The 288358-nt window shown below is 35.8% G+C and overlaps 2 pseudogenes; both read left to right on the top strand.

The window, feature by feature from the left end:
* The first annotated feature begins 2627 nt into the window (after positions 1-2627).
* Positions 2628-2779, top strand: LOC123927746 (annotated as a pseudogene).
* Positions 2780-154666: 151887 nt separating this feature from the next.
* On the top strand, positions 154667-287789 carry LOC123954939 (annotated as a pseudogene).
* The last annotated feature ends 569 nt before the right edge of the window (positions 287790-288358 follow it).

Genomic DNA, 288358 nt, shown 5'->3' with positions numbered 1-288358 from the left:
TATATGGTTTCACTTCTATGTGGAACAGAAGAAATAGCATGGAGAACATTAGGAGAAGGAAGGGAAAAATGAAAGGGGGGGGATCAGTGTGGGAGAGGAACCATGAGAGATAAAGCACCATAGGAAACAAACTGAGGGTTTCAGAGGGGAGGGGGGTTGGGGCTGGGTGAGCCCGGTTATGGGTATTAAGGAGGGCACATATTGCATGGAGCACTGGGTGTTATACTCAAAGAATAAATCATGGAACACTACATCAAAAACTAACAATGTACTGTATGGTGACTAACATAACATACATACATACATACACACATACATATATACATAAATGAATGAAACAGGGCCATATTGGCAGAATATGTCATTTCAGCTCACAAGAATGAAGGTCAGTAAAAGTTATAATAACCACATCACCCGACAACAGGTGATCTTGAGAGCTGAAAGTCAAGGGTTGTAATGTGTTTCATAGCAGGAGACGTTGAATGCTAGTTATAACTTTTGCACTAATACTTGAACCACCCTAAGTAAAGTTGGGAAAGATACAAATATTCGAACCTGCTCTTTACAGAGAGTACCAGAATCAACATGCATCATTCAGGTTCAAATTATATAACAGCATATTATTGCTATAAATTCCACAGCAGATGCTGCTTCATTGCAAATAGTTTCTGTAATATATATATATATTCATACTATGTGCAATAACAAATTGTGTAGAAGGCACTTTATACACATTACTCAATTAACACTCAAAACAGCTCTATTGCAGTTAGTATGGTACAACCATTGAAAGAAATAAATAATGAAAATGAGTCTTAGAGAGTTTATTAAAATGCCAAAGTTTACACACTGGGGAAGTCACCAAGCCATGATTCCAACTTCATTCATTTTGCTCCAAAGTCCATAAACTTTTTTTGCTATGATGAACTGTCTCTTTATTTATGTCTGTTTATTTATCCTCAAAAGTGGGTAATGTCAAAACTTTGGGGAAGGATTTGATTTACATCACTGAAACCTAAGCATTCCTCTCATTGAAAACTAATAAAAGATGGGGAATAGATTTTCCAGGGTTTTCTTCAAAGGGATTATAGACGGCAGCAATAGTGTCATTCCATATGCATCAAATCACTGATGTGTAGAAATGTTCTTTTTCTTTTCTTTTTAAATCAAAAAGAAAAGTTTGAATATCTAAACTAAATAAGAAGACTTTGACCCAGTCATCATAGCTGACTGGTTTTACCAATCATAGTAATAATAAAAACCAGTGGCATTCTAAACACAGAGGACTGAAAAGAAGAATTAAATAAATAGAGTTTGAGGAAAGTAATTCTGAGTTTATGAAAATAAAATCAATCAGTTGAAGAAGAAATTTGCAGTGAAAGAATCAGCACTTCTAGTCTAATAGATAAAGTGTGAAAGTCTCTTACTGCTGAGGAAGGGCAAGTTGATATACTTCACACTGCAGAACTTCATAAAACTGCTGAACTTCAAAGAGACTAGCTGTAGACAACTATGAAAACTCAGGAATGCAGTGGTTATCCTAGGGTCATCACAGAGCCTGAAATAGACAAAGGATTTTATGCTTACCAGTTTGGCTCAGATATAGCTTCAAAATAGGCTTAAAAATCCACTTCACTTGCTCATTCATTCATTCATTTTTATCATGCCTACATACAGTTATTCCTACTCTGCATAGCATGTACTGAGATAAACACTGGGATACAATGGTGAGTAAGACATGCCTGGTTTCTGCTTTCATAGAACATAGAAAGCAGAAAAGGAAGACAAGTGAACAAGCATTTGTGATACAGTGAAACAGATCGAGTGTGTTATATGAGCCATGGGGGAAGGGATTAGTTCAGGGAAGGGTTTGACCTTTGAAACTTAAGAGTTAAGGGAAAGGTTATCAGGGAAGTGTTCCTGATGGAAATCACACATGGTAAACCTGAATAAAGAGTGGTAGTTGGCCCAGTTAAGAAGTCTTGGGAAGCTTATTTAAGAAAAGAAAATGGTTTGTGTCAAGACTTAATAGTGAGAAAGAGCAATGTTGATAGGAGGAACAGAATGAATTATAACCTGATGGAGACCAGAGTATAAAGGTGAAAGTGACTAGAAGTAATGGGAGATCATTGGGCCAGAGCAGTTTTGTGAGTCTTGTGAGCCTTGTTCAGGCAGTGGAAAAGAGTTTGCAAGATGAGAAGCATTGAGGGTAAGAGAAATGGTCAGATTATTTCTGGCTATTGTTTAGAAAATCAATTAGAGTTAGCAAGACAAGATGTAATGAGACAAGTGTCGTAGTGACTGCATTAGAGAATCCACAACAGGTTTTGATGATTGGCTGTAGGAGCTGAGGATGTGAATGAATCAAGAAGTCCTTTTAAATCATTGAATGGGCCAAGGTTATGGATGGTGGTTGGAAATCTAGGAGGAAGAGCAAATATTTGCATGGATTAAAGAAGGGGTGATGTAACGAGTTTAGTTTGGGTCAGGAAGAGGTTTATATTGTTTACTGAGAACCACTTTAGTGAAAGTACAGTATGCTTTATTGCTTCTTTTGAATTTTAGTTAGCTTTTTAAAAAAAGATTCAAAAGTTTTAAGTGTTTCCTTTTTTAAAATGTTACCAATGAGCTTTGCGCAGTGGCAGTATCGTAGCCAATGAGGTTTATCCGAGGCGCGATTATTGCTAATTGAAAAATGTTACCAACATTACTGTAACTTCTATTTCTACTACTACTGTTACTATGACCATAACCTCCAGTTATTGAACAGCTTTAAAGTGTCAGCCTGTGTACTAATGAATAATATTATTCACATATTTATAGCCATCCTGCAGGGTAGGCATTATGAGAAAAATGAAGCTCAGTGAGGTTATATAACTTAAGGTCACATAGATAGTTTGTAGTGGAGAAAGGACTTGAATCCTGTCTTACTAAAAACCCTGTGTTCCTAACTAGGGTGTTACATTGAAACAATAGCTAACTCTGTAGCTAGAAGAACAATCCATTCAGAAAAAGAGAAAAAGAGAGAGAGAGAGATGGTAGAGTCTCTGTTAAGTTTCAAATGCCATTTCTACAGAGATAAACACAACATTAAGCCCACCTTGAAAAGCACCTTAGTGCAAGAGGTAGAAAAGCAAACGAACTATTGCATACAGCCCATGAAAATCGCTTTGAGGGTAGTAAGTTGGTGGCACTGAGGAAAAAAATATACAAGAGGCTTACAACAAAATGAAGTCATAGAAAGCGTCTAAAAAAGTAATAGAAGTCATGAAGGCAATACAGAGCATAGGACACTGAATGATCCAACAGAATTCCAGGATGACTGCATCATAGCGTGATGTGGGAATGCTGAAGAATACAACTGAAAATAATCAAAAGTCAGATAATTAAAGGATTGAATGCCAGGGTAAGGGGTTTTGAGTTTAGTCTAGAGTTAAATCATTGGAAAACTTTTAAGTAGAGGACTGAAATCATTTGTTTTTTCATTTCTAGGCAGATAATTCAGCAGCCAACTAGAAGAATTGTGAAGTACATGGTGTGGACACCATGCACACAGTTTATAAAGCCACAGAAGCAGTTAGCCTCAGTGATGCAAAGCAAAATGTTCAAACAACAACAACAACAACAACAACAGCAACAACAACAAAAAACCCTTGAATGTGAGTGCTTTAAAAAGGGGTAAAAATTCTCTGGTTCCTTATAGTTTTCACTATTCCTGATGTAGTTTTTAAAAAGATTTACGTATTTATTATAGAGAGAGAAAGCATGCAAACAGAGGAGGGATAGAGGGAGAGAGAGAAACTCAAGAAGATTTCATGCTGGACACAGAGCCCAATAACATAGGGCTCATTCTCAGGACCCTGGGGTCATGGCCTGAGCCGAAATCAAGAGATGGACACTTCACCAGCTGAGCCACCTAGGCACCCCAATTCCAGATATTCTTATAGCTCTCTGCTTCACTTATTTATGTTACCATCCTAATTCCTTAATGAACATTTATAATAGTAAGAAATGAAATGATGAATACCTAAACTAAGAATGACTTCAGCATTAATGTAAACTAAAGGGATTACAGATAGATTAAAAAAACAGAATACAGAAATTGAAGTCCATGGAATTACAGACAGAGAATATAATTTGTGAATCACCATGAATGGTGATTGTAAGATAACTTTAAGGTAGATTAATTCACCCTCTGAGGCTTTGCAACCTGGCAAAAGAAGCAGAACAAGGGCGGAAGTGTGCTAAACACTGGACATTAAAGGGTAGATTTAAGAAGGTTGAGAAACCAGGTGGTGGGTAATAGGGAGGGCACGTACTGCATGGAGCACTGGGTGTGATGCCAAGACAATGAACACTGTTATGCTGTAAATAAACAAATAAAAAAAAAATTTAAAAAAAGATGAAAAAAAAAAAAAAAGAAGGGGAGTTCATTAAAGGGACCTTGAAGGTGAGCCATGTGCAATCTCTGCTTACCTCTGTCCTTCTCAAGCCTGAGCCATTTGACTGTGAATAATGACTAAGAGAAAGAAGAAAAAATAAAATAAAAACGTAATAACAATGCTCATAGATTCATAGCATTGTTGTCAGCTCCTTTCAACCACTTTTTCAAACATCAATAGGAAAGGCAGTAAACCCAGACTGATGCATGTTAGTACCTCCAGTAGGCTAAAAATGTGGCTCTGTCACATAAATAGATAAAATCTTTTAAAAAACAAACAGACAAAGCAAAACAAAACAAAACAACATTTTAGTACAGTTGCAATATATCCCATATTGATCAGAGAGAGTTGACCCTCATTTTATCTTAAGAAAAGGGGGGGGGGCTGTCTCTGGAAAGAAACATCACTGGAGCCTCTACATTTCTATTATGCATAACGCCTGCCATATTTTTTTTTCAATTTACTAGCCATGTAAAGAGACAGAAAGCATCTGACATAGAAGTGAAGGAAAAAAAATACAGTAGAAGTAGACTCCCAGATGACCCAGGTATTGGGATTAGCATAAAAGGAATTTAATATAGCTGTGATTAATATGTGAAGAAAACAGAATGATTAGACCAAGTGGATAAAAGATGGCAGTTTTCAATAGAGAACCAATATCCATAAAGAATTAAATGAACATTTTAGAACTGAAAAAAACAATTAGAAAATAAAACTCAATGGCTAGGTTCAATAGAAAATATAATACTGGATATGTAAAGTTGAAGTGAGGTTAACATAAAATTAAAAAAAAAATTATATAGACCCCAGATTTATAAAAACATTCCCAGCCATTGCACCTTAGGATACTATTTTATTACTTGCATATAAATCCTTCCTAAACCCTTCTATAGCACTATTTCTCTTTTCAGATAATTTCACTGACATCCCATTTGCAAATGATAAAGTAAAGTGCAAGTGCCTTGGTGGGTATCAAAGCTCCTTGTTTTGAAACAGGGACTTTGGGCACTGAATCCTTATAGGTTCTTCTGGTTCACTATGCTGGAGTCGATTTTGTGGTGGAACAGAGTGCAGAGCTAAGCAATCTGCTCATTGTAGTTGAAGCTGAATGATAGGTATCTTTTGTGTACTCCTGGTACACTGGGAATTTACCATAATAAGAAGTTTGTTTTTTTTTAAATTATACTCTTAGTGTACAGTGCTTCCCAAACTTCAGGTTCTGTGGTACACCTTCACAGTTTTGGCCATCAGATCATAGTTGTAATATCATATATAATATTTTTCTTTATATTTACTTTAAACTGATCTACAGTTTTAACAAAACTTGCATTAATAAAAATATTCATGAAATCCTAGGTTTAATGATGTCATTTTCTAATATACATTAAAATCGATATATATCAAAATAAAAGTATTTCTACATATGCCATCAACATCACTCATACCAACAGTGGTATACAAATCCGACTGTGGGAAATACCAAGAGGAGAAAAGTTTTAGCCTTGGCCCTCCCTTATCAAGAACATCAAGAACATCTGGTTGGTTTGATTGGTAGAGCATGTGACTCTTGATCTTGGGGTTGTATGTTTGAGCCCCAAGTTGGGTGTAGAGATTACTTAAAAATAAAGTCTTTAAAAAAAAAAAAGAAGTCTGGATAGGAGTACCTTTGTGTGTATGGAGGCTTTAGCCCCTGGACAGTCTAACAGTGTGATTTGTGATGGGGACTTTGGACTACAACATACAACTTCCAGAGAAACTGATGACTAAGGGTATTAATCCATCTTCCAAGAAGGTCTGGAGACTAAAATTGAGCCATGTCAGTCAGCAGTATGTGATTGAGCCCCCAATAAAAACTCTTGATACCAAAGACCAGCTTCCCTGGTTGGCAATACTCTCTATATATTGCCAACAACATGATCATGCTCTTTGTGACTTTATGAAGAAAAGACACCTGGAAGCTCCATGTTTAGATTGCCTACCCCTATTTGTCTCTTCTTTTGGCTGATTTTAATCTGTATCCTTTCCCTGCAATAATTAATTATGTGAGTATAATAGCTTTCAGTAAGTTCTGTTATTCCTTTTTGCTAATTATCAAAACTAAGGGTGGTTTTGGAAATCCCATGATTTTGCAACTGGTATCAGAAGTAAAGATGGTTCTGTGTGGGAATTCTGTCCTCAAACCTCATAATTTAGATAGCTTTGGCTTCACATAGATATGGATCTGCTTGATACCTGGATGGTTAAGACATAAAAGGTTTTATTTTTTTCTCTTTTCCAAAAAGTTCTTCTCTGTCTTTATGAATTTTTCCTTTCTTTTTGAATTGAAGAATTACCTTGTCAGAGTCACCTGAGAATTCAGTTAGTACATATTTGGGATAGCATTGAATTTACAGATTAACATGAGGATATTTACATATTTGTAATATTTAGTTCTTCCATTCATGAATTTTCTATGTCTATTTACTTAAGTCTTCATTTATGTCCATTAGTAAAGATTTACCTGCTTATATAGGTAGTGAATATATTAGATATATGCCTAAACATTTTATATTTTTTGATGCTAATTTAAGTAATATTTTTTCTTTGCTTTTTCTTACTTTAATTTCTGTTGTATAAGGTGTTGATTTTTCATATATTGAATTTTTTATCCAGCAATATTACTAAGGACAATTTTTAATTTTAAGAAATTTTTATATTAATTCTTCCTGATTTTCTTGATAGAGAATTATATCATCCATGACTTATGACAGTTTAGGCTTTTCCAAATATGTGTACTTTTTATTTATTTTTTTGGACTACTGCATTGTCTGGAATCTCCTGTAAAATTAAGATATTTGCTTAATGGTAGCAATAGTTGGTATCTGTAATTTGTTCCTGAGCTTATTATAATTTTAAAACTACTTCCTCTTATGTATGTTTTGCTGGGAAGTTCTGTTATACAGATGTAACCAAATAAAAGAAGTTTCCTTCTATTTTGACCTTGCCAAATTTTTTTTAAACAAAAACTTTTCAGATGATTTTTATATCTATCAGTTCGATAAGAATTGTTTTCCATTAATCAACTAATATAGCAAATTATAATATATAATTTTCCTAATGCTAAACCCTTCTTGTATTTCTTGGAAAGAACTCCTTTTTGATCAGAATATATTATTTCTTGTCCAGTTCTGTTGTTAGGCCTTACGTTTACTTTGTGGGATTACCTGGGAAAGTTTCCATCATTATATATATTCTAAAAACTTAATAATGTTACAAGTATTGGTACTCTGCCTCCCTTTTGAATATAATAGCTATGGAGCATTGAAATTATTTCTTTGTCATTTATCTCTATCGACAAATTGTGTATGTGTATTGCCTCTGCCCTGCCCAACTCTCTCTGTATATAGTAGAGGTCGGAGGATAAAGACAATTGATACTAATTGCATGCTGGAAATGTAAGTAATTTTCCAAGAACTGAAATGACTTTCAGAAATGACTGATTAGTCTCTGCATACATATAAAATAGTCTAATAATAAATGACTTTCACAATAATTTACAAAATCTGTGATTAGTCAAAACCCAAAGTTAGTCAATACCACATCAACTTATCTCTGCTTAAGTATAGCTCCTCCTGTGTTCTCTCCAGGGACCAGGGCACAGGACTGGGAATAAAAATACTACCACTACTAGCAACAACAGCAACAACAACAACAACAGCAATAATAATAAGCCATTGCTGCTACATTGACTCTGACTTCTTACTCAAGAAGGCTATGCATTACAAATGAAGTGGCTAAAAAATAGCCCTAGTAAAATGTGGTTTGGTGTTATTGATTTGGAGCCTTCAGGTGTCATACTCCTGGACCTCAGGGCCTATGCCATATCTGTACCTATATTTTAGTATCTCCTCTCTCTCACAAACACCACCCCTTACTTGTTTCCTAAGTAAATGACATTCAGCAAGATATCAGCTGAACTGGGAATAACCCTTGTACAACTACTTTTCCTTCATCCCCACTTTGCAATGATCTCAATTTCTGTACTTCTATCTCCTTAATCTCTTGGAAACCCTTTATTCTGCATTAATCCTTCAGTCGCTCTTTGTTTAGATCTATATCATTTAATTTCTTACTATCACAGAGGCTGTTAATTAAGGGACCAGATACAAGTCAGACACAGTTAAAAACTGCAGCACAGGAACAATCAGATCCTAAAAGTTTGCAAGGAATTGCTTGTACTATTTTAGGAGCCTAATAATTTTATAGGCAGAAGTATGACTACATTTTCTTTTGCCATGGTTATTCAATTCAGTTTTTTGAAGTATTCTTGAGTTACTTTTTTTTAATTATACATTATATTTCTAGGCTTTTTATGATTACCTTTGATGTGAAGCTGATATTTAGACTGATATTTTCTCTAACAATGTCTGAAGTTAATATTTACGTTCTCTTCCTGATGTTCTTCAACAAAAATGTTGGCTAAGTATAAAATTATAGTTTCAAAGGTGTTTTCCAGTTTTTTTCTGCAGAAGATTTAAGATAGTACTCCATTCATTCTAGAATATAGGCTGTATGCAGAAATCTCATCAAAATCTTTCTCTTGTCCTCTATGAGTAATTTGATAATTTGAAAGAAGATTTTAGCATTAGTTGTTTTTTTTTTAATTCTTAGAGTTCTTAGGTAAATCAGGATATGTCTTTGTTTTTTTCTTTTTAAATTCATGCTGTTTGTCATTCACTGGACAGTTTTAATCTTACATTTTATGTCTCTCTTTAGGTCACTGGAAAGGTCTTCTATTCTTTTCATCAATTATTTCTTTTGTTTGATTTGAAACTCCTTTTAGATGGATATTAGATAACTTAAATTGATCTTTCTGAGTCTTAATTTGTCTGACTTTTAATTTCTTTGTCTTTTGCTTTATATTTTTGTGTATTCTTGGACTTTATTTTATATACCATTAGTTTGTCCTTTAGTCATTTCTTTTCTCTATTTCAACCTTCTTCTGTTTTCTCTAATTTTAGCTACTTTTTAAAAATTTTAGTAATTCTTTTTATAGTATAGATTTTTTATCTTTGTTGTTGCAATAGCTACTCTATTTTTTTCCCGAGAATGTAAATTATTTTTAGATTTCTATTTATTTCTGAATTTCCTTATCTTTTTCCAGTCAACTCTTCCTTGTTTGTAAAGTTATGAGATGATTATTGCATGTAAAGATTCTCTCATTTTATTTATTTTTTATTTTTTTAATTTTTTTAAGATTTTATTTATTTATTTGACAGAGAGAGATCACAGGTAGGCAGAGAGGCAGCCAGAGAGAGAGGAAGGGAAGCAGGCTCCCCGCAGAGCAGAGAGCCAGATGCTGGGGCTCAATCCCAGGACCCCGGGATCATGACCTGAGCCGAAAGCAGAGGCTTTAACCCACTGAGCCACCTAGGTGCCCCAAGATTCTCTCATTTTAAACATGAAATAAAAGTATTCACTTCTTATTAACTGCCATTTACAGAGACTAGATGAAGAATGAATATAGCATAATCATCAATTCTACTTTCTGCACCAAATCCTTTAAGAATAGAGAAAAACATGTTTAAAATATAATAAAAGAATATTATCTTGTTTATCTTGTTCATTATTTTTCAGTTTACCTCCTTTCTCCAAAAGTGTGTGGACACTTGGCTTGCCAAATGAGGTATAGATGAAAGACTAGGTAGTTTAGTAAGACTATTAAGAAACAACTTCTTGGGGCGCCTGGGTGGCTCAGCGGGTTAAAGCCTCTGCCTTCAGCTCAGGTCATGATCCCAGGGTCCTGGGATCGAGCCCCGCATCGGGCTCTCTGCTTAGCTGGGAGCCTGCTTCCTCCCCTCTCTCTCTCTCTGCCTGCCTCTCTGCCTACTTGTGATCTCTATCTGTCAAATAAATAAATCTTTAAAAAAAAAAAAAAAAAAAAAAAAAAAAAAAAAAAAAGAAACAACTTCTTTCAGGATACATAGTTCTGTATCACCAATAGCCATCTTCTGACTGGCTGGACTGGCTGTGAGGTCTGTATTTGTGTGGGGAGTGCAAGAAGTAAGCTTTACTTTAGGGTGTATTGAGGAAAATACCAACAGAAGAACTGAAGATCTTGCCCTATGCTTCCACCAATTATCAGAATAAAGAGTTCGGCCTTATCTCTGAAGCACTGTGGATCATTTTCTTTCTCTTAGGACCCATTTTTCTTTGTTTTCCAATCTTCCCTGACTCTTCCTCCACTACCTCAGCTTATGTTGCAAACTGAAAATGGCTCACACTTTACTCTCCTCTTCTCTTAAACTCCCGTGCTCTACTAGTAGACTCATAAGCATCCCTGATGTTTCCATTTCAGTCTGATCAAAGGAAGAGAAAGTGTTCCGTTCTTCAAAATATGTAGTACTCTTTAGATAATTTCTTCAGAGTCTTTTTTGATTTTGTGCACTTTGAACCCTGAGAATCATTAAAAGTGTTTGAACTTACATTCCTGATTTTCCTCATATTTTGGGGCTTTGCCTTTCTTTACTTTTGTTTCTGGTCAATCGATTATGTCTGCAATTCACCTTTCAGATAGTCTGCAAAATTTCTATTTGGCTGGTGACACCCTATCTTGTTTTCCATTATATTCAACACTTATATTTTAAACATATTTTTCTATAATTTTTTAAAGATTTGGTGCAAAAGACAGAATTGATGATTGTGCTGTATCTTCATTCTTCATCTAGACTGTCAATTAAAAACAAATGGATACTTTTACTTCATCTTTAAAATAAGATTTTTTATATGTATTAATCATTTCATAATTTAATAACATTTGTAACTATCTTCCATTTCATACCTTTCTGTCATGTATAGATAATGTTAGTCATTGTATTGGTCAGGTTCTCCAGAGAAACAAAACCAATAGTATATGAAAGATAGAGATAGAAATAGAGTTAGAGACATAAACACACACACACACACACACACACACAGAGATTTATTTTAAGGAATTAGCTCATACAGTTGTAGGGGCTGACAAGTCTAAAATCTGCAGGCCAAGCTAGCAGGCTAGAGACCCGGGGAAGAGTTAATTTGCCGCTTAAGCCCAAAGGCAGTCTAAAGGTAAAATTCCCCTCTTTTTGGGAGAACTTCAGCCTTTTTCTCTTAAGACCTTTGATTGAATGAGGCTCACCCACATTATGGAGGGTAATTTGCTCTACTTAAAGTCTACTAATTTAAATGTCAGTCTCATCCAGAAAAAATACCTTCAGAGAAACCGCCAGACTGGTGTTTGACATAATTTCCGAGTACTGTGATCTAATCAGGATTGCACATACAATTAATCATCACCGTCATACATATTCGCTAATATATAAATTATGCTTATATGTGTATCATTACAAAGCCTTGTTCAAATATATATATATTAAGTATATATATATACTATACATATATGTGTATATATAGTATATATGTGTGTATAATATAACATATATATATAAAAGATTTTATTTATTTATTTATTTATTTGAGAGAGAAAGCATAAGCAAGCAGGGGAGGAGCAAAGGAAGAGGGAGAGAGAAAATCTTTAGCATACTCCCCACTGAGCACACAGCCCCAGGCCAGGCTTGATCTCATGACCTGAGATCATGACCTGCACCAAAACCAAGAGCTGGACACTAAAGTAAATAAGCCACCCAGGTGCCCCTCAAAATATATTTTAAAATTTCAAAAATACATGTATTTAAAATTAGCTTTTTAAAAAAATAAAACTGGCTTTTTAAAAAAGATTATTAATTCTTAGCAGAGAGTCCCATGTCACCCATTAGTCAATTTCAGAATTTCAACTGATTACGACTGAGTTTAAGCAATCCTTGATGGACCAGTCTCAAGATTGATATAAAATTCCCAACAGAGGTAATTAGTACTGTAGAGGAGTTTGCTGCTGTTTATTGTTATTGCTTTTAAATTTCTATTCAAAAACAAGTTATCCTTGGGGAATAAGTTAGATTGTATTTTTGTCTCAAAGCTTTTATATCCTCCTTAAAATAGGACTTGGTGTCCACATACTGTCATGTGACTTTCAAGAAGGTAGGTCAAGAATATATGTCCTCATTGACATTGAGTTTGTCTCTGTGCCTTGTTTTGAGTAATAAAATGTGCACAGATAGCAAGTAGAAGCTATAGTTGCATTGCTTGGTTTACACTCCTGTGCTTCTACTGTTTGACATAAGGAAAGAATTCACTGTCTCAGACTGAGAAACATGTGGAGCAGACCTAAACTGGACATGCAGTTGGAAGTAGAGCCATAGCAATTGTCCCACAGATCTGTGATTGAGGAAATATATTTCCTAAGCCACTGAAGTTCTGGGGGTTGTTTCTTTTTTCTCTTTCTTTCTTTTCTTCCTTCCTCCCTCCCTCCCCCTCTCTCTTTCTTTCTTTCTTCCTTTCTTTCATTTTACTTACCTATTAGAGAGAGAGAGAGGGAAATCACAAGCAGGGGTCCAGGACAGAGGGAGAGGGAGAAGCAGACTCTCCATTGAGCAGGGAGCCTGACTTGGGGCTATAATCCAGGACCCTGAGATCATGACCTGAGTCAAAGGAAGACACTTAACTGACTGAGCTACCCAGGCACCCTTCTACATTTATTTTACACTGAGAACTAATAGTGTAGAAAAAGGACCAATTTACATGCCACTTTTACTTGACTGAATTGTTATCATATTTTACCCATTCATCCCACAAATATTTAGTGAGTGACTACTACATGCCTGGGATTATGTGGGCAGCACTAGTACTTTCCAAATGCCAGTGATATTTCCCTTTTTTTATGCAGGGCACAGAAAACCTGCCTTGCTGACTTTCTATTTAATTTGGATCCCAATGGAGTGGATATTGAATAAAATAAACCTTTGTATTATTTTTTATAAAACAATCAGCATCAGTCACTATGCAGCCCGAAGGAAGAAAGTAAGACACTGAATATGATACTTTCTGATTAACAGAGTAATAATAAAATTTTAAGCATCTTATTTACAAATGAAGTTACAGATGATGGATGGAACACTGAATAAAAGCAGGTCAGGAGAGACTGTAGTAACAAATGACTCTAAGATCTTAGTGGTCTGCAGCAGCAAAGATTTATTGATCACTAATACTAGGTATTGATCATCAGTTGACTCTTTATGTTGTCTTCTCTCTAGGACTCTGGAATACCCAATATATAAAACATTGTTGAACTCATAACAAAGGAGAAGTATGTTCTAACTCCTAAAATTTCTGCTTGAAATAGAATTCAGTCATTTCTATTTTCATTAAATTGGCTGATTCTGTCATCAATGGGACATGAAATTATAATCTTCATCCAGGGAGGGGCAGCAAACAATTGTGAATCATTAGGTAGCTTTTATATGCCATTATCTAGAATATATAGCTACAGAATTACTTGTATTTTATAGGAGAGAACTTTAAACTTGTGAAGTCCATAGCCTTAAGGGAATTTTTCAAAATAGCCCAAGCATTTTATGATAAGGAGATACAACACAGGTATAAATCAGCACAAATCTTACTCTAACAAGAAATAGAATGTGTATTTGTAATAACTCTAGGTCAAATATCTTGCAAACATTCAAAAATTTTATCTTTACCAGTGAGCAATAAATAACTTTAGAGTTCAGAACTTTTGCTTCCTAGAATGTACTGGAATCTATAAACTTCTATCCTCCCCCAAATTTTTACTAACATTTGTCAATGCGATCCCTTAGAGTCTCTGGTATAAGCATGATTTTTATTAGATAGGACTAAATTTAAAAATTTGAAGCTTATAGGTTTTCTATTTTGACATTAAAGATTATGGGACTTATATTTTTCTTTCTTCTTGATATAACAACTAGCAAATTCTCTGGCATAGAGAATCCTCCTCCTCTTCCTACAAATATACTTCCAACTGCCTTTAAGGATTGTTTAACCTTTATAAAACCTAAAAGTAATGCTTTACCATATATAAAGCTCTTTTCAAAAATGCAATTAATTCTCATTACAATCCTATGAAATATGTATTACTACATTTCCTTCTTTATGGATGAATATATTGAGACTACAGGAAGTTAAATAACTTTTGGGAAAATATCAAATACTTTGCAAGTATTTGCTAAAGGGACCTTTGCGCAACATCCTATACTTTTTCTAGCACACTTGTTATAATGTTCATAATTTACTTTAAAACACTTCAGTATAGTTAATGTGATACCATGTGTGGGCCAGTTACTTGAATTTTAGTTCTAAGGGTGATTAAACGGCACCATGCTAACAGAACTTTAGAGTTTAGAGGCGGTTATCTAGCAATATGATACAGGACTACATTTCAGTGATAGCAGATTGTGCCAAGAAAGACTTCACTGAAAATCAAAGAAAACAGGCAATTACTTAGGCAATTAAGAATTGCAGTTTGGATGATGTGCCTGGGTGGCACAGTCGGTTGAGGTTCATCTCATGTTACAATCCCATGGGTCGTGGCATGGAACCCTGCAATCAGTGGGGAGTCTACTTGAGGAATCTCTCCTGCTCTCTAACCCTCTACTCCCCCACCCCCACCCCGGACTCCTGCACGGGTGCATGCTCTCTTTCTGTCTCTCAAATAAATTAATACATCTTAAAAAAAAAATTGCAGTTTGGGAGACACAGACTCAGGTAGAAACTTTTATTGTGTTCTGAGGAAGACAAAGAGGGGCCAGAGTTATAAAGAAAACAGGCCACAAATGCAGTTCTCCTTTAGGTCCTCTTTGCAAAAGAGGGATTGAAATTAGGTTAACTAGGATTGGCGGGGTCAATATGCAAATGAGAGACTGAAGCTTGTTAAACTGGACTGGCTATTTTAGAAGAGAAGAATGGGGATGATCTAGTTGCCATGGTGAAGAGGAAGTTAAGTCAGGGCTAAGGGCTTGTGGCTAGCTTAAAAGTTTAAAAAGTTCATAGTTCCTCCAATAAGGCTATGTATAAATTCCTCCTCCCTTTTATCCTTCTGACCCTATTTTAAAAGAGATTCTCTTAGCAAGGCCAGTTTGCTTGATGTTGAAGTCTTGTTTTCCATAGAGAAACACATCCTTCTGGGGTGCCTGTGTGGCTCAGTGGTTTAAGTCTCTGCCTTCGGCTCAGGTCATGATCTCAGGGTCATGGTCATGACATGACCATGCGGATCGAGCCCCGCATGGGGCTCTCTGCTCAGTGGGGAGCCTGTTTCTCCTTCTCTCTCTGCCTGCCTCTCTGCCTACTTGTGACCTCTCTCTCTGTCAAATAAATAAATAAATAAATAAATAAAATACTAAAAAAAAAAGAAACACATCCTTCTGCTGTTTATACCTAATCAACAACTGATATTTTACTAAGTGGACAATAGGTGTTAAAAATGGGATTTTAGGGGCACCTGGGTGGCTTGGTGGATTAAGCCTCTGCCTTCGGCTCAGGTCATGATCCGGGGTCCTGGGATGGAGCCCCGCATAGGGTGCTCTGCCCGGCAGGGAGCCTGCTTCCTCCTCTCTCTCTCTCTCCCTGCCTCTCTGTCTGTTTCTCTGCCTACTTGTGCTCTCTGTCTGTCAAATACATAAATAAAATCTTTAAAAAAAATACAACCCCCCCAAAATGGGATTTTATTGTGAAGTTAATGTTATTATCATCACTAATTTTTAAAAGGAAACTTGTTTGAGAAATTGAAAATATTCAAGATATATAGTTGGACTAAACCATCCTTGGTTTATACTCTGCACTTTTCAGAGCTTCTGTGTTCTTGATTCCCTAATTAGTTCAGTGCCCATTTATTGGTTTTGGGAGTATGTCTGGATTGCACGATGCCATTTAGATGGATTCCTTGTCTCAGGAATTTTGCCATGTCCTCATCAAAACCACTTTAAGTGTTTGGGACACCTAAAGGACATAGAGCTGAGGATTCTTCAAGTTTAGAAAACAGGTTGTATGAACTCGTTTTGTACCAGCTTTCCTAATAAATAGGAATCTAATAAATGTCCATGTAGGAGATAAAATTGAGGAATAATCTGTGACTTGTTTTCTTTGTAACCTGACAACTAGGTTATGGAAAGTAACAAACAGCAGCCACCTCTGAAGTTACCAGCAGCTACTTTTATCTATGACCAAATTGGTTTAAGTCAGTTCCCAATCACATTGTGTATCTTCTGATGAACACTGTTAGCATTCTTTCTTGAATGGTGATCTTTGCAACCTGAGCTCATCTGTGTGCTAATGCTGAGGACAGTGACTTAGTGACTGGAACATGATATTCTCAGGACCTTGAAATGCTTTGGATATGTATCTGACCTCTTCAAATTGTTGCATAAGTTAGAAATCAACTCCTTAAGAATGTTCCTTTAGGTGCTATGGAACCCCCTGATTCTTTCTATACAGCTATGTAGAATGAGAGATTCTACTGCAATTTTAAAAATGAATGCTCTTTATATACAACAAACACTCAGAGAAAAAATTGATACTTGGTAGTAAAAAAGTGCTTAGCAAATATACAAAGCCCATCTTTAGTTAGCTTTACAAATACCAACTAATTAAATTTTACTAAAGACAATTAATTTATAGTATAAACATATGGTGGAAATAAGAAAAACAAAGGCTAGACATAGAAAATAATACCCAAATTGAATGTACATTGTTTGAAATTATTTTTCCTCCTTATAAGGGACATGAGCTTACTCTCTTCAATATTTTTTATTATTGTCTCAAGAAAGATGCATAAATTTATTTTGAATATCACACTTCTACCAGGTCTTTGAGATTGCCTTTAATTATCATAGCCATCATCTCAAGGGAAAAGAATTCTTAAACTGTTACAGGAAAATCCATTTTGAATAAAAAATTAAGTTGCATTGTTATTAAAATCAGTCATAAAAAAGTAATTTTTCTTTGGTTTCCCACCTTAGATACTTTGATGATTCGATTACCAATTTTTGTCTTTCTTGTTCTGCTTTCCAAACTGGAACTATTATTTTGATGATGAGCCTTTTTTGATAGTACAAAACACTCAATTTTGTAGTCCCCATCAGTTTTTAAAATTTTTATATAGCTTTGTTTGTTTGAAATCAAGTCTGTAAGAAGGGACCTAGAAACTGATTTGGTCTTGTAAGCCTAATTGCTATTTCTGCATCAGAAAGTCCCCACAATTGGGGGTGACTGGGTAGCTCAGTTGGTTGAGCCTCCCGCTCTAGGTTTCAGCTCAGATCATGATCACAGGGTAGTGAGATTGAGTCCCATGCTGGGCTCCATGCTCAGCACAGAGTTTGCTTGAGATTCTCCCTCTTCCTCTGCTGCCCCTCCCCTTGCTTGCTGGTGCAATCATGTACTCTCACTCTCTCTCTCCCACATATAAATAAAAACAAACAAACAAACAAAAAGAAAGCAAAGAAATTCCCTGGAATTGTATGGAAGGGAGTAGTTGGCTCTGTTATATTTTTGGCATTTTATGATGTATTAAAATAAAATTTTAATTGTTTTTCCCTTTTTGTAGACTTTATGACTTCCTAAAATCATTATCCTTTTTAAAAACATGTTGGAGCTGACTTGCCCATATATATTAGAAGAGGCAAATTTACCACTGACACCTCATTACCTAATAGGACAAACTACTTAGCATGATAGAGAAGACTTCTATAATCTTCATTTACTGATACTTATTACTTTTCAGCATAATCTCTTACAATTGGATCTGGATTGGACTGGAACTCTAGTTATAGAGATGTAGAGCTATATCTCTATATCTATATCTCTATGTATAGATATAGATATAAATAACTATCTAGTTATCCAGATTGGATCTAGAACTCTAGTTATACAAGGAATTTTTTTTAAAGATTTTATTTATTTATTTGACAGAGATCACAAGTAAGCAGAGAGGCAGGCAGAGAGAGAGAGAGAGAGAGAGGGAAGCGGCTCCCTGCCTGAGCAGAGAAAATCCAGATGGGAGCTCAATTCCAGGACCCTGAGATCATGACCTGAGTCGAAGGCAGAGGCTTTAACCCACTGAGCCACCCAGGCACCCCTACAAGGAATTTTTATGCTATTTCATATCTTTATTCTTTTGTATAGTTTCCTCTTCTGCCTAAGGTGAGTTTTCTTATACCTAATAAATTCTTGATCTTTTAAGGTGGTTTTGAGGATCTCCTTTAAATTACCTCCCCTGAGAGATTTCTGTGAATCCTCCCAGGTGGAGTTCAAGATTCTCTCCTCTGGATCCCCTATCATCTTGAATAAACTTCCATTATACTTCTATTTGTCTGGATTACCTGTCTGATTTCTCGACTTGTCATTGAGTTCCTTGACAACAAAGGCTACCTTTTATCTATTTATTTATTTATTTTTTTATTTTTTTTATTTATTTTTTTTTTTGCTTCCCTCATTATTTCTAGCAACTGTCGTAGGTCTTTAGAGGAAAAGAAGGAATCTGGCCTTTTTCCCAGTTCCAAGCATGGTTTCTTCATTATCCTGACTCCTATCTCATTAATCTTGAAGGGAGAGTATCATTAATCTGATTGGTCAGATACAGCTTAATGATTGGCCTCATTAGCTGGTGAGCATGATCATGTATGTTCTCTTTTCTGCTTCTTTCTGTCATGTAGCTGAAACAGAATGTGAGCCAGAGTTCTTCCTTTCCAGATAAGCTTGTTTACTTTTCTCTCTTTCTGATCATCTTTTCCACAGTTTCAATTAAATGGAGGACAATGAAATGTGGCTTTTGGGTAAAGATAAGAGATTTATTAATCTTACAGTTTAGAAGGGCCTGAAAGAGCTCGTTTTGTTGACCATTCAGAGTAGCATCAGTCCAGGCTATCTTTTGCACAGTGCTAGCTTATAGGGCTAGAAAATGTCTTGTGTCTCATAATTTATGGGCCTATCACTAGTTAGAGAATTTCAGAAGCCAAAATTTGTCTCTAATAAGCTGACAAAGAAAAACCATAACATATTAAAGGGGATTCTATAGTTGCAGAGAGAAGACAAACCAAAGATCAGATGGTTGACAAAATATAGCTGCTGGAGAAGAAAAATGTCAACTCGAATAGAAAAGTAATATGAGCAATTAGCATTCAAAATTAAATGGAGCAATAACTTTTTGGAAATAAAAATTTCACCAATAAAACATGATTTCCAACTAAACAATTTGATAAGTAAATAGAAAAAAGTGTGGCCATTGTTGAGACCTGAATTAGTAACCTAGAAGATTAAATAGAAGAAATAAAGAGAAGCTCAGAGCAAATACTTTTAAATGGATGAAGAAGAGATTCTGAGGATATCCAGGATTCAATATGCCAATAATAGAATTTCAAGAAAAAGAGAAAGGAACAGATGTAAGTAGGGGTATATTAATTTAACCACTATTCAACCCAAGTATCTGTGAGCTAAATAAAGATCAGATTTATATCATTTTAAAGGATGTATTTAGTTCCTGTTTTGAATGATAAAAAAGGACATGTACCTGAGCATAAAAATTTCTAAATTCAATGATAAGAAACCTCTTAAAGTTTCAGACAGAAAGATCAAAGTCCCTACAAAAGTAAAATAAGCTAAAAGATGGTGGAATAGGACATTTAAGTGAGTGAGATCTAAAAGTTAAAACCCCAGAAACCTATATTTGGCCAAGGTATTAACACGTAAAAGCAAGATAGATAGATAGATAGATAGATACAGATACTCAAGAACGCAGAGTGTATGTCCTCTTAGGTAGTGTGATATATAATTCATCATTCTGATTGAGAGTGAAAGGTGCCACTATTAATAATTATTCTACAACAACAGGTATAAACTAGGACTTGCTAGGAAAACTGCACTGGCATAAAATTTATCATTATGGAAGTCAGAGCTGGAATACAGATGAGGTTCAGTGGGGTGAGTCTGGAGCCGACGACCAGGAAATAATTCTTGAGACATCTTTGGTATATTTTTAAACCTCTTCGATATCAGCCACAGTAACTTCTTTCAATATATGTCTCCAAAGGCAAAGGAAACAAAAGTGAAAATGAACTTTTGGGACTTCATCAAGATCAAAAGCTTCTGCACAGCAAAGGAAACAGTCAACAAAACAAAGAGGCAACCCACAAAATGGGAGAAGATATTTGCAAATGACAGTACAGACAAAAGGTTGATATCCAGGATCTATAAAGAACTTCTCAAACTCAGCACACACAAAACTGATAATCATATCAAAAAAATGGGCAGAAGATATGAACAGACACTTTTCCAATGAAGACGTACAAATGGCTATCAGACACATGAAAAAATGTTCATCATCACTAGCCTTTAGGGAGATTCAAATTAAAACCACATTGAGATACCACCTTACACCAGTTAGAATGGCCAAAATTAACAAGACAGGAAACAACGTGTGTTAGAGAGGATGTGGAGAAAGGGGAACCCTCTCACGCTGTTGGTGGGAATGCAAGTTGGTGCAGCCACTTTGGAGAACAGTGTGGAGATTCCTCAAGAAATTAAAAATAGAGCTTCCATTTGACCCTGCAATTGCACTACTGGGTATTTACCCCAAAGATACAGATGTAGTGAAAAGAAGGGCCATCTGTACCCCAATGTTCATAGCAGCAATGGCCATGGTCGCCAAACTGTGGAAAGAACCAAGATGCCCTTCAACGGACGAATGGATAAGGAAGATGTGGTCCATATACACAATGGAGTATTATGCCTCCATCAGAAAGGATGAATACCCAACTTTTGTAGCAACATGGACAGGACTGGAAGAGATTACGCTGAGTGAGATAAGTCAAGCAGAGAGAACCAATTATCATATGGTTTCACTTATTTGTGGAGCATAACAAATAATATGGAGGACATGGGGAGATGGAGAGGAGAAGGGAGTTGAGGGAAATTCAAAGGGGAGGTGAACCATGAGAGATTATGGACTCTAAAAAACAACCTGAGGGTTTTGAAGGGGTGGGGGGTGGGAGGTTGGTTGAACCAGGTGGTGGGTATTGGGGAGGGCACGTATTGCATAGAGCACTGGGTGTGGAGCAAAAACAATGAATACTGTTATGCTAGAAAGAAATAAAAAATTTTTGGTATTTTTAAATTTTGTATATTATTAAAGTGTGGGGACAAGACCAGTGGGCAGACAGAGTTGCTGCACTAGGGTCTTGAAGAGTGGTTGATTATATACTCGGGAATTGGGGAGGTGAGGATAAAGAGGGTGTTCAGAAGGGCTGTCATATAGTAAAGAAGACTCTCAAGATAATGGAAACCTAGTCATTGTCAAGCCAAGCTGTTTTAAGGAAATAACCAACAAGAAGACAATTGGGAGTTTCCTGGAGGAATGTCACACTCTTCCTATCGCAGGTCCTTGTCAATGAGTTGTAGGTTTAGAAGAAATTCAATTTTATTTGCATTTCCTTCCACCTCAACCTTCTTCAAATTTATGGAGGGGAGGTTGATGTTAGGGCTTCAGGAGCTGAATGATGGGTCTAGAAGTTAGGCTATTGACAAGAAAGTTTCTTCCTCCTTGTAAACCTATTCCTTGTAAATTCCTTGTAAATCACTAGGACATTTGTAAACTGAGGGAGACTCCTATCCTACAGGACTGTGATCGCTATCAGTTAACCATTTGTTTTCCTTTTGGGCTGCTTAGAGTGCCTGAGGAATGTCACAACAGTATCACATGGAAAGGGGGAAAATGGTTGCCAGCTTCTGCTTTGTCCTCAGCCAGCTTTTTGCTCCCTCATTGGCACTCTGAATACTTACCAAAACAAGTAGGACTTCCTAGGAAAATGAGGATGAATGGTTATTATTTATATACCACATTTGAGGAAAATTCTAAAGTGCTTAAACCATTAAAAAAATGAATAAAAGATTCAGGAGAAAGATCTAAACACTCAGGAGGGGAAAACATGAATTGGGAGGAAATAAGTGGTGAGCAATAAAACTTTAAATAAATAGAGACTAATCATTTGATAATAGAAATACAACGTTACATAGGGCTTCCTGAAATAAAGGAAACATATTCAAGATAAATTCCAATAATAGCCCAGAAATAAAAGTAATGAATTATGTCAACAAGAGTTGGGGTAAGAATAGGAAAAAGAGAATGTAAAGCATTTTTATCATTCATCAAAATGTAAAGCATTTTATCATTCAAGAAGGACTATTACAGAAAGAGTAGTAGAAGAATTCTTATATTCTTAGTGTGTTAAGGTGAGTAGGGGAGGAGTACAATAGAATACCCAGAATTAGCCAAATTCAATTTGAAGATACAGTCCTTAAATCACAGGGACTTCTGATACAAGCCACAAGTTCAAGGATAGCAAAGGTTATCATCACTTTAAAACAGTTTGTTATAGATTTGGGAATCTCACAGACTTCCTCAGATTCAATAATTTGCTAGAAGAACTCACAGAACTCAGGAAAGCACTATACATAATTATGAATGCAGTTTTATTATAGCAAAGTATACAAATCTGAAACAGCCAGAGAAAGAGATACAGAGGGCAAACTGGAGAATTGGAAAGATTCCAAACACAAAGATTCCATATCCTCAGGATGTGTTACTATTCTTGCACTGACATGTGGCAATGCATGCACATGGTATTGGCAACCTAGGAAGCTCATCTTAGCTTGGTGTCCAGAGTTTTAATGGAGTCTTCATCATATAGGCATGATTGATTGAGCAATTGCCCACATAATTGAAATCAATCCCCATTACTATCACCCTTCCCTGAAAGTCAGGCTGATATTATATTGCTTAAAATCCCAGCTCTCTAATCACATGGTTAGTCTTTTTGATGTGGCCAGACCCTATTCTGCATCATCTAATTAACATAAGTGGTCAAGTGTCAGAAGGACCAACCATAATACTAACTCTAATTATTTGAGAAATTTCTAGAGTTTAGAGGTTAACCCAAAGGAAGTGGAGACAAAGTTCACAGCTTTCTTTGGGCTAAAGCCAAATTCTTTATTATGCAAAATTATCTTTGCAGAGGAATTATTTGGTAAATTTTTCAGTTTATATTATGGAGGTTATGTATCCAAGAAAGAATGTACAATATATAGTACAACTTATAAATTATACAGGGGGAAAATGAATGAATTATTGAACTAAATCAACACAAATAAGGAAAAGATAAAAGATGAAATAATGGTCAATGGCTAAAAACAGAAGTGACTTTTACAACTTTCAAATAATTCCCTTGAAAAGGAAGGTCCTGTCCACCCATTTGTTCCTTTCTCCATCCAGTTAGCTGGATGTGTGGATGGAATGTGGATATTATAGAAGAAAATATATTTATTTTAGAGTACAAGATGGAATCTGTGAACTGAGAAGATAGAAGGTCTGGACTTAACACCATTGAGTCACAAATTCAGCTGTGGGTCACTTATCTTGATATTTGTGAAATGAGAATAACTATATATGTATTTTTAGAAGAGCCTGACCCATATCATAACTAGTACAACTTGGCAAAGGGATACTAAGAACTTGCTATAAGTAGATAACCATAATAATAGACAAGATAGCATTCAATGTTAAAAGCACAAAAAATAGCTAAAATAGGTCATCATGTAATAGGAGACAGAATTCAATATGATGGCATAATAGTCATAAGCTTCTATACTCCAAACAATCTGGCACCTAACTACATGGGCATAACTATTAAAAAATAGAAGAAGATAATGACACAAAGATGGAATTGTTAACTTATAGCAGAAAACTTTAAAAACACTTCTCCAGAACTAAAAAGATTTAGCAGACAAAATTTTAAAAATAGAGATCATACTTTAATGATGTAATCAATACACTTGATTTAATCAACACATTTAAGATATTAGAACTGTTATGTAAAATATCTAGAATTTTATTTAATGTATCATAAGATTTTTTAAATTCAAGATTTTTTCAGAGTATTCTCTCTAATTATGATCCAATCAAATTAGAATAAGTAATTTAAGGGTGTTAAAAATCCTAGCAATTTGAAAGACACTTAGATTTAGAAAAAGTCCAAAGTGAAATTAAGAATTATCATAGAAAAAAGAGAATTTGGGGACGCCTGGGTGGCTCAGTGGGTTAAGCCGCTGCCTTCGGCTCGGGTCATGATCCCAGGGTCCTGGGATCGAGTCCCGCATGGTCTCCTTGCTCGGCGGGGAGCCTGCTTCTCTCTCCACCTCTGCCTGCCTGTGTTCTCTCTCTCTCTCCTTCTCTCTGACAAATAAAAAAAAAAAAAATTTAAAAAAAAGAGAATTTGGAGAATATTTTATGTCAAAATGTGTATAGGCTATAGAAAAACCAATATACATGGAAAAATGTATAGCTTTGAATGCCTTAAATTTTTTTTGAATGCCTTAATTTTTAAGATATGATGAAAAAGAAGGAATTTGACATTTATAAGGAATCATTAACAGTAAACAAAAAATGAGCTGTAAGGGTAAAACTAACCTAAAACATTGACATTAATATAATGGAAAAAAAGAAAGGAAAGGATTTTCTTAAATTGAAAAGCTGATACTCTGAATTTTTTAATTTGTAAGTATTGGATGAGTTTGGAAACTTTACAGTAGAATAAATCCTAGATTAATATGGTTCAGAAGCAGTTGATTATTTCTGTGGCAGAATGTTTTCAATTTTATTTGACATTCTCTGAGTTTTTGTTGTGATAATTTTTTTTTTTTTTAAATTAACAATGTGGGACACCTGGGTGGCTTAGTGGGTTGGGCCTCTGCCTTTGGCTCAGGTCATGATCTCAGGGTTCTGGGATCAAGCCCCACATCCAGCTCTCTGCTCAGCAGGGAGCCTGCTTCCCCCTCTCTCTCTGCCTGCCTCTCTGACTACTTGTGATTTCTCTCTCTGTCAAATGAATAAATAAATTCTTTAAAAAAAATTAACAATGTAGGTGAACATTGTGATAGATAAAAGCTGTATTCAGGCTATATGTCACCAACTGGCACATTTTGTTGTATAGTATTCCTTGATGTGGCAGTCCCTATTTTTAGCATGCTGTCTGCCAATCTGTCAAGTATGTTAGGTAAAATGTACAGAACATTGTCATATAAAAATAATCAGTCTCTCTGAGCCGCGTATGTTTTCTAAGTTAATTCCATTAATATTAGTTGGAGCGCAGTATTCCTTTTTTTTTTTAAACTTCTTGGAGAGTGGCATGAATTCAAAAGTGAGAGATATGAAACAAAATTATTCTTTAAAAAGATTGTGGTAACATAATCATGAAAGTGAAGAACAAGGACAATTTTACTTCATACCCTAATTATACTTTTCAGCCACTTTGTGGGTTTTGCAAGCCTTTGTCTACTCTGTACCTATCATGAGATGTTCAATAGTTTGATTCAACTATCCTTTTCCTCTTCAACCAAAAGTCATCAGATAAAACCAGAAATTAGTGTTCTGGTTTATTTCAGCCAGGTAGGATGGAGTGAAGGTTTACTTTACCTGGCTTTCAAGACAGCGACATCTTCCTTTTGAATTTAAGATAAAAATCAGAATTGCCATGAATTACTCCATAGTCAATTATTTAGGATTGTGGATTAGTCCCACAAATCTTCTTGAATCAGTTCTGAAAAGATGATAAATGGCTAAAATTGTGGTGCCAGAAGGGAAGAAAAGGACAACGTGCAATCTGTGAAAAAAAATGCAGGCCATTTGGCTTTAACTGTAACTGTGTCCCAGTGCTTTGCCAAAGGAAAGGAAGGGCTTGGAAGGTAAATAATGAGTCCAGATATTCAAGCCCCATCTGTTCAGACAGGCTGAAACTCACTGTGATGACAGTGTTTACTCTGGGCATTGATTGATGTCATCTCAATTGGCTCTTGACATGAGAGATAGTTGAGAATGTCTGAATTAGAATTTGGTCTCGGAATCTTAACATGAGCCAAGACCAGTGGTTGTGAAAACATTATAGTAAAAAAAAAGGCTAGTGTCCTCTTTCCACTGTCTACTTCCAAAAAAGAAGAGAAAAAAGGAGGAAAGAAAGGAAGACAAAGGAAGGAAAAAGTAAGAGAATGTAGAATGCTACACAAGACTAGAAAATAGAAAAAATAGTTGCCTATTTATAAATAATGATTTTTGGCATACTTTTGACCCACTCGTTCCATTCTGCCACATTTACCTTTATTTTTACTGTTCTTAAGTGTTAGTTTTCTCTTATGTTATAAAAATGAATTTATACTCAATATGGGCAGTTTCTGATAACAATTTATTAAATTAATAATTTATTGTCTTGTTTTTAATTATGTGACAGACACCATAGTGTCCTTTTGTGACAGATCTTCCTAGATTTATGAAGAATTACATACTGATAAACTCATTGTAAGTTGAAAATACCATTAAGTTGAAAATACACTTAATACATATAACCTATGAACATCATAACTTAGCCTAGCCTATGTTAAACATGCTCAGAACACTTACACTAACCTATAGTTGGGCAAAATCTTCTAACACAAAACCTGTTTTATAACCGAGTATTGAATATCTTATGTAATTTATTGAATACTAAAAGTGAAAAACAGAATGGTTATAAGTGTATCCATTGTTTACCCTTGTAGTCACATGGTTCATTGGGAGCTGCAGCTTTTTGCTGCTGTCCAGCATTATGAAAGAATATTGTACTGCATCCCCCTATTTTGGGAAAAGATAAAAATTCAAAATTCGAAGTATGGTTTCTGCTGAATGCATATCACTTTTATACAATAGTAAAGTCCAAAAATCACAAGTTGAACCATTTTGTATTATATTATATATCTGTCTGTATTATAGCATATATTTACTCATTTTTTTGACATTTGTTTCTCTTACTAAGTAAGTAGGGTCTCTGAGGAAATAGATCTTATCACTTGCTCTCACTCCTACATCCCCAAAGCCTAGAACAGTGCCTGGCACATTGGGCTCACTCTGGAAAAGACTTGCTGAATGAGTGAACTTATATTCATTAAAAATTGTTAGAATTTTTAACATTTTTGCATGAGTTATTTCCTTAAATTCTTATAGTGTCCCTATGAGATAAATACTATTATTCTTACCCTACAGATAAGAAACCTGAATTTTCCAGTTATTTGCCTAATAGTACACAGCTTTTGGAAATGACACCAAGCCAAAGCTAAAGCCCAACACTTTTTTTTTTAATTGTTGTAGCTTCAAGTTTTTATTTAAATTCCAGTTAGCTAACATACAGTGTAATATTAATTCCAGGTATAGAATTTAGTGATTCATCACTTGTATACAACACTTGATGGTCATCATAAGTGCCCTCCTTAATACCCATCACCCATGTAACCCATCCCCCGCTCAGCCTCCCCTCCAGCAACCTTCCGTTTGTCCTCTATAGTTAAGAATCTGTTTTATGGCTTCTTTCTTTTTCTTCCCCCCTGTATGTCCATCTGTTTTCTTTCTCTAAAGCCCAATTCTTAATGACTACTCACTAGTTGCATTGCTGATACATCCATTATTTTATGGTTATTTAAGTTATCTTTTGGAGAAATTACCTGGATTAGACTCATTTGCAAAGAACCAAAAGAGGAAAAAAGGAAGACTAGCATACATGAAGAAAATCTCCTAACTCTGATTTGTCTTTCAAAAGATTTTTATGGCAGACAAGTTTTTTAAGACAGCAATAGAAAAAAATAGTCCATGAATCAGTCATCTGTGGTGGATGGTTTTCTTCATTCAGGTGAAGGTTTTCTTTCTATATTCATACTTTAGCATTTGGGATCATAGAATCAGAGTTGTTAGAGATTAAAGAGTCTTTAAAAGTCTGGTTCATTTACAGTCATGTATTTTTTATTTTGTTTTACAATCCCTCCATTTAGAGGTAAAATGGTTCTCTCTGAATTATTGAAACAGCCCCATGGCCTTTACTTGCCTAGGAAGCATCACCTGAAATTCAAGGGCTGAGGCCCCAAAATATGATTTACTTAATAATGATAAAGAAGTGAAGTAACAAAGTATGAAATGATTTATTTCAGGATAGAAATGTTAACTCAAAAAATACAAATTTCCCAGGGAAAGCTACCTTTCTTTGGTTCCTTCACCAGATCACAAAGCATTTCAGTCATATTTAAATGGATTGAACTGAGGAGTGACTAGAAGCTAGAGACAAATTACTGAGAGGCTGCCTTATTTATGGCACATGGTTATATATGTTAGAGATTTTACTGAAACCCTCACAAGGCCGGCATGTTGAATTGGTTTTGAGAAGTGATTTTTTAATTGCCTAAATGACCTGTTGTGAAAATGCAACCCATCCCACAGAAACGGCTTGTAGGTGCTAGTTGCTAGGATACTGGTTGGCAAAATAGTCCTAAAAGTAATCAGATTTCCCAGAGAAGCTAGACTTCTTCCTCTTAGAGCAAGTGTACGTTTTGCCTCCCTCCCAGATGTGGAGCCTTAGTTCTCAAAAAGGAAATATATCTTTCTCCAAAGCATTCAGTTTCTGAATTGGTCACACACGTCTTTTAGTAGAACTTACTGGTTTCAAGTGAGATAAACCCATTCAAATTTGCTTAAGCAAAACAAGAGAATTTATGATGAGATTCTAGGGGTAGTTTACAGAAACTGAGAGCATGCAGTCTAGGGGATCTTAGTAGGTTCAAGTTGGAATGCAACTACTGGTGTAAACTGTTCAAGACAAGTGTACATTACTGAACTTCCTGAGTTCTGCAGTTCTTTCAGCTGGCTGCCACTCACCATAATGCGAGCTTCATGCTGCAATTGTTTTTCTGGCAGCCTAACACCTTTGTTTTCCCTTAGTACAGCGTTTGAAGCTTCCTTGAAAGAAAAGTAACAAGGAGACTCATCTTCTTTCTGTTCTACTGGTTAATAAGAGTCTTTCCTCTCTGTCCTATAAGGTTCCAGAAAGCATGGCATTTGCTTTCTTCAAATTATGGGTGGTTACTAGTTAACCCTCTCCTTACTGTCTCTTAGGTTGGGAGGGAAAAGCAGCTTCAGCCTGGAAGATGGTTCTCTGGGAGCAGAAAAGCACTTCAGCAGAGAAGGCTTATGACCTGACCTAGTCCCAGCAATTATTCATTGTCTGTCACTTACAGTGACTTGTTGTCTGCTGTACTGTAATTATTCCAGATTCATATTTTATGTATGTTGAAGAAGATTAAGGAAAAAAATAAATATGCCAGGCATTCACATCTTGTGTAAGAATGACATATGTAAACAACAAGTTAATGCCAATAACTTAAAAAGCTGTTGAAAAATTTGTGACATTGGAGTAATACACTGATGATCGATACCAGTTGTTGACACTTTAATATGAAGCTGTTGAGAAACAAATATCAGTGCCTCTTATTGCTGAGTTGGCTGGAAATATTTATTGCTTTAATCAGTGGCTAACTGAAAATCAGTTAAATTCTTCTATGCTTAATTCCAATCAAAGTCTCAATGGTAGACGGTCCCTCATAAAAGAATCCCCAAAAGTTATCTGCAAGAGGAAATGGTATCAACTATAAGCTAAAGATTTGAATTCACTAGGGTGTTTTAGCTCTATTTTTGATATTTTAAATAGAGGAGCATAGGCTTTGGAATTAGACATGGAAAAGTTTGAATCTTTGTCATATTTTAGTTGTATGACATTTGATACATTTTTAATTATCTGTATACTTCATTTGTAAAGTGGAGGAAATAATACATTATAGAATTAATATGGGGGAAAATGGAGTATTATACATACACAGTGAGTAGAGTGACACATGCCAGACTCAGTAAATAGAAGCTATTATGATACTATTATATAAGGAAATACTATAGCATGTAACAGCTCTATACTATAAATAAGGTAAGAATTATGTTCAACATGTAGAGTCCTGGAGGAACTGGAAGCCCAGATTTCTAATAATATCAATACACTTACTTATTTTACTTTCCTACAATATACACAAAATAATTTCAAAATTACAACACATTATTATCAAGAACAAAATTATTAAATAGAAAGCCTAAGAGAATAAAAATCAAATATATAAATACTAAAAAAAATAAGGTTTAGAGTTATAAAATACACATGTAAAAAGTCATTCCTTTCATCCTACATTATTCAGAAAATTATATTTTGTGAACTCAATTCAGAAAATATAATTGGAAAGTTTCTACCTTGGATAAAGATGATCTTCTCACCTGACGTATGGTCCATGAATGTGGTAGTTCTAGCAGCTGAGACAAGTCTTTATGGAAGGGCTACCCAGGTGGTGCATTACAGCATCCATCTCACAGAATATGTTTTTTGGTCTCTGTGGGAAGAATAAAGCAACATCCTTCTTTGGTGTCCAGGTTCTGAACAAATTGAAAAATAGGATGAAAAGCTCTTCAGAATGAAGGCTAAGCATACCATCTTGATTACAAAAATAAATAAATAAAATGAGAAAACCCTGCTATTGAAGAAAATGGCAGGTGGGCTTTCTAATACACCAAAATTAGAGTTCCCCATTAGTCTTCAGGATTGTTGGGCTGGGACAGATTTCCTGCTGGGTGCCCATTTTAGTAAGACTCACCACATGGAGGAGCTGAACTGAAAGTGTGCTCCTTTGTAGGCAACTCATCCCAAGAGAATGAAAAGAAGAAGGGGTTGACAACTCACCAGTTTCCACTTCCAAACTCACCAATCTGATTTCTCCTCCTTTGAGAAAGAATGAAAGTGTATAGAGAGAAAATGGACCAGAGTGACTGACTTACTCTACACTAATTAGATTCCCTCACAATGTAGAAAATATCAATAATTCATAAATAGCATTTATTTAATAATGGTATGTGGGAAAAAAGAGTATAGGCAAACATGCCGTGTTATATCTGGGTTGTGCTATTGGGGCAATACTGATGCTTTTTTTTTTTTTTTTTTAAGATTTTATTTATTTATTTGACAGAGAGAGATCATAAGTAGGCAGAGAGGTAGTCAGAGAGAGTGAGAGGGAAGCAGGCTCCCTGCTGAGCAGAGAGCCCGATGTGAGACTCGATCCCAGGACCCTGAGATCATGACCTGAGCCGAAGGCAGCGGCTTAAAACACTGAGCCACCCAGGCGCCCCAATACTGATGCTTTTTAAAAAAATTTTTTTGGGGAGCGCCTGGGTGGCTCAGTTGGTTAAGCAGCTGCCTTCGGCTCAAGTCATGATCCTGGAGTCTTGGGATCAAGCCCCACATCAGGCTCCCTGCTCAGCGGGGAGTCTGCTTCTCCCTTTGACCTTTCCCTTCTCATGCCCGCTCTCTCTTTCTCATTCTCTCTCTCTCTCAAAAAAAAAAAAAAATTGGGGGGAGAGGGAGAGATTTTAAGTATCTTATATTGATGTTTTGCTTTCATGATCTAAAAGGAATGTTGTAAAAAACAATTAAAGCCACTTTATTCATAATAAAATAGGTTGTATGCAGAGCACAGGGATAGTGAGGTAGGAGACTATGAACTAAATAAATGGGGAAAAGAAGAAATAATAGGACAATAAAAATAGCAGATGCAGATGGTTGAGAGATGAGTTGAAAAGAGAGTGGGCAGGACACTTGTTACAACAGAATGAAAGAGAGACATGCAGACCCCATCCATACCAGCTACAACAACTAGTGGGTTATGTTAGAAAATTAACTTCTTTAGGGGCACCTGTATGGCTTAGCTGGTTAAGTGTCTGCCTTTGGCTCAGATCATGATCCTAGGATCTGAGGATGCAGCCCAAATCAGGCTCTCTGCTCAGCGGGGAACCTGCTTGTTCTTCGCCCTCTGCCCCTCCTCCTCCCCATGTTCTTGCTCTCTCAAATAAATAAAATCTTTTTTTTAAAGATTTTATTCATTTATTTGACAGAGAGAGATCACAAGCAGACAGAGAGGCAGGCAGAGAGAGAGAGAGGGAAGTAGGCTCCCTGCCAAGCAGAGAGCCCGATGCGGGACTCGGTCCCAGGACCCCGAGATCATGACCCGAGCCAAAGGCAGCGGCCCAACCCACTGAGCCACCCAGGCGCCCTCAAATAAATAAAATCTTAAAAAAAAAATTGGCTTCTTTAACTTATCCTTTGAGAACAGAGTGCTTCCTAGCATGGCTGGCTGCCTTGAAGTTGAATAACAAAATTCATAAATGGCCCTTGGATCAATTAGAGTTGAGCCAGAGTTGAGATTAAAAATGCTCTGGACACCTAATTATTTTATTTCTCCCCACCCTATGATGTAAACATCATTGATAGGACTTGATTTGCTATATATGGTGCTATTTCCCCAGCTCTTTTAACAGAATTTATAATAGACCATCAGACAATCATTTTTAAATGATTGGAAGTGAGCTACATGTGACTGTTTACCAACTTGTGACAAAGAATCTAAACTTAATCCGCCACTTTAAAATTATAATAGTTAAATGGAGGGAGGAGTCAAGATGGCGGAGAAGTAGCAGGCTGAGACTACATCAGATAGCAGGAGATCAGCTAGATAGCTTATCTAAACATTGCAAACACCTACAAATCCAATAGGAGATCGAAGAGAAGAAGAACAGCAATTCTAGAAACAGAAAATCAACCACTTTCTGAAAGGTAGGACTGGCGGAGAAGTGAATCCAAAGCAATGGGATGATAGACTGCAGGGGGAGTGATTGGGCACTGTTCTCTGGGGGCGCACTGAGGAGTGGAGCCCCAGGCTCTTGGCTCCTCTGGGCCAGAGACTGGGAGGCTGCCATTTTCATTCCCCTCCTCTGGAAATCTACAGAAAGTGTTCAGGGAACAAAAGCTCCCCAAAGTGAATCCGAGTGGATTACTTAGCCCAGCCCCTGGTAAGGGCGGTACAATTCCACCTCGGGCAAAGACACTTGAGAATCACTACAACAGGCCCTTCCCCCAGAAGATCAACAAGAAATCCAACCAGGACCAAGTTCATCTACCAAGGAGAGCAGGTTCAATACCAAAGACAGCAGCAGAATTCCAGAGGAAGAGAAAGCAAAGCACAGAACTCATGGCTTTCTCCCCATGATTCTTTAGTCTTGCAGTTAATTTAATTTTTTTTCAATTTTTCTTCTTCTTCTGCTAAATTTTTTTTAACTTTTACCCTTTTCTTTTTTAACATTTTAAACTAGTTTAACTACTACATATATATATATATTCTTTTTTATATTTTTTATTTATTTGTTTTCTTTTTTTAATATTTTCTTTTTTTTGCTGAACCTCTTTTTATCCCCTTCCCCCCCCCAATTTAGGGTCTCTTCTGATTTGATTAAAGCGCATTTTCCTGGGGTCTTTGCCACCCTTTTAGTATTTTACTTGCTCCTTCATATACTCTTATCTGGACAAAATGACAAGGTAGAAAAATTCACCACACACACACAAAAAAAAGAACAAGAGGCAGTACCGAAGGCTAGGGACCTAATCAATAAATATATTGGAAATATGTCAGTTCTAGAGTTCAGAATGACGATTCTCAAGCTTCCAGCCGGGCTCCAAAAAGGCATGGGAGATATTAGAGAAACCCTCTCTGGAGATATAAAAGCCCTTTCTGGAGAAATAAAAGAACTAAAATCGAACCAAGTTGAAATTAAAAAAGCTATTAATGAAGTGCAATAAAAAATAGAGGCTCTCACTGCTAGGATAAATGAGGCAGAAGAAAGAATTAGTGATATAGAAGACCAAATGTCAGAGAATAAAGAAACCGAGCAAAAGAGGGACAAACAGCTACTGGACCACGAGGGGAGAATTCGAGAGATAAGTGACACCATAAGACGAAACAACATTAGAATCATTGAGATTACAGAAGAAGAAGAAAGAGAGAGGGGACAGAAGGTATATTGGAGAGAATTATTGGAGAGAATACCCATAATATGGCAAAGGGAACAAGCATCAAAATCCAGGAGGTGCAGAGAACCCCCCTCAAAATCGACAAGAATAGGTCCACACCCCATTACCTAAAAGTAAAATTTACAAGTCTTAGTGAGAAAGAGAAAGTCCTGAAAGCAGCCCGAGAAAAGAAGTCTGTAACATACAATGGTAAAAATATTAGATTGGCAGCAGACTTATCCACAGAGACCTGGCAGGCCAGAAAGAGCTGGCATGATATATTCAGAGCACTAAATGAGAAAAACATGCAGCCAAGAATACTATACCCAGCTAGGTTATCATTGAAAATAGAAGGAGAAATAAAAAGCTTTCAGGACAAACAAAAACTGAAAGAATTTGCAAACACCAAACCAGCTCTACAGGAAATATTGAAAGGGGTCCTCTAAGCAAAGAGAGAGCCTAAAAGTAATAGATCAGAAAGGAACAGAGACAATATACAGTAACAGTCACCTTACAGGCAATACAATGGCACTAAATTCATATCTCTCAACAGTTACCCTGAATGTTAATGGGCTAAAGGCTCCAATCAAAAGACACAGGGTATCAGAATGGATAAAAAAAAAAAAATAAAACCCATCTATATGTTCCTACAAGAAACTCATTTTAGACCTGAAGACACCTCCAGATTTAAAGTGAGGGGATGGAAAACAATTTACCATGCTAATGGGCAACAGAAGAAAGCTGGGGTGGCAATCCTTATATCAGATCAATTAGATTTTAAGCCAAAGACTATAATAAGAGATGAGGAAGGACACTCTATCATGCTCAAAGGGTCTGTCCAACAAGAAGATCTAACAATTTTAAATATCTATGCCCCTAACATGGGAGCAGCCAACTATATAAACCAATTAATAACAAAATCAAAGAAACACATCAATAATAATACAATAATAGTAGGGGACTTTAACACTTCCCTTGCTGAAATGGACAGATTATCCAAGCAAAAGATCAACAAGAAAATAAAGACCTTCAATGACACACTGGAACAGATGGACATCACAGATATATTCAGAACATTTCATCCCAATGCAACAGAATACACATTCTTCTCTAGTGCACATGGAACATTCTCCAGAATAGATCACTTCCTGGGTCCTAAATCAGGTCTCAACTGGTATCAAAGGATTAGAATCATTCCCTGCACACTTTCAGACCACAATGCTCTGAAGCTAGAACTCAATCACAAGAGGAAATTTGGAAAGAATCCAAATACATGGAGGCTAAAGAACATCCTACTAAAGAATGAATGGGTCAACCAGAAAATTAAAGAAGAATTGAAAAATTCATGGAAACAAATGATAATGAAAACACAATGGTTCAAAATCTGTGGGATGCTGCAAAGGCAGTCCTGAGGAAAATATATAGCAGTACAAGCCTTTCTCAAGAAACAAGAAAGGTCTCAAGTACACAACCTAACCCTACACGTAAAGGAGCTGGAGAAAGACCAAGAAAGAAACCATAAACCCAGCAGGAGAAGAGAAGTCATAAAGATCAGAGCAGAAATCAATGAAACAGAAACCAAAAAAACAATAGAACAAATCAACGAAACTAGGAGTTTGTTCTTTGAAAGAATTAATAATATTGAAAAACCCCTGGCGAGACTTATCAAAAAGAAAAGAAAAAGGACCCAAATAAATAAAATCAGGAATGAAAGAGGAGATATCATAACTAACATCAAAGAAATACAGACAATTATAAAAACATACTATGAGCAACTCTATGCCAACAAATTTGCCAATCTGGATGAAATGGATGCATTCCTAAGAGATATAAACTACCATAACTGAATCAGGAAGAAATAGAAAACCTGAACAGACCCATAACCAGTAAGGAGATTGAAACAGTCATCAAAAATCTCCAAACAAACAAAAGCCCAGGGCCAGACGACTTCCCAGGGGAATTCTACTAAACATTTAAAGAAGAACTAATTCCTATTCTCCTGAAACTGTTCCAAAAAATAGAAATGGAAGGAAAACTTCCAAACTCATTTTATGAGGCCAGCATTACCTTGATCCCAAAACCAGACAAGGATCCCACCAAAAAAGAGAACTACAGACCAATATCCTTGATGAACACAAATGCAAAAATTCTCGCCAAAATACTAGCCAATAGGATTCAACAGTACATTAAAAGGATTATTCACCACGACCAAGTGGGATTTATTCCAGGGCTGCAAGGTTGGTTCAACATCCACAAATCAATCCATGTGATACAACACATTAATAAAAGAAAGAACAAGAACCATATGATACTCTCAATAGATGCTGAAAAATCATTTGACAAAGTACAGCATCCCTTCCTGATCAAAACTCTTCAAAGTGTAGGGATAGAGGGCACATACCTCAATATTATCAAAGCCATCTATGAAAAACCCACCACAAATATCATTCTCAATGGAGAAAAACTGAAAGCTTTTCCACTAAGATCATTATCCATTATCACCATTATCAGGGATGTCCATTATCACCACTGCTATTCAACATAGTACCAGAAGTCTTAGCGTCAGCAATCAGACAACAAAAGGAAATTAAAGACATCCAAATCAGCAAAGAAGCAAAGTCACTCTTTGCAGACAATATGATACTATATGTGGAAAACCCAAAAGACTCCACTCCAAAACTGCTAGACCTTGTACAGGAATTCAGTAAAGTGTCAGGATATAAAATCAATGCACAGAAATCAGTTGCATTTCTGTATACCAACAAGACAGAAGAAAGAGAAATTAAGGAGTCAATTCCATTTACAATTGCACCCAACACTCTAAGATAACTAGGAATAAACCTAACCAAAGAGGCTAAGAATCTATATGCAGAAAACTATAAAGTACTCATGAAAGAAATTGAGGAAGACACAAAGATATGGAAAAATGTTCCATGCTCCTGGATTGGAAGAACAAATATTTTGCAAATGTCTATGCTACCTAAAGCAATCTACACATTTAATGCAATCCCTATCAAAATACCATCCATTTTTTTCAAAGAAATGGAACAAATAATCCTAAAATTTATATGGAACCAGAAAAGACCTCGAATAGCCAAAGGAATATTGAAAAAGAAAGCCAAAGTTGGTGGCATCATAATTCCAGACTTCAAGCTCTATTCCAAAGCTGTCATCATCAAGACAGCATGGTACTGGCACAAAAACAGACACATAGATCAATGGAACAGAATAGAGAGCCCAGAAATAGACCCTCAACTCTATGGTCAACTAATCTTCGACAAAGCAGGAAAGAATGTCCAATGGAAAAAAGACAGCCTCTTCAATAAATGGTTCTGGGAAAATTGGACAGCCACATGCAGAAAAATGAAATTGGACCACTTCCTTACCAGACACGAAAATAGACTCAAAATGGATGAAGGACCTCAATGTGAGAAAGGAATCCATCAAAATCCTTGAGGAGAACTCAGGCAGCAACCTCTTCGACCTCAGCCACAGCAACATCTTCCTAGGAACATCGGCAAAGGCAAGGGAAGCAAGGGCAAAAATGAACTATTGGGACTTCATCAAGATCAAAAGGTTTTACGCAGCAAAGGAAACAGTTAACAAAACCAAAAGACAACTGACAGAATGGGAGAGGATATTTGCAAATGACATATCAGATAAAGGGCTAGTATCCAAAATTTATAAGGAACTTAGCAAACTCAACACCCAAAGAACAAATAATCCAATTAAGAAATGGGTAGAAGACATGAACAGACATTTCTGCAAAGAAAACATCAGATGGACAACAGACACATGAAAAAGTGCTCCACATCACTCAGCATCAGGAAATACAAATCAAAACCATAATGAGATACACCACATCTCATCATAATGAGATACACCTCACACCAGTCAGAATGGCTAAAATTAACAAGTCAGGAAATGACAGATGCTGGTGAGGATGCGGAGAAAGGGGAACCCTCCTACACTGTTGGTGGGAATGCAAGCTGGTGCAACCACTCTGGAAACCAGCATCGTGGTTCCTCAAAATGTTGAAAATAGAACTACCCTATGACCCAGCAATTGCACTACTGGGTATTTATCCTAAAGATACAAACATAGTGATCCGTAGGGTCATGTGCACCTGAATGTTTATAGCAGCAATGTCTACAATAGCCAAACTATGGAAAGAACCTAGATGTCCATCAACAGACGAATGGATAAAGAAGAGGTGGTATATATACACAATGGCATACTATGCAGCCATCAAAAGAAATGAAATCTTGCCATTTGCGATGACATGGATGGAAGTAGAGGGTATCATTCTTAGTGAAATAAGTCAATCGGAGAAAGACAACTATCATATGATCTCCCTGATATGAGGACATGGAGACGCAACATGGGGGGTTAGTGGGGTAGGAGAAGAATAAATGAAACAAGGTGGGATTGGGAGGGAGACAAACCATAAGTGACTCCTAATCTCACAAAACAAACTGAGGGTTGCTGGGGGGAAGGGAGGTTGGGAGAGGGGGAGTGGGGTTATGGACATTGGGGAGGGTATGTGCTATCGTGAGTGCTGTGAAGTGTGTAAACCTGGCGATTCACAGACCTGTACTCCTGGGGATAAAAATACATTATATGTTTATAAAAAATAAAAAATAAATTAAAAAATTATAATAGTTAAATAAACTCCTATTTTTAGAAAGACTTCACAAAAAGGATTTTAGGGTAAAATGCCCATTTTACATCAAAATGTTTTTATTAACATATAAGATAGCCTAGAAATGGGTTTTTGATAAGGAACACATAGACTTTTCTATAGCAATGAAGCAAGTTCATTTGAAGGTTTATGATTTCAAATAAAAAAGGGCAAACATCATTGTCATTTTTCTATGTGATAATCAGCATCAAATACATAGGTGTATAAACAAATATCCACAAGTAAAGCATTTATAACATATTAACCAGATGAAACAGGCTTCTGCCGATGCCCTTGCCATTAATCATAATGGCCATTGTCTTTTACTTTATTGCTTAAATTTTATAGCCTTCTTATGAGGGAAGAATTTTATGATTTGCACTGCTCTTTGGGTGTTCAGCTTATGTGCACAGTGACAAGACCAACATAAATCTACCTGATGCTTTGAAGCATCAGGTAGATTGTAGTTTGAAGATGTAGGTTTAAAGAATCTGTATATTTTTAACTTAGCATTCTTCTTCAATACAGTCTCTGTGAAATATAGATGATATAGAAAAGTGATTTTTGTTGTACACATAGATTCTCACGTCTTTCTGTTATAATACTAATAACCTACCTTAAGTCCTTACTATATGCTGAGAACTCTTACAAGCATGTTTTATATATTTTATTTATATTAAATTTTTGTGATGACATTATGGAAAAATGTCATGATACTTTCCTCCTTTTTATGATTTTTATTGAGGTATGATTAATAAGCAATGCTATATTAGTTTCAGGTATCCAACAAATTGATTCAACAATGCTATACATTACTCAACACTGTCCATGACAAGTGTAGTCACCATCTATTACCATACAATGTTATTAGTATTATTGACTGTATTCCCTTTACTATACTCTTCATCTCTGAAACATTTATTTTATAACTGGAAATCCATACCTCTTAATCCCCTTTATCTATTTCATTCATCTTCCTACTGGCAACCATCAGTTCACTTAATTAAGAGTTTGTTTGGTTTTTCTTTGTTTATTTGTTTTGTTTTAAATTCCTTGTATAAGTGAAATCAAATGGTCTACATCTTTTTGACTTATTTTATTTAATGTAATATCTTGTAGGTCCCTGCTGTCGCAAATGGGATGATCTCATTCTTTTTTAATATTCTTTTGTATATGTGTGTATGCACTACATCTTCTTTATCCATTTATCTATTGATGGACATTTGGGTTGCTTCCTTATCTTGGCTGTTGTAAATAATGTTGAAATGAACCTATGGGTGCAGATAGCTTTTTAAATTAGTATTTTCATTTTTTTGGATAAATACCCAGTAGTGAATTACTGGATGATATATTATTTCTATTTTTTATTTTTTGAGGAATCTTCATACATTTTTCCCACAGTGGTTACACCAATTTACATTCCCACCAACAGTGCACAATAGTTCCCTTTTCTACACATCCTAGCCAACACTTTTTATTTCTTGTCTTTTTTGATACTAGCCATCCTGACTGGTGTGGAATGAAATCTCATTGTGATTTTTATTTGCATTTACCTGATAATTAGTGAGCTTGAGCATGTCTCCATGTACCTTTCAGTCATCTGTATGTCTTCTTTAGAAAAATGTCTATTCAGATCCTCTACCCATTTTTAAATTTGATTGTTTTTCCCCCCATATATAGATATAGATATAGAAACTGAAGAAGAAATGTTAATTAAGTTGCAAATGATTTGCACTCTTCATCATTTATTTAGTCACTTAACAGATGTTATTAAATGCTCTTTTATAATAAGCATTATTCTGGGGATTAGGAGTGAAGCTGTGAATAAGCAGACACATTTCTTGCTTTGGAATGTTTAAATTCCTGTAAGAGAAATGGGAAATAAATAAAAATAAACATGATAAATAAGAAAATTTTTGTATAAAAAATGTATAGAATATATGTTATGAAAAAATTCAATAATGCCAAATATAGTGGTGATGGTCACAGAACGTGATTTTAGATAGAAGAAGAGCCAAAGAAAGTTTGAAAAAGTAGAAGTTGAGCTGAAGGTCAGTGTTGAGAACCAGGCATAAGAAGATCTACAGAAGGGGAGTTTCACCAGGGTGGAGTATGTAGTAAGAGAAAGAAGTTCAGTGTACTTGGGTATAGTACTCAAAAGATAAAAAATGAATTGATGTGGTAAACCCAGGTCTCCTGACTCTAGAACCTGCATTCTTATGTAATAGCTAACATTTAGGATCCTTTCAGACTTAGAGTTTTCCTAGCTCAGGAGTGGACCACAAGAGTTCTGAGACTTAGAGTAAGGTAGTTGTTACTGTGAAGTGTGAAATGTTTTGGGATCTTTCAGATGTTCTAAAATTTGCATAAATTTCACATTCTATTCCAAATATATCTCTCTTTGTTTTGTCATGAGAATATACTCTCATGTCCTTAAAGATTTGAATTTCTGGGAGGATGAGCCATATTTTTTCTGAGACTCTGCGTGGAACCTCCTTGGAGCACGTTGTAGCAACCTGGTGTATATATACCATTTTCTGAGAAACACGATTAACATAGCTCATGGTAGGCACTGAATAAATGCTTAATGAACAGATAAGTGAACTTACTCAGTTTGTTCCTCTCCTCTGAGCACATGGGGATTTCACAGCATAACCTTAAAGGTCTTATTGAAAGGTGGCAAAGCATAATGTTAGTTATACCTATAAGTTGTGTATTGAGGTTTATTTAGGTTTGAAATTTTGACTCTAGTATTTGCTAGCATGTGACCTAGGGCAGGTCATTTTAAGCTTTGTGACTAAGCTTCCTCGCCTATAATAATTGGTATAATAAATTACTATGGTACTTTTAAAGAATGAGGATTAGCTATGATAATGTCTTTAAGAAACTTAGCATGGCACTTAGGATATTGAGAGTCCAAGTTAGGTACTACATAGAGGCATGGAAACTCCACTCTTTTCCAGTGACTAAAAAGGAGCTGCTTTCAGGACATGTGGTTGAGTATCTTGACACTGAGAACAGTCAATAAAATTTAGAATATACTAATATCTAGAAGTGGTATCTGGAGACAGTATTCAACTGTTGTATCATGGTTCATTAGTATCTGCTGCTTAGTAGACTCTTGAACAATTACTGGATAAGTATATCAGTAAGTGAAGGAATGATCAGTAGGGTAGTAGGATACATGTAATTGGCCAGTAAAATAGTTGAAAATGTAATTTTAATGAATTCACTTTTTCTTGTGGCTTATAAGGGATCCAATTTTATCCTTCCATGGCATTGCTGCCAGAAGTATTTCATGATCAGATATCTTAATGATATCATGGGTATTATCCTTTTAAAATCTCTTGGAACCTCTGTGATAATGAAATTATCATTTAGCGGTATGCTAATAAACTACTCTCTGGAAAAAAATTCTCTAATTAAAAGTGTTTGTAGATTTCCATTATGTCAATAGTTTCACTATGGCCTATTTCAGAACATCATGTGACATCACTAGATGAAGAGATGGAGACAAGAGGAATTAGCTCTTGTGAACTGGTATGAACCAGCTTCAGCAGAGTATCATAACATACTGATATTGTGCTTTATCATAATATCAGTATTTTCTAAACTTATATAGCTTCCCTTGACTTTTAACAGCACACCTATTAGTAAAGTAAATATTTTATGGAACACCTCTTTGTGAAAGTCTGCCCCAGATTATAATGTTCTCTTACTTTTATTTCCATACACTTTCTTGAGTGGGCAACAACAGAGGAAATATGATAGCTAGTGCATATTTCCTGGGGATGGTACTGACATCCAATAGACTTTCACTTCAATCTAAGCTTTGATACTTAACTACTAGGACAGAGTTGGACCAGTTTCTTAATCTCCCTATGCCTCATTTTCTTTTTCATCTATAAAACTAGGATCATAATACCCACTCAGTGGGATTGCTGTAAGATTTAAAATGTTTAGTCAATGTCTGGTATATAGTAAAATGTCAATAAATGGTGTCACCACTATTATCTTTATTATTAATAAAATAAAATGGATTAAGAAGGTTTTGGAATAATTAAATAATCTGTTGAGTGTCTGGTTTGGTTTCTAGTTTCTTAGTTTCTGCAGAAAAGTAGCAAGTACTGTAGTTGTGTCCTAAGTTAAACACATAACATGAACAGCATTTTGGTGAAATAGATGCTATTAAGTCTTTCTCATCTGTGGAAGATTGATTATTTTAATGTACCCTTTTCTTCACCCTTTTTCATGGGACTTCAGAACTTTCCTATCAAGAAGCAGAGTATATTTTCTATATATATTGCTATGACCAGTGAAGTATTAATAGAAACGTGCTAGCAGAGGGCTTATAAAAGCAACAGCACACTTACTCTAGTCCTCTGAAACACCTTTGCTATTGTCATTAGAAGGGCATGTCTGAGGCAGCCTCTGGCAGTTTGAGAGACACATGGAGCAGAGCCAAATTGCTCCAGTCACCTCAGCTGACAGTCAGGCAACCTCCAGACCTGTGAGGAAACCCAACCAAGATCAGGAGAGCTGATTCCAGATGCATAAACTGTCAACTTTCTGTTGCATATCATGGAGGTCTATGGTTGTTTCTTACTCAACATTAGCTAGCTGATACATTATCAGACAATGAAACAGATAAAATATCAAGCTTCATCAGGTAAAAAAGAAAAAGCAATCCTTACAAGGTCATTGTGAGGATTAAAACACACAAGGTATACAAACCATCTACCATTAAAGAGGCATTTAATGAGGGTTGGTTTCTGAGAATGAAAAATTCAACTTCCAGTAAATGTCTTTAAACTTTTCACAATGCAAAATATTTTACAGTTTGTGATTACTATTTATTAGACTCAACAAAGAAAGAAAATATAAACGTTACATTAAAATCTTTGATACCAGATTTCTGTATGTTTAAACAGCAAAATAGACTTCCTTTTTGAATTTGTATGTATTGCATTTGAAAGGCTGATTTTATATGACAGTCATGAAAATAAGTCTCTCTTTAAACAATGAACTGCTCAAGTTAAGCCTTTATTTTTCCATTCCCCTCCCATTAATACAATGGCCTTGTTTTCCATTTACGTAATGGACTCAAGCAGTCAATGATTGGTTAAATTGCTCATTCTGCCTCTTGCCTGCAAGGCTTTTGCTGTGAGCAAGCATCAAGCACAAAATCTGACTGCCATGGAACATTAAACAGGTATTCTCCTTTTTAAACTTCGTGATCTCAATTTCCTGGAGTTATCCAATAGAAAACAGATGCAAATTAAGAGCTCAATTCACGAAAATAATAGGTAGCCTTTATACTGGCTTCCTATGGATATGGCTCAGAAAAAGTGTGGAAGGCACAGCTAGGATTTCCAAATGAAATGTGTGTTCCCACAGTTTCATAAATATCCTTCTTGTTCTATTCCAAATATTGACCTTTCTGTACTGAATGCAAAGGTAAGCACAGGCACAAATAGGCACAAACAGGTAGAATCATAACAGAAAGCATTTTCTCCTCCTTTAGAACATGCTTTGATGGGTTTTACTGTATCTTTTTTAGACATACTGGAGAAAGGGGAACAGATTTATGTGTTCTGACTTATGCCTGCTGAATAGTGTATTAAAGGGCCAGGAAACTGAGAGGTTTCTGGCCTGCTTTCAACATCACTGGCAGAAGATCTCTAGCACTCTGGAGAAAATCATTAAGGAGGAAGTTCTGGTTTTTTGTTTGTGGGGTGTGTGTGTGTGTGTGTGTGTGTGGTGTGTGTGTATGGATGTGTGTTCTATTTCTTCATTTCCTTTAGAAGAGAAAGAAAAAAAAAACCTGGGAGAGATAAATGGTTCTTCTATATGTTGATGAATTTACAGAAGTCCTTAAAAGAATTTAGACCATGTTTCATCTACATTAATTAGTGAAACTCTTCACACAGACTTTGTTGTGTTGTTGTTATTGTTTATTTACTTATTTTTTTAGCAAGTTTGTAACCTTAGGTGACAATAACAGAAAAGGACATAGAAAAGTGAATCTAAAATGTTGCTTGAATTTAGGGAATGGAAAAGCAATGTGAAGATGGAAATTTCACACTGAATTAAACTCTGTTATTGATGATCATATGGTCTGAACAGTTTGTAGAATCACATTGAGTTTATTGAAGATTTTTATCAAGGAAATCTATGTCATGTGTTTAACATTACAGGATGCTCAATATGTACTTACTGAAATGAAGTGAATCTAGGCTAGGCAGATACTAAGGCAAATAATTGGTCCCTTGCATAGTAGGACCACTGGGTGATAAATACTTGAGTTATCAGAAATATCCAGGTATTTGACATATGATAGATAGAAAAGCCACTGATAGTTCATCTTCCCTGTGATTTTTTTGCAAGATAAAGTCCTGAATAACGAGATCTTTGCTATAAGGAATGTGTCAACTTCTACCCCAGCTCTTACATCTGAGTTGTCTGCAGGCAGCTGATGCCAAATGAATTCATTTTTAAATGGGAGAAGTAGACACCGATTTCTAGTCTGACAAATTGCCCAAGACCATTCTCTATTTTTATTCAATCCTCCATCCCTGCACTTATCTCCATAGCTCTCATATCCCAGGATCAGAATTTTGCTATTACTCAGAACTGGTCTCTGCCAAATTGCCCATGTATAATTATTGGATTATTTGTGGTAGATTATGGTAGTTGCTATAGTTAGATGGAGATAAGCCCAGATATTCCCTAATAATGTCAATATTTGGATATCAGTTTATAATAAAAGTAAGTGTCATAGCAAATTCAGTCACATTTGGAAATATTTCTTGGAAATGATATTCATTTAAAAAGCCATAGCAAGGGGTGCCTGGGTGGCTCAGTGGTTAAGCCTCTGCCTTCGGCTCAGGTCACGATCTCAGGGTCCTGGGATCGAGTCCCGCATTGGGCTCTCTGCTCCATGGGGAGCCTGCTTCCTCCTCTCTCTCTGCCTGCCTCTCTGCCTACTTGTGATCTCTGTCTGTCAAATAAATAAATAAAATCTTTTTTAAAAAAAAGCCATAACAATAAGAGCTCAATAGCCTATTCTATACATTCAAATATTTATTAGTTCTCTGCTCATTAGGTGCTCTGAATATAATATGCCATCTCTAGTTTTACTAGAAGTGATGTAAAATATGGGAGAAGGATTCCATTAAATTTATGATCATCATCAGGCAAAGAAAATCCTCTGACTTCTCCCTCTTCTTCTTCTTCTTCTTCTTTTGCTCAAGCCATTACTTTATTTTTCAAAATTTTATTTTATTTTTTCAGTGTTCTGAGATTCATTGTTTATGTACCACACCCAGTGCTCCATGCAATACATACCCTCCTTATTACCCACTACCAGGTTCACCCATCCCCCCATTCCCCTCCCCAAAACCCTCAGTTTGTTTCTCAGAGTTCACAGTCTCTCCTCATTCATCTCCCCCTCTGATTTCCCCCAATTCACTTTTCCTTTCCTTCTCCTAATGTCCTCTATGTTATTCCTTATGCTCTACAAGTAAGTGAAACCATATGATAATTGACTTTCTCTGCTTGACTTATTTCACTCAGCATAATCTCCTCTAGTACCATCCATGTTGATAACAAAATTTGGGTATTCATCCTTTCTGATGGCTGAGTAATATTCCATTGTATATATGACCACATCTTCTTTATCTGTTTGTCTGTTGAAGGGCATCTTGGCTCTTTCCACAGTTTGATGATTTTGGCCATTGCTGCTATGAACATTGGGGTACAGGTGGCCCTTCTTTTCACCACATCTGTGTCTTTGGGATAAATACCCAGTAGTGCAATTGTCAGGTTGTAGGGTAGCTCCATTTTTAATTTTTTGAGGAATCTCGACACTGCTTTTTCCAAAGTGGCTGCATCAACTTCCATTCTCACCAACAGTGTAAGAGGATTCCCCTTTCTCCAAATCCTCTCCAACATTTGTTGTTTCCTGTTTTGTTAAACTTTGCCATTCTACCTAGTGTAAGGTGGTATCTCAATGTGGTTTTGATTTGAATTTCCCTGATGGCTAATGATGATGAACATTTTCTCTTGTGTCTGCTAGCCAATCCTCTGACTTCTAGCTGAATACAGAGCCATTCCAAAATCTAGCCTCAATGTAATCTTGAAGAATGGGTGGGGGAGGTCTCGTTGGATTTCCTATTCATGATACAAAGTGAGGAGTGTTTCCAGAATATCATAGATCTTTAACACTAGTAATTTGCCACCATTGGAAACCCATTCCTAATATATGTTGCATTAATTAGCAACACCTCTAGTATTGACTGGAAATATACCTCACCTGTATAACAACCACCCCTGGAGCAGGGTCTTTCTGGTCCAGAACTTCTATGAACAATGATTTCCTGAAATAGCTACCTCTAGATAATTAATTCAAACACACACACACACACACACACTCACACACACACATACACACACACACTCGTGTGTGTGTGTGTGCTTATACCATATTGCCTGCAAATTTATAAAGCAAAATGTATATGTATAACAGTTGTCAAAACCTTCATCTGGCCCTCTCAACTTTTTGAATCCTCACAACTTTTTGAAAATTTGTTTTGGTTATTGAATTTTGGTTTTCTATTTGGGATGTCTTATGTTTTACAATTTGATTTCAGCACCCATTCCCCCTCTTTTGTCCTTTCCCTATGTTTTATTCCATCTCTAGTCACCTAAAACCCTATAGGCTATGCCAGTCTTCAGTTCTTTTAGAGGAGGGAGGTTAAAGAGAATTACAGTTCTAATTACTTCCAGAATGTTGAAGAGGAAGGTATGTGTGACTAGTAGCAGAAGAAATGGTGCTGAATGAAAAAGAATATATTTCTGGTAGAATACAGTATAAAAAACATGTGTAAGTTTGGGGTTCAGTTCTCTTTGTATTTGATATCTGACTTCACCATTTACATCCTGTGTAACCTGTGTACATTGCTTGACTTCTTTGAATCTAGGTTTCCTCATCTGTAAAATGGGGATAAATTTTGCTTACTAAATATTATAACATATATAAAATACAGTGTCTGACATATCTTACTTTAATAAATGAGATCAGTGGCAATGGTAGTAATAGTTTTTATTGTTGTTCTTGTTGATATGGTTTATCCAACAGACTAGATGTGAAATTGTGGGAAATTATTGAGACCTATAAAGTGAAAAAAAAAAAGGCTTTAATGAGCACATGGAAAGAACAGCTGTGTGAATTAACTTTCTATAGACAGCAGACTCTACTAGCAATAATGTGGTATAAATTAAGACTTCTGTATGCACATATTACTTACCATCTATTGGTCTTTAATACTATATCTGTATGTGGTAATTGTCTTCAGTAGTGATATCTTCATTCATGAAAGGCAACAAATACAGATTTGTATGTGCATATATAGTATATGTCCTCAAAAAGAGGAAGGCCAATGTGGGTCTTAGTAGGACTCTGGATTATAATCTTTAAAGGAAACAATTCATCACTTTCAGAATAGGCATTCTAGTACAGTGATTAAGAGCTATAAGCTTTGCATAGAATAAAACTGGATTGTAGTCTCGGATCTACTTCTTACAAGCTGTGAAACCTCAGTTATAACATCAATAAAATCGGAAGAAAAACAGTTGTGAAGACAAAATGAAATAATGTATAGAAAGCATTTATCACAGTACTTGGCACATAGTAAATGTTAATTATATCCATTTGACAGCCAAGGAGAAAAACAGAAAATCTCTTAGATGTTCCAATGATATATGTACATGTATAATATTTTAAAAATTACATTATATGTTTTAATTGCTATAAAGTATATTTGGTTCTATCAACAAGATTCTAAATATTTTAACCATCAGGAGAATGTTTGAATGTGGACACATACTTTTATCAGGCACAATGAAGGTCGGTGCTTAATCTCAGGCCACTGTGCAAGAGACACACAGTGCCAAGGTCTAAAGATGATCCCAATGGGGACTGAGCTAAAGGCCATCTGACCCTGCATAAACACACCCTCCACTCTAGATTCTCAAGTTACCATGAACACAAAGCTTAATTTCTCTTCTCAGGCAGATCCTGCCAACTGACTGTGAAAGGGTAATGAGAATCTAGGATACCTGCTGACACACTGCGGGGGGAACACAGTGTCAATGGGGCACTGAGCTTGAGCCAAACCCAAAGCCTCTACTGCATGGATGCTCTACAATACCTAGAGCCAGGAATTTGTCACCTTTGGAGCCCTTACACCTTGTAGATATTCAAGGTGTATATATTGTATACTGGAGAAACCATGGAAGTCACTTATGAAAATAATAAGTACAGTGATAAAAGCAAGCATGCATTTGCTTTTCCATATTTGTTCCAGGCTCTTGGCTAAACACTCTTATAATCTCCACAATTACCAAATGAAATGGGTACTATTATTGCCCTCATTTTTACAGATGCAGAACTGGGACTTAAATGAAATAACTACTCAACGTCTCACAGCTCACTGAGATTTGATTCAGGCTATCTGGCTCCAGAAAGTAAATTTTTAACCTCCAAAGTATAGCACCTCTTCTTTGTAAGAAACAGTCTACAAGCACCATCAAGTCCTGCAGACAACTATTATTCAAGCCCTGAACAAATGTGTCATAAAGCCAAAGCTACTTTACTCATTATAGTCTAGGCATCTCATTGTCCCAGCCCCAAATAGTGAGGACAACCCTCCACCACTTTTAAAATCGACAGAAAGCCCTTCACAATCTTGCTCCCATTTAACTTTCTGGTCCCATCTCTCTCCACAAGCCCCTTACACCTTTTCTCCCACTCTAAGCGCCAATCATACTAAATTGCTTTAATTTTCCAAAATCAGCCTGCCTTCACTCCTGTCAGGATTCTGCACAGTCCTTTGCACTGGCCAGACACACTCCCCACACTTTTCTCTCATCAGCGCCCAGGTGTTCTGCCCAGGTATTAGCTTACCTTGTGCCCTGTACCCATGTACTAGTGGCTGGCATATAGATCAGTGATTTTCTCCCATAACCAAACTTTAATGTTTGATCCTGACACTAGAGATGTATTTCTTCTCAATGGCATTTCCCAATATTTCCCACATCATTTTGAAATAGTACATGAATTAAGGCAGTAAGAGCAGGAAGTGATTGATGCCTGCACATATACTAGAATTCCTAAATTTAAAAGCGCTAAACTAAGACTCAGAGTCCTTCTGCAGATCACAAGGTTTAGCACCAGACTGTTATCTAGCATCTGAGTCCTGGCTATATAACCTCAGATATGCATCTGTCAAGTCAGTATTGAAGATACTAAAGCCAGAGAATGTGGCAAATGATAACACTCGAGGCTTATTTCCAGATCCTCATTGTGTGTATGTGTGTTTGAACATATAAAATTAAGAATGACTTTAGTATTTCATGGAGGGAAATGAGCCATAAATGCAAAACATAGAAGTATCTTTTAATATGAGCTTTTAAAATTTAATATATTGAATGATTTATTTATCATCTAGAAAAATTTCAAGTCAATAAGTCAAGCAGAGAGAGTCAAGTATCATATGGTCTCACTTATTTGTGGAGCATAACAAATAACATGGAGGACATGGGGAGATGGAGAGGAGAGGGAGTTGAGGGAAACTGGAAGGGGAGATGAACCATGAGAGACTATGGATTCTGAAAAACAACCAGAGGGTTTTGAAGGGGCAGCGGGGTGGGAGGTTGAGGAACAAGGTGGTGGGTAATAAGGAGGGCACGTACTGCATGGAGCACTGGGTGTGATGCCAAAACAATGAACACTGTTATGCTGTAAATAAACAAACAAACAAAAAATTTCCTGAGGGGCTATTTAAGAATATATAATTGTTTTACAATTTTCAAAGTGTTTCCACCTCTCTTTTTTTAATTCTCTCACAGCCTGTGGCTGACAGGGCAGTTTTGATAACCATTACTTTACAAGTTGGGGGAGAAAGGGGACAGGAAGATTGAATGATTTAGAACATTGAACTTTTAAAACTTGTCATCTTCTAATTTTTTTGACATTCTCCACATGTCTGTCTGTGCTCTCTCATATATCATTAGACATCAGAACTTGAACCTCAAAAATCTGGTCTTTATTAGGAAAAAAATATGCCCTTGCCAACGAGACTTACAATTGTGAAAAATCAGTCTCTTTTAGTCAGATTTATTTTGCCAATTCTCTTCCATCCTTCTCTCTTCTTAAACTTTTGTTCACAATTGCAATCACCCTTTTTTTTATAAAAAAGATACAAAGCTTCAGAAACCAGGGTGTGTAAAGGATGAAAATATTCCTGCTGGGTCTTGGCCTGTTTCCAACCCCAAGAAGGGTATCAGTTTCAGTGTCATGCTTCCAATTTCCCTGGAAAGTTCTCACCTCTTCCCCTACATCCCAGGCCTCTCTAATCTTGCAACCTTGTATCTGCATTGCCTCTGCTTGTCTCTGCCTTTCAAAAAAACCTAGGTGCTTATCTCAGATATACCATTACAAGCTCCTCGGCTTTTCTACATTTGTCACTGATATCAACCTCTACTGTCAGGGTTGGTTATCAAGATTGTAATCTTTTTTATATATACCCTTCTGCTCTCTGAATGAAATAAAGTTTGTATGCTGGCCTTGAAGGATGTTTTATTATGATCCCTTTTTGCCATCTTTGCTTCCTTTTAGGAACATAGAGGCAGCATGTTGTTGTTTACTGTATATGCTGTAATCCCAACAAGACTTCCTTTAGAGAATGAATTTCACTGACCTCAATTTAGACCTCACTCCCTTACCTTGTACCTGTATTATGACAATTGCCCCCTAACTGGGCTTCCTGTCTCTTTTCAAAGTGTGTTTCTCAATGTTGACAAATCGAATTATCTTTTTGAAATGCAAATCTTTTCATGCTCTTCTCTGGTTTATAACCTTTCAGAATCTCCCAACAGCTCTTAGGACCAGAGTCCACATGCTGCAGACTCATCTCTTAAGCCTTCTGCCATGTATGTGGTCTTCATTGACCTCTTCAGTGTTGCTCTCCTAGCCATCTTTCTTTCCTTATACTTCTTGCAATTTTCTCAATATGCTAGCCTCTCTTTCTTGATTTTAGGAGTTTGTGCATGTCATCTCACAGTTTAGGACCCCCTCTTTTTTCTGCCTACTGCCTACTCACTGTTTTATTATGCTGCAAGACTTACCTGGCAGCATAATCCTTGACCACACAAACACCATGGGTCTGGGAGAGTTCCTTACTTGGGCTCTAGCAACACCACATTTACCTGAGACTTCTTTTTAGTTTGGAGGCAGGGACTCTATATTATTTATTTCTGTGCCTCAATGCCTGGCACAAAGTAAGCACTCAGCGATGATTAATAAATGAATTATTTCTGTTCTATGCTCAGTGTATTGAGTATCACAATACACTTTCTATAATCTCACCTGGTCGGAGATTGGATTTTTTGGCCTACTTGTGTTCATGTAGGATATTACCAAACTGGGAGTCAAGAGGTTCAGGTCTGGTTCCTATTAACTCTCCATGCTATCATCTGAACCCTCTATTTCATTCATCTATTTTAAAAAATATATATTCACTGACTCTCTGGAAGGGCCGACACAGTTCTAGGTGCTGAGGATGCAGTGGTATACAAGATAGGGAGAGTCCTTTTCTCATGGAATTCAGTGTGTTTGAGCAGACAAAAGCAAATGGATAGACATATAGTATGTATTGAACTTTTGCAAGAGTTATAAAAAATTGAAACAGGATAAACTGATTAAAGAATCAAGGGTGTACAATTTTAAATAGAATGGGCAGAGGATAAGGTGATATTTGAGCAGCGAATGAAAGGAAATAAAGGAATAAGCACGCACATTTTTGGAGAGAGAGGATTCTGAGTAGAGGGAACAGCAAGGTCAAGAAGCCTGAGAGTTTGTGCTTAGTGAGGCTGCCATTGTTTGAGCACAATAAAGGAGGCAGAAGTGGTAAAAGACCAGGTTCAAGAGTTAACATGACCGAGTCACGCAGGGTCTGTAGCTCAAAGTGAAGTGCATCCTTTTTACTCTGAGTTAGAGGGGAATCCACTGCAAGATGTTGAGCAGATTTGTGGCATGATCTGACTACACTTTCAAGGTAGCACTCTGACTCTTCTATGGAGTAGATACAGCAGGAAGGGCAACTTGGAGAAGCAAGGAGATCAGTTAGGAACCATGGCTGATGACTTGAGCTAAGATGATAGCAGAGAAAGCAGTGAGAAATAGGTTCTGGATAGATTTTGAAGATAGATTTCATAGCATGGAATTTTTGCTGATGAATTGCATGTGAAATGAGTAAGAAACAGAATAATCAGTGATGACCCTAAAACTTCAGGCCAGTTTCTAAGGTTAAGAAGACTGAGAAGAACAGATTCTTGTTGAGTGGAGAAGACTGAAAGGATCAATTAGATGTCAGGAGATATAAATTCAGTTGTAGGTATAGGTATAGTTAACATGTTGGTGTAGCTGTAAGATATATACAATTGAACAGTCAACTAAGATAAATGATTCTGGAGAAGAGGTAAGATTAAACTCTGAAAATTACCTAATATGGATAGATTTCTGACCGTAGGATTGGAAATTGTCACCAAGAGAATGAATGGAAGCAGAGAAGATAAGGGGCATGAGTGCAGCTTTAGAAGGCAGGGGAAAACCATCAGAAGAGACTAAGAAAGAAGGACCCATGGAATAAGAATAAAACCAAGAGAAAATGTTGTTTTGGAAACCAAGCAAAGTAGTTTCAAAGAAAGAGTTTCAAAAGCTGCTAATAGGTTAAATACAATGAAAACTGTGAATTTGCCCTAGAATCTAGTAATGTGCAGGTTACTATATCTCTGACAAATGCAGTGTGGGGCAATGGTAGGAACAAACTTGATAGAAGCAAGTACCTGAATGATTAAAAAATAAGTATATATTGGGAATATAAACAATTTATAAAATAAGACTATTGTACTAGGTAATTTTTTCTAATTTCTGTGCTTTTAAAAATCATGTCCATGTTATATACCTCAGTACTTTCTTGGGTTGCCAATGCAGAACATTTTAGTTCAGCCCAGTATCCTGAGTATCAAATTACTTTGAATGCACTTTATTTTTCCTTTGAGAGTTCAGAAGGCACTTTTGCTTTTTCAGAGCCTCAGGGCCACTTTTCCCTGCATCAGTTATCACTGCACTATAGAACTTGTGAAGTGTCAGGTAATAGACTGCTAGGTAACAGAAAACTTCTTGCATTTATAGTCACCTCATCTTTTTGTTTCATTCTTCCCTCTGTTCCGCATATCTTATCATTGACACATCCATCCATCTATCCACACATTCACTTATTCATCAAATATTGGAAGTATCAAGATCTCTGAGCATTCTCTCTTCTTTATCTGGGGAGACAACTATGGAATATCTGCTGACCCATAGGAGAGTGTACTGGTACAGATTAAACTGAGGAGGTTCAAGAGAAAAGCATGTCCAAAGTTAGAAAAGAAGGGGAAAGATATAAAGAGATGCTGAAGCATTACGGCTGGAAGACTATTTTGTTTATTTATTTTTCTAAATATTCCATTTATTTATTTAACACAGAGAGAGACAGCAAGAGAGGGAACACAAATAGGGAGAGTGGGAGAGGGAGAAGCGGCTTCCCGCCAAGCAGGGAGCCCAATGCGGGGGCTTGATCCCAGGACCCTGGGATCATGACCTGAGCCAAAGGCAGACACTTAATGACTGAGCCACATAGGTGCCCCCAGAAGACTATTTTAACCATGATCTCAGAGTGAACCTTACATTAAAGCTATAAATATTGTGCCTAGCATCAGATCCAAAAGTGAGCATTTGGAGAAAGTTAGGTATGGTGTACAACCTGAGAAAAGCAGTGTAGGGTGAAGTCCTTATGAGAGGAGCTGGAAGTCTACTTTACATTATGAAGATTTATGGAACAGGGGCAGTGTTGATAATAAAAGGAGATGTATGGTACCAGAATAAAACATGATAATAGTAATGAAGATCTTGGGGCACATGGGTGGCTCAGTTTGTTAAGTGTCTGCCTTCGAGTCATATCATGATCCCAGGGTTCTGGGATTGAGTCCTAGGTGGGCCTGCTTAGAGCGGCCTGCTTCTCCCTCTATCTCTGCCTGTTGCTCCCCATGTTCGTGTGTGCTCTCTCTCTCAGATAAATAAATGAAATCTTTAAAAAAAATTTAAAAAGTAATGCTCTTAATGTGCTCAGTTTTTCATTTTTTTATTTCTTTTCCTATTCATCTTCCCTTTCTTTTTTTCTCTTACACAGCATAAAGAAAAAAATTGATAAAAACCATGATGACAAAGTTCAAAATAAAGCCTTTCTTTTTTTAAAGCACACAATTGAGCTTTAATAAAATTGAGCCACTTCTTTTAATTTAATTTCACTTCTAAGTTCTATATCTAACTGCTTTCTTCAGAGGAAACATATATTTTCCTGAAGTAACATTCTTGACACTTTCTCAATGGACAGAAAACATTGCATTATACAAGATTTTAAGTGCAACCTTCAGCCCAGTGAGGTGCATATGCAAGATGAATACAAGATAGAACATGAGAAAAACGGTTCTTTTTTTTTTTTCTAAACTCTTGACTACTTCAGCAGAACAAGGAAGATAATGGTTTGGGCTTATGTGCAGGGGTTCCGAATTACAGCTAATGAAGCAGAAAGAAGTCAGGCTATCAGTAGAGAGGTACATGGCTACTACCCAAATAAACTTTCCCTACCAGAGAAAGAAGATCCTGATACTCATACCTGCCTCTGTGAGACACTTGAGACAGTTGGAGAAGTGCAACAGATGTGCCTAGAGATATTAAATAGATAGACTTGATAGGGAGAACACAGAGCAAGATGGTTTCAAGTTCTTAAGGGAAATAAGTTGCTACAGTCAATAGAACCTAGAAGGTTCATTATGTGGGTTGCTTCTTACAGGATATGGATCTTCCTAGGGGAATTCTTTGCTAGAGCCATGAGGACTTTTACCCTACTCAGGCAGATTTGAGTCTTGAAATTGATTTCTCATTCTGGAATAGGTTAAGCTTTCACTCTTATCTTGAACAAGAAGTTTCCTGTGTTTATGATAAACAAAGAAAGATAGTTTCAACCCCAGAACCTATTTCTGAATTAAAGAGGGAGTAGCCATGCTTTATTGATGGATCCTAAGACTAGTACTAAAGGGTGAGACCCACTAAATTCTAGAGTTCTTTTACTTTTCCCTGTGGATTGCAACCCAATAATGTGGATATGCTAACTGAAGGACTGGAATACCAATAGCTTTGAAAGAAAAGAAGGTGTTCCGTGGTACACAGGGCTCTGTTAGGAGGCCATGAAAAACCCTCCTGTCTGGCATGATCCTGCCAGGTGATGATATCCTTGAGCCCCATGTTCATCTCAGAATTTTGGAAAAGTGTTTCTGAGCTCTGTTGTTCTCATCTAAAAAACTCTGATAATGCGACTTAGTTTACAGTTTGTTGACCAGACTAAATAACACCTGCCTGACTATAGTTAAACTGTAAATTGCTTTAGAGTTTATTAATCTGAGTAAGGGACAAGTGGGGGCTAGGTAGGAAGAGGTTGGTAGGGGGCTATGTGGTCAGACTCACAAAAATCCCAAAAATGCAGAGGTGTGAGGAAACCAGAGATAAGGGAACATGGGAACAAACCAGACCACCCTGCCCTAGGTATCATGGGGTGGTGGTGGTGGTGGTGTGTGTGTCTTTTTAATGACAGTCACCTGTGACCAAGAAAGAATAACTGGACCCTAAAAAGAGATGTTAGAGATCTAGATCTAGTAACTAGAGATGTTATCACCAGTCCTTACTCAACCCAAGATATCACAAGAATGTTAAGGCCACAGGCTCTAAATAAAAGATTGTCAGTGGAGGCCTGCATTGGCAACCTGGTCAAGACCCCCTTACTCCTGAGAGCTTTTTCTGTATTCTTGCTTAATAAAACTCTCTGGCTTTACTCACTCTCCTTTGTCCACGAGATTCGTTCGACACTCTGAGACAAGAACCTAGTTCTCCTGCTTCAACTCCAGGTTGGCCACTAAGTTACTCAAGGACTTTTATCACTGAATCCCAGCACCTGGCACATTTTTAGTATCAAATAAGTGCTTCTTAAAATGAAATATGAGAAATTATTATTACTATTATTTTTTTTTCTCCTGGATTGGTTTTGTGCTCTTAAACACCCTGTGGTAACTTATACCTTCTGTACTATTATATTTGATCTGCAACAAGCTAGCCCGAAACCCTGCATACATCTTGGTGCTGTGCAATATGGTAGTCATTAGCCATTATACCCAAAGAGCACTTGAAATGTGGCTAATGCAACTAGGAAGTAGAATTTTTATTTCAGTTAACTTAAGTTTAAAAATAGACATTAAATTCAGTTATGGGAAAACTTTAAGTATATATAGGACAACTTAGATTGTGAATCTACCTTTTCTCCAAACTTTATGAAAATTAAATATAGATCAACTACTTCTGATGAAAATTCAGTTTCCAAATTGAGATGTGCTAATGTTTAAAACACATACCAGATTTTGAAGACCTATTTTTAAAAGGATGTTTCAGTGTTATTAATGATTTTGCTTATGATCACATGTTGAAATGATAATAACTGGGACACATTAGAGTAACCAAAATACATTATTGAAATAAATATCACCTGTTCCTTTTTTTTTGCATTCTTAAATATTGGCTGCTAGAAAAATTGCATTATGTGTCTTACATTAAATTTCTATTGGACTATGTTGTTCAAAACAATCCCCCGTGATGACCAGTTACGCTCCAATTTTGATTAATACTCTGAATTTAAAGCTAAATTTGAGTCCATTTCAGGTGGTGATGACAATGATGGCTATAACAACAAAGATAATATCTTAATATTATTACTTACATGGAATTTTAGAGTTTACAAAACATTCTTACCTAGAATATTATGTTAAACTCTATAAATCACTGCAATGTGCTATAAAATGCATGAAAGCTTCAAGAAGCAAATAACTTACTCAGAGTTATTCTGTCTATTATTGGGAGGGCTGAGAGCAGAACCCATGTGATCTGATTCCAAAAAGCCTTTTCCACCCACTTCACTGACCTTATTTTTGTTGCATTGTCTGTGATTTCTTCTAAAATACATCATTTTAATTGTAGTAACATATTAATCATAGTTACATACATTTATGAAGTCTGTGGCTTAGTACTTACATCATGCAGAAGAGTAACCAAGGATTAGGATTGTTTTTTCATTGTTAGACCATTTTTCTCACGATTTTTTTTCCCCACAAGACTACAATAGTAATGTTAGAATCCTGCACTGGAATTTTTCATAACCCATTAGAGTGAATCCTTAACTCAGGTACTATTAGAGCACCCAAAATGGTGAGAGACCTGAGACTTCTTTCAGCTTACCACACATTACATAACCAGCAGAATGCCTGTCTGCTGGTAAATGACTGTCTATGTTACAGAATTTAGTTTGAGTTTATATGATTTATTAATGTGTGGACTTGCTTGAGAGGGGCTTTAAGGGGGAATAGTTTCCTTGAGAGCCTTTCTACATCATCTCAATCAGTAATTTAAGGACCAGAGTCTGTAGCAGTCACTCATAAACTGGTGAGAATTAAAAGGAGAAGAATTGTATACAGCAGGGTAACATGATCAAAACAGATTCCTTTAATTTATGTCTAGTACCTTCTCTGTGTGGGGAACTTTCATTATGTAATTTCATTTAAATATAAAATAACCTCATGAGAAAGATATCATTACCATTTTATAAGTAGAGGCCCATAATTCAAGTGGAAATTGGATTCAATCCCGAGTCTATGGCTATAACTTGATCTCTTTAATTTTCCTTTTGTATAAAAAGTGGCAATTGTAGTTCAATGAATAAACACTAGGCTTCAGATCAGAACCAGATCCAAATTGCAAGCGTAACACTTAAGATTACATAATACTTGAGATTTAAAAATATTCATAATGTTCAAGATTTGAATTACAGACACAATATTAAATCTCTACCTAACATCATTGTACATTTATTCATTCATTCATTTATTTTTTTTATTTTTTTTTATTTATTTTTTTTCCCATTTTATTTATTTTTTCAGCGTAACAGTATTCATTCTTTTTGCACAACACCCAGTGCTCCACGCAAAACGTGCCCTCCCCATTACCCACCACGTGTTCCCCCAACCTCCCACCCTTGACCCTTCAAAACCCTCAGGTTGCCCAAACCTCCCACCCCTGACCCTTCAAAACCCTCAGGTTGTTTTTCAGAGTCCATAAGGAACTTAGCAAACTCAACACCCAAAGAACAAACAATCCAATCAAGAAATGGGCAGAGGACATGAACAGACATTTCTGCAAAGAAGACATCCAGATGGCCAACAGACACATGAAAAAGTGCTCCACGTCACTCGGCATCAGGGAAATACAAATCAAAACCACAATGAGATATCACCTCACACCAGTCAGAATGGCTAAAATTAACAAGTCAGGAAATGACAGATGCTGGAGAGGATGTGGAGAAAGGGGAACCCTCCTCCACTGTTGGTGGGAATGCAAGCTGGTGCAACCACTCTGGAAAACAGCATGGAGGTTCCTCAAAATGTTGAAAATAGAACTACCCTATGACCCAGCAATTGCACTACTGGGTATTTACCCTAAAGATCATTCATTTATTTATTCATTAATTCATTCAACAAGTAATGCTGATTGTCAAGCCCTGTGTTAAATGCTGGGATGTTGTGAAGATTATTAAGATGTATCTATAAAACAACAAATGTTTAGGAGTGCCTGGGTGGCTCAGTGGGTTACAGCAGCTGTCTTCGGCTCAGGTCATGATCCCAGGGTCCTGGGATCGAACCCCGCATCGGGCTCTCTGCTCAGCAGGAAGCCTGCTTCCCTCTCTCTCTGCCTGCCTCTCTGCTTACTTGTGATCTCTGTCTGTCAAATAAATAAATAAAATCTTTAAAAACAACAACAACAAAAACAAATGTTTAAAGTATTTTCTATTTAAATTAGTAATGATACAATAGCCTGTGATGATGTGTAGAAATACTGATACCTATACCCAGCTACAAAGATTGAAGTAATAGACACCTTCATCATCTACTCGGTTATCCAGGCCAGAATTCACAGTATCAACATAAGAAATTCTCCTCTCCTCATTTCCATGTTATATTTACAGCCTTAACTTTCAGACGTCTGGCCATGCCTCTCCATCTCCATTGCTATTGTTTAGTTTAGGCATCATCTTTATTTTTTCTTTCAATAATCTTTATTTTTTTTATTTAAAAAAATTTTTATTAACATATAATGTATTATTAGCCCCAGCGATACAGGTCGGTGAATCATCATGCTTACACACTTCACAGCACTCACCATAGCACATACCCTCCCCAATGTCCATAACCCAACCACCCTCTCCCTACCCGCCCCCTGGCAACCCAGGGGGTTTGTTTTGTGAGATTTGTTTGTTTTGTGAGATTAAGAATTAAACTTTATTTTTAGAGCAGTCTTTAGTTCATAGAATTTAGTAGAAGATACAGAAACTTCCCATATACCTTCTACATAAACATAGCCTCCCCCATTATCAACATTCCCCACCAGAGTGATGTATTTATTACAATTGAAAAACCTACATTGGCACATTATCAACTGAAGCCCATAGTTTACATTATAGTTCACTCATGGTGTTGTACATTCTATGAGTTTGGACAAAGATATAATGATGTGAACCCACCATTGTAGTACCATACAGAGTAGTTTCATTGTCCTAAAAATCTTCTTTGCTCTTCCTATTTATCCCCCAACCCCTAATGTCATGTAGTAGAATTATACAATATATAGCCTTTTCATATTGGATCCTTTCACATAGTAATATGTATATAAGTTTCTTGCATGTCTTTTCATGGCTGGATAGCTCCTTTCTTTTTAGTGCTGAATCATATTCCATTATTTGGATTTATCCATTTATCCATTATTTGAATTTATCCATTCACCTATTAAAGGGAATTTTGGTTTCTTCCAAGTTTTGGCAATTATGAATAAAGCTGCTATAAACATCCATATATAGATTTTTTAAAAAATATTTTATTTATTTGACAGAGAGAAATCACAACTAGGCAGAGAGGCAGGCAGAGAGAGAAGGGGAAGCAGGCTCGCCGCGGAGCAGAGAGCCCGACGCGGGGCTCAATCCCAGGACTCTGGGATCATGACCTGAGCCGAAGGCAGAGGCTGTAACCCACTGAGCCACCCAGGCGTCCCCATATACAGATTTTTATACTGACGTGCTTTCAACTTACCAAGCAGTGTGATTGTTGGACTGTATGTTAAGAGTGTGTTTAGTTTTGTAAGAAACTGCCAAACAGGGGCGCCTGGGTGGCTCAGTGGGTTAAGCCGCTGCCTTCGGCTCAGGTCATGATCCCAGAGTCCTGGGATCGAGTCCCACATCGGGCTCTCTGCTCAGCAGCGAGCCTGCTTCCCTCTCTCTCTCTGCCTGCCTCTCTGTCTACTTGTGATCTCTCTCTGTCAAATAAATAAATAAAATCTTTAAAAAAAAAAAAAAACTGCCAAACAATCTTCCAAAGTGGCTATACCATTTTGCGTCCCCACCATCAATGAATGAGAGTTACTTTTGCTCCCCATCCTTGTGAGCATTTGGTGTTGTCAGTATTTTGGATTTTGTCCATTCTGTTATGTGTGTGGTGGCATCTTGTTTTAATCTGCATTTTCCTGATGACATAAGATGTGGAACATCTTTTCATATGTTTTTTTGTCATCCATAGATCTTCTTTTGTGAGGTTTCTGTTGAAATCTTTGGACCGTTTTTTTAAAAATTGAGCTGTTTGCACTGGGTGGGTTATGCTGAAAAGAAATAAAAAAAATTGGGCTGTTTGTTTTCTTATTGTTGAATTTTAAGAGTTTTTAAAATTATATTTTATATAACAGTCCTTTATCAAATGTGTCTTTTGTAATTATTTTCTCCTTGACCCATGCTGAACAGGCAGTTATGATTATCTCTTAACTACCTCATTGATTCCCAACCTTAACCCATACTCCACTCTGCTATTAGACTCAGAACCCCATAGTGTGGACTCTAAGATGGCTATTTGCACCTCTAGTTGCTTCACACCTCACTTCCTCACCCCTGCATGCCAGATACACTAAACTACTTATAGTTTCCCAAACAAGCCAGGCCAGTTGAAGTTTCCATGCCCCTGATCATGTTTTCACCTGTACTCAGAATGTTTTTCTCTGCTTCTTCACCTAATGAGCTTTCACTGATCTTTTTAAAAATCATCTCATAAGTCTTTTCTTTTAGTTTCTATTTCTTAAACCTTTTACCTTAAACATCTACATTAAATTTACCAGTCCCTCAGACCTCTTTGTTCTCCTTAAATAAATATAAAATCTAATGCCACTACAGCACTAGCAATACCTAGCTGCACTTATTTACTTACATAAGAGTCTTCCTCTACTAAACTGTACCCACCTTGTGATCAAGGGCAGTTTTATTCATGCTCAGTGCCTGGCACAGAGCAGGCATTTGGTATGTATTTACAAATAATCTGAGTAAATATTTATCATTGCTTAAAAATCTTTTAACAGATACCCTTTACCTACAAAATAAAGTGTGAACTCATTTCAAGGTTATACCACTAAGCAATGGCTCCTCAAAAGGCCTTTGCTTAATCTATAGTCTTTTGCTATGTCCTTACATTTATTTGTGATCCCATTATAGTAAAATACAAGCATTTCTTCTAATGAGTGTTAGGGTTGCAGGCTTCAAGGCCATGACTCATCCAAATTCACAGTTGAACTATTTAAGGGTCTAGTCAATCAGGCCATTCCTGCACTAAAGACCAGATGAGAAAGGGCTTGTAGGAGCTCTTTGTTACCTTTGGATCTAAGGAGAGTGGGTGTGCTAAAATGTAGGCCAACCTTTAAGCAAAAGCTAAAAAATGTTCCCAACCCCTTTTATATATCTAAACTTTGCCAATTCTGTCTCTCTCCAGCTGACATTCCTAAAAGCTTCCCTGCCCATCACTCTTATATACTCCTAAGTGTTCTGGTCTTTTTTGTGGAATGTTAAGTTGCAAATAACTTCCACTTTCATCACTCATCTTAACTACCATCCTATCTTCATAACTTCATGACTGCCTGGTGGAAGCAGTGCAAAGAGGCTACCTCATTCCCCATGAAATATGTAAGTGCACAGAAATGAGAAACTGTGCTTTCCAAGAGAAAAGACTGTGAGTGAGCTGTCTGCAAATTCCTTACACTTAGTGAGTTAGCTTGACATTCCCCAACGTACGTGGGCTGGAGCTGGCACACAGCAATGCCAGCATTTCCTCTGCTGCTAGCATGTAATTAAATGCTTTGCGAAGCATTTGGGGACATTCAGTTATGTGAAAAACATCACAGAAATGAAGGTTCACTTTGCCTTTGTTCTTTAATCTAAGGTGTCCTATTTCTCACATTCATTCAGTTATTCTTTCTTCAGGTACTTACTGGTCCCCATAATGTTTGAATTAGACATTTGCATAGGAAGATTTTGTTTTACATATCAGAAACTCTCAAATAATTTTGAAATATTAGCTTGAAGGACACACCTTTAATTTTATCAGCAGAATGATGGTTATTCCTTCTCTTGTCTCTCAGCATTATCTGGTAGGTCACTAAGAAGCTATTGTTTTGGGTCAACCTGATTTCTAGCCAAATCTGCCTTTCTTTTCTGTTTACTTCTTTCCCTGAGCCAATTATGGCAAAGTCAGAGGCCATATGAGAAGCTCTGTCGCTATCATGTGAGGGAATTTGGCTTTGATTTTACAATCAATGGACCCAGTATTTAGTGTAACATAGATAAGTTCTTGGTTGAGTCCAACTAGCTTCTAAGTCACAGCTTTCTCTGCTTCTCAACCTCTACACCATGTTGATTCTTTTATTTCTGGTCAAGGCAGATCCCTGTTTTCTTTACCTCTTGCATTGGCCTGATAACCTGAACTGCTCTGAAATCATAGTAGCTGATTGTTTCCTCTCTAGTTTTCCTTCAATTTCCTGTCCAAGGCTTTGAGATTCTTTGCATCATCCTGCGAGCACCCCCTGCTGGATGATATTTGTCTTCCAACACCTGCCCAACACCTGCCTCACAACCCATGCCCTGTACCATAGGCCAGGTTTGACATTTTCCTTCTTCCTCATTCCCCAGGGACAGAATAGTAAGTTCTGCCCGAACTGTGCCAGGGCATAAATGCTGACCAGACTCAGTCTCACAGAGCCAGATTCTGTCTTCTTTAATTCCATTTTCTTCCCTCTCTTCACTGTTCTTGTTTCCAAGAGTTAAGTATGCCATATAGTGTGGCCACTCCAGTTTTGACAAGTCCCAACTTAGAATTGTCATCTATGTATCTTCATGCGAAAAAAATGTCATTTTTATCTTTGACATTAAAAATGCAAACTGAATGATCTTCAAATTTGCAGACTTGGGCATATTTATAACTTATATTTATACATTTTCAGTTCTATTCATTATTTATCATAATGTTGCTTTTTGTTGAAAAGAATACTGTAAGTGGGTACACTTACAAACCAAACACATATGGTAAATATATATATTTATTTATATATGCAGCATATAAATATAATATATTTGTATACATATATATATGCATCTATGAATCTTCATTTAAAAATTTATAGAGGCAGAGCAGAAAAGCATTAATACTTCACTCTTGAAAAATACAGCAATATTCTTTTATAAAAGCAATTTTAGGGGCGCCTGGGTGGCTCAGTGGGTTCGGCTCAGGTCATGATCTCGGGGTCCTGGGATCGAGTCCCGCATCGGGCTCTCTGCTCAGCAGGGAGCCTGCTTCCCCCCCCCCCCCCGCCTGCCTCTCTATCTACTTGTGATCTCTCTCTGTCAAATAAATAAATAAAAATCTTTAAAAAAAACTTTAAAAAAGCAATTTTAAATATTTCTTCAATTGAAGGACTACAGTATTAAGAGCCTGAGTACATCACAGTATATATGAAATGTTAACTATAGCCAACAATGTTTCAGTAACTCAAAGGAAAAAGAAGCAAAAAGACCAACCTCTGCTTGACCATCAGAGACACAGATGAAATTTCTAACAATGCTTAATTATGCTCTTTGCATCAACTTAGCCTAGATTGCATAATTATACTGATGATCCCAACAGACTATTTCATCCAGAAATAATATTCTGTTCTACTGTTCTACCACCTGTGAGGTACAATAGCTATCTGCTTATATAGGAAGGCAAAAATGACTCTTCCATTTGCCAGTAATCATATATATGCCCAGTACATTCTGAAAAATCAGATTGGAAATTTTCAAAGTACACCTTGGGTTGCAGTTGTTATGCTAGATAGTATATTATGTGTCATTCGATTTGGCAAAGAGATAACATTGTTCTATAAACATACCTGAGTTGCCATTAGCAAGGCATATGTCAAAGTCACTACTTAATAACATGCTCCCTAACAACATGATTATAATTTCTTTGTATATTCTACACATACACACTTTTCTTGAAGTGTAATTGTCTGTTTTTAGGATATAATATTAGAGATACAGACGTTTAACTTCTCTGAATCTCAGTTTCTATAATACAATAATAGTGTCCACTTACACATATGACTATTGTGCAGACTGAATGAGATAATGTATATGAAACACCTAATAAGAATGTGACAAGTAATAATCATTTTAATAAATGCTATCTACTATCCCATTTTCATTCATGAAATTTGAGGAGATCTTGACAGTAGTTATCTCAACTAGTGTTGTGCTCCAAAAAAAAAATCTACCTTGGGTGGACATATCACTATATCAATTTAGTCATTTGAATTGATCTTCCATTGTGAATTGGTTTAAAACAATATTATCTGCTTTCACATGAGGTAATATGCAATATCATACTACAGTGATAATGATGGTTCCCATTTATTGATAACTATGCTCTGTGCATTAATCCTACACCTAAAATCTCTGAAAAGTGAAAATTTACCCCCCTCATTTTACAAATGAAAAAAGTTCAGGCACCATTAGATTAGGAGATATACCTAAGGTTCTACAGCTAGCAAGTGCCAAAGCTGGTAGCTCAGTCATTGTGCTGGCTCTCCAGCTTCTGCATTTCCCCCATATGGCATGAACACCCTTTCGTTTTCTCATGTATTTACCTTAACAGTCTATGAGACACGGCCTTTGTTACATTCATGCTGTTATCTTTACTGCATGGTACAGTTCAAGGCATAGGGTAGATCCCAAGTGATTTCATGAAAGAAGAAAGGACTCTTGAGCACAATTAATAAATAGCTCTAAAGGTTTACCCAGTAGGCCTATAAAATTCTGGTTGTAGGAAAATCACAGTCCTAAATAAGAACCATTGTTGTAGTTGCAGTTTCCTAAAATCAGTCTGGGTTTTATTCCCTAGGGAACTTGCAGTGTAGTAGGGGACTCCATATATGTAATGCTAATATCCCACAAGACTCAGTGTAATGAGCTAAGAGTGATGCAATGTGTGTGGGTATACACTTGGATTCTGCTTCAGGTGGTCAGAAAAGTGTCAACGCAGGGTGTGGGATGGTGATATCTGACTTGGACTTTGAAAGATGAGCAAAATTTCAATTCGTGACAACAGAGAAACTGACATTTTGAGCAGAGGGAGAAGTATTAAGAAAATAGAAAGTGTAGTTTGTTAAAAAGTAGCTTGCATAAATGTTGTACTTAAAGATAATCTAGATAGAATCGAGGATCTTCTACAATTCCAGAAGTGACATGCTTGTTTAATTTGAACTCAAAGTAACCACAGAAACTGAGCGTTTATACTTCATCTTCAGGAGTGAGAAACAATGACCAACTTTTATCAAAAAGTTTACCTTTATCTCTGCCCTTGCAAGGCATGACAAGGAAAAGTCAGCTATTATGTTTGACTCGTATAGAAGTAGCTGAATGTGAATTAAATGGTAGGAGCAGTAAAAAATGAGCCCAAGGAGAAGGAAAAGAGTAAGATCAAAGAAATCCTTGAAGTGTTAATTGCAATCACTGAAAAAGAGGTAACATGAAGCTGAAAGTAAGATGATCTGCTATAAATAGAATTTGAATGCAGAATATTAGAAGGTCAGCAGATGGGGCTCTAAGAGGTGAAAATTACATATAAATTCAGACTAAGAAATAAAGCTATGTGATAAATTCAGAAAAAGATGAGATGAGTCCAAAACTAAGAGATAAATTTTCACTTTGTGGGTTAAACCAGTTAAATACAAAGAGTACAGATAAAACCAGCTCTTTGCAGAAGTAATTAGAGGATAAAATGACTCCCAAAATAAAGCAGAGAGCAGAGAGTTTGTGAAAATAGAATCCACAGACCAGCATGTGGTCTTAGGAAGACAGGGCATATGAAGGAAAATGTAGAAACTCTTGGCAAAAAAAGTATTGAAGTTTGCATACTGTCTATAGTTCTTACTGATTGCATGACCTTGGACAAGTCACTTACCTTCATTGATCCTCAGTTTCCACATCTGTATAATTTCTCTATTATACCCTTGGAGGCAGTATAGGAGTGGGACTGCAGAATCAGACTGTCTGGGTTCAAATCTTAGCTCTACAACTTACCATCTGTGAACATAGAGTAAGACAATTTTCTTGCCTCATTTTTTTTTTCATCTGTAAGATGTTAATGCTATCTATGTTACAACATTTATAAAAAATTACTTCGAGGAGATGAAGGCAAAACTATCAAAATTTTAATTTTTTAAAAAGATTTTATTTATTTATTTGACAGAAAGAGATATCACAAGTCGGCAGAGAAGCAGGCAGAGAGAAGGGGAAGCAGGCTCCCTGCTGAGCAGAAAGCCAGATCCAGGGCTAGATCCGAAGACCCTAAGATCATGACCCAAGCCAAAGGCAGTGGCTTAACCCACTGAGCCACCCAGGAGCCCCTCGAAACTTTTAAAAGCAATATAAAATAATTTTATTATTATCTCAGGAATGGGAAGGCTTTTTTTCAACAAGACACAATAATTATAAAGAGAGAGATTGATAAACTTGTATACATTAAAATTAAAAGACAGTAAGGAGAGCAAAAGGAAAATCATAAACTGAGAGAAGATACTAGGAACTCACACAAAATGTTAAATATCAATATTCAGGATATAGTAACAAAAATGGAAACCTTAAAATCAGTAAGATAAAAGAGTCCCAATAAACCAAAAGAGAAGAAAGGGTATTATTATCAGTACACTCAAAATTCTGGTTCATTGAGTTGGAGAGGGAAGCTCAGTGACAGATACTTAGGTATTCATTTTATCATTATTCACATTTTATATACTTTTTAAAGTAATATGTAGTTCTCTATACGTTTTTTAAAATGGAGATTGCAGTATGTACTTACTTCATAAGGTTGCTATGCAGAGAAACAAGTTATTTAGAACAGTGCCTGAAATATAGTAAATACTTAACAAGTGTTTATTATTATTATCTTAAAACATTAGAAACATTGTAGGCAGTTAACAAAAGGTATACATTATTTTTAAACTATCATCTAGAGAAAGAATATGTGAATATAGAGAATATGGTCTTCATGGAACCTAGAAGAAATCATCCAGGGGAAGGTCTGAACCTCTGCTTGTCAAGATGGTCCTATAAGTAGAGATGGTTCATCACAATATTGTAGGTCTTTTATACCAGCCTTTATGATCGCCTGGCTGTCATATCAAGTGCATATAATAAATAAAACTACAGTTTCTCATACAACTGTTCTCAGAGGAATATAATATGTAAATCAGGCAGTATAAATATTCTGCTCTTTTCATTAGCTTTATTACATTTTTTTCCCATTAATAGAGAAACTTCTTATTTTTGTCTCAATCTCTTCTGAGTTTATTTAGTGGAAGTTTTAGCCTTTCAAATTCAGAGAGCATCGACAAAATTATGTTTCTAGATCAGTGAAGCAGAAGACTGGTTCCTGGATCATGATCCAGCCTCAGCAACAGAGCCTGGACTGAACAGCCCAGCAGACCCCTCTCTGATCAGTCCCTAACTAAAAAAGATTGAAGAAAAAATTGAAAAATGTTTTGGTAAGAGACTGTTTTGATTAAGGCTTTACTTCTCCTTTTTAATATTTTATTTATTTATTTTTGATAGAGTGAGAGAGAGAGAAAGTTTGACAGAGCATGAGAAGGGAGAAAGTCAGAGGGAGAACTAGATTCCCCATGAAGTTGGGACCCCGATGTAGGACTCGATCCCAGGACTCTGGGATCATGACCTGAGTGGAAGGCAGTCGCTGAGCCACCAACTGAGCCACCCAGGCGCCCTTGATTAGGATTCTTGACAATGTTACTGAGTAGCAAATATATGTTATTTCTTGAAATCATTTAAATACACTGGAATGGCCACCTGGTATACTGTTTTGAGTTAAAATCTGAAGTATTGTCCACAGAGTATAAGAGGCTAAGCATGGAGAAAAGGAAGACATATAATAGCAAGTGTGCTATGAATTAATAGACAAGTACAGATCATCAAACCAAAGAGGGGAGTGGTATTTTATGTGCATGTGTGTGTGTGTTTTGTGTGTGTGTGTGTGTGTATGTTTTAAAGATATAGAGTGTCAAAACAAAAATTACACTTATTTTAAGAAAGGATGTAGGGGTGCCTGGGTGGCTCAGTGGGTTAAAGCCTCTGCCTTCCGCTCAGGTCATGATCCCAGGGTCCTGGGATCGAGCTCTGCATCCCTCTCTCTGCTCAGCAGGGAGCCTGCTTCCCCCTCTGTCTCTCTGCCTGCCTCTCTGCCTACTTGTGATCTCTGTCTGTCAAATAAATAAATGAAATTTTAAAAAAAAGAAAGGATATGGACCAGGCTTGGGAATAGTTGCTCCTTATAAATGCAAAAGAGAGGTTTCCTAGGGATTTTAGCACTTGTTCTGTGTACAATTTATAGCATTAAAAGTGTAATAAATTCTACTTCTGATGTCTACTTTTAGAAATAAAAATGATTGGCAAAGCCACACATTTAGGTATTATTTGTATGTGTATGTAATTACAGAATCAGGATTTGAGTATCTGTACTCATAGGTTGATCAGTACTATCAAAATGTGAGGTAATCACCAAGAGAATTGATAGAGTTTATATAAATAGAGATTGTAATAAAATGAGACATTGTGTTTTCTGACCATAATATAATAGTAGTTGAAATTAATTTCTCAAAAGCTAGAAAATTTGACATAGATAAATAGAAGAAGGTCAAATTCCCATTAGAGCAGATGAATTGTTCTTAATGGCAAGCAGGTTGATAAATAGGAGAAAAGGAGCTCTCTCTTTTCAAAGTATCCAAGAGTAGTGTTAAAGAAAAATTATTCTGACACTTGTTAAAATGGAAAAGCAGAATATTCAGGACTATCTTAATAGGTATAGAGACTACTGCAGTGGGGTTTTGCAATATGGGAGAGAGACTGTGCTCACCTTCAAATACAACAAGAAGTGGGGATTTATAGCCCAGTTGCAGAGTAGGGATCTGTGAATGGAAAATTACTAAGAAGAAACATCAGGAGGGATTTTGGCCGAACTGGCTAGGCAGGATTCCTTGTAAAGGCAGATCAGGGTGATCAGGTATCATCTGCGAGAGTAGTAGAAGATGAGGAATTTGATCAGATATTGAGGGTGGGAGATTCTGCCTAAACGGACTTAACAGGATTCTTGCTGACATTGAGGTCTTGAAGACATGCTCAAGGATGGGGCCTAGTCAGGCTGAGAGGAACCTGCCTGAGGAACCTGGTCAAGGAGAGAGTCTTTGTCTAATTAATACTCGGTAATAAATGATACAAAGAAAACTCTCAGGAGAGGGAAAAATGGAGCTAGAATGTATAATGCTAAGTGACATAAACCAGTCAGAGGAAGACAAATGCAATATGATTTCACTCATATGTGAATTTTAAGAAATAAAACAAACAAGAAAAGGGAAAAAGAGAGAGACAAACCAAGAAACAGACTCTTAACTATAGAGAACAAACTGATGGTTACCAAGAGGAGCTCAGTGGAGGATGGTTGAACTAGGTGAAGGTGGTTAGGGAGTGCACTTGTGATGAATGTTGGGTGATGTATGGAATTGTTGAATCAGTACATTGTACAACTGAATCTAATGTAGCACTCTTTATTAACTAACTGGAATTAAAATAAAGAAAAAAAAAAAACCTCTCAGAAGAAGGAATAAAGCCCCAAACTCTAAGCCTACTTGTAGAAATTATGGTGGTGGGGGGGAGCTTGCATAGAATTTTTAAAGCTAAAGAAATTGGAGGGAAATGTACACACCACCAATAGTAAGGAGTTAAGTATGACAATTCGAAGTTGATAGGAAAGAGAGAAGGAGATATGTAGGTGGGTAGGTAGATAGATACAGAGATAGGTATATAGATGGTAACATAGCCTTTTTAGGCCATGCAGGAGAAAAAACATATGAAGAACACGTTAAAAGAGAAAGGATGGATAAGAGAGCAGTTCATGGCGCGCCTGGGTGGTTCAGTGGGTTAAGCCTCTGCCTTTGACTTAGGTCATGATCTCAGAGTCCTGGGATCAAGCCCCCCATTGGGCTCTCTGCTGAGCAGGGAGCCTGCTTCCCCCACCTCTCTTCCTGACTCTCTGCCTACTTGTGATCTTTGCCTACTTGTGATCTCTGTCTGTCAAATAAATAAATAAATAAATAAAATCTTAAAAAAAAAAAGAGAGAGCAGTTCATTTTGGAATTGTTTCAGGAATAAGATGAAGCACACAGGAGGAATCATTCATTCATTCATTCTTATGGTCATCCTGCAGGAGCAGGATGCTTCCCCACTCAAAATTTGATTTGGGTGTCAAGACTGACACACACACACACACACACACACACACACGCACACACACACACATTCCAGATGAGTATGAAAAAGTTTATTCCTTCTATAATGAGGCTTTTTGGAAGAATAGCCTTCACAAGGTGTTCCAAAAATCACTTGACAGGCAAGGAAAAGAGATTGGCTCAAAATTTTTATTGCGGATTGGACTGGGAGTGAGGCAAAATTCCCACGTAAGCAAGATAGTGTGTAGTTTGAATCTTCCACCTACACCAAACGAGTGTGTAGCCAGGCCTTCCAATAAGTACACAGATGTGGGGTAGAGGGTGAAGGGCCCCAGATGTGAGCCATGAAAGGTAGGTAAGATTTTTTTCTGACATAATAGGAAGGTTTTGAAAGATTTTGTGCAAGGGAATTACATGCTTTACATGCAATCACACGATTTACATGTTTGAAAGATTGATTCCTTTGCTTCTCTATTGAGAAAGGAGTGTAGGGAACAAGAGCAATTGAAGGGGATTAGTATGAAGGATTAAGTAGCAATGCAGGTCATTTTTACTTGATAAGTAGCAGTGAAGCTGGTAGGAATAGATTTGATTTGGGATATATTTTGACAGTACAACCAACAGTATATAGGGACAGATTGCATTTAAAGTGTGAGAAAAAGAGAGGAGTGTAAGAAGATTCCTAAGTGTAAGGGCTGGTTACCTGGTTAAATAGTGGTTCCATTTAATTAAATGGATAAGACAACTGTGGGGGCAGCATATGGAGTTTTGTTTGGACATATTAAATTTCAGATATTGGTGAGACATCTAAGTAGAAATATCAACTAGGCATTTGGATGTACTAGAGGCAGTACACTAAGAAAAGGCTCACACATTTCAAAATTATTATTGAATGAAGACCAATCAAAAATTAATAATGATTCAGTAACACATATAAAAAGCCCAGTAATTCAGTATAATTTATTTTAGCAACATTAGTCAACAAACACCATGAATTTGTTCAAAAGAAAAAAATCCTTAAGGTGAAGCTAAAATCTCTGTTCAGGTCCACTAGCCAGGAAGTGGGGGAAGCCCTTTGTGATGCTGCCAAACCTGTCTGAGATCCCTGTTGAGTCCTCTAAGACATCTGAGCATGGCTTCCAGCCAACCTTTGGCTGCACTTTTAATGGCATATGGGTTGAAGGTATAATGACCAGCACGAAATAAAACAAGAGACGTTAATAATGCTATTTAAACAAAACTGAGAGAGATTTTATAAAGTGGAGGCAACAAGCCATACTTACAGACTACATGCTTTTTTGGCTAGAAACTAGTTTAGGGTCTGGAAAATAAAAAGATAAGGAGATAAAGCTAAACAGAGAGCCATAAACTTCAGTTAAAATATGAAAACTATTGGGTGCCTGGGTGGCTCAGTGGGTTAAAGCCTCTGCCTTCAGCTCAGGTCATGATCCCAGGGTCCTGGGATCGAGCCCCGAATGGGGCTCTCTGCTCAGCAGGGAACCTGCCTCCCCCACTCTCTCTGTTTGCCTTTCTGCCTACTTGTGATCTCTGTCTGTCAAATAAATAAATAAAATCTTTAAAAAATATATGGAAAATAGTAAAGTTCTGGGAAGAACTTAGAATCTATCGTATGTAGAACAATAAATGAACTTGGGAAGGAACATCATGTTCAGGCTGCCCTTGAAAACTTGACTGGTAACCCCTCATAGGAAAAGTTGTCCACCTGCTTGCTTTCCTATTTACATGCCACGCTTCACATGCTTCCAGAACTGTCTTCCAGGAGCATAACTCATATTTTATTTCTCTTATTTCTCAAAAACTTAGTTAAGGTTCTCCATTATCTGATATCAAACTGGTTTTCACACCACGCATTCCACTCACTGTATCTCATTGTGTATTTTTCTCTCTTGTCATTCTCTTATGTTCTGCTTTAACCTTTGAAAAACATTTTCCTACAGAATTTTTCTCATCCTTTAAGATCCAGGTTAAAAGCCTTCTCTTCTGAGAAGCTTTCCTTGATCATCTAAGCATAGGGAGGTTTTGCTTCCTCTGTTTTCTTTTTAGTTAAGTTTGGCTTCCTGAGCAAGTACTACAGTTGTTACAAAGTTGTTAATTTTCCCAGTGAGACTGTGAACACCATGAGGCCAAACACCATGTTTCATTCCTTATGTTGGTATTTCTTCAGCCTTTAGCAAGTGCCATGGTCACTATCTTCAAGACAGATTTGAAATCACGGATTTTAAAATGTTTTACCGGTGCCTGAGAGGATTTAATTAATCTTAGCTCTTGATATTGATATTAGTAATTTTAACATAATTAAAAACCATAGGCACTGAGTTTTTTTTTTCCTTAATTCCAATTTTTTTCCATTTATCTACCTATGGATTGAAGTGGAATCCAGAAGTTTGGGATAAGGTTTAATCATAGGTCTTTTCCATTATGTAGCATACTAAACATGAACAGAGTATAGGTATGTAGCTATGGTCCTGGGAATTTTTAAAGAAGCTTTTATTTCTTTCTCTTTGTTCTGCAGTCAGGTTGCAAGATCTGAAAGTTTTGAATATGGGGTAATTTTCAAGGTGCAGTGCACCAGATAACCTAACTAATGACCATTTATGAAGTTCTTGATGGAATTCTGTGGAAAGATGCTGTGAAAGAACAGATGATTTTTTTTATGGCTTCATTTAATTTCATTTAATTTATAGTTATTCATTTCAAAGTTAACAGGCTTTATCTTTATTGTTACCCTCTGTGTTCAGCGTTATTAAAACAAGCTATTCTCCAGGAAGAAATTATCGTAGATTTTAGAATCCCATGTCACATAGAAATATAACAAAATAAATCCTTGGTAAAATAAAATCTTTAGTTTTTACAAAAATAAATTATTTTTATTTGTATTTCTGAAATGATTAACCACTTTGGAACATTTGAACTTGCTGGAATTTAATATATTCATCAAGAAACTAGATGGTAGATGGTGTTTTTAAGACAGACTTGGCAATTTTTCATTCTGTTTCTGTATATCATTGACATCATAAACTACTGGCTACAGGTTTACCCCTTATTGTGAAGGCAGCTTAGCTCCTAAAAAAGCTGTCTAAGAAGAATATTTTTGTTCAGTGAAAAAAGGAAGAAGAAAATTACAGAAGAATTAATTACATTGCAAAATCTCCAGTTATTACTATGGAGAACATTGATTGTCACAGGCTAAATTGTGTCCCCCCCAAATCATTCATGTTGAAGTCCTAGCTCCCACTATCTCAGTGTGTGACTGAATTTGAAGATAGGGCCTTTTAAGAGGTGTTTAAATCAAAATGATTCAATCTGACTGATATAATTATAGAAGGATCTTGGACACACAAGGAGACACCAGATAAACAAGATGAGGGAGGGCTCCTTTTTTCTAGAGCTCCCCTTGACTGGATGTTTACATTTGTCTAATTCTGGGGTGCAGCTTTAATAATCTCAGTCAACCCCAACAAAAGCCAGCTAATTAAGCTGACTTTTGGTTTCTAACTGATTTATTGCTTTGTTTATTCACTTTGATTCTATTTCAGGTGAATTGGAAAGGGATATAATTCATTTACATCTTTAAAACTCAACATATAGGAAGTTAAACATCAAGTTAGCATAATCACAGATTCTGGATCTGTGCATGATAAATATTTTCTTATAGAATAATTGATTATGGTCCATCCAAAAGCTAGGTAAACCAGTGACTAGACTACTGATAGACACATTTTGACTCTATAATTGCAGATTACTTGTTGGTTGATAGGTTTTGTTTAACTTGCTACCTACGAATCACATTTCTAGTTTGTGCATAGTCTTAGTATTTTCATTTCCTACTATCCTCAGGCTTTTGGACATTCTATTAATTATAATCCATTTTTCAAGAAGGTGAACAACAAGCTCAGAGGGAAATAAAAGGAAGAGCTAAATTATACAATGTTTGATTTTAGTAAAAAGGGAAGTCCAGGTTTAGCAGTGTTTTCAAGTGATCCAAGTTATAAAACTGATACTTATAATTAAAATTTATTGGGTATATATTCATACCATGTACATGTTATAGCAAAAATCCCTGTACTGCACATGCATTAACTCATTTAATCCTTATGCCAACTTTAAGATGAAAAGAAAGTGTAATGTGGTTAATAGTACCTTGCCCAGGGTCACCCATCTGGCAGGAAGTGGAGCTAAGAATTCAACTTTGGCTTTCTGATTCCAAAGCTAATGTGTTCACCACAACAACTTGCTACTTGCCCTATTCTCTTGGCATTGAGAGCCACACAGAAGCTTTCAATAATGGGAAGACACAGAACCAGTTTGGGAGGTCATTGTTCAATTGGAGAAGATTAATTTTTGAACCAGTGACTTATTTCAATTTACACAGAAAATAATTGGAAGAGTTTGACACATAATTCAAACAGAACTTCTCTCGTCTTTCTCCCCAACAAGTCCACCAAAAATCCTTTTGGGTGAAATAAAATTGCAATTCAGCCATTGCTATAGTTGCTTTAAACAAATTGGTGATTTCTTTATCACATTTTTTATAGTTTGGGGGGAAAAAGAGTCTAACTAATTTTGCCAACAATGTAACCTTTTAGTGTTTTAAGATTCTTAAGTAAAAAAAAAAAAAAAAAAGATTCTTAAGTAAACTGACCTCAAAAATAAACTCTAAAAGTATTCTATTTAGCAAAACTGTACCTATATATAAGAGCTAACCTAAAAGTTGCCTAGCATAAGTAATTATCAAAGGGTCTGTTTTTATTAATCTATGTTTATAGAATAAAATTTCCCATTTGGTTCTTCTTTATTATAAATAAACTCCCTAAATATTAGCAGATTTCTTTAATTGCCACTGAAAACATGTTCTACTCTATTAAAATCTAAATCTGGATCATATGAAAATAACAGTGTAAGTAAAGCGAATCTTATTTCATGTGCTAGATGAGCTAAATATAGTTCTACAAAATATATATCTCTGCTGAGTTGATCACACACACACAAAAAATGACCTCAAATGAAACATAAAGATCTCCAAAAGCACATGCACAGAAATTTAATGAGTATTAATGATATTCTGAAAGAGATGCTAGACTTGTTAGTGGTGAGCAAGAATGCCTAGATCATGCTAATGTTAAAGCCTAACAGATTCCCTAAATGCCTTTCTTGTTGATGCGAGATTCCTGTTTCCATGGCAACCTGCAGTGAGTTAAGAAGAGTACTGTTAAACTGTACTGCAATTTTGCTTAGTCTCTCTGAAAGAAAAATGTCAGAAGAAACCATTTCTTTATCCATGGTTGTAATCAGACATCTTCTACCTCCACCCACAAGCTTCTGTTTTTTGCTCCTCAAGATGAAAATAAAGACAGTAAATCCGCAATCTATTTAATGATCTACTGTGTTCTAGATGAGCTACAGACCCTTTACTGGATCCAAGAATCACATTTGCAGCACATTAGCCCTGGAAAATCTGTAGGAAGGGATCAAAACAGATAATGGTGCTAAATAATGAACAGCGAAAATAATGAGGAAAGCATCCATACCCTGATTTCTAGAGGCTGGTTTTAATTTTGTTAAAATAATTTCCTCTAGGGTAGTGCATTTCTGCCCTGGTTTTGAAGCTCTGGCATTCTTTGTATTTTGAAAAGAATGAAAATACAATGAATATTTCTGTTGTTCTGTAAGGAATCTAAATTAAAACTCTGACAAGGGATGTCTATCTACATATTTGCTTCAGCTTTCCTAATTCATTCATTATCCTACTCAAAGCTCAAAACCAAAAGATTTGCCTTGAATGACAGAGACAGCATGTCCATTGGCAAGTATCCCAGATCATTCAAGGGGAAAAATGTAACAGAAAATCAACGATCCTCATACAGGGCATCTTTTATATGAAATGGTATGATAGGAACATACAGTTAATTTTTAAAATCACGTTTCTTTTGATATATCATAGAACATTTGTAGCTAACATTTATTGCACACCAACTGTGTTCTAAGCATTATGCTTTCATACATCATCTTATTGATTGTCATAAAAGTTCAAAAGACAAGAACTATGAATATTATCCTCAGTTTTATAAAATGAGAAAATTACCTAGTAAATTACCTAAGGTCACACTTACCCTAACAAAAATTTTAAGGTAATTGAGGTAGACTTTGAGGCTGTCTACATCCCTTTTGAGCAGTCTTCTACTATTAAAAGTATAATAATAATAATAACAATAATAACAATATTTGTCTATCCTAATCTAGATCCAGATTGATAGATCAATAAATACATCAATACTCATGTCTACAATAGTTATGCCAACAATATAACTGAGTAAAGCAAACTGGTTGGAGTGGAGAGAATAGAGACTGGAGAATAGAGATTGTAACCTGTTGGGAGCTTAGGTACCTCTAACAGAGGCAACTGTTGCTCAGCTCCCACTAGTGTTTGTCCCATGGAAATAGAGGCTTCGTGTGGCCAGACTGTCTTACTTTTCAAGACAACCTACTCATTCCAATTTTCATGTGAAGTCTATGCATTTTTAAATGTGGGTACAAGTTAGAAGTGTGAGAACCAAGAAATAAAGATCTGCCCCAGGCTTTCTTATTTTGCTTCTCTCTTTTAGGAATTAATCATTCTTTTCTCCAAAAACTGAAATAATTTTTAAAAAGAACCGCATCTCCCTCCAAAAGCAATACCAAGGACAAAATATAACAAAGAAATAGGAGTGGTAGAATTTTGGGTCAGATGTGAGTGGTAGGATTTCTGATAAATTAAGTGGAAAGAACAGTCGTATAGATAGCCTTTGAACATAATACCCAGTTCTTATCTTAAGTTTACATACTGAACTTCTTATAAAAATTTAAAGCTTTCTTTTTTTCCTTAATATTGTATTTTTTATACCAAAGTAGAACGGAATTTTATTTACTCCTTAATTCAGTAAAATAGCATTTTAAAAAAGCATATAATTTTCTTCTGTGTGATGGTACAAAGTGACAAGTTTAATTTCACTCATCTGACTGATGGTAATAAACACCCAACAGAAATGAGTAATTTAGATTTTGAAAGCTACTGCTATTGTAGTCACCCAAGGTATCAAGAATAAGGAAATCTTTAAGACATACACCTCCCAGAGCAATGGACCCTTTCAGACAGCAAGAATGAAGCTGAAGGTTACACTGGAAAATTTTTGATATTGATTGCCTTAATACACTTACTTTTGATGACAGAAAGTCAAATTACATGACTATATATAGAATTACATTTTTATATACAGAAAAAAAGAATCTCTTTGTTTCAACTTAACTGTCTCATTAAAGGAACAATAAAATTTGGATATGTTTGCTCAAAAAGTCCTAGTGATTTTTCTCAGGCAGTGTTAATATCATATTAAGTATCAATAAATCATTTTGTTGGAATAGTGATATTAGACCATTTCCTCATAATTTACCACAGTCATTAATAGTGATATTAGACCATTTCCTCATAATTTACCACAGTCATTAACTGACCAAATAAAAGACCCAAATTTACAGGAAAGTGAGCATGATCATAAAAATAAATGTGAGTGCTCACAGTGGTCCAGCAACACAGGTAATAATTTATGAATATGGCCCCTACAATGATATTTCAGGGATTTTATTTCTCATTTTACAAAGCTGTGAGAACAATAAAGCAACCAAGCTCAACCGGCATTCTGGCATTAACAGCAGCCAATCAGATCTAATGAATTTTTAAATGGAAGTGCATATGGATGGAAGTAAAAATTTGTTTTTTGGGAATCTGAATTTTAGTCCAGGCAGGGAATCAGAGCAAATACTTAAATTTCCATTTTCCTTCAATTTCACACTGTATTTCCCATTATCCACTATTTCTCAATAATGATATTGTTATTAGGCAATAATATACTTAGTTTTTACTATATACCAGGCATGATGTTGTTTAAATATATTTCTCATTTAATGCATACAACAACTCTGAGATAGGGGCTGTTATCTTTATTTTACAGAGTAGAAGATTGAGCCAAAGAGGTTAAGTAACTCATCTAATCATAACTGGTAAAGACCAGAGCAAAGATATGAAAGCATCTTTTCTCATACTAATGCCCTCACAACTCCGATGCTATAATACTGCTGTTTCACTACTATTAATGGTACTGTGAATCCAGGACACAAGTGAATTTCTCTGGGTGACAAAATGCAGAGAGCTGACTAAGCTGAGCAAGCCACTTGGGGTATTTGTAAAATAAGAATAATGCCTTTGCACTATCAACTCCATGGGATTATTATGAAGAGGAAATGAGGAAATGTATGTGAGAATAATTTGAGCAATAGTGACTGCTGTAAAATATAAAGTAATGTTAATATGATACCATTGGTGAATCCAGTCAATTAAATGTAGGAATATTTATTTTTTACAGGGCAATCAATAACATTTATTTTCTGGGGCACTTGTGTGGCTCAGTTGATTAAGTGTCTGACTCTTGATTTGGGCTCAGGTCATTATCTCAGGGTCATGAGATCAAGCCCTGTGTGGTGACTCTGTGCCCAGTAGTGAGTCTACTTGAGATTCTCTCTCTACCTCTTGTTCTGCCCCTTCCTTCTCACACTCACTCTCTGTCTGAAATAAATAAATCTTTAAAAAAATTTTATTTTTTCTTATTTCTGATTTGACCCAATCCAGAGAATAACTAAACAGCTAGGCAGATAGAAATAAAAATAGGAACATGAGATGATGATGGCTTGGAGGATATAGCATTGGCATGTGGTAACAATGGAATTTCTAATCTTTCTACACCCTACTCTAGACCTTTGAATAGACAAACAGAGAAACTAGAGTTATCAGAAAATTCCCTTACTGTTCACCAGCAACTTCCTGGCCTGGAAAGAGAGTATGAAGAGAGGGGATCCACCATGTTTAGGATTTTTGATTAGGTGAGCTCTACTAGGCATATGCTCTTTCCTACCAACTTCTTGGTTTGATTAGGTAAGTTCCACCAGATAAATGCTCTTTCCTACCAACTTCTGCTGGGAAAAATAAGGGAGAGGGCTAAAACCTGCAAGATTTAGTGATATGCTCTCCTAATGCAAATCAGGGAAGTAAGTGAGAACCATCTTCAAATAGTGACATAAATGTTAATTGCTACAATTGTTGCGGGATCATAGACCACTATTTCAAGCTAAATAAAAATAAGCAATAGACACTAAGTCTGACTAAAGCAAATTATGAGATCATTATGTTTAGAACTGTAAAAATATTCTGCTTAACACAAAATGTTCAGGCTGTATTACATTGTTCAGTTTTCCCTAATGTCTTTATCAACTATAAATGTTGGAATTTATTGTGTATCTTTAGTGTACATTCCTTTTAATATTTTTTCCTTCTCCCTAAATGAAATTAAAGAGTATGTGACAAGTTAGAAAAAATGGAAGCATAACTTTGTTGATGAAGGATAGCAGAATATGCTACCTCAAAATAAGCCAATTCAGCATAAGGATTATTTTGAGCTAAAATCAACTGAAAGAAGCAGATGCAAGGAAATTTCTTTGCCCCCCTCCTATTTGCCTAAAGGTAGGGCAGAAATTATAGAGAAGTCCCCTTCCCCCCCTCATCCCCTTACCAAAAGGGACAAAAGTTAATCATTGGAAACAACTCTAAACCCTTATCAGCCCAGAGAAGGCACCAAAGGGATTAGTTAGCATAACTAATTTTGGTAAAAATAGCTTTTATCTACCACTGGTTTCCCCATATGTTTGTTTTTCTGTCTTTGCTGCCCTTGGAAGCTACAAGTCCTCCTTTGTCTTGTCACTTCTCTAAAATTTATTATCATTTAGTTAAGATGTTATATAAAGCTTAAGTTCTAACCACCTCTGTGAGTTACTCATCTCAGTGCTCCCATGTGTATGTATGTAATACACATGCTAACAAACTTCTGGGTTTTCTTTTTCTCTTTACAATAGGTCTTTTTTAAGTCTAATTTATAGGACCCCAACCAATGAACCTAAGATGAGTAGAAGGGGAAAATATTTTTTCCCTTCCCTACACTGAGAACCACTTAGAAATTTTTGACTGAAAATATCCCAGAACTGTGGCCACTCTGAAGTTGGTTCCATCCTTTCTTTATAGTCTCACTGCCTCAAACTGCTTTCCCACATGCATACACTAACACACAATTTATGCCCCAAACACATTACACTTCCTACTCATGCAAGAATCAAGCTCTTTTTTGCATCTAAACTTTTGTATTTCTATTTTCCACTGCCCAACAGCATGTAATGTTTCTTTGTTGAACAACAAAAGTCTACTCATTTTTCAATATTGAGCCTAAGTGTCCCTGCTTAAACAAAGATTTCCAGAACTTCTAGGCACAGTGATACCCTGTGCTCCTTAATTACTTTGTTCCTGTCTCTATTATGGCATTTTCTATGTCCTGTGTGTAGCAGGATTTCCTGTGAGTCCAAATGAAGTTAGGCTGTCCACATTATTAGTGGTCTGGTGGTGACAATTTACACAAGTATTTTGCATAATATTTTTTATATTTTTTGGTTAAAGGACAGGAAAGATTTTGTTTTGTTTGTGTTTTATCTGTTTGTTTCAAAATCGTGAAAGATAGAAATAAAAATAGGAAAACAACAGAGCATATGTCCCTGCCTAATCCTTTGAACAAGTTGTTGGCTTTTTTAGAAAGAGGAGAATTACACCTGAGACTCTGTGAGAACTTGTATACCCCTGGGCTCTACTACAGAATACACTATTAACTAAATAAAACTCAAAATTAGATCAAGGGCAGTATTCTTACACTGTGATATAGGGAAGAGGAATGGCTTGGGCCACCATCAACAATGACCATACTGAAGTTCCCATAAGCCATTTTATGAGAACAGGACATTGTCTTTTCTCCCCTCCTGGGGATCTTCTAATCAGTGTGTCTACTATAAAGTTTCTGAGCTGATGGGTCAGTTCATATACCAGAGGAAGCACCTACTGGGTATTTCTAGAAATCCTTGGGGATATTTTGCAAGAGTCAGGATGGTCCTGAGTAAACAGGTAGGAGAAAGAGTAAGACTGAGAGTCTTTGGGACACTGAGTTACATATTCTCCATTAAAAGACCTAGAATGCAACTGGGTACTTTTACTGTCAATACAATTGCCATTCTAATTGTTTCTTTGGAAGCCTATATAATCCTGTAGGCTGTGCTTCTGATTAGGAATGATGTCTCAGTAATCAAATTGAATGCACCTCACTTAATGAGAAAATGAATGGATATAAATTAAATCAAAGAACACATCTAATTGTTGCTTTGATTTAATTCACAAGTTTAATTCATAACCACATATTTTTCTTTCTGTATCAAAATTCTTGTAAAGTTACCTAGAATCAAGGAACAGAAAAGGGAAACAGAAAACTGTTAGATTTTAACATCTTTCCAAGGGAAAACAACCTAATGTAACTACATTTATGTTTTGTAGGCCATATAAGTGTTTTCCATTATTAAAGGTGCTCTATCCCTACAATAAGAGTATTATAGTGGTTAAAAGTACAGCTTTAGAGTCCGATAGCCTACATTGAATCTTTGGTCTGTCTCTCTGAGGTTGTAATTTGGCTTATAATTTGTGATTTCTGTTTCAATTCTATCATTTATTTCATGGTAAAGATAATAATACCTACCTTGTCAGATTGTAGTGAATATTAAATAGATATCATTAAAGTATTGATAATGATTCCTGGCACATGGTAAGCATTCATCAAATGTTAACCAGAGTTTATATTTATTTACTGAGCTCTATGTCACTTAGGATGGTCTTGGCTTGGCCAAAAAAGGTATTACTTCCAGCCACTTATTCAGGCTTGAATTTCTTTTTTTTTTTAATTTGTTTATTTACAGCATAACAGTGTTCATTGTTTTGGCATCACACCCAGTGCTCCATGCAGTACGTGCCCTCCCTATTACCCACCACCTGGTTCCTCAACCTCCCACCCCCCCCGCCCCTTCAAAACCCTCTGGTTGTTTTTCAGAGTCCATAGTCTCTCATGGTTCATCTCCCCTTCCAGTTTCCCTCAACTCCCTCTCCTCTCCATCTCCCCATGTCCTCCATGTTCTTTGTTATGCTCCACAAATAAGTGAGACCATATGATACTTGACTCTCTCTGCTTGACTTATTTCGCTCAGCATAATCTCTTCCAGTCCCATCCATGTTGCTACAAAAGATGGGTATTCATCCTTTCTGATGGAGGCATAATACTCCATTGTGTATATGGACCACATCTTCCTTATCCATTCGTCCATTGAAGGGCATCTTGGTTCTTTCCACAGTTTGGTGACCGTAGCCATTGCTGCAATAAACATTGGGGTACAGATGGCCCTTCTTTTCACTACATCTGTGTCTTTGGTGTAAATACCCAGAAGGGAAATTGCAGGGTCATAGGGAAGCTCTATTCTTAATTTCTTCATGAATCTCCACACTGTTCTCCAAAGTGGCTGCACTAACTTGCATTCCCACCAACAGTGTAAGAGGGTTCCCCTTTCTCCACATCCTCTCCAACACACGTTGTTTCCTGTCTTGCTAATTTTGGCCATTCTAACTGGTGTCAGGTGGTATCTCAATGTGGTTTTAATTTGAATCTCCCTGATGGCTAGTGATGATGAACATTTTTTCATGTGTCTGATAGCCATTTGTATGTCTTCGTTGGAGAAGTGTCTGTTCATATCTTCTGCCCATTTTTTATATGATTATCTGTTTTGTGTGTGTTGAGTTTGAGAAGTTCTTTATAGATCCTGGATATCAACCTTTTGTCTGTACTGTCATTTGCAAATATCTTCTCCCATTCTGTGGGTTGCCTTTTTGTTTTGTTGACTGTTTCCTTTGTTGTGCAGAAGCTTTTGATCTTGATGAAGTCCCAAAAGTTCATTTTTGCTTTTGTTTCCTTGGCCTTTGGAGACATATCTTGAAAGAAGTTGCTGTGGCTGATATCGAAGAGGTTACTGCCTATGTTCTCCTCTAGGATTCTGATAGATTCCTGTCTCACATTGAGGTCTTTTATCCATTTCGAGTTTATCTTTGTGTACGGTGTAAGAGAATGGTCGAGTTTCATTCTTCTACATATCGCTGTCCAGTTTTCCCAGCACCATTTATTGAAGAGACTGTCTTTTTTCCATTGAATATTTTTTCCTGTTTTGTCGAAGATTATTTGACCATAGAGTTGAGGGTCCATATCTGGGCTCTCCACTCTGTTCCACAGGTCTATGTTTCTGTTTTATGTGTCTGTTTTTATGCCAGTATCATGCTGACTTGGTGATCACAGCTTTGTAGTAAAGCTTGAAATCAGGTAATGTGATGCCGCCAGTTTTGTTTTTGTTTTTCAACATTTCCTTAGCAATTCGGGGTCTCTTCTGATTCCATACAAATTTTAGGATTATTTGCCCCAGCTCTTTGAAAAATATCGGTGGAATTTTGATTGGAATGGCATTAAAAGTATAGATTGCTCTAGGCAGTATAGACATTTTAACAATGTTTATTCCTCCAATCCAAGAGCATGGAACAGTCTTCCATCTTTTTGTGTCTTCTTCAATTTCTTTCATGAGTGTTCTGTAGTTCCTCGAGTACAGGTCCTTTACCTCTTTGGTTAGGTTTATTCCCAGGTATCTTATGGTTCTTGGTGCTATAGTAAATGGAATCAATTCTCTAATTTCCCTTTCTGTATTTTCATTGTTAGTGTATAAGAAAGCCACTGATTTCTGTACATTGACTTTGTATCCTGCCACGTTACTGAATTGCTGTATGAGTTCTAGTAGTTTGGGGGTGGAGTCTTTGGGGTTTTCCATATAAAGAATCATGTCATCTGCGAAGACAGAGAGTTTGACTACTTCATTGCCAATTTGGATACCTTTTATTTCTCTTTGTTGTCTGATTACCGTTGCTAGAACTTCTAATACTATGTTGAACAAGAGTGGTGAGAGTGGGCATCCTTGTCATGTTCCTGATCTCAACGGGAAGGCTGCAAGCTTTTTCCCATTGAGGATGATATTTGCTGTGGTTCTTTCATAGATAGATTTTATGAAGTTCAGAAATGTTCCCTCTATCCCTATACTTTGAAGCGTTTTCATCAGGAATGGATGCTGGATTTTGTCAAATGCTTTTTCTGCATCAATTGAGAGGACCATGTGGGTCTTCTCTCTTCTCTTATTGATTTGTTCTATCACATTGATTGATTTGCGAATGTTGAACCAAGCTTGCAACCCAGGGATGAATCCCACCTGGTCATGGTGGATAATCTTTTTAATGTGCTGCTGGATCCTGTTTGCTAGGATCTTGTTGAGAATCTTTGCATCCATATTCATCAGTGATATTGGTCTGAAATTCTCCTTTTTGGTAGGGTCTTTGCCTGGTTTGGGGATCAGGGTAATGCTGGCTTCATTAAAAGAGTCTGGAAGTTTTCCTTCTGCTTCAATTTTTTGGAACAGCTTCAGGAGAATTGGTGTTATTTCTTCTTTGAAAGTTTGGTAGAATTCCCCAGGGAATCTGTCAGGTCCTTGGCTCTTGTTTTTGGGAGGTTTTTGATCACTGCTTCAATCTTGTTACTAGATATCGGTCTATTCAGGTTGTCAATTTCTTCCTGGTTCAATTTTGGGAGTTTGTAGCTTTCCAGGAATGCATCCATTTCATCTAGGTTGCTTAGCTTATTGGCATATAACTGTTGGTAATAATTTCTGATGATTGTTTCTATTTCCTTGTTGTTAGTTGTGATCTCTCCCTTTTCATTCATAATGTTATTAATTTGGGCTTTCTCTCTTTTCTTTTGGATTAGTGTGGCCAATGGTTTACCGATCTTATTGATTCTTTCAAAAAACCAGCTTCTAGTTTCATTGATACGTTCTACTGTATCTCTTGTTTCTACCCCATTGATCTCTGCTCTAAACTTGATTATTTCCTTTCTTTCATGTGGAGTTGGTTTGATTTGTTGTTGATTCTCCAGTTCTTTAAGGTGTAGAGACAGCTGGTGTATTCTGGATTTTTCAATGTTTTTGAGGGAGGCTTGGATGGCTATGTATTTCCCCCTTAGAACCGCCTTTGCTGTATCCCATAGGTTTTGGACCGAAGTGTCTTCATTCTCATTGGTTTCCATGAATTGTTTAAGTTCTTCTTTGATCTCCTGGTTGATCCAAGCATTCTTAAGCAAGGTGTTCTTTAGCTTCCAGGTGTTTGAGTTCCTTCTGAACTTTTCCTTGTGATTGAGTTCCAGTTTCAAAGCATTGAGATCTGAGAATATGCAGGGAATAATGTCAGTCTTTTGGTATTGGTTGAGTCCTGCTTTGTGACCCAGTATGTGGTCTATTCTGGAGAAGGTTCCATGTGCGCTTGAGAAGAATGAGTATTCTGTTGTTTTAGGGTGGAATGTTCTGTATATGTCTATGAGGTCCATCTGGTCCAATGTTTCATTCAATGCTCTTATTTCTTTATTAATTTTCTGCTTCAATGATCTGTCTATTTCTGAGAGAGGTGTATTAAGATCTCTTACTATTATTGTATTCATATCAATATGACTCTTTATCTTGATTAATAGTTTTCTCATGTAATTGGGTGCTCCCATATTGGGGGCATAGATATTCACAATTGTTAGATCATCTTGGCGGATAGTCCCTTTAAGAATTATGTAGTGTTCAGGCTTGAATTTCTTATACTTTAGTTCATTTTTGTAATACTGAGACTAAGACTGTATGGACATACTGAATATCAGCAATAGCATGTGTTAAATTTTTTGTTAGGATGATGTCTCAGAATATCTACTGTGTATTACATCTGCATTCCTTGCCTTGTAAAAAAAATATATATATATATATATATATATATATATATATATATATATATGCCAAATACTTTCTCAAACTTTATCTTCGGTCTTTTCTTTTCCCTTCCATTTTAACACTACTCCTACTGCTTATGGTTACCGACCTCCTATGGAGATTCTGGTTTCCTGGTGATGCATGTACTCACACAGTTGCAAGCTCATAAATTGACCGATCAGTAGGTGAGAACAACTCATTCCAATCTGACCATTACTCTGTTCCAGGGAGTTGCAATTAGAACTCTAACAATGGCTATATGAGAGAACTCCTAGGGAAGAGGTTACAAAGCAGATATTTAGGAAACACATGAAGTCAAAATTAAAAATGAGAATTTGTGCTTTAGAAAATGGATATTAAATTGGGAGAATAGTTTCTGCTAACTGGCAATATGCCCATTTTTTCTGCAGGTAGCATGAATGCTATTATTTCTCTAATGGATCATGTTTTAGTAATTGCAGTGTCAGTCCATTTAAAACACCTCACTATGAATCAGACTGAGATGGCCATGAACTCAGCAGAAGTTATTGCATTCTGAAAATGTCAGGCACAATAATCACATGCTTTGTAGAGGATTAGGGAGTTGTGAAATCTAGATTTAAATGGAAGCAAAATGAGTGAGCTTAGTTTTGCAAGTGAAATTGCTGTGTTTATTGGTCACTTTTGTGTTCTGCTTTTTCTCCTCAGAGCATGAATGCTAAGAGTAGAAGCCAAATTTCTTATTTTGGCAGAAGTCATACTCATTTGCCATATTACTGAGACTGTAATTTATCTTCATCAGGCTGTATTTACAATTATTATCAGTCACAGGATATAGCAGATTCTCATAATTATTGGTTTTATGGTGAGACCATGTTGAAAGAGGCCCTAAAGAAGGTTGAGAACATTTATTTGGAAAGAGATTTTTGCCTTTTGCTGCATGACTGGTTTTCTTTATGTATGATTTCTGATCATATCAATTCAATGTTTTCAAGGCTATAGTGGTTTGTTATTTCCCTTAGAATAGAGTTGTAAGATAAAATATAGAACATTTAGTGAAATTGGAATTTCAGATAAATAATGAATAATTTTTAGTCAAAGCATACCCCATATATTGCAAATAAAACATGGGACACATTTGTACTAAAAATTATTTGCTTTTTTAAATCTGAAATTTAAAGTAAACTGGAGTCTTATATTTTTATTTGCTTAATCTGGCAAACCTATCTTAGGACAAATATCTCAACTCCATATTCAAGCTCTAAACAAGCTCTCCTATATACAGATCTGTTCATCTTCTACTTTTTTTTTTTTTTTTTGCTCCAGTCATATTGGGTTTAAATATATTATTTGTTAAATCAGTAAATATATGATTTGCTTTCTCAGTGCCATGCCTTTGCACAGTTATTCCCTTTGGCCTAAAAAACCTGTGTTCCCACCACCTTCAATATTATTTCTTTGCCTATCCCAGCAACTTATATTTGTCCAAATCTTTGAAAGGTTCACCTGGAAAGCCAATATGCACAGTCTTACTCTTGCTAGGATTATGGTGGAGGCAATAAATATAAACCATGCCTTGGGGGTGCCTGGGTGGCTCAGTGGATTAAGCCGCTGCCTTTGGCTCAGGTCATGATCTCAGGGTCCTGGGATCAAGCCCCGCATTGGGTTCTCTGCTCCGCAGGGAGCCTGCTTCCTCCTCTCTCTCTGCCTGCCTCTCTGCCTACTTGTGATCTCTCTCTCTGTCAAATAAATAAATAAAATCTTAAAAAAAATGCCTTGATCTCTTGAGTTAGTAGCCAATGAGAAATAAGATGTAGGAAAAAAATTGAGAGAAAGAAAAATTGACTTAAGAATATGATTATAAATTTATAGCCAGGTGGACTTGTACAACTCTCTCTGAATTGGACTTAGTCCTCCAAGTTGTAGGCATTATGAAGAGCAGGCTAACGTGTCACTCCCAAAGGACAGAGAAACAGAAATGAGCTGAGTTCCTTCTCCAAAACTGATGAGTCAAACTAGTGGCTGAGGGAAAGAGGAAAGTTTTGGGAAATCTGGATTTTAGAGTTTTCCTATTTTTTTAGAGGATGCCTATTTTTATAACTTTTTATTTATATTCCAGTTAATTAAGATACAGTGTAATATTAGCTTCAATTGTGCAATATAGTGATTCAACACTTCCATACCACACCTGGGGCTCATCACAAGTATACTCCTTTTTTAAAATCTTTTAAAATTTTTTTTTATGTTTCAAATTTTTACTTAAATTCTAGTTAGTTAACATACAGTGTAATATTAGTTTCAGGAGTAGAATTTAGTGATTCATCACTTACATATAACACCCAGTGCTCATTGCAACAAGTGCCCTCCTTAATATCCATTACCTATTTAACCCAATCCCTTCTCCCACTTCCCCTCGAGTGACCCTGTTTGTTCTGTGTAGTTAATAGTCTGTTTCTTGGTTTGCCCCCTCTCTCTCTCACTTTTTATTTCCCTTTGCTTGTTTTGTTTTTTAAATTCCACATATGAGTGAAATTATATGGTATTTGTCTTTCTCTGATGACATTTCTCTTAGCATAATATTCTCTAGCTCCATCCATATCATCACAAATGGCAAGATTTCATTCTTTTTTGTGGCTGAGTAATATTCCATTGTATGTATATACAACATCTTCTTTATCTGTTCATCAGTCAATGAACATTTGGACTCTTCTCATAATTTGGCTACTGTAGGTAATGCAGTAACAAACATCAGCCTGCATATTTCCCTTTGAATTAGTATTTTTGTGTTCTTTGAGTAAATACCCAGCGATGCAATTGCTGGATTATAGGGTAGTTCTATTTTTAACTTTTTGAGGAAAATCCTGGTTTGCATTCCTACCAACAGCACAAGAGGGTTTTCCTTACTCCACATCCTTACCAATGCCTATTCTTTCTTGTGCTGTTGATTTTGGCCATTCTGGTAGGTGTGAGATAGTGTCTCATTGTAGATTTGATTTGTATTTACCTAATGATCAGTGATGTTGAACATCTTTTCATATGTCTATTGGCCATCAGTATGTCTTCTTTGGAAAAATGTCTATTCATGTCTTCTGTCCATTTTTTAATTGGATTATTCATTTTTGGGGTGTTGAGTTATAGAAGTTCTTTATACATTTTGGATATAAACATTTACCAGATATGCCATTTACAAAACCTTCTCTTGTTTTATAGGTTGCCTTTTAGCTTTGTTGATTGTTTCCTTTGCTGAGCAGAAGCTTTTCATCTTGATAAAGTTCCAATGGTTTATATTTTGCTTTTGTTTCTCTTGCCTCAGGAGACAAATCTAGTAAGAAGTTGCTATGGCTATGCCAAAGAGGTTACTGCCTATGTTCTCCTCTAGGATTTTTATGGTTTCAGGTTTCACATTTAGGTCTTTAATCCATTTTTAGTATAATTTAGTGTATGGTGTAAGAAAGTGATCCAGTTTCAGGCATTTACATGTTGCTGTCCAGTTTTCTGAACACCATTTGTTGAAGAGACTATCTTTTTCCCATTGGATATTCTTTTTTTTAAATTAATTAATTTATTTATTTGACAGAGATAAATTACAAGTAGAGAGAGAGGCAGGCAGAGAGAGAGGAGGAAGCAGGCTCCCTGCTAAGCAGAGAGCCCGACGTGGGACTCGATCCCAGGACCCTGAGATCATGACTTGGGCCGAAGGCAGAGGCTTTAACCCACTGAGCCACCCAGGTGCCCCACCCATTGGATATTCTTTTATGCTTTGTCAAAGATTAACTGACCATATAGTTGTGGGTTCATTTCTGGGTTGTCTATTATATAGAAATCAGAATAACATGCCTGTTAATTTGTATCAATTATCTGAAGGCTGCAGCTTGTGCAATTAAATTTTTATGAGAAAACTCCCATAAACTTATTTGTAGCATCATGTTTGCCATTTGTAGGGAGGAAGGACCCACCTATGTACTATCTCAGCTCTTCAAGAACAGTATTTGAGACATCCCTGCCCATTTCAAAGACATTAGAGTTAAGCACAAGTGGCAGATTCAGTCACCAGATTTTATTAGACATACCTTTCTTCCCCAACTGGCATGTGCAACACCTCTTACTTTTGCTTCTCCCTTCAGAATTCCTGGTGTCCAGGGCTGTGTTGTCTGTTTTGTTTAGGGACATACACCCCACCCTTTTCTTGTGAGTAAGCACTTTAGTCTTATGTAATACTGGTTACTTCCACTGCTTCTTTTGATAAAAGTTTTTTGACACTTTAAACCTCCATATTCTCCATATTTATTTATGCTGGAAAGTCACAATGCTGTCTCCTGCATTGTAAATGCTATCACTGTTCCCAAAGCCTGAACCATGTGGGTCTAGTGAGCACTGAGATACCTGCCATCTGCTCCTTAATACTCTGCATTTTCCTGGCTCTCAGAGAAGGAACCCCAGAAGTAAAAATGCAGCTCTCTTTTTCCATTCTTTGTATTTTATCATCCTTGTCGACTCAGGAATAATACAACTATCATGTTCTTTAATTCATTTTGACCTTTTCAAATTTTAATTTTCCATTATTATTATGCATAGTCCCTGGTTATTATAATAGTTCATGTCACCATCCTCAATAATCAAAGACAAAGACTCCAAATATCTAAGCTTACTAAAGCACTGCTAATTTTCAGTGCTTCTTCAGTTTAAGCCAAAATCCTTCCTCTCGCTAACCAATGGAAATTTGGTTCTTAAATGACAGCTTTTTTGTATCTACTTCTAAGATATTTGGCAAAGGCACCAAGATAGTGGAGTATAAGTTACACTGATAAATAACATATTTATTTTTTCTTCTGAGTTTAGATTATTTTATATATAAACTAAGCTCTTTGACAGATGGATGAATGTCAAAATACCAGCTCAGTTATAGTTCCATAAAGGTGACTGGAGAATGTGGTTTAGCTCTGATGCTGAAGCTTGAGTTAAACCAACTCTTCACCATTCCTTGATTTGCTGCTCCAAGTCAGGGTCCCTCTACTCAACAAGCTTCTTGAGGGAACTGAAGATTATGGTACACAATCCCTCAAAGCTCTTCATTTAAAAGAGAAACCAGAAAGATTGAATATCCTGTTTCCTCCTTGCAGCTCAACATTCACTTAGACATTCCATCATTGGGAGATGAGTGAGTGAGGGTGCAGAAAAAAGAAAATGAGAGGGGTGATGAATTAATGTCCCAATCTCAACTCTCCTCTCTAAGTCAGTGCTTCCCTTAATGAGTTTATAGCAACTTTCCTTTTCATTTTCCTGTCTTCTGATAGATAACATCCTTGAGGGCAGGGATTCTCTTTGCCTTGCTTGTCAATATATCCTTGGTAGCTGGCACAATGTTGGCAATCAATAGATATTTGCTGAATAAATAAATGTTTGTTTGGGCTTACTAGTGTGGAATTCTGAGGCAGCACATTGCTTGATAACCCTGATTGCAGCAACTAGCAATGGTATGACTTGGCAATCCAAATAGAGGCATTCCTTCTGCTCTCTTTCCATAGCACAGGAATAAATAGCACATCTCAGTTATTCACCATGTCACTGTCCCTTGTGTGTCCTATTTCTGGCAGGGCAGAGTATCATTGAATAGCCCCAGGGAACCATCAGTCATTTTTTTTTTCTTCTTCTCCTATGCAGTGGCAGTAGGATAATATTCTAGGTATCTCTCCCCTGAGAGTACTGAGTTGTTTCCAGAAACATCATCTCCTCATAGAATGCAAGGTTAACTAGGTATCCTCCATTAAGGACTTTGTGCAAAACATTTATTTCATTTTATTTTTCCCCAAACCCTATTTTTTAATTATATTTTTTATTTATTTATTTTCAGCGTAACAGTATTCATTGTTTTTGCACCACATCCAGTGCTCCATGCAGTATGTGCCCTCCCTATTACCCACCACCTGGTTCCTCAACCTCCCACCCCCCCCGCCCCTTCAAAACCCTCTGGTTGTTTTTCAGAGTCCATAGTCTCTCATGGTTCATCTCCCCTTCCAGTTTCCCTCAACTCCCTCTCCTCTCCATCTCCCCATGTCCTCCATGTTCTTTGTTATGCTCCACAAATAAGTGAGACCATATGATACTTGACTCTCTCTGCTTGACTTATTTCTCTCAGCATAATCTTCCAGTCCCGTCCATGTTGCTACAAAAGATGGGTATTCATCCTTTCTGATGGAGGCATAATACTCCATTGTGTATATGGACCACATCTTCCTTATCCATTCGTCCGTTGAAGGGCATCTTGGTTCTTTCCACAGTTTGGTGACTGTGGCCATTGCTGCTATAAACATTGGGGTACAGATGGCTCTTCTTTTTACTACATCTGTATCTTTGTGGTAAATACCCAGTAGTGCAATTGCAGGGTCATAGGGAAGCTCTATTCTTAATTTCTTCATAAATCTCCACACTGTTCTCCGAAGTGGCTGCACCAACTTGCACTCCCACCAACAGTGTAAGAGAGTTCCCCTTTCTCCACATCCTCTCCAACACACGTTGTTTCCTGTCTTGCTAATTTTGGCCATTCTAACTGGTGTAAGGTGGTATCTCAATGTAGTTTTTTTTTTAATATTTTATTTATTTATTTGACAGAGAGAGAGTTAACAAGTAGGCAGAGAAGCAGGCAGAGAGAGGAGGAAGCAGGCTCCCTGCTAAGCAGAGTCTGATGTGGGGCTCGATCCCTGGATTCTGAGATATTGACCTGAGCTGAAGGCAGAGGCTTAACCCACTGAGCCACTCAGGTGTCCCCTCAATGTAGTTTTAATTTGAATCTCCCTGATGGTTAGTGATGATGAACATTTTTTCGTGTGTCTGATAGCCATTTGTATGTCTTCATTGGAGAAGTGTCTGTTCATATCTTCTGCCCATTTTTTAAAATGATTATCTGTTTTGTGTGTGTTGAGTTTGAGGAGTTCTTTATAGATCCTGGATATCAACCTTTTGTCTGTACTGTCATTTGCAAATATCTTCTCCCATTCTGTGGGTTGCCTTTTTGTTTTGTTGACTGTTTCCTTTGCTGTGCAGAAGCTTTTGATCCCAAGCCCTATTTTTAATGTAAAGTTGTAACTCAAAAGCTTTCACAATAGTGACCACATGAGCTAAAAACAAGTTTTCCAATAGGCATAAACATTTTTAAGGGACATAGTATTGACCACAAAGTCCAACTCTGTTCACATTTCATGTGTATGTGTTGGCATCAAAGAGATATGAGAAGAAAATTGAATAATGAGGCTGCAATAGTATAGAACTCCCTATATCCTTTCAAATGACTCTTTAGTAGAAAAATTAAATAGAGAACACATAAAATAGATGGAGACCATTCACTTTATCCTGTCTAGCAGTTGGTATGATATGATTAAAGTTAAGTGAGGAATGGACTATCTTGGATAAAATTACTGTCACTTATACAAGAATTACCAGGTATACCAGAGATCATGCTTTATGTATACTACACATGATTTTAATTATGCATATAACCTGCGAAGCAGGTACTATTATTCATATCGTCCAGATGAGGAAACTGAGGTTTAATGTGCCCAAGGTTACAAATTTGGTATTATGTATCAGGATTAGAATACAGGTCTGTCTATTTCTGGAGGCATGTTTATTACCAATAAGCAGTGACGCTTATTCAATGTGCACCAAAGGGGGGAAAAGTATAGACCGTGTGAGCTGGCTTTGGTTTAGGGTTTAGGTAAAGGGTCAAAAGAAGTGTTCCTAAAAGTTTGTATGTTATGTTGGCCAGCTCACCTGGGAGGGATAATTTCCACCAGAAATAATGAGTATGCAGCAGCTTAAAGTTTTCTCTGCCAAAGGAACAAGCATAGAGACAGAAAGCTGTGCAAATATGTGAAGTAGAGTCTAATACTAAAGGGACTTTTCAGGACTGGATGAAATGAGAGCCAAAAGTTCGAGGTGGAAATAATCCCAATGAAGGTCTCATCTCATAGCAGATGGGCAGTTCTGGGGGCTCCTGCTTAGAGGCACAGCCTGATCCTGTGTGCCTTCCTTGGTGATCAAATGGCTCTCTGACACCAGGGAGTATTGAACAGGGTCAGCTGATTTGAGAAGCTGTTGAGTTTAAAATATAAACAATGTCTTTGAGGTCACACCATAAGTCTTCTGCTAATGGTATCATATACATACTACCTAACAACAGCACTAATTTCAACAGAATAAAATCTTTCCTTTTTTATTTTTTTCTTTTTTGATATTTCTTAGCTCTTGGGGAAGTTTGAAGCACACAAATCCATGCCTGTGGTTTTTAAATAATTTTGCTGAGTTTCTCTTTTAAGCCTGAGTTACAATTTAGTTACTTACATAGCTGTAAAAGGCAGATTGAATTCAGATAAATGCCTTTGACAATGACATTACATAAGACTATAAACCAACCAGTGGGGCACCTGGGTGGCTCAGCTGGTTAAGTGTCTATCTCTGGCTGAAGTCATGATCTCAGGGTCCTGGGATAGAGCCTCACTTTGGGTTTCTTGCTCAGCAGGAAATCTGCTTGTCTCCCTCTCTGTCTTCCACTCCCCCTGTATGTGCACTCTCTGTCTGTCAAATAAATAAATAAAATATTTAAATTAAAAAAAATACTCTAAATCAACCAGGGATTTATCCAAAGGAGACATAATGCTGGCAAAAGTTTGGATTTCTTTTATTTGATGAATGGCTTCTGAGAGGATTGCTCTGTGTGTGTGTGTATGTGATCTTAATAGCATCAGAGTTAAGAAAGGCATTAGTAGAGCCTTTGACCAAATTTAGAAATATTTTGTACAGTGTCTTGGAAAATGGTCATGTACCTTTTTAAATAATGAAAGCCTTGTTGGATGAGGAGATAACCAATTTCTCTAACAGCTATTTTGTTTTGAGCTTGGTCTAATCAATATGAAAGTCTTCATGCTAATTAAAAATATGCCCATTATATGGGCAGAAGATATGAACAGACACTTCCCCAATGAAGACATACATATGGCTATCAGACACATGAAAAAATGTTCATCATCTCTAACCATTAGGGAGATTCAAATTAAAATCACATTGAGATACCACCTTACACCATTTAGAATGGCCAAAATTAGTAAGACAGGAAACAACGTGTGTTGGAGAGGATGTGGAGAAAGGGGAACCCTCTTACACTGTTGGTGGGAATGCAAGTTGGTGCAGCCACTCTGGAGAACAGTGTGGAGATTCCTCAAGAAATTAAAAATAGAGCTTCCCTATGACCCTGCAATTGCACTACTGGGTATTTACACCAAAGACACAGATGGAGTGAAAAGAAGGGCCATCTGTACCCCAATGTTTATAGCAGCAATGGCCATGGTCGCCAAACTGTGGAAAGAGCCAAGATGCCCTTCAACGGACGAATGGATAAGGAAGATGTGGTCCATATACACAATGGAGTATTATGCCTCCATCAGAAAGGATGAATACCCATCTTTTGTAGCAACATGGATGGGACTGGAAGAGATTATGCTGAGCGAAATAAGTCAAGCAGAGAGAGTCAAGTATCATATGGTCTCACTTATTTGTGGAGCATAACAAAGAACATGGAGGACATGGGGAGATGGAGAGGAGAGGGAGTTGAGGGAAACTGGAAGGGGAGATGAACCATGAGAGACTATGGACTCTGAAAAACAACCAGAGGGTTTTGAAGGGGCGGGGGGGTGGGAGGTTGAGGAACCAGGTGGTGGGTAATAGGGAGGGCACGTACTGCATGGAGCACTGGGTGTGATGCCAAAACAATGAACACTGTTATGCTGTAAATAAACAAACGAATAAAAAAAAAAAAAAAGAAAGGATGAATACCCAACTTTTGTAGCAACATGGACGCGACTGGAAGAGATTATGCTGAGTGAAATAAGTCAAGCAGAGGACTCAATTATCATATGTTTTCACTTATTTGTGGAGCATAACAAAGAACATGGAGGACATGGGGAGATGGAGAGGAGAAGGGAGTTGAGGGAAATTGGAAGGGGAGATGAACCATGAGAGACTATGGACTCTGAAAAACAACCTGAGGGTTTTGAAGGGGCAGGGAGTGGGAAGTTGGGGGAACCAAGTGGTAGGTATTTGGGAGGGCATGTATTGCATGGAGTACTGGGTGTGGTGCAAAAACAATGAATACTGTTATGCTGAAAAGAAATTTTTAAAAAATATGCCCATTATAATTTAGAGTAATGGAACTGAAAAAGACTTTAAAATCCATGTGGCAGAAACCCTCTTTTTGTAATAAGTTCATTGATTCACTCTCCAAAAAAATATTGACCATGTGCCTGATATTGTTTCTGATACTGGGGATATAATAATGAATCCCTAACATATGGAGTACACTCCTTTCAAACTGAGTTTCTCAAAGTCATACAATATTGAAGAGAAATGAAAGAAGACTTCCATTACCCTATACTATTGTATGTTACCCCCTTTAGATTACACTCTTTTACTTCATTCTTCAGCTATATTCTACTAGCTATTAAAACATTGTTTAAGGTCATCCATATTTTTCAAAAAAGTCTCCTGTAAGTCCCCAGGATTGTTTTTTTAAATAGTTTTTATATTGTATGTTTTATGCTATATCTATTTACAAATTTATCTTTTTCAGTAGACTATGAAGTCCTCAGATACCACAATTCATTCATGTTGAGAACTTCATATCTTTATGAATGTTTGAATTGAATGAATTAGTGAATTACTGAATATTATTTTTTTCACATTCATTTTATAAGTACCTATTAAGTATTTATTATTTGCCAGTCATTATACTAGCTTCTGGAGATCAGTAGCAAAAAAGACACAAAGCTTATATTCTGAAAATATAATCTGATGAAAATGAGACAGTGAACAATAAATGTAGAAAGTAAATTAAACTTTAAATGGGAAAGTCATAAATCCATGCAAAAAAATCAATAAAGGTTTTCGGAATGTTGGGATAGAGAAGGCAATTTTAATTTTAATGAAATGCAGTCAAGCATGTCTCAGTGGAAAAATGACATTTGAGGAAGGACTTGAGGGAGATGCGGATATGAGCTATGCAGATACTGAGGGAATAGCATTCTAGCAGAGGGAACAGTCACTGCAAAGATCCTCAGGAAAGACTACGCCTAGTGAGTTCCAAGAGCAGTGAGGTTTTCAGTATGACTGGAGTAGTGGTAGACGATAAAGGCAGAGAGGAAAGTGGGAACATGGAGATTACCAGAGCTTTGTGATAATTATAAGGATATCAGTTCTTACTCTGAGAAACTGGGGAGCCATAGAATCATTTTGAGAAGTGCATGATGAGCTTTGACTTAGAGTTTAACAGTTTTTTTTCTGAATATTTTATTGAGAACAGTCTGCAGGATGACATAGGGTGAGGGAAAAGAGACCAATTAAGAGGCTGTTGTAATAATCTGGTACAAAAAAAATTGATGGTGTGAGATAGAAGAGAAGGACCTATGAAGTGCTTGAATTTGTGATACATTGAAGGCAAAGTCAATAGTGTATGCTATATGGGAGGGCATGTGATCGACATCAAGAGTGATTTTAGGATTTGGGGCCTAGATGACTGAAAGAATGGCATTGCCAGTTGCCTCCAACTACAATTTGGAATGTGATCAATGGAGCAGATATTGCAGGAGGATGAGGAAGCAACAATTTTAGACATAAGACTGAGATATTGATGGCATCCAAGTGGAGATATCATGTGGGCAATAGGATATAGAGGGAACAACTTGATGGAAAGAGTGGTAAGGGAGAGATGATCCTAGTTGTTTGTGTTTGTGTGTGTGTGTATGCATGTGTATGTATAGTATCAACATGTAGGTAACATTAAAAGCCATGGGACTAGATGAAATTACCAAGGGGCACAATCCAAGCTGGAAATAAAAGAGGGAATGAAGAAGAAAGTTTTGTGTTGTTGTATTAGAGGAAGAGAAGAAAGTGTGAAATAATTATTTAGGAGAATGAGGACAGTGAATAGAGAAAGGAAATACAGTATGATTTCCAAGAAGCATTAAGGGCACCTCTGAAGTTCATGGTCATAAATGTAAAGTAAGACCAGTCAGTATGGTTTATGTTTCCCTCCAGCCATGTTCAGTTGTATGGATACAGGTAAAGTACAAATGGAAAGTTGGGTTTAACATTTTAGACAAAGTTAAATATACCTCGCGTGAACTATAGCTATTTGGGAAAATATATTGATAACATCAGACTTTATTTAAGGAGAAAAATCTGTATGTGTCAGGAATATTGGTTAGTCTTTTGGATGTACTTGGCTAGTCCAAGTATATAGGTCAAAAGGATATAATTAAATATACATAGAAAAAAGTACTCTGTGTAAAAAAATTTACAGTTTTTCTAATGGATAAAGCAGGGAATGAAGAGGGTGCTGTTAAAAGAACAGATCAGCAACATGGCAGGGATCCAAAGTCTGAGGAAGCACATCACTAAGAAGAAATTTCTGATGGCCAAGAGCTTTATGGACAAAAGTGACTAGTTTTTAATTATAACTTATTTTCAATATGTTAGGATAATAAAATCCAGTCACTCTAAATGCTCAATAGAGACTGCCATGCACACAAAATCTGAGTGAATGTGGGGCAAATCAGGCATAAGAGAAGACAAAGTGAGGCCAGAATCAGAACTCAAGAGAAGAAAAAACTTGAGGTAAAAACTATTAAAGAAGACCTAAACCCACAGGGATGTACAGAAAATCAGAAGGACATTAGACATGACATAGAATTTACGAGTTCAGGTCAATTTTTTAAATTAAATTTTCAACAATAGTAATATATCAACTGATATTTCAGTTAAATAGTTATAACAGTTACCATTTTTTGAATGACTACTATGTGCCATACATACCTACAGATGTGCCTTCTGTGAATAAAATGGGAAGAAATGTATTATTAAATTTTATAATACAAAACATCTGTTTGTAATTTTTATAGTTGATGTGTGTGATGCATTTGATATTATCTATCAATTATATGATAGTTATTAAATTGTTGCCATGTCTTATGTTTGATATTATCTTAAAATTAAATGTGACAATGCTGTCTTTATATAAGAGGTGAAACTAAAATTCAGAAAGATTAATTAACTTCCCTAATTTTCCATTGGTGACTGAGCCAAGGATTCAAAATCTATGTCTCTAGGACTCCAAACCTCTAATACCTCATGCAAATTCTAGTTTATTTTCCCACTGCTTGAGAAACAGTCCTTATTCAGCCTCTCAAGCTTCATTCCATTTGCATACCCAGGAATACATGTTCATGTCACAAAAGCAAAACATTTTCCCATAGCAACAGCTCATCAAACTAAAAAAAAAAAAAAAAAAAAAAATCTTGTCAGTGGGGAAACAAAAAGCATCTTTGTAGAAGAGACAAAAACAAGTAATATAACTATCTGATTTATCAAAGAAAGCAGATGGGTCACGAAGAATAAGACAAATTCTGAAGGATAGAAAGAAATCTTGTTTTCTTAGTTAAGTAGAGAAATGGAAAAAAGAAATCAGCCAGAAGTCAGGCTGAATTTGAAATGCAAAAGTGAAACAATCAGTTGTGAAAAACAAAAGATTCAACCAAAGCAACTATTTCATGTGGTAGAACAAGTCTTTATAAAACCATCAGTCTACTATCACGTCATTCATCAGGTAACCCCAGCATACCTTTCAAGAAGATATCCTTGTATGGATCGAAGCTATTTCAGCCAGCCTGTGAGTGTTATGTTTTCTCAAAATGCACTACGTATTTTGGGTCCTAGGCTGAAGAACTCATGGCCCAAGTCTGAAGTTGTGACTGAAGAGGCCAGGAATCGACTAAAACTGGTATTAGGTGTTGGGTGGGAGATGAAGAAGGTAGGAAAAATAGTAAGTCACAAGATAGGGGGAATTCTGAATAGATATATGTATGTATACAGATGTGTTTGTGTGTGTGTGTGTGCTTGTGTGTGTAATAAATTCTAGCAGTCAGTCAGGGAAGGAAGTACCAAGTAATACAATTAGAGCCACTGGGGAAGAGTGTATTGGAAATATTATGCCCAGGGAATAAGCAAAATTGTTAGTGAGATAAGGTCCTAAAATACAAAATTATAACAGTCATGAAATAAAGAGATTCATGTCAGAACAATGGCAAATGATGCATAAAGTTAACCGAGTTTTTTTTAAGTTATTTGCATACTGCTTTTTTTTTGCTTCTACAAGGTTTCTCTGTTATAGTGATCAATTACAGAAACCATTGAGTACCTCTATGACTCTATGTCTTAGATGCTCTACTGTTAAAATTTCGATCTGTTAAATTCCTATCTGTATTTCAGCAATTTTTGTCTAAAACGACTCAACACTTAAACGGCTTCCTCACAAATCACTGATGAGACTATCTGGACTTCTTACATTGGAATGCAATCAGTAGACTCTTGATTTTACAGCTTTTCTCCAGCCTTTCAGCTTTTACCTTCTATTCATATCCTTATCTATGTATCTAATGGGTTGTCTTTTACTTACTGATTTGTAGATTTTCTTTATAGGTACTGAATACTAATCTTTTATTGTTACATGCATTGCAAATAATCTTCTCCCAGTATATGTTTTTTTTTTTAACTTTGTTTATAGGATCAATTTACTAATACTTTCATTTGCAGTTTGTCACTTTTCTTTTGACCTCCTCTAAGAAATCCTTTTCAGGGTGCCTGGGTGGCTGAGTTAAGTATCTGCCTTAGGAGTGACCCTGAGCTCCTGGCATCAAACCCTGAGTTGGGACTCCCTGCTCAGCAGGGAGTTTGCTTCTTCCTCTCATTCTCCTGCTCTCTCTCACATGCTCTCTCTCTCTCATAAATAAGTAAAATCTTAAAAAAAAAGAAAAGAAAAAACCCTTTCCCATTAGTATATAATTATAGTCTCCTGCATTCTCTTTCAGAAGTTTTGCTTATCATGTCATTTTCTTTAATAGATCTGGAATGTTTGTATATAGTGTGGGATAAGATAACAATAATATTTTTTCTATATACAAGCCAATTGTTCAGTACAATTTAGTTATATTTTACCATTTAACCAATTCTCACTGATTTCCAATGCTACTTATTATATTTACAAAGTCCCATATAGTGAATCTATTTTGCCTTCTGTATTATGATTAACTCTTTTTCCTGACTTTCAAAACCCTATATAATCAAATCATATAGACCTCAAGTGTATACCCTAAAGACAACAAAAGCACTAAAGCCACATTATCAGAAAATCTTAGAGCTTGAAAGTAATATATGCCTTAAATAATCTGATATATAATTTTATAGATAAGAAAAACACAAGCCCAGAGAAGCTAAATGAGTTGCCTAGGGTGATTCAACCTGTTTAATGTTAAAGCCTGTTCTAGAAATATGTTTACTCCATATCTACTGCCGTGCATTGTTCACAGAACCAGTGCTCAGTACATAGTAGCTGGATTTACTGCTTGAATCAAATGATAGCATCAAATTAAATCAAATGGGGGAATGTGACTTGCTCAGTGCCTACCATGTGTTGGACACTATGCTAATAGTCCCCTAAAACCAGAGCAAGTTGTCTTTGAACTTTGGCCCATGAGTTCCAGTTTGTGTGCTCTTTTCTCTGCCTCAGTACCATGGTTGATAATTGTGAGAATACTTGTAGTATGATAAGAAGGTACTATTCAAACTTGATTCCTACGTTGCTGTATGCAATTTTCTCCAAAATGCAGAAGACAGCATTTTGGAAAACCCCTGAATTATATGTATATGTATATTATACAAGAACTAGGAAGATAGAAACTCTATCTTTCCTTTGAAAGTTATAGAAAAGTAGTAAAAAAAAAGATGAGAAATGATCACTCTACCTCGTAGAGTCCAGGAAGCCCTCAAGAGTGGGAGTATATAGCTGAATTCAAAGTACAGGAAAGGAAACAAGTATTGTACATAGATATAAATGTTGATAGAGAACATTATAACACAAAATTTTATTAAAGAATGTTGAAATTTTGTGTTAATTGGTAATGTGTCAAACTTTTCTTCCCAAGATCTCACATTGTGATCAATATTGCTTAATATTTGTTAAGCAGTTATTTTCCATAGACGCTATGAGGGCCTTGGGAATGCAGATACAGACAATATAGATTTGATTACTGCTTTCAGAGGTAGGGATCCACATAATTTAACTTTCATATTGCAAAGAAATACTATTAATAATTACAGTGTGGCAACAGACATAAATCAGGATTGCCCTGAGCTAACTAGAATTTGTCACCATATACAAAGAAAAATATCAGTGTACAGTGGGACTACACAATAGGGTTCCTAACCCTTTTTAATGTGTCATAGAAAGCTGTGTAAATGAAGTATCTCCATAGAATCAGGGCAGATTTTATCAGGATGCAACCTGAGCAGTTACCAGGGCCCTATACCTAGATGGTCTCCCCATCTGGTTTAAGTCTCTACTGTTGCTTTCCTGAAATTAAGGATATTTTCTAAACAAAAGGCCTCACATATTCATTTTGTACTGGGCCCAGCAAATTATGTATACAATACTATATAGAAAACACATAATCTGATTTAGCAGAATGACAATCAAAATGCCAGAGGATTCATGAACCATATAGTATGAAACTGGTTGAAGGACCTGGAAATACTTACCCTGATAAAAAATATCTTTAAGATGAATTAATAGCTGCCTTATAATTGAAAGTTCAGAGGGGTCAAAGGAGAAGTAGATTTTTCCAGTTTAGTTCTGGAAGAGGGAAGAAGAATTCTTGGGAGTTATGGGAAAACTGAGAAAAGGCAGAATTTTACTATAATGGAAGGCAAGACATCATTACATGTAAACTCCCCAGTATCAGGTATTAAATCTGAGGCTTGGTGGCCATCAAATCATGATTGCTAAAAACAAATATTTCCATTCATTCATAAAAGAATGAGAGGACTACAATGGTCCAAACCAATCCTAGGATTTCATATTTATGAAACTTTCTTGTCAAAATGACTCATCTTTCAGAATTCTTGGGAGTAAAGGGAACAAGAAACAATCTTTCAATTATCTTTTACTTGAAGCAGGGAAAATGAAAAGAAAGTAGAGAAGACTAATAGTATGCTCACTTAAATTGTCTCATTAATAAGCACACAAATCATGCTGACCTTAGTTGTAGTTATGAGTCCCAAGACATGGCTTTAAAGTTAGCACATGGTAATAATAGCTCTTTATTCAACAAATGAATCTAATTTAGTTGTTTAAGCTCTGCAAAGAACTTGTGAGTTAAGCTTGATATATCATTTTATAGATGAAGAAACTGAAGCTCAGAGTTGACTTTTTTAGTCACATAACAGAAGATTAGTTAATTGGTTTCTTTACTCATGAAGTAACTATTTATTAAGTACCTAGTATGTTCAGGTTCTGTGCTATGTGCTAAGAATGCAAATATGAGCAAGACAGAGTAAGGTTTATACGGCAAAAAGTTAGCCAGGATAGAGTAAACTTTTTTGCTTTATTCTGTTCAAAAGGAAACACTCAGACAACTTTTCTTTTTGGCAAACAATTGTTATTTGGGATAATTCTGATTTGCATGAACCATGTTTTAGCCTTGCATAATTCTGATTTGCATGAACCATGATTTAGCCTTTATTTCAAGCCTAAATGAATCTGGCACTATAATATCAGGAAGTATGCCCCTTGTCTTTTGAGAGGTATAAAAGAGAACTATATAAACAACTGACTATAAGTACAAAACAGAATGAAATAAGTAGTAAGTAAATTTGGAAATATTATAAAATGGGAGAGCAGAAAGAGAGGGAGAGTTAAATGTGACTAGGCTATCAAGAAACGTTTTATGGAGAAGGTGAACTGAGAAACATGACAAGGAGATAAAAGTTCAAATTATGAGAATAAATTCTAAAAGAGGAAATACTATGATGTATCAAGCCATATACCCACAGCACATAGCATAGTAACTAGCATATGTCCAGCTAATTAGCAATAAGTATTTCTTAAATTCATTAACATAAGCATTTATTTACTGGTGTGTGTTTAAAATTGATCAAGGAGAAAAAGCAAAATTACATTGTTATGAATATCCATGGAACATGTGGGTAGTGGGCAGGCTGATAAACATGAATGGTAAGTGATTGACAGAGTTTATAGACACCGTTTATGGAAGAAAGAAGGACTGATGCTTGAAAGGCAAGTAGGAATCAAATTGTGGAAAGCCTTATTTTTAGATGAAGCTTGAAGTGAACTCATAGCAAATGACAAGCCAGCAACTTTTAGGACCTAGCCCCTATTAGAGTGTCTTTAAAAAAAAAAAAGAATTTATTTATTTGTTTGAGAGAGAGAGAGTGAGTGAGGGAGAGAGAGAGAAAGAGAGCAAGCAGAGGGAGAAGCAGGCTCCCTGCTGAGCAAGAAGCCTGATGTGGGACTCAATCCCACCCCGAGATAATGACCTAAGCCAAAGGCAGACGCTTAACTGACTGAGCCACCCAGTGCCCCATTTTTTAAAAAGATTTTATTTATTTATTTGAGAGAGAGAGTAGTAGAGCGTCTTAAACAATAGTATACTGTATAAGTTTGCTGAATGAATAACTAAAAATGTAAAATAATAAATGAGGGAAGGAATGACATCTATCAGTTTATTCAATAAACTTTTATTTTATTTTTTTATTTATTTGACAGACGTAGATCACAAGTAGGCAGAGAGGCAGGCAGAGAGAGAGGAGGAAGCAGGCTTCCCACTGAAGCAGAGAGCCTGATGTGGGCCCAATCCCAGGACCCTGGGATCACAACCTGAGCCGAAGGCAGAGGCTTCAACCCACTGAGCCACCCAGGTGCCCTCAATAAGAGTTTATTGAGCACAGTTCTAAGTACTGTGAAACAAGAGCAATGATTTCTGTCCTCATTCACTTCCTCAGCTAATGCGGTATATACATACCCACGTGTCAGCGAACAATGACAGTGTTATGTGAGATGAGTATGAGGGGGAGAAAGAAAGCCCTTTGGAAGACATCAGGAAGATTTCCTAATCCAGCTTCTGTGGATCTTCAGATTTATTTTATTTTGGATTTTTCAGGAGAGAGTGGTTAGTGAAGGACAATTAACAGGAAAAAAGTGACATCTACATTAAGGCATGAAATCATGCAAGAGTTGGGGAGAAGTAAGAACAAAGTGTACAGAGGCCTGGAAGATAGAAAGGTTAACTAAAAATATTCAAAGGAGGCAATAGGAAGAGCTAAGGCTACAGAAGTAGAAAGGAAAGTGATGAAAGATAAAATTGGAAAAGTGAGAACCCGAATGCCAGCATAACAGTAGGGTGACTACAGCAATAGCTCACAGGAAAGGCAACTAAGGCCATGACAGTGACAATGGAAAAGGAGAATGTCTTTCTGACTTCCACATACTCCATGTTCAATAAATACAGCAGGATTTGGGAACTGATGGCTTATGTGGGGTCAAGACAGAGAAGAGAAAATTGACTCTGAGGTTTCTAGTTTGAGTGATTAAATTGATGTTGTCTATATATAATTCTCTTAAATAACAGAAATTCAATTTATTTCATTTGTTATTATTTGAGATAGGAAATATAGTTGATGAGCAGATTTTGAGGTTAAATTAGTCTATTTAGTTTGGGACATAACTTGTTTAAGAAATCTGCCTACCATATTTTTGGTATTCCCTAGCAGAGTAGAAATATATCTGGAACTCAAGCATCATGGTTAAAAGCAACCCTTAGGAAAATCTTCTCCATCATACCACCAGGTAGCAGCTTTTTCTTTTTCATGGAAAGTGAATGAAATTAACAAATGGTGGCTATTTTCTATTTTTCTTAAGAGATTGCCAATATGTGCTTGCCCTTTCCAAAAAGGTAGACTGCTTCTCTACAGTAAGTGATTACACAACATCTGCAAATCTATTTAAAACCATTTTACTTAGAAATCATGCTTGTTTATCTTTTTATGTTTATGTCTAAATAAATAACTTGAAGGAAAATATGTCCCTTTGAATACTGAATAAAGGAAAACAAAATTATGCTTGGATGTTTCTTAATTTCTGCAGAAAGAGGATAATTAAAGGAATCTGAATAACCCCTTCTTGATGAAAGTGTTACCCATAGGGACTTGTCCTTAGTCTACTAGAATGATCCTTTCATACCCACTCTTTTCACTAGCTATGCTAGCCCTGCCAGGACCTCTTAGAACATTGACACATCTCACCTTTGACAAAGACCTGAATGCAGTATTTCTTGGCATTTATTTTATGAGGTATTGAGGGAAATAAGAATGTTTCACTGGATTTTGTCTGTTGATGCCCTGAAATGCTGTCCTGATTGCAGCCAGAGAAATCAAAGTATAGTTTAGCCCAAAGAGGGAGCCATCCTTTAAGTCCATTAGACTTTCATAAAGACAGATATGGCATTTGAGTCAGAGCATCATCTAGGCAAATATAGCATTTGAGTCCATGGGAAAGAATAGAAGAAGAGAGACAGAGGCAGAGAGAGGGAAAGTGGGGAGAGAAGGCAAGAGCAAGGGAAGGAAGAAGAGGGAAGAGGAGTGGTGGGGGAGAGGGAAGAGGGGAAAGGCCGAGATGAACAAACTGAACTGAATATTCTAAAGAAACAAAAATTTTAGGATTGAAAAAGAGAAGAGTGAAAGAAATTCAAGGGAAGGTGATGAGGAATGGTGAAAAGAGTGAAGACAGGTGAAACCGTGTATCTGACCATCAGAAGTTCTTTGGTAATTCTGGGTGAACCACTTATACACACATTCCAACTTGGATGCAATGGGAAAAAAACACTAAGTTTAGAGATGATACGTATGGGAGTAGTGATAACTATGTGATGAGACATGGGTATATGTGAAATATTTTAGACTTTTAAGAGAAAATCTGACTTACATCACAGCAGATTCCTCTTAGCTCCATTTCTATACTTAGCCTCAATTGTTGTGATAAGTTCTGGTGGGATGACAATATTAGACTCTTATAAAGAGTCTATTTCTCATTGACCCCATCCCTCAGTATTTTGAGTAGAGAACAAAATCAAATACACAAATTCAGTGCATTTCAGTCGTTCAGGTTAATTCTTTTAATACAGCTATATTGACCAGATAGATGACACTTATGTTCAATCATTTTTCAATTCCAGTTAGTTCTTAATCCTAATTATGCTTGACCTGATTTAAAGTGAACAGAAATTCATTTCCAACTAAGTAAATAGGAACCATAGAGCTTTTGTTATCTGTTAGAACAAGCCTTGTTAAATAGCAAGCTTTCCATTCCAATTATTGTTTGTAGGTTTTAAGGGTCTAGGTTAAGTAGAGTTGTCAGATTTCACTTTGATGGATAATGAAGTCAGAAAATGAATTAATAACAAGAGTTCAAATCTGTCCCATTTTACAGTTTGCTAGTTCATCCATTAGCTCATTAGATTATGATATTGCTGGGAGGAAGTATGTCTGGCTCTTCATCTGTATAATGGGGATACAAATCCTATCCTCCTCATAAGGTTGTGGTGAGGATTAAATGATTTAATAAATGCAGGGAGCTTAAAATTGTGCTGGGTACACAACGAATATTCAATAAATATTAGCTATTTTTTGTTGATCCTATGATTATGGTTATTAAGTTCATTGTGCTTTGTAAAACTGTATCATGCTGAGAGAAGAGGGATAAAAAAAAGAGATGAGATGGGGAGGAAGAGGGAGAGAGGCAGGGAGTTGAATGAAAAGAAGAAGGGATTAATATCAGACTTATAGTTGAAAGGATCTAAACCTTGCCTATTTGAAAAGGCTATTTGGGGTAGTGCCATGTCATTAAGTAAAGTAGATTGAAGCAGATACATTAAGCTGGTATTGATTAGCTTTGTGAATATCCATTCTTTTGCAGTCAGTAATGGGAGATTTTTTTAGATTAGAAGTAATGTGAGAAGACAAGGTGTTCCATGGTTTAAACTGAAGGATTAGGAACCACTGACCATTTGTATGACCCTGTGCATTTATAAGTAATATGCCAGGGCCAGAGCCACTTTCTCCCAATGTGGACTGGAATAATGGTTTCTTATATTTATCTTGTGGTGAGACTACTAAAGTAAAGTCAGAGAGGCATTTGGAGGCTTTCACATAGGCTGAAAATAATAATAAAGAGTTTCAACAGATTGTACTCTTTAGTCATTTTTATTCATTGTTTCTTTTATTCTATGTAACGTGAGTTCAAGTCCTCATCATGCCTCATCTGAATGCTTGTATAACTTCTCACTTTTCAGTTCTTCCTTCCTTCAATCTATGCACCAGGATAACACCAAACACAAGTCTGATCAGAGTAATCCTATTGTCCAATGAATAATCAAGTCTATCACTATAATATGAATTTCACAACCTGAGACTAGAAACTTCATTAAACCTTACTCATTATGTCTTCATCTTTATAGGACACTATTCATTATACCCTTGTGTTTATAGGAGTCATCCAGGCTAATTTGCCATTGCTGTTTTACCATCATTTGCTGTGTAAACTTGGAAAAATTGCTTGACCTCACTCAGACTCATTTTCCTGATTCTAGCAGTGATTCTCAGTCTGGGGTGATCATGCATCCCAGGGACATTTGTCAATGTCTAGAGACATTTTTTATTTTTACAGCTGGTGGGGAGTTGTGTTATTGACATCTAGTGGATAAAGGCCAGGGATCCTGTTAAGCATCCTACGACACACAGGACAGCCCCCTACTATAAAGAATTATTCATTCTCAAATGTCAAAAGTGTCAAGGTTGAGAAGTTCTGCATTATGGAGATCATAAACCTACTGACTCATGTGATTGTAATAGTTAAAATTAAGTGCCATGCAGTACTTGGCATTTATAAGCACTCAACAAATGTTCATTTTAATCGCCTGTCCAATCTTATGTCTTGCTTTTCCTGATTCCTGATTTTTATTTATTTAACAGAGTCTTCTTTAGTGCTTCCTATGTGTCTAACACTTGAAAAATTTTAATCCTCAAACTGGCCCTTGAACTTACCTTAAGTTCAAGCCCATTTTACAGATGAGGAAACAAAGAAAGGTTGACTATCTTGGCTAAAATGACATAATTTATAAGTTACAGATGTAACATTTGACCACTGGCAGTCTGACTCCACAATCTGTGTTCTAACTACTGTGCTGAGCTGTTTTTCTATACCCTGCTGTCCTACATACCAGTCATGTCAGACTTCTGTTTAGTTTCATGATATTTCAAGCATTTCCAAACCACTGAACAAGAAACGATAAGCTTTTTAAAAAGACAGGAGTACCTTGTTTTTTCTCTTGGAATCCCCTATAAGTAGCACAGTGTTAACATGAACTAGACAGTATGTGAATAAATGAACCAAACTATCAGCTAGAGTTCTTTGGTATGGTTTTTCTTCTAGTCACCAGGATAGGATCAGAAGGAGAGTCCTTGGGCCTAAAGCAGATTAAACCCACTGATCTACCAAGGGGCTTTGTCATTGTCCTTCACCATTGCTTCCACAACCTGAGCTCCAACTATCCAAACTAATCAAAACTAACCCTAAATGATTTCATGTGTACTGATCCTCCCAGGGGCTCTCCATTAGGCTTGAGGAAAATGATTTTACCAAAATAGATGCACTTGTATTTCCATCATTTGGCAATGAAGCAGACACTAACAGGAACATATTTTGGTTCTTCAGCATCAAAGATAAACACTTATATTATCTTTTGAGTAAATAGGTGGGACAATTACTGAAGCCTTTCCATCTGTTATTATTTTGTGACACAACTCTAACACATTAAATAAGTTGAAGTTTCTTCTTATATGTATAATGTTCCAATATAAACATTGTTCTTAAGGTCCAGAATCTGGATTTAGAAGCCTTAGGTTTAAGCCCTAGCTCTGTTATTTCCAAACTGTGTGACCATGGCCTTGCCAATTAATCTCTCTGTGTTTCTGTCTCTTCAATCTGAGAGAAAGTACATTAATGCATAAACACACACACACACACACACACACACACACACACACACACACCCCATTCATGACTATTTCAAGGATCAAATAAGATAAAGTATATAAAAAAAACCTAGAAAACTTTAATTTAAAAACCCTGTGAATTTAGTTAATATTAGAGAATTCATGACCGTTTTTGTGAATCTTCAGAAAGAAACAAGTTAAAAGAATGATTCAGGGGGCACCTGGTTGGCTCGGTCAGTTAAGCATCTGCCTTTGACTCAGGTCATGATCCTAGGGTCCTGAGATAGGGCCCAGAGTCAGGCTCCCTGTTTAGTGGGGAGACTGCTTCTCCCTCTCCCACTGCCTGCTGCTCTCCCTACTTGGGCTCTCTCTCTGTCAAATAGATAAATAAAATCTTTTTAAAAATTTTTAAAAAGGAGTAATTCAGAAGTGGTAACATAAAACACATCGATAGTAGCTTTAAAAATGGACCAAAATGGGGAACCTGTGTAGTTAAGCATCTGCTCAGTTGGTTAAGCATCTACTTTAGGCTTAGGTCATGATCCCAGGTTTCTCGGATCAAACCCTGCTAAGGCTCTTTGCTCAGCAGGGAGCCTGCTTCTCCCTCTGCCGGCCACTTGCCCTGCTTGTACTCTCTCTCCCTTTATCAAATAAATAAATACAATCTTTAAAAAATGGACCAAAAATCAGGACTAATGGTACCTGACAGGATGCTTAAAGTCTCATACTTGAGAGCACAGTTTCAGTTTTCACTCAACCTTTTCATCTTTATCAAGATTTTTGGTTTATGGAGCTCCATGTTAGGAGTGACTCATCCATACACTTGGTCATGGATTCCTCCTCCAAGTTGCCCTCACTTCTACCTTCATGATAGACAGTGGGCATCACATATAAAGGACACTTCACCAATGAGTCTACATCCATGCAGTCTTGTCCTCAACTACTCCTCACCTCTGAGTCTATGATGTTCCTGAATGCAGACTTGGGTTTTGCAGAATGTTTTGTCGTTGTCTTTGCATGCTTCTAAACTGCTCTTAACAAAGACTTTCCTTAACTGCACTTTAGTCAGGCTCATCTGAGCCCTTTTTGATGAGGCCCTGTCCTGGCCCTTCTCCATAAAACCAAGAATCCCGCTAAGCCAGTTTAGCAAGAAATCTCCCACTCAATATATCTGATCATCCATGATACATTTTCATATTCTTCATTTTCCACTCTCCCCCAGGTGATATCTGACCCCCACTCGGGCCTGTCTTTAGCAAGAATCCTGTCCAATCTGTTTTAACCACAATCCACCCCTTACTTCTGAAATTCTTTTTTAGTAATTTTCCATTTACTGACCCCTACCATGTCCCTTAACTATAAATTACTATTTTTCCTTGTATTTGGAGTTGAAGCCAATCTCTCTCCTCTACTGCAGAATCCCATTTTAGTAACCACTTGAATGAAATCCTCTAAACTAAACTAAACCTTTAGTCTTTAACAAGTACAGACTTTTTTATTTAACACTTTGAATTTGATCCTCTGAATCAGCTCTTTTAAGATTTTATTTATTTATTTGAAAGAGCACAAGCAGGGGGAGGGACAGATGGAGAAGGAGAGAGAGAAGCAGGTAGTCCAATATAAGGCTCAATCCCAGGACTGATCCCAGGACTCTGGGATCATGACCCAAACTAAAGGCAGATGCTTAAATGACTGAACCAGCCACACTCCCCCAAATCAACTCTTGTAAATAGTAATTCTGTTTCACAGTCATGGTTATGCTGCCTCATTCCATCCTTGAAGAAATGCCCACTTCTAGCTAGGTTCAAGTCAGCTCTTCGATCTTTTAGGCTTATGTCAGCCTCCAGACTAGGCACCAACACATTTCACTCTACCTAGAATTGTAATTCTAAGTGTACAAGCTTCATTATTGCCAGTAAGAAAAAGTTAAATGCCAAGCTTGGTCATACATGTGGTATTCTCTATGTATGTATTCTCATTTAGGAAAAGTCATGTACTCACATGAGAACCTTCAGATCATACAAGAAAATTCCCTCACTGAGATATCCTTCATGACTCTTGTTTCTACCCAACAAGAATTTTAAAATAAAATAAGAACTAGTTGAAGCCATAGCAGTGCATGTGGCAGGTGCTTCTGAAATACAGTGTTTCCAATCTGAATTTTATAAAGACCATTACCCTCCTTTGACATAAATTGCTAATATACTTCACCAATAATATCTGCAGGTTGCTGCACAAATTTAAGCTGCAACTCAATCCTCAGTCTCAGCTATCTGGGTATAGATGTTGGAAAAGTAAAGCAGTCAAGCTAATCAGATGGAGCCATTAGGACCCCCAATGGGCAGGATCACAAATGAGATGATTTTACCTCTGAAGCTTTCTTGGCTAATTGACTTGTACCTTTAAAAGTCATCCTAATTCAAATTCAGTTCCGGAGTTCTCATTCCTTAAGTTCTCCTAATTTGTAGCAAAATGAGCCAAGAGAGGTTTCATCAAAGGTCAATTTTCAGACTCAAAGTGGGTGAGCAATATCAAAGAGATCTATATAGACACAGAGTAAGACTTTACTACTCCCAACTAATCAAAGAAAGGAGAGCAAAAGTGTGAATTTAGGCATTTTTAAAAGAAATTAAATATATTCTGAAGAGTACAGTAATTTGAACTTTATGTTGTTGGTTTATTTTCCGATGAAGATTCCTGTTCTCACAAACAAGTTTGATTTAAAAACAGGAGCAGCAATCTGCATACTGTCTTTGTAGATTACTCTTTTAGCAGATTAAAAGTTTCCCCTTTTAATCATATTAACCTGATATAACTTAAGGTAAACTATGTGGCTAGAAATGAAACCAAAGAAAATCTCAGGATTTCAAACTTGAAAAATGCACATGATTCAGTTTACTTATATAATCTTACATAGTATAGTTCAAAGAGAAATGGACTAGAATTTAGAAGACCTGAGTTCTCTTCTCAACTCCAAACATTATTTTCAAGTCAATTGTTTCATTAATTTATTTATTAACCAGTTATTTATATTGTTAACTCTGTGCTGTGTGCTATTTCAGACATTAGAGATAAAGAGATGACAAAAAGAGCACACAACATTATGGATCTTAGTTGCATTTGGACAAGACAGGACAATAAAAACAGTAAACATACATATATATAATTTCACATGATGGCCAGTTACACATTTTTTAAGATAGTACTGCAAGGGGATAGAATGTGAGGTATGAAGTTATGGGAAACCAGGATTTAACTTAATACAAGGTGATTAGGAAAACTGTCTAAATATTTGAGCTGAGCCTTGAATATGAAGAAAATCCTATCAGCCTCATCTCCTTATCTGAAAAATGAGGATAATGATAGTACACATTCCATAACTTTGTTTAAAGTTTTAATGTCTTGTGCTAAAAATACTAACCAGTTGAATGATGGCACATTATAAATACTCAATGATAATGTTTACTAATATTATTGTTAGGCATTCCAATGATGATAAGTTTGAATATATTTAATATAACACAAATAATAAATGTTCTCTAGAGAAGATGGAGGCACGTGGCATCATTGTTGAAAATAATTAAAAAACTAAGTAGAATGATTACAAAATAGTAAGGAAAAAAACTAAAAAATCAAAAGCTGTATCATCACCTGTCACAGTTCTATTACCACTCATTATCATATTAGATTGAAAATAGTGCTGCTTGTTTATATAACACCTTTTATCTGAACACCTTGGATCATATCTGGGTAGAACAAACTATTAATCTCTGTTGGAGTTTGATCAAAATAAGCTTTGTCAGTTATACTACTACAAGATGGAATCAGAATTACAGGTTAGCAAGAGTCTTGTATTTTATACAGAACATGATTTTCTAACCTTTTAGAGCTCTAGCTGTTGCAAGATGAAGAGTGTGCATTTGTTTGAGAGACAAAGATCTCTGAGTAACAATCATTCCTTGCCACTTACTAGCTGTGTAACTTTTAAGAACATAGATATTTAACATCTTGAAGGCTTAGTTTTCCTATCTGTAAAAGGAAAACTGCAGTTTCTAATCACAGGTTGCTTTTGATGTCTAAGTGATATAATAAGTACAAAACCAACTAGCACAAAGTTGGTGATAGAAGAGTAAGTGGAAAAGATGTGGTCACTCTCTCATGAAATTTAACCTCATTGGAAAGAAAAACCCACTCATCAATATGATTACAATTGGGCAAAATATCATGAGAAATAAAATAACATAAAAATTATGAAATACTAATAAAAATACTGTGAAGAATGCGATGGACTATTTTTTTTTCTGTAGCATTGCCTGTTTTTGAAATAAATTCAAAGAGGACATAACAAAAATGCCATACTTAAAAAATTGATTTGATAAAGGCAATTGATTATGGCAGTTTCATAGTATAAACTGGTAAAGGAACTATAGCATTAGGAAAATAAGAAGATTACTAAGACAGAGTGTCTGCTCCATGCTTCGATGAATCTAAAATCTCGAGGGAGATAGAAAGGAAGACATACCTTGGACCAAAAAACAGAGCTCCTCTATCTGAAAAGATCACCCTCTTACACAGCCTCTAGAAGAAAGAACAAAGACAAATAGATGTGAGGGAGAAAGAGAAAACCCTCCTTGCCAGCAGATCAGCCCAGGCAGATTTGTCAACCAAGGAGGATACTATTTTACCAGAACCACATCCTACCCAGTGGCCACAGGAACAAGGCAGAATGCCACAACTGAATCAAGGAGGCACAAGTGTTGGCTTTGTCTCAAAAGGAAATGAAAAAAAGAAATGCATGCTGACCCTCTGAATTGGGGGGAATTCTTGTTTCAGAACTTCATAACCGTTGTAAATAATTCATGAGGTACTCCAAGTGACTTGACAAGTATAGACACAACTGAATGAACTTTCATAATTGCCAAGTAAGTCTTACGAGAGAGGTTTTCTACTGTTAAGTACCCTTCTCTGTTATTTTTCCCTTAGATATTTACCCACTTAAAGACCCCAGACCAAAAGTAAAATAGTAAGTCCTTCTCCTATTAAGAAAGAGTCAAATATTTTGTTTACATTACTTCAATAAATGCATAACAAGACTAAAAGAGACCATAGGGCCCCAGAAATTGTCCATTTTTCTTACACATGGTAGGGGCTTAAGGGACACTATTGAAAAATTGACCCTATTTTATGAGACTGATTGTCCAAAGAATATGTTTATACACTTTCTGGTAGCTTGCTTAATATACTGTCACCACAATTGTGAAAACCAAAAAGAAGTGACAGCTAGGAACGGGAATTTTTCTGTGCATTTTTTTTTAACACTACTGCTTTCACACATACACATAAATTGCATTTTCTACAAGCAAATTTACTAGTTTCTGCCACTCAAATGACTGTTCTCATTTCCTCAGAAAACTCAAACTACCTGTCTTAATGGAAGCAGTAGTTTTCTTGCAACATAATATAAAACATTTTGCCGAAGTGCAACCTTAGAAATAAAAAAAAAAATTAATGGATATGACAAATGCTTCATTAACCTTCTTTTCTTATCCTTATGATAAAATGCTATGTAAAAAGACTTTTGTATCTTTTTTTTTAAATAAAGTAAGAAGTCAAGCAGATACCTGAAATAGAAATCCTGAGATTCTTTTAAATGTTGATTCCATTCACAGAGTATTCAGTGATGTCCTTTCGATTTTTTGAGGATGAATGAGATTGAAAGAAGTGGATTAAAGGAGAAAAGTCACTGAAGCTGGTAATAACAATAGCAACATTTTTATTAGGGCCTAAAGAAAAGTTCTCAGTCTCAGAAAATTGTTTTGAAAATCTTAAAGGTACGTAAGAACATAAGGCATATAAATATCTTAAAGAAAGCAAGGCAGATGGGATAGCATTTGCAGTATCTGTGACTTCACTTACAACTCATAGGGCAGAGAAGAGGGGCTTCCCAATGTTGGCATGTTTCTGTTCCCTGCACTTTCTCTGGCAGAAGAATGCCATCAGCCTTCATCTCTGGATATCATTCGTCCTGAAGTAGATACATTTTGGCAATTGTGGACGACTATCCCACAGCCTCAAAGATACCTAGAGAATCTAGCAGAAGTTCCTGAAATAAATATTTAGGCTTTTAAATTATAGGCTGCAAAGGCTGTAAAATTATGGTGATAATATCAAAAGAATTAGCCTCCCTTCAGATCACAGCATGGTGGGATTTGAATAAAGAATATTTCAAAGTAGAAACGTTCTCTGGTTTGCCATAATTTACATGAAGTAAGTGTAAGCAACCTACATTTTTATCCAGATCAGAAATTGTGTGTATCGTATTAATTATTATAAAAAGTTAATAACTTTAAAAAAAAGACAATGTCTATGAGGTTTTTTTTTTTTTTCATTTTCTAGTCCTTTGTTATCAGGAAGATTTTTCCTGTTAAAATACATAAGTTTCCAAAAACAGATGCATTTGGAAATATGGAACATCTTGTTGTGCAGGCAGCGAAGTATAGTGATTGAGTGTTAGACTTTGCAGACAAGTCAGCTTGATTTTTACTTTAAGCTGAATGAATACTAACTCCATATTATGTCACACTCATTTATTTTCTGTGTATTCAGTTTATACTCCACATCTATTCCCACCTCTTCTAGCATGCCTCCCTTTGCGGTACAGGTTTGAAGACTTAAAACTACATTTCCCAGATTCCCTTGCGATAGGGTCTTGTGACAAATTAAGATTACACATTAGATTGCACTCACAGAAGTTTTGAAAGGTAAAGGAGAGATTCTGTAGACCATATTTTCCTTGTACTTAGTTATTTGTTTTGTTTTGTTTTGTTGCTGGTTAAAAATATAGAAATGACAACAGCGCACACTAGTATCTAGCTTTGTAAGTTTAAAGAAGGGATCACGATGGTTTCAAAACCTTCCTGGTCCTTCTTTCCACTTCCAGCTATAACTTTATGTTCTTTTAATCAATAGCGCAGGAGAAATCTCCTGATCCCCCACATTTCCCCTGGGAGATTGCCCTGTCCTGTTCTGTTTGTTGAACATTGCTCCCAGAGACCCCACCCAAAGCCCACTCCTCCCACTTCTCAGTGATTTTTATAAGCACCTAAATCCATGTATTAAATGTATTTCTACTTAAACTCTCTTAAGAGTTTAGCTCTCTCATCTATAAATTGGGGCAGATTAGGTGTTTACTTAATAAAAGTGTTTCAAAAATAAAGTAAGATGACTTAAGTAAACCTTTAACCCAGTTCCAGACACACAGTAAGCACCCACTGTATATTAGACCTTATTATTTAAGTATAACTTTAATGCTACTCTGCCTACTAATGTATTCTTTCTAAACCTCAGGCATTGATTCAATAATGGTAATAGGAACAACTGAGAAAGAAATTGAATAGAACACTTGAGATAAGAGAAAACATTTCTAGGATCTCCTGATCATATTAAGAAGAAGGCCGTAAAACAGAGATATGGATGATATGGGTGGAATAATTATCTGGAAAAAGAAGCTCTAGGAAAAAGAGGAAATGTGTACCTGGCCACAAAAGAAAACATTACAAAGACATAAGAACAGGGAGCAACTGCAAAAGAATGAAGTAAAGGGATTTTTTAGGCCAACACTATCACATTGAAACAATTAATGGTGGAAATTTAATAAAAATGCCCCAGGTACCAGGACTACAAACCCAAAGTAACACTTTTGACCCTAGACTGCCAGACATCTTAGAGTAAGGTATTTTTTCTTCTGCTTCTAGTAACCTGAAATGCCTAGAATTGTTCATTGCCCCTTGTTCATTGCCCCTTGACCTAGAATTATTTTACTGGTATTTAATTCCTGACCTAAGGGAAAATGCATGAGAGAGTTCATTTTAAGAACCAGCAGAAATGAGGGGGTTAATTTTAAGAACCAGCAAAAATCAGGATTATGAGAGTATTTATAGCATAGTTCTTAATCATTTTCACCATCTTTTGGATGTGCTTTAAATTAAGCAATTGCTCTCCCACCTTTGTCAGGTTCAGTCAATCAATCCTTCCTGTAAGTTTAAGCAGTATCTCTCTTATGCAAATTGGAGGTCACATCATAGGAGATAAAATTAGAAGAGTCTCTACAAAGAGGCATTAATGGGAGCTATTGATCTGCTCATTACTTGGCCTTCAGTTTTTAGACATCATTAGCAGGAAAGAACTTAACTGAAAAGCCTCATTAGTGTAGGGAAGGTGGACCGGCATGAGAAATGTATGAAGGTAAAATCAGGTATCAGAACTCTTTAGACATGTATGAAGTATTCCCTGGCTTCTGAAAGAACAGAGGAAATGCCTTCCTAAAAGCAGCTTTCCTTTTGCATCCTCGTTCCCCCAGCAAAGATATTGTTATAAAATCAGATGTAGATACAATTCCAAAATGCAACCCATCTCTTTCTGTTCACCCCTTCAAACCTTAGAAATTACAAAATGAATATATAGAATTTATAACACAATTAGAAGGAGAGCTCAGATTTTCTGCAGTCCCGCTCAAGGAAGTTTTCTACCATATCATGCTCTTACTTCCAATTCATATAACATATGCCCTGAAGTGATTTGTTTCTTAATGAGTTATCTAGTAAGGCTGAGTATACACTCTAAATTAGTTGTTTTATTCTTAACATTACAGTTTCATTATATACTGGGTAGGTCTAGTTTCTGAGAGATTCATAAATCTTCATATAAATGTCATTCTCAACATTTCACTTTATTGTACAAAAGGTAAATCAAGTTTTACAGAAATTCATAAATCTTCATATGAATATGATAGTCACTATGGAGACTAGGATTTGAGAAATACAATTTACAAGTTCAAATGAGAGGTCTTGACTCCACTCAGCTCATAGACCTACTTGTAAGCTCTGAGAAGAAAAAATTCTCATGAAACAAAACTATGAAGAAGGTGGAAAGACAGAGTAGTATTTTTCTTATGCAGTCAGAAAAAATGCCTTTGTTTTTAGGGAGAATCAATAAGAACTTCAATGTGATGGAGAGTGTGAATTATTTGCATCTAAGCAACCTATACCAAACTTATTAGGAAAGATTCTCAAGGAAATTTGGTTCTTCTGATCTATTCAAAAATCCTGTTTAGTGATATCTGACATAATCATTTCATCACTCAGGGCTTTAGTGTTGTCAGTGAAATGAAAACATGGCTCTTGTTTTCAAACTGGATTCTATAGAGTCCCAGACCTCTGACTGAAGGTCTGAGTACAAGAGGGAGCTGCATATGTGGGATTTCCAGAAAAGACCTTTTGTCTCTTTCATGAGTTTCACCAGTGGTTTTGTTTAAAGCTAAGTGTTCACTACTTAAAAAAAACAAAAAACAACAACAACAAAAAAAACCAGCTTGGTTATTTGAGCTCATTGCTTGATCTGAAATTCTAAGATTTCAAATAGCTCACTTAATTGTCAGATCTAGCTTTTAGTAATTGGATCAAGACAAGAGAGAATAGGAAAATAATTTTTCCTCTACCCTGCTAACTTTTCAGCTGGGATCCTTGTAACAAAAGAGATCAACAAGAGAAAAACATACAAATTTACTTGATATAAGGTTTAAGAGGCACACAGAGACTTCATAAAGAAATGAAGGCTTTAAAATGATTAAATTTGAGTGTTTTTATGCTAGGTTTGATGAAAAGTGGAAAGTTACAGAAAGACACAATAGGACAAAGTGAACTAAGTGTAGTAAACTAGGGGTAGGTGTAGTAAACACCCCAGCTTACCTTGCTCTTCTCATGGTCTGTTCGAATGTCTCTTCATCTTCAAAGATAAGAACGTTCCTTATTCTTTGATATAGGGAGAGCAAACTCTCACATGAGGGTTTTATGACCTGCTTCAGGGGAAGGTCAGAAAGTCTTTTCTGTGCATGCCATTTCTCAAATTCCTCCAGGCTGACGTATTCAGTAGGCCAAGTTGCTGTTTTTTGGGGTAGCATATCCTGAACCCCATCAACATGCCAGGAGAATTTGCCTGAGAGGTAGAAATAAAGGGATGTCACAAATCAAACTACAAGAGTAGGTACACATTTTTTTCCTTTGAAAAAATGTCTAGTTGGATCTTACATTAGGCCCCTAGTATCTTGAACTCACTCCAGTGTGGGTATAAACCCTGCTAGAGTTAGCAAACAGCAGATACTGCACAAGTCCTCTGCAGGCAGTTATATTTTAAGTCAACAAATACTTCCTGGGGTCTTACCAGCAATTCTTATAATTCTAGGCATCAGGAATCAAGAGATATGTAGTCATGTTCATTGGCTTCTTGAAGCTTCCAGTATCATGGGAGGTCACCTACACTAATGCCCCAAAAGACACAGGAGAACCAAAACAGCAAAGGACAATAGAAAATGTACCATTACTTGTTTTCTTACCTGCCCCCCCTTCAAAGCAGATATTACATATAGATACTCAGGATTAGTGGTGCTGGGAGACAGCATCAGAAAAAAAAAAAATGACAAAATAAAAAACCTGCAAAACTCTACCTGGGACATAAACAGAATTCTTGTACTACTTGATGGCTACTATTAAAAATATAGTGTATCTTGAAGGAGTTCTTGAAGAAGTAGCTAACTTGAGCAAAAGAAAAGAAAAGATCACAAGTCAATTTTGGTACCTGAGATATTGTTTGAGAGATTACATCTCTTTTGGATGGGGTGGGGGTGGGGGGTTGGGTGAGTCTGGTGGTGGGTATTAAGGAGGGCACGTACTGCATGGAGCACTGGGTGTGGTACATAAACAGTGAATTTTGGAACACTGAAAAAAATTAAATTAAATTAAATTTTTAAAAACCCTTTACTTTCCCTTTTTGTATTTATTAAGCAGAGTTGTTGTACAAGACAGGAATTATGACATGCAGCATCACAGGATCTCAGACTGATACAGTTGGAGTATATAAATGAGGAAAGTAATCAAGGCAAGTAGATGGGGGCAGGGGCAGGCAATAGGCTGGAGTTAGCAGTGAAGAGCCACTTGGAATGAAAAGAGTTAAAAGGATGGAGTTAGGCTGAGTTTACATCCTAGCTTAAATCTGGAGAGCTCAGTTCATGGAACAGAAGAGAAACTGGCAGATACAAATGTCTGGGCTTAGAATCTTCCCTCAGTAGGATGTGAAACTACAAACCCCCTGTGAGTTTACAAGCACTATGCCAAAATATGAAATACAAAATGCAGGAAAACCAATATTTTAAATAAAATAATTTAAAAAGACAACTGCATTGGAGATTAAAGTGAAAGGGGATTGATTAGTTAATTGAAACTCTACTCCCAGCAGAAAAATAGATGAAATAAGCAGATAAAAGTGCTTTCTAAGCTCCCATACCCTTCCTTGTTTTGTATGCTTTAACTTTCTTCCCACAGCTCTCAATCCTGTGCCCTATTTCAAAGCCTTTTTTCTACTCATCTTGGGAACCTCAGGACACTGAGGAAATTTGATGTTCAGAAATTTTATTTTTAGGATATCGTATTATGTAATATCTTAGGCTGGTGTCATTCATTCCAAAAACTGCTGTTTTGAACAAGAACTGAGAAAAATGTACTCAGTAGATATAAACCTTTTACATTCAAACCATCTTGAAAACACCTTGTAAAAACTCAGCAATCCTTCCTGAAAACATTTTTCTTCTTTTATCATTAACAAATACATATGTGACTCCAGATTCATTTTCAAAGTCTGATGCCTGCAACTCTATTTCTGGCAGTGTTTCTCAATTAATTAACATTCCTGGGAGCACAGTTATGCACAATACTGGGGGAAAAAAAAAGAAAACGTTTATTTATTTGGTTTCCCTGCTGAGTAAAGAATGTTACAACTCCTGTATACTTTATCCTTTAAAAAATATCCTCTAGTTCTCCCATCAAGGATACCTAGGAAAGCAAGATATTGAGAAAGGAAAGGAGAACAGGTACAAAGTTAAAGAATGAAGAATGTTGTATACGTACTGAGGCTCAAATATCAATAGGGCTGTGCTACATAAAGGACCAACAGTGTGTCTGCTCACCATGCAAAGTACTCTTTTTTATCTCAAAGGAAAACTTTTTGTGCAGTGTCATTGACAGTAAGATCAATGTCAATTTTTAAATTCTGCATGGAAAACATTAGTGAGCTTCTGACCAACAATTAACATAAAATCAAAACATTTTATAGATTTTTTGCTGAATTAGTAGAATTGTTTTGGTATGGTATTTATTTGAAAGGCTTTTCATCAGCTCCAATGAGTATTTGATTAGTGCATCCTGCTATAAAGTAACTGGTCTGATGTTTAAACAAAATTCTGCAGTAGTAAAGAGGGGCAGCAATCCTAGAATGCGGCTGAATTGCCCATGGATAAGCCAGCCTAGTCATTAGCTTTATTGCTAACAAAGAGGAAATCGTGCATATAATTATACGGATTGCAAAGCCAGCAACAAGAGTTGGCACCAGGGAATATTTTCCTGCGACCATTACTTCATGAGGATCAGAAGTTGCCTGTATGTCTTCAAAGAAATGCAGGATTGGAAACAATGTAAATGTGTTCACTTTTTGCTGTAGAGGGTTTCTTCACCCCTAAGCAAACCACTCTCTGGCAATTGACACTTAAAACTATTTTTAGAAGTCAATGAACCCAATGAGTCAGTGTGACTCTAGACTTTTTATGATTATCCTAATGTCATACAATATTATTAGTAAAAGTAACAATGTTTCTGAGATTATGAGATCATGCAAACTAAAGTTCAGAGAAGTCCAACTTATTCAGAGTTACAAGACTAGTAGTATGTGTATGTTTTGATGCATTGCATGTGAGTGTGTAGGGGAACTAGAACTAGAACCTACGTCTTCTTACCACACTAGTGTCTTCTACATGTAACTCTTGTTCATTGTTATCATTACAGTAAGAGACATACCAAAATTTAAAGGTTCAGTCACAGCAAGCCTCTAAGTGTCATGAACAGACGTGAACACGGGACCAGATGGACCTACTACTTGGACCTACTTTGGAAATTTTTTTTTAAGATTTTATTTATTTTAGAGAGAGAGCACAAAGGAGGGGGTGGTTAGAGGGAGAGGGAGAAGCAGGCTCCCCTTTGAGCAGGGACCCCAGAGCGGGGCTTTTTCCCAGGACTCTATGAGTCAAAGGCAGATGCTTAACTGACTGAGCCACCCAGACACACCCGGAATTCTTATATTCCTATTTTGTAAGGCCCCTTTGGACATCAGCTTCTTAGTCATCCTTGTAGCTCTCTTAATTCTCTGATGAAATTAATTGGGATAAATGTATAAATCACCAACACATTCCTGAAACAAAGCAGATTTTCCTCCTTCTCTATTCTTGTTTTCTTTTGCAGTAGAAGAGCCCTCACTTTGGGATCCAAAGGACTCTTATTAGCAGTAATCCGTAGCCATTCAGATTCCTCCCCCAAACATTCATAATACATATGAAATTGTTTTGTTTATAATTGATGAGCTGATTACTTGAGAGTTCTACATAATTTTCATGAAACAACACTGCTTGAAGCTATTGGGATTTCTTTCCTGTAGGAAATCCCACTTTGTCATTATCCTTGATTTTCTTTGGCAAATTTTATCTATTAATTACAAACATTCTTTTCAATATGCCCCATGCTCAGAGATATATAAGCAAAGAAAAAAAAATGGTCCCTCTAAGCTTTGTAAACATGAGGATATTGGTGAGGTGAAATGTTATCATGCACCACGAAGATAAATGACAGTTCCAAATGGCGTTACCGTTGAAGGCCTCCTAGTGACCCAGCTTGGCTCACAGATGCAGCTGCGGCAAATAATAGCCAGAGAGTGATCATCATTGTGATTTCAGTCCATTATTACCAGAAGCCTGATATGCATAAAATGTAGGTCAAAGCATTCTGTTTAATGCCATATTTATCTTCAGAATATGAAGCATGAGAATGTTGTTCTAGCACTAAAGAAACAGAGGTGATAAATTAGTAGTCTCCAAAGCGCTATTTAAATGACTACATTCAATTTTTATCTCCCCATTGAAATATTAATTCTACAATGGGGAAGACCATGTTTATTTTGTTTCTACTATCTCTCAGAGCTTAGCACAGTGCCTGCCTCATGTAGGCCTGTAATCAATGCATGTAAAGGATTGGACTATTTAATTGAGACCTACATTTTTACACTTATTTATTTACAACTGTTTTCATATATTTAAACTAACCCTCTATCATATCCAACTGTACTTATCTTCTATCTAGATAGGTGCTTATTCAGTGAACGAGTGGTTGTTAGAAGGATGCTGTACAAGAAGTTGCTGCCAGGTATTGGTTTTTCCTCTGGGCCTTAAGCATTATGTATGAAGAGAAGATAAGATCCCTAATGCAACAGTTGTTTCCAGGCTGAGGCCAGCAAGAACTGATCAGTGAAATAAGACAGAAATTATTATAGAGAGAAAAAGTATGGGAAAGATGAGAAAATTAATGGGATGTTCTGGGTATAAATTAATTGGCACGGAATACTGAAGGTAACTCTGAAACAAGTAGAGGACAAAAAGGAATGGAGGGAATTCATGTAGTCAAAGAAGTTAATGGAGAGTGGTAAATACAGCATATTGCTTTTTAAATATCAGAGCACAAAGAAAAATTTAGAGTTAAGTTATGGGTTTCAACTGTAAGAATTTAAAAGAAAAAGCATGGAGACAATTGTTGGAGGGTTAGTGATGTGTTTAGATGTAATTATGTGAGGAATATGGCAGTTTTGATTGTGAAAAGCTGTGGTTAGGAATATAGAGAACTGTTTTTTAAGCTAAGTAAGTAAATTCAGATTGTTGGAGATAATCCAGCAGCTGCTGTGCATGGAATTTAGTGTTTACATCTTGGAGACTAACACATTATATTTGGCCTTTACCTAAAAATGATTTAACCAATGCTTCTTGAGACAGGTTATATAAAATTTATCTCACCATATTTTCTACAAATTCTATCGAACCATTTGAAATTCTAAGGGAAAATTCAGGAAATTTTATATATACTTTCCTTAAATATCTCAGTCTTTCATATAAAGATGGATTTGAATAGATTATGTGTTACCAGAAAATGCTTCCTACAACTTAAGAAGGTGAGAGTTTTAACAGTGAAAAAAAGTTGAGCAATATTATATGTTCCTTAAAATGATAGATTTGTTGAGATCAATGAGTTTGATTAAATTCATGTTCAGTCTTAATTTAAAAGAAAACCTCTCCTGGTGTGTATATACACTCTCTGTCACTTGCAGATACAGAGATATCAGGAGATGCCATGAGATGGCCATTGTTTAAACATATGGTCAATGTGGAAAACAAATTAATTCTAAGAATCCTAATACATACAAGAGCTATAGTTTTTTTTTAAATGTGATTTTTTTTATTTCTTATTTTTTTATAAACATATAATGTATTTTTATCCCCAGGGGCACAGGTCTGTGAATTGCCAGGTTTACACACTTCACAGCACTCACGATAGCACATACCCTCCCCAATGTCCATAACCCCCCTCCCCCAGCAACCCCCAGTTTGTTTTGTGAGATTAAGAGTCACTTATGGTTTGTCTCCCTCCCAATCCCATCTTGTTTCATTTATTCTTCTCTTATCTCCCTAACCCCCCTTGTTGCATCTCCACGTCGTCATATCAGGGAGATCATATGACAGTTGTCTTTCTCCGATTGACTTATTTCACTAAGCATGATACCCTCTAGTTCCATCCATGTTGTCGCAAATGGCAAGATTTCCTTTCTTTTGATGGCTGCATAGTATTCCATTGTGTATATATACCACATCTTCTTTATCCATTCATCTGTTGATGGACATATAGGTTCTTTCCATAGTTTGGCTATTGTAGACATTGCTGCTATAAACATTTGGGTGCACATACCCCTTCAGATCACCACGTTTGTATCTTTAGGGTAAATACCCAGTAGTGCAATTGCTGGATCAAGAGCTATAGTTTTTTTAAAGGCGAGACCAACTGACGGACTTGCACTGATGTATCTTAGGACTGCTATCTTTCTTCTAAGTAATTGCCCCCTCTTGAAACCACACTATTAAAATTCAGTCTTTATGAAGAGATACACCTCTCTTCCATTTGTCTATTAAAAAAAACAAACTTAATTATTCAAAAATGAGTCTATGGAATATTTGTATCCCATAGAGTCAGTAAATATTTTAAAAATCTCTATAAATGTTCATTTATGTGTAAGTAAATAATTTGCATTTAGATCTTTTATTTTCTTTCATGGGAAATATATGTGTTAAACTGGGAGTTAAAAGAACTAAGAAGTTGTCCCAAGTTTGCCATTATGGTCAAGTCATTTAGCCACTTCGGTCTCAGTACTTAGAGTGAAGAGTTTGTGTTAAATGTCATTTAAGCATATTAACTAAATTGACTTCTATGGCAACATTACTGAAAAGAGTTATTTGATATAATTTGAATTGGTAAAATTAAGAATAATATAATCAACTGTTGTGGACTGACTGATAATGTTTAAAGCCAATAATACTTTGGAAAATAATGAGATATATCAAGTGGCTTGTGATTATTGTTATACTACTGTCAACATATGCAGTTGCAGTAACCCCATTTTAGTTAAGTGAAAGATATATTAATGGGTTTATATGCAGATTAAACTCACAGAATTTAATGAACTAGCAAATGCATTTTAATGTGCATTCATGATAGGTATGAGTTCTATTTTTAAATAATATCCTGGCCAATTTTGATAGAAGTCTGGAATATCTACACTGCTATCACCTGAGTTGATACTCTCAATTTTACTAACAGTTCAAATGTGTATAAACATCTTTTTGTTAACTAGTTATCAAGACATTCTTATATTTGGGAACATTTATCACCTAGTTAATGTTAAAGTTAGGATAATATTGACCTTGATTTAGGTCTGACAATTGTAGTAGCCATGATGAAGTTCAGATCATTGTATTTGATGGGCTCTGGTGCATAATTAGAGTCAAAAAACAGAGGTAAAATCAATTATTTTATAGGTACAATTAATATATTTGTAAATAGTTTCAAATTTTAACTGCCTTATAAGGCCATAAATAAAATGATTTTTTTTTCCTTTTTTAAACTCTGGGGCACTTTTCTAATGATGGCAGAGATAAGTGTGAATTTGCACTGCTTAACTTTTATTTGAAGTGTATAATTATTGTGGCACAAAATAAGCATAATTTGTATTTCATTTTATGTACTTACTTATGTGCAATGATGAAATAAAAATATTTTAAAGAAAAGAATTCGTCCTATGAACAAATTTTCAGACAACTCTCAAAATAGATGTTTATCAATATCTCCTGTGATCTTTAAGGTGAGTCAGTCTTTATAGAACTGGTAGCATAAAATACTTGTGTGTTAGGACCTTGTCAGTAACAAAACAAATTTGAGCTCACTGTAACTTAGTATTTTCCCAGTGTTCATTTGTGGTATGTAATACATAGGAAGAATTACGTGCAAGGTAAACAGACCATTCATCTTCCCATATATTTGAAAATAGCAAGCCAGATCAGTGGCATGGTAAACATACAGACCATATTATAAAGGATATGTCTAGGGGCACTTGGCTGGCTCAGTTGGTAGAGCATGTGACTCTTAATCTCAAGGTTATGAGTTTGAGACCCACACTGGGTACAGAGATTCCTTTAAAAAAATGATCATAAAGGGTGTATCTTATTCTAAAAGGCAATGATACCTACAGGTTTTTAAGTTAAATACTACCTTTTAAATAGATAGTCCCTTCTCAATATGTCATAAATATCTTCCTATCTTTACATGTTATTGGCACATTTTAGTAGTTATATAACATATAACAACTTACTCTCCAGTCATACTATAATTTATTCATCTAATAATTTTCTTTTTCAGACATCTATATATTTCTTCCAAATTTTACCCTCATACACAATTTAAAATTTCTTTTGAGGAATATTTTATCAATCCATACTTCTACTTTGGTATTGTTTTCTTTAGTTACTGTCTAAAATATCACACCTTCACATGAAATTTTCAAAATTTGGAATCTTTGCCAAGCTGTGATATAAAAAATCATATTATAAATTGAGATGAGATTAGAATACTAAGAGCTAGCAATTGGACGAGATACTTGGGAATTTCTGAAACTCCCTTATTAAGTATTTGTCTTTTCCCATGGGCTTTTTTTTTTAAATGTCTAATGTATTATTTGCCCCAGGGGTACAGGTTTGTGAATCGTTAGGCTTACACACTTCAAATCATTCACCATAGCACATACCCTCCACAATGTCCATAAACCAACCACCCTCTCCATACTACCCCCAACTCACAATCCTCAGTTTGTTTTCTGAGATTAAGAGTCTTTTAAGGTTTGTCTCCCTCCCGATCCCATCTTGTTTCATTTTTTTCCTTCCCTACCCCTCAAACCCCTCATTCTATCTCTCAAATTCCTCATATCAGGGAGATCATATGATAATTTTCTTTCTCTGATTGACTTATTTCGCTCAGCATAATACCCTCCAGCTCCATCCATGTCATTGCAAATGGCAAGATTTCATTTCTTTTGATGGTCGCATAGTATTTCATTGTGTGTGTGTGTGTGTGTGTGTGTGTGTATACCAGGATGTTCTGTGTGCACTAGAGAAGAATGTGTCTTCTGTTGCTTTGCAATGGGATGTTCTGATACATCTGTGATGTCCATCTTGTCCAGTGTGTCATTTAAAGCCTTTATTTCCTTGTTGATCTTTTGTTTGGATGATCTGTCCATTTCAGTGAGGGGGGTATTAAAGTCCCCTACTATTGTATTATTGTTGATGTATTTCTTTGATTTTGTTATTAATTGGTTTATATAATTGGCTGCTCCCATGTTAGGGTCATAGATATGTAAAATTGTTAGATCTTCTTGTTGGACAGACCCTTTGAGTATGATATAATTTCCTTCCTCATCTCTGATTATAGTCTTTGGCTTAAAATCTAATTTATCTGATATAAGAATTGCCACCCCAGCTTTCTTTTGATGTCCATTAGCATGATAAATTGTTTTTCACACCCTCTCTTTAAATCTGGAGGTGTCTTTGGGTCTAAAATGAGTTTCTTTTTACAGCATATTGATGGGTTTTGGTTTTTTTTTTTAATCCATTCTGATATCCTGTGTCTTTTGATTGGGGCATTTAGTCCATTTACATTCAGGGTTACTATTGGAAAATATGAATTTTATGCCATTGTATTGCCTCTAGGGTGACTGTTACTGTATATTGTCTCTGTTCCTTTCTGGTCTACTACTTTTAGGCTCTCTCTTTGCTTAGAGGACACCTTTCAATATTTCCTACAGAGCTGCTTTGGCATTTACAAATTCTTTTAATTTTTGTTTGCCCTAGAAGTTTTTTCTCTCTCCTTCTATTTTAAATGATAGCCTAGCTGGATATAGTATTCTTGGCTGCATGTTTTTCTCATTTAGTGTTCTGAATATATCATGCCAGTCCTTTCTGGCCTGTCAGGTCTCTGTGGATAAGTCCACTGCCAATCTAATATTTTTAACCAGTGTATGTTACAGACTTCTTGCCCCAGACTGCTTTCAGAATTTTCTCTTTGTCACTAAGACTTGTACGTTTTACTATTAGATGATGGGGTGTGGACTTATTCTTATTGATTTTGAGAGGAATTCTCTGCGGCTCCTGGATTTTGATACTTGTTCCCTTTGCCATATTAGGGAAATTCTCTACAATAATTTGCTCCAAAATACCTTCTGCCCCCCTCCCTCTTTCTTCTTCTTCTGGAATCTCAATTATTCTAATATTGTTTTGTCTTATGGAATCAGTTATTTCTCAAATTCTCCCCTTGTGGTCCAGTAGTTGTTTATCTCTCTTTTGCTCAGCTTCTTTCCTCTCCATCATTTGGTCTTCTATATCACTAATTCTCTCTTTTGTCTCATTTATCCTAGTAGTAAGAGCCTCCATTTTGTATTGTATCTCACTAATAGCTTTTTTGATTTCACTTGGTTAGACTTTAGGTCTTTTATTTCTTTAGAAAGGGCTTTTATTTCTCCAGACAGGGTTTTTCTAATATCTTCCATGCCTTTTTCAAGCCCAGCTAGTGCCTTGAGAATGGTCATTCTGAACTCTAGATCTGACATATCACCAACCTCCATATTGATTATGTCCTAACTTGCAGTACTGCTTCTTGTTCTTTTTTTTGTGTTGAGTTTTATGCCTTGTTGTTTTATCCAGAGAAGACTATATATGAAGGAGAGAATAAAATACTAAAAGGGTGGTAAAGACCCCAGAAAAATGTACACTAACCAAATCAGAAGTCCCTAAATTGGGGGGAGAAGAAAGGGGATAAAAATAAATTCTAAAAAATTTAAATATATATATATGTATATATATATATACATGACTGGTGAGTAGAACAGAGCCACCCACTTGATTTTGGGTGTATTTTGGTCTCTTAGAAGAAACTACATCCCAAAATTTTAGAGAAAGAAAAAACATATATATACAAAAATAAGGGTAAACAGGATGAAGGGATGAAATATGACTGTAAAGATGAAAATTTTTTAAAAAATCCTAAAAAAGGATTTGATAAGTTGGCTGGGAAAAGAAAAAAAAAAAACAACAACTGGAGAGCATTTGCTTAGGCTGGAGACTAGAACAAAGTCCTGTGGTACATTTAGGGTATATTTTGACCTATTAGAAGACATTGTATCCCAAAAATTAAAAAAAACAAAAACAAAAACAAAAACCTATATGTATACAGAAAATAAAGTTAGATGCTATGAAGGATAAAATATTATTATAATAATGAAGGTTTAAACAGTTTTTTTAAGAAATGTTAAGATAAACTAGTTAAAAAACGTTAAAAGAGTAAAGAGGAAAAGTTTAAAAAATTAGAGTAAGAAAAAAAATAAAATTTTAAAAATTTAATTAATTTTGCAAGACTAAAGAATCAGGGGGAGAAAGCCATGAATTCTATGCTTTGCTTTCCCCTACCCCTGGAATTCCACTGTTCTCCTTGATCAGCGAGCTTCGTCTTGGCTGGATGTTCTTGCTGATCTTCTTGGGGAAAGACCTGTTGTAGTGATTCTCAAATGTGTTTGCCCAGGCAGAATTGCATCGCCCTTGCCAGGGGCCAGGCTAAGTCATCTGCTCGGGTTTACTCTCAGGAACTTTTGTTTCCTGAATGCTTTCTGTAGAGCTCTGGAGGACAGGAATGAATATGGTGGCCTCCCAATATCTGGCCTGGAGGAGCCGAGAGCTTAGGGCCCCACTCCTCAGTGCACCCTTGGAGAAAAGCGCCCAATCACTCCCATCTCCCTGGTTCTCGGCTGCGCTCTGAGCTCATCCAGCCTGTGACTGAGCATTTCTGTCTCTGGCGCATGGCCCCATTTGGAGTCTCCAAACCCAGCAGATTCCTGCTGTGCTGCTCTTCTGGTTGAGGAAGGTGGGTCTCCCCAGATTTGCCACTTTTGGTGTCCCTGCTCAAAGATCAGAGGCCTGATTGTGCCGTAGATCACAGTTTAAGGTAACCCCAAGCTGAGAGCTCACTCCTTAGCTCCATCTTTGTAGTCGGCTTCCCTGCTCTGATACCTGTGAGCTCTGCTACACTCAGACACACCTGATCCTTCTGTGACTCCGTGGGACCTGAGACCACACTATCCCCCTGAGGGCTTCACCCCTGCTTAGCCTCTGGAGCAATGTCCCTCAGTGTAGCAGACTTCTAAAAGTTTGGGTTTTGTGCTCTGTTGCTCCACTGCTTGCCGGGAACTTGCCCCTCCCGCAATGTACTTCGTACATCCTACCTTTCAGAAAGTGGTCGATTTTCTGTTTCTAGAATTGGTGCTGCTCTTCTCTTTGATCTCCTGTTAGGTTTATCTCTTATAGGCATTTCATAGCTTTATCTATGATATATATTTTCAACCTACTTTATTTAAATTTTATTTCATATCTGAAGATGTTTAAATTGTTTCTATAATATATTTAAATTTGTAAGAATTTTTCCTTTGTGTTTACACCTTTGGTTATCTTCCTGGGGAAGTAATTGATCATACCAAGTTCTATAAAACACACACACACACACACACACGTTCTTTTTGTTTTGATGTTCCCTGCTCTTAATTTATTTTCTCTTACTTTATTTTACATTTCCCTTATACATTGCTTTAAATCACTTCTGAAATAAGACAGTATATAAAAACATAATATATTTCTTATCCAAACAAACAACAAAATATGAACACCAACTAACATATAATAAGGAAGACCAATGAGGATATTTGAAATTAGAATTTTCTTTATAATTATATGTCTATATGAACTTAGTAGTTTATAACTCAAGTGCTAGAATCATAAGTTTCACTGAGTTAAGTGTTCATATTGTACATGCAGGGTATATAATGTGTGAATGTAATTTTGAAGTTGAAAACATATTTTCACTTAGACATTAATTAATGACCTTCATCAAGAGAGTAACAACATTTTGGGACGCCTGGGTGGCTCAGTTGGTTAAGCAGCTGCCTTAGGCTCAGGTCATGATCCCAGCGTCCTGGGATCGAGTCCCACATCGGGCTCCTTGCTCAGCAGGGAGCCTGCTTCTCCCTCTGACTCTGCCTGCCACTCTGTCTGCCTGTGATCCCTCTCTCTTTCTCTCTCTCTGACAAATAAAAAATAAAATCTTTAAAAAAAAAAAGAGAGTAACAACATTTTACTTAAGCCAAAAAAATCATAATCTTCTTAGCAAAGTTGGTGTTCACAAATGTGTGCATTGCTACCCCTTACTATAGACATGTCAGTATTCAGCATTGTGCTGTGATGTACATTAAAAAAATAGGAAAACACAAAAAGAAAAGCAATAAAAGAATGGCAGATGGAGACAATCTTTTCATTGTAGTTACCAGGTAATTGTGGAACTTTGTCTGTCTTATTTGGAGTGGGATTTTGGTTTCTTGGGAGGATACATAAGCGCACAATGGCCAAGCCAAAAATTCTGCTTCTTCCCAATCAGTAGTTTTTAGATATACCCGAACTGAACCAAATGGATTAAACACTTACATTTAAATGTCTCCAATTGTTTAATGTCTACATTTATAATTTTTTGGTGCTATAAGTTGAGCTATTTGGTTTTATCAAACCTAAGTTCAGTCATTAGAAATTTGGTAAAGAGAAAAAAATATGAAATTTAGAGTTAGAGAGAGCTCAGTACACTCTCAACAGGGTAGCTTGCTAAATCTATAGCTTTGAAAAAATGACTCAAGCTTTATGACACAAATTTTAATCTATAAAAGAGTAAAAATCACCTTATCGGGCTTTCTCTAATGATTAAATTAAATAAGTAATTGTATAAGAATTTAAAGCACTAAGCCCCAAGCCCAGAGTATAGTAGGTGCTCAGTTGTGCTTTTTTCCTCTATTAGTATCAGTTTTTATATATGAGAAAGAGAAGTAAACTTCAGTTTAGTACTAATATTATAAGAATCTCTAGGCAAATTTGTTGACAGTGGTTTAAATATGTCTAGTTCAAAGTGATAGAGTAAAACTAGCATCATCTCACATTTTCTTCTCAGATACCATAAAAAATCAGCAAGAAAAATAAAAACTGGAAACATAAACATGCTTTGTTATAAAACTATGAGGGGTCTTATAATCCATAAAATATGTGGAAGCATTGCCACAAGCAATGAGCATCAACAAAGGTGAAGGAAGATTAAAAGGAGAATTCAATCCAACAATTCCACTCCTAGTCTGAAAGAATTAAAATTAGAGACTCAGATACTTGTACACCAATATTCATAGAAACATATTCATAATTGCCCAAAGATGGAAACAATCCAAGTGTCTCTCAATGCTTGAATGAGTAAAGACAATGTGTTGTATACATACAATGGGACATTCAACCATAAGAAGGAATGAAATTCTGATAGATGCTGTGACATGGATGAACCTTGAGAACATTATGCCAAGTGAAATAAGCCAGACATAAAAATAAAAATATGTATGATTCCACTTATATTAGGTATCTAAAATAGGCAAATTTATAGAAAAAGAAAGAGAATAGATGTTACCAGTGACCATGAGGAGGAGAGATTATGGAGTTATTATTTTATGAGTACAGAATGTCTGGGATAGTAAAAAAGTTCAAAAAAATAGATAGTGGTGATGGTTTCACAGCATTATGAATATACTTCATGCCACTGATTGTACACTTAATAATGGTTAAAATGGTAAATTTCAGGTTTTGCATAGTTTATCACAGTGAGAGAGAGAAAGAGAAAATACAGTTGCTACAGATCTCAGGAAAACTTCACAGTAAACACATCACAGGGAAGGAGACATTCTTTTTTTTTTTAAGATTCTATTTATTTATTTGAGAGTCAGAGAGAGAGCATGAGAGGGGAGGGGTCAGAGGGAAAAGCAGACTTCCCACTGAGCAGGAAGCCCAATGTGATGTGAGACTCAATTCAGGGACTCCAGGATCATGACCTAAGCAGAATGGAAGTTGCTTAACTAACTGAGCCACCCAGGTGCTCGAGAAGGAAACACTCTTAAATACAAAACCAAAGTCTCATATTCACAATGAAGGGAATAGGATCCATAGGCTTAACAATGGATTCTCTGTATGGTTTGGTTCTAAGTACCAGAGTGGGAAGAAAAGTCTGCATTATGAGCAAGCTTACACCTACCTTCATCTATCAGCAAGAAGTTAAAACTAAAAGAATTCACAAAATCTCAAGAAAAATTCCTTCAGGTACAAAATATAGCTATGGCATCTGACCAACATGAATTTTCTGCAAATAATTAGTTGAGGGGGGAAACACCCAATGTCTTTTTGTTCAAATAAGAAGAATCCAAAAGGAATGGGCACATTATTGTTATAAGAAAAAGTGAAGGAAGGAACAAGAATAATGAATCGCAGATAAATATCACCTACCTTAAAAATGTTTTTATGGAGCAAATCAAAATTGTACTCAAATATGTTTATATATATTTTTAATTAGTGATTCAATAATTTTTGTGAAAAAAAGAATACAAGGCAGAGATGCAAGAGTTCAGGAAAGAACTGGTAAGAGGAAAGAGATGGTAAAGATAGTAAGAGAAATGAGCTGAAAATACAGTAAAGAACATAGAAGACAGGACTGATAAAATTGAAAAAAAAACGGGTATAATAAATATTTGATCAAAATTATGGAGAAAATGATAGATATAGGAGATATAAATCATAGGAGTCCACAAAAAAGAAAAGCAAAATAATGGAACAGAGGAAATATTCAAGAAATAAAAAAGGTTTAAAAGGACCTACCTAGCAATATTTGGTACCAAACTGTGAATACTGTTAAACATCAAGTGTAAAGAAATAAATCTCTTAAAAGACGTGTAAGATGCAAAAATGGAGGAAAACATTCAATACTCTACCTCCGCAATTGCTCACTTCTCATTTTCTTTTAAACGCACTCTAATGAGGCTTCTTCTCTACTGCTCCTCCAAGGTCAGACTGCTCTTGTCAATGTCACCAGTGACCTCTGCATTGCCAAGCCCTATGGTGGATCCTTGGCAGTTAGGCACAACTGATGATTTAAAATCTTAAATCATATTTAAGATTTTTCTCCCGACTTAAGATTTTTCTCCCTCTCTCTGAGGGAGATCTTAGTCTCCCTCACAAAAGAATTGAATTAAATGGAGAAATACAGATGTGAGCATAAAGAAGGGAGGTACAAGGTGGGAGGGCAGGGTTCTACAGTTTTCAAGGAATGAAGTGTGACCTAAGAATTTTGTACTCAACTATAATCATTCAATATTTGTGAAGGCACAGATATTTTCAACATGAAAGACAAAGTCAGAGATAATGCTCTCATAACTCTTTTATAAAAAAGAGGTTCTTAGGAAACAAATTGAGGGTTGCTGGAAGGATGGAAGGTGGGGAGATGGGGTACCTGAGTGTTGGACATTGGGGAGGGTATGTGTTGTAATGAGCACTGGGTATTATATAAGACTGAAGAATCACAGACCCATACTCCTGAAACAAGCAATACATTATATGTTAATAAAAAAGGGCAGTATAGAATATATTTTCATAACCAAGGATGGCTAGAATATTATAGCAGATAAACTGGTAATGAATGCTGCATCTATTTGGGATTGGATCTAATATTAAGTAAATGAAAGTATATGCTTATAAAGTGGAATATAAATTGAGACAGTACAGAAATTAATCATTTGAAAGGGGAAACTGAGAGTGGAAGGAAGATAGATGATGGGAAGGAATATAAACCTGCTGACTTTCTCATGTTTACTAACAAAAGGTAAAGGAATACTATGTGAATTTGATAATCAATAAATAGAAGTAAAAATGATGTATCAGTCAGGGTCCCAGCATGACATAGATGATATACTTGAATTGGATAATTGAGAAGGTTAACAAACTGAAGACACTGCTCTCAGATTACATTCTGGCAGCAGAAAACAATAAATATAATAAATCTGTAAATTATGTAGTATATTGGAAGATGATAATTTTATGTAAGCAAAAGAGCAGAATAATCTCTATGTGGAGTGCTAGAATTAGCAATAAGCATGGTCAGATGAGTTTCATGGAGAAGATGCCATTTAAACAAAATTTTAAGGTATTGAGGAAGTTAGCCGTAAGAATATCTTAAGGATATTTTAAGAATATTATAAGGAAGAACCAGTATAAATGTCTGAAGACAAGAACATGCTTATAATATATGAAAAATACAAGATCAGTTGAGTTGGAGAAAATTGGTGAGAAGGAGAGTAGCTAGTTATCAAGTCTAAGAAGGAATGGGGGCCAGATCATGTATAAAATTGTAGGTCTGAGTAAAATGAGCATTGAAGAGTTTATGCAAATAAGTGACATGATACAACTCACTCTTTAACAAGAGCACTCTGTTATGTTGAGGTTAGACTATAGGAGAGCAGGAAAGAAAGCAGGTTGAGTCAAGAGGGCTTTCCTATTATCCAAGTAAGAAATATCAGTGACTCTGTTCAGAGTAGTAGTAGCAGAAGTGGTAAGAAGTGGTTCTATTATTTCTATGTATTGAAGGTAGAGCAACAGAATTAAGAAAAATAAATATCAATAGTGCTAATACATTAGAAACCCATCCCATTCATATTAAGGGAAATTCAAATTAAAATATCACTATGATGCTCCCACCAGAATACGAAAAGTTGAAGAAATAATCTGAAGTGTTAGTGAGGATATGGAACTACGCAAATTCAGGTATGCTGGTGGTAGGAGTGTAAATTGGTAAGACTACTTTGGAAAACTGCAGCAGAAATTATAAAAAAGCTGAATATATATATACTTTATGACCCAGAAATTTTACTCCTAAATCTGTAAAAGAGATCCAGCTATAGGCCCACTAAAAGACATATATGAAATTTTCATTGAATTGCTATTTCTAAAAGCCCCAAACTGGAAAGTTCTCAGATTATACCTAAGCTAGAATATAAACTGTGGAATAATCATAAAATGGAATACAATATAGCAATGAAAGTGAGAAAGCTACATTAACATAATAAAGTATGAATAAATTCCACATACACACAGAATGTTGATTCAAAGACTTAGGTATAAAACTTACTGATTCAGTTTACAGAAAGGTCAAAAACAAGTAAAGCTAATCTGTAGTGTTAGAAGTCAGATGGAGAGTACCATTGGGTGGGCATTGGTGTTTGTTCCCAGGGACTCGAGGGGGGATTCTGAGATTCTGGTAATGCTCTGTTTTTCTTGATCTAGGTGCAGGTTACATGGAATTGTTCAGCTTATGAAACACAATTTGTGATTTTGGACATTTTTCTGTACATATGCCATGTTTCATTTTTAAAAGTGAAGACAGTGCTTTTCACCTATGAGAGTGGCAGAAGTATTAGGAAGTATTTTGGCTGGGGAATAAAAAAGCAAAATATTCTCTTACAGTGATGGTATGAATGTAAATTAGTGCAACATCTATGGAAGGCAATTTTTATCATATCAAATATCAAAACTAAAAATGCACATATTCTTTTTCCCAGCAAATCTACTCCAAAGAATACATTCTTTCAGATACTCTAACATGAACAAAATGATGTGTGTTCGAAGTTATTCATTTCAGCATTGTTTGTATTAGTAAGAAATTGAAACAACCTCAAAGGCCATCAATAAACACCTCTTTAAATAAGTTATGGCAACAGTGATTCAATAGAAAATTATGGAGTTATAAAAAATGCACAAGGCTTTATGCACTGATATGGAGCAAATCCCAAGATATGTATTTTAGTGAAGTATAGGAGGCCTGAATGGCCTGTTTCCATTTATTTTAAAAGAATAACTGCTTGTGTACACATAAGAAAGGATGAATAAGAAATTTATAACATTTAATGCTTCTAGGAAGGAGAATCAATAATGAACAACTAGTAGTAGAAAGACTTTCTACAGTATACCCTTGTGGTTTTTTTGAATAGGTAAATACATTACTTTTTTCAAAAAAATACAACATACATGGAAATGGAAATCAATTCATTAGGGAGGAAAATATGCATATGCTACCACAGAATAATTATAAATACAGAGGGAAGTGAATTTTCTTACCTGGATTCTGTACCCATGTAGTATTCTAAAGTCATACCTTATATCATTAAGTGTGAGATTTAATAAATCATTGAAGACATTCAGAGAAAGGCAGTTTTATAGTTCCTGTCTAATAGGATATAGAATACTCTTGTGAGCTTATTTATTGGACCATGTCATTGTCAATTTAAGATCATGTCTACTTCTTTATTCATTGAATTGAGAAGAAAATAGATTATCTATCAGTCAATTTACACTTTCCTTTGTGTTTTCCTTTTTTTTTCATAATTTAAAAGAAATACTACAGAGACATGTTCTTCGAGAGTACCTGTGTTTATAAAGTATTTTATATCTGGATGAAAAGTCAAAAATGCTTTAGTTCTAACTCTTTGTTTATATTCTTAGGGTGAACAGTCTTTTGTGATGTCGGAAAAATATAGATAGTACTAATATCTTTGCAACCTTAAAGATTTTCTAAGAATCAGTTGTTTTATTCCTAATTATAATAATAGAAAGACTAGGAACTTTATTTCAATGATTTATTAATGTGAATTTTTTTCTCTGTCATAGTTTGGCAATATGGTATGATTTATATCCAGATTCAAATGGTTAGTCAGGAAAATTTTATTTTGTAATAGTATACCAAAAATGAATATATTTTTAATGTATTTTTTAAATAGAGAGGTAAATATTAGCTCTTATTCAGTATTTTAAAATAGTAACATATTTAGTCTTTACATAAATTTTGTAACTACATCAAGAAACTGAATGAAGAATTATATGAGTTTGACAAAATCATTCCATTAAATGCCACCAATATTTATTGAGGATGTAATCTGTCTGCTAGAAACCACAGGATATAGAGAAGAACTATGGAGTCATAAAAATTCTTTGAGTGGTTTCTGAAGATGCAGAACAATCAGATACAATCTCTACCTAGAAGAGGCTTCTTTTATTTTGGATATTTATATGTAAATATATTGAAAGATACATACAAAAAAGAAATTATGTGTGAGTTGTGCTGACAACAAATATTGCACGAGAAAGCTTGAGATATAACAGCCTATCAGTCCGGAAGGAAGTTGGAAAGCAGACAGAATTACACAGAATCCTGAGAAAATCTAGATTATTAAGCAACTTGTTCTGAATTCCACTTTATTGTGAGTCCATTATGTGTTTTATTACAGAGAATTCACATAGTTGCAAATAATAAACATTTGTTGAATAAATAACTGAATTTTTCTGCTTGTAAGGAACTCATAAATCACCATGGACACATTTTCATAATTAATAAAACACAGAAAGAATACATAACACATTAATATATGGACAATAAAGAACTTATATGGTACTTAGCAAATAATAAGGAATGAAGTTTTTATTATTTATTTTATTCCACTTATTCTATTACTCATATTTTATTTTTTGTTGGTTACTGAGGTATAAATATTTGTTAGTGAGGTATAATTACCTAGAGATAGTGTTATCTTGGAGTCAGCTCCATAACTGCGTATTAATCATATGGTCTTAAAATACATCATAGAAATCAAGCAAAGCCCACAAATCAGAATTATCCCCTACTTCCAGAACCAGTTGTTCTACTTGTTTAACAAAGTAAAGAGTTTAATACAGCATCTCACTCTGTAGGGGCTAGGTAAAAGTGCATTTCCTTGGACAAAATTTGTAGTCTAGCTGACATTCACTGAACATAACTGCCATCCTAAAATTGGATATACTCCCAGCCATTTTGCCTGGCTCTGTGTCACTGAGTCAGTGGTTTATAAAGAAAATTACATTATCTAATTTGTACTAATAAGGTTCCTCATAATTTCTTTATGGAGTACACATGTGTCAGAATATAATGTGTTGTTCCCTAGGGGCAGTATCCAAATGACTGGAAAAGAATGTGTGCTATGAAATGTGTAAGCCTGACAATTCATAGCTTGTACTCCTGAGGCAAATAATACATTATATGTCAATAAAAATAATAAATAGATAGATAGATTAGATAGGTAGATAGAATGGGTGAGCAAAAGATAGAAAAGGGAAGGAGTTGGAATTGGAGAAATAATACTAAAAAAAAAAAAAATACCATTCAACACACATTCATTTCAAATGTAGTTATTGAATACAAAACTGGGTACCAGGTACTGTTTTACTTAATGTGGTGGTGAACTGAAATAAACACACTTTGTTTTCATGGAGCTATTGGCTTTCCAAAGTGGAAAGGGAGCTGGAAAATGTTAGTGGTTTACAAATACCTTAGGTCTTTGTACCTTATGAAAGGGACATATTTTAACAGAGTGATGCAGTAGTTTCTACTCGTATTTTAAGCAAAGAGAATGGTTTTCTATCATGAGATAAAGTATCTTTTGACCATCAGTTTGTTGCTGAAACCAGAGTCCTTATTATTTCTTATAATTCTTCTTTTCCTCTTGTCGTTGTCATCTTTGTCATCATTGTCATCGTTTTTGTCTTCATCTCTTCATTGTCTTCTTCTTGTTCTTTATGAGCATTTAATTAATTATTTTTTTAAAAGATTTTTTTATTTATTTGACAGAGAGACACACAGTGAGAGCAGGAACACAAACGGGGGAGTGGAAGAGGGAGAAGCAGGCTTCCTGCTGAGCAACGAGCCTGATGCACGGCTTGATCCCAGGACCTGGGGTCATGGTCCAAGTGGAAGGCAGACGCTTAATGACTGAGCCACCCAGGCACCCCATGTGAACATTTAACTGACAAATTGTGAGAAGCTTCTCTGGGGATTACTGTATAGATGAACTGGCATTTATTTGATATACTCTGCAATCCTAAAATATCCAATTTTAGTATGGCAAAATGTATCCAAAATTGGATAATCTCTAACTAGGAGTCATCCTTTTTTTTTTTTTAAAGTAGTGCTTTATTTCATAAGATGTTTATACCTTGAATTGCAATATTCATTCATTCAACCAGTTTCTACTGAATTCAGTCCTAGCTTTAAATGTTATTTTTGCCAGAGAACACTTACCAGTTGCTAGGAAAATGTACCTCACTTGACCATTGCTTCTATTTTTTATTGACATGACTGGGTTTTCTTCATCTTGCTTAAATTAAACATCAATTTTTTTCCCAGAAATCTGATTCTGCATCAACATGAACCCCAACCCCACTGTCTAAGGCAGAGACATTTTGGACTCATAACAGGTCCTGGAGCCATGAGGAAAATGGCTTTTGCCAAGATTAGTGTAATGACATCTTTTATTTCCCCTCATGTCAAACTTGTCCTTCTGGGAAGATTGATAATATCTCCTAAGATTGTTTCTGGTCATATGTCCCACTGAACAATTAGAGGTGCCTCAAATTCCACTGACTTGGGCAGTGAATTAAACCAGAGAATTTCTTTGCTTTGGATGGTAAAAGCAGATAATATATTGGCTTGCAATTTCTCTCACACAAACATTCTAGAGCACATAATGGGAATGTGGGAGGTCTACTAAAATGTTGTTCTACTGGCCCCATCAGTAAAATAAGATTTCTTTTGGACAAACTATAAGAGACTCTTAATCTTACAAAACAAACTGAGGGTTGCCGAAGGGAGGCAGGTAGGGAGGGGGTGGTAGGGTTATGGACATTGGGGAAGGTATGTGCTACAGTGAGTGCTGTGAAGTGTGTAAACCTGGCGATTCACAGACTTGTACCCCTGGGCTAATAATACATTATATGTTAATAAGAAATAAAAATTATAAGTAAAAAAATAAGAATTCTTTCAATTTTTAAAGTAGCTTTTTCCTTTGAAAGAAGGTTTTCTTGTATTGTCCTCAAAACCTAAAATGAGGGCGCCTGGGTGGCTCAGTGGGTTAAGCCGCTGCCTTCGGCTCAGGTCATGATCCCAGGGTGCTGGGATCGAGTCCCGCATCAGGCTCTCTGCTCAGCAGGGAACCTGCTTCCCTCTCTCTCTCTCTCTCTCTCTGTCTGCCTCTCTGCCTACTTGTGATCTCTCTCTCTGTCAAATAAATAAAATCTTTAAAAAAAAAAAAAAAAACCTAAAATGAATACTTACCAAATTTGTAATTAGCAGTAATTAAATAGGAAAACTAGAGACCAAAAATTAAATATCATTTAGGAAAATTAATATATTCATGGTACATTTAGTATAACTATATAATTAATTTTATACTATAGCCATCAAAAATCAATCCAATTTCCTTTATATATCCTTTTATAATTAAGAACTTCTTATAATGCAATTGGCAGGTTGTCCATTTTTAAATACCAGACATTATTTGCTTAAGTAATTTAATGCTTACATGTGAAATTTCTTTCCAAATAAAGTATATGAATATATAACATATTATGATTTTTAAAAATGCTGTACTCAATCTTTTTATATATGGTATAATACCAAAATTTTGTTCTGAATGGTCATTATCTCCATAGCACAACTTCTTTAATGTCAAGATAAATGTATTGATTGTTTAAGTCATTCATTAAAAGATATTTGCCAAGGGGCTTCTGGGTGGCCCAGTGGGTTAAATCCTCTGCCTTTGGCTCAGGTCATGATTGCAGGGTCCTGGGATCCAGCCCCGCATTGGTCTCTTTGCTCAGTGGGGAGTCTGCTTCCCCTCCTCTCTCTCTGCCTTCCTCTCTGCCTACTTGTGATCTCTGTCTGTCAAATAAATAAATAAAGTCTTTAAAAATATATATTTGTGGGACAGCTATATGGCAGGTGTTATGATAAGGGTACAGATGTCTTAAGGCTGCCACCCTCAAAGATTTTTTAGTTCAATGGGAAAAAAAACTATATAATCTAGTTATAATCAGTGTAAAGGTATTCATAAAAAAAATGGGTGGGGGCTCCAGGAGTAGTGGAAAGAGCATTAATTTTCATTTTGGTCATGGATAAAGCCTTCATAATGTAAGTGATATTTATATTCAACCTTGAAAGTCAAGAAAGAATCCCACACTAGGAGAAAAGTGTGTTTCACAGAAGGAGTGGGGAGGGAGTGGATTCTGCACAGAAGGAAGTACATGTCTGCAGTAGGCTTAGGTGGAAGAGTATGATATGTTTCAGAAGCTTCCAAGTCCTGTCCTCAGTGTGACTTTGGTACAGAATGCATGTGAACAGAGAAATGAGCCAGGAGAGCTGGGCAAGAGGGTCTTAAATGCAGTTCTAAAGAGTTTTAGCTCACATCTGTAGTACAGGATGGGAAGACACTGAAAAGTATATAATCTATGAAGGAAACTACACTTCCTAGTTTGGTAACAAAGAGGAGGACAGACTGAAAACTTTGATGAAATGCAATGTAGGAGGCCAGGTACACTGCTATTATGAGAATGTTGGTGGAAGGCTCTGGGGACCTAAACTAAAGCAATTGTGGTGAATAAGGTAGGAGTAAAGGTTTGAGAAGTGTTTAAGAGGCAAATTTAAGATGAGTTCTAATTAGAATTAGATGGATGCTCACATATTCATGTGTATATGCACCTTCATTCAGTCACTTCACAATTGTCTACTGATAACTCTTTATAAAAATTACCATGAAGAATCAGTCACAGCTCCTAGTCTTAGCCAAATCACAGCCTAGAAATGGAAGAATGGTATATTTAAATAAGTGGAATGAAAGATAAATAATGGCTAATGTCTCACTAATGAGAAACTTGATAAATAATGTACAAAAATAAAACTTGGATGCTGTTGTATCTATTACTAGCTCATTATTATCATTTTTTAGTAACATATAATATATTGTTTGCCCCAGGGATACATACCATGAATCATCATGCTTACACATTTCACAGCACTCACCATAGCACATACTCTCCCCAGTGACCATAACCCAGGCACCCTATCCTTACCCCACACCCCCAGCAACCCTCAGTTAGTTTTGTGAGATTAAGAGTCTCTTATGGTTTGTCTCCTGCCCGATCCCATCTTGTTTCATTTTTTCCTTTCATACCCCACAAACCCCCCACTCTGTCTCTCAAATTCCTCATATCAGAGAGATCATATGACAATTGTCTTTCTCTGATTGACTTATTTCACTCAGCATAATACCCTCTAGCTCCAGCCACGTCATTGCAAATGGCAAGATCTCATTTCTTTTGATGGCTGCATAGTATTCCCTTGTATACATACAACACATCTTCTTTATCTATTCATCTGTGGTTGTACTTCCAGGTTCTTTCCATAGTTTGGCTATCGTGGACATTGCTGCTATAAACATTCGGGTGCACATGCCCCTTCGGATCACTACATTTGTATCTTTCGAGTAAATACCCAGTAGTGCAATTGCTGGGTCATAGGGTAGCTCTATTTTCTACTTTTCAAGGAGTTTCCATGCTGTTTTCCAGAGTGGCTGCAATAGCTTGCATTCCCACCAATAGTGTATCCTCTGCATCCTCGCCAACATCTATCATTTCCTGACTTGTTAATTTTAGCCATTCTAACTGGTATGAGATGGTATCTCATTGTGGTTTTGATTTGTATTTCCCTGATGCCGAGTGATGTGGAGCACTTTTTCATGTGTCGGTTGGCTATCTGGATGTCTTCTTTGCAGAAATGTCTGTTCATGTCCTCTGCCCATTTCTTGATTGGATTATTTGTTCTTTGGGTATTGAGTTTGATAAGTTCTTTATAGATGTTGGATATTAGCCCTTTATCTGATATGTCATTTGTGAATATCTTCTCCCATTCTGTCAGTTGTCTTTTGGTTTTTTTGACTGTTTCCTTTGCTGTGCAAAAGTTTTTGATCTTGATGAAGTCCCAATAGTTCATTTTTGCCCTTGCCTCACTTGCCTTTGGTGATGTTTCTAGGAGGAAGTTGATGTGGCTGAGGTGGAAGAGGTTGCTGCCTGTGTTCTTCTCAAGGATTTTGATGGATTCCTTTCTCACATTAAGGTCTTTCAACCTTTTGAAGTCTATTTTTGTGTGTGGTGTAAGGAAATGGTCCAGTTTCATTTTTCTGTATGTGGCTGTCCAATTTTCCCAACACCATTTGTTGAAGATTGTCTCCATTTGTTGAAACATTGTCTTGTTTTCCATTGGACATTCTTTCCTGCTTTGTCAAAGATTAGTTATCCATAGAGTTGAGGGTCTATTTCTGGGCTCTCTATTATGTTCCATTGATCTATATGTCTGTTTTTGTACCAGTACCATACTGTCTTGATGATAACAGCTTTGTAGTAGCTCTTGAAGTCTGGAATTGTGACACCACCAACTTTGGCTTTCTTTTGCAACATTCCTCTTGCTATGCAAGGTCTTTTCTGGTTCCATATAAATTGTAGGAATATTTGTTCCATTTCTTTGAAAAAAATTGATGATATTTTGATAGGCATTGCATTAAATGTGTAGATTGTTTAGGTAGCATAGACATTTTCACAATATTTATTCTTCTAATCCATGAGCACGGAACATTTTTCCATTTATTTGTGTTTTCCTCAATTTCTTTCATGAGTACTTTATAGCTTTTCTGAGTAGATTCTTTACCTCCTTGGTTAAGTTTATTCCTAGGTATGTTATGGTTTTGGGTACAATTGTAAGTGGGATCGACTCCTTAATTTCTCTTTCTTCTGTATTTTTGTTGGTATACGGAAATAAAACTGATTTCTGTGCATTGATTTTATATCCTGACACTTTGCTGAAATCCTGTATGAGTTCTAGTGTTATGCAGTGGAGTCTTTTGGGTTTTCCACAAAAAGTAACATATCATCTGCAAAGAGTGAGAGTTTGACTTCCTCTTTGCCAATTTGGATGTCTTTAATTTCTTTTTGTTGTCTGATTGCTGAGGCTAGGAATTCTAGTACTATGTTGAATAGCAGTGGTGATACTTGACATCCCTTCCTTGTTCCTGACCTTAGTGGAAAAGCTCTCAGCTTTTTCCACTGAGAATAATATTCACTGTGGGTTTTTCAATAGATGGCTTTGATGATATTGAGGTATGTACCCTCTATCCCTACACTTTGAAGAATTTTGATCAAGAAAGGATGGTGTACTTTGTCAAAAGCTTTTTTCAGCATCTCTTAAGAGTATCATATGGTTCTTGTTCTTTCTTTTATTAATGTATTGTATCACAATGATTGATTTGCAGATGTGGAACCAGCCTTGCAGCCCTGGAATAAATCACATTTGGTTGCAGTGAATAATAATCCTTTTAATATACTGTTGGATCCTATTGGCTAGTATTTTGGTGAGAATTTTTGCACCTGTGTGCATCAAGGCTATTGGTGTGTAACTCTCCTTTTTCCTGGAGTCTTTGGTTTTGGGATCAAGGTAATAGTGGCCTCATAAAATGAGTTTTTAAGTTTCCTTCCTTTTCTGTTTTTTGGAACAGTTTCAGGAGAATAGGTATTAATTCTTCTTTAAATGGTTGGTAGAATTCCCCTGGGAAGCCATCTGGCTCTTGTTTGTTGGGAGATTTTTGAGGACTCCTTCAATCTCCTTACTGGTTATGGGTCTGTTTAGGTTTTCTATTTCTTCCTGGTTGAGTTTTGGTAGTTTATATGTCTCTAGGAATGCATCCATTTCAACCAGATTGGTAAATTTTCTGGCATATAGTTGCTCATAATATGTTCTTATAATTGTTTGTATTTCTATGGGGTTGGTTGTGATCTCTCCTCTTTCATTCATGATTTTTTTTATTTGGGTCCTTTCCCTTTTCTTTTTAATAAGTCTGGCCAGGGGTTTATCAATCTTACTAATTCTTTCAAAGAACCAGCTCCTAGTTTCGTTGATTTGTTCTACTGGTTTTTTTTTCTTCTATTTTATTAATTTCTGCTCTGATCTGTATTATTTCTCTTCTCCTGCTGGGTTTAGGCTTTCTTTGCTGTTCTTTCTCCAGCTCCTTTAGGTGCAGGATTAGGTTGTGTACTTGAGACCTTTCTTATTTCTTGAGAAATGCTTGTATTGCTATGTACTTCCCTCTCAGGACTGCCTTTGCTATGTCCCAAAGATTTTGAACAGCTGTGTTTTCATTGTCATTTGTGTCCACGAATTTTTAAATTTTTCTTTAATTTCCTGGTTGATCCATTCCATGGTTGATCCATGCTCTTTAGCCTCCATGTATTTGAGTTCTTTCCAACTTTCTTCTTGTGATTGAATTCTAGCTTCAGAGTATTGTGGTCTGAAAATATGCAGGGAATGATCCCAATTTGTTGGTACCAGTTGAGATCCGATTTGTGACTCAGGATGTGATCTATTCTGGAGAATGTTCCATGTGCACTAGAGAAGAATGTGTATTCTTTTGCTTTGTGATGGAATGTTCTTAATATATCTATGATGTCCATCTGGTCCAGTGTGTCATTTAAAGCCTTTATTTCCTTGTTGATATTTTGCTTAGATGATCTGTCCATAACAGTGAGGGAGGTGTTGAAGTACCCTATGATTATTGTATTATTGTCAATGTGTCAAACAGATTGTCAATGTATTTCTTTGATTTTGTTATTGATTGGTTTATATAATTGGCTGCTCCCATGTTAGGGTCATAGATATTTAAAATTGTTAGATCTTCTTGTTGGACAGACCCTTTGAGTATGATATAATGTCCTTCCTTATCTCTGATTATAGTCTTTGGCTTAAAATCTAATTTATCTGATATAAGAATTGCCACCCCAGCTTTCTTTTGATGTCCATTAGCATGGTAAATTGTTTTCCAGCCCCTCACATTATGGCTGGGGGTGTCTTTGGGTCTAAAATGAGTTTCTTGTAGACAGCATATCGATAGGTCTTATTGTTTTTATCCATTTTGATACACTGCATCTATTGATTGGGGCATTTAGTCTATTTACATTCAGGGTAACTATTGAAAGATATGAATTTCATGCCATTGTATTGCCTGTAAGGTGACTGTTACTTTATATTTTCTCTGTTTCTTTCTGGTCTATTACTTTTAGGCTCTCTCTTTGCTTAGAGGACCTGCATAAAGTAACATATGGAAACTGTAGGGCTGGTTTGGTATTTGCAAATTCTTTTAATTTTTGTTTGTCCTCAAAGCTTTTTCTCTCTCCTTTTTTTCAGTGATATCCTAGCCGGATATAGTATTCGTGGCTGCATATTTTTTTTCATTTAGTGCTCTGAATAGATCATGCCAGTCCTTTTGGCCTGCCAGGTCTCTGTGGATAAGTTTGCTGCCAATCTACTATTTCTACCATTGTATGTTACATACATCTTGTCCTGAGCTGCTTTCAGGATTTTCTCTTTGTCAGTAAGACTTGTACATTTTACTATTAGATGATGAGTTATGAACCTATTTTTATTCATTTTGAGAGGGGGTTCTCCTTGCCTCCTGGATTTTGATGCTTGTTTCCTTTGTCATATTTGGGGAATTCTCTACTATAATTCACTCCAATATACCTTCTACCCCCCTCTCTCTTCTTCTTCTGGGATCCCAATTGTTTTAATATTGTTTTGTCCTATAGTATCAGTTATCTCTCAAATTCTCCCCTTGTGGTCCAGTATTTATTTGATTCTCTTTTGATCATCTTTTTTATTCTCCATCATTTGGGCTTATATTTCACTAATTCTCTCTTTTGTTTCATTTATCCTAGTGGTAAGAGTTTCCATTTTTTATTGCATCTCATTAATAGCTTTTTTAATTTCAACTTGGTTAGATTTTAGTTCTTTTATTTCTCCAGAAAGGGATTCTCTCATATCTTCTATGATTTTTTTTTTGAGCCCTGCTATCAGCTTGGTAATCATCATTCTGTACTCTTGTTCCGACATAATACTAATGTCTGTATTGAATAGGTCCCTAGCTGTTGGTACTGCCTCTTGTTCTTTTGTTTGTTTGTTTTTTTGTGGTGAGTTTTTCTGCCTTGTCATTTTATCTAGATAAGAATAGATGAATGAAAGAAGAAAATACTAAAAGGGTGGCACAGACCCCAGAAAAATATATGCTAACCAAATCAGAAGAGACCCAAAACTAGGGGGGAGGAATAGATGATATAGATATAGATATAGATATAGATATAGATATAGATATAGATATGACAGGTGAATAGAACAGAGCCATCCACTTGACTTTGGGTGTATTCTGGTCTCTTAGAAGAAACTGCCTCCCAAAATTTTAAAGAAAGAAAAATTTATATATATACAAAATAAAGGTAAACATGGTGAAGGGATGGAATATGACTGTAAAAGTAAAAATTAAAAACGGTTCTAAAAAAGGAATTGATAATTTGTTTTTTGTTTTTTTTTTAAAAGAGGAGAGAATGTGATCAGGCTGGAGACTCAAACAAAACCATGCACTAGATATAGGGTATATTTTGATCTAGTAGAAGAAATTGTATCCCAAAATTTTAAACAAACAAACAAACAAAAAACCGAAAAAAAAACCCTATATTTATCCAAAAAATAAGGTTAAATACAAAGAAGGGATAAAATATGACTATAACAATGAAAATTTTAAGAGTTTTTTTTAAAGGTATTGATAAGATAAAAGAGTTAAAAACCATTAAAAGAGGAAAGAAAAAGTTAAGAAAAATAGAATAAGAAAAAATAAAATAAAAATTATTTAACTTTAAAAAACTAGAGGATCATCAGAAAAAAGCCATGAGTTGTATGCATTGCTTTCCATTGGCTCTCAAGTTCCGGAGTTCAGATTGATCAGTAAACTTGGTCTTGGCTGGATGGTTCTTGCTGATCTTCTAGGGGAGGGGCCTATTGCAGTGATTCTCAAATGTTTTTGCTGGAGATGGAATTGCATTGCCCATGCCAGGGGCCAGACTAAGTAATCTGCTTGAATTCACTCTTGGTAGCTTTTGTTCCCTGAACAAGTTCCATAGACCTTTGGAGGATGGGAATGAAAATGGTGGCCTCCCAATCTCTGGCCAGAGGAGCTGAGAGCTCAGGGCCCTACTCTTCAGTGTACCCTCAGAGAAAAGCTGTCAATCCCTCCTGTCTCTCTGGTCTCTGGCCTCACTCCATGCTCACCCTAGCCTGTAACTGAGTGTTTCTATCTCTGGTGCACAGCCCACTTGGAGTCTCCAAACCTAGCAGAGTCCTGCTGCACGCTCCCACGCCACTCCTCCCGGAAGAGGAAGTGGCCGGATGTGCCCCTTGTGGGGTCCCTGCTCGAAGAGAAGTGGCTCCACTGTGTCTCGGATCACTGATTAAGGTAACCCTGAGCTGAGACTACACTCCTCGCTCCACCTCTGTAGGTGGCTTCCACACTCTGATACCTGGCAGCTCTGCCACATTCAGATACCCCCAGTCTTTCTGTGACCCTACAGGTCCTGGGATCACACTGTCCCTGGGAGAGCTCCACATCTGCTTAGCCTCTGCAGTGATGTCCCTCCATGGACCAGACTTCTAAAAGTTCTGATTTTGTGCTCCACTGCTCTACTGCTTGCCAGGAGACAGCCCCTCCCCTCCATGGTCTATCTTCCCATCACTTCGGATTAACTTCTCCACAAGTCCTACCTTCCAGAAAGTGGTCAATTTTCTATTCCTAGAATTGCTGCTCTTCTCTTCAATCTCCTGTTGAATTGGTAGGTGTTCAGAATGGTTTGATAACCATCTAGCTGAACTCCTGGGACCAATGATATTTCAGTCTCCTACTCCTTTGCCACCTTGCTTCCTCCCCCTTACTAGCTCATTATTATGTGAATTGGGACATTGGTGTAAGATGTCAAATATTAGGGTTTGACCCATAAGCTAATTCATTCTAGGAAGACTAGGTACAGACTAAATTCAGGTATAGTTTAGAACTTAAGTGAATATTTTCTACCTTTTAGGAGATGGTGTTATTAAACTTAAAAAGTATTTATTAAAATTTTCCTACCTTTAGAGTTTGGAGTGACATATAAGAAATGAAAGGTATTCCAGATCGTGGAAGCAATTTGAGCAAATGAAAATGTGAAAATGAGACGGTCTGTATGACCAGAATTAAAAGTGAATTTTAGGGAGGAATATTCTCAGGAAACATAGATCTTATTGTTATGTTAGGCAGCTTATTATAAAACATAAGGTCTTAACACAGACAAAAGAAAAGGTAAGAATAAAGCAAATATTTATTAGTATATAGAAACTAGTTGTTAAAGGAAACAAAATGTGTTTTATTTTAAAAGCACGGATTATACCACTTACTAGATATTTGACCTTGGGTGAGGTGCTTAAGTTTTCTGCACCTAAATTTTATCTGTAGAGATCATAATAATACCTATATTTTAAGTACTCAGAACAGAGATCGAGAGGTATTGGTTATATGGCATACAATTTAATAGGCAGTTTTGCATAGTTGAAAGCTCATAACCCATTGCATGTGGTAAGTTCTCAAGAAATATTTAAAGGAACAAAATGAAGTAATGTTGAAAAAATAAAAATGTGAACTTTAATTCCTGTTTCATTATTTACTTTTTGTGTGACCCTCGACATTTACTAGATAAACACTTGTTGAATATCTTACTCTCTGTCAGACACAAAAGCAAATGAGACAGACTCGTTCTTTGTTTTTGCAGAATTTCCCTTTAGAAGGAAAGACAAATAAACATGTAAACATGGACATAAAAATAATAATTTCAATTGTGATAAGCACCTCAATCCCCTCATCTGCAAATGGAATATAACAATGCTTACTTTTAAAGGCACTGCAGTGATTTATAAACACATGTATAAAAGCACTTACATAGTGCCTAGTGTAGACTGTAGAGAGGTACTGAATGACTTTTTAGTAGCAGTTTTAGCAGTGTTCAAACAACAATAGCATGGTTTGAGTATTTCAGAAACTGATAGTCTAATGCAGTGGTCGGCAAACTACAATGCTTGGGCTGGTCAATTGTTTGGTTTTTTGGATTTTTTTGTGTGTGTGGTTTTTTTTTTGGTGTGTACATAAAGTATTATTTGAAAGTGTCATGACCATTTTTGCATATTTCTTATAGCTGCTTTCTCACTAAGAAGACAGAGTTGAGTAGTTGTGAGAAAGATTACGTGGTCCTTAAACCATATTTACTTAAGTGTTTACTATCTGGCCTTTCAGGAAGTTTTCTGACTCTGGTATAGTATAGTAGTTAGGTCATGTTTACCAATAATTGGATACACATATGACGCACTTGATGATGGATATAAATCTCTAGTGTTGTAAAAAGGGAGGGATCGCTTCTAATTGGAGTTAGCAGAGAAATCTTCCAAGGGGAGAAAGCATTTTAACTAGACCTTGAAGGATAAGTAAGAATTTAGGAGGTGGAAATTGCTAGGGAGAGAGCATTCTAGGCAACTTTCTGTATGAAGAAAGACCTCAAAAAAGCATAATATTTAATGAGCACCATGTTTCATAAAATGATTGGATACAAGGATGAGAATCATCAAATTGAGAAACATTTTGAAAACCAGACCAATGTATTTGAACTTAAGGCAATAGAAAGTCACTGATCTGAGTATGAGAATGACATAATCAGTATTTTAAAGATATTCATTTGTCAGTTGGTATGCAAAATTAACTGAAGCAGAGATAATGAAAAAGAGTAAGCTGTCAATAAGTGAATAAAAAAATGCACAGGCATAAGATAATGAGGGTTGGCACCAGGATGATAGATGGAAAAGGAAAATATAACTACATATATTGCTGTAGTTACTCGGACAGATTATGAAGTGTGGAATCAGGGGAAAGAATGAAAGCTGATAATGCCATCAGTGTCAATGGTGATGAGAATTGATGAAAATGATGAACAATGTCAAAGTCGGGAGAGAAAACAAGATCATGTGGACTGAGAAAAGATCGATGGATTTTGTTATTTAGGAAGTCAACTGCCTCTGGAATCATCGTGGCAGATGTAAGATTTTGACTTAAAGAGATGGTGTACTTGAAAAAAGAAGGAAGAGCAAGTAATAAGGTGGTGATAATAAAACCTGTCTCACCATCATTGACGGTTTATGATGTGCCGGGTAACATTTTTAAGCACTTCAGGACACCATTTTATTTAATTTATATAATGACTCCATGAGGTGTCACTGTTATTATCATGCTATTTTACAGATAAGGAAATTAAAGCTTAGCATGATTAAATTGCCCCAGGCTTTCACAGTTAATAATGGAGTTTGAACTCAAGTTATATGACCTCAAAGCCTTTTGCTTAACCATACAACAACAATGCATCTCTCATAAATAATAAATAAATAAATAAAATGATGAATCAAAGCCATGGTGCTTTTTAATTTTTTTCTTTGGTGATTCAAATATTTTGTTCCCTTTTGTTAAGGGTTACATGACTACTATTTAGAATGAAATCTTCATGGTTACAGAAGAGGGGATATTTAATTTAGAATGCAACAATTACTTACCAAAAACACAGTATAATGTTACTTTAATTAGTTAGGGTTTTTGTTGTTGTTGTTGTTGTTGTTTTTGTAAGTGTTGAGAGGCAAGTAACTACCTGGGCCAGGCCAGGTTGTGTCAGAATGGCAAGATCCTGCAGCTTACTACTGTAATGATGGCTTCCAGTCCCTCAGCTTCCTGGCTGCAGCAAAGGTAGCAGCTATTTGTGGACCAGTTCTGCAATGCTGTTCTGTGAGTCTTTCCTAGAAATTCAGCCTAAAGCCTGCCAGACTCAACTTTAGCCCTCCCAGTGATTATGTAAGCACCAAATTCCCTCTGTTATATCCCTTTCTATTTAACTTAGCAGGAGTGATTTCTGTTGTATGAACTCTAATCTGTTCTATATATTATTGAAGCAGTAAGATTAGTAAATATGAGATTGATAACACTGAGGTTCCAGAAATTTCCCCAACACTACTTTTTTTAAGCTTTCCCTGCCAAACAAAAGGAGTGCAACATTAGTGGCAATTTTCCAAACTGACAAATGGGTTGAGAAAAAGATGAGTAGCCAGAAGATAAAATTTCTCAGGCTAAGATCTTTGTCTCTGTATACAGTTTCCTCATTCTTATGGAATTGACCAGAGTCAAAAATCTTGATGCCTTTTAGGATCTTAAGCAAACTGTGTTGCCAAAAACTTGGTCAGTAACAGCTATTCCACCTAAAGAAATCCCTGGACTCCTGAATCCTACCAACAGGAGCAAGGTGTGGATGTGGTTTCTGTATAGTGTCCCAGAAGGGTAGCCTCAGTTGAATATATTATCATCTGATAATGTAGTCTATGCTATTTCAAATTTGAAATTAAATGACTTTTTCTTTGAATTCCATATGTAGACCATCTTTACAAATATTCCATAGATGAGTTCTTTTTTGTACTACATATGTTTATAGATCTATACCCATTTAACTTATCAATACCTTTGTTAAAATCCCTTCTATCTTTTTTTTTAAGATTTTATTTATTTATTTGACAGGCAGAGATTACAAGTAGGCAGAAAGGCAGACAGAGAGAGAGAGGAGGAAGCAGGCTCCTCTCTGAGGATGCGAGGCTGAGAGAGAGCTCGATGCGTGGCTCGATCCCAGGACCCTGGGATCATGACCTGAGCCGAAGGCAGAGGCTTTAACCCACTGAGCCACCCAGGCGCCCCCCCCTCTATCTTTTATAGATACTTTTATCTACTTTTATTTTTGTCTAGACAATCTAACATGAGGTAAAAAGAGACACATCCCCATTTCTGTATCTATTATTATTTATCTGCTCATGCACTTGAAGATTTGTCTATAAGTATTTTGATGCTATGATATTTTAATATTTATGACAACTATGTTCTCATTGTGGACTTGTGAATTATAAAGCGGTACTTTCTGTATCATTCAGTTTGCTTTGAATTCAATTTTGTCTCATACAAATTTTTTAAAGCTTTAAGTAGATACTCAGTTTGTCTGATTGAAGAATCATGAACTTTAACAGAGAGTTGATGGACAAGAGACCCCCCCCCCCACACACACACTTACATCTGAAGTGAGGGCTCAGTAATGGGGAGAGTTGATGTCTGCCAATGGAAAAGAATGAATCTAATGAGAAAATGAACTTAACTTTTCATCCTTCATAAAGTACACTAAAAAATACAAGGACTAGGAAAAAAACTGAAATTCATTACAAAAAAGAATCCCTCACCCCCGAAATAGTGTCCTGGTAATTCTGTTTAATCTGAGGTTTCTAGGTAGGAATATGGTAATAGCATGTAGGGGTCATAAGTTATTTTTATTGGTTTATATATTTTTGTCATTTATATGGTATAATTTGGGGAATTAAATTTCACTAAGTGTATTTTAATTCTCCATATTTAATTCCTTCAGAACCCTACCTAAAATTTCATTAAGTCATTATCCTTCCATTTAGTTAACATAATAGATTCAAGCACTTTATTAGGGCTTTTATGCAGTAAAAGTGTTATTTTCTAACACACTTAAGATCCAAAAAACAGACTTGTCATAACTTTACTGAATGTTTCCCTCAATCTCAATGGAAATTTTAAAAATCTAATACCATTCACCATCAACGTTGACTTAACAGTTTTTAAAGGTCTTAAGTAACCACTGTGAAGTGAAAATACCTTGGAGGGCAGGTATTCACAATCTTAAATGATAGGTGTGATTGGGCTTATTTAACTGCAATGCATGTAGCTATCATTTAGATCAAATCTTAGAATATCCTTTTTTGAAATGTTTTATTGGACTTGATCTTCCTTTACATTAATTATGACATACTTAGCAATTAGAGGATTTTTTTTGGAATTTGAAAAAAGTTCCTATTTCTGATGGGCATCCCACTGCAAGCATAATAAATACACTTAATAGAAGCAAAGAGATGTACAAAACTAAAAAAAAAATTCCTATTTTACACTTTTCTGGTTTTCTATTGTCTCTTGTATATTTTATTTTAAATTTGGCAAGTTTATTGCTTTTTATAGTTGCTATTTGTTTTAGAGAGGTTTCTTTGTTAGTTGTTTTGTAACAATTTTCCTATTCAGTCTAGTAAAGTCCTAACAATTTTCAAAACCTGAAGATGCATCCACTGTGATGAGCCCATTCTCAAATATTTTAGCCCAGATGGTCTCTCTTTTCCTAGAACTCCTGTAGTATCAGTTATTATTTATCTATCCATGTACGTGAAGGTTTGTCTTTAAGTATTTTGATGCCATCCCCATTTTGGTGACATCATCATTTGTCTTATCTTTCAAATGGCTCATTCAAATCCTACCAATTGGTTTCACCCTATCTGTATTTCTTCTCCTGTCCTTTCAACATCATGTCACACAACCTATCTCTATTACTGACCCATTCCTGTGACCTGCTTGACTTCTTTCCCCTCTAGGTACATTCCAGGCTTGACGAACAAATATTTGTTTTGTTTTTTTTTTTCTCTGTGAATTCTGATTATCCTCATGGGGTTGGCTGAAAAGAATCTAGAGTGATCCTGGCTATAGTAGTTAATCAGGCTTCCTCAGGATTTTTCAAAGTCTGCTGTTTAATATGCAAAAATCCTGATTTCATGCACACTATTCTATGTTACTTTTTGAACTTTTTCTTTCGTTTTTTGAGCATTTACACTTGGTACTCTGAATAACCTGCTAAACTCAGTTTCCCTACATGATAGCAATCCAGCTGCAATAAACATTGCTTCTTTCTTGATGTTCTTCACATCTGCTTCTCAAGGCTCTACATTCCCACTGGAGAATTATTAGGCCATATAGTACTTTGAAGGGATCTCCTCTAGATCATAGGTCACAGGTCAGGGATGTCAGGGCTCAGATATTCCTTCAAGTTGAGTTGGCTCTCCTAGTTCTGACCTTACCCAGACTGAATTTTACCTTCTAAAAGAAAAACAGAAAGTTTCGTTTTTTTCTCACACATACACTTAAAAACACAATTGTACACAGGAACTATTTCTTAGAAAAGACTAAGGATTAATAAACTACTTCTAAGACAGTAAATATTGCTTCATATAAGTGAATGTTTAATTTTTTTGTTTATTTTTAATGTTCTAATAACAAAAGCATTTTTTAAATTACACTATAATTAACATACAGTATTATATTGGCTTCATATGTACAATATAGTGATCCAACAATTCCATATATTAGTACTCATTATGATAAATGTACATGTTTCCCTCTGTACCACTTTCCCTATTCCCCATCTACCTCCCCTGTAGGAACCATCAATTTCTTCTATACAGTTAAAGGTCTGTTTTTTGTTTGGCTCTTTTTTTCCTCATTTATTTATTTTGTTTCTTAAATTCCACAGATGACTGAAATAATATGATATTTGTCTTCTCTAGCTGAATTATTTCACTTCAAAGTATACTCTCTAGATCCATCCATATTGTTACAAAGGGCAAGATTTCATTCTTTTTTATGGCTGGGGGATGGTCCATTACATACATATTCCACTTCTTTATCTATTCAACTATCGATAGAGACTAGGACTGCTTCCATAATTTGTCTATTGTAAATAATGCCACGGTAAACACAGGGATGCATATATCTTTTCAAATTAGTGTTTTTATATTCTTTGGGTAAATACCCAGTAGAGGAATTACTGAATCATATGGTAAGTCTATATTTTTAATTTCTGAAGAATGTAGATACTGTTTTCCACAGTGGCTACAACATTTTGCATTCCCACCAACAGTGCATTGGGTAATATCTTCTCTGCGTCCTCACCAACATTTTTTCTTGTGTTGTTGATTGTAGCCATTCTGACAGGTGTGAGGTGATATTTCACTTGGTTTCAATTTGCATTTCCCTGATGATGAATGACATTGAATACCATTTCATGTGTCTGTGGCCATATGTATGTCTTCTTTGGAGAAATATCTGTTCATGTCTTCTCACCATTTTTTGATTTGATTATTTGTTTTTTGGGGGGCTGGGTTGTACAAGTTCTTTATATTGAGTTGTATAAGTTCTTTATATATTTTGGATATAACCCAGATATGTCATTTGCAAATATCTTGTCCAATCCAGTAGGCTGTCTTTTAGTTTTGTTGATTGCTTCCTCCACCAAAAGAAGCTCCTTCTTTTGATGTAGTCCTAATAGTTTATTTTTGGTTTTGTTTTTCTTGCCTCAGGACACATATCTAGAAAAGTGTAGCTATGGCCAATGTCAGAGAAATTACTGCCTGTACTCTCTTTGAGGATTTTCATGTTTTAGATCTTATATTTAGGTCCTTAATCCATTTTGAGTTTATTTTTGTACAGTGTAAGAAAGTGATCCAGTTTCATTCCTTTGCATGTACCTGTCCAGCATTCCCAGAACCACTTGCTCAGGACTATTTTTTCCCCACTGCATATTCTTGCTTCCTTTTTTTTTTTTCCTCCCTTGCCACTTTTGTAGAAGATTAATTGATCATATAATCATGGGCTATTTCTGGGCTCTCTATTCTCTTCCATTGATCTATGTGTCTATTTTTGTGCCAGTACCATGCTGTTTTGGTTACTACAGTTTTGTACTATATCTTGAAATCTGGGCTTGTCATACCTCCAGTTTTGTTCTTTTTCAAGATTGCTTTGACTATTTGGGTCTTTTGAGGTTCCATACAAATTTTAGGATTATTTGGTCTAATTCTGTGAAAAATGCTGTTGGTATTTTAATAGGGATTGCACAAAATCAGTTTGGGTAAAAACATTGGTTTGGGTAATGTGGACATTTTAACAATATTTGTTCTTCAAATCCATGAGCATGAAATATCTTTCCATTTGTGTTGCTTCAATTTCATTCATCGGTATTTTAGAGTTTTCAGAGCACTGGTCTTTCACCTCCTTGGTTAAGTTTATTCCTAGGTATTTTATTCTTTTTCATGCAGTTGTATATGAGATTGCTTTAAAATTTCTCTTTCTAATGAATACTGTTATGCTGAAAAATAAATAAATTAAACTGTAAAAAAAAATTTCTCTTTCTGCTACTTAATTGTTAGTGCATAGAAATGCAATGGATTTCTGTATATCAACTTGTATCCTGCAAACTTACTGAATTCATTTCAGTTCAATTCAGTTCAATTCAGTTCTAGTAGTTTTTTGTTTGAGTCTTTTAGGGCTTTAGGGCATGATATAATATCATGCCATCTGCAAAAAGTCAGTTTTACTTCTTCCTTACCAATTTGGATGCCATTTATTTCTTTGTGTTTTCTGATTGCTGTGGATAAGACTTCCAGTACTATATTGAATAAAAGCAGTGAGAGAGGACATACTTGTGTTGTTTCTCACCTTAGGTGAAAGCTTACAGTTTTCCACCACTGAGAATAATGCTAGCTATGGGTTTTTCATATACGGCCTTTATTATGTTGAGGTATGTTCCCTCCATAAACCTACTTTGTTGAGGATTTTTATCATGAAGAGTATTGTACTTTGTCAAATGCTTTTTCTGTATCCTTTGAAATGATTACATGTTTTTTAATACTTTTTCTTGTTGGTGTGATTGACAATACATTTTGAAAATTGAAAATTCACTTTTACATAACAATATGTAAAATTCGAATTCACTGATTATCTTTAGAGACAGAAGAAGTATTGTCTTGATTTGCATATTTGTTAAACACAGGCCTTGAAATTTTCTGCTTACCAATTGGCTGCTGAATGTCAACTTTATAAAGACAAAAATCATGTCTGTTTTTTTGTTTTCAACAACATAAGAACAAGGTTTACTGGATGATTTTGTTTATTTTTGTTTTTCAAGTAAGATTTAAATCATTATGCCTATTCTCATGTTTAATCCCAGGGAGATTCAAAGATGAAATTGACAACTTCTTGAGAAAATCTGTAATTTTTTTTAAGATTTTATTTATTTATTTGACAGAGAGAGCACAACCAGGGAAAGTGGCAAGCAGACTGAAAGGGAAAAGCAGGTTACCCACTGAGCAGGGAGTCTAATGCAGGGCTCCATCTCAGGACCCTGAGATCATTACTCGGGCCTAAGGCACCTGCTTAAACTGACTGAGCCACCCAGTCTCCCTTTGAGAAAATCTTTAAATTAATCAGCCACACAAAACATCATTGTCAGTCAGTGTCTGGATATAATTGGTCCCTGGATTCTTCTTTGCACTAGCTATGGCCACATAGGACCTAAAGTACAGTTAGAGAATGTAGAGACTGTTCAAACTAAAGGAACACAGGAAATTTTGTTTGTTATTAGAAGTCATAATATTCAATCCAAATCTAGCTTAGAGAAAGATTTCACTAAGTTCTTGGGTTTCAGAGTTACATTCTTCTCCAGTGTCTCTCGAATTTTTGTTCCTCCTATTACAGTCACTAGACCAGGAGGAAAAAAAAATAATGTTTATATTCTTTATCTTTTATCTGAAATTACATGGTCCACTTTTTATATCCTAGCACCAAGTTCATCCATATGCCTTCGAAGATTTCAAATATTACAAAATGAGAAAACTTTGTCCTCAAAGAATTATAAAATATTTTAGGCCAAAAACATGTGATAAATAGGAGCAGTCTTTTAAAACTATTAGTTAACACAACAGGAAAAATGAGGCGACTAATCATTTATGGTTATTACACATTGAAGATATAATGGCACTTCTTGGTTTAAACATGATTATTTCTTGCCTATCTGCTTCGTACTGTTGGGAAAAGACTCCCAAAACCTATAAGTAAGGCAAAAGAATACATATCTTTTCAATATCTTAAAGAAACATTGCTTAACATAATAATCTAACAGTTAACTATTTAAGAGAATGTATGATTATTTGCCATTGTTATTTATTATTTATTAAGAGTTTAGACAGTGAAGATACATGTGAACTTGGAGGTTTTTATATTGTAGACACATGAGTAATTTCTTTTGTAAAAACATCAACCCTAGAGGTGAATTGTATAATATTTACCAATTTTTTAAAAATCTAATTTAGTAATCTTTTCTAAAATTTCTTTATCAAAATGCCCTATAAATATCCAATTCCTAAAATATCTTTTGAGCTACTATTACTGCCATACTGGTTCTTAATCAATTACTGAGTGAAATAAATTTTGGAAACAATTTCATTCTATTAAGGTCATGATTGTACCATTTGGAAATTATTATTTGTTAGTATATCTCAAATCTTCCTGGATTCTAGATCAGTTTTGCAAATAATCTTAAGCCTCCATGGTAGGTGCTTCTAAAAATGGAACTCATTAATTTTCTATAGTTGGTGCAATGGAAAGGATTCCCTTTATGTGGGTGTACTTTGTTTTAATTTAGTTAGACACTAATTTGTCTGATTTTCTGAGCTTCTCAGCAGAGTGACCATCAACTCAGAACAGGATGGAGGTATTCAATATTCTATGCTTCAAGATTCTTCCATGTAGTCTAAGAAATAAATTGACATGAAATGAATTAACAGGAGGAAAAAAAATTATGTGTGCACAAATGCTCAATAATGCAAATGAGACCTAAAGTAATAATCAAGGCAGACAGTTTTTATACTTTTTAGACAAAGACACAATAAATCTATGAAGAATTAATAGAACAAAGAAAACTTGACTTTGGGAGTTTTGATTAGTAAGTAATTTTAAATAGAATTTGGGTTAGGGTAATAAATTTGTAAAAAGTAACAAGCCTTCTTGGCTATGAATTCCCTTCTCTGGTGATAAGGATGTCTCATTACTTCCTGGTATAGAGAAGATACATTTCATATGGTAGATTTATTTCCTGCTTCCTGAAGACAAAGTGGGGGTGGGGAGTCAGAGTGTTTCTTTTGCACTGGCTATTTCTTAAGTATCTTTTGATTCAAAATAATCAATATTTCCAAAGTAACATTCTTGTGGTGGCCTACCCTTGGCCCCTTTAGGGTAAGTAGCTGACACAACCCTCACAGGTTCAAACTGGATGATAATGTGGTTTCTAGGCTGTCTCTGTCATCTTCCTGCCGGACTGATCCTAAACACCGTGTGGAATACTGTTTTGTTAACATTTCTTGCCTAAGCAGGTCCTTTGATTTTACTTTCTGGGCCCTTAGCTCTCACTGCACAAATACCTTGCTGTTGCTGCTAGCCAGTTAACTGGGGTGCTAAAAGAAACCCAAAAGATCATAACACAGTTGTTAGATTCTATTGCATTTTATAAATAGAAAATATTCAATAGAAACAAAACCATTCAAGTAAATAAACAGCAGGTGAATACAGGCTTCTTGTGTGAAAATGGTTTTAGAAATAAGCAGGTGTCTTTATTTTCTATTTTCAAGATCAAAAAATTTGAGAGTAGACATCAAAGGGCCAACATCATCATTGCAAAGGTTCCCATGGGTCAGAGAAAACAGACTGCAAACATAATGCTGTGGGTACTTGATGTGGCCACTATGTGGACTTCAAAGAGCAGAGGGTCTGATGGAAGCTAAAGTTGTTCTGTTTGTAAGTTCTAAAAATTGTTTCTCAACCTGCATATTAAAAGCTGTGACAAACTGCAAAATCCAGAGGAATAATATAAAAGGAATAGAAATACATCCTTTCCTGTGTGATCCAGATTGTTTTTATCTTTGCTTCACAAAATAGAAGCAGTTAATTGTAGGCATTTCTTGGAATTTTTCTTTTCCAGGAAAAATTTTTATTATTCTTATTTTTTATTCCAATACTGTGCTATAACCATTTACCTTAACACGTAGCTAGCTTGACACAAAATGCCTGAATAAAACATTTGACTTACTGGGCTAGTTAATTCCATAAAATCATCTGCAATTCTGGTGAAGCAAGTAGCTGAGTTTTGGAAGAAAGATTGTAAGACACTTTTACTTTTTGTCCGTTTAAAAAAAATATAGAATCACTGTGATTTAAGGACCAAAGATATTAACTGTATGTGATACCCAAACAACAAATTGAAATTATTATATTTCATTTTAATCAATCAAACCAATATTTTATAGACCAAAGAATTGCTTGGCTTCATTGAACATTGTTTTTCCAGAATGGAATCAAATCATTTTATGTGTAGTATATAATCTAAAAAATATCATGGAATTCCTGAGCTTATTCAAGAAATCTGACTTTATGCATGCAGACATCTCTGAGGGAACTCAGCAGGAAATCCAGCATCTGCTACAGCGACTAGAGAAATCCCTTGGTTCCCAAACTGCCTCTGTCTTAATTTCCTGTCCTCCTTTTTGCTAGCTTATTTAACCTGCAATTTTATAATTAAAGTACAATGTTTTCAGCTCACTGAAAATAACCTTATTCAACCTCTTTTCTCCTCACGTGGGTCCCGGAACCCTGGTGAATTTGCAACATGTTATAGGAATGTATATCTCTCTTTTTTCATCCAGGTTCTTCATTCCTCCCAGAGTTTTACAAATCCAATGCCTCACTTTACAAGCACGAAAGTGAAAAGGATGTGACTGCTGGTATGATGTTTGCATCAAATGGCCTGAGACTGATTCCTTGGATATAAAAAGAGAACACCAGTGAAAGTGTTTTGTGTGGCATTCTTATTATCCCTATACAATGCCAAACCCGACAAAGAGGAAGCCATAGACTTTTTTTTTTTAATTTATAAAATATAAACAGTATGAAGTCCAAATTCTAGCTTTAGTGTGACTTTACACGTCTTAATTCTTACTCATTAAGTGTTGAGCTGTATTATACAAGATTCTTTCAGATACAAATAATAGAAATCCAATTCAAAGTAACTTGAGCAAAAAGAAAAAGGAAAGGAAATGTATCATTTCTGATGATATGCAGTCTACTTTTTTTAATCCCTGGGATCCTTATATAATAATATTTCCTTTTTCCTTTAGGTAGAAGTGGGTATCAGAAACTGCACAGATCATCGAGATGTTGGTTCCTAACTCTGCTTCTTTCACAGGTAGGCTCTGTTTTTGTGGTAGCTCACAACAGTTCCAAATTTATATCATCCCAACTTAGCAACGGCAGTGACAGAGTGCTGCTTTTGTCTTTTTTTTTTTTTTTAACAGTTCTAGCAAGGGTCCTGTACCTGACTGTCAGGGTCAAAGTGTGGATTCTGTGTCCAGCTTTTGTATCAATCATCATGGTTGGAAAGTTTTCTGCTTTGCTTGGACCTATGTCCACCTTAGAGTTGGTAGGTAGTATTAGAACTAGCTATACCATTATCACTTGAATTGAGAGAATGGGGGAAAGATGTATTCAAACCAAATTTTGTATTCAATTAATAGAAGGAAGCACAAGAAGACTGGCTGCAAAAGCAACAAACAAAGAACATGAAGTCAAGCTTGTGGGTGACACATGCACAGGTACACATACACAAAAATCTTGTCTCAAACCTACAATTTAAATAATGCTCTAAGTAGTATAATGTGTCTCCTTTTTTTTTTTTTTTATTTATTTGACAGAGAGAGATCAGAAGTAGGCAGAGAGGCAGGCAGAGAGAGAGGAGGAAGCAGGCTCCCTGCGGAGCAGAAAGCCCGATGTGGGGCTCGATCCCAGGACCCTGAGATCATGACCTGAGCAGAAGGCAGCGGCTTAATCCACTGAGCCACCCAGGCACCCCAATGTGTCTCCTTCTTTAACCAAAACGGCCTCCCTCTCTCCATAAGGAGATAACCAAAGTCCCATGCAGTTATTGCATCTGATTGCCAGTTCATCACCCCTGAATGATGTACCTTACTCCTATCAGGTTCTCGTGCTGGGTCTTATATTCCAGAACTCCATGACTAATGGATAAATGAAGTTAAGCAACCATTAACATAATCTATAAACAATATCTGCCATAAAAGATGGCTATTTGAAAAGAAGGAAAAAAGTTATTCAGAGTGATATTCAAGGATGTACCCGTTTAGCTGCCCAGGACTGGTTTGTAAGCATTTGAGAGTCAGAGACTTGTCTTACCAGTCAAATGATTGAAGGTCTCTGTTTTTGTTTTTTGTTTTATTTTTTAATTTTAATTACAGTATAGTTAACGTGCAATGTTAGTTTCATGTGTACAACATAGTAATTCAACAATTGTATACACTGCTCAGTGCTCATCAAGATAAGTGTACTTTTAATCCCCTTTCCCTATTTCACCCATCCCCCACCCACCTCCTCACTGGTAACCATCTATGTATTCTCTTTGTTAAGAGTCTGGTTTTGGGTTTGTCTCTCTTTTTCCCCCCTTTGTTCATTTGTTTTGTTTCTTGAATTCCACAGATAAGTGAACTCATGTGGTATTCATCTTTCTCTGACTGATTTATTTTACTTAGCATTATCACACTCTCTAGCTCTATCCATGTCATTGTGAATGGCAAGATTTCTTTTTTTTTTTTTTTTTTAGTGGCTCAACAGTATTCCATTGATGGTCTATATTTTCTGTGTTGGAGGAGGAAAAATCTCCCTTTGAAGTTAGGTGGAAGAGCAGGTCTTCAGTCCACAATGGTGAACTAATTTGCCTTGCACTGAAATGATCTTCCTATTTAGAAGAGTTGGGGTCACTGAAAAAAATATTTTAAAAGAAAATCTATTTTTAGTTATCAGAGGGCCACCAAGACACAAGTCTTGGGAGATTGAGATCTCAGAGGAAAAGAAAGTCCAGAGGGTGATCCCAACAGTCCGAAAAAGCTGGTGCTTTTCCCCAGCAGACATTGGCTGATTCCTTGTCAGTTGCTGAGAGTCAAAGAAAGTAGAACTGTGAAGATGAGCAGGGATTTCAGCAGACTCACCTGCTGGAGGAATAAACACTGATGAGAACTTTTGTTTCCTAGAGAATTAAGAAACTTGAAGGATGGATCCTTATAATTGCCTTTAGTAATTAAACGTGTTGCAAAACTATTGATATCATTTTGCAATGATTTTCTTTTTCATTTACAACACTTACATTGTATTGACTTTAAGTTTTTTCTCTCTTGCTTTTGAAATTAGATTTTGTGGATTATAAATTGCTTATCATTGTTGAGGTCTCTAAAAGACAGGACTAAGAACTGCAGCATTTTTAGTGTGTATTACGAATGTGTGTGTGTGTGTGTGTGCGTGTGTGTGTGTGTGTACATGACTCTTAAAAGATTTTGCGACATAATATTTGAAATATTTGAAAAAATTTCCAATTGCTCCATTCTGTATTTCCTGATAGTAAAACAAAGGGGTTAATAGTAAGATATAGAGAAAATACCATGGTGGGATCCCCTTTACTTAATGTTAAGAACAGCATTTAGCAGCTGATGAGAACTACATAAATGCTTGTTTTCACCTTCATCATCATCATCTTCTCCTTAAATCTAGGGCCTTCTTTGAAGAAGCCAGAAAACAGATTTTTTTTTTAATTTGAAGTTAGCCACTTTATTTCATGCTCTTATAAATTCCTTTCCCAGGAGTTTTTTTGGTGTGTTTTTTAATATGCTTGCCAATTAGTTTTGGCCATAGTCCTTTTAGATAGTAGACATGGGAAATTGATTATGATGTGAGAAGCAGACCATAGTGAAAGATTTGTCTATCAAAATTACTGTGCATTATTTTTCATTGAGGCATTTTGTCCATTAGCGATCAAGAATTCTTGATTCTCTTTTTTCAACTTCCACAACACTTGGAGTTTGTCATAACTGTATTCAAGGTAGTAGAACTGCTTCTGAGATGTGAGCTGTTCTGGCTACAACTTTCAGGGATACTAATCAGCTCAGGTCCATCCAACAGACTGGCAGAGACCCAGAAAGGTTTAAATAGTGTACTCAGCAGATAACAGCTTATGAATTCTTCTGAAATATGAAGGTAACACAATTCTGAAATAGGTAGACAGCTATGCTGGCTGATGCAAAGCTAATATTTTGATGTTACCACATGATTTTGGGATTTTTTTAACTCACTAATTTTGAGTGTCATTAAAGTCAAAACCACTTCTATATTTGTGATGATTCAGTGAATTTTTTTTTCCTTATTTGAATCACAAAATCTCTTTCCAACTGAAAATGATGACTGATTGATTGTGTACTCTTATCCCATGGAATGTCAATGACATAAAAATCCAAATATACTCTCATCCTTTTATACTTTACAACATTTAATCCTGATTATGTCAAGCTCCTAGACATCTACATGCGAAGTGAAGAGCTAGAAAAAATTTAAAACCAGTAGGTTATAGACAAGAATTATTCCTTCATTTCAGTTTAGAATTTCAGGTGTCATTCTCTTAATCAATTTAGAAGTACTTTTCCATATCCATAAGTGACTAATAACTATTGAAGTAGGTTAATGCTGATTTTGGTGAATTGCAATGATAAAGGACAGAATATTTGACTCTCAAATTTTAAAAATCACTGTATCATACATTTCATAAATATATCTATTTGGATGTGGTTATTGAGTGAGTTGAATCAAATTTCTCAGTACTAATGATGCAGGCTGCTAAAATGAGTGAATGCAGTATAGCAAAAATCATTTCATTTTAGGTGTTGACACAGACACAACATATTGTATTATAACTACATACAACTACATACCACCTGTTATTTATAATACACACACAATGCAATGTGTACTGCAGCATATTACATATACTTGTCTTTATAGCAGGGACCATGTAATTCATTTTGCTCTTTCAATTACCTGGTTTAGGGCCTTAATAATTTAGAAAGTATTTGGTAAATGATTTTGAGAAAACATGAATCAATAAGTATAAAGGACTTCTACAATATTCACATTTTTAATAGATGAAGTTTCAGGTAATGAAATGAACATTGGTATTTTCAGCACACAAATAATCCACATAATAATTTGCATAAAGTTGTGTTATCCTTTATTATGAATAATAAGATCACATGAATTTAAAAATAAATTCATAAAGTGGCTAACGTCCAATCATATTCATCCATTTCAAAGTTTAGGCTTATGATGCTTTTCAAATGAATTATTTACTTTAAAATTTCTGTCATCTTTGGAACTGTTAAACCATCTGGATTATGTTTGTTGAAATTGTCAAGGGGAAAACATGTTTATATTTACTTTTATTTTCATTTTGGATATTACATTTTCCAAATTAATATCCTTATTGTTTTTAAAGTATGTTATTGAAGGATAATCAACATATTAGAATTTTTAGGAACATGATACAGTGATGTGACAATTCAGGACATTATGCAGAGCTCACCATGATAAGTATATATGCCATCTATCACCATATAATGGTCTTACAATATTATTGACTATATTCTCTATGCTGTACATTTCATCTCTTTTTTTTTATAAATAGGAGGTTAAGTAACATGTCCATGGTCACACAGCCAGTAAGAGACAGAAATGGTTCACAAAGCTAAATGCATTTTCTCCTGAGCCCATGTCAATAACCACTATGTTACACTGCCTCTAAAACACCCATCATGGTATGAATAACTAGTTTATCTGATGATTGTTATAGACACTTGGTATTCCTCAGCATATATTCAAATTATATCAAGAACCTTTCTCCAATTTTTGTAAAGTTCTTGCAGAATTTTTTTAGGTTAAATAAAATATTTTCGAGTGGAAGTAATAGCCACCTGTGGCCCTTACTAGGAACATAGACAGGTTTCACACACAGTGTTTAAAATATGGAAAACTGCACATCTCTCTTCTGGTAGAATGGAGTATTAAATATCATATTTGAAGAATGGAAAAATATGGTCTGACTGAGAGCTCAGCAAAGGAATTGCTATTCTTCCTGTTAAACGTGATTAAATATTTAATTCCTGGTGCCAAGCAGAGTCTGTTAGAGGTATCTCATATGAAATCTCTGGGTTTACAAAGGGCAGAGAAAGCTTAAAAATTATTTCTGGAAAGTAAATTAGCTGTTCTGTACTATTTTACATATTAGCCTAAACTGTAAAAGAAGTGAGATTGCTCTATTCTTTCCTACTACCTGAGACTTTGACTTATTATCTTTATTCTTTTAAATAATCTATTTTTTGCTTTCTAGAAGTCTCAGCCCATAAATTAAACAGTGCAATATCATGGACTTTGAAATTGTAAGTCCTGACACCATCAATTAAGAACAATCCAAGGAATAAGAATAATAATACTATTGTACATTGATTATTTCATAGTCAGTCTTTGAGGTAGATGGCTTTATTATCCCCATTTTACAGATAAGGAAATGAGGGCATGGAGATAATATGCAAACTACTTCAGAACACACAGTTGGTAGGTGGCAAATTATAAACTTGATTCCAAAGCCCTTGCTCATAATCACTATTACCTGATTATATAGCTTGCAGGTAATAATCACAATCTGTACAGAGTTTCTGTAAAAATTAATAGAAAGTAGCACAATGTCGGGAACATGATGTACAATTAACAAATGATTGCATTGCTGATGATGTTATAGTTGTTATCGTCCCATTAAAAATATATCTTCTATTTGTGTGAAATATTAAATATATCTAAGTAATATATGTATTTTAATAACAAAATAAACACCTGCCTACCACCTATTTTAAGAAATAAAACATGACCACTGCCTTTGACAACACTACCCAATTATGTCCCTCTCCCTGTCACTGCCCAAGAATTATCTTACTGTGAATTTTTGGTTTATTTCTCTCTCTCTCTGTCTCTCTCTCCCTCTTTTTCTCTCGTTGCATTTGAAAAACTGTTTTCATTTATTCAGTATCTGAGTTTTTGTCACAGAATATCCTCTCAGTTATCTAATAGTAATGATTTGTGAATAAAAACTCCCTTATTCTCTTTAAAAAAATTTTTTTATTTAAATTCAATTTCATTAACATATACTCTATTATGAATTTCAGAGGTAGAATTTAGTGATTCATCAGTTGCATACTACACCCAGTGCTCATTACCTGAAATGTCCTCCTTAATGCCCATCATCCAATTACCCCATCCACTCACCCACCTCTCCTCCAGCCATCCTTAGTTTGTTTCCTAATGTTAAGAGTCTCTTATGGTTTGCCTCCCTTTCTTTTTTTGTCTTATTTTTCCTTCCTTTCTGCTATGTTCATCTGGTTTTTTTAAATTAAATTCCACTGTCTTATTTCACTTAGCATAATACTCTCTAGTTTCATCCATGTCTTTGCAAATGGTAAGATTTCATTCTTTTGGATGGCTGAGTAATATTCCATTGTATATGTATACCACATCTTCTTTATCCATACATCTGTCAATAAACATCTGGTCTCTTTCCATAATTTGGCTATTGTGGACATTGCTGCTATAAACATTTGGGGTACAGGTACCCCTTCAGATCACAACGTTTGTATCTTTTGGGGTAAATACCTAGTAGTGCAATTGCTAGGTTGTAAGGTAGCTCTATTTTTAATTTTTTGAGGAAACTCCATACTGTTTTTCAGAGTGGCTGCACCAGTTTTTATTCTCAACAATAGTGTAAAGGGGTTCCTCTTTCTGTGCATCCTTGCCAACATCTGCTGTTTCCTGAATTGTAAATTTTAGCCATTCTGACAGGTATGAAGTGATATCTCATTGTGGTTTTGATTTGTATTTCCCTGATGCCAAGTGATTTGGAACATTTTTTTCATGGGTCTGTTGACCATTTGTATGTCTTTTTTGGAGAATTGCCTGTTTGTGTCTTCTGACCATTTCTTGGATTTTTTGCTTTTTAGGTGTTGAGTTGGGTAGTTGACTGTTTCCCTTGCTGGGCAAAAGCTCTTTATCTTGATGAAATCCCAATAGTTCATTTTTGCTTTCGTTTCTCTTGCCTTTGGAAATATATCTAGTAGTAAATTTCTGTGGCCTAGGTCAAGGAGGTTACTGCCGGTGTTCTCCTCTAGCATTTTGATGGATTCCTGTCTCACGTCGAGGTCTTTGACCCATTTTGAGTTTATTTTTGTGTATGGTTTAACAAAGTGATCCAGTTTCATTCTTCTACATGTGGCTATCCAATTTTCCCAAAACCATTTGTTAATGTACTATCCTTTTTCCATTGGATATTCTTTCCTGCTTTGTCAAAAGTTAGTTGACCATAGAACTGAGGGTCCATTTCTGGATTCTATTCTTTCTGCTTTTGTGTGTCTGTTTTTGTGCCAGTACCATACTCTCTTGATGATTACAACTTTGTAATACAGTTTGAAGTCTGGAATTGTGATGCCTCCAGCTTTGATTTTCTTTTTCAACATTCCTTTGGCTATTTGGGGTCTTTTCTGATTCCATACAACATGATACTCTACATAGAAAATCCAAAAGACTCAACACAAAAATTTCTAGAACTGATAGGAATTCAGCAAAAGTGCATGATATGAAATCGAAGCACAGAAGTCAGTGGCATATTGATATACTAACAATGAGGCGAAAGAAAGAAAAGTCAAGAAATCAATCTCATTTACAATTGCACCAAAAACCATAAGATACCTAAGAATAAGACTACCAAAGTGATAAAGGGTCTGTACTCTGAATACTATCAGCATTTTTCATAGGACTGGGACAAACAATCCTAAAATTTGTATGGGTCCCTTTTTGGGCTTTTTTTTTTTTTTTTTTTTTTTGAGAGAGAGAGAGAAAGCAAGAGATAAACAGTGCAGGAGCAGGGGTCTGTGGGGGATGGGGTGGTGGGCAGGACAGAGGGAGAGGGAGAGAGAATCTTAAACAGTTTCCACCACCAGTACTGAGCAAGGCAGGACTGAATCCCGAGATCATGATCTGAGCTGAAATTGAGTCAGATGCTTAACTGACTAAGCCACCCAGGCATTCCCCCTTATTCCCTTTTTACCTCCAAATTTCTTGAATGTTTATTCTCTATCATTAGTTCTTTATCTTTAGCTGATTTCATTCATCAATGAATGGTCCCAATTTTTGCTGGAGCATGAGGGCTGTTAGAGAAAAACAAGATGCAAAAATCCTGGGTGTAATGCTGACATTAAAATATAGTGTCCACAAGGGCATTTGCTACTGGAGCTGAAAAACTACTAATGTTACCTGATGATGTGGCCTTGTCAGAGTTTCAGAGATGCCTTTAGGTAGTAGTGATATTTGAACCCAAGCCCATAGGATACCACAAGGTCCTTTCGGTGAGAACCAGGATTCTAATCAGGCACTGGAGTTTTTGGAAATAGTTTGATTTCAGAAGCTGAGCACTCACAGGAGCTTAGGTAAGCATGGAAAGGAAGAGTTTCTGTCTCTACATGATGTGGAGACCAGTAGCACATCTGTGGATCCATTGAAGACTGCAAAGATAATATGAAGAATTCCAAGTGCATATGCCAATGGAAATGTGGACTCTATAATATTACCAGATTTTTTATTTCTAAATGGTCTAGATTTTCTTAGCATTTGCCTGCCCTAAACTAAGCTCAAATGTTACCAGATTCTGATGCCAAGTAGAACTGATGAAGAAAGCAATGCATCTTTTTGTTTGCAAGTCTTCACTTTTTGTTCCTCAATCCTTTGCAAATATGCTTTTAGCTGTATCACACTACCAAATTCTGCCCAACTATCTAAGTTCTTAGGTCATTCTCCCTCACTTCTTTTGAGTATTTGAGAACTCCAGTCACTATTTTTTCTAAATCTTTTTGTTTTTCTTCCTTAACATGTATATGTCCAACTTCTGTTATCCCTCTGTATCTTCTTTGTCTCATTTGCTGTTTGCCATTCAACTATCTTTCCATTGAATGTAATTTATGATAGCTCTGTCTTCATATTTCTCTCCTTCTAGTTTCTACATCTTCCCCCTTTGACCAGCTACCATTCCTATAGTTTCAAACTATTGTCTAATCTCTTAAATTTTTGTTCTACATTTTCACCTTGTCATAGGTAGCCCTACATGAATATACTATATTAATTCCATCTCAGTATATCTAAAACTAGTCCTATTATCTGCCCCTCCAAAACTTGTTCTTTCTTACATGTTTCCTGTCTTCATTAATGGCATCTACATAATCCCCAATACCTATACTCAAAATATTAGTGTAGCAGTTCTCAAAAGGAGAGGAACTCTCTGGAGGGGGACATTTGGGATATTTGTGGAGACTTTTGGTTTGTGGTTGATATAAGGATTGAAGTTTGCTAGTACTACTTAGTGTGTAGGGGCTAGAGATGCTAGATAGCCTGCATGTTAGGCTATCATGTTCCAAAAATTGTCTGACATCTTGAGTGAATTCTTAATGTCCTACCAGAAATTCAGATAAGTAAAAAACTTAAAAAAAATTCTTACAGCTTAGAATTCAACTCTGTTTTACATTAAACTGGAAGAATTTTTGGCAGTTTTAAAATATATTGAATTTGCAGAAATTCATACACTATGTAAATTGTCCTTTTTCCTAAACACTGCCAAAAGTTTTTCACCATTATGGAAAATTATGTCACTGTTAGCAACACAGCTCAGAGTGTTTGAGTCACCAATACACAACCATCCCATATATCTTCACTTATAGCATAGCAGTTGAAGTGATTATTCATATGGATGTGAACATCTGAAGTGTCACTGCATTTATTCATTCATTCATTACAAATACATTCAATTACAGCTTCATTATACCTTCCCAAGGTAATTGTGCTGTGGTTTACATATTGAAGTACATTTGTTAAAATTATTATTCTTTAATCTCTCTTTTATATGTTATAACTAAATCATTATACTGGTTTTGTTTAATGAATGGGTGCACATCGTTTTTAAGTCTCTAGGAATTTTGTTTCATCATAAACAAGGGGGAATTACTAGTAATATTTTTATATATGGGGAGCTTGGGGTCTGAGAATCGAGAACTGTTGACATAAAATCTCTAAATTCTTCCTCTTCTTCATCTACCAACATGCAAATATTTGCCAAATTCTATAAATTTTACTTTCATGATTATTCTATCATGTTTTTCAATTACTACTGCCTGTATCTCAATTTCCATGTTCTTGATCTGAATGCTCAATGACTTCCTTATTAATCTTTCCTTGAAAGGTGAGGTTCTTTAAAATACAGGCATTGGTATTATGGAAGGCACACATTGCATGGAGCACTGGGTGGTGCATAAACAATAAATTCTGGAACACTGAAAAGAAATGAAATAAAATAAAATGAAAAAAAATACTGGCATTGGAATTAGATTGACTTAGATTCATATCATATCTTTTTACTTATTTGTTCTATCTTTTTCCTAAAAGATTGTATTTATATATTTGACAGAGAGAGAGAGAGAGAGAGAGTGCACAAGCAGGGGAGCAGCAGGCAGGGAGAGAGAGTGAGAAGCAGGCTTCCTATGGAGGAAGGAGCCTGATGCGGGGCTCAATCCCAGGACTCTGGGATCATGATCTGAGCCAAAGGCAGACACTTAGCTGACTGAATCACCCAGGCATCCCTATTTGTTGTATCTTAAAGTTTTATATTTAAGAAAGACTAATAATTCTTACCTAGGAATAACACTATTGTTAGAAATCAATATATAATATGCCTAATGCATAATAGTATCCACTTATGTTAGTTTACACTTTCAGTTCAATTACATATTTATAAACAAACACACACACACAAACATAAAATTACTTATGGTCATAACATTATTCTATAAAATAATCTTGATTGCAGTACTGAATATTGTTATCAAACCATGTGACATGATGTTAAGCTTAGAAAAGATGATTCACACAATTACAATGTTTCTTTTGGTATATGTACTAAAGGCCCTGGTGTGTGTGCGCCCACAGAAGAAGTAATTGAAACTTCTTTAGTAACGGGTATTATATGACCTCAGGAAATAAATTCTCATTACTTCCTCAAACATATTACAGATACATTTAATGCTGGGTATGAACAAAATTTTCTTCTTTCATCTAAGCTGCCATTTCTACTGAATGTCAGGAACTTACTTATTTTCAGCTTACATTTTTTATGAATTGTATTTCCATTCAATTTCTCTTCACTTGAACTGGAAATTTGAAGTACTTATCAGAAAGTAGGACTTTTCTTGCCTCTTTATAAAGGAAATATTTCTGAAAATTAATGTGTACCTAAGTTAACAGCAGTAATTTCAATGCCTGCATGGATGCTACACAAAGGAATAGGGGACGAAAGTCATTTTTATTATTATCATTATTTGTAAAGCCCATTTCAGAAGATTGCTTATCTCCTCCAGTTTGGACTTATTTATCTTAATATTCATCTGTAAAATAAGTTTCAGAAGGTTAATTTAAAACTGCAGCTCTGGCCAGTTTTCTGAGATGACGTTCTTAAACATTCTGGAATTAATTTATTTATGTCAGGAATATTCCCAAAAAGAGATCATAAAGAACTACAGAAAAAGGTGAGTGGTTAAATTTGGGGGCATTAAGGACAGTGGGAAAACTTGCTTTCCACTAATTTTAAAGAACTGGATGTACCTACAGAAAATACAGACAGTAAGCCCACAGTATTTTGAGCCATAAATGTGTGAGGTGGCGGGGTACAATTTGTAATCAGACAGGGGAATGTCATTCTAGAGAAACAGATTTTACATACAATTTTGGAAAATAGAAATAAAATTATTGGGTGGATTTAAAAGCAAGATGTGGGAAGAGGATAGGAGCATGCAGATATAGAAAGGAACAATATTAGGTTGAGATAGATTTTGAAAAATAAAAAGAAGGAAGGCAGTTTTAGTGAAGAATAAATGAATCAAAGTATAGATGTTTTGATGGAAACACTGTAAGATAAGACATAATCAAAACCCAGGATGGATATGCCAAATTTAAGAAAACTGACTGGCTTATTTAGTGTAATTAACAAACAGAACTTGTAGTCTATGTATAACTTCATGTTTGAGCCATCTGTTTTATAAAATATGAATCCATGGTCACATGTTTAGCAATTAAATTTTTTTCTTCTATTGTTAATAACAAAAAGTAATCAAATTTGAAATCATTTGGATTTTCCAATTATCTGTTATTTTAGAAGATAGGATATCATTCTTTGAGTATACTGTTACCCTTGACTTTCAGTGAATCAATTTAAAATGCCAATGTTTAGGTAAGTAAAATATAAATGATCATGGAAATTTTGCTTCTAGCTAGAACAGGAAATTTTTGAGTAAGTAGACTGAAATTGCCATCTTGATGTAAACAACTATAACACTGAAAAAAATATGTGAGGCAATTGATTTCAGGCAGTGTAAAACAGGCAGTACAGGACTGGGTTCTTAAAGTAAGAAAAAACTTGAGGTAAGGGAGCCCTCTGTTCACCAAAACTCTCTACTTGGGGGCATTCTCCTGAGAGTGGGCCCTGGAGATGGGCCCAAAGTAAAGCACAGGGGGAGGCAGAGACCTGACCTTGAGGCTCCTGAAACACTTCTAACATGCATGGCAGAGAACCAAACAAAGGTAGCTGTGGAGGGAAGAAGCCCCAGAAGTTGGAAGAGAATGTCATGCCATTTATTGACAAGGATCATAATGCAAGATTTCCAATGCCTGGCAGAGAGTAAGTGCTGTGGGTCCAAGAGTTGAGGGTTGAATGAGATACCTGAAGTAGTACATTGCTGGGAGACACTGCAGTTTGAGACTAGACAGCGATGGGAGGCACCTCAGATATTCAGTAAGTAGGGAGGAGTAAGAACCCAACGCTAGCATAATGGCTGATGTCATAGGACTAAAATAAGTTATCCTCTTAAAAAAAAAAAAAAAACAGTAAACCTAAGCTCAATGGGATCAGAAGTATCTGCCAACAATTTAATTATCTGCCAGAACAAAACTCCCTACCCATTAAAGAATGATATGATAATTTAGACTCTCTTCAACATATTATCCACCAAATCATCCCCCAGAAGAATTCTGTATGGAGTGAAAATATTCCTAAAATAAGAGTAATATAAAGACATTTTCAGATAAACAAAAGCCGAGGGACCCAGCTTGCAGTGTTGGACTCAGCAAACTAACACTACACAAAACACCAAATGACATTTTTTTCAGGCTAGCGAAAATGATACTATAGACTGTCCCCAACTTATGATGGTTTCATTTGTGATGATGCAAAAGTAATAACACATTGAAAATAAACTGTACTTTGAATTTTGAAGTTTGATCTTTTCCCAGTCAAGCAATATGCAGTATGATACACTCTTATGATGCTGGGCAGTAGCAGCGAGATGCGGCTAACAGTCCAGCACATAATCACAAGGGTAAACAACAGATTTACTTGCACACATCTGTTTTTCATGTTCAGTATAGTATTCAAAAAATAACATGAGATATTCAACATTTTATTATGAAATAGGCTTTGTGTTAGATGATTTTGTCAACTGTAGGCTAATGTACGTGTTCTGAGCATGTTTTGGTAGGCTAGGCTAAGCTATGATGTTTGGTAGGTTAGTTGTATTAAATGTATTTGACTTAAGGGTTTATTAGGGTATTCCCCATCATAAGTTGAGGACAATCTCTAGATGGAAACTTGGATCTAAGAGCAGAGTATTAGTCGATAGGGCTACTGTAACAAAGTACCACGAACTGAGTGGCTTAAGAAAGAGAAATTAATTGCTTCATGGATCTGAACCCTAGAAATCCAAGACCAAGGTGTCAGCCCATTGAGCCCTTCTAAAGACTCTGAGAGAAGATCTGTTTCATGATTTCTCCTAGCTTCTGGTGGTTTTCTGGCAATCAGTGGCATTTCCTGATGTGCAGACCATCATCCTGATCTCTGATTGCATCTTCCCATGGTAGTTTCCTTGTGTGTGTGTGTGTCCAAATTTCCCCTTTTTATAGGACACCAATCATGTTAAAATGGGGCCCATTCTAATACTTCATCTTAACTAATTACATCTGCAACAGCCCTATTTCTAAATAAGGTCATATTCTGAAGTACTGGGAGTTAGGAATCCAACATATGAAATTTGATGAGACACTATTCAAATTATAACCAGCAGGATTAAAGAACACTAAGAGATATAAACGTCTGGGTCAATATAATGGACTACCATATTTTTTTCATTTCTTTGGAATAAATGACTGTTTAAAAAACAACATTGCCTTGTGAAGTTAATATTTACAAAAGTAAGATATATGATGACAACAAAGCAATGAATGGGATGGAAAATGGAGTTTTATTGTTATAGTTTTAGGGCTTTTTTTATAACTTATTGTGAAGGATAAAATATTAACTCTAGGAATACTTGATAAGTCAAAGATGCATAATGGAGTACAATATGTAAGCATACAGAGAACAGTAATGAAAATCAAAATTTCATTAAGAGAATTAAAATAGAATACTCAATATTATTCATTCATTGAACAGAATATAAAAAAGGAGAAACAAAGGAGGAAAAAACACAGAACAAAAAATGCATTTGGCTAGACGTTAGAATTAAACAGTATAAAAATTACATTAAATATATCTTCATTTAATTTATTAATTAAGCCTTTTAATTAAAAACCAGAGATTATCAAACTGAATAAAATTGTGTAACCCAACTATATGCTGTCTGTAAGAGATATACTTTAAACATGGTCACAGATAGGTAAATGAATAGAAAATATACACCATACAAAGAAAACAGGTACACACACACACACACACAACTTCTTGTCTCTCTTATATTATATATCTATACACATACATATGTATATAATAATATTATATGTAATATAACATTGTAATATATAATATAACATGGAATATGTTATGTAACATTATGTAATATGTAGGTATTGTTACAATATGTTACAATATGTAACATTATGCAATATGTAATGTAATATGTAATATATGTAATATGCAATATAACATTATTATATACATATGTTATATGTAATAACATACTTCAAAATACATCAAGCAAAATAAGAGACAGAAATAGAGAAAAAATATACAATCATGGTTGGATATTTTAATGCCACTCTCTCAGTAATTGACAGAACAATTATACTAAAATTAAGCAACTAAATCTAATTAGTGTAGAATACCTCCCCCAACAACTACATGATACACATTCTTTTTAAGTGCACATGAAACATTTACCAAGATAAATTACCTGCTAGGCCATAATATCTCTCATTAATTTAAAAACACTAATTCTTGCAGAGGAGTTTTTTTGACCATAAGAGAATTAAATTAACTTGGTAATTAATCAATAAAGGTATCTGGAATATCTGCAAAATCTTCATTTATTTGAAAAGGAAACAACACACATCTACATGAGCCAAGGGTCAAAAAAGAAATGACAAGAGAAATTAGAATATGTACCAAGCTGAATGATAATGAAAATACAACATATAAAAATTGCTGGTAGACAACTAAGGCAGTGGTTAGAGGGAAATTTATAGCTCTGATTGCTTATATTAGTGAAGAAGAAGGTTTAAATTCAGTATTATAGTTTTCCAGCATAAGAGGCTAGAAAAATCCATGAAAATTTAAGTCAAAGTAAGTGGAAAGTGAAAAGGAAACTAAGAACAAAAGAATCAGTAATATATAGAACAGACATAATTAAGGAAAATAACAAAGGCAAAAGTTGATCCTTTGGTAAAAATCAATACAATATATAAAACCCTAGCTAGATCAATAAATAGCAAAATAGTGGAAAATATAAATTACCAATGTCTAGAATAAAAGATGGATCATCTCTACAGATCCTGCAGCTACTAAAAGAATAATAAGAAAATATTATGGTTGCTGGGGGGAGGTGGGATTGGGAGAGGGGGAGCGGGCTATGGACATTGGGGAGGGGAGGCGAACCATAAGAGACTATGGACTCTGAAAAACAACCTGAGGGTTTTGAAGGGTCAGGGGTGGGAGGTTGGGGGAACAGATGGTGGGTAATGGGGAGGGCACGTTTTGCATGGAGCACTGGGTGTTGTGCAAAAAGAATGAATATTGTTACGCTGAAAAAAAAAATAAAATGGAAAAAAAATAATAAAAAAAAAGAAAATATTATGAACATAAAGCCAATTAATTTGATGATTTGATGAAATGAGCAAATTTCTTGAAGCACAGAATTAAAAAAACTTATACAAGATGTTGAAATAGAAAATACAAATAACAAATATATGTGAAAAGAATTCATTATCCAAGCCTTCCCTAAATAATACTTCAGTCCCAGAAGATTTTCTTATGAAATTCTATTTAATGTTTAAGGAAGAAAAAAATCACAATCTTCGTAATCTATTTTAGAAAATAGAAGACCAGGGAATATTTCCCAGTTTACTTATGAGACCAGCATATCTTCAATACTAAAACCTAGCAAAACATCATAAGGAAAGAAAAATACAAACCAGTATCCTTCATGAACACGGCTATAAACTTTCTTAGCACATATTAGCCATCCAAATCCAGAAATAATTTAAAAATACATCATGGAAAACCGATTTCATTACAGTTATGTAACTTTGGTTTAACATTTAAATATCGATAAATCCATTTTACCATGTTAATGAGATATACCCCCCCAAAAGGACTATCTCAATAGTTGCCTGAAAAATGGGAAAACCCAACAATAACTTGATAGGATTATAGAAAGGAATAAATGCTTATATATACATTTATATTGTCTCTTGTATAATACAGAGTCTGAACATAGAAGTGCTTATTTAATGTCAGCATTTGTTACTAAACATTCTGAAGCAGTTTCTTTTTCTTTTTTTTAAAGCTAAGTATAATTAACATACAGTGTTATATTCATTTCAGGTGTACAATGATTCAACAATTCTATACATTACTCAGTGCTCATCACAATAAGTGTACTCTTAATCCCTTTATTTCACCTTATTATTCTTATTTTATTATGACTTTCAGAACAAAATCTTATATTTCATTAAGGACCAAGTTTCATAAGAACTGATGAGAAAATGAGTAGCAATTTATTTATTTTTTTAATTTTTTAAGAATTTTTTTAAGATATTATTTATTTACTTGACAGACAGAGATCACAAGTAGGCAGAGAGGCAGGCAGAGAGAGAGAGGAGGAAGCAGGCTCCCTGCTGAACAGAGAGCCAGATGCAGGGCTCTATCCCAGGACCTTGGGATCATGACCTGAACCGAAGGCAGAGGCTTTAACCCACTGAGCCACCCACGTGCCCCTGTAGTTTTTTTAAAGATTTTATTTAATTATTTGAGAGAGAGAGAGAGATCATGAAAGGAGAGAGGTCAGCGGGAGAAGCAGACTCCCTGCCAAGCAGGGAGCCTGATGTGGGACTCTATCCTGGGACTCCAGGATCATGACCTGAGCCAAAGTCAGTCGCTTAACCAACTTAGCCACCCAGGTACCCCAGAAAATGAGTAGCAATTTAATTCTGAGAGATATTTAAGGTAACTACTCTGATTCATCCATGATACCATGGATAGTGATCACCAGCTCATGGGTGACCAGAAGAATCTGCAGTTCAATATCATCCTCACAGCAACCAATATTTTTACACTGGTTATTATATGCTGAGCCGGAAAGCATAAAGAATGTGCTTAGCTAGTGCCTGGCAAATGATGTTAGCTGAATCTGAATTTGCCTCTAGAACCTATAAGTGACTAACTACTTAAGTAGTTATATATAAATGACTAACTACTTAACTATCATTAAGTAACAATAGGGGAAAAAAATAGTGAAGTAAAAAAGTCAAGTGGAATAGACTAATAAGGATTTGGCAAAGACCCCAGAAAAATGCGCTGTAACCAAATCAGAAGAGACCCCAAATTGTGGGGGGGGGGGGGAGAAAGGGGATAAAAAGAGGTTCAGAAAAAAAAAAGAAAAAAATTTAAAAAATAAAACAAATAAAGAAAAAATATATATTTTAGATAAAACAAACTGGGGGTTGCTGGGGGAGGTGGGGTTTGGAGAGGGGGAGGGGGTTGTGGACATTGGGGAGGGTATATGCTATCGTGAGTGCTGTGAAGTGTGTAAACCTGGTGATTCACAGACCTGTACCCCTGGGGATAAAAATACATTATATGTTTATAAAAAAAAAAAAAAGAAAGAAAGGATGATACCCAACTTTTGTAGCAACATGGACGGGACTGGAAGTGATTATGCTGAGTGAAATAAGTCAAGCAGAGAGAGTCAAGTATCATGTGGTTTCACTTATTTGTGGAGCATAACAAATGACATGGAGGACATTGGGAGATGGAGAGGAGAAGGAAGTTGAGGGATATTGGAAGGGGAGGTGAACCATAAGAGACTGGAAGGGGAGGCGAACCATAAGAGACTATGGACTCTGAAAAACAACCTGAGGGTTTTGAAGGGCCGGGGGTGGGAGGTTGGGGGAACCAGGTGGTGGGTAATAGGGAGGGCACGTATTGCATGGAGCACTGGGTGTTGTGCAAAAACAATGAATACTGTTACGCTGAAAAAAATAAATAAATAAATTAGAAGCTAAAAAAAAAAAAGAATTTGGAAAAATGCATGATGAATATTTTATCTGTCTTCTATTGTACACTTAACAAGGCACTTTCATAAACATTATCTCAGATCTCTATTTGTTAATACTAAACTGATTTTAAGCAGAATTTTTGAAAGCCTTCAATATGCTAATAGGCATTGCAAATCTCCAAAAGATGACATAAAATTAATCATTTCCCATACCATTCCATCAAAACATAATTCACCTCCTATAGGATGAGAATGCTACAGTATACAGTTTAGAAAGTGTGGCACTGAAACATTGTGAGGTCATTGGGAGTATGATCTATGTTCCAATCAATTCTATATCTCTAGAACCACGCACAGAATCTGGCATTCTATAAACATTTCTTTAATTTTTTCCATTTATTATTATTCTTGCTTTACAAAATGAGAAGTAGATGCTCACAGACATGATTTGCCTATGTCAAGTATTCAGTAACAGAGATGGGATTTAATTCTTACTTGTAGTCTTCTGCTGTGTGCACTCAAGTGGTCAGACTTCTTGCTTGAAATAGACTGGAAAATTCATGGGGCAAAAATGATATCAAATTGGTAGTTGGAAAATATATGATCTGGTGGTTCTACTCCTCTCCAGCACGGTAATTTAGAGCAAATTATGTAATCTTTCCAGGCTTTATATACTTCCTTTGCTATTAAGTAAAGGAGCAATTAGATAATGACTTCTAAAATGCCCAATAACTCTAACTTGATCTGAATTTGAATGAATAACAGAATATAAATGGGTGGAAAAGGTAAGAAATACAGTTTCAGGTATCTGGGGAGCAACTTGCCCTTCAAAATTGGTATCTATTGGCAGGCTCACCCTAAACCTGAGCACCATCACTGGTTATTTTATTTTACTAATATTGCTTTTCTTTTTCATCTGTTTATTTCCATTATTAATGCTATTAATAAAAATAATAACTGCTTGAGGTAGAAGAGGGTTTCCCTTTTTAAAAACTGTCTCCTCACTTATTTTCTCATCTATCCTTTGCTCATTATGAAGTAGAAAGTGATGGCAGATATATCTACTGTATCCAGTCCCTTTGGGCAAATGGAGATTTGGCATAAATTCCCCCAGAAGGCAAAGTGCTGATTCAAGGTCTTACTGAATTCCACCCTTATGTTCCTTTTTCAAATTGCTTTTTCTATTTTCTCATTAATATTTTAAAATATTTTTCTTAGCATACGGACCTCTTCCAGATTTAGATTTCTAACCTTTTATTTTGCCTAGGATGATCACTACAGGCCTGTATCACTTTATCACACTTTATTTTATCATGCTTCAGAAACATTTTGCTTCTCACAAATTGAAGATTTGTGGTATCTGTGTGCTGAGCAAATCTAGTAACACCATTTTTATATATAGCATTTGCTTACCTTGTGTCACTGTGTCACATTTTAGTAATTCTTATAAATCTCAAACTTTCTCATTATTATATTTGTTATGGTGATTTGAGATCAGTGATCTTTAATGGTACTATTGTAATTGTTTTGGGGTGTCACAAACTACACCCATATAAGAAAGCAAACGTAACTGATAAATGGTCTGTGTGTTCTGACTGCCTTACTGACCACCATTCTCCCATGTCTCTTCTTTCAATGCCTCCCTATTCCCTTAAACACAACAATATTGAAATTAGGCCAATTAATAACCCTACAGTGTCCTTTAAGTTTTCAAGCGAAAAAAATTCACACATTTCTCACTTTAAATCAAAAGCTGGAAATGATTAAGCTTAGTGAGGACGGCATGTCAAAAGCCAAGATAGGCTGAAAGCTAGGTCTCTCACATCAAGTTAACCAAGTTGTGAATGCAAAGGAAAAGTTCTTGAAGGAAATTAAAAGTGCTACTCCAGTGAACACATGAATGATAAGAAAGTGAAATAGCCTTATTGCAGAAATAGAGTAAGTTTCGGTGGTGTGGATATAAGATCAAAGTAGTCACAGCATTTCCTTAGGCCAAAACGTAATCCAGAACAAAGACCCAACTCTCGGCAATTCTGTGAAGGCTCAGAGGTGAGGAAGCTACAGAAGAAAAGTCTGAAGCCAGCAGAGATTGATATATGAGGTTTAAGGAAAGAAGCTTTTTTCATAACATAAAAGTGCAAGGTGAAGCAACAAATGCTGATGTAGAACTGTAACAAGTTACTCAGAAGACCTAGCTAAGATAATTAATGAAAGTGGCTACACTGAACAACGGATTTTCAATGGAGTTGAAACAGCCTGCTTTTGGAAGAAGTGGTCATCTACGACTTTCACAGCTAGAGGGGAGAAATCAATGCCACAGCTTCAAAGGGCAGGGTGCCTCTCTTGTTAGGGGCTGATGCAGCTGGTTACTTTAAGATGAAGTCATCATTTCATTAACCATTCTGAAAATCCCATGGCCCTTAGGAATTAGAGTAATTCTCTTCTGCCAGTGCTCTATGAATGGAGCAATAAAGCCTGGATGATGGCACATATGTTTACAATGTGGTTTACTGAACATTTTAAGCCTGCTGTTGAGACCTACTGCTCAGAAAAAAAGATACATTTCAAAATATTAATGCTCATTGACAATGGACCTTTCACCCAAGAGCTCTGATGGAGATGTACAATGAGATTAATGTTTTCATGCATGCTAACACAACATCCTTTGCACAGCCTATGGATCAAGGAGTACTTTCGCCTTTCAAGTCTTATAATTGAAGACATACATTTCATAATGTGAAGAAATGCATTTCATAAGGCTCTAGGTGCCATGGTTAGAGATTCTGCTGATAGTTCTGAGAAAGTAGACTGAAAACTTTCTGGAAAAGATTCACCATTCTAGATGTCATTACGAATATCCATGATTCATGGAAAGAAGTCAGAATGCCAACATTAACAACAGTTTGGATCACCATTCTAGATGTTGTTAAGTAAATTCATGACTTGTAGAAAGCATTGAAAATATCTACACTAATAGAAATTTGGAAGAAGTTGATTCCAATCCTCAGGACTGACTTTGAGGGGTTCAAGACTTCAGTAGAGGAGGTAACTACAGTTGTGGTAGAAAAATCAAGAGAACTAGAGTTAGCAGTGGATCCTGAAAATGTGACCAAATTGCTGCAACCTATTGATGAAGGTTTAACTATGAGAAATTGTTTCTTATGGATGAGCAAAGAAAGTGGTTTCTTGAGCTGGAATCTACTCCTGGTGAAGATGCTGTGAAAATTACTGAAATGACAAAAAAGAATTTAGAATATTACATAAACTAGTTGATAAAGAAATAGCAGAGTTTGAGTGGCTTGACTCCTATTTTGAAAGAAGTTCTACTATGGACCATATGCTATCAAAGAGCATAGCATACTCCAGAGAAATTTTCTGTGAAAGGAAGAGTCAATCAATGTAACAAACTTCATTTTTGTCTAATTTAAGAAGTTATCATGGCCACCCTACCTTCAGCAACTACCACCCTGATCAGTCAGCAGCCATAGCATCAAGGCAAGACCCTCCACCAGCAAGAAGGTTATGATTCACTGAAATCTCATATAATAGTTTTCAATTTTTAGTAATAAAGTATTAATTAAGGGATGTATATTGTGTTTTAGACAATACTATTGCATACTTAGTAGACTACAGTATAGTATAAACATAACTTTAATATATACTGGGAAACAAAAAGATATTTCACTTGTTTTATTGCAGTATTTGCTTTATTGCAGTGGTCTAGAACAAAACCTGCAAAACTTCTGAGGTAAGCCTGCATTAACTAAAGCCAGAGATGCTTGTTTTCTTTAATTTCAAGGGCTTTCTTCTGTAACTGTAGATGATTAAAACATCTCACTTGCAGGGATCGCCTTTGTAATACCACTCCACACTCAAACTTAAAATTTCTTGTTATGAAAATGCCTCAAACCTCAACTCACGGATAAAAGTATCACACCTTGTAACTATACCAGAGATTTAATAGTACTTTCTTTAAATGCAGTTTCCATACATATTGTTTCATTTCTCCACAGCAAAGTAAAAGCTAGAAAAATTTTAGGTTGCAGTCTTGTTAGATATTTTAGGGTGAAGATGGTGTTAATGGAGGAATATATCTACTAAATACCTAATAGATTGCATAACATATTTATGTTAAATAATTCTTAAATTATTTATCTTAAATTAAAATAATGCTTTTTAGGTAGCAAAATTTATTCTTTTATAAACATTTTTTGAGCACCAATTTTTGCTAGACTTTTTGCTAGGTTCTTATTGATTTGAAGATAAGCACGACAAAAAAAGAAGAGAAGAAAAATCCTTAGTGTCAAAAATTCATAGTCTATGGTTTGTCTCCCTCCCAAAAATGACTCTTAATCTCACAAAACAAACTGGGGGTTGCTGGAGGGAGGTGGGATTGGGAGAGGGGAGCGGGCTATGGACATTGGGGAGGGGAGGCGAACCATAAGAGACTATGGACTCTGAAAAACAACCTGAGGGTTTTGAAGGGTCAGGGGTGGGAGGTTGGGGGAACAGGTGGTGGGTGATGGGGAGGGCACGTTTTGCATGGAGCACTGGGTGTTGTGCAAAAAGAATGAATACTGTTACGCTGAAAAAATTAATAAAAAGGGGAAAAAAAAAGAAACATAATAAAATGTTATGAAATAAAAAAAAATTCATAGTCTAATATGCAGAGAAGAAGGGCAAAGTTTGATATTGTCTTATACTGTTAGAATCCAAATGAAAATAACCTTAATACAGGTAGACAGAGATAGAAACAAAATATGGTAGCTCCCAAGGGTTAGGGTGAATTCAGAGAAGTGGTGCTTCTTTCAGATAGGTGAAAATCCAACAGGAAATGAATGAGGAGATTTTAATATCAGGCATTTGTTTCAGCATATGGAAAAGGCACAACACTTTATGGGAAATGGATATTCCTTACTATGGCTACACTATGGGTCATGTGGAAAAATATTTGTGGAAAAATATTTGTTAAAGAGAAGATAAAATAAATCATTAGGGGCACTGCATTCCAATTTAAGGAATTTGGATTTTATCATATACTTGAAAAAAAAAATCTCTGGTGAATGTGTGAGGAAATTAGATTGAATGGAAGCAATTAGAAAGCTTACAAAATCTAGATAATAAGGATGATGTTCCCTTTATTGGGAAAGTGTTTGAGGGAAAGAGGCACAGGGTGAGAGATAGAGGCAGAGGGAGGAAGAGAGGTGGTGACATAAAAGAAAATTTTATCTCACAGAATCTATAGGACTAATGGACCTCAATGGGTAAATAAAAGATTTTTCCCAAAATAAGCATGAACATAAAGGTAGTTACTTTGCGAAGGAAAACTTTGGAGAATAGAAGTTATTCTTTAGACATAATATTAAATATCCAAGTGGGAATATAGAAAGTTGGATACTCAAATCTTGAATTAAGAAACCTCTAAGGCTGAAATTATGCAGTATAATTTTATCAGTATATAGGTGAGATTTAAAAGCAGCAACTAATGAGATCGCCAGGAAAAAAAGTGTAGATAGAGATATCTCCCAGTACTTAAGCTGGGAATATGTAAAAGATGGTTGTTTGGGGGAAATTAATTTGCTGTTAGAGAAGATCAAGCCTCTTTCCTTCTCTTGCTTATCATAATCCAGGAATGAATCTGGAGCTAAACAAGACAATCCCTCTGCATGAATTAAGATATTACTTAAGTTTGAGGACATTAGTTTCTGGGACGGAGATTGCAAAGCATGTAGAATTCTAGCTAACTTGGATATGGACTATTGTTCTTCTTCTTCTTCCCCCTGGGCACACTGAGTATTAATAAGGATATACTCTTTCAGAACAAGAATTAGTTACCTCTCTTTCTCATTTGTGGTAGATGCTTTTTATTTTTCCCATATGACTTCAAGGCCAAGGGCTACTTCCCTAACCTGGGAAATCTTAAGGCAAGCACCTTAGACATTCTGTTTAATAAATTAGTTTTGCTCATTCAAAGAAATTACTATAATGAAATATATGTGACATAGAAATGAAACTTCAAAATACTATAAATGGAATATAACAGTTACTAACAATGTCTTTTGACCATGATTTTTCATTCTTGATGCCGGTGTTATCAGATATCTCTCTTTCAATCATCTATTTTCTCTAGGATATGGAGGCTAGTGGGAAATTTCTGAAGACATGAATATGGGGTATTAGAATATATTCTGGTTATATTTAATTTCTTATCTTATTAGAAGTCTCTTTTATCTAACTTAGGTCCCACTCACAACCCTCAACTGATCAATTTGAACTAAGCCACGAAGGAGTCATGGCTCACAACATGACTAAAAACTCCTTTGGGAGAGAGGTGGTGACAAACTGGAATCTTGCTACCACACCAAGGCAGAAAGGGCAGTCATAACAACAGATTCTTTTTTAAATACCCGGAAGTGTTTGTAATCTTGATTTGTGTCTTCTTTTGTGCTAGCAAGATCATTGCATTGCCACTCTTTTGTTTCATGGATAAATCAAACAGGAACTACACACTGGGTTCAAGTTATAAAGTATCTTAAAAGTTGAATGGTTGTTCATATAAATGAAGCATGCTGTTTTGATGATTCCTGAAGACTAAGACTTATTTATAAGAATAAAATAAAAATGTATTAAGCAAAAATTATTCATCTATTAAACCTCAAGTGTCTATAGGTAAGATGAAAGCAGGAGACACCATGGCACCTGATCTCAAGCTCTATTACAAAGCTATAGTGATTAAAACAGTATGGCATTGCTGTAAAAATAGACATATAGATCAATGAAACAGAATTGAGAACCCAGAAATAAACTCATGAATATACAGTCAATTAATTTATACTAAAGAAGTCAAGAATATACAATGAGAAAAGATAGTCTCTTTGGTAAATTATGTTGGGAATATTGGATAGCCACATGTAAAAGAATGAAATTTGGCCACTATCTTACATCATGCACAGAAGCTAGCTCAGAATGGTTTGAAGACTTGGACATAAGACCTAAAACCATAAATCTAGGAAAAAAAACATAGATGGTAAGCTTTTTGGCATAGGTCTTGGCAATGAGTTTTTGAATCTGACACAAAAAACCAAAGCAACAAAGGCAAAAATAAACCGGTGATACCATATCAAACTAAAAATCTTCTAGCAAAGGAAACTATCAACAAAATAAAAAAGCAACCTAAATGGGAGAAAACATTTGCAAATCATATATTTGATAAGGGGCTAATACCCAAAATATATAAAGAACTCATACTACTCAACAGCAAAAAACAAACATTCCAATTAAATAATGGGCAGAATACTGAATAGACATTTTTCCAAAGAAAACATACTGATGGGCAACAGGTGCATGAAAGGGTGTTTGGAATCATTAATCATCAGGGAAATGCAAATCAAAACCACAATAAGATATCACCTCACACTTGTTAAAATGCTCATCATCAAAAGGACAAGAAATAACAAGTATTGGTGAGGATGTGGAGAAGGGGAATCCCTGTGAGCTGCTGGTGAGAATGTAAATTGTTAGAATGGTACTATGAAAAACAGTGTGGAGGCTCCTCAAAAAAATTAAAAATAGAACTACCATATGTTCCAGCACTTTCACTTCTGGGTATCTATCTGAAGAAAAATAAAAACACTAATTTATAAAGATATCTGAACCCCTGTTTCACTGTAGCATTATTTACAATAGCCAAGATATGGAAACAACCTAATTGTCCATGGATGGATGAATGGATAAAAAATATATATATATTGGAATACTATTCAGCCATAAAAAAGAATGAATTCTTGCCATTTGCAGCAGTATGGATAGAACTTGAAGGCATATGCTAATAGAAATGTTAAAGAAAAACAAATACTGTATAATATCTCTTATATGTGGAATCTAAAAAAAAAGAATAATAATGGAAATCTCAGCATTCCTGTGCTTAGTGTTATTATAATTTTACAGATGAAGCTGAAGTTCAGAGAGCATATGGGATTCACCTAATCTTATGGGAATAAGTAATAAAACTAAAACTCAAAATAAGAATCTCCACAAGAATTTATCAGTAGCAAGGGGAGAAAATGGTATTTCAACATGTTAATCAATGTAAATACCATCATGGATTAATATCTGGGTAATATTTTACAAATAATTAATTAATTTTGACATACTCAGTAAAGCCTTACATATCTCCATAATCCTTTTTTGACACCTCATCTGACTTGTTTCCACCCCCACTCCCACCCCACCAGTCTGCTTCCATTAGCAAGTAAAATTTGCAAACAGAACATTTTGGTGTCCTTGAAAGCATGCATTCTGGAAGCTTACACGTACTTATAAATACAGACCAACAAAACAAGTTACATGAGAGGGAATTATGGAAAGACAGTAAAAATGAAGCCAGAATAGGCTTAATCTTTTAAGATATACACGTATATATTTACTGTCACTCTAAGAATTTGGTTCATTTGATAGCTTGGATAAATATTTATGTACTCTGCATTATGCTTTTAAATTTAATATAAAATCAGTTTAAAATATTCCCTATTGTGATATGGCTGACAAGTTGAATATTGAATATGGTTACTGCTATAAGGCAATGCATTCTGCTGGTTTGCCTTAGGTAAAATGACATTCTCATGAGTTTCCCCCCACCCCTGCAAACATCAAATATATCAACTTCTTATCAAAAGACCAGTTTGAAAGACTTCCATTTACAAATTACTCCTCTTCTCCAAATAACCCAATAAAATTTATAGTAAATCCAGGAAATGTTACAGACATTGTAACGCCAAACACTGAAGAGTAGGAAAGAAGCATCCTCTTGCTCTCAAATGATATGAAGCTTTGCCATTTTTTAACTTGGTTTGACATGAGCAATCTCATTTGAGTTTCCTTTAATAAACACTCTATTTCATAGAGATGGGATGAGTCTATGGCCAGCATTAGATGTCAGCTCCATTTCCTACTCTAGAGGTATTCTGTATATTGAATTTTCCCTATTATTTTCAGAGTATGTTATGGCAAAATTTAAATTTTATGGCAAATTAAGACAATAGTTTATTTAAGTATTAAATTTTTATTAAAGCTACATCACTATTCAAAACCTCGAAATTTTTTCTATTGCAATAATAGGGTTTAAAAATTCTGCTTTTGTTGCCTTAGAATAAAATGAAAAGAAAGAGTGAGTAAAGGCAAGAGGATGAAAGAAGAAAGAGAGATGGGGGAGGGAAAGAAGTAAGGTAGAAAAGAGAGGGGATGAGGGAGAAAGGAAGGAATTGTGAAATTGTTGAGATTTACTATTCTATCAACATTAAGTATAAATTACACAGGAAATGAAAAGTCTGTCTTTCTTCACTGTTCAATACAGAAGACACCAAATCAGTAGTTGTTTTATGATACATGAAAACTATCAGCAATCCTAGAGCAGGCTGTTTCTCAGCACCAATTCCCTTGTATCATCTAGAAATTACTTTTAGATAAAACCTAAGTACTTTATTTCATTATTTGTAAGGCATAAAAATACTACATGTATGACATGCAAATAAATGTTCTTCTCCACTTCACTAATTCTACAATAAAAACTCTGTGATTCTATTAGCAAAATATTCCCAAGCTGGTGGATAGAGATCTTGAGGAACAGTATAGAGGCTTGCTTATCAAATTAATCTTGCTTAGAAATTAAGGAGCTGTTGATGCACAGTGATTATTTAACATGCATAGCTACTTCAGTGGAAAGGGAGTGATAGTCTCTAGACTCTTAAACTAAGAATAGTTGGAGTTTGAGAAACAATTTTGCTAAAAACTAAGTTTCCTTCATGTAGCACAATGTGACTTTTATAAAATGACTTTGCAGCATTTTGGAATTACAGAATTTGTAACACAAAGACCTAATTCATTTTTTATAACTTCAAATTTTTATCCTGTGAAATTTTCATAGCAGAGTTTATCATTAGTAGTTACTACTAGTAAAGTGTGTTTTCCTATCACCCTGTTTTCCAAGGCAAAATATAATATCATAAAAAAAAGAAAGAAGAAAATAGAGTTAAAATAATTGGATTATGGTAAGATTGTTTACTTGGCGTGTTGTCTAAAATGTTCTACTTAGGAGAAAGTGATTTGCAATTATTTAATGAATTTTTGTAGTCCAGAGTCATACAGAGACATAACTGAAGGTGGGAAAAAAATCAGAGACTAGAAACAAAATAATCAATGTTCAAGTAAGAACCATATTTGCAGGAAATTCATTTATCCCTTCATTCCTCAAATACTTATTAAGCTCTATTTCCACTGAAAGTACTGTGCTTGATGTCTCTGGTACCTGGGGATCCCACTCTTCTTATGGGGTGTAATGGGAAGAGTCTTGGCCTACGAATCTGATGACCAGGGATTAATTCTCTTATAAACTTTATTAGCTGGGTAGTGATACATAAATAGCTTAATCATTGCTGAGACTCTTTCTCATCTGCAAAATAGAAATGATAACAGATGTTTCATGAGTTCATGAGAATTAATTGAGATACAATCCGTAAACAGCTGGCAGAGCATCTGATCCAAAATTCAACAGTTCTTAGACTGCTGAGTCAGGCAAAACTGAGGATAATTATATGCCTAAAATTTAGTTCATTTGACTTTTCCTCTATCAGATGAGTTTCTTAGGTGATCAAAGAGTACAACTCTATACATGGGTGGAGATTTTTTAGGAAATATGAAAAATTTTGTTATGTAAATTAATCAAATAAAGCTGGAGATGTGTGAGTCTGTATCATAAAAGTGTGCTGAGGTAATTTAGAAACCTCAAAGTTTTTATGATACAAGGATCAATAAATAAAAATGACATTTATTATTATAGCGTAGACAGTTTAGAGGTTTAAGGAGTTCTTTTTTTTTTTTTCATTTTATTTATTTTTTCAGTGTAACAGTATTCATTCTCTTTACACAACACCCAGTGCTCCATGCAAAACGTGCCCTCCCCATTACCCACCACCTGTTCCCCCAACCTCCCACCCCTGACCCTTCAAAACCCTCAGGTTGCCCCAGCCTCCCACCCCTGACCCTTCAAAACCCTCAGGTTGTTTTTCAGAGTACATAGTCTCTTATGGTTCACCTCCCCTCCCCAATGTCCATAGCCCGCTCCCCCTCTCCCAATCCCACCTCCCCCCAGCAACCCCCAGTTTGTTTTGTGAGATTAAGAGTCATTTATGGTTTGTCTCCCTCCCAATCCCATCTTGTTTCATTTACTCTTCTCCTATCCCCCTACCCCCCCATGTTGCTTCTCCATGTCCTCATATCAGGGAGATCATATGATAGTTGTCTTTCTCCGATTGACTTATTTCACTAAGCATGATATGCTCTAGTTCCATCCACGTCGTCGCAAATGGCATGATTTCATTTCTTTTGATGGCTGCATAGTATTCCATTGTGTATATATACCACATCTTCTTTATCCATTCATCTGTTGATGGACATCTAGGTTCTTTCCATAGTCTGGCTATTGTAGACATTGCTGCTATAAACATTCAGGTACACGTGCCCCTCCGGATCACTATGTTTGTATCTTTAGGGTAAATACCCAGTAGTGCAATTGCTGGGTCATAGGGTAGTTCTATTTTCAACATTTTGAGGAACCTCCATGCTGTTTTCCAGAGTGGTTGCACCAGCTTGCATTCCCACCAACAGTGGAGGAGGGTTCCCCTTTTTCCACATCCTCGCCAGCATCTGTCATTTCCTGACTTGTTAATTTTAGCCATTCTGACTGGTGTGAGGTGATATCTCATTGTGGTTTTGATTTGTATTTCCCTGATGCCGAGTGACGTGGAGCACTTTTTCATGTGTCTGTTGGCCATCTGGATGTCTTCTTTGCAGAAATGTCTTAAACACACATTCAGTTTAAAGAAAAGTAAAGACATAACTAGAACCCACAGCCCAAGGTAAGAGATGACTAGTATTTGAAAAACTTCACCTATGCCCCTTGTGTGTCCCACCTCAATCACACCAACCTCATTCACCTCAGGAAGAAACCATCATTTTAATTTTTGTGCTAATCAGCCCCTTAAATTTTTTTATAGTTTTTGTCACATATATGAATGACTCTAAAGAATATATAATTAGAGTTTCCTATAATGATAGAATCATGCTGAGTGTGGTTCTGTGGTGTATTTCTACAGCCATTATATTTGGGGAATTAGATAGCTGTAGTTAATTTCTTTTCACTACTGAGTAATACTGTATTAATATAATACAATTGTTAATCTGTTCTACAACTGATCAGCCCTTAAAATATTAACATTTATTTTCTTTTGTGAACATTGCTAGAAGCCTTATAAATTACCTTCTTTTGCACTTGTGCAGGATTTTCCCTAGTATGTATACCAAGAAAGTGGAAATGTACCTGTTCCATTTTACAGCACACTGGCGAACTCTCTTCCAAAGTGTTTGCAAAAATTTTCACTTCGTGAGTAATGGACAACTATTCTCATTGCTCCACATTCTTGCCAACACTGTGTTTTAAAATGAAGAGTTATTGAGACATCAGTGCATTTCTGGGTTTGCTAATGAGTTTGCACATCTTTTCATGTATTCAAAGGTCATTCGTGTACCTCTTCTATGAAATGTCTTTCTGTGGTTTTTGTTCAACTTTAATTGGGTATTTCCTTTTCTGTTATTGATTGATTGGTATGGTAATAATACTTTGTTAGCTGTATATGGTGTGAGAATTTTCTCAATTCTTAGCTTGTATGTTTTAGTCTTTATGAAGTCTTGTGATGATCAGAAGTTGTTCATTTTAATCTAATAATAGATATTATTGATCTTTTGTTTTATGACTTGGATGTTCTGAATTTTGTTTAATAAACTCGTTTCTGCCCTGAGGTCACAAATGTCCTATAATAATTATAGAGGTTTCCATTCCCATTTAAATCTATCTGGAATTGATTCTTTTGAATGATGTAGAGAGCTAACTTGACATTTTCCCCCAAATGCATAAATAATGATCCAAAACCATTTGTTTTAACTGATCTGCACCGACAACTATGTCATAAATTAAATTAAATTTTCATATATAGATAGAATCACTTATGGACTTTTCTATTTGTTTACATTTATCTAGAATTCTATCCTTGAGCCAATACTATACTATTAAAATAATCATAGTTTCATAGTAATTTTTGTTATGGGAAAGAAAATCTTTAGGGCTATTTTTGATCCCTGACTCCAAATAATTTTTGTAGTTTTATGGGTTTATTGACACAAATAAATATGCACATAAGCTGTCTATCTATTCCTTTTCTTCACTGCACAGCCTGGCATTAGGATTGGTGACTCTGATGGCCAACTGGCTGCTCTTTCCACAGTGGCTCTGTGGTTCTTGAAGGAGACATTGTGAGCAATCTCTGCACAGTTAGATTTGTTGCACATCAGCAGTACTTGAAGATCCTCGACATTGTGGACTAGGAACTTCAGGATGCCACTGGGCAGCATGATTTGTTATCTTGCTACTCTGATAACCAATGTTGGGCATCAAGATCTGGCCCTTGAATCTTCTGTGCACCCTACTGTCAATGTCTCTGGGTTTCCCCCAGTTGCAGTATTATCAGTCTGAATGGTGCCAGGTGAACTTCTTGCTCCTTTTTTGAATGATCTTGGGCTTCACCAGAGGGCTGAGGGAGGCCATGATGCTGAGTAGGAGATGGGTGCCACCTCCACAGGCTGCGCTGAAGAAGAGAGCACTTAACTCCAAATAATTTTTAAAACTAGATAAAATTTTACAAAGATTCTGTGAAGATTTTTTTTTTAATTTTTGACTCCCTTCACCCATCCCCACCCTGTGGGAATATTGATTTGAAATAGTCTAGGGAGAAGTGACATTTTTATTACTGTGAATCTTCCTAACTAGAGATATGGATATATCTTCATATGTAAATCTGTGTCATCTTCAGGCAGCAACCTCTTCGACCTCAGCTGCAGCAACATCTTCCTAGGAACATTGCCAAAGGCAAGGGAAGAGAGGGCAAAAATGAACTATTGGGATTTCATCAAGATCAAAAGCTTTTGCACAGCAAAGGAAACAGTTAACAAAACCAAAAGACAACTGACAGAATGGGAGAAGATATTTGCAAACGACATATCAGATAAATGGCTAGTGTCCAAAATCATAAAGAACTTAGCAAACCCAACACCCAAAGAACAAATAATCCAATCAAGAAATGGGCAGAAGACATGAACAGACATTTCTGCAAAGAAGATATCCAGATGGCCAACAGACACATGAAAAAGTGCTCCACATCACTTGGCATCAGGGAAATACAAATCAAAACCACAATGAGATATCACCTCACACCAGTCAGAATGGCTAAAGTTAACAAGTCAGGAAATGACAGATGCTGGTGAGGATGAGGAGAAAGGGGAACCCTCCTACACTGTTGGCGGGAATGCAAGCTGGTGCAACCATTCTGGAAAATAGCATGGCGATTCCTCAAAAAGTTGAAAATAGAACTGCCCTAGGACCCAGCAATTGCACTACTGTGTATTTACCCTAAAGATACAAACGTAGTGATCTGAAGGGGCACGTGCACCCGAATGTTTATAGCAGCAATGTCTACAATAGCCAAACTATGGAAAGAACCTAGATGTCCATCAACAGACGAATGGATAAAGAAGAGGTGGTATATATACACAATGGAATACTATGCAGCCATCAAAAGAAATTAAATCTTGCCATTTGCGACAATGTGGATGGAACTAGGGGGTGTGATGCTTAGTGAAATAAGTCAATCAGAGAAAGACAACTATCATATGATCTCCCTGATATGAGGAAGTGGAGATACAACATGGGAGGGTTGGGGGGTTAGGAGAATAAATGAAACAAGATGGGATCGGGAGGGAGACAAACCATAAGTGACTCTTAATCTCAAAAAACAAACTGAGGGTTGCTGGGGGAAGGGGGGTCGGGAGAGGGGGGTGGGGTTATGGACATTGGGGAGGGTATGTGCTATGGTGAGTGCTGTGAAGTGTGTAAACCTGGTGATTCACAGACCTGTACCCCTGGGGATAAAAATACATTATATTTTATAAAAAAAATTAAAAAATAAATTAAAATTTTAAAAAAATCTGTCATCTTCAAATAAATGTCATAATCTTTTTCATAAAAGTATTACACTTTTTTATTTTTAGACATGTTTTTTTCTTCCTTATGTAGTAAGTGACTTACTTTAAATTATATATTTAAACCAATCATTGCTTTATTTTGTATACTGGTTTGATATCCATTATACTTCCTAAATTCATTTTTAATTCTAGTATTTTACCTGTGGATTCATTGGTGATTTTTAATAGCAGTCATATCATTTGCAATACTGATAGCTTTCTTTTTCTCTTCTTAATCATTATACCTTTGTTTCTTTTGTGATTCTTTGTTTGTTTTGTTCTTTTAACTGTTCTGACTAGGACCTCCAGTGCTATGTGTAAGGAAAAGTGGTGAGAATGTGAGAGTGTGCATCCTTGACTCATCCCTGATATTTAAGAGAATGATTTTAACATTTCATCTTTGGATGTGATACATGCTCTAGATATTTTTGTAGGTTCCAGTCTTCCAACTTAAAGACGTTCCAGTCTTTTTTGATCTATTTACTTAAGTCTTGAGTGGATTTTTTTTTTTCCTTTAGGACTAGTTCTTATAAATGGTCAAAGCCAAAGACTCCCATGCTTTGGCTGTATGTTATCTCATTTACTACACCACTCACACTCAAAACTCCAGGCACACCAAATTTTTTTACTCCTGCAACACTCCAGACATGCTTCTGCTTTAGTAATTTAGTTCTGTTGAATTCTCCACCCTTTTCCTGGGATACCAGCATGGATTACCTCTTCTTCCTTCAGTCTTTTGGGTTATTAATAGAAAGCCACCTTCCCAGTAGTGCCTTGTCAGGATACCTCCCCTAAAATTTCAATTCTCACCCTCACCTTGATACTTCCTATATTCCTTCCTCATTCTCCTTCCTTCCTTCCCTCCTTCCTTTCCTTCCTCCATTTATTTGTTTATTTATTTCTGCCACAAGAATGTTTTGGCAATTGAGGAACCTAGGTGGTTCAACCTATTAAGTGTCTGCCTTCAGCTCAGGTCATGATCATCAGGCTCCATGCTCAATGGCAAGTCTGCTTCTCCCTCTTCCTCTCCCTCTGTGATCTCTCTCGCTCTCTCTTAAATAAACAAAATCTTTTAAAAAAGAATTATTGATATGTAATATGCATATTTTTCTTCTTAATGTCTTATTAAGGAGAATTTTAGAAGCAAATAGACTTGATTCTGTCTTCTCTTTGTGTTTATTATTATCCTAGATGAACTCTCTGAGTGTTCTCTGTCAAAAGGGAAAAACACTTCAGTAAACTTTCAGCAGTATCCAAATATCTGGCAATATCTATCTTTGAAACTATAGCAATTTCTTCTGATTATGTTTTCTCCAGCTGGGCACCAAGACTGAATCATGATTGTTTGCTTATTTGTTTGTTTGTTTGTTTGTTTGTTTTTAACATTTCATGTATGAGAAATGCCTCTCTCAATTACAGGAGAATTTAGTTCCTTTCTTAGTTATGATAAATAGAGTAACTAGAAGTTATAACATGAATTAGATTGATTAGTAACCATGTTTCTATGGCTACTGCATTCTTTTTTTTTCCCCATTTTATTTATTTTTTCTGGCTACTGCATTCTTGAACAAAGAGAAAATAAGAAGCAGATTACTGAATGTTATGGTGTCAGAGTATTTGTTTTTCTTTTGGGTATCTATAGGTGATAACAGTCGTCTTTTTAAAATGGAGAAAAGGTATTAAATTTTCATTTATTTGTGGGGTAGCTGCTTTGTGGTAAACAAAAGCGAAACTTCTTCCCTAAAAACCTGTAATTGTTGTCATTTTAAGGAAAATAAATAAAAATGACAGAAATGTTTGCCCTCCACAAAGATCTGTAAGGTCCAATATATCATGATTCAGAATATTCATATTCTAAGTTATCTAACTGAATATATTAATTATATAAAAAGCGTCCATCAATTAGAAGTGGTGAGAGATTGGTCTGCCATAACAGAATGACACAAGAAGAGTCACAAGGACAAGAGTGTCCACCTCATTAAAGCACTGGCCTAAATAGAGGGGCCTTGTAGTACTTCTAGTTTCTATCCTATTGACAAGACCATTCTCATTATCACATAATCATGTCAAATTATTTTAGCCTGATACTATAACACTTCCATTTTTCCCCATGCCTCTTATTTTATTTCCATGCCCACCAACTGAGATTCTAATTATGTTTTGGATGAAATGGACTGATAATGTTCACCTATTAGCTGTTTTGTTGCAGTAGTTCTACTTCTTATAATAAACTTTGATATGGGTATTCTTGCTCCATTCATTACTCTTGAACTCACTTTATAGGGATCTGTTGCTACAAAATACATTACTTCTTAATTTCTTTATAAGACCAAATTTTGAGACTGTAAACACTGAAGGTTACTTCCTGGATAATGGGAAATTTACCAATGCCAGCTTGTAATACCTCTTCTCAGATAACAAATGCACCTTTCCATAAGAAACAGAAACAAACCAGACATTATATATGACCACAAGTAGAATTAAAGATTTGTTTGTCTGTTTATTACAATAGTTTTACTTTTCCAGGAGCATAAGAGAACAACTCCTAGAACTCCTATTTATTTACCCATTTCATCTGAACTTCTGAAATTTGGTGTGTTTTTTTAAGAATTTAATTAATTAATTCATTTGAGAGAGGGAAGAGAGATTGAGAGAAAGCAGGGGGAGATGGAGTGGGGCAGAGACTCTGAGGCAGACTCTGAGCTGAGCATGGAGACTGATGGAAGTCTGGATCTCAAGACCACAGGATCATAACCTGAAGTGAAACTAAGAGTCGGAAGCTTAACCAACTGAGCCAACCGGGCACCCCTGAATTTCTGAAGTTTTAAAGCTATGTCCAAACTCCTTTTTTTGTACAAGTATATTGAAATCTGGTTCTAATTATCCATGCTATTCCAAGGTATATTATAGGTAGTTGAAAATGACAGTAAATATTTGACATCGATTTCATTATTCTAGATATAGGATCCTGCTTCCTGATAGCTTGAACATTAAATCATGAATACGCTAAGATGAAATTTAATTTAAACTTAAAACAGTTCATAATTCTTTTTAAGCACACCGAGCTTTCTGAATAGTAAATGGTTTATAAATGCTTCTTGATAATGGTGAAACAAAATTATTCTAACAAGAATAATATATGAATTGTACTTTTTCATGATTTTACTCTATAGCTGAATTTGAGGAAAATGAATCATATTTTTCACCACTTAATCTTTTTAGTTCTTTTAAAGATCAGAATAATTTTGATGCAGTTTTGAACCAATGGCAGGGGTTTGTGACAGGATTTGTAGGCAAACACATTTCCTGCTCTCTAAAATATACTTAATGCTAGACCCTTTATAAGAACAATTATTATAAGAATAATCCCATTTTAAAAATTTCTTACCTAATAATAATATCTCATAACTTATGTTATAGTGCTTTACATTTAAAAATTGCTTTTGCATTCTTTATCTATTTGACTTTAGCTTATAAGCAGACTTGTTAGGTAGATTGGACAGTTATTCATTATTTCTCTCATGCAGTTGTAGATAATGAAGTTCAGAGGATATACTGGATATATTAAAGTCACCCAGTTATTTAGTAATAGACCCAAATCTGAATTAAGAGTTTCTTCTTTCTTTAATCAACTTTATTGAGGTATAATTTGAAGTATACCATATGATGGTTTTTTAAAATTTTTATACCCTCACGTCGTTGCAAATGGCAAGATTTCATTTCTTTTGATGGCTGCATAGTATTCCATTGTGTATATATACCACATCTTCTTTAGCCATTCATCTGTTGATGGACATCTAGGTTCTTTCCATAGTTTGGCTATTGTAGACATTGCTGCTATAAACATTCGGGTACACATGCCCCGAAATAAGTCAGTTGGAAAAAGACAACTATCATATGATCTCCCTGATATGAGGACATGGGGATGCAACATGGAGGGTTAGGGGGATAGGAGAAGAATAAATGAAACAAGATGGGATTGGGAGGGAGACAAACCATAAATGACTCTCAATCTCACAAAACAAACTGGGGATTGCTGGGGGGAGGTGGGGTTGGGGGGGTTATGGACATTGGGGAGGGTATGTGCTATCGTGAGTGCTGTGAAGTGTGTAAACCTGATGATTCACAGACCTGTACCCCTGGGGATAAAAATACATTATATGTTTATAAAAAAAAAAATTGGAAGGGGAGGCAAGCCATAAGAGACTATGGACTCTGAAAAACAACCTGAGGGTTTTGAAGGGGCGGGGGTGGGAAGTTGGGGGAACCAGGTGGTGGGTAATAGGGAGGGCATGTATTGCATGGAGCACTGGGTGTTGTGCAAAAACAATGAATAGTGTTACGCTGAAAAAAATAAATAAATTTAGAATATTGAAAAAAAAGAAATTAAAAAAAAATTTTTATACCCCCATGAAACTTCCCCCACAATCAAAATATGCAACATTTACATCAATCCAATAAATTCCTTTGTGCCCCTTTGCAGTCAGTCCCCTGCCTCCCCACCTTCCCCACAATCACAAGCAGACATGGCTCTAAGCAACTCCTGATGTGAATTCTGTTCCTAGAGATTGGTTTTGCTTTTTCTAAAATTTCATACAAATGAATATTTGCAATATTTACATTTTTGTGTGCAGTTTCTTTTGGTAAGCATGTATTTGAGATTCATTCATGTTGCTGTATTTATCATTATAAACTGAGATGTTTGAATGCTAGGTAATTATTATTTCCAAGGAACAGTTTCATAGTGCTTCTTCCCCTTTATCCATCTTTAAACAGTTTTAGTTTTTTATTCAAAAACTAAGACTGGGCTTTTAAAATTGTCTCCTAACTAATTTTGAGTCTCAGCCATACTAACCATATGGTTTAAAAGGGCTCATTCAAAAATACAATTTTGTCAGCCCCTGGCCTACCGCCACATTGCCCACTTCAGTAGTTCTCAAGGTATTATAGTAGAATCTACAGACCTGTACCCCTGGGGATAAAAATACATTATATGTTTATAAAAAAAAAATTGGAAGGGGAGGCAAGCCATAAGAGACTATGGACTCTGAAAAACAACCTGAGGGTTTTGAAGGGGTGGGGGTGGGAGGTTGGGGGAACCAGGTGGTAGGTAATAGGGAGGGCACGTATTGCATGGAGCACTGGGTGTTGTGCAAAAACAATGAATACTGTTACGCTGAAAATAAATAAATAAATTTATAAAAAAAAGAAGCAATATAAAACCTGGATATACACTTGAGAATAAAAGAAAGTAATAAAGTTTCTAAAGGGTTAAACCCCAAACTTGGAAAAAAAAAAAAAAAAGAATCTAAAGGGATTGCAAGAGTAAGTTGAACCAGTTTTGCTTCTGTACTCACTCACCTCTCTGCCTTCAATCAGAACAAGCCAGTGTTTTATCTATTGTATGTATTAGATTTCCATGTAAACTTTTAATTTCAGAAAGAAAAGTTACTTGCTTAAAATTTTGAAAGTAGCTAATCTACCCCTGCCTATCCAACCTGTGTCTTTTCTTGAATCCCCTCTGCATTTCCCCTTCTCCCATTCACAGATTATAAACTATGTTCTGACCACACATTGTGCTCTTAAGTCCTCAGGCTCTTTCACTTTCAAGGCTTTTTCCCAGCTGCTACGTTGCCTGGAGTAGTTTTCTACTCTCAATCTTTACCCAACTAGCAAATACTTCCTCATCACTTAAGACTTTAAACTCTAGATATACCATATTTATGAAGTTCCTTTGACTCCTTCTACTAATATTTCAGCTACTGTGACACCAGTTTCCTAAAATATCATTGAAGCACTGTGCTGGGAAAATAGTGTTGTTTACACATGCTCATTTCTTTTTTCTTTTTTCTTTTTGACCCATTTTTTTTTCATTTTATTTATTTTTTCAGTGTAACAGTATTCATTCTCTTTACACAACACCCAGTGCTCCATGCAAAACGTGCCCTCCCCATTACCCACCACCTGTTCCCCCAACCTCCCACCCCTGACCCTTCAAAACCCTCAGGTTGCCCCAACCTCCCACCCCTGACCCTTCAAAACCCTCAGGTTGTTTTTCAGAGTACATAGTCTCTTATGGTTCGCCTCCCCTCCCCAATGTCCATAGCCCGCTCCCCCTCTCCCAATCCCACCTCCCCCCAGCAACCCCCAGTTTGTTTTGTGAGATTAAGAGTCATTTATGGTTTGTCTCCCTCCCAATCCCATCCATTTTGTTTTTGTTTTTGTTTTTTTAATTTCTTTTCAGCATAACAGTGTTCATTGTTTTTGCACCACACCCAGTGCTCCATGCAACATGTGCCCCTCACTAATACCCACCAGGTTGTTCCCCCAGCCTCCCACCCCCCGCCCCTTCTAGACCCTCAGGTTGTTTTTCAGAGTCCATAGTCTCTCATGGTTCACCTCCCCTTCCAATTTCCCTCAACTCCCTTCTCTTCTCCATCTCCCCATGTCCTCCATGTTATTTGTTATGCTCCACAAATAAGTGAAACCATATGGTACTTTACTCTCTCTTCTTGACTTATTTCACTCAGCATAATCTCTTCCAGTCCCATCCATGTTGCTACAAAAGTTGGGTATTCATCTTTTCTGATAGAGGCATAATACTCCATCGTGTATATGGACCACATCTTCCTTATCCATTCGTCCGTTGAAGGGCATCTTGGTTCTTTTCCTCAGTTTGGTGACCGTGGCCATTGCTGCTATAAACATTGGGGTACAGATGGCCCTCTTTTTACTACATCTGTATCTTTGGGGTAAATACCCAGCAGTGCAATTGCAGGGTCATAGGGAAACTCTATTTTTAATTTCTTGAGGAATCTCCACACTGTTCTCCAAAGAGGCTGCACCAGCTGTCATTCCCACCAATAGTGGGAATGCAAGTGTAAGAGTGTAAGAGGGTTCCCCTTTCTCCACTTCCTCTCCAACACATGTTGTTTCCTGTCTTGCTAATTTTGACTATTCTAACTGGTGTGAGGTGGTATCTCAATGTGGTTTTAATTTGAATCTCCCTGATGGCTAGTGATGATGAGCATTTTTTCATGTGTCTGATAGCCATTTGTATGTCTTCATTGGAAAAGTGTTTGTTCATATCTTCTGCCCACACATGCTCACTTCTAATAATTATTCCTTACCCATTTATATGATTACCTTGGAAATAGCTATTCTACACAACACTGACATGAATCAATGGTCACAGTACATTGACAAGGAGTGATTCATGACTCAGAAGCTCTCGTGCACTTGCTGCCACTGGGATATAGTCCATCTTTTCAGGATGGGCACACGATCCAGAATGGGCCACTCAATGGGTTCAAGCTGAGATTTCATGAACCAAAAAAAAACCAAACAAAACAAAAAACAAAAAACAAAAAACTCTTCTAAAATATATAAACACTGAAGTGCATTTATTTGTTTTTTTTTCAAATCTGCAATTTCCTTGACTGCTATCTTGTTCTTTATATCCTGAACAAGGAGCCCAAATGCCAGCTGCAAAACAGATATTTTTTTTAAATTAACGTATAATGTATTATTCGCTTCAGGGATACAGGTCTGTGAATCATCAGTCTTAGACAATTCACAGCACTCCCCATAGCACATACCCTTCCCAATGTCCATAACCCAGCCACCATATTCCTCCTCCCCAACCCCCAGCAACCCTCAGTTTGTTTCCTGAGATTAAGAGTCTCTTATGGTTTGAAAAACAGGTATTTAATAAATGTTTAAGGAGTAAATGAACATGGGCGCCTTGGTGACTCAGTCTGTTAGGCCTCTGCCTTTGGCTCAGGTTGTGATTCCAGTGTCCTGGGATGAAGCTGCACATCAGGCTCTGTGCTCAGCAGGAAATCTGCCCCTCTCCTGGTTGCTTCTGCCTCTTGCCTCTCCCCACTGCCGTGTTTTTTCTTGCTCTCTCTCTCGCTCTCTCTCTCTCAAATGAATAAATTAAAAATTAATTAATTTTTTAAAAAGGAGTGAATGAACAGAAAGGTGGGTTAACAAATGTGCCTGTGGAACATAAAGAAGAATTTATGGGAGCTAATTTAAAACTAATTGCAAATTTGAAACAACCATACATAAAAATATAGAAAAACTGCTGGGATTTAACATAAAGACTATTACAAAATAAAGGTACAAACAAGTGGGTAGATAAAGGTTAAATTGGAGAACAAGTCTCAAAACTTCATAATTTCAAACTGCCATAAGGATCTGACAATTTTAAGTTTTACAGAGGCACCTTTCTTAATTAAACAATTTTCATATATGTACAATTGCAAATAGCCATCTCAAGGAAGCCCTAAGAGAGTAAGTAGAAATTATTAAAGTAAACATATTTATAGGTAGGAAGAAACTGAGAAAGCCTCACCATTGGCCTTTGCTTTTTAACATTAAGTGAGGTGTGCATGCTAATTCCTTTCTGGGTAGTATGTAACAGAACCCTGGTTAACATTCCATTGCATCTTCAGAAGGAAACAATTAAGGGGAAGCAATAAAGATCATTTGAGGACTAGACTTAAGTCACTAAAGCACCCATGTAAATAGTAATATGAGAATGTGTTCTCTTTATTTTACCACATAGCATTAGTGACTTCATAGACAGTAACAAACTCCAGGTATACAAAATCAAAACAATAACCCTGTCTTTGAAACATAACAATTCCACAAGGGACATGAACACAGAAATAAATTATAACATGATATGGTAAAATGATGTAAAAGGATATGAATAAAGTGAAGCAGAGATAACCTTAAAATTCACCAAAGAAAATTCTCAAAGAACTTAGTAAAGAGATTGGAGAATATGACCATTCTGAAAGAGTTTTAGCCACTATTCATCTCTCTTCAGCTAGAAGTAGCAAGTTTTATTGGTTGTCTCTTTGTTATCCCCCATATTACTTTGACTAAGTTATATACTAAGAGATATTGGAAAGAAAGGACAATTCACTAAATAGAGTAGAAGCAGTGGAAGGATTATTTAGGTCCTATTATTGCCATCATATATATTTATGTTATATATTATTTTGTTTAACCATCTACAAGAGGCTTATTTTTATGAGCTTAAAAGGGATAATTGATAAATTCTTTTTTCATATATGAGATATACTGATAATTATGTGTGGGTAGGATAGGGAGATAGGCAGCTATTAATTTGACTTGAGGAATATAGAGTCTTACTCAAAAATATGACCTTCTTTCTGGACTGCCTTTGCCTTAATTTCTTATGATGCAAGCCATATTTGTTGGTTAAGACATTTTCTTCAGAAGTCATTCTTACTATGCACGTACTGGAAAAGGAAAGCTCATTTGCATGTTAACAATGGCTATTGTGCTAATGTGTCAGTGGGTGCCCAGCCCAAAGTAGGATATGAAGAAATAGGACACAAAATTGTTACATTTTGCTTGAAAAAGGGAAAAGAAAGAGTATCGAGTATGAGAAATTCTTAAAGGCAGATCCAAGAAATCAAACTAAAAAATGAAGTACCACAGTTGGAAGAAAATAAGGAAACCACACTTGGAAGAAGAGATAAGCACAAACTATTCAGATTAAAAAGAACACATTTTGTTTGCTTCACAGTTTTTATTGTGTATTTTGCCCTTATAACCAATGTTATTTATATATCTTTAGTGTGTGTGTGTATTGTTTGCTTTATGTAAACCTATACATTTATTTGAGGGATTGCCACTGAAAACCTCCATGTGATAGACAATATTATAGGACCTAGAGATAAGATGGTGAGCAAGAATGGATTAGGTCCCTGTGTCTTAAAGACTAAACAGTCTTTTGGAAGACACAGGCAAATTTAAGGAAGTACCTCACAAGATAGGAGGTATACTGGGAATTTAGGATTATTGAGGAGAATTTAAGCCTTATGTGAGGGGTGAAGAAGGGCTTCTAAAATAAATGCTTTTTAAGCTGAGAGCTAGAGTATATACAGGAATAGGCGGGGTCAGACCAGTTGAGGTAGGAAGGGAAAAGGCAGAAAGAATAATATGTGCAAATAACTAGCAAGAGAAAAGACTGAAATTCAGAGATCTATGAGACATGTGTATGGCTAAAGTTCAGAGTATGAAAACCATGTTAAAAGATGAAGCTGTAACGTTCTAGAATTTTGTTGGAACAACATGCAGAGACATATTGTTCTTAGCTTAAGTAAGTAGTTTAAAAAAGTAAGGGAAGGATGTATTATACACCTAATGTGATCTCCCATGAACCAAGGATCAGGGATCTCTTTGGCCTCAAGAAAGGAGGGAGTTCAGAACTTAAATGATACTAGGATTCCTCTTTATCATTCATCTTTGTTCTTCTCTTTGTTGGCTTCATTCATACTCCATGCTCACTGTGGATGCTTTCTCTACTTGATAGGCTATAATTTTGCTTTCTTTGCTTCACAGAGTAGATACTCAAGTTGCTTGTTCAGTCCCTGTCATTATAGTGAAAAAACTTCTTATACTGTTGGCATGATAAGTCCCAGCATTCATTTTGTACTTAATTGTTGCAAATAGGCAGTTGGTGCAAGATAAGATAATAAGAATGTTTTCCCTGGCTGGTCTTTTGAATGGAAATAATTTAAACTTGATTGATATAGGACCAGCATATCACCATGAATACTATAGAGGAAGCTCTTTTAGGATTAGGTGAGGGGCTAAGAAAACAACTCTGTAGATAATCCAATACAGTATAGTAAACAGTATTGAGGAATTCGGCTTCCAGTACACAAAAATATGGGCTTTATCAAACTGTCAAAAACCTTCATTTGGTTAAAGAAAAAAATATTTCTTGAACTAGTGTGCTCTTCTAGTGTGTTTGATATTTGCAAGATATCCATTTGCTTACAACTTGTCAGGAGCAAAATCACTGTGAAAGCAAGATGAATTTCTTAAACAGATGAGTCAAGTCCTTCTGTTGTGTGTGACTCTGCCACCATGTCTGAAGACTTGACCAATTCTCATACCATACTGGTCCCACAGAATTCTCCATGATTTCATGATTCTGAGTTAGGAGAAGGGTTGGGTGGGAGCAGATACTGTTTAAGCATTTTATTTATTTTTAGCATTTTGATTTCTGATTTAATGAGATTTTCTAATACTTATTTTGGATTGAGCTCTGCAGCTTTTCCCAGATGCTATCATCTACATTTGACAAGCTGTATATAAGAGAAATACATATAATCCTTAGTCATGGGTCAGATTACATATCATATGAATGGTGCAGTTTTCTGACATGCCAACAAGCGAATGTTTTGGCAAAACATGGAACAATACAGACTGGCTGGGTAGCCCCTTTTTAGTCCTACTGGCATGTATTAGAAAAATGATTTTAAAGATTTTTGGATCCTGTCATACTGAAAGTAAAGGAGTCTTGTAGAGCTTTCATTTCTTATGCTATTCAAGAAGGATAACAACTATCTTTATTAAATACATGCTTTATTCCAAATGCTTTATGAAACAGTACATTAATTCTTTCCTCCTCAGGTTTGAATGAGATCTCAGCACTGGGGAAAACACATACACACACATATGTCAAGTGCTTGTTTCAGTTACTACAGTTTTGACGAAATAATCCAAATTCAGAAGCAAAAAGGCACCATTTTCTTATGCTCACATGTTCTGTGGGTCAGGAATTTGTGTACAATATATGATATTTCAGCTGATTCCAAGGCTGGGGGTGACTCAAAAACTAGGAACCAAAATCGTCTAAAGTCTTATTTATACATATGTCTGGCACTTGAGCTGAGAGGACTCAAAAACTAAAATTGCAGACTGGAATTCCTACATGTGTTCATTCTGGGTGAGTTTGGCTTCCTCAAAGTTTGACTGCCTCTAGGTATTTGCACCACTTACATGGAAGCTCAGGAATTCCAATGCAAATATTTCAGCAAACAAGGCTGAAGCTTCATCATCTTTTATGACCCAGCATCAAAAGCCACATGATGTTACTTCCACCATATTTTATTAATGAAAACTTCTCATATTTAAAGGGAGATAACATAGACCCTCCTTTTAATGGGAGTCAAATTTGTGGTGCTATGTTTTCAAAAAGTCAAAATATCAGATTACATAGGCAGAACATGCTTTAGGAAACTGTACAAATTGCATTGAAATTTTTAGCTCATTACTGAAGTCAAGGATAAAAAAAGAGATGTGAGGAATTTGAGAAAGCAGACCTTGGGATTGCTTTAAAGAAATTGTCAGTATGTCCTGTATTCCACGGTTCCATGTCAATCACTGTGAAAAACGGGGAATGGGAAGAGATTACTTCGGTCTCACATGAGAAGAAGAGATGTTATAAGAGTTTGGAGAGTCTGAATGCATGTCCTGAAATTTGAAGGATGCAGTGACTGGCATCTGACTCACGTCTAAAAAGTCTAAAGGTTGAGAGCTTTGACTAACTAAAGTAGCCCAGAGCAGAAGAATTTAAAAGTCTTCACTGAAAATAAGATATACCTCCAGAGTTCACCATGGCAAGGATTCCTATGTGATCTCCATGTACCAGAAGAGATAGCTATAAGTTATCTTGAAAATAACTCTAGGCCAATCTCCTTTCTTCAAAGATTAAGGACACTTTGGGATAAGGAAGCCAGAGGTGTTAGAGGAAAAAGCTAAATGGAGATGGATGTGGCCCACTGAAAATTATCACATGCATCAAGGAACTGAAGTCAGAGATCCACAGAAATGACACAGGAAATGACTATGAATATTTACAACGTTTGGTAAATATCACTAACAGTAATTACAAGTACAAGTAAGAACTTCTTTGCTTCATACCTTTCGTATCTTCTATTGTCTCCCAAAACAGCGATCTGGTATTAGAAAGTGTCAGCTAAAAATAAGAATAGAAGTCTTCCCTTCATCCCAACTAGAAGATAATGCAAAAGAAAAGATTTTAATTGAATGAAAATTCAATGTTTCAAATGCCTATGAATTGACTTGTTACTAAAACTTGTGAACAGAAGGTATTCTTGGAATACCTAAGAAGGACCATTCTATATCTGCTGAATATTTTTTGCAGAATTAGAGGAAAAATGAACCCTAGAAAAGATGGCAGTTTGTAGGAGCAGTTGTTGGGAGATAATCATGCAGTATGCTTACTTTCTAACTTTTTCTAGTATTTCAATAAACTTGATTCATATATATTAAATTTTATTTAACTCATAATAACTTTAATGAGGTAGGAAATATTATTCCCTGTAACAGATTAAAGATGATCATAAACCCTTTGACATTCCATTCATCAAGAGATGGAGCCTCTGTGTCCTTGCCTTGAAAGTAGGTCATCTCTGTGATTGCCATAATGGAAAGAACACACAGAAGTGATGTTGTACCAGTTTCTAGGCTGACTCATTAAACACTAACACCTTCCATTTCTTTTCTCAGAAAATTTTCACTCCAGTCTTAAACCAAAATGAAATCCAGCTACTCTGAGGGTATCATGTTAGGGAGACTACCATGTAGGTGTTCCAATAAACTAATATCAGCTGAGTCCAAACATACCACATGGTATCAAACAAGGGAATGATGTCATCTAGGACCCTACAGTCAAAACCATTTCCCAAATCAATACCAGTGGGTGATCTCAGTCAACACTGAGGGAGTCAACAGAAAAATTGTCTAGCTGAGTCTGTCCAAATTAATGACACATAAAAGCATAAGATAAAATAAAATAGTTAATAGTTTTTGTCTTAAGCCACTGAGTAAAGTAATTTGCTACACAGCAATAAATAGCTAGAATATCCCCGTTTTATTTTTTTTTACTTATTTGACAGATAGAGATCTCAAGTAGGCAGAGAAGCAGGCAGAGAGAGAGGAGGAAGCAGGCTCCCCGCTGAGCAGAGAGCCCGATGCAGGGCTCGATCCCAGGACCCTGGGATCATGACCTGAGCCGAAGGCAGAGGCTTTAACCCACTGAGCCACCCAGGCGTCCCTGAATATCCCCATTTTATAAAGAAAGAAACAAGGCTCAGAAAGGTCAATATTTTTCCAAGAAAACATTTAACAAATGATAGTAAATATTTAAAATTTAGTTTAGTTTTTTGTTTTTACTTCAAATTCTTTCCACTATGTCATACTACTTCAAAACCAAATACTGGCTTGACTGGGGAGCTCATTTATTATTATGTCGCCTTGAATATCCTACATACAGCAATATCAACAAGGACAACAGAGTAGAATTATCATATCTAGGAAGTTTGGATGGGCTTCAAGTACTATTTGGGGTATATTTTCTTTTTTAAGCTTAATATTGATATGCTGGATTAATTTATTTTATTGGTCAACTAACTGACACATAACTTTGCTTTTTTGTGTATTTGTTACCTGATTTGCTAGCACTTAATATAGTTCCTCTCATTTAGCTATTAACTGTATAGTCCCTTCTAGAAATTTTGTACATATGCATGTATATACATGTGCAATTATTCTTTCATTCATTAATCCATTCATTTGTTTTCCCCTTGCTCTTAATTTTTCATGACTTTAAGACTGGTTTCCATAATTAGATAAGAATAGACATAGGGTTTTGCATTTTTTTTCCATTCCTCAAATTTTAACTTGTGGTGCAGAGGATAGTCCCTGGTTGAATTTCAGGAATTTTAAAATACCCTCAAATTTCATGCAAAATCCTAATTTGTTTCTTAGCCTTAGATCTTCCAAGCCTCTCTGAGCTCTGTGAAGAGAGAGGATCTTAAGTACTACACCAATACTGAAAATCATCCCCCTCCCTCTTAACTACCGAAGTGTATTTTTCAATTTCATGTCCCTATAAAACTTACTATCCGCCATTAAAAAATATTTTTTCATTTTCTGGTTCTATATTTTACTTCATTTTTCCTTCTGATGCCCTACAATGTTTTAGGGTAGTTATTTGCAATGAAAAAAAAAACTTGAAATTTTTGTAAAGCTGTAAAGTAACAGTATTTTTTTCACATCTACTTTAGCATATATTGTCTAAGATTTTTTATATTTTTGTTTTTTCCATTTTTTCTTAATAATATTGTCATCCAGAGTCATTGTATCCATTAAATAACATATTAACTCATTCATTTAACAAGTAATTTTTGAGTTTCTTTTCCATAACGGGCACTTTTCTAGGACTGGGGAATTTAGCAAGGAACAAAGTCATCAAAATTATTCCCTCATGAAGCTAACTTGCTATATTAGTGGAATACAGATAATAAACAAGGAAAATGCTAAAGGAAAAAAAGGAAGCAGGAAATGATTGGTAGTCGAAATGCAAGATGTAGACCCTAAGGAAAGCTAAACTGAAAAAGCAGACTTTTGAGTAATGAACTCAAGGAATTGTGAGAATAAGCCAGGTGAGTTCTAGGAGAGAACATTCTAGGCAGAAGGAAAAAGCAAATGCCAGAAGGCACAGGAAAAAAAAACAAAACAGATTTTCATGTAGGTTTTATATGATTTTTTTTACTAATTTCTAAAAGAGTACCATGACCTTTGCAAACAATGTCCTCTAAAGAATTAAAATGAAAGTGGCTAAGACCAAGGTAGTGAGAGGACAGGTGTTGAGAAGTGCAAATATTTTGAAAGAAGAGCAATGGAATTTGCTGACATATTGGGTATGGCATTGGAGGAAAAGAGAAGTCAAGATTAATCCCAGTGTTTGCACCGAAGTAACTATAAAAATGGAGTAGTTGTTAACAGAGTTGGAAGACTGTAGTAGATTAGGTTCTGTGGGAAAAAAATAGAATGAAAGGCAGATGGATTGATGCATCAGTAGAAAGAAATCTATGGAGGAAAAAAAATGAAAGCATGTATATATGCATTACCAAGGCTGCACTCAGATAATATACACATACATATATATATATATAACTACTATGTACTGAGTTGCTATAATGAATTTGATGTTATACTATGCTTTATGTACTGTCTTAGTCAGGGTCCTGTCATGAAAAGAACAAACATATCAAGTATTTAAAGAGAGGGTGTTTTATGCAGGGAATCAGTTACACAATTATAATCACTTATGGGTGTTGGAAAACTGGAAAAGAAAAAAAAACAAAGTAACCTAAAAATTAGAAATTTATATGACCAGATTCTGCCACTAAATCTGTGAGAATAAAATATTGCAGGAATATAAGTTTAGGTAGATACTGTCAGTCACAGTCAGCCAGGGTAGAAATTAGAGAAAACACACTTTTTTTTTTTTTTTTTTTTTTTTGCAGGGGGGTTAGGGAGGAGGCAAGGAGTAACTAAGGCCTACAAAGTTTCAAATTTGCTGTTGTAAGCAAGTATTGAAAAGTGATGTGGTGGTCTTTGAATGTGTCAGCTTGGCTAGATTGCAGTCTCTAGTGATTCTGTCAAACACAAATCTGGATGTTGCTATGAAGGTATTTTGTAGATGTGATTAAAGTCTTTAATTAGTTGATTTATTGTAAGGGAGATTATCCTAAATAATCTGGGTGGGCTTGATTCAATAAGAGCTGAATTTTCCCTAAAGAAGTAATTCCATTTGTGGACTGTAGATTCATCTCATGTCGCAGAGAGCCAGCTTGCTTTTCTTGATGGCCTGTTCTATGGATTTGACTATTCTAGCCAGCCCCACAATCAGCATGAGTCTTTCAGTAAATCTTTTAATATATGTGTCGCCTACTGGTTCTGCCTCTCTCTGCCTGATCTCTAACTAATACAAGTACTAAAAGAGAAGACACCATGACCAGGTGGGATTTATCCATGGGATGCAAGAGTGATTAAACATTTGCAAATCAATCAATGTGATAGAACAAATCAATAAAAGAAGAGAGAAGAACCACATGGCCTTCTCAATTGATGCAGAAAAAGCATTTGACAAGATAACAGCATCTGTTCCCTATTAAAATGATTCAAAGTATATGGATAGAGGGAACATTCCTCAACTTCATAAAATCTATCTATGAAAAATCCACAGTGAATATCATCCTCAATGGGGAAAAGCTGACAGCCTTCCCTTTGAGATCAGGAACACAACAAGGATGTCTACTCTCACCACTGTTATTCGACATTGTACTAACAGTCCTAGCAACAGCAATCAGACAACAAAAAGAAATAAAAGGCATTCAAATTGGCAAAGAAGAAGTCAAACTCTCTCTCTTCTCAGATAGCTGATACTTTATATGGAAAACCCAAAGACTCCACCCCCAAACTACTAGAACCCATACAGCAATTCAGTAATGTGGCAGTATACAAAATCAATGTACAGAAACCAGTTGCTTTTTTATACACTAACAATGAAAAAATATAAAGGGAAATTAAAGAATCTATTCTATTTACCATAGCACCAAGAACCATAAGATACCTGGGAATAAACTTAACCAAAGAGGTAAGGATCTGTACTCGAAGAACTATAGAACGCTCATGAAAGAAATTGAAGAAGACACAAAAAGATGGAAGACAATTCCATGCTCATGGATTGGAAGAATAAACATTGTTAAAATGTCAATACTGCCTAGAGCCATCTATACTTTCAATGCCATCCCGATCAAAATTCCACCAGCATTTTTCAAAGAGCTGGAACAAACAATCCTAAAATTTGTATGGAACCAGAATAAACTCTGAATTGCTAAAGAAATGTTGAAAAGAAAAATGATACTGGGGGCATCATGTTGCCTGATTTCAAGTTTTACTACAAAGCTGTGATCACCACGACAGCATGGTACTGGCAAAAAAACAGACACATAGACCAATGGAACAGAGTAGAGAGCCCAGATATGGACCCTCAACTCTATGGTCAAATAATCTTCGACAAAACAGGAAAAAATTTACAGTGCAAAAAAGATAGTCTCTTCAACAAGTGGTGCTGGGAAAATTGGACAGCTATGTGTAGAAGAATGAAACTCGACCATTTTCTTACACCGTACACAAAGATAAACTCGAAATGATAAAAGACCTCAACGTGAGGCAGGAATCTATCAAAATCCTAGAGGAGAACATAGACAGTAACCTCTTCAACATCAGCCACAGCAAATTCTTTCAAGATATGTTCCAAAGGCTAAGGAGACAAAAATGAAAATGAACTTTTGGGATTTCATCAAGATCAAATGTTCTGCACAGCAAAGGAATCAGTCAACAAAACAAAGAGGCAACACACAGAATGACAGTAAAGACAAAGGGCTGATATCCAAGATCTATTAAGAACTCCTCAAACTCAACACGCAAAAAACAGGTAATATGTCAAAAAATGGGCAGAAGACATGAACAGACCCTTCTCCAAAGAAGACATACAAATGGCTAACAGGCACATGAAAAAATGTTCATCCTCATATTCAAATCAAACCACATTGAGGTACCATCTTACACCAGTTAGAATGGCCAAAATCAACAAGACAGTAAACAACAAGTGTTGGAGAGGATGTGGAAAAAGGGGAACCTTCTCATACTGTTGGTGGGAATGCAAGTTGGTGCAGCCACTTTGGAAAACAATATGGAGATTCCTTAAGAAATTAAAAATAGAGCTTCCCTATGACCCTGCAATTGCACTCCTGGGTCTTTATCCCAAAGATACAGATGTAATGAAAAGAAGGGCCACCTGTACCCCAACGTTCATAGCAGCAATAGCCACAGTCACCAAATTGTGGAAAGAACCAAGATGCCCTTCAACGGACAAATGGATAAGGAAGATGTGGTCCATATATACAATGGAGTATTGTTCCTCCATCAGAAAGGATGAATACCCAACTTTTATATCAACATGGAAGGGACTGGAGGAGATTATGCTGAGTGAAATAAGTCAAGCAGAGAGAGTCAATTATCATATGGTTTCACTTACTTGTAGAGCATAAGGAATAACACAGAGGATATTGGGAGATGGAAAGGAGACGTGAGTTGGGGGAAATCAGAGGGGGAGACAAACCATGAGAGACTGTGGACTCTGAGAAACAAACTGAGGTTTTTGGGGTGGGGGCGTGGGGGTAGGGTAAGCCTGGTGGTGGGTATTATGGAGGGCATGTATTGCGTGGGGCACTGGGTATGGTGCATAAACAATGAATTTTGGAACACTGAAAAAAATTAAAATTTTAAAAAAGAGAGAAGACAGGGAAAAGGATGTTCATAGCAAGAAATAAGTCTGTGGGAGGGAAGTGGATAAAGGAACCAAGGACTGGATTAAAGGCAAGAATAATCAGATGAAACTTTGACAAATGAAGTAACTTTTGCCTCAGCCATAGGACTTTTAACTTTTCTATTTGGACAGTAGTCAGTCTTTAATCATGACTTACTCTGGAGTTTGAGGTGGAAATGCTAGGTTAAAACTCTCATATTAAGACAGAAAGGAGAGTGATTATGGTAGATTGCTATGTTAAAGGCCCCCAGTGAAATTACACATGGTATTCATACCCTTACCCTTGCGTAGTCTCCTTCACTACTGACACAGGTCTTGGCCTCGTCATTTGCTTTGTCCAGTAGGACAAACTGGACTTAGTAGATCCTGAAAAGGAATTGAGGATTACACTCTAGCATTGAAACTGCATTTTAAGAAGCCCAGCCTAGAGAATGAGAGAGGGAGAGAGAGAGAGAGAGACAGGGGCAAACCAAGAACCAGACTCTTAACTATAAAGAACAAACTGATGGTTACCAGAGGAGAGGTCGCTGGTGGATGGATTAAATAGGTGACCGGGACTAAGGAGTGCACTTGTGATGAGCACCAGGTGTTGATGGAAGTGTTGAATATTGTACACCTGAAACTATTATTACACTGTATGTTGACTAACCAGAATTTGAATTAAAACTTTAAAAAAGAGAGAAGTCAATCTAGTCTCAATTGATGAATCACTACAAGCAAAGAGAGGTCCAGCTTTCTAGCCATCCCTACAACACCCAGTCCTCAGCAAACCTAACAGCTGGATATAGTTGTGTAAGTGAATGCAAGCCAGAAAAACCACGCAGGAACCTAACAAACCACTAACAAATAAAAGGTAGTTTTTAATCTGCTAAATTCTGGAGGGGTTAGTATAGCTAACTGATACATGGGTAGTCTTTGGTAATGCTATATCCTTAGAACACAATCCCCAATAGTATTAGTAGAGTGCCAGTAGGTAATAATTTATCCACATTCATTTTAAGACATTTTATTCTCCCATTTGCTCAACTATTTATGGATTTATAATGATAAGAATATAAGCTAATTTAATTTCTTATCTGAAAAATAATGTGAATGAACATAATTATATAAAACTATTAACTGAGACTAAGTGATACAGTGGTCATTGTGAAATTAGGAAAAAGTGAAGTGCAGATATAAATAACAGATATAAATAACATTATCAAATAGACAGTTTTATAAAGTTCAGAGAATAATACTATATAAGAATAAAACCTCCTGCTGCCCAGCAGGGTTGCAAAGTTGTTTTGCATGCTTCAATCAGAGCCATTCAGGACATACAGCTCCTAAATTATAACTAATTCCCTCTGAAGATATGGTTCTGCCTCCTAATACAGATTTGGGAAACTCCCCCCCAAAATACTTTCATTGATACTGTTACCTGGGCTACATTCATTGCATTCCATTCTTTTGTCCTGCACATCTGAGGGTTAGATTCACTATGCAAGACTCAGTTTCCCTGCATTTCTTTTTGTCCTGAGTTTAGTGGCACATACTCTCAAAACTGTGCTTTTTTCTTTGGACTTGTAGGAGTCTTTATCCTTCTCCTTTAACCTCTAAGTTCCCTTGCCTTTTCTACCATATTAAAACTCTACTGGTTCTAGTGGCCAGTTTGCCTGATAGAGATACAAGCCCATTACTGGCCAGTATATTTCTTTAGTTTGAGTGAGCAGTTAATCCAATTTCAAACTACTCTTGATTTTCAGGAATGCAAAAGGGGCAGAATTACTAATGAATGACTTCTCTTCCCCCATCTTCCTTGTGATTCAATGAGAATATTTTTTTGTTACTATACTACTGGAATAACTCTCATGCAATGGGAAAAAAATAAAAGATGCTTCCATGGTCTTTCTCTTTGCTTGTTTTAAATTATGACACATCTATATCTCTTAAAAGTAGATCTTTACTACACCAAGGAAGAAAATGTAATACAGTGGTTAAAATTCAGATGGACAAGCGTTTACCAGCCAAGATGAATGGGCATGTTCCTTAACTTCTTTAGACTTTAGTTTTCTCTTATGAAATCAAAGAATAAGTTTGTTGTGATAAGCAAAGTTAGGCAGTTTATATGAGGCTCTAGGCTGAGTTTTGTAGCATATAGTGAGTGTTTAATATCAGGAGATGTCAGTGGTGGCCATACTTATTTTCTTCATGTATTGCTTGGGAGAAAAACAAACAAACAAAAATACCCTCAATTCCAGTCAGTCCAATAAATTATAGAAGATATGTCTTTATCAGTAATTTGCTGGCCAAAAAAATGCTCAAGATCTTGGATAGGAAAAATGTCCCTTTTTCTTGTCCATTATAGAAGGTAGCTGTAAGTGGATTTGATGAGCTTCACCTCTGTGGAGTTGCATTCATCAAAGGCTGTTAGAAGTCATCTAAATCTGCTCTAACAGTGACAACATCCCTGCTCCTGGTAACCTCACATTGCACTATCACTCATGGGTGTTAAACGTGCTCTCTCCAGGGCAGAGCTTTTATACGCAGAATATTCAAGTGAGCATTGAAGTACATTGCCAAAATTAAGCACTCTGAAAATTAAAAGCCCAGGGTATGTATTGAAAGTTGTTAACAATACACTATTTCAAAAGTTGCTGTCACAGAGCAAATATTAGGCTGTTTGGTCTTGTGCAGCTTAGGAGGCTATATGTGGGGGGAAAAAATCTCTTTTCTGAGACAGAGATTCTTTCTAGAACATAAAGCTGATGCAGTGAGACAAGCATTGAAGTTAGTGTCAGGAGAACTGGGTGGCATGCCAGCTCAATTTTCATGTGAATTTGTTCCAGTGGTTTACTTCTCCGTGTCTTAGTTTCCTCTTTGGGAAATTGGAGATAATTGAAGCTATTGTAGAAGGTTTTGTGAGGTATGTATATGACAGATTTTCTCACTGTAAACATCAATTAATGGGTGTAAGAATTGTGTTTGCATAGAAAACTTGTTAGATGCCAATTACTAGGCCCTTCTCTAGAGATTTGGACTTGAATCTGGGGTAAGACCTAAAAACCTAAATATTGAACATACATTCTACAGATCCTCAGACCCTCTTCATGTCAGCTATAGACCACACCTTTAGAAATGTTTTAATTTTTGTAGATCGTGTACGTTTAAGATGTTTAGTCCCACTGATGATCGTAAAAGAAGGAACAGTCACAAATCATTTTCTGTAATCTTTGAAAATACAAAATGTATGGAATCATAATGTCCTCCCCCCACACACAATTTTCAGCATAATTATTGTTATCTAGAGTGAAACAAGGGATGAAAACATGAACATGCCAATAAGTAAAGACTCATTCTAATGCCCTAACCACCATAACATCATGTGGTTAAACATACTTAAGGCTTGAATGTGAATAGAATGATGGAGAGAGAGAACATAGCGTAATACAGACAAAATTGATCTTTGTTTTGGCCTGAGTAAACTAGCTAGCGCCACAGATCTGTAACTTCCACTTAACCATATAGCTATATCCCCCAAACCAACCTGTTTCTTTTAATCAATATCAAAGACATGAGACAAAACAATAAATGGGGGGAAACCAAAATGTGTAAGGATATCATGGTGTTTTTCTTTTCCCCAAATCACATTCTGAACCATAGTTGTCAGTGTACAGATTATACTCCAGAAACAGCTGTTGTCATTAGTTTCCAGATACCACTATTACAAACACAGATAATTTCTACCACCACCACTACCAAGAGAGACTTTTCAGAGACAAAGTCAATATCTATCTCTGGGTTATCATTTGAAAGATGCCTAAAAGGCTTGGTGCTCTGGCTAAAAATGGTGAAACAGACATGCCACCAGCTGACTCTACATAGCCTTTTTAAAAATAGAATTTAAAAGTCACTCAGTACTTTTAATGAATTAAATTAAATAGGTATTTCATCCATATCTAAAGGAGTCAAGTAAGCAGAAATTTATTTGGTTTCTTATTTGTTTTAGGAAGTTAAATAGCCGTTAGAGACTTTAAATTACATTTTTTAAAGTTTTGTTTCAGACAATATTGACTATTTTAAGTCAATTCTCCTTATAATCAAGTAAGGTCTGTATATAAGTATTATTTAAAGCTACCAAACAAATAGGCTTACCAGCCAAAATCCCAAAGATGAGGAAAACACAGAAATATAGATCTGACACTGAGAGCAATTTTTCCCTTCAAAGCATTTGAAAGTAGTAGCTGAGAAGCTAAGAAAGTGGTCAGAAACTTTTGGCAGACTCACAGACTAGGAGAATAAAAATTAGAGGTCAGAGCCCACCAAGAGTGAGGGGTCCCAAATTGGACACCAAATATTTATGCTTCAGGAATAATAGTCAATCTGAAATATACTAGCTCTCTTAGGGCTTCAAATCTCAATGCCTTTTTCCTTTAACATTAAATGCCCTTAACCTAGGATGTGACAGAAGCAAATCTACTAGAATAAGATAACATTATTTAGAATGTGAAATGATCTCTAGAAAATGTCATCTAATGTTCCCAACCTGTGGTGCTGGGATAATTGGATGTCCATAAAGAAAAACAATTGCAAGATATTTCATGATCTACATATAAAAATAATGTTTAATAAACCTAGAAGTAAAGGCAAACGAATAAAGTGTATAGAATATAACATAACTATAGATAATTATCCAAGAGAACATCTTTGACCACACTAAAATTAAAATTTATCTTAAATGAAAGAAACTCTTAAGAGGGCAAAAACAACCTATGTTGTTTTTAAAACTTGCAAAATATATGCCCAAATAGGTGCTTGTGGCCAGATTATGTAAACAATTTCTGCAAATCATAAGAAAAATTCAGACAACCAGCAGAAAAGTGGACAAAAGACCTGAACAGGCACTTTACATGGGAGGATATCCAAATTGCTATCATTAAGGAAATGATGCTTCTTTGCATCACTACACAGCTACAATTCTAGCTAAACACTTTAAAAAATGACTATATGTTGGTAAATGTGAAACAATGAGAATTATCACATGCTGCTGGCAGAAGTACAAATTGGTAAAATTACACTAAGAAAACTACATAGAAATAACTATTAAAGTGAACATCTGCATATTTAATGGCCCAGAAATTCCAGACCTAGAAATGTGTACATATGTATACCAAGACATGGATGTATAAGTGAAGAATATTTATAGCAGCAGCATTATTTATAAATGTTACAAATTGAGGAATAAACAAATTGGAATATATTTGTACAATTCAGAAAATATAGAGTGTGGGGGAAGTAAAATCTCTGCTATATATAATAGTATTGATGAACCTCAAAAACAATATTAAGAGAAAGAGTACAAATTCTTAAAAATATTCTATTGTTTTGTATGTTTGAAATCCAAAATAAGCAAAATAAATCTTCGGTATTAAAATACAAAAAAAAATGTTACCCTGGGGAAGAAAGTGTTTAATATTTTATAAATGTCATGAGGGGGCTCCAATTCGGTGTTATTTAAATTTCTTGACATGAGTGGGCATTATACAGGTGTCCTCCTTTTTGATCATTCATTAAGCTATATACTTGTGACTTTGTACTTTTCGCTATATGAAACTTCAGTTTTTAGAGTTAACATCATATCCTTGGTGAAAGCAGCTGATTTTGAAGTACCTTTTTGTCACTTTAGATGTCAAAGCCCTGAGGATCACAGTTAGGGTCATTTATAAAATTTATTATGACCATGACCAGCAATTGAATTCAAATCTTTAGGGATAGGACCCAAGAGTTTATTTTCTTCACTTCCCTGGGTGTATTTTGGCAGCCAAGATTGAGAACTACTGCACAAAGTCTTCCAAGTCTTTCTCAATTGCATCTATATACCAAAACTATTTTCCCACTTGGTACTCAATAGTTGTATTTATATTGATTAATATACAAGTATGTATAGTATGAGAGCACCCATAATTCTTTCCATAAATATTTCTGTAAGCTCAATTTTTACAGGAAAAGATGTACAATTTGAGTACAATTCTTTGAGTACAATTGATTTACCTGTGCTTAAATATTTTTTCTTAATAAAAGGTTTATATATAAAATTTAGGTTTTATTGTATTATATTTAGTAAATTTGGTCTTACAATATTATAGAGTTCCTGGGATATCTCAAGTATTACTTAAAATAATAAAGTTGAGAATACAATAATTCTAGGAACATTGTAACTATTAGTCTCCTTGACACACATTTGGATGGAAAAAAATAATTAAAACTGATTTATATTAGGCTTTTAGAAACAGAATTTGGCCTAGATGATACTGTTAAGGTTATTTAAGTATTACCATAATGGTAGGAAGAACTGCACAATTTCTCATCCTTCTTGTGTATATGTCCTGTATAATCCTAGCGATTTTAAATTATATTTCTATAATGAGGATAATACATTTTATTCCAGTGATTAGGTTATATCATATAACACAGTTGACTTTAAGAAAGGGAGATCATTTAGGTGGATTTACATAATTATATAATCCATTTAAACGTACACTGTTTTCTCTGACTGGTAGCAGAAGATGTTAAGAGACATATGCCCATGCTGACCTGGAAGAAAGCAGATATTCACGTTCTGAATGGCCTATGGAAAGGATTGACCTCAAGGAGCTGAGGGTGGCCCCCTCTGACCACCAGAAAGGAGAGGGGGATTTCAGACCTACAATAAATAGGAACTGAGTTCTCCCAGTGATCACTTGAAAGAGACCCTCAAGCCACAGATACGAACTGCAACCCCAGTAAAAACCTGATGTTTAGCTTTGTGATACTCTAAACAGGGAATCCAGCCATACCATATCCAGACATCTGACCTACATTATTGTGAATTTGCAAATGCGTATTGTTTCAAGCTGCTAAATTGTGGTGATTTGTTTTATCACCAAAGCAAACGAATACAAATTTTGGTACCTAAAATGGAGGTACTACTATAACAAATATCTAAAAATCGTTTTGGAACTGAGCAATGACCAAAAGCTGGAAGAAGTTTGAGGAAAATGTTGAGGGTCATACAAGACAAAGCCTAAATTACCTTGAACAGAAGTTAGGGGAAACATGAATATTGAAAATGCTGCTTTAGAAGGCTCAGAAGGAATGTATTTTAGAAATTAAAGCAAGAAGGATGGACCCTTATTTTGTAGTGGTAGAAAATGTGTCCTACAGTGTTGTGGAAGGCAGAACTTCTAAGTGATGAACCTGTATATTTAGCTAAGGAGATTTCCAAGTAAGATGTAAAGGTTTAGTCTCACTTATTCTTGCTACTTATAATAAAATGGAAGAGGAGACAGATTAAGGGAAGAACTATATAGCTGAAAGATTCACTGTCTAGAAAGCATACTCTGGAGAAAAGGCTAAGGAAGTGACTCTCCAGTCCTCTGGTGAAGCTCAGAAATATCAGAAGACTCATTCATAAGAACTTAAGGATATACCTTGCAGAGGTATTCATTCAAACCAGAAAGCCCCTAGGAAGCTAGAGTATTATCACTAAGCCACTTCCACAGGAAGCCAGGGTAGAAATGGTATTGTCTTAAAAATCTGTGGATGTGGCTTTTGTCTAATGAAATGAATCCCTGTGAAATCTACATAGGACACATATGTACCCACAAGATTCTTGAGAAATTCTGTCAGCAGAAACAATTCCAGCTTGGACTACAAAAAAACAGAAAGAGTGTGAAATTAAAAGAGACTCTTGAACCCCACAGTTTCTACTGGCAGACTGATAGAAATTCTCAACTGTAAACACTTTCTATTATTTATGAAAAAGAAAGGATGACTTAGAGGGCAGAACCAAGAGCCCAAGGATATTACCGAGTGCCCAGAAGGCAGAACTGAGAGCCACAGAGGATTATATCTAGGCCGTGAAGCCTAATCAAGGAAGTCTAGCTAGACTTTGCCCACCTGGATTCAAAATTACATTAGGCTAGTGCTTCTGTCTAAAGGTGGAAGTCTTTTGTTTTGTCTTGTTTTTAAACAGTAATGCCCATAATTATTATATTCCTGCATGGTGATCATACTTTAGGAGTGCTGAGGGAAGATAATTTGTTTCATTCATTTCAAAAATCCAGAGATGGAGAGGAATTGTTGCCATAACTTTCATTTTAATTGATTACTCACTGGTACATTATTTAGATAAGTTAGATGATGCAATTTTGGATTTTAAACTGATGCTGTTATGGGATGAGACCCCTAGTTACCTTGGAAGGTAGAAGGGGAAGGAATAGGGTAGACTGAAAATGTGTAGCATCTTAAGGTTAGGATAAGAAGTGGATATTCTCTAGGCAATGGGGAATCACAGAGAATTCATACATTTTTTAAAAATGACAAAGTTCAAGAAATGCCTAATGGAAGAGCCTGTGACACAGTAATTCAGGACTTTTGTGTGTGAAATAAAACATCCTTCAGAGGGCGCCTGGGTGGCTCAGTGGGTTAAGCCGCTGCCTTCGGCTCAGGTCATGATCTCAGGGTCCTGGGATCGAGTCCCGCATCGGGCTCTCTGCTCAGCAGGGAGCCTGCTTCCCTCTCTCTCTCTCTCTCTCTCTCTCTCTGCCTGCCTCTTCATCTACTTGTGATCTCTCTGTCAAATAAATAAATAAAATCTTTTAAAAAAAAAATCCTTCAGAAAATGAAAAAAATTACTATAAAATCGTCTTGATATCAAAGAGATTTAGTTTCTTGTCAGGGCTGATCCTACAGATGTAAAGATCTTCTGAAGAGGAATAGAAAGATCCTTCTTCGTTAATCATTTTGGAATTTGCCTCTTTGATTGGAAATATTTGTGAGGAACTCTTTGATGTTTTATAAATTACTAGCTTTGTCCCCTTTATGTCAAGGGAGGATGTCTAAATGAATGTATGTTTATATTTATTTATGCCTTGCAGATATAAGGCAAGTATCTCATCAATACTATATCTATGACAACTTTTAAAGTACAAATTAGGAAAACCTTTTTTTCCCATGGATTATCCCTTATTTTAACTGCAAAGGATGTCATTTTTTGCAGTATTTTAGTGTACCATATATTCAGTTATAATAAGGTCATTTTTTTCTTTGTTTAACAAACTCCAGAGTTACATGCTTTATAATCCCCAAAACCTTGTCATGGTTTCTTTAGCAAATGATGTCCTCCTGAATCATAACTGATGACAGCATGTCTTGCACTTACAATGTGAATGAATTTCCTAGGCTCCATCGACTATATAGTTTCTTGAATTCTGGCATAAGCATTCAACCATAGACCATCCAATTAATTAGAAATCAGTTTCAAGAACAGTACATTTTTATAGCAATTTTGACATAGACCTGAGGGATCTCGAGACCATGTTATATGAGGAATGACTGAAGAAAGGAAGGACATTTAATTAGGTGGAAATGAAGCATATTTTGTGTTCACTAATGGACTGGTACCAATAGGTAGACATTAAATACAAATCACTATTTGCAAGGCATTTCTAAGACCTTGATTTGTTCAACAAAATAAATTTATTTCTCCTAAATTATTTGTGAACATTTTCTAAGCGAGCTAATTAAGAGCCTATCAAGTCTCCATTAGATATTGAGACTGCAATGTTTGTGTGGCTGCATTGGGTGAAATGGACTACATGACCTAAACTTCCTTTGAACTCAGAGTCTAGGATTCTGGGTTTCTGATGTAAAGAAACCCAGCTGGTGCCAGAAAAAAAAATGAATAAAGGTGACCTATATTATTTTTGAAATAGAAACTTTCTCTGACAGAATTCAAAGCAAAAATAAAAGCATCTTATTCCAAAGAGATTTGAAAGCAATCCTAGAATTCATCTAGTTCAAACTTATAATCTTACCAATGAAGAAACTGAGGCCCAGAGAGTTGATGTGATCTTACACAGATCACTTCAAGGTCATACCCCTAAAATGTGGGCAGGGAACTCAACCCATCTCTGAGAACCCAAATGATTTTAGTCTGGACTGTGTTACAATTGCAGCTCTTTTGTTTATTTATCTCCTATTAAATCATCCTTAAAGAACAGTGTGTCCCTCCTCAAATTCCCTCTCTCATGTCATACAATCAATTAATAATATTAATTTCCAGTCTTTTCTTTCTCCTCACCCTCACTTCCAATCTCAAATCCCATTAAATACTCAAAGTCCCTTTCTGCTTCTTCAGTGAAATAACAATGGACAGATGGCTGCATGATCTAAAGTAGAGTAGACCTCATGTCTTGGAGACACAAAGTAGCAGTAAGTAGCAATATTAAAGGGGACACCTGTTGGTTACTATCATCAAAGATCACAAGCCAAAAGTCATAAAATGAAAAGGGAAGGAGGCTTTTAGGTAGAAATAGAAGAGTGATTTTGTAGGACTCTGAGGACTGAGAAGATTTAGGCCTGGAAAACACGGGAAATTATGACTAAAAATACTTCCATCCTTCCTCTGAACTCTTGTAGCTCTGATCCCACTCATTACTTAAGAACCTGTAATAGTCAGCTGGGCCTGCCATAACAAAATACCATAGCCTGGGTGGTTCAAACAATAGAAATTTATTTTCTTACGGTTCTGAGGCTAGAAGTCTGAGATCAGGGTGCCAGCATGGTGAGGTTCTGGTAGAAGTTCTCCTCCTGGCTTACGGATAGTAGCCATCTCACTATGTGTTCATATGACCTCTTCTTTGTGCTTGTTGACAGAGAGTAAGATCTCTGATGTCTCTTCTCATACACACACTAATCCAATTACGTGATTTCATTCTTTATGACTTCATCTGATCCTAATTATCTCCCAAAGGGATGTATCTCCAAATACGATCATATTCAGGATTAATGCTTTAACGTATGAATTTGGGGGATGGGGGAGGGATACAAACCGTAACAGAAGCATATCGTCCATAACAGTTAGTCCGTAACAGAAGCCTATTTGCTTGCCTTAGAATATAGAAGCTGTCAACAGATTCTGATACCAAACTTTCATAGCAAAATACATTTCCTATGGGTTTCTAGCTTGTGGAAAATTTTGAAATCATGTACTTACCCTAGGGATGACAAAAACAAATGTAAAGACGCTGTTCTCCTTTATTTAGTGGGTTTTAGAATTTTTTGAAAAATTTCTCCAAGGATAACTTACTTAAACCTTGAATACAAGACTAATTCAAAATCATTTTTCTCAATCTCAAAATTGTACTTTAAGATAAGGAATAAAAAAGATAATCTCTTTTATCTGGTTATGCATATTCCAGCTAATGCCTCCAATCACCCCTCAGTCCTATGTTAATACATTCTTCGTTTAAACAAGTGTGCCATGTGTTGTGTTGGACATCATTTTGTTTATACTTGGGATCCTTTTATTTGGGGGTAACCATGTGGATGGTTCAGTCTATTCTTCTAATTTCTTTTACATTTTGAAATTGTATTTCCTCTCCACTTTATTTCCTAAGTGGAACAGTGTATTCAGTAAACATTGATTTTTTTTCTTCTAATCTTTGCTGCACACTGAATATTCTTGAGGAAATATCAGGTTTCTGCATGAGGGATGTAGGTTAAGTATCAAAATATTTTGTTCAACAGATTAAGGTTAAAGAAGGGTTGATGGGAGATGGAACATTTATGCCATTTTTAATGACCTATGAACTCTGCTTATTTTCAGATATGTACTTGATAAAGAGTTAAGGGGAATTATATCCATTCATATATAATTAGAAGGTCAGGATGGCCCAAAATCTATGTCAAACAAGTTAGATCCAAGGACTCCAGAATGGATATTTAGTATTCAGGAAATGTAGAAAGAAGGACGTCTTGATAAAATACATGTGGTAAAGTGTATTATTAACTTATTTTGCCCACCCAGGGACTTCCTAATTATAAAAGCCTGGGAGAGGGTATTGGTCAATTACCTATCTGCAACAATGCTTGAAATTGTTCTTAATCTCAGGACATCTGAAGACAAACTGATTTGTTAAGAAATTCATAATGTGGAAATAGAAGTCAGTTTATTTTACTGTATGTAATTACATACCATTTACTCTAAATAACATGTATTTGGGTTACAATAAATATTTTTAAATTTCTCTTTTTTAAGAAAATGATAACAATTAGATTCTATACCCTAAGGACTACTTAGGGTATCTGATCTTCCCATTCTTCTCCTGCCTACATGGTCTATATTCTGAATCATGGGATACTCTTGTTTAAACCTGCTTGCATTAGAATGTTAATACCTTATATGTGGCTCTACTTTCTAAGTAGAGAAGGCATATTATCTATCATTAAAACTCAGGTTGAGTACCAAGTAGTCCCTATCAGTGATATACTATATTTATGAGTAAGCCATAAATGGAAGTGTGTAAAAAAGTGGACTGTTTAGGTTTTGTATGAATGGACTTTATTTTATTTTATTTTTTGAACTTTATTTTAAATCCATATTCCTCCAGAAATATGAAGATAATTTGGAGTCTTACCATCCTTCCACAGTGGTTATTCTCAAATTCTATGGGAGGAGGGAATTCTGTAGCACTGTGGTCTTTCTATATTAGGAGTAGGGTAGCACAATAAGTCTACATTATTATTTATTTATTCTGGCAACCATTGACACACATGTGTGCCCATCTGACGTGTAGTTATAGATTAATACAGTCTGTTGTTTTCTCTCCTTGTTCCAAATTTAGGGCACTAACACCTATGCCTTACTATGTACAAAAGATAGATTCTGCTAACTATAAACTCATCAGGCTATGGGTACCTTTCGTACTTTCAGTTTGAAAGATGTTAGCTTAGTACTTTTTTGCCTTTTTCTCTAGCTGTGTGCTTGCTGTGTAGTTGCTCAAGGCTTTACTCTGAGGAAATTATAATTCCTCTCCTCTCTTAGATCTCTAAATATATCCATAATATTCTTCTATATTCTTCCTCAAGAATTCTGTATGTGGTGAGACAAGGGCAAGGTACAAATCTACATCTTGGAGAGACACCATAGACTAAGTTATTGTTTTCTCTGTTGTGTTTTCATTTTTTTCCAAAGAACATCCATCTAATCTAGATAGAGATGAAGTGATAATCTCTTTCTTCACTTTTCCTTTCAAAGTTATCATCCATGGCATGATATATCTGAGTTCTTTAAATTCTAGGCTTTTGAAAAGCTAAGGATTTTATTTTTGTAATCTTAAATGATTTATTTTCCATGCTTTTGTGCTGTATTAAACCTCCAAAAGGAGGAAGTTTAAAGGGTAAAAAACAATTGTAAGAAAACTGCTTGGTAAGTATTTCAATACTAGCCCTGATATTTACTTTCCTTTAAAATGCTTTGCATACATCCTGCTGTGCCTTCCAGCACTGTTTCATATGTGTGTGTTTCTCCTCCAGTTGCCTCTGTTTCCTACGTAAAAGGCAAGAGGAGGTAACATTACTTTTCCTACAAAAGAACTGATTTTCAGTTTTCTATTATTGACATTATTGCCCCCACAAAGACACACATATTGGGAATAAATATTACACTGTGATACTGACTAAACTGTCATTAAACATTCTCCATTCTGACACACTCTCATCCTATTGACTTTGGTAGCCCAGAAGAATTATCTTGTAATCATATTACACTCAATATCATATGAGCTTCAGAAGCATATAATAAACTCTGAAATGCTATCAGTATGCTTAATGCCAAACAATCACTATGGATCAAAGAATGAGCTAGTTTAATAGGATGAAATCCAATTTGAACTGCTGTTGTTGAGGAAGGGCCACGTGTAGTCATTCAATATCAAGAGTGTTACAGTAATTGACTCTTCTAGTGAGCATAGTGCAGATGTTAACATTACATTGCAACAGAGGAACATACTTAATAAGTAACTGGTAGCCCCTCCAACATGTAACAGGAAGACTATGGAATCCATTGTGATAATACGTAAATTTTATATGAAATTGACCTTCAGGTAGGAATTAATTAAGCTGAAAGATTTTTTTTCTCCTAAAACCTAATAAAAACCTTTTGATTGAAAAGATGGGGCACCTGGGTGGCTCAGTGAGTTAAAGCCTCAGCCTTTGGCTTAGGTCATGATCCCAGGGTCCTGGGATTGAGCCCCGCATGGGTTCTCTGCTCAGCAGGGAGCCTGTGTCCTCCTCTCTCTCTCTGCCTGCCTCTCTGCCTACTTGAAATCTTTGTCTGTCAAATAAATAAATAAAATCTTTAAAAAAAAACCTTTTGATTGGAAAAACACTATTAAAATAAAATCAGTTTCTTTTATGTTTAACAATTGATTTTATTCCATAGACTTTAGCCATTACAGTCATTTTATTTATTTATTTATTTAAGATTTTATTTATTAAAGAGAGCACAACTAGAGGGTATCGTGCTTAGTGAAATAAGTCAATCGGAGAAAGACAACTATCATATGATCTCCCTGATATGAGGACGTGGAGATGCAACATGGGGGGTTAGGGGGATTGGAGAAAAATAAATGAAACAAGATGGGATTAGGAGGGAGACAAACCATAAGTGACTCTTAATCTCACAAAACAAACTGAGGGTTGCTGGGGGGAGAGGGGTTGGGAGAGGGGGAGTTGGGTTATGGACATTGGGGAGGGTATGTGCTATCGTGAGTGTTGTGAAGTGTGTAAACCTGGCGATTCACAGACCTGTACCCCTGGGGATAAAAATACATTGTATGTTTATAAAAAAAATAAGAAATAAATTTAAAAATTTTTTTTAAAAAAGAGAGCACAAGGCGGCACTAGTGGGGGTGTCATTCCCAGGACCCTGAGTTTATGGCCTGAACTGAAGGCAGATGCTTAACCAACTGAGCCACCCAGGTGCCCCTGAAACATTATATGCATTTTAAATTTATATCAAACATAGGATATTTGGGAGAGAAAGGAGCTAGGATGCTGTAAATACTGTTCCTACAAGTTCATGCTTCTAAATGGGTATTTATGTTTTCAATAAGTCCATTGTACAAATTATCTCAAAATCTATTATTCCATTTAAATATTTTGTTTAAGGTTATCCAGCAACTCTGAATGCTGCTTACCTTTATTAAAGATTCTTGATAATCTTTAAGGTGTAATGAGATGTAACTAAATATCAATAGAAGTAATCAGGAGACACAAAAAGAGGGAAGACCATTCCATACTCTTGGATCGGAAATAAACATTGTTAAAATGTCTATACTGCCTAGAGCAATCTATACTTTTAATGCCATTCCGATCAAAATTCCACCGGTATTTTTCAAAGAGCTGGAGCAAATAATCCTAAAATTTGTATGGAATCAGAAGAGACCCTGAATTGCTAAGGAAATGTTGAAAAACAAAACAAAACTGGCGGCATCACATTACCTGATTTCAAGCTTTACTACAAAGCTGTGATCACAAAGACAGAGTGGTATTGGCATAAAAACAGACACATAGACCAGTGGAACAGAGTGGAGAGCCCAGATATGGACCCTCAACTCTATGGTCAAATAATCTTTGACAAAACAGGAAAAAATATACAATGGAAAAAAGACAGTCTCTTCAATAAATGGTGCTGGGAAAACTGGACAGCTATTTGTAGAAGAATGAAACTCGACCATTCTCTTACACCGTACCCAAAGATAAACTCGAAATGGATAAAAAACCTCAACGTGAGACAGGAATCTATCAGAATCCTAGAGGAGAACATAGGCAGTAACCTCTTCGATATCAGCCACAGCAACTTCTTTCAAGATATGTCTCCAAAGGCCAAGGAAACAAAAGCAAAAATGAACTTTTGGGACTTCATCAAGATCAAAACCTTCTGCACAGCAAAGGAAACAGTCAACAAAACAAAAAGGCAACCCACGGAATGGGAGAAGATATTTGCAAATGACAGTACGGACAAAAGGTTGATATCCAGGATCTATAAAGAACTCCTCAAACTCAACACACACAAAACAGATATTCATATCAAAAAATGGGCAGAAGATATGAACAGACACTTCTCCAATGAAGACATACAAATGGCTATCACATGAAAAAATGCTCATCATCACTAGCCATCAGGGAGATTCAAATTAAAACCACATTGAGATATCACCTTACACCAGTTAGAATGGTCAAAATTAGCAAGACAGGAAACAACGTGTGTTGGAGAGGTTGTGGAGAAAGGGGAACCCTCTTACACTGTTGGTGGGAATGTAAGTTGGTGCAGCCACTCTGGAGAACAGTGTGGAGATTCCTCAAGAAATTAAAAATAGAGCTTCCCTATGACCCTGCAATTGCACTGCTGGGTATTTACCCCAAAGATACAGATGTAGTGAAGAGAAGAGCCATCTGTACCCCAGTGTTTATAGCAGCAATGGCCACGGTTGCCAAACTGTGGAAAGAACCAAGATGCCCTTCAATGGACAAATGGATAAGGAAGATGTGATACATACACACGATGGAGTATTATGCCTCCATCAGAAAGGATGAATACCCAACTTTTGTAGCAACATGGACGGGACTGGAAGAGATTTTGCTGTGCAAAATAAGTCAAGCACAGAGAGTCAAGTATCATATGGTTTCACTTATTTGTGGAGCATAACAAAGAACATGGAGGACATGGGCAGATGGAGAGGAGAAGGGAGTTGTGGGAAATTGGAAGGGGAGATGAACCATGAGAGACTATGGACTCTGGAAAACAACCAGAGGGTTTTGAAGGGGCGGGGGGTGGGAGGTTGGGGAACCAGGTGGAGGGTGATAGAGAGGGCACGTATTGCATGGAGCACTGGGTGTGGTGCAAAAACAATGAGTACTGTTACACTGAAAATAAATAAATAAATTTTTTAAAAAAGGAGTAATCAGGAGAAAATGCTGTGTTTTTCCTCAAATAAACACATTTATTTCATTATTTTCTTTTTCTATCTAGGGTATTACACTTGGTGCTAAAAGTAACAAAAGGTCAAGAAAAGCATTCTTTTTTTAAAATATTTTATTTATTTGACAGAGAGAAATCACAACTAGGCAGAGAGGCAGGCAGAGAGAGAGGAGGAAGCAGGATCCCTGCAGAGCAGAGAGCCCGATGCGGGGCTCGATCCCAGGACCCTGAGATCATGACCTGAGCCGAAGGCAGAGGCTTTAACCCACTGAGCCACCAGGCACCCCAAGCAAAGCATTCTTATGAAAAGAAAACAAGTACAGATTTAAATTTTAAAAGTGCAAGTCAGACATCATATAAGGAGCATTTTTTTCAGTGTTATAAAGGTTCAGTTGTTTGAATATTTACACTTAGGTAAAGAAATCAAAAGTCTTTATGGGAAAGTTGTCATCTAAGATGTTTTTTAGAAGATGCCTAAGCATCTTCTTTGAATAGCAGGTGTTCCTGGGTGGCACAGTTGGTTAAGCCTCTGACTCTTGATTTCAGATGCCTAAGCATCTTCTTTGAATAGCAGGTGTTCCTGGGTGGCACAGTTGGTTAAGCCTCCGACTCTTGATTTCAGCTCAGGTCATGATCTCAGGATCATGAGACTGAGCCCCATGTGGGGCTCTGCACTGGGCATAGAGCCTGCTTAAGATCCTCTCTCTTTCCCCCACCCCACTTGTGCCCTCTTCCTCTTAAAAGAAAGGAGAGAAAGAGAGAGGGAGGGAAGAAGGAAGGAAGGAGGAAAGAAAGAAGAGAAAGAATGGAAAGGAAGAAAATGAAAAAAAATGACTTTGAACAATGGAAATTGTGAGTAAAAACAAGAAAATATAAACAAAGATCATTAACATGGGAGATAGCATAAGTAAATTAGAAAAATATGGGGCATAACTAAGGAATAGGTTTGACCTGTGTGGCTAGAATGCAGTTATTAAGATCAGAAGTTAAACAATGGGTCTGAAACCAGATAGTGAAGGACTTTAAAAATCAAGTTAAGAGGATCTACCAAAATTTTTAAGCAATAAGAAGCCACTGAGGGAATGATACCATGTGGAGTGTGTTTTACGCAGCTTTTCCTGGATTACAAATAAGCGGCTACATATAAAAACTAACTCTTACTATTCTTTCTTGGTCTTGTTTCCCATGTCTGTATCCTTTTTCTAGTTCCAGATGTTGATATCCGTATTTCACTTACCCTTCCCACATACATATAAACATGTGCACATATATAGTGAACACGTGTACATACACTCTGGTAAGCTCTTTTCCAGACAGGGTTACTGTTTGGGGTGTGTGTGTGTGTGTGTGTGTGTGTGTGTGTGTGTGTGTGTGTTTTCCTGTCACAAGAATATAGGCAATAGTTTTGGGCAAGTATTGTGATGATTTGGGGTGCCTGGGTGGCTCAGTGGGTTAAGTCTCTGCCTTCGGCTCAGGTCCTGATATCAAGATCAGGATCAAGATCTAGATCCTTGGATCGAGCCCCACATTGATCTCTCTCCTCAGCAGGGAGCCTGCTTCCCCATCTCTCTGCCTGCTTTTCTGCCTCCTTGTGATCTCTCTCTGTGTGTTAAATAAATAAATAAAATCTTTAAAAAAAATAAAGTATTGTGATGATTTCTGGTTGCGTTGTATGGGAAATCCAAAACCAATTTCCTATACCTCTTTTCTCTGCTATTTCTATCACAGAGACTGAAAGGAATAAATAATCACTTTTTCAGATTCTCTTGGAATAGAAAGTACCATGTGCTACAGATCTTGGTATATAAGCTGAAATCTGGTGGAATGTTTCCTAGGAAAGATTTTGTTTTCTAGGTTAAAGTCATTGGATTAGTATCACCCACACTACTTTCTTTCTATTTTCTTCTTCCTAGAACCTGGTTATGTTGACACTTTAGCTGGGGTAGGATTGTGGGGTAGGGATAGATCAAGAGAATTTCGGAATACTGGTTTTGATGTATTTGAGCTACTGAATCAATATCAGCAGATATTTTATGTATCTCCAGATAACAGATTATATGACAAAAGTAAAGCTCAAGTTGCTGAAGGTGACAGCATTACACAGAGGCATTAATTCCAGGAAGCAGGGATTGTTGGAGCTACCTTAGAGTCTGTCCGCATAGGCAATCAGACACACCTATTCTTTAAACTGGGGAATGGGGACATGAAGAATCAGAAGAGTGCAAAATCTATTTGGGAGTAAGCAATAGTGGTAGTAGCAGCATCAGGTTCTAGTGACAGCCATCAGAGGCAGTCTGCAGGATCCAGTGTTGCCAGTTTTTGGTAGATATGCTACTGAGAATTGTGGTTATCAGCAGGGCAAGTGGTGTTGTCATCACACTAGTTCTATAGCGTGATTTTTTTTCTGTAACTTTGGCTATAAAATCTCCATTGTTTCTGCTTGTTTTATTTGCCTGTTTCTTTGGTCTACCTGGTGATTTTTTAGTTACCTGAATACTTTCCAATGAATTCATTTTATGCTTTAATCAACCAGGCTTGGTTTCCTTTGTGTGTAATCAAGAACCCTGACTGATACACAGTACAGTTAAAATTGTTTTCTAAGATTCCAGCTCACCTACACCTCTCCTGCCTTCCCTTACATTAGACAATAGAGACAAAATAATGATCATTAAACTCGGATGTAAACAACATTAGAAGAGATGTAAAATATGTTTATTTCTCTCTAGAAAGGCTACCTCTGAGTTTTACATTAAGTACCCAAGCAACATGTTTCTATAGCATGTCCCTTCCTACTAGACTCAAAGTCTTTTTTGTCTACAGATATCATCAACATTTAAATTAGTTGCCTGGTACATCAATGAAGTTTCTTAAGTGCTTGCTGAAATAATGAATGTGTGAGTGAATGGATGAGTAGATTTATATTATTACTTTTTCCATAGTTCTGGTCCCATATAGTAATTAATTGTGACTACCTTTGTGAAGCTACACATGTTAAATGTGCTAGAGTTAACCTTTTCTTAGATTATTTTGAAGGTTTTCTCCTAGAATGCTATTTCAATATTCATTCACAGCTCAATTTCCTAATTTCCTCAAAGTCATATACAAAATAGAGTTATTATTCCATCTTTTTTTGTATTTGAGTATGGTTGACATGTAATGTCAACTTGGTGATTTGACAAATTTACACATTATGCTGTGTTCACCACAAGTATAGCTACCATCTATCACATTACATTGTTATTACAATATCATTTTATTCCTTGTGCTGTGCTTTTTATTCCCATGATTTATTCATTCTATAACTGGAGCCCTGTATCTCCTTCTCCCCTTCACACATTTTGTGAACCTCACACCACCCTCCCCTCTGGCAATCAACAATATAGTCTCTGTATTTATAGTTATGATTCTGCTTTTACTTATTTACTCATTTTTTAGATTCTGCTTATGAATGGAATCACATGGTATTTATTTCTTAGTCTGATTTATTTCCTTTAGCATAATACCCTCTAGGTCCATCTATGTTGTCTCAAATGTCATGATCTCATCCTTTATTATGGCTGTGTAATATTCCATTGTGTATATATACCACATTTTCCTTATCCATATGTCTATTGATGGGCACAGATTTATTCCATGTCTTGGCTATTGTAGGTAATGCTGCAGTACACATAAGGGTGCATATATTTTTTTGAGTTAGTGTTTTCATTGTCCCTGGGTACATACCCAATAGTGAAATTATTGATCATGTGGTATTTCTGTTTTTAATTTTTGAGGAGCCTCCATACTCTTTTCTACAGTAGCTATACCAATTTACATTCCCATCAACAGTGCACAAGGGTTTCTTTCTCTCAACATCCTCACCAACACTTGTTTCTTTTCTTCTTGATTTTAGCCATTCCAGTTGATGTGAGGTGATACCTCATTGCAGTTTTGATTTGCATTTCCTTGATGATTAGTGACATTGAGCGTTTTTTCATGTCTCTTGCCATCTGTACATTCTCTTTGGAAAGAAAATATCTATTCAGGTCCTCTGCCTTCTTAGTAGTATTGTTTTTTTGTTTTGTTTTGTTTGTGGGTTTTTGTTTTTTTTTTTGGTGTTGATTTGTATGAGTTCTTTATATATTTTGGGTTTTATTCCTTTACTGGATATGTCATTTACAAATATCTTCTCCCATTCAGAAGGTTGTCTTTTTGTTTTGTTGTTGGTTTCCTTTGCTGTACAAAAGCTTTTTATTTTGATTTAATGCCAAAAGTTTGTTTTTGCTGTTGTTTCTGTTGCCTCATAGATATTGTTTCATCTTTGGGCCTACCTGAGATTCCCTCGATCATTTTCCAAACTTTACGACATTTGATATCAGATGAAATTCCTAGATGATGCTTACAATTAAGTTCTGTCTCATTGCCATGTTTTTAATGCATTCCAATATTCTCTCTCCTTGCCTCCACATGTTCTTTGCTAATCTACTTTGTTTCTCATACAGACCACTATGTTCAACCACCTTACCTTCACTCATACCTTTACTCATACCATTCCTTTCCCTAGAATACTCATTTCCTCCTTCTACACTATTAGCTCCTTGGTAACTTGTGAAAGGGACATGCTATAGAAACATGTAGCTTGGGTACCTGACCTTATCTAAGAGTCAAAGGAGGACTTTCTAGGGGAAAATAAACATATTTTACATCCTTCTAATGTTGTTTATATCCAACTTAGTGATTATAATTTTGTCTCTATTATCTATAGTAAGGGAAGGCAGGAGAGGTGTAGGTGGGATCTTCAAGATCTAACAAAAACGTAATTTTTTTTTCTACTGTCATTTTCCTGCCTATGCCAAAGTGATCTTTTTATCCTTCAAAAACTCACATTTATTGTTTTATATGTATGTATGTGTCTTATCTCTTTTTGCCACTATAAGTTCCACAAGTATATGATATATTGATTCATCTTCATATTCTCTGAGTACATTGTATATAGTATATATTTAGTTAATACATGCATGATCTTACAATGAGAAAATCATAGGATATAATATTTATAAAGGCAAAAGCAATCTTATTAAATACTACCTGTATATATCGATCTTCTCTCAAATAAGAGGTGTCAAGTTTTCTGAATTGCTTCATGTAGGTATAACCCTAATACCACCTATGAGTATAACACAAATTGGCCAACCTGTATAATACCATTCACAAAAATCTTACAGAATTGATCACCTTCCTCAGTTCTGTGGTAGTCATTACTGGTGCTGTGTACCTTCTAGGCACAATTTGAGACTGCATAGGGCCAAGTGACAAGTTTTGACCAATGAGTTTGAGTGATAGTGACAATGGCCAGTTCAGAGCCAGAGCATTTAGTTGACTATGTAAGTAAGAATTTGTGAGTCTTGTTTTACTCTGGTTTGAGGATTTACTGCATTTGAGATGCTGCTGCTCTATCCTCTGGGTCCCTCAGACATAATGATGAAGATAGTTTCCTGATGACTTATACTAATGAGAAATAAAACCATGGGTATTTAAACCACTGAGAACTGGGGTCATTCATTATCACAGCATAAACCAGTCTACTCTGATAGTACCATTGTTTTCTTTTCAATATAACAAGCCTAATATGTTTAATAAAAAATCTCTACAGTGGGGGCGCCTGGGTGGCTCAGCGGGTTAAAGTCTCTACCTTTGGCTCAGGTCATGATCCCAGGGTCCTGGGGTCGAGCCCCACATCCGGCTCTCTGCTTGGCGGGGAGTCTGCTTCCTCCTCTCTCTGCCTACTTGTGATCTCTGTCTGTCAAATAAATAAATAAAATCTTAAAAAAATTAAAAATCTCTACAGTGATTCACTTCTCACTATTCTTTGCATCACACTTCCTGTCACCCCATACATAGAACATCAGCCATAATTTATGCACATGCAAAAAGTAGACAAAAATCATTGATGGGGAAAATTAGCTATTATGAATTGAATATGGAGGTAGGCTTATTCAGTGAAAACATAGAGGTATAACAGAATACATTTCTTGGGAAAAGAATAAAGGATTTAACCTTATTTTAAGTGTAAAATGCCATGAATGTTATACTACAGTCTCAAATTCCTATAGACATGTATTGTTTATTTCAAGAATTATTTATAAAATAAAGACAAGATGATGAATGCAACTAATAAAAAAGTTTGGGTTTCAGGCTATGATTATAAAGGTAAACTTTTCTATGTTAAAATCTGTACTTTTATTAGATAGGCATTCCCACAGAGGAAATTTATATTAATATACAATATATAGAAACATACCTTTCTAGAGAAGACTGCTCCTTTGTCATATATTATCACAAATTTTTAAGAAATTATTTTTCTTCTATAGAGGATCTGAACTTTAGAGATAAGTAACCTGCTCTAGGACCCAAATACAAGTAATAGAAGTTTTAAAAATAATATGACTTAGTCTCAGAATGGCTTTTATTTTATTTTATATGTTATTTTTTTAAAAGATACAAGCTCTCAATTCTTTTTTTCCTTTTTATAGTTAACATATTTATTTTTAATACATTCTGAAAATCACTGATCTTTAACTGATGTGTTTACATTATTTAATCTTTTATTATTGATGTATATAGTTGACCTACAGTGTTGTATTAGTTTCAGATGTACAACATAGTGACTTTGTAATTCTATACATTATTCAGTGTTCACAACAGGTATAAGTACCAATTGTCACATACATTATTACAATCTCATTGACTATATTCGCTATGCTGTACTTTCCATTCCTATGACTTAATTACTTTATAACTGAATGTTTGTACCTCTTTTTTTTTTAAAGATTATTTATTTATTTGACAGAGATCACAAGTAGGCAGAGAAGCAGGCAGAGAGAGAGAAGAAGGGAAGCAAGCTCCCCGCTGAGCAGAGAGCCCGATGTGGGGCTCGATCCCAGGACCCTGAGATCATGACCTGAGCCGAAGGCAGCGGCTTAACCCACTGAGCCACCCAGGCACCCCATGAATGTTTGTACCTCTTAATCCCCTCCACCTATTTCACCTATCCCCCCAACCCCTTCCTCTCAGCAACTGCCAGTTTGCTTTCTGTATGAGTCTGTTTCTGTTTTTATTTGTTTGCTCATTTGTTTTGTTTTTAGATGTCAAATCTAAGTGAAATCATATGATATTTTTCTTGTCTGTCTGACTTGTTTCACTTAGCAAAATATTCTCAAGATCCATCCATGTTGTCAAAAATGGCAAGATATTAATGGTTTTTATTTTAATAATCTGCTTCCTGATATCCAAAAGTTAATTTTAGTATAGTAGACCATTATTATTAATATTTCTATCATTATTATTATTATTATTACTAAAGATTGGAGTAAGGTTCTTATCCTAGAATAAGTTGTAATAAGGTCTTAATCATGATGTCATTTGAACCCGCAGTGACATCTGGGTGTCAGGAAATTTCTTTCTTTTCTTTTTTTTTTTTTTTATAATATGTTAGTCACCATATAGTACATCATTAGTTTTTGAGGTAGTGTTCCATGATTCATTGTTTGCGTATAGCACCCAGTGTTCCATGCAATCTGTGCCCTCCTTAATACCCATCACCAGGCACAACCATCCCCCCACCCCCTCTACCTTCTAAAACCCTCAGTTTTTTCTCCAGAGTCTATAGTCTCTCCTGGTTCATCTCCCACTCAGATTTCTCCCCCTTCATTATTCTCTTCCTTCTCCTAATGTCCTCCATGTTATTCCTTATGTTCCACAAATAAGAGAAACCATATGATAATTGACTTTCTCTGACTTATTTCACTTAGCCTAATCTCCTCCAGTCCCATCCATGTTGATCCTTTTTGATGGCTGAATAATATTCCATTGTGTATATGGACCACATCTTCTTTACATCCATTTGTCTGTTTAAGGGCATCTTGGCTCTTTCCACAGTTTGGGTATTGTGGACATTGCTGCCATGAATGTTGGGGTGCATATGGCCCTTCTTTTCACTACATGTAATGGCTAATGATGATTAACATTTTTTAATACCCATAACCCAGTTGTATGCTTCTTTGGAGAAGTCTCTGCTCATGTCTTCTGCCCATTTTTTGACTTGATTATTTGATTTTTGTGTGTTGAGTTTGAAAAGTTCTTTATAGATCTTGGATATCAACCCTTTGTCTATAGTGTCATTTGCAGATATCTTTAAACTATATCTGAGGAGGATAATTGAAAATGAGAAACTCTTATCCATTGATCTTGAAAGAATTGCTAGTATAGTCCTTATGAATTCCCTATGTAAGTAGTCTTTGTGTAGAGGGATATTAGCAAAGCATGATTCTGTGAAAGACAAAATGGGTCAGACAATCAAAGAGATAATTTTGGTCAGACTATTTTGTGAATAGGGAGAACATTTGTTAAAGAATATCTCAAAGAGAAGGAAGGGGCTTGGGTTTTACAGAGGCAGATAAACAAAGAAGTCTTGCAGTCTTGTGGGAGTCCTCAGGAAGGATGAAGGAAGGTCTTATCTTGGAGTATGTAAGGGCAGGAATGACTGAGAACAAATGAGTAAGTGTAATTCATAACTATCCATATTTTCTAGGCAAATAGGTCTTAGATAAAGTTCAATATCATAATTCCAAATCCAGGTTTCAGTCAAGACATAGAAATCACTTTAAGTATCTTTAGAAAAAAGGGGACTTAACACAGGGAATTAATAACCATTGAAAGGGCTGACGATGGAATCACCAGGGGAAACTTAACTAGCTCTCAGCTTTACCACCACAGGTGTAGTGTGGAGAACCAGGTGGCAACTGGGTTCTGCCAAGGAGGACAGAAAACTATAGGAAGCTATTCTTGATGATCACAACAAAACCTCTATGGCATCTTACATCTGCTAAAGCCCATGCACTCACCTGCCACTGCCAAAGGTGCCGGGGGGGGGGGGGGGGATATGGCTCTGCCTCTCTTCCACCCTTCAAATCATGCTCAAATGTCTCTCATTAGTAGAACATAAATTGTATTCTAAACCCTGGAATCAAGAAAACTGGAGAATGTGACTCCTAAATACTCAGCCACTGTGGAACAGAGACATTTTGTTAAATAAAAGATCATCTGCTATGAAAAAATAAAAATGATGCCATTCCCATAGGGACAGAAGGGGTGGCCAATGTTGTGATTCTAAACAGACCAATTTGTTTGGTGCTATGCTATTCAAAGGAAGAACAATTCTTTCTCAGATCTTAACCTCATAAAAGAGAGAACTATGTAATTAATACAGAAGCAAGCTGAAAAGTAAAGTGTACAGAGAAACAAATTAGTGTTATTTCTAGTTTAATAATCTGGCCAGGACACTACAGACTTCCTTAGAGAAGTGTTCAGTGAAATGTATGAGTAGAACAGTAGCAAGCTTCTCTTCCTGAACAATGTTTTGGTTAATTCAATGGAGAAATGGTGGGTGTAGTGGGTAAAAGTGTAGTCTAGACTCAGCCTACCTGCATTTGTATCCTGTCACTGGCACTTACTTGTTATGTTATCTGGGATCTAGGACATCTTTACACAACATTTCTAAGACTCTGTCTCATGAACTGTAAGAGATAAAATAAAAACAGGTATCTTACTTCCCTTTGAGTTATTAAAAGCATTATTAAGGTGAAGTGTGTAAAGCACTTAAACACACACAAATGTGTGCATTAATACATATGCACTTTCATGAAATATCAGTCGCCAAAACAAGAATGTGTTTTCTTTCATTCCAGGCTCTTTCCTCCACTTCATCATTCATGTCCAGTTGCTCTCAAAACTTGGACAATTATCCACTTTAAATGTCTTTCAAATCTCCTTCCACTCTACTTTAGTTTAAATGTTCAACAGTATCTCCTGCCTGGAGGGATAATCACATCTTAATTCATTTTTATCATTGTGTTGTTCACACATACCTTTCCCCATTTTTCACTGACACTGCAGCCAATGATCTTCCTTTATGGAAAATGTGATCAGTGTAACCTCAATATTAAAAGCTTCATTTTAAAATACTTAAAACCTTTAAATATGTATAGGGTAAAATGTAACCTCTACAGTTTATGAACTGTCAATGAACCTTGTCATTCAAATTTGCAAACCTCTATAACAGTGAATATCAAACTTCAGAATACATCAGAGTCCCCTGGATTGTTCATTAACATACATACATACCTACATACATACATACCACAAATTTGAATTTTCAGCAGTCAATCCAGGAAATTCTGATGCAAGTTTTTTGAGATCTCCTTTTGAGACACATCCTGTTCTATGGCCAATAGCCGTTTCTCCACTATCTCACTCTCTGTCCACCCTGTCTACATAATGGATGGGTCCTCAAATATGACATATTTCCTTTTGTCCTTTGCAGAGGACTTTTTGCCTCTACAACCACTAATTTCTACTTCCTAGAAGGTTCTTCCACACTTTCTATCTTGCTAATTTCATTCATCTTTCAGCATTTCATCCAAATATCACTCTTATGTGAGGAGATTCCTGTGTTTTCCCAGACAGCAGTTTCTTATATTTTCTGTATTTTAGTAAGATTCTGTACTGACTTGTACATGTACTTGCAGCATTAAGTTATAAGCAAATTTTAAATATTATATCTCTCTACTAGACTATAAAGTCATGGCAAGCAGGAAAAGTATCCCCTTCATTTCTTTATTACCATTATCCATGTCCTGACACATGTTAGGTACTCAGTAAGTATTCACTGGCCAGAAGAAGAAACTAGTGAGTGTTAGAAAGTCACTTACTTGGGATTATGTAAGGATTTAGGTCACCTCTATGTGACAAAATATTTCCTCCACAAGCTTTCTGCTCTTATCTGACATGCTGTCATTGAATATTATCTCAAATCTTCATAGGAAAGTTAATAGATCAATATTATTGTTATTTTGAAAACGTTAAACTGACAAAATTGAAATGTTTTCTGTTTATTTGATTTCAATGAAACAGAAATTACAAGATATTGAAGAGGTCGAAGGTGAACAGGGGCTTCATTTTCACTTACTCCCTTTTAAGTACAATGTCCAGAATAACCCAGGTATCACCTGAACTGTTAGTAACTTTGCCTGAAGATAGAATTCTCAATCCCAAACAGTTCCTGTGTGCTACAGGTGGTACAATTCACATGTCTATGGGAGTGGATGATTTGTAGATTTACCTGGGATTTGCAGCCAAACTTTGTTTGCATAACAGAGTGACCATTCAAAGAAGGCCTGGATTCCTCTCCAATATTTTACTATTTCACCTAGAGGAAATAGTAAGGACTGACATTGTTCAGCTTTACCTGAGCCCTGCATTCCTAGAAAGCAGCAATGGTTAAGAAATCCCCTTACCTTTTTCTTTTTTTCTTTCTTTCTTTTTTTTTTTTTAATTCCAGGAAATGGTTTATTGCAAAGAGACACTCTTCCCCACATGACCTAGATAAAGCCCCAGATGACCACCTTGTTTATCTACAAAAAGGCCAGACACAACCTCCAAATTCTTATTACCTGTCTCATAAATGATTAGCTAATCTGTTCATCTCTACTGACCAATCTGGACAAAATGCCCACTAATTTAATTTGACCAAACTGTAGCCAGGTTTCTCTTCTTCCCCCAGGACCCTGAATTTGGCTTACCATTGAGCTTAAGAAAGCATTGGGAGCTTAAACTTCTTCACTGGAACCTGGGCAATCCTCCCCACCCCCGCCCCCATCAGTTAACAACTTCTCCCAAAATACAGCTAATTGCAAGAAAGGTATTTTCTGTTCAACTGTCCAGTTGTTCTCATCTGCTTATCCTACTCCCCATCCACCAAAGCAAAAAAATAAGATAAAAAGAAAATCATAGTTTTCTTCTTTTCCAAATACACTGATACTTTACAGCAGTTTCTACTTTCAGAACCATCAGAACCTTCGTCTTCACGAAAATCTATTAAGTGCAGAGAGATGAGGGGAGTAACAATTTACCTATCATTCACTGAGTAGGGTTTCTGCTATGGACCAAGGAATGTGCTAGTCATTCTACTTTAACAAAATTGGAGGAAATTAAGTTAAAAGGTGATGGCTTAAATAAGGTAATATGCATGATGATTGAGATTTAGTCACAGGAGCCAGTCAATACAAAAAAGAGTAGGTCACCAATCATCGTAACTTTCTTAATTTTAATAGGTAGAGGTATGAGGTATTAGCATGTGAATTTCTGGGAATAGTCCCTCAGGATTTGCAGAGAAAAATACAAAAAATTATAAAAAATCTTCTAACACAAATGTTATACTGACTTTTAAAAAATTGTTTTACTTATCTTCAATTGGGCCCTGACATATAGATGTGAGCACTGGGTGATTTTTGTGTGGTGTGTAGAATCATAGACAGCTCTATTTAGCATGATTGATGACTTTTTTTTTCAATTGTATGATTCTTGTTAAAACAGTTCTCTTTCCAGAGTATTTCTTAATTGAAGTATTGCTGTACAAGGCAGCATACAATACATTCATTTTTAAAGCATAATTTAAAAAATGGTATTGTTCTTTGGCTTGATATTCTACTATATAATACCAGAATGTTTAGGTTCTGTAAGTTTATAAATTGGATGTTTGATTATGTTCCAATTCTAGGCATATTATGGAAATCATTATTTTGGGCTTGTATATTCTAATCATACCCCTAAGATTTATAGATGTGATTAGAAACACTTTGATATTCAATGTAACGCAATAACTTTTTGAAAGTGATATTTACAGTTGGTAATATGTGTGCTTCATCATTCTCTATCTGAGCTGTCATTGTCTTAAAGAATAGAAGTAGCTATGCTTATAACAATGAGGATAGAGTACACAATAAAAATTAAAAAGAAAACCAGAAAATGAAATTTCCCAAGTTTCAATATTACAAGAATGTGGTAGCTTATAAAAAAAAATCAGGGGAAAGAGATAGAAAACTATATACAATTTGAGTTTAACTATAAAAAGATAATGGTACTAGGAGTAGAGTAAGAATACTGAAAAGCCGTCATTGGCACATATGATTTCTAATGTAATATTTTACCAAGCCCTCATTACTTAACCAAAATACAACGCCCTGTTACTTCACACAACTGTTGGTATTGGAATAGCTTTAAATTTACATTAACAGGGATTGACATCTGCTGGATAGAATATTACTCCTGTTCTGCTTCATTATGCTAATTTAATTTCGAAAGTGTTTCTTTTCTTTTTAATTACCTCAGCTTCCACCTCTTTAAAAATAGGAAGATTGTTTTTTCTTTTAAAGACAAGAGTCCCTGTGAAATTTTCTGAGCAAATGTGCTGAAATAAAATTTTACCATTTCCAACATATGCTATCCCTCCTTATAGAATCTTAGTGAACTTTAATTCTTCTACCCCCTTCCTCAACTTTTTTTGGAAGTCTAGTTATGGCCAAGGAAACAACAGCAGCATGTTTCAAAACATATTCTAGATTTTACAGGACAACACTCTGACTTTACAAGGTTTTACCTCCCACATGACACCATAATTGATTAGTTACTGGGCCATTCCTACATCTTATAAGGCCAGCTGCAACAGGATAATGTAGAAACAATGAATTACATAGTGTAAAACTATTACTATACTTCTTTTGATGTAAAAATAGCTGTTCAGAAGCAATGTTTCTTGACCATAAATAAGGCAATGAGTTCACATGTGGAAGCATTGCAGTGTGGAAGGCATGTTCACACCAAGAAAAAGTCTAACCAGTTGAGATAAACTACTGCCCATTCCATAAGGGAAATATCCAATGTAATCAGTCTGTCACTGGATGGCTGGTTTGATCTCTCTCCAATGTGGTACTGTGTTCTAGACTCAATATTAGTCTCATTTGTTGGCAGGCTGAGAACTCTGCATGAGCAGTCACCATATCAACCTTGATGGTTGAACAAAGTCTTCAATCCTGATGCCAAGTCCACTTTTCCATTAAGCAAACACCGTATATTAGTTTCCTAGGACCACCAAAATATCACAAACTGGGTAGCTTAAAACAACAGAAAATTATTCTCTTTCAGCACTGGAGGCCAGAAGGCTGAAATCAGGTTATTTTCAGGGTTGATTCCTACTGGAGGCCTTGAGGAAAAACCTGTTCCCTGCCTCTTTTCTAAGAACTTTTGAACTTTGCCAGCAACCTTGGTGTTCCTTGGCAAAAACTCCAGTCTCTGCTTCTATCTTCATGTGGGCTTCTTCCCTGTTTGTCTCTGCGTCTCAGATCTTCCTCTTCTTTCTCTTATAAGGACACTAATCATTAGGTTTAGAGACCACCCTAAATACAGGATGATCTTACCTCAACATCTTTAGCTTAATTATATTTGCAAAAAAACCTATTTCCAAATAAGGATATATTTATAGGTCCTGAGAAGCTAGGATTTGGACATATATTTTTCAGGACACAGTTCAACACACTACACAGTGACTTAAAGAAAGAGTTTGACTGAACTTGACTGGCCACAACAAGATACATGTTACCTCCCTATTGAGATATTCCTCTGCTCTGAATTTCCTTGTTGATTAGTCACGTGAGGCACAAATATCATCACAGTCTGTGCCTGTCCTAAACTATAGCTAAATATAAAATACCGTGTCTGTACATCTTTTTGTTAACAATTTGCCAACCTTTTATCTCCAAGTCCTGACCATCTTGACCATCTGGCCAAATTGTTAGCTATGTTCCATGAATCTGTGAAGATACATACAATGTATATCTATCATTTATCTATTAAAATAAAATGTCAATTAGATAAACTGCTCGAATTTCTGCTCTTTGGGAGAATTCTCTACTTTCTATGTTTGAGGAATTTCCTTGAGTAAGCCTATAATGTTGCAATAGTTCTCTTTTGGCTAATTCCAGCATATTGTGCAGAGTGATTAGAAAGCCCAGGCCTAACATTTTTCTCCTTTAGTCAACTAGTTGAAAGGAACTGTCTATAACAGGGATTAGAAAATTATGACCCAAGAGCCAAATCTAGCCATCTTTTATAAATAAAGTTTTAGGGCACCCGGGTGGCTCAGTAGGTTAAAACCTCTTGGGTCATGATCCCAGGGTCCTGGGATCGAGCTCCACATCGGGCTCTCTGCTCAGCGGGGGAGCCTACTTCCTCCTCTCTTCCTCTGCCTGCTTCTCTGCCTACTTGTGATCTCAATCTGTCAAATAAATAAATAAAATCTTTTAAAATAAATAAAGTTTTATGTAAACATAGTTACATTCATTTGTTTACATATTGTCTCTGACTGCTTACACACTACGTTGGCAGTGTTGAATAGGTATGATTATGGCCATTAAGGTCCACAAAGCCTAGAATATTTAGTATCTAGCCCTTTACAGAGAAAAATTTGCCAACCTCTGTTCCATGGGATCATAGAAATTATTGGAAGAGAGTAAACAATATAGCCACAATAATGGTTTAAAATCATGCAGTTTACTTTTGCCTTCAATACCTGTTCAAATCCAGCCTTGTATTAGTTACATCCACTTGATGATTATATGTGGCTTCACTCACTGGGTTGATGGGTTAGATAAGGCCAATTCTTGTCACTTGTCCCATGGTCTAGCATTTATACATTACTTGTGGCCAATAACAAGTGAGGAGCTTTGTTCTAAAAAGGAATAGTTGATTTCTAAAAAAGATTTGTTCCGTAAAGATTGTGATTCACCCCCTTTAGGTTTATAACAATATAATCTCTGTCATACATATTTTCAACATCATCTAATCTACTGGGCCATATGGACCAAGTTGAGGAAGACTTTCATTGCATACTGGATTTGTTGCAAATTTTCTCTTTCTCTAGGTACTTCTCAAAACTGTTAAGTATATGGGTTAATTAGTAACTGAATCAGAGAAGAAGCCATAAATGCAATTATATGTTGTTTCTAAAATCCATATAGGTCCACCAAGCATTGTGCCTCTTTCTTAGCAGTAGGTTATGCGGGAAGTGAAATTTGTCTTTCAACTTGTTCATGTCCCAGATTATTAAACTAAAAGAAAATTTATGTAATGTCCCTTAGTTTTCATAAATGTATCTTCCACACTAAGATTTTTATGTCTTATGAAGTCATTTAGAATACTTCTTGTTGTGGTGTCCAAATAGCATGATGTCATCAAAGTGGATGACCAATGTGATTTTTTGTAAAGGCAAACCAGTCAATGTTCCTGTAGTTTAGATTCGACAAGAAAGCCACAGATCTGACATAACACTGACATAAGACAGGAAAGGTGTACAAATGTCACTTCAGATGAAACCAAACTACTTATCATTGTTCTTACTAAACAGTATAAGAAAAGCATTTTTCAGTTCAATAATTCTGTACCAAACATCAGGGAGTATGTTGAATTATTCCAATTAGGAGATCAATCTGGAACAGAAGTTGCAGTTGAAGTAACCACCTGGTTAGGTTTATGATAATGCATAGTCATTCTCCAGGAACCATTGGTCTTTTTCATAATTCAAAAAGTAAATTAAATGAAGATGTTACAGGAATCACTACCTTACATCTTTCAAATATTTGATAATGATACTGCTTTCTGAAATGTCCTCAGGGATGCAGGATTACATTTGATTTTCTGTTTTGGTTGTTATTGACATTTCAGTGGCTTCTATTTAGTTGTTTCATATGATAGACCTTACTGTTCAAGTCATAAAGCCAATGCAGGATCTTATTAGCTGCCAAAAAATGTCTATTTCAACTATACTTCCAGGAACTGTTATGTCTGCTTCATCACTGGGGCTTATTTTGAGAAAGTCTTAAAACAAAATTTTATTTAATACCCAACCTCTTTAAGTACCTAGTTAGACTATTAGACCACAGTGTCATTTTAGGTCCAGGGATTAGTGTCAAACTGAAGCCATTGTTTAGTGACCCTCCCCAAGTCTATCTCCCTCCATTTCCTCGATTGTTTTAGTAAAGGTTTAAAGAGTTACAGTATTACTTGTGTTGGTACATGGGAACTTAACATCTCCTTCAATAAAGTGACTCCTGATCTCTGAATTGGCTTAGATATGGCAACTGGGGCGGGGGGGTGGGGGGGGCTGGATAACCCTTTGTGACAACTCAAGTTGGTGTTCTGGCCACCGGATCAAGAGTATTATTTTTATGTGATTTAGATCAAATAATATATTGGTAGGTTGTCTCTCTTACATTCCTAGGAACAAGTGGTTACTTAGCCACTTCTAAAACTCCCTGTGCGTAAAACATTTTAATAGTCCTCTAATTTTGCTGCCTATTATATTAACTATATCCCATCTCATACCTGGTGTTTTAAATACTGGCACCAGGGCTTCACTCCTCTGGCATCCTATTATCTCCATGGTCTCCAAAATCATTCCTGATATGCAGAGGAAATTCACTCTGAAGATTTTAATGAATGCTGATGCTCCCTTCACCAAAGAATTGAGAAGTTCCTTGATGAAAGAAATGCCTATGTACTTGCCTAAGTGATTTTTCACTTAAGTCTTTGTACCCAAAGCCACAGCTTTATTTGAGATTGTTAAAAATGCATATTCTCGGGGCACCTGGGTGCCTCAGTGGGTTAAGCCTCCGCCTTTGGCTCAGGTCATGATCTCAGGGTCCTGGGATCAAGCCCCACATTGGGCTCTCTGCTTAGTGGGGAGCCTGCTTTCCCCCATCTCTGCCTGCCTTTCTGCCTACTTGTGATCTCTGTCAAATAAGAAAAAAAATGCATATTCTCTTCCTTCAACCCACCACTCAGTAAGTCAGAAACTTTGGGAGTGAGTCCCAGCAATTTGTGTTTTAGCAAGTCTTCCAGGTGATTCTTATATGCACCCCAAGGACCATCATTCTACGTTATACCAAAAAAGTTTTGGTATGGAATTTAGGTCATCATTAGGTTGAGGTATCAAATGAGCTCAAAGGTTTCATATCAATCAAATGAACTCCTCCATCCACTCCTGGCTGCTTAGACGAACCCATTAAATACTGAATGTCAGTGTATTAGTTCTCTAAGGCTGTCATAACAAAATACCCCAGACTAGGTGTCTTAAACAACAGAAATGTATTTTCTCACAGTTCTGGAGCCAAAAATCCATGATCAAGCTGTTTAAAAATTTGATTTCTCCTGAGAACTCTCTACTTGCCTTACAGATGGCTACCTTCTCACTGTGTCCTCATATGGCCTTTGCACATCCATGTCTAGTGTCTGTAACTCTTCTTATGAGAATACAAATCATATTGGATTAGATTCCAACCCTAATAACCTCATTTTAACTCAGTTGTCCCTTTGAAGGCTGTATCCTCAACTACCATCACATGGTAGGGCCTATCCAAATGATCTTATTTAATTTTAATTACCTCTGTAAAGGGTCTATATGATTATATTTTAAGGTACTAGAGGTTGTGACTTCAACAAATGTATGTAGAGGGAGCATAATTCAATTCGTAACAGCTAAGTAAGTGCAGCCAAATCATCCTAGTGTAACGTGGTTTCATTCTCCCTGATCTAGCATAGCATGCATTCTTTTTTTTTTTTTTAGGAATTTATTTTATTTTTTATTAACATATAATATATTATTTGTTTCAGAAGTAAGGTCTGTGAATCATCAGTCTTTTTTTTTTTTTTTTTAATTTTTTATTTATTTGACAGACAGAGATCACAAGTAGGCAGAGAGGCACGCAGAGAGAGAGGAGGAAGCAGGCTCCCTGCCAAGCAGAGAGCCCGATGCAGGGCTCGATCCCAGGACCCTGGGACCATGACCTGAGCTGAAGGCAGAGGCTTTAACCCACTGAGCCACCCAGGCGCCCCGTGAATCATCAGTCTTACATAATTCACAGCACTCACCATAGCACATAGCCTCCCCAATGTCCATCACCCAGTGGCCCTATCCCTCCCACCCCCTGCCTTCCAGAAACTATCTGTTTGTTTCCTGAGATTGAGAGTCTTTTATGGTTTCTTGATTCCAAGTCTCTACTGATATAAACCAGAATTTTGCAAAACTTATTACTGTGTATATTTCTTCTCCATACTTATTCCACTGGGACATATTTTGGGCATTTGAGAGACAAGTGGAAATGCAGGTTACAGAATGGAGTTTGAGGCGAATAGACATAAATAGATAAGGTCACTTATGTTCTTCAAGCAAAGTCTAGTCTCCTCAAATAGAAAAGAAAGGGCTGCTCCTAAAAGGTAAGGCTCATGATATTATGGGCGTGCAAAGTTCTCAAAGTCATCCAAATCCACCCAAATGAAATTATTCTTTCCTCGGGGTCCCACTTCTTCACAGTCATTTTCTTAATATCAGAGACATGGCTGATGGGGATAAAGATGAGCACCTAGTGTTGTATGTAAGTATTGAATTACTGAAGTCTACACCTGAAACAAATATTACACTGTAAAAAATATCAGCAATATGGAAAAGCTGAATTTAAATTATGTTGTAATTTGATAACATGTAAAGGTCCCTGATATCCTCAGTGTTGTAGCTATTGAGTCTCTCAAGATGTCCTTCATTGTAACTACTGCTTAACAGAGTGGGATAAAACACAAAAAGCCTGGCTACCCAAGGTATAAGAATATTGGTCCTAAGCAAAGCACCAGATGAGAAAAGCAGAAATAACTAAAGGTTTCTAAAGTCCACAGGAATTTAATTCAGGCTATTAGATAATGAAAATGTTGAAGATCTGGAGGAACAAAAAGGTTTGTGTTATTACCCTCAGATTAAGAACTGTAAGAAGTCATCATCACTCCACAGAAACCCAAGAGCTCACACAGAGCTGATACTGCTTAAGCTGGGCTCTCTGGCACTTAGCAGCAGCTGTCTCTCACTCGCCTTCGCCACTTCTGGAACGACTACTTAAAATGGGCATTGCTGGAACTCCTGCTGCTGCCACCTACAGAAGAAGGATGGCTTCTACCTCTTCCCATCTTCTAATCTCAATGAAGTACCTCCCACAGTCTCTAGAAATGCTTTTCCACAGCAATTATTTTTTTTATTTTTTGTTTTTTTCTTACAGTATTTTTCAAATTTAGCGATATGTTTAAAGAAGTAAGAGTCTAGAGAGGTTTCCAATATATCCAAATTACAGATAATTTGTTTGAGAGTGATCTACACAAAGCTTCCTCTTGCTGTGATTCTGCTCACTTAGCACAACCAATAAAGGCTAATCCTCACGGCTTCTCTGGACTCAGTGTGTCTTTGCTCACCATTCCTCTTCTGTCCACAAATTATTTCTTCCTTCCCTTCCCTTTTCCTTCCCTTTTTCCTTCCTTTTTCTCTTCTCCTTTTCCTTTCCTTCCCCTCCCCTTTTCCATCCCTTCTCTCCCCTCCTTCTTTCCCTCTTCTCTCCTCCTCCCCTCCCCCTCCTCTCCACTCCCCTTCCCTCCTCCTCCCCCTCTTTTTTTCTCCCCTCTCCTTCCCCTCCCTTCCCCTCCCCCCTCCCTTACAGTCCCCTCCCTTCCCCTCCTGTGTCCTCTCCTCTCCTCTCCTCTCCTTTCTTTCCTTTCCTTTCCCAATGTCACTGATTAAGCTACAGTCAAATCACTGACTCCAGAGGCCAGGCTACTAACCAAGATGCTATGCTGCCTATGAAGCTAATATTTTATAATTTTCTAATCCACTTTAGTGGATATAGTTTATAATTCAGTTTCATACTATGGATTCTTAACTACTCTCCAGTCCCTTCTCTCATCTTTACTGAGCTTCCCCTCTGTATGTGAGTATATACATATGCTCACACACACATACACACCTTTCAGGCGTCAGAAATATAAAACTGCTGGTAGTTCTCATAACACAACTCACTGATACCTACTTGTGTTTTTTTTTTTTTTTTTTTGAAAGATAAATATTTTTCCGTTTTATTTTTTTTTTTTTTAATTTATTTTTTCAGCGTAACAGTATTCATTCTTTTTGCACAACACCCAGTGCTCCATGCAAAACGTGCCCTCCCCATCACCCACCACCTGTTCCCCCAACCTCCCACCCCTGACCCTTCAAAACCCTCAGGTTGTTTTTCAGAGTCCATAGTCTCTTATGGTTCGCCTCCCCTCCCCAATGTCCATAGCCCGCTCCCCCTCTCCCAATCCCACTTCCCCCCAGCAACCCCCAGTTTGTTATGTGAGATTAAGAGTCATTTATGGTTTGTCTCCCTCCCAATCCCATCTTGTGTTTTTTTGCATTTGTTTCCTCCTCCTTAGTAGGCTTTACCTTACTATATCAGCCCAGAGAACGCTTTCATCTTTTAAACACCACCTTGCCCGATACATTCATACTCCCAATAGAATGCTTTGTCTTTTTTAATCAATGAAGTCTCTAACGCTTATCTAAACTTTTATTTTTGCAATTACTGTTTGTATGCTTGTCTCTGTTGTTATATTCTAAGTATAATGAAGGCAAGATTCAGATCTCATTTATCTTTATACCTCTAGTGTCTAGTGCAGTTCCTGGTACATTATATATATTATAAATATTTGTCATGTTTAATTCAAACCCATTTTTGTCATTCCCTTGCCTAAAAAGGACTTTCAAACCTTCCTACTCCCTATTTAAAAAAAAACTAAAAAGATAAAATCCCTTAGCATTGAAGTAAGACCTCATTATTATTATTGTTTTAGCCCTCCTTTTCTTTTGCCCCTAATTTACTTTTCTAGGTTCAGTGTTTACTTAAACAAAAAACACACATTTGGGCTCCAGTAAAACTAAACCGGGACCACTTGAACATCGTAGAAGACAATTTCTTCCTTTTTTATTGAAATGTAATTGACATATAACATTGTGTAAGTTTAAGGTGTGTACAGTGTTGTTTTGATACACAAATATTGTAATATGTTCTCCATGTACACGTAGTATTATTTAAAACTTCTTTCATGTTGCATAATTATCATTTCTTTTTTGTAGTAAAAACAATTAAGATCTATTCTCTTAGCAGCTTTGAAGTTTATAATGCAATATTATTGATTATAATCACTTTGCTGTCTAGAACTTATCCTCCAGTTTCAGGTTTATGCCTTTTAACATCTCCCCAAATATTCCACCTTCCGCCCGATAAGCACCATCTTACTCTGTTCCTACTAGTTTAGTTTTCTTAGTATACACAGGTAATTGGGCCAAATTCTACAGTATCTGGGCCAAAATTTATCATTCTATATGCAAATGCTGTAGTTTCTTGTGTTTATGCCTTTAGACACCTTTTCCACCTAAAATGCGCGTATCCAATTTTCACTGTTCTTTGAAATTCTGCTGCCCCACTTAAATGCCATTCCCTATTAAACTTTTTCCCTAAATCAGATCAAATTTACCTTTTTATCTATGGTGAGACCACTCACCATATTCAGCTTTTCTTTTATTTATATATAGCTATGGTTTATTTCATGCAATGTACTTTTTTTTTTCACACAAAACATCCTTAGCTCCATTGGGACAGATGCCTATCTACCTCTGCATTTCCCATATTTACTCCCCAAGGCACTTTTCATTGAGACTTTCCCTCAAAAATTACTCAGTATTAGCTACTGCACTGACAGTAAAATGGCATTCTTGTCCACATGCTTGCACATAGCTAAGTGATAATAGACACATGTATATTATGATTTGATAATGATTAGATTTAGTCAATAGCAGAATAAATATGTTTGCCGGTCACATTCCATTAATAAACATGCTGATTCAGAAAATTTGGAAAAATGAAGCCAGAAAGTAATATAAGTAGCTACTATTTATTAAATGTAAAAAAAAATTAAATGAAACATCTAGTTTTAAAGAAACATTATACTTGCTTCAGCTAATTTGTGCTGCTTATCCAGATCCTTGGGGGTTTTGCTTTCACTATCTTCTGCCACTGAGGGCATTTAGGGAGAAAGATTGAAATGCACTAATATGTATTATTTCATTTGAAGCCTATGAGTTATATAAACTATTAATTTTACTACTAAGTGGATCAGGGTGATTTTTATGGTAATGGGATAAGTATTTAAAGTTTTTCAAGTCACATTCTCTATTTCCTGCCTTTCTCACACTCTACCTGTAAAACCACTCAAAACTCTGGGTATTCCCTGGACCAAATAGATGAAAAAGTGCTCTAAGGAGATGAAAACAACCCATCGACTTCCACCTTGTGCTGCCTGCAAATGTTTCATCAACATTCACTGACTCTTGCCATTTTTCCTACCTCTTGGATTACCCTGCTTGCTGCTACTCAGTAAACCCTTTGGATGGTGCTCATGCCCAGATGACATTAGAAAATAACCAATGACACACTCTTTCAGACCTCATTTCATCCGAGTCAATGGCAATAATTCTGCCAGTGTTATATGGTTCCTTTCATAACTTGATTGCAGCAATTGTGTCCTAAGTGGTACTCAGTCATTCTAACCTAAATGTTTTTTATGACCCTCCATATTTGTATCTTCTCTAAGATAGACAGATCTTCAGCATGCAGCTGTTCCCTTCAATGTGCACAATCTAATATAGCACTTGAGAATGGTACTTTGGAGTGATTTAGAGTTTACTCTTTGAAGTCAGCAGACCTGGGTTTTAATACCAGCTCTGCCACTGACAAGGAAGTTGTTTAACCTTTCTACAATCAATTTCCTATCACTAAAATTAGTGCACTATCTTATATGACTGTTGGGAGAATTAAGTGAAACTGTTACCTAAAACCCTGTGTCCTTAACTTAGAATAAGTGTTCACAAATGATAGTCACATTTATTGTTGTTGCTATTACTATTGTTGTTATAAAGTTTTTAATTAAATATAAAATGAAAACTTCAAAAATCTTTGGTATACAGCTTAATAAAGTGAATGACCACAACCATGCAGATACCACTCAAATATAGGATATCTGTACCTCAAATCCTTGCTCATGCTTTCATCCAAGTCTTAACCATCTTAAGGAAATAATATTTTTACTTCTATCACCATCAGTTAGTTTTTATCTGTTTGATAATTTACATGAATAGAATAACATTATATGTATTCTTCTGTGTCTCGCTTTCTTTTCCCAAGGTTATATTTCTGATTTCTTTGTGTCAGTGCCTGAAGCAGCAATTTGTTTATTCTTATTTCTGAGTTACATCAATATAAAATTTTTGCATCCATTCTTTTGTTGATAGCATTTTTCTGTTAAATGTCGGAACATTTATTCTAGTTTGGGACTATTTTGAATAATGCTGCTTTGAACATTCTTATACATGTCTTATTCTCCATTTTATTGTGTTAAATATAGTCTAGGATTGCAGGACCATAAGGTGCACAGTTTCATCTTTAGTAGATGTTGTTAAACCATTTTCAAAATCATTAATCCAATTAATAATTCCCCACTAGCCATGTATGGGAGTTGTAGTTGATCCACATCTGCACCAACAGTGGGTATTGTGAATTTTTCAACTATTTTAACTGGAATGGCATCTAATTGAAAGTGTGATTTATATTTTCCTTATGAGTAATGACATGGAATGCATTTTTTTATACTGAACACATTTTAATATGTTGACAGTCAAGCCAATATATTCGTTGGTCTTTTCTAATATTGTGCCACTTATCCCCTTTTAATGGCTTAATACAAATTTTGTATATACTCTAGATATGAGTTTTTTTGTAAAATACATGTACTTCAAATATTGTTATCTGGTCTGTGCCTAGAATTTTCACTCTATTAATGGAATTTTTATGAACTTTTAAAATTTTAATATAGTTCAATGTCAATCGTTTCCTTTATGATGAATGTTTTTGGTTTCCCATTTTTAAAAAAGTGCCTATCTCAAGGCCACAAAGATATTCTTTAATGTTATCTTCTGGAAGGTTTATTGTTTAAAATTTCACATGTAAGGTCTACAAACCATGTAAAATTGTATTTGTATGTGCGAATTAGAGGTTAAGGTTCATGTTCTTCCTGTAATGACATCAGTCAACACAGTGTCAATTACTTAAAAGACCATCCTCCTCCATTGCACCACAGTGTTTGCAGTGTTTGCTTTCATCAGACTATTTGTTTCTCCTTGCACAAGTACCCATACTATTTTTATTACAGTAAGTCTGTAGTAAGTTTTTATACCTGGTAGTATAAGTTCTTTCCCAGCTTTGCTTTTTTCTTTTTAATATTGTTTTTGTTAGGGATGCCTGGGTGGCTCAGTCAGTTAAGTGTCTGTCCTTTCACTCAGGTTATCTTGGGGTCCTAGGATCAGGCCCCATGTTGGGTTCCCTGCTCAGTACTGAGTCTGCTTCTCCCTCTCCCTCTGCTGCTCTCGCTGCTTGTGTTCTCTCTCTCTCTCTCTCTCTGTCAAATAAATAAATAAAATATTTTTTTAAATATTTTCTTGTTATTCTTGGCTTTTTCGATTTCCATAAATAATTTTAATTGCCTTATCAGTTTCTATCCCTCCTCCCTCCCAAATAAACAAAAAAACACCTCTTGGAATTTTAATAGGGATTGTATTGATTCTGTAGATTATTTATGGAAGGAATATCATCTTTAGAATATTGAGTTTACCAATAACGTGGATATGCAGTACCTCTTCATTTATCTAGATCTTTGGTTTTCTCAGTATTTAGTAGGTTTTTTTTTAAATTTTATTTATTTGACAGACAGAGATCTCAAGTAGTTGGAGAGGCAGGCAGAGAGAGAGGAGGAAGCAGGCTTCCCGCTGAGCAGAGAGCCCGATGCGGGGCTTGATCCCAGGACCCTGGGACCATGACCTGAGCCGAAGGCAGAGGCTTAACCCACTGAGCCACCCAGGTGCCCCAGTATTTAGTAGTTTTATCTGTAGAGGTCTTCCATTAGGTTTATTTCTAGGTATCTGATATTTTAAGTTTTTAATTTTAATTCCGGTTAGGTAACATGCAGGGTTATGTTTGTCTCGGGTGTAAAATATAGTAATTCAATAATTCCATCAACACCCAGTGCTCATCACAAGCGCACTATTTAATCCCCATCAGCTATTTCACCCATCCCCCCATCCATCTCCCGTGGTTTTTCTCTATTATGTATTTCTCTATTAGGAGTCTCTTTCTTGGTTTGTCTATTTTTTCCCCTTTGCTTATTTGTTTTCTTTCTTGGATTCCACGTGTGAGTGAAATCATATGGTATGACTTATTTCGCTTATCATTATACTCTCTAGCTTCATCCATGTCATTGCAAATGGCAAAATTTCCTTTCACTTATGGCTGAATAATATTCCATTGTAGATGTATACCACATCTCTATCCATTCCTAAATAGATGGACACTTGGGCTGCTTCCATAGCATGTTTATTGTAAATAATGCTGCTATAAACATAGGGGTACATATATCCCTTTGAATTAGTGTTTTTGTTTTGGTATTTGTTGTGTAAGTACCCAGTAGTGTGATTGATGGATCATAGGGTAGTTCCATTTTTAACATTTTGAGGAAGCTCCGTACTGTTTTCCAGAGTGGCAGCATCAATTTGATTCCCACCAACAGCTCAGAAGTTTCCTTTTTCTCCACATGCTCGTTAACACCTGTTGTTTCTTGTGTTGTTGATTTTAGCCATTCTAACAAGTGTGGAATGATACCTAATTGCAGTTTTGATTTGCATTTCCCTTATGATAAGTGATGATGACCATCATCATATGTCTGTTGGCCATCTGTATATCTTCTTTGAAAAAAGGTCTGTTCATATCTTCTGCCATTTTTAAATGGATTATTTGGTTTTGGGGGTATTAAGTTTGCTAAATCCTTTATATACTTTGGGTACTAACCCTCTATTAGAAATGTCACTTGCAAATATCCTCTCCCCTTCCAGATATTGCCTTTTAGTTTTGTTGATTGTTTCCTTCACTGTGCAGAAACTTTTAATTTTGATGTTTCTCTAAGGTTTATTTTTGCTTTGTTTCCCTTGCCTCAGGAGACACATGTAGAAAAAAGTTGATATGGCTGATGTCAAAGAAGGTAATGCCTGTGTTTTTGTCTAGGATTTTTATGGTTTCAGATCTTGCATTTAGGTCTTTAGTCCATTTTGATTTTTTTGTGTGTGTATGGTGTAAGAAAGTGGTCCAATTTGATTTTTCTGAATGTTGCTGTCCAGTTTTCCCAACACCATTTGTTGAAGAGACTGTCTTTTTCCATTGGATATTCTTTCCTACTGTCAAAGATTAATTGTCCATATAGTTGTGAGTTTATTTATGGACTTTTTTATTCTGTTCCACTGATTATGTCTGTCCTTGTGCCAGTACCAAACTGTTTTGATTACTACATCTTTATAACTTGAAGTCCAGAACTGTGATGCCTCCAGCTTTGGCTATTTGAGGTCTTTTGTGTTTCCATATAAATTTTAGGATTGCTTTTTTTTTTTTAAGATTTTATTTATTTATTTGACAGACAGAGATCACAAGTAGGCAGAGAGGCAGGCAGAGAGAGAGGAGGAAGCAGGCTGCCTGCTGAGCAGACAGCCTGATGTGGGGCTCAATCCCAAGACCCCAAGATCATGACCTGAGCTGAAGGCAGAGGCTTTAACCCACCGAGCCACCCAGCTGCCCAAGGAGTGCTTATTCTTGATCTGTAAAAGATGCTCTTAGTATTTTGATAAGGATTGCATTAAACATGTAGACTGTGGGGCACCTGGGTGGTTCAGTTTTTAAGGATTTGCCTTGGGCTCAGGTTCTGACCCCAGGATTCTGGGATTGAGCCACATATCTGGCTCCCTGCTCAGCGGGAATCCTGCTCCTCCCTGTCCCACTCCCCTGCTGTGTTCCCTCTTCTGCTCTCTCTCTCTCTCTGTGTCAAATAAATAAATTAAACCTTTAAAAAATGTGTAGATTGCTTTGGGTAGTATAGATATTATAACAGTATTTGATCTTCTAATCCATGAGCATGGAATATCTTTCCATTTCTTTTCATTATATTCAATTTATATTCAATTTATTGATGCAATGTATCACACTGATTGATTTGAAAATATCAAACACGCTGGTAACCCAGGAATAAATCCCACTTGGTTGTGGTGAATTATTTTTTTAAATGTTTTGGTGAACTCCTTTTGCTAGGATTTCGTTGAGGATTTTTGCATATGTTCATCAGGAATATTGCTTTATATTTCTCATTTTTAGTGTTGTCTTTATCTGGTTTTGGTATCAGGATGTAGAATGAATTGAAAGTTTCACTTCCTTTTCTAGTTTTTGGAATAGTTTGAGAAGAGTATTGATTCTTCTTTAAGTGTTTGGCAGAGGGGTGCCTGTGTAGCATAGTCAGTTAAGACCTTGGGCTCAGGTCATGATCTGAGGGTCCTGGGATCAAACCCCATGTCAGGCTCTCTGCTCAATGCGGAGCCTGTTTTTCCCTCTCCCTCTACCTGCTGCTCTCCTTGTTTGTGTGTTCTCTCTCTCTCTGTCAAATAAATATAAATAAATAAATAGATAAATAGATAGATAGATGATAGATAGATAGATAGATAGATAGATAGATAGATAGATAGATAAATAAAACATTTTTAAAAGTAAATGTTTGGTAAAGTTCTCCTGTGAAGCCACCTGGTCCTGAACTTTTGTTTGGAGTTTTTAGATTATTGATTTAATTTCTTTGCTGGTTATTGGTCTGTTCAAATTTTCTATTTCTTCCTGATTTAGTTTTGGTAGTTTACATGTTTCTAGGAATTTATCCACTTCTTCCAAGTTACCCAATTTGGTGGCATATAGTTTTCCATAGTAATCTCTTATAATTGTATTTCTGTGATGTTCGTTGTTATTTCTCCTCTTTCATTTATGACATTACTTATTTGAGTCCTTTCTCTTTTGTTCTTGGTAAGTCTGGCTAGTAGTTTATCAATTTTATTGATTTTTTTTTTTCAAAGAACCAGCTCCTGGTTTCCATTGATATGTTCCATTATTTTTTTAGCTTCCATATCATTTATTTCTACCCTAATCTTTATTATTTCCTCCCTTCTGCTGGCTTTAGATTTTATTTGTTTGTTTGTTTGTTTTTAATAGCTCCTTTATAGGTTTTGCTTGTTGTTCTATTTCTAACTCCTTTAGGTAAAAGTTAGGTTGTTTAAGGGGTGCCTGGCTGGCTCAGTCAGTGGAACATGCAACTCTTGATCTTAGGGTTGTGAGTGCAAACCCTACATTGGGTGTATAAATCACTTAAAAATAGAACCTTATTAAAAAAAAAGAAGTTAGGTTGTTTATTTGAGATTTTTCTTGCTTCTTGAGGTAGGCCTGTATTGCTATAAACTTCTGTCTTATAATCAGTTTTGCAACAGCCCGAAGATTTTACACTGTTGTGCTTTCATTTTCATTTGTTTCCATGCACTTTTTTATTTCTTCGTTTATTTTCTAGTTGACCCATTCATTTTTTACCAGGATGTCATTTTCTCCATGTATTTGTGGTCTTGCCAGATTTTTTTCTTGTGGTTGACTTCTAGTTTGTGGCATTGTGCTCAGAAAAGATTAATGGTATGACTTCAAGTTTCCTAAATTTGTTGAGGCTTGTTTTGTGGCCTAATACATGATCTAATCTGGAGAATATTCCATGTGCACTTGAAAATAATGTGTATTCTATTTCAGTATGGGAATGCTATGATTATAAATGTTAAAGCCATCTGTTTCAGTATATCATTCAAAACCATTGATTTTTCTGTTTAGGTGATCTGTCCACTGATGTACATGGAGTGTAAAAGTCCCCTACTATTATTATATTATTATCAATTAGTTCCTTTATGTTTGTTATTAACTGTTTTATGTATTAAAGTGCTCCTATGTTGAGTGCATAAATAGTTATAATATCTTCTTGTTAGATTGTCCTCTTTATTATTATACAGTATCTTTTTCTTTCTCTTGTTACAGTCTTTGTTTTAAAGTCTGTTTTGTCCAGGGGTGCCTGGGTGACTCAGACAGTTAAGTGTTCAATTCTTGATTTCATCTCTGGTCATGATCTCAGTGGTAATGAGATTGAACCCCAGGTTTGGCTTCACACTCAGATGCGATTCTGGTTGAGATTCCCGCCCTCTGCCCCTCCCCCTGCTTGGGTGCTCTCTCTCTCTCTAAAATAAATAAATAAAATCTTTTCAAAATAAATTTTGTCCTATATAAGTATTGCTACTCCAAGTTTCTTTTGACATTCATTTAAATGATAGATGTTTTGGGTGCCTGGGTAGCTCAGTGGGTTAAGCCTCTGCCTTTAGCTCAGGTCATGATCTTGGAGTCCTAGGCCCACATCAGGCTCTCTGCTGGGTGGGGAGCCTGCTTCCCCCCTCTCTCTCTGTCTGACTCTCTGCCTACTTGTGATCTTGATCTGTCAAATAAATAAACAAAATCTTTTAAAGAATAAATAAATAAATGATAGATATTTTTCCATCCCCTCACTTTCAATCTGCAGGTGTCTTTAGGTCTAAAATGAGTCTCTTGTAGGCAGCTTATAGATGGGTCTTGATTTTTATTATCTATTCTGTCACCCTATATCTTTTGATTGGAGCATTTAGTCCATTTACATTAAAGTAATTACTGATAGATATGTATTTATTGTCACTTTATTATTTTTTTGTAATTCTTTCTAAAAAATTTACTCTGATCCTGTCTTGTTTTTCTTTCATGGTTTGCTGGTTTTCTTTTGTGATATATTTGGATTTCTTTTTCTTTATTTTTTGCATATTTATCAATGTTTTTTGATATATGGTTCCCATTAGGTTTGTATATAGCAGTCTAGATTAGATTGATGGTCATTTAAGTTTTTACCCATTCTTTACTCTTCTCCTCCCCACATTTTAGGTATCTGTTGTCATATTTTATATCCTTTTATTTTGTGAGCTCCTTGACTGATTTTTTAATAGAAATATTCATTTTTACCACCTTTGTTTCCTACCTTTACACTTCTTTTTACTCAAAGGGTCCCCTGATGGGTGAGCCTGATGGTTGGTTATTAAGGAGGGCATGTATTGCATGGAGCACTGGGTGTGGCACATAAACAATGAATCTTGAAACACTGAAAAAATAAAATAAAAATAAAAATTTTAAAAAGATCCCCTTTAATATTTCTTGCGGTGCTGGTTTTGTGGTCATGAACTCCTTTACTTTCTTTATGTTTGTCTTGGAAACTCTTTATTGGTCCTTCTATTCTGAATGCTAGCTTTGCTGAATAGAATATTCTTGACCACATATTTTTCCATTCAGCACTTTGAATGTATCATGCCAGTCTCTTCTGCTTTGGAATGTTTCTGCTGAAAAATCTCCTATAAGCCTTATGGGTTTTCCATTATAAGTTACTGTCTTCATTTGTCTTGTTGCTTTAATTTCTTTTTTTTTTTCCCTTTACTACCATATTTTGCTAATTTCATTACAATATGTTTTGGTGTGTATCTGCTTTTGTTGACTTTGATGGGAATTCTCTGTGCCTTCTAGATCTGGATATCTGTTTCCTTCCCCAAACTAGGAAAGTTTTTAGCTACTATTTTATCAAATACATTTCCTTTCCTATTTCTCTTTTCTTCTTCTTCTTTTAGGACTCCTCTAATATGAATGTTACTATTTTTTATGGCATTATTGAGTTTCCTAAGTTTATTCTCATTTTGCATAACTCTTTTTACTCTCCTTTGTTTGGCTTGACTACTTTCCATTACTCTGTGTTCAAGGTCACTAATTCATTCCTCTGCTTCTTCCATCTTGCTGTTCAATAAATTCAAGAACACTAAAGTCATACCATGCATCTTTTCTGGCCACAATGCTACAAAACTAGAAGTCAACCACAAGAAAAAAATCTGGCAAGAACACAAATACATGGAGGTTAAATAACACACTAATAAAAAATGAATGGGTCAACAAGGAAATAAAAGAAGAAATTAAAAAGTACATGGAAATAAGTGAAAATGAAAGCACAACAGTGCAAAACATTTGGGATGTTGCAAAATTGATTATAAGAAGGATGTTTAGGGGCGCCTGAGTGGCTCAGTGGGTTAAAGCCTCTGCCTTCTGCTCAGGTCATGATCTCAGGGTCCTGGGATCCAGCCCCGCATCGGGCTCTCTGCTCAGCAGAGAGCCTGCTTCCCCCTCGCTCTCTGCTTGCCTCTCTGTCGGCTTGTGATCTCTCTCTCTCTCTGTCAAATAAATAAATAAATCTTAAAAAAAAAAAAGAAGGATGTTTATAGCAATACAGGCCTATCTTAAGAGACATGTTTCTCATTTCATTTATTGAGAATTTATCTCTGCTATGTTATTCTTTATCTCTGTGTTAAAGGTCTCACTCATGTTTTCCTCTCTTTTTTCAAGTCTAATGAGTATCTCTATGCTATTACTTTAAATTCTCTACCAGGCATTTTACTTAATAGATTTCTGGTTATGGCCTTGTGCTGTTCTTTCATTTGGAATAAATTTCTCTGTCTTCTTATTTTGTCTAAATCTCTGTTCCTATTTCACTGTTTTAGGAAATTCAGCTATACCCCTGGTTCTTGAGGGTAATAAGCTTATGAAGAAGAGGTCCTGTTGTGCCCTACTGTGTGGTATCTCCTGTTCCCCATGGTCTGGTGTCTCTGGGAGTATCTCAAATGTGTGCTGCATATGTTCTGCTATTTTTTTCTGGCTGCTTTATCCTTCAGGCTGGTTATCTGCAAAACTATCTTTGCCTTTTGTGGGGAGTGTTTGGTTCTTGGCCTGAATGTGACACATTTTAACTAGGTGTGCTCTAACTTGAAATGAGACATATTGCCACTGTCACTGGAACCAAGGCTCTGCAAAACTTCTACATTGGGAAACATGGTGTGAGCAGAGGTTAGGACCTGTCTCCTGGGGAAAGGAGCCCATCATGCTTCAGCAAGTGTGACTGAGAGGCACAGTTCTCCTTGAGCATGGGTTTGTGTGTGTGAAGGCCTTGGTGTAAGCAAGTTAGGCAGCAAGTGTTGGTACTATGCTGTTTCCCACAGGTAACCCTGTGCTTATGCTGGGGAGTGGGGGAGGAAAATGGTGCCTGCCAGTTCCTTTTCTGCTGGAGAGGTTTTGTCAAGAATGCTATCTCTCTGGAATATGATCTGAGATGAGCTACTAAGCTCCCATCTTTGTCCCAGCTCTCTTCAGATCCCTGTTTCCATGCTTTATTTTCCCAGGCTGTTTGCTGTGTCTTTTCTCCAAGAGCAGCCCAATGTCCTCTGAGCTCTACAGAGACAAGTGTACTAACTTTTAAAACTCCAGGCCCTAAGCCCTGCTTGATGTTAGAACTCTAAAATGCAGCCCTTCTTGCTATCCAAGCAATTGCTATAGGGATTCATTTTCTCTGTGCATTCCCCTGTGTTACACTGTCTCTGTCCCTTCTCCACAACCACATCTCCCACCCCACTACAGTGGCCGCAATCCTTTTCTCTCCCAAACCACATCTCTCTACTTCCTACCTTCTTCAGTGTGGCTCTTCTCTACCTTAAGTTGTGGAATTTGTTCTGCCATTCTTCAGGTCAGTCTCTGGGATGTTTAAGATGATGTGTTACAATTGTATTTGTGAGATGAAGAAAGCCTAGTTTCCTCCTACCATGCTGCCATCTTCCTCTCTCCAAGAATATATAAAAACTATTTTCAAAGATTTTTTTTCAGTTCCATTTTCTAATTTATTAAAAGTGATTAGAAATGCAAATGATTTTTTATATTGACCTTGTATCCAGTGACTTTGTTAAATTTATTCACTAACTCCAAGAATTTATTTATAGTTTATTTTGGGTTTTCTATATCCATACTCAAGGCTTCTGTTAATAATGGAAGTTTACTTCTTTCTTTCCAAAATTTATATTTCTTATTTTGTTTCTTACCTTATTGGAATGGCTCGTTTGCAGTTTAACATTGAATAAGTGGTGATAGCAAACATCTTTATCTTCTTTCTATACACAAGAAACTTCTGATAATTTCTGCCAAATTTTTTTTTACAGATTATTAGGTTAAGGACCTGCCCATCTATTCTTAGTTTGCTAACAGTATTTATTATGAATGAGTTTTGAATTTTATAAACATAATATTGATGTCATAAAAAAACTTGGGAAGTTTTACCTCTTTTTCTATCCTCTGAAAGAGTTTATATAAGATTGTTGTTACATCGTAAGTAAAAGAATTGATTTCATTGTTAGGCAATTAGTTATGGATTGAATTTCTTTAATGAATATGAAATTATTAAGATTTCTTATTTTAATTTGATTTAATTACTTCGCACAAAATTTCCATTTATTTAAATTTCAGTTTTGTTGGCATAAAGTTTTCATACTATCCTCATGTAAACTTTGTAATATCTGTAAAATATGTGATTATAACCTCATTTTTTCTTTCTTTTTTTTAATATCCTCCTTTTTATTCCTGGAATTGGTTTTTCATTCATTCTCTCCTTTTTCTCTTGGTCAGTCTTGCTAAAAGAGAAATAATTTTATTGCTTTTTTTTAAGATTTTAGTTATTTAAAAGAGAGAGAGCACAGTGAAGGGGAGCCGCAGACAGAGGGAGAAGCAGGCACTCCACTGAGCAAGGAGTCTTACACAGGACTCAATCCCAGGACCCTATGATCATGACCTGAGCAAAAGGCAGACTCTTAACTGACTGAGCCACCCAGGCATCCATATTTGTTTTTAAAAAGAATCAACTTGTATTTTTTTTAACTTCTATTATTATATGTCTGTTTTTATTTAATTGAATTTTTCTCATATTGTTATTTTTCCCTTTCCCCATATTTTGGGGCTAATTTGCTGCTGTTCTTTTTCATAGCTTTTTGAGATAGAGGATTATAATAATACTTTTCACCCTTTCTTATTTTCTAATTTATGGATTTATATATAAACATATACCTTTAGCTGGTCGCACATGTTTTGATATGTGGAATCTTAATATAATTTATTCAAATACATTCTAATATTCATTTTAAAAATACTCCATAAGTTATTTACAAGTATGTAGCTTAACTTCAAAGTATTTGGAGATTTTCTAGTTAACTTTTTATTATTGAATACTTGCTTAAGTTCTCTGTGGTCAGCAGATGCTCTGAATTATGATGAGACTTGCTTTACAGCACAATAATTGGTCAGTTTTAGTAAATGTTCTATATGTACTTGAATATAAAATGTATTCTGCATTTGTTGATGCTGCACTACAAGCATGTAAATTAGGACATTTTGTTAATCAAGATATCTAAATATTTTATTCCTTACTGAATTTTGGTCTGTTTTTTCTTTCAGTTAGTGGCAGATGTATGATAAAATCTCCAGCTGTAATTAAATGTTTTCCTATATCTCCTATAATTCTGAGGCTTTTTGCTATTGGTATTTTTTTGGATCCATGCTATTAATTGCATTATAATATAAATTACGGAATGCTATGTTTCTGTTGAATAAACCCTTAGTTATTGTAAAAAGTCCCATTTGTCGCTCATAAAACTTCATGCCTCCAAGTGCAAGTTTTCTGTTGTATAGTATCCCTCGCTTTCTTTTACTCACAGTTTTTATAGTAACACTTTTTTCTTCATTTCACTTTCGATCTTGGCCTGTCTTTGTATTTCTCATTCCAGTTCTAAAATCTTTTTTTTAAACTGGGCATTTGGTTTATACCCATATATAAATAATACTCTATTTGGGTTTTGATCTACCATATTACTTTCTTGTTCTTGTCCAGTCTCTTTTTTTCCTATTCATTTTCTAATATTTGTAGAATCAATCATGTTTCATTATTCTGTTTGTTCCCTTATTGAGCTTATCAGTCATAATGACTTTTGTTACCTTTTTAGCAAGTTCTATCAAAAGTTCAGAAATAACAGAAGTAAAACCAACGAATCACCAAAGTAGTAATTCATAAAAGTGTACTGTGCACCCACCAAAAGGCAGTTGGCAAACCAGGAGCACTCATACCAAAACACAGAATGAAACTCAAGAGTATAAAGTATAGGGGCGCCTGGGTGGCCCAGTGGGTTAAGCCGCTGCCTTCGGCTCAGGTCATGATCTCAGGGTCCTGGGATCGAGTACCGCATCGAGCTCTCTGCTCAGAGAGGAGCCTGCTTCCCTCTCTCTCTCTCTGCCTGCCTCTCTGTCTACTTGTGATCTCTCTGTGTCAAATAAATAAATAAAATCTTTAAAAAAAAAGAGTATAAAGTATATTATAAAATGCTGTTATAATACAACTTAGAGTGTGGAGGCAGTGACTGCTTATTCTTTTTTCTTTTTTTTTTTTTGACTATTCTTTACAGTGTTTGATTATAATATCAGAATTTTGTTAAATGGTAAGGAATTGGTTAGTGGTTACCTCACATCAATTTTGGGAAACGGTTTTAAGTTTTGTTTATCATTTTCAAGGACCTAAGTCCTAGTGACAACGGAAGGCAGTAGCAGAAAGAAGACACTTTCCTTCTGGGTCAGGACCTCCATGTTTATATTTAGCATAGATTTCCTATAGACCTCACAGACCAGTTTCAACTACACCTTCTCGTTCTCCCCACCTAGTGGTTATTTCTCAGAGCTCCCATTGTGCTTTTTTGGTAACCCTCTCTGTATCCATTTCGCCCCACCCAATGGCTGCTCCTGAGAAGATCCTGTGGGCTGCTTGCATAGCAGCAATGGTTACATTCTCAAGGAACTTTTTCCATCATAGAGATCTATGCTCCATAGAAGAGCTCTAACCTGCTTATGTTTTCTAACCATGGTTGATCATTTGTAAAGACCAGTTTTGGTCTGTGCCCTCTGGAACTTTTCTTCACCACTGTGAAGTAGCCTGTTCCTATGGGAGCCATTGTCTTTTTTTTTTTAAAAGCCTGAATTTCAGCTTTGGGCTGAAACAGGGGGGTAGTAGGGAGAGACTCTTAAGTCCTCTGTTCTTTTAGTTTTCATTCTCCCTCGGCCTAGAAACAACAGCTGTTTTTGTTTGTTTTGTTTTGTTTGCACATTCTACTTATGGACCTATTTTACCTCTTTAAATAGTTAGCTATCTCTTGACTAGTGAACAAATTTTTACATTAAACTTTCTCAATTCTAATAACTGGTTTGGTTTCTGTCTTCTGGCTTGATCCTGATTAATATGCTCTAATTCCCAGTAGTGCTTCCCATTGTTTACCATTTCTGGTGCTCTTTATTCCTTTCTGTGATTTCATCTGAGATAATTTTCTTTGTCTGAAGAGCACCCTTCAGTATTTTTCAAACTGCATGTCTGCTGAAAATAAATTATCTCAATCTTTGTCTAAAAATGCTTTATTTTATATTACTTAGTAATGAATAATTTTGTTTTGTGTAGAATCTGAGGTTGAACCTACCTTCTTTTCAGCACTTTAACAATGAAATTTGTTATCTTTGGCTTTATCATTTCTATTTATTATAAGCTGTTCATCTCATTCATGTTTCTTTGAAAGAAATGCCCCTTTTCTCTGGTTATTCTTAAGCTTTTAAATTGTGTGTGTGTGTGTGTGTGTGTGAAGTGGATTCTATTACTATGTGCCTAACAATGGTCTGCTTCACATTTTTCTTAGGTTCTTGGAAATCCCTGAATAGCACTGCCTGATATCTTTAATTAGTTTTAGAAAATTCTTAACCACTATTTTTTTCAAATATTACTTTTCTCAAATTTTTCCTACTTATGAATCCAATTATATTTACATTAAATCTTTTCACTCTGACCCTTACACTGTTTTGTGTATTTTCATCCTTTCTCTTTGTCTCTGTGTATCAATTTGGAAACTTTTCATTACCCTGTTTGCTAATTTACTATTGCTTTCTTCTGTTGGTCTAATTTGTTGTTAAAACAAATCTGCCAAGTTCTTTATTTCAATTATTATATTTCTCAAATATAATAAAAAGATTTCCATAAGAATCTTTTTTTTAACACAAACCAGCTCTCTCTCAACATTTTCCTTTATTTCCATGAATATATCAATAATAATTATTTTATGTCTGTGTCCCATTACCTCAATATCTGGATCATGTGTGGGTCTATTTCTGTTTTAAACTTTCTTGGACATTTAGTACTTCTTTCTGAAATGTCTATTAATTCTTGATTAAATATCAGAAATTTTATAAAATAATTATAGTGCCCACCTTGTTTTGCTTTTTGTTATTTTATTTTTTATTTTTGCATTGCCTTCAAAATAAAGTAAAAATTCTAAGGAAGGGAAAGTTTACTTGTATACATTTGTTTTTGGTATGTGTACTTCATTATAGGGTATAATTCTAGAATTAAAGTGTATAATTAGAGTTACTATTTAGACCACAATATATTCATTATTGGCTTTATTATTTTATTTTGACATCTTCTAATACCTTTCTATCTAGGACTGCATGAAATGCATTTTTTGAAAGGCTCGACCAAAGGAATTTCAAATAAATATCATATTTATTAAGGAAGCAGGTTGCATTTGTAAGAGATATGTTTTTGTCCTGAGGCATTCATGATATAAATATAGAGCAGATAATTATGTTTTAAGTCTAACAATTGCTATTAAAATGAATACAAATCTACCAAGGATTTGAAATTTTATAGTCTTTATTAAGTCAGTAACACATAGGTCACTGATAGATATTTAAAGTTAGGGTATTTGTCATCATCACTTACTGTTTTAAAGTCAGAGCATTATATTTTGAAAAAATACTTGTGGAGAAAAAAATCTTTAAACAACTGTGGAGAGAAAGAGAAATATAGATGGGGAAAGAGAGAGAAAGAAAGGGTATATAACAAACGATAAATATTTCAATGAACACCATTGGGAAAGAGTTATATTTATACCAGTCATATCTAAATATAACAGAACAATTCAGTATGCTGAAGACAGGATATTAAAGTAGAAGTGTTTGGGCCTGAATGTTAACAGAGGCAGTCTTCACATTTGAGTCAGGAAGAAGGTATTTTCTTCCTATGTTCTAGTTCTATATCTATACTTTCTGTGGGTGTAAATAAGCAGCACTTTTCATAAGCAGCACTGTCAGCCCGAGTTGATTCACCTTGGAACCACTGCAATATAATCTTAACACCTACTCTCTCCTTTGGAGTATCTCAAATGTTTCAATGGTTAGGCAGTGGACATTGACCTATATGGCTTTAGGGACAGTGAACTAGGATACTGCAGGATCTTAATGTTTTTAGTAGCAGTACTGTTAATTACACAATGACATAACTTACGTGAATAAAATTAATGTTCTGTATCATCCTAGGTCCTACAAAATAGCTAAGCAGCTTTTTTTTTTTTCGAAACCCAAAGTATGTTTCCGATGGTCTAAATTAACATGATCAGTGTCAAGGTGTTGATTGTTAATTTTAGGATTTCTAAAAATATTGAACTTTGGTAAGAAAAAAAGAGAGTCAATGATTACAAGATAGACACCCAACAAATCTTAAGTAAATCTTTGATGTTGCTTGTAGAAATTACATATAAAGCATTGAGCATTATAGACTGAAGTTCCTACATTTCAAGAGGCATTTCAGTTGTAAAAATCATCACACTATCATGAGAAAATTAATCTATTTTTTAAAAAATTAATTTTTAAACAACCTGAGGGTTTTGAAGGGTCAGGGGTGGGAGGTTGAGGGAACAGGTGGTGGGTGATAGGGAGGGCACGTTTTGCATGAAGCACTGGGTGTTGTGCAAAAACAATGAATACTGTTATGCTGAAAAAAAAATTAATTTTTAGAATAATAATTATTTTATAAGAGTAGGAAAAGATAAGAAAGTGATAAATTAAAAATACTTCATAAATACTTCATATTGACTACTTATGTTCATGTCTTCAAAAGTTCTTTTGTACTTATCAGTGAGGATAATTACTTCTTCTGTATTTGGTCAATAGTCAAGTTTTTGTTGGATTTAAGAGGTATGTATTTTTTTTTGTATGTATTTTTGTATTACAAAAGGATTGCAATGTTTTTGGGAAAAATAATCTTATGGCACTCTCAGTGGGCATTCTACTTGGAATTTCTTTTAAAATTTGCCTTGTTCTTTTCATTCCATCCAGAGATGTTCTGTGCAAGGAACTCTGTTAGGCACGAGGGATACAAAGATGAGTAATATAGATTTCCTGCCATTAAGAAATGAAACATACATTTGCAAGAGGATGCACTGTATTAGTTTAAATATGAATTTCATCCTGGTATTCTAACTTATCTCCAGGTTCCCAAGGAATAAGTTTTCTGTATATTTTAACAGATTTTACATCAGATCATAGCAGTAAATCAAAGTAATCTATACACAATTTTTTTCTTATTCTTCAGAATTATAGGATTTTTGCCCAGTTTAAATGTAAAAAATAAACTCTTCTTTTTTTTTTAAGATTTTATTTATTTGACAAACAGAGATCACAAGTAGGCAGAGAGAGGGGGGTGAGAAGCAGGATCCCTGCAGAGCAGAGAGCCTGATGCGGGGGCTTGATCCTAGGACTCTGGGATCATGACCCGAGCCAAAAGCAGAGGCTTTAACCCACTGAGCCACCTAGGCACCCCAAAAAATAAACTCTTCTTAATAAAAATTAAAAAACTATATCTCACAGACAAAGTAACAAAACATTTCCAAAAATTTTTCTTCAAAGCATTATGTGTGTGAGATTTTTAGATTTTCTGTAAAAAAGTTTAAATCAAAATGAGTTTGTGAATATTTTTTTCTTATTCCTTAATTCCCTCTGTGGATAATCCCAATATGCATGAAATATCAAAACTTTTGAGGAGCCTTTGATTTAAAAACTCTATTTAAGTTTGTTTAGTCTAACATTTTCCACTTATTTAACCATAGATCCTCCCTTGTGAAATACACACACACACACACACAATACGCTATGGAAAACAGTGGACTAAGTTAGAGTTCACACAGAAAAGAAAATAACACCCAAGTTTTTATTCTGAAATCTGAGTGCTCTCGACTAAGTGTACTTGCCTGGCCAAGTAATGAAAAGAATGTAGAGTTATTCTCACATGAAGATTAGGTTCATGGCCCAGTAAGGCAACAGACCAAAAGGTGGGATATTGACCATTTTTGTGTAAGTCAAAGAAAGAAGTTGTCATAAAGAGGGCAACAAATTTTTCTAGAAAAATCCTATGTAGTAGTTAACAACAAAGGCTGTGAACCTAGACTACTTGTGTTTCAATCAACTCCAGTTACTACAAGTATGACCTTGAAAATTTTGCTTAATCTCTATGTGCCTAAATTTTGCTATATGTAGGTGGAAATAGTAATAGAGGCGCCCGTAATCACATATCATAATCACTAAATTAGTATTGTTAAAGTACTTGGAACAATATGTAGCACATAAGAAAAAGTACTTAAGTGTATAAATAAATAATTCTCACAATTCTTTGTCTTTATTGGGTCTCATAGTTGATGGATTATCTTCTTCCAATTAAGAAATCCATTTCTTAATTTTTTTATAAATTCAAGCTCACTGGGCTGACACCTATTAAATATCATGTTTGGGAAATTAACAAAATGTGTTCGTGGAGTGAATAAATAAAAGGAGAAGAGGAAATGTTTCTTAATACAATCTTCAAATTGTGTTCATATCCAATATCTTGGGGCATGTTCACTGGAGAAAACCAACTACCCTTATGTAATGAGAATAACAGTTTTTTTTTTCTATATTGGTCCCTTTTGCCTCCAAATGTTTGCTTGTGGACTTGGTTACACAATATTAATAATAACAGTATATTTACTGAGTGCTTACCATATGCCCTGTGCTCTTCTTATTGATTTTAGTGTAATTTTTTTCACTGAATTCTTACAAGAATCCTCAAGTTGTATATTGTTATACCTTTTTTATAGGATGAAAAATTTTTCTTACTACTAAGCAAATTTAGAGTTTTAAAATATTTTAAAATATTGGAAATATTTTAGTTCTTTCAACATAGAAAATAGTCCTTTAACAAAAGTCTTTCTAAGATGAGACAGCTGGAAAGAATAATTTATAGATTACAGATAATGAATAGTCACAACTTGTCAGTTTATACATCCAAAGTGGTATCTCTTTTGATACTCACCAGCCCCATGAAGTTGCTTTTATTATTCTGTGTTACAGAAGCAAATTGAGGGTCAGTGAGGTTAATTCACTTATCCATGTTCACAATGAAAATGGTCCACTTATCTCTTTAAAAATGGGCCAAAATATCATCTGAACATAAAATACCCACACCTTTGCCACTGAGGGTAGAGAAAGAAATGTTAGCAGTAATGGTAGACACATATAAAGTTATCAAACACAGGAAGGTCTCTAGTGCTGAACTAGAAAAACAAAACATAATTCAGAACAAACTTTAATGGGAATTTTTTCTTAATGCTCAATTTAACTGTGCAAAAGCTAATTATGGATTCATTTATCTCAAGAACAAAACATTGGGAAGTTGCTTTAGTATGTGCTAAATAGGACAAACAATTATGAAATGAACATTTACATAATTTGGTATTTCCCATGCAGGTATGTGAACATCTCTAAATTAAGCATAGGCCTTTGAACCACGGCTGCAATTACAGGAACTGTCAGCGGAAAATTTATAGTGATTTCTTATTGTATCTACTTACATCTGGTCTCCCTATCAAAATGACATGGAGCAACCTCCAAACAGCATAAATATATACCTCCTACCTATGTGCATATTTTGAAAGCACCTTCAAGTTTTAACAGAAAATATATTATTTTTCAGTTTCTGTGTAAGAAGCTTGCAAAGAGTCTGTCTCCACAGAGCAAAATAAATAAATGTCATGACTCTGTAAGTATCATCTTGAAATCTTCCACATCTTAATTTATCTATTTGAGAAAAAAAATCTTTACAATGCATCAGGTACTGTTTATTTCATTGTAAAGGTTGAAAACCCATCAACTAATTGTCAAGAAAAATCCAAGTTTATATTCAAAGTATCCAGCATTAATTATCATGAAAATGCAAAGAAAACCTTCTAGTTCACTTCTCACTTCTAGGATTTAGATCTACTGCCTAAAATTTGATAAATTCTTGCATGACAATTAAATTTCCTTTGAATACAAACTATGCAAACTAAAAAGAAATGCAATTCAGCTCTCTCTTATTTATATAAATGCAAGGAAACAGCAACGCAGTGTAAATAATACCTGAATTAAAAACAGCACATTCAGAGCACTTCAAGTAGTTAGTTGTGGCCACTCTGTGGAACATATGATCCTGGGCTCTAACAGTAGGCTAACCTGTATCTGAATTGTACTCAGCTATGTCACTAACTCATTATGGGACAATGGGCTAATAACTTCACTTTTCTTATCTCAATTTATGTAAATTTATGTAAAATCATAGTGATTATAATTGGTAATTATGAAATATACATTAAAATTATATATTACTATCTATAAATATTACTTAGTTTCCAATATAAAGGAAAGTTATAAAACTAATATGAAATAATGAATTCTATCTCCACATTGAGTATTGTAAGTGGTAGATACTATTATTATTTTGGTTAGATTAAAAATCAGATTTAAACTGGAGGAGTCAGAGCCACGGGTTCCAAAATGTGTTATGCCATGTAAGGACTTTAGATTTCCTACTATGGTAGACAAAAGAAAGCTACGGAAGAATTTTACCCAAAAGAGCACTGTGATACACTTTGCATTTTAAAAAATCATTTTGCTTACAGTACGGAGGGTGAATTGGAGGGAAAGCAGTTACAAGACCTTTTCAATAGTCCTTGAGAAAATAATAAAGGCTTGAAACAAGTCAACCACAGAAACAATGGAAAGAATAGAATTTGTATGAGATTATAAGGATCTGGAAATAATGGAGCACTGTTACTAACATAACTTTGCCACATGGAAAAGGGAGGAGCCAAGAATGACACCTAGTCTCCCAAAAGATGGTCAGGATGGCAAATGCAAAAGAAAGTCCAGGCTGTAAGGTGCAAGGGGGAAAGAGTAGAACTAGATGCATAAGCTAAAGCTGGTTTTGAAGAAGTAAAGTTCAAGTTGCCTGTAGGACATAAAAGCACAGAAATGTATCACATAATTTGTTACACTAGTTTCAGCTTGGAATTCAGGACATATACTAGGTAAATGAAGTTATGAGACCATAAGTAACTGCTTATTGAGATTAGATAGAATGATGAGAAGAGAGCAAAGAGTTGAAACATCAAAATATAAAAGACAGAAGAAAAGGGACTTAAAATGGAGACTGAGAGGGCACATCCATATAATACCAAGAGATCAGGAGATACTGAAACCTACAGAACAAAGGTGGAAGTCTATCAAGAAGAAGGAAGTGGTCAACCCTGCTAAATGTTGTGGGCAAGTAAAGTAAGACAAGAAGAGAAGAAATACCATATGACTGGGCAATTATTGGGTTGCTCATGATATTTGCAGAGGAGTTTTATTGCAATAATGGGCATTGTAACCAGACTGTAGAAGGTTGAAGTATGAATGAAACACTTTGGTAGATGTTTTTTCCAAAATTGAACACAGACATAGTTTTTATTCCAAATCTTCTTCCAGAATCTTGATATACCCCATCAAAAGTGGAGCCTATTTCTTGTTCCCTTGAATCAGAGTAGAACTTTGTGACTGCTTCAATAAACAGGATGAACTAGAGGTGATGGGCATTGATTTCCAAGTTTAGATCATAAAGGAAATAATCACCCCACACCCCACCCCCAGTCTTTCTCTCCTTCTCTCTATCTCCCTCATCCCTAGCTCTTAAAACCTACCAACCATGTTGTGAGGAAGCATAGATCAAATGAAGATTCTCCTGATAGGTATTCTGGCCAACAGACCCACCTAACATCACTGTGCTAACCCCAGCACCAACTGCTTGAGTAAGCAATCTTTTCAATGATTTTAGCCCCTGGACTTTGTGCTGTTCCAACTGATACATTTGAAGCAGAGATGGGCTATCCCCATTGAGCCCTTCTCAAATTGTAGATGAAATGTTCTAGATGTTTTAGGCTACTAAGTTTTGGATAATATTTTACACAGCCATAGTAAATTGTGTACACACAAAGGGAAAGAAACCATAAATTTAAATTATTCTTTGGAAGTAATTAATATCAAAGAATTACATAAGAAAAAGAAATTGAAACCAGATGAGGATAGGGGGTCAAGAATGTTTCAGTTTTTCTTTTGCTTATTAAAATAAGATCACCAGGAGCCATATAGGATGTAATATGATGCACGTTAAGAACAGGAAAAAATGATTGGTGCAGATTCCATATCCTGGTGAATATAAAGGGTATCAGGTAGAGAACATAAGTGGTGTGATTAGTTTGAATAGGAAAACTGATATTTGTACATATGTAGGTGCTCTTACATGTGGGAAAAGAAGCTAAAGAAGATTATTCTCAATATTTTAAGTCATCTCTATAAAATGAGAAGCAACATCCTCTGCACTGAAGATGATGTGGTGAGATAGGTGATGGGGGAATGAGTAGAGTGTTTAAAAGCATCAGAGAGCTGTTAGCCACTAAACTGTTCATAGAGTAACATACACACATCTTTCTATTCCATAGATGTAATTATCAAACACCATTAAAGTTTCCTTATACTCAATCCTTAACCCTAAGGTAATCAATATATAATCACCATTGATTAGCTTTTTCTATTCTTCTATTTTTGAAATATATGTAAGTAGAATCGTAGAGTAAATATACTATTTTGTGTTGGGCTTATTTTGTTCAACATTATGCACATTAAATGCATACATGTTTTGCATATATGAACAGTTTGTTCATTAACATTACTGAATAATATATTACATGAACATAAAATTTTTTCATTTAATATAGGTGGATATTTTAGCTGTTTCAAGCTTGGGGCTATTAAAAATAAAGCTTCTATGAATATTCTTGTGCATGACACTGCAGCAAATATGACTGAGTTTCTGTTAATATATCTAGGAAAGGAATTGCTAGGTTACTAGGCATGCATGCTTTCACCCGCTGATCTTAGCAAACAGTTTTCCCAAGTGGTTTTACATAGCTTACATTTCCACAAGCAATGTATGTGAGTGAACATAAATTCTTGTTTCTTCACATTCTTGCCAACACTTGGTGTTACTGATCACTTTCATTTTAATTGTGCTGGTGTATGTGTAATACTTTTCATTTTTCTATCTGGCTTCTTGCCCCTTTTACTTAATCACTTGTAAAAATATTTTTATTTTTTATTTTGTTCTTGTTTTGTTTTAATTCTGGGTCCAAATCTTTTCCAGATATATGCACCACTAGTTTTTTTCCCACTCTACAGTTTGCTTTCTCTCTCTCAATGATGTCCTTTGGAGGAAAAAAAGGCCTTAATTTTAATCTCATCTAATTTATCTGGCGTTTCCTTTACGATAGGGATCTGAATTCTATTTAAGAAATTTTTGCTTATCTTAAAGACATAAAGATATTCCTAAGATATCTCATGGCTAGAACTTGAAATTTTAAAGTTTGCTTTATATGAACAGTAATTCTTTATTTTTTTTAAGATTTTATTTATTTATCTGACAGAGAGAGAGTATAGTAGGCAGAGTGGAAGGCGGAGGGAGAGGGAGAAACAGGCTTTCCGTTGAGCAGGGAGCCCCACTTGGGGCTCCATCCTAGGATTTCAGGATTGTGACCTGAGATGAAGGCAGCTGCTTTAACCAACTGAGCCACAGGTGCCCCTCAACAGTACATTCGGAATGAACTTTTGTGTATGATTTGAGGTTGAGTTCAAGCTGCATTGTTTTCTATGCAAATGGCCTAGCACTATTTATTTAAAGAAAAAAACAAAAAACATTCTTTCTCCATGCTGCTAGTGTCATCTGTACAAGTATGTATATATCAATCAGCTTTTGGATTCTATTCCATGGGTCTGTTTGTCCAAGATATAAGAGTACCTTTTTGATACTCTGTTTATGACTGTGCCTTTATATTAAACCTCGACTCGTGGAAGACCTCAAGCTTTGTCCTAAGATTGTCTTGGCTAGGAGTACCTGAGTTTGGTCAGTTAAGCAACCAACTCTTGATACTGCTCAGGTCATGATCTCAGGGTCATGAGATTGAGCCCTGCCTCAGGCTCAGCACTGAGCATGGAACCTGCTTAAGATTCTCTCCCTCTGTTGCTCTTTCTCTCTCTCCGAAAAGAAAAAAAAAGATTGTGTTGTCTATTATTTAATCTTTGCATTTTCATTGTATTTTAGAATAACATGACATTTCCACAAAAATAAAATCCTAGTGTGACTTTGATTGAGATTTCAGTAAACCTATGAATAATTTAGAGACAATTGATATTTTTATAATATTGAAACATAACCCATGAAATTGTATGTTGTTTGGAGATTCATTCATATCATTGTTGATATCATTAATTTATTTCTTTTTATGACTGAGTAACATTCAGTTGTTGAATGAACCTCAGTTTTTTATTTTATCTTCTTTTATTTATACGAGAGAGAGAGAAAGAGAGAGAGAGAGAACATGAGTAGGGAGGAAAGGGAGAAGCAGGCTTCCTGCTGAGTAGGGAGCCCGACCGGGGGCTCAGTTCCAGGACATGGGGCTCAATCCCTGGACCCTGAGCCACCCAGGAGCCCTGTACCACAATTTGTTTATCCATTTTCCCAGTGAAGGACATTTGATTTATTTCCATTTGTTGGGTATTATGAATAAAATTTCTATAAATATTCTAGTACAGATATTTTCATAGACATGTTTTTAAATATCTGTCTTGAGTAAATACTGAAAATAGGAATTACTGGCCATTTGTATATCTTTTGCAAAGTGTTCAATTCTTTACCCAAAAAATTTTTTTAAAGATTTTATTTACTTTATTTATTCATTTGACAGACAGAGATCACAAGTAGGCACAGAGGCAGGCAGAGAGAGGGGAGAAGCAGGCTCCCCGTGGAGCAGAGAGTGTGATTCAGGGCTCCATCCCAGAATCCTGAGACCATGACCTGAGCTGAGCCACTCAGGTGCCCCTCTTTACCAAAATTTTTAAAGGGATTGTTTGCCATTCTATTATTGAGTTGTAGAAATTCTTTCTGTATCTTGAAGACCACTTATTTGTTAGATACATTTTTAGAAATATTTTCTCAGGGGCACGTGGGTGGCTCGGTGGGTTAAGCCTCTGCCTTCAGCTTGGGTCATGATCCCAGGGTCCTGGGATCGAGCCCTGCATCATGTTCTCAGCCCAGTGGGGAGCCTGCTTCCTCCTTTCTCTCTGCCTGCCTCTCTGCTTACTTGTGATCTCTCTCTCTCTGTCAAATAAATAAATAAAATCTTTAAAAAAATTTTTTTCTCTTAGTCTTAGTTTGCCTATTTATTTTCTTAATGGTATCTTTCAATGAGCAGGAATGTTTAGTGATAATAAAGTCTAATTTATTAAATTTTCTTTTGTGGTCATTAATTTTTTGTGATTGCCTAGGAGCTTCTACCAACCTATTGGTTAAGAATATATTCTCTTCTATTCTCTTTGAAATATTTTTCCCCTTTGAAATTTTAGTTTTAATGATTAGGTCTATAATACATCCCAAACTAATTTGTGTTTATGATATAAGGTAGGAGTTAAAGGTTATTTTTTTGCCATATGTATCTAGTTAACTGATTGCTGAAAAGGTTTTCCTTTCTCCACTGGAATTGACACCTTTGTTGAAAGTGAGGATTTGTTTCTTAGCTCCTTATCCTATTTCACTGATATATTTATCAATCCTTATACCAGCACCACACTTGAAAGTACTATAAGATCTCTACCTTTGGGGCGCCTGGGTGGCTCAGTGGGTTAAGCCGCTGCCTTCGGCTCAGGTCATGATCTCGGGGTCCTGGGATCAAGTCCCACATAGGGCTCTCTGCTCAGAGGGGAGCCTGCTTCCCTCTCTCTCTCTCTCTGCCTGCCTCTCTATCTACTTGTGATCTGTCTCTGTCAAATAAATGTTTAAAAAAAAAAAAAAAAAAAGATCTCTACCTTTGTTTTCAATATACCTTGGATATTCCTTCTTTTATATTCCCACATAAAACTACACATTTCCAATCAATGAATGGTGAGTTGTTTGTTAGATTGGGTCTTCTTAAAATTTGCTCAAAAGTTGTTTTTTTTTTTTTTAGTTCAGAGTAGAAATCTTGTACATCTTTTAATACATTAACTACTGAGCTTCTTGTTGCTATGGTAAAGGGAATTGTTTCTTAAATATTTTCTGATTGTTTGCTACTGGCATATAAAAATAAAATTGATTTTTCTGTATTTATCTTGTGTCCCTACAACACTGCTAAATTCAATATTCAGTTCTGTATTCGTTTTGTAGATTTCATAGGATTTTCCACATAAGTAATCATGTTGTGTGTAAGAACACTCTTTTTCTTTTTTTTTTTTTTTTTTTTTTTTTTCCATTTTATTTATTTTTTCAGCGTAACAGTATTCATTCTTTTTGCACAACACCCAGTGCTACATGCAAAACGTGCCCTCCCCATTACCCACCACCTGTTCCCCCAACCTCCCACCCCTGACCCTTCAAAACCCTCAGGTTGTTTTTCAGAGTCCATAGTCTCTTATGGTTTGCCTCCCCTCCCCAATTGCTGATCTGTACCTGTTACTTTTCTTTTTTGTCTTATGGCTAATTTCTCTACTACAATGTTAAATAGAAGTCATGAGAATGTGAATCTTTGTTTTCAATTTTGGAAGTGCCAAATATTGTATTATTGAATATAGTATTTTTCGTATAATTTTTCAAATATATTTTTATAGAGTGAGGGCACTCTTTTCTATTTTTAGCTTGTTGACAGTTATTTTTTTATTAGTGTTGAATTTTGTCAGTGTTTTTCTACAGCATTGAATATACCATATATTTTTCTTTTTTATTAAAATATTAAAATGGAAAATTAAAATGGTTGGTTTCAAATTTTAAATCAATCTTGCAATCCTGGGATAAACCTACTTAGTCATGATTTTGATATATTGCTATATTTGATTTGCTAGTACTTTTACCAATATTAATAAAGATTTGTGGATGAATTTTCTTTTTTGAGTTCTCCTTGTAAGATTTTAATACTATAAAATAAGTTGGTAATTGTTCCCTACTATTTTATTTCCTGAAAAATGTTTAGACTGATGACACTTCTTTATTAAATACTCGAGAAAATTTTCCAGTGAGAACCTGTGATTCTGGAGTGCCTGTAGAAGATTTTGAATAAGAAATTAAACATCAGGGAACCTGCGTGGTTCAGTGCGTTGGGCCTTTGCCTTTGGCTCAGGTCATGGTCTCAAGGTCCTGGGATCCAGCCCCGCGTTGGGCTTTCTGCTTGGCAGGGAGCCTGCTCCCCCCCCCCCCCCCCCCCGCCACCTGTGTCTGCCTCTCTGCCTGCTTGTGCTCTCTCTGCCAAATAAATAAATAAAAGCTTAAAAAAAAAGAAATTAAACATCTTTGATACCTTTATACCTTTAGAAAATATGTAGTATAAAGTATGTAAAGATGTGTGTGTGTGTGTGTGTGTGTGTGTGTCTGTGAGTGTGTGTGTGTTATTTTGCGTCAGTTAGGCTAGTTAAATTTTTCAGATACTCATTTTTTTCATCTAAGTTAACAAATTTCTTCCTACAAACTTGGCCATAAAGTGCACTTATTATACATTTAGTATCTAGAATTTATGATAATAATCTTTTTTATTTTCAATTTTTGATACTGAGAGTCTGTACTATCTCTTTTGTGCTAAGTCTAGTTTGGTTACTTTTCTGTAATGCTACCCTTTTCTTTGTTGTTTTCTTCCTGTTACTTTCTTTGGCTTTAATTTTTTTTTTCTACCTTCTTAAGTTGGAAACTTAGGTGTTTAATTTTAAATATCTTTCTTTTCTAATATTTCTTTTTAAAGCTATACATTTCTCTTTAAGCACTGCTTTTAGCTTCATCCCATATATTCTGATACAGTAGATTTTCCTTATCACTGAGTTGGACATATTTGATAATTTTCCTTGGATTTATTCCTTGACCTATGGATTATTTAGTAGTATGTAATTTAATTTTTGAGTATTTGAGTTTTCCCTAGATATCTTACTGTTATCTAATACCTCTTAGTTATTAATACTAAGTATTAATAATTAATACCAAGTATTAATAATTAATACCTCTTAATTCCATTGTGGTCAGATAGTATACACTCTATAATTTTAATTGTTTTAATTTATTGAGATTTATTTTAACATATAATCTATATTGATGAACACACTATATATACTTGAAAGTATATTGTACAATTGCTGGATACAGGGTTTTATAAATATCAATTAAGTCAAGATGGCTGATGGTGCTGTTCAGAACATCTATGTCTTTACTGCGTGTTCTGTCTAAATATTATATAAATTGACAGAAGAAAAAAGTAAAAGGCATTATGCAGAATTGTCTGTTTCTCCCTTTAATTTTGTCAATTTTTATTTCAAGTATTTCGGGATTTGGTATTAGCTGCAGAGACATATATGATGGTTAGCTTATCCTAATGACTTGACTTTTATTATTGTGAAGTGTTCTTCCTTATCTCAGATAACACACTTTATTGTGAAGTCCATTTTATCTGATATTAATATAGTGATTCTAGACTTTTTATGCTTACATAATATATCTTTTATATAATATAATTTTACATATATCTTTTTACATAATATATCTTTACATACTATATATTTTCTATTTATTTTCAACTTTTTTCTGTCTATATAAAGTATTTCTCTTGTGACAAAATTTGTTCGATTTTTCTTTTTTTGATCCATTCTGATAATCTCTGACTTTTAATTAGAGTGTTTACTACATTAAACTTTAATGCAATTATTAATGTGATTGAATTTAGGCCTTGTGTTTTTTCATTTGCTGTTTGACATTGCTTCCCACTCTGCGTTTTTAGTCTCTGTTACTCCTTTCTTGCCTTTGTTTAGATTACTTGAATATACTTAGAATTCCACTTTAATCTCTCTGTTGGTATTTTAGCTATACTTTTTTGTGTTGTTATTTTTGGTTGTTTCTCAAGGTATTTCAATATACATCCATAATGTTATGCAGTATACTTAGAGTTAATATTGTACTGTTTCATACAAAAAAAATGTAGAAACACTGTAACCACATTCACTTATCAACCTTCATCCTTTATGCTATAGTAATATTTCTAACATATATTATAACCCCCACTAGGAAATGTCATAATTTTGTTTTATATGGTATGTGTTATTTTAAAAGAATTATAAGATATTTACAATCTCCCAAATTGTTAACAAATTGTGATGCTATTTGTTTTCTCCTACAGAACCAAATTCCTATCTGGTATAATTTCCCGTCAAGGAAAGACTTCTTTTAAAAATTCTTATAATATAGATCTGTCAGTGATAAACTCTCTTAGTTATCTTTTATTTTGAAATATCTTCATTTTGCCTTTTATGTTGAAGAATATTTTCATTGCCTGTAGAATTCTTTGGTGAATTTTATTTTTCTTTTAACACTTTGAAAATTTTACCCTTTATCTTCTTGATAAAGGTTTTTTTATATCATAATTTTTAAAGATAGGCAGGGGTCAAGAATTCTGAGATCATGATTACTATCTCCCCAGTTCCCACCTCAAGATATTTGCAAAGGAGCTGAAGTTGGTGTTCTGGGATGCCCAGTGCATGAACTATGACTGGCATGAGACGAAGGCACTGGTGGAAGCCTGAAAAACCAGCAAGGTCACCAACATGCTGGTTGTTCATGAACATAGAGACACACCTGTGGGGTTCATTGTCAGCTATTTGCCTTTCATCCTCACTGTTTATTCCATACTGTGAAAGTGATCATGTGTCATGGTGTCCCCAACCTGGAAACCATGTCAGGCCGAGCCTTATCTCATCACATGTGGCTTCTCTCTCCACCTGGGCAAGAGACTACCTGACATATTCTGGTACCTGTTCCCTGTGCCCAAAGATGACAGACAACTGGTCATCACCATTTTAAACCAATGTAATTACATCTCTTTTCATGCATATGATCCACCTGGGTACAGTGGAGCAAGAGACCACTGCAAACATGGAATTATCTGGTCTCCTATACTAACACCAAACACAAAAGCATCTTCCTGAGCACTGAGTGAACCCACTTACCAGTCAGTACATGGACCTGGACCCAGGAGATGAGGAGGAGTCAGGATAAACTCTGTGTCTATCTGTCCGTCGGTCTCTCTCTCTCTCTCTCTCTCTCTCTCTCTCTCACACACACACACACACACACACACACATCAGTGGCATTTCTTTTTCATCAATGAGGATAGCTTTTTACTTGCTATAAAATCCTTGAAGGCTAACTCCAACATCTAGGTCTTTTTGCAGATAGACTCCATTTTGTGTTTTCTCTTGCAATTGGGTCATATTTTCCTATTTTTCATTTTGCTTTGTGTTTTTATATCATTATGGACATTGTGACTGCTGTGTTTGTAACTCTGGTTTCTATTAAAGGGTTAGGATTTATTTGTATTGCCTATTCTTTCTCTTGATCCTATTTCTTCATATGTCAAAAATACATATATTTTAATGTCATATGTTGCAACTGAAAATTTATGGGATTGGATAATATTATATCTCTTTAGAGATGGTTTACCCTATTCTCTGATAATCAACAGAAGGCCTATCAGCTCAATCTATTTATGGACTGAACTGACTTAAA

This window comes from Meles meles, chromosome 1, assembly GCF_922984935.1.
Source record: "Meles meles chromosome 1, mMelMel3.1 paternal haplotype, whole genome shotgun sequence".
Classification (NCBI taxonomy): domain Eukaryota; kingdom Metazoa; phylum Chordata; class Mammalia; order Carnivora; family Mustelidae; genus Meles; species Meles meles.
The sequence above is the reverse complement of the archived record's forward strand: the minus strand, read 5'-3'. Positions and strand labels throughout refer to the sequence as shown.